Source organism: Muntiacus reevesi, chromosome 8 (assembly GCF_963930625.1).
Source record: "Muntiacus reevesi chromosome 8, mMunRee1.1, whole genome shotgun sequence".
Classification (NCBI taxonomy): Eukaryota; Metazoa; Chordata; class Mammalia; order Artiodactyla; family Cervidae; genus Muntiacus; species Muntiacus reevesi.
The window spans coordinates 36,304,379-36,592,736 of record NC_089256.1 but is presented as its reverse complement, the minus strand read 5'-3'; the positions used below and the strand labels follow the sequence as shown (position 1 = coordinate 36,592,736).

The following is a 288,358-nucleotide window of genomic DNA, read 5'->3' as shown; positions in this document are numbered from 1 at the left end:
AAGGTAGAAATGTCACATTGGAGAAGGAAATGGCAACCCACTCCAGGGTTCTTGCCTGGGGAATTCCAGGGACGGGGGAGCCTGGTGGTCTGCCATCTATGGGGTTGCACAGAGTCAGACACAACTGAAGTGACTTAGCAGCAGCAGCAGCAGAAATGTCACATACATATTTCTTCCTAAGGCTGGTTTTCGAAAGTGTAAGTTCTCTTAAGGGAGTAGAGAGAATTCTGTCTTCTCCCACCTTACTCCACAGCTTAAAAAAACAAAACAACAAAACTCCACCTTGTACTGAGAAGAAAGGCTAATGAGGCAAGTGATGAGAGTAAAATTTCCTTTGGTGAGAAAATATCGCTCCCAGGCAGAGCCCAGGAGATGAAAAGCCCAAGGGAGTTCAGGCAGCAGAGACCTTGGAAGTCATTGTAGAAATTCTCTTGCTTTATAGGCAATACAGGTAGACTGTCTTACTATACCATCTTGATGTGGCAAAGACAATCTCAGTTCTAAAGATCTAGGTGAGTGGGAACAGAGGTTTTCTCTACAAATGCCTACGGGACAGATGACTTAAAGGACTAGATGCTTTTCTAACTAACACCAAATTTAGATGCAGCCATGGCAGAAGAGAGGACAGAAAGAACTGATGGACTGAAGTAATTTTTTTCATGCTATTAAAATGAGTATGAATGAGTACTCTAAATATAAGGGACTTTTTTTTTTTTTTTTTTTTTTTTTGCAACTCAGGGTAGAGGCTGAGCCTTACAGCTGTGTCTACATATTCCAATAGATACATAGAAAAAGGTCTGGAAGATTACAGGCATGCACAGAGGACTGTGAGCAGCAGTGAAGGGATGCTTTAATTTATCTATAACATTTGGATTTTTGTACCCACAATGTATGCATATACTCTGTATAGTTAAAAGTTCAGTTGCTCAGTCATGTCCGACTCTTTGCAACACCGTGGACTGCAGCATGCCCGGCTTCCCTGTCCATCATCAACTCCCAGAGTTTACTCAAACTCATGTCCATTGAGTCATCCAACCATCCCATCCTCTGTCACCCCCTTCTCTTCCCGCCTTCAATCTTTCCCAGCGTCAGGCAATAAATGCTGGAGAGGGTGTGGAGAAAAGGGAACCCTCTTACACTGTTGGTGGGAATGCAAACTAGTACAGCCACTATGGAAAACAGTGTGGAGATTTCTTAAAAAACTGGAAATAGAACTACCATATGACCCAGCAATACCACTTCTGGGCATACACACTGAGGAAACCAGATCTGAAAGAGACACGTGCACCCCAATGTTCATCGCAGCACTGTTTATAATAGCCAGGACATGGAAGCAACCTAGATGCCCATCAGCAGATGAATGGATAAGGAAGCTGTGGTACATATACACCATGGAATATTACTCAGCCATTAAAAAGAATTCATTTGAATCAGTTCTAATGAGATGGATGAAACTGGAGCCCATTATACAGAGTGAGGTGAGCCAGAAAGATAAAGAACATTACAGTATACTAACACATATATACGGAATTTAGAAAGATGGTAACAATGGCCCTATATGCAGGGCAGAAGAAGAGACACAGAAGTACAGAACAGACTTTTGAATTCTGTGGGAGAAGGTGAGGGTGGGATGTTTCGAAAGAACAGCATGTATATTATCTGTGGTGAAACAGACCACCAGCCCAGGTGGGAGGCATGAGTCAAGTGCTCGGGCCTGTTGGGCTGGGAAGATCCAGAGGAATCGGGTGGAGAGGGAGGTGGGATGGGAGACCGGGATGGGGAATTCGTGTAACTCTATGGCTGATTCACATCAATGTATGACAAAACCCACTGAAAAATAAAAAAAAATAATAATAAAAAAATAAATAAATAAAAAATAAAATGAGTCAGTTCTTCTCATAATGTGGTCTAAGTATCGGAGTTTCAGCTTCAGCATCAGTCCTTCCAGTGAATATTCAGGACTGATCTCCTTTAGGATGGACTGGTTGGATCTCCTTGCAGTCCAAGGGACTTTCAAGAGTCTTCTCCAACACCACAGTTCAAAAGCATCAGTTCTTCGGCACTCATCTTTCTTTATAGTCCAACTCTCACATCCATACATGACCACCGGAAAAACCATAGCCTTGACTAGATGGACCTTTGTTGGCAAAGTAATGTCTCTGCTTTTTAATATGCTGTCTAGGTTGGTCATAACTTTTCTTCCAAGGAGTAAGTGTCTTTTAATTTCCTGGCTGCAGTCACCATCTGCAGTGATTTTGGAGCCCCCCAAAATAAAGTCTGCCACTGTTTCCCCATCTATTTGCCATGAAGTGATAGGACCAGATGCCATGATCTTAGTTTTCTGAATGTTGAGCTTTAAGCCAACTTTTTCACTCTCCTCTTTCACTTTCATCAAGAGGCTCTTGAGTTCTTCACTTTCTCCCAAAAGGGTGGTGTCATCTGCGTACCTGAGGTTATTGATATTTCTCCTGGCAATCTTGATTCCAGCTTGTGCTTCCTCCAGCCTGGCATTTCACATGATGTACTCTGCATCTAAGTTAAATAAACAGGGTGACAATATACAGCCTTGATGTACTCGTTTTCCTATTTGGAACCAGTCTGTCGTTCCATGTCCAATTCTAACTGATGCAGTTAAAAGTAAGAATTTCCAAAAGATTAAAAAAATGAAAGGTAAGATAATCTGGTATACTTTTTTGCCAAAATGTAGGGCAAGATTTGGAGGACTTGCTAAGGCCACGTAGAGGGGCTGAACTTGGAGCTGACAGGTTACTAAGGGTAAGTCGATTAACGCTGGGGCAAAACAAGGATAATTTAACATACAGGAAGCTGTGATTCTGCATTTTTATTCATTCTTCATATAGGTGATTTCTCTAACTTTCCTATTTATCTGTTTCTCAGCCTAAAAATACCAGAATATGAGAATTTGAAACTCAAGTATTAATCAAAGACATATGAGGAAAAAGATGAAACGAGCAATCCAAGTTCTGTCATGGATATGCCTTTTTAATTATTTGGGAAGCAGTATTAAGAGCTAATATTTATGACTGTCTCATACTTTCACAGCTGGTTTCAATGCCAAGTACTTTAAGTTGTGTGCAAATAAAATGTCATTTTCTGAGTCCTTGCTTTAACTTGTAGGGCTTTAAAATTAATTTTGTTCTTCAGTTCTTGATGCCTTTCTTTTTTGAAGTACATGAAAGGGTTGAAATAATTTTTAGTAAGTTTATAAACCTATAGAACTTCCTGTGTTTAGCAAGTTCATAAACCTATAGGGTTCCCTGTGCTATATAACACAAATTAACACAAATAATTTGAAAAATTGTTTCAAACCTTTCATATATGGCAGAAACCAACATAACACTGTAAACAAATTTTCCTCAAGTTAAAAAAAAGAATAAAAAAAGAAAAGAAAAACCTACAGGAACTTCCCAGGTGGTCCAGTGGTTAAGAATCCATCTTGCTATGCAGGGGACACAGATTGATACCTGGTCGGGGAACTAAGAGTCCACATGCTGTGAAGCAACTAAGCCTGCAGGGTGCTGAAACTACAGAGTCCACACACCACAACTAGAGGGTCTGTGCTGCAACAAAACATCCCACATGATGCAACGAAGATATAGTGTGCTACAACTAAGACCCCACACAGGCAAAGAAGTAAATAAATATTTTTAAAAACTCAACAACAAAACCCTATAATTATAAAACTACTGACCAAAAAGAATGTTTCATTTATAAATCACCAGTATTCGAGGATTTCAAACTCCTGGCTCACTGATGCATACCTGCAATGGTTTATTTTAACTAAACTATGCCCTTCAACAATTTTTCTTTCCATATCATGACTCAGCTTCTCCCTGAAAATTAAGTTGTGTCTTTGAAGACAGATTCAACTGGTCAGAATGAGGTCATCTTTTCTCTCAGGCAATTCCTACTGGCAATTTTGTGGCATCCCATGCCTTTTTGATTTCCATTGTTACCTACTATGAAGTAGAACCCATACTGTAGATGATGCTTAAAACACAAAAGAAGTTTATTAAGGAATATCAGGTGGTTCACAGAATCTCTGTGGCTAGAACAAACCAGTCTAATGAGGAAGAGTGTTGTTGTCCGAGCTGCCGGTCCACAGTGGATGCTGTAACTTACAATACCACCATTACTGCCATGGGTATTGGACACTTCCTCTACCTCTCCTTGTCTTCCGGTTTGCATCACTAGACCTTAATTCAAGATCCTAGATGAACAGGTGCACCTGATGAATCATGTGTGGGACACTTGTTCAATAGCTGCCAGAGTACTGACAAAGTAGGTATCTTGCATTTTCTGAGTAGAAGAAAATTCTCTGATTCTCATCAAGATCCAGAAGGTGGAGAACTTGTCAAAAGTTCTCCAGAGAGAGAGCAGTTCAAAAGCTAGGGAGTTTCACAAACCTAATAAACTATATCACAGGGATTAAAATTGAGACTTTTTTGCATTTCCTGACCCTGAGCAGTTTATAAACACTGGCTTTCTGAATACTGGGTATTAAATGCCTACCTGATATTCATTTTCTATTGCTGCATAACAAATTACCCCCACAAACTTAGCAGTTTAAAACAAAAAACATTTATTATTTCAATTTCTGTAGCTCAGGAATTCAGCGTTAGCTTAGTTGGGTAGTTCTGGCTTGAAACTGCTCATGAGCTTACAGTCAAGATGAGAGCTGGAGCTGCTACCATTTGAAGACCTGACTGGGCCTGAGGATCCCCCTCCAAGAGGGCTCACTAACATGCTGACAGTTGATGCCTGAGGTTGACAGGAGGTCATTGCCCACCCTCACCATATAGGTCTCTCTATAGGGCTATTAGAAAGTCTTCATTATATGAAATATAATAATGAGGGACAGGGAAGCCTGGTGTGCTACAGTCCATGGGGTCACAAAGAGTTGGTCACCACTTGGCAACTGAACAACAATATTATATGAAAGCTGTGAATAATCCAAGAGAAAAAAGTAGAAGCTGTAATGTCTTCTATGACATTTCTACATGATATTGTAGTGTTTACACAGGTCAATACTATTTAATGTAGGAAAGGATGACACTGCAGATGAACACCAGGAGGAAAAGATCATTGTGACTGGCAATCATGCTAAGCAGAATAGAAATCTGAGAATTATCTGGTTAATTTCATAATCAAAGTGGAAAGTCAAATAGATTCACTATACAAATGACTCTGAAATGAATCTGCTAATTTAGGATGATTAAACCCAGAAATTGAAATTGTCTCACAAAATAGATTCAAGAAATTTTTTTCACTTGGACCCTGTTGGGAATTTCTTCATCAAGAGATTCTTCCTGTTACTCTTCCAAAACTGTCAAAATAAGATGAGAAATTATAAGTAAGGGGATTTGTTCTTTTTGGTGCCGTGTTTGGCTAGAATTCTCCCTGATTGCAAAATTTTTAATTATTGTAAAATATTAGATTCTTTTCACCTAGTATTGTGAACAGTCATGAAGTTTTGTGCATGGATAGTAGAAGATAAAGGCTATCATTTTTGTGCTAGCACACATCTTAGCCTTTCTCATGTTTGCCTCTCCTGAGCCTGACTCGCTCTCCTTTTACCCTACTGCTCTCAAAAGAGCATCTGAGAATTGGGGAGAATTTTAACAGGTTTTTTCCCTTCTTTGACCCCAAGTGAAATTATCTGTATCTACATTTTATGATTTAAATAAGTATCAGTGAGTTTAACATGGTAAAAAAAAGGGGGGGGGGAAGATGTGGGTAGAAAGAATGAGTTACCGTCTTGATGAGGTGAATGGATTTGTAATCTAACCGTTGAAGGGCTGAGGAATTTACTGAGCTCAAGGTTATATCAATAATATCTGCACTGCGAATGGGCTACAAACTAGAGATGTCTCTCAGCTGGAAAAAAGCTACAGTAGAACATCCTGTGAAGTTTGATGATGGTTACAGAACACAAAGACACTTCCTTCAACAAAAGAAGGGGCATTTGGCTGGAATCTGGATCATCTATGTGCCAGAACCAGCTCTAAGCAGCTTGTGAGATTGATTCTTAAGTGTTCAGGATATTTGTGCACTGTTATTAAATGACTGATATCTTGAAGTAGGCTATGATGGGAATACTTACACCATGCTGCATGCAAATCAGGGCTCTGCCCCTGCCCTTGCCAAGAACCAGTTGTCACGGGTTGATGTTCCTGCGCCCAAATTCATATGTGGAAGTTAAAGCCCTAACCCCCTGTGCCTCAGAATTTGACTGTATTTGGAAAGAGGGCCTTAAAAAAGGCAATTAAGTTAAAATGAGGTCATGATGATGGACTCTAACCTGACTGATGTCCTTAAAAGAAATGAGAACAAGACACACAAAGAGACAGCAGAGATATGCATGCATAGAGTAAAGACCATGTGCATGTGAGGACACAGTGGAAAGATGGACATCTGTAAGACAAGAAGAGATGTCTCAGAAGAAACCAAACCTGCTGATACCTTGATCTTTGACTTCTAGCCTCCAGAACTATGAAAAAATAAACTTTTGTTTCTTAAGCCACTCAGTCTGTGGGATTTCATTTTGACAGCCTTAGTAAACTAACTTACCTGTTTAGCAGGACCTATAGGAGGTTCACAGAGAATGGCACCCCACTCCAGTACTTTTGCCTGGAAAATCCCATGAACAGAGGAGCCTGGTAGGCTGCAGTCCATGGGGTTGCAAAGAGTCAGACACGACCGAGCGGCTTCATTTTGAATTTTCACTTTCATGCACTGGAGAAGGAAATGGAAACCCACTTCAGTGTTCTTGCCTGGAGAATCCCAGGGATGGCAGAGCCTGGTGGGCTGCCGTCTATGGGGTCACACAGAGTCGGACATGACTGAGGTGCCTTAGCAGCAGCAGCAGCAGTAGGAGGTTCACAGTGGAGATCCCCTGAAAAAGTAGTAAAGTTTACAACAATGAGTGATGGTGCTAGTGGAAAAACCTGAGCTTCACTTGGATAAAGAACTGGTCCAAAGTAGTATTCATGGGCTAGAGCCATGGAAATTTATTTAAAAAGTAAGAAAGGTGGACCAGACCAGAATGGAATGATCTACAGCCTAGAGGAAGAATTTAAGGTTAAATTAGGAAAAAGAGCTGATATTTATAGAAGCACCTGATTTATATACCTCAATCATTTGATCGATCTGCCAAGGCAGGTAACTTTCAACGACTTTATAACCTGGGTAGGGAAGATCCCCTGGAGGAGAAAATGACAACTCACTCCAGTATTCTTGCCTAGGAAGTCCCATGGACAGAGGAGCCTGGAATGGTACAGTCTATGAGGTCGCAAAGAGGAGAACATGACTGAGCGACCAAACACACACTATTTCATTGTCTATTTTATAATCAAGAACACTGAAATTCAAATTATTAATTGGTGGGGTCCAGAGTTCTAATTCAGGGTTTTCCTACAACAAGGTTTCTTCCTCAATCCTCTTCTAGAAATTTGGGAAGGGTATGAGGAAGAGTATAATTGTTCTAGGAGCAGAAATCTCCAGAAGGAGCAGGAAAGTACCTGCCAAGTTAGTGAAGAAAGATACCTGTACAAAGTTAAAGGGAGGGATATCTGAGCAGATGGAAACTTCCTCACCAAAAGAAAAAGATAGGCTTACCTGAGAAATGAGTTTTGTGTCTATGTTTCTGCTCTAGAGTCAAGAAAGTATGTGCATGAATAGGAGAATCACACAACTATAGGGGACAAAGGAGTGTTTTATATAAAGTAGACCTGAGTCATCCATACAGTCGACAGGTCAATGGCTCTGATTTAAGGGCCCGAAGATAACTGGTAAAGATTCTTCTTGGCTTAAGAGTAGCTAAAAAGAAAAAACAAAGAGTAGCTTAAAAGGGAAAGTGTACTCCCCTTCAACCTGATTTCACTTCCCTTACCTCTTTTGAACATCTAGTTCTTTAAACTAGTATTCCCTGTGTATGGAGAAAAGGCATTTATGATTGAGACATTTGCTCTCCAACAAGATTATATACTCCTGGAGAATAGGAACTTGGTCTTCTTCATTGGTATGTTTCTTGACAGCATGACATATTGGATGAACAAATAATACTTTACAAATAAATGTGTTGACCAGACATCTAAAGTCTCTGCTAAAAATAAAATTGGCTTAGGTTCTGTAGTTCTACCTCTGCGGTCTCATTGTACAAACATATGTTTTAGATCTTAGACTATTCAAGACATGTGTTCTGACCTATTATTTAAAACTGAAATGGAAAATGCGACCAAAAAGCTTAAAGAATTTACCCAGGGACTGCAAACAGAATACATACAGGCTGGAAGATGACCAATTTGGGGACCCAGGAACAATCAGAAATTATTCATTCAGGTTTTTTGGCTCATGACCCTGTAGGACCCCTTTTTCCTTGCTTACCTTATCTGCAACTTATCTGCAACTTACCCTGCAGATCTGTACTGGTGTCTGTTTAAGGACAACTTTTTATACCTGTTTTCCAAGAGTAGTTACAACAGTTTTGAAGTTTGAGACACAGGTAATGTATTCTTATCCTTTACCCAGGCAAAGGAAAGTATGACTGGATGAAATAAGAGGGCTGTTAAAACACAAAGTTCATATTATTTCCTAGTTCAGAATACCAAAAACAAAGGTGTGAGGGATCCCAATAAAAGAAAGACCTTAAATCAGCTTCTGTTCCAGAGAAGTCCTAAAGATAGTTATGACTGCTCATCCCAAATATATTTGTCCAAGCTATGACAAACTAGACAGCATATTAAAAAGCAGACACATCACTTTGCCAGCAAAGGTTTGTACAGTCAAAACTATGGTTTTTCTACTAGTCATGTACAGATCTGAGAGCTGGATCATAAAGAAGACTGAGCACCAAAGAATTGATGCTTTTGAATTGTGGTGCTGGAGAAGACTCTTGAGACTCCCTTGAACTGCAAGGAGATCAAACCAATCAATCCTAAAGGAAATCAATCCTGAATATTCACTCTAAGGACTGATACTGAAGCTGAAGCTCCAATACTTCGGCCAATTGATGTGAAAAGCCAACTTATTGGAAAAGACCCTGATGTTGGGAAAGACTGAGGGCAGGAGGAGAAAGGGATAGCAGAGGACGAGGTGGTTGGATGGCATCACCGACTCAATGGACATGAGTCTGAGTAAACTTGGGGAGATAGTGGAGGACAAGGAAGCCTGGCTAATGCAGCCCATGGGGTAACAAAAAGTCAGACGTGACTTAGCGACTAAACAACAACAATCCTTACTTATTATATATGCAACACCAGTCATGAAATGCTTGAAATACCCTATAGACAGACAGTTGATGAACAGAATGTATCATCTGTCTGACTCTTTGAGATGAATGTAGCCCACCAGCCCACCAGGCTCCTCTGTCCATGGGATTCTCCAGGCAAGAATTCTGGAGTGGTTGCCATGCCCTCCTTCAGGGTATCTTCCCAACCCAGGGATGGAACCCAGGTCTCTCGAATTGCAGGCAGCTTCTTTACCATCTGAGTCACCAGGGAAGCCCTCATTTTAACCAAGGGTATTTCTATTCCCTTTGTCTTTTCACAGAGTGAATACAAAGATATATCAATAAAATATTTTTCAAGTGTCCTGTCTCAACTTTAACAATGGTGTTTCCCATTATTTCATGAGTTAAGAGAATAAGTTCTGAATTCTTTCCTCTTCCAGGTAACTAATAGGGATAAAACATTAGAAATTTTTTATGAAATGCTGCCATTATGGAAACTTACATGGAGTAGTGGAGAGAATCCCAACTAGAGCCTGAAAGTCTCTGTTCTTGTATCAGGTCACACGTATTTCATTTTTTCATACCTTACTTTGCTCATCTGTGAAATGAGGTTCTTAAATTTGATCATTCTTGCCTAAATTAATTTCCCCCAAATAGTCTAGGCTTCTATGGGACCTGTGTATAACTGCAGAGCTTCAGAAGGAAATGTACTGAATCCAAAGATCTGAGTTTTAGATCTGGCTTTATACATTTTGTGGTTTTACTTCCTCATCTCTAAGAAATGGAGAGCAGCAGATGTCATTTGGTCACAGGTATCATATGCAATTAGATATTTCCTTGTGTGATAAATTCACAAAAAGATCTGTGTAACTGGAGGATGAGCGCCTACTCCAAAATATTGAAACACTGAAAAACTAAACATGTAGCATTGATGTTGGAAAATGAAAAAAAGGTTGAAAGAATAGAATAAGTAGAGTTTATGAATATACCAGAAGATAACTTATTAAAGAGAAAATCATTATTACACTCTTGGAAAGATGCTCAATATTACTACTAACCAAAGAAATACAAATAAAGACAGCAATGAGATATAATTTTCCTATCATTAAACAAGAAGTTAGATGGGTTTAAACTATTTTCAAGTAAGAATGTATTAACATATTATTTAAAAATTAAAGTTTTTTTTCAAATGGAAGAAAATAAATTACATATTTTCTATTCAATTAAACAAAAATCTAACTCAAGTTATTGTTCTCCAGGCAATATTACATAAACCTTCATGCATACACCATGTTCTAGAATACCACTCAATTCACTGTGTCTGAACTGTTAAAGAAGTCAGGCTTTCATGAGCCTTATCCTTTACCCAATTATGTAGCCAACTGGCTATAAAATTTGATTTGTAGAGTGTTCAGGAACTATTACTCAGGCTCAGTAAAGGTAGTTCTGGTATTTAAATTATTATGGAATTATTCCACCTTAATGAACTTGAAAAGCACAAGGTCAGGAAGGTGGTGGTATTTCTCCAGAGGTGGATGATTATCTTAACCATGGCTGTTACTAGTGTTCTGTGTGGAGGAACTAGCATTCTGTTTGCCTTTGCATATAAAGTGTCCCCTCAGACAGAATTCCAGAATCTAGCTACAATTCTTCCACTGGATTCTTTTGAAGGTCATCCATTCCATTAGAAGGTAGTAATTTGAGGAAACAAAACGTACACTTAACAGTACTTGTTACTTTTAGAAGCAGAAGGAATACAAAATCTGAAGATTGGGGAAACACAAATTTTGCTTCTCTCCAAATACTAGGATGTGGAGAGAGGATATTATTATGCCCCAATTTATACATTAAGTAAATAGAATTTATAAAAGTTAAGGAATCTGTACAAAGCCACAGAGTGAGTAATAAGTACAATTTAGTTATGTTTCTTGACTCAAAGTCTAATACTTTTTTTCCACTCCATTATCATACCTGTCATCTTGAAACTAGGATCTGAAATTTGAAGATAACATGTCCAAGTTGATCTACTAAGTCAACTAATACTTCACCTAACATTTGTTGAATGCCTGCTATGTATCTGTCTCTGTTCCAAATGCTTTCATAGTATTCACTCAAATCTTATCAGAACTCCTTGGGAGGCATATTATTATCCCCGCTTTACAAATGAAGAAAGAGAGACCTAGAAATTAAACAGTATACTCATATCACATCATCAGGAAGTGGTAGAGTAAAATTTCAAACCTCCAATCTCTGGCTCAAGTAAGTACTTTTCCCATTAACATGAGGGTTCTAGTACTTGTAAGGAAGAGCTGTTGTCAGCAGATGATGTAATTCTTGAACAAAGTCTACCCTTAAATAGACACAGGTCCTTTGGTCTTGTTAACTACCTTGTTGTGGACACTTGTTAAGCAAATCAGTGTGGGTTAGAATGTTTTTATATATGACTAGGAGACATCTGGTCATATTAGCAAAATAAGCTATTTCTAAATAATGCCATGTGTGAGCCGACAAAAGAGCCATTCTTTCACTCCTTCTCAGGGGGCCTCCCAGCCTCCTCTGTTGGAATGAGTGTTAGGGCTCCCCTTGCAGTGACCCAGCATAATTTGTTTTAATAACGTCTGAGCACTCTGAGGTAATGGTCTCATGACCTCAACTAGTACTTTTAAAAATGAAAGAAACATGAATATGTAGAACATTTTTATTTCTTTTTTTAAAAGTTCAGAAATAATTGGAAAGTGGGCTATCCAAACAATGAATTAGGCATGTTACCATGAGTCTCAGAAAAGTGATTTGAATGAAAATATTTAGTTACAAAGCAAATTCAAAAATGTCAGACAGCTGGGAGAAAGTAAGATCAAGAAAAGAATCAGATCGGATTTTCCTAGACTGGTGATTTACATAAACCACGGCAACCTTATTTATGAGTGTTTTTTGCATGCCAGGCACTATTTTGTAAGTGGTAACTAATTCCATCTTTATAAAAATCCAGTGAGGAGGTTTGTCCTATTAGGTCCATTTTACAAATGAAATCAAGGCTAGAAAGTGGTAAGGCTAGAAATGAAACCCAAATCTGTCTGTCTTTGGAAGTCAGCACCCCTTCTTCACCAGCTCCCAGGACAGAGGGAGTGCAGAGTCATGGAATCTGCACTAGTGAACTTTGAATGTTGTTGAAGAGGGCCCAGGTTGCAGATTTAGGACAGCTCCACATTCTTCCAGAACAGAATCTTGTGAGCTGTCTTTAGTGTTTAAACTGAGATATGAGTTCTCAGGTCAAAAGGAAGCAATGTACTCCAATGCTGAACAGACCTTTGCTCACTTGGAGGGGCGTGTTGATCTCAGGGAAAACAGGGAAATTTTTAAAAATCATGAGATGTTTCACAAAACCAGAAGATGTCAGCAGCGAAAGAGAAACACCTCAGTCATCTCCTGACTTAAGAAAAAAAACTTGACAAACCCAGTTAATGCTCTCTGTGTGTCCTATTTAGATTATACCTCCCTCCCTTCCCTCACACTCTTGAATTTGGCGAGTATTGCTCTCATGAAATTCTCAGTAGTCTCTGCATATACTTGTATTCTTATAAAATATATTATTTAATTTTGCATATTTAAATTTTATATAAATGGACTCATATTTACGTATTCCCCTGAAATTTCTGTGTTTTGCTTCTCATTATGTTCACAATACTCACCCATGTTAATGCCAAGTGGAAAAACTAATCACAATTTCACAATTTTGGGTGCCACCATTTTTACTTTTCATGAACATTCAAATAAGCTTTTTGTGAAGACCACTGTGATTTAAAGTCATCAATGTCACTAGTAAAAAAGTTTCTGTAGATACTTTCATTTTAGACACATTTGAACTTCAGTGTGATTTTTCTTTAGGACCGAATAATCTTTATGTGATTAGCTCAGAAGTTTTTACATGTGATCTAGTTTTATGTGGCTTTTTTTTTTTTTTACTGTTTTCCCAAGGCCCCAATAGATTGAAAAAAAGAGGTGTTTTCTGCAAAGCAATTAAATTTTAGTATCTTCCCCCTCTCAGCAAATTATGCAGTCGAAAGCTGGAAAAAAACACACCATAAAGGAAAGTTCCCTTCAGAGCAAAGATCAAAGTTACAATTGTCCTCTAACTTGGATGGATGGCTCAGCTCAGTTCAGTTAAGTTCAGTCACTTAGTCGTGTCCGACTCATTGCGACCCCATGGACTGCAGCGTGCCAGGCTTCCCTGTTCATCACCAACTCCCGGAGCTTACTCAAACTCATGTCTATCGAGTTGATGATGCCATCCAACCATCTCATCCTTTGTTGTTCCCTTCTCCTCCTGCCTTCAATCTTGCCCAGCATCAGGGTCTTTTCAAATGAGTCAGTTCTTCGCACAAGGTGGTCAAAGTATTGGAATTTCAGCTTCAGGATCAGTCCTTCCAATGAATATTCAGGACTTTAGGACTGACTGATTTGATCTCCTTGCAGTCCAAGCAACTCTCGAGTCTTCTCCAACACCACAGTTCAAAAGCATCAATTCTTCTGCCCTCAGCTTTCTTTATAGTCCAACTCTCACATCCATACATGACTATTGGAAAAACCATAGCTTTGACTAGATGGACCTTTGTTGGCAAAGTAATGTCTCTGCTTTTTAATATGCTGTCTAGGTTGGTCATACCTTTTCTTCCAAGGAGCAAGTGTCACAGCTTCCAAGGATCACAGCTTTGTTCTTGGTCATCAGGTGTCAACTCCCTCCTCTGCCATGTGGATAATTTATCCTTTTCCTAGTGTCAAGTTGGGAGGCAATATGTGTAGTGGTTAGGGTTTGGGTCAGAAGGACTTGAGCTGAGGTCAGAAAGCTCCATCACTTTCCACAAGGTTCTTTAAAGCAAATTATTTAAAATCTCTGAAACCCAGTTTCTGTTTTTGAATGATGAAAAATGCTGCCTTTAGCCTGAGACTTCCTTAGTGATTAAATGAAATCATGCCTGTATGGTACTTGTGCATAGTAAACATTCAATTAGCAGTGGTTATTATTACTTGGGGCTTCACTGGTAGTTCAGCTGGTAAAGAATTTGCCTGCAATGCAGGAAATCCCAGTTCAATTCCTGGGTTGGGAAGAACCCCTGGAGAAGGGATAGGCTACCCACTCCAGTATTCTTGGGCTTCTCTGGTGGCTCAGACGGTAAAGAATTCACCTGAAATGTGGGACACCTGGGTTCAATCCCTGGGTTAGAAAGATCCCCTGGAGGAGGGCACGACAACCCACTCCAGTATTCTTGTCTGGACAATCCTCAAAAGGAAAGAGGAGCCTGGTGGGCTACAGTCCATGGGGCTGCAAAGAGTAGGACTTGACTAAGCACACAGCACAGCATTATTACTTAGTCCTAATAAAACCTTAAATCAACTCAAAAAAGTGCTATAAAGATGCTACAACTTCTCAGAAGAAAATATACCTTTTACTTCCCTCTTTAGAGGCATTGTTCAAGACTAAGAATTTTTCTGAAAAATGTACACTTTGATGAGAGGAATTAAAAATTAGCTCCTCCCTTTTAGCTTCCCAAATGGAACTGTTAGTCTTATTATACAACACGGGTACACAAGAATGGGGTTTATTAGACTGGGCCTTGAAGGCCAACAGAACCTGAAAATAACCTGCTCATACTGAGATGATAGAACACTAAACCATGTTGCCCCTGGCAGAACACTTTGTTTGGCCACAATGTTTTTCAAAGCTACAGAACAGGCTAGTAGTTCTTTTGTATACAATGTGCTTTTTCTTTGGCTTTTCTCAGCTCTATATTAAGCTTATTTGTTTACCCTGTGGACACCTCTAACACACACACATACACAAACACATCCAGTACACACACTAATGCTTAAATTAAGCTAACAGCTCATAAACAGAAAGCAATTCTTTGTAAAATAATTAGGAGGCTTGTTTAGATTTCTCATGCCAACTGTGATATATTGGTGTCTTCTAGAGACAAATAATTTGCTAATTTAATAAAGATCTGTCTGGTTGTCTTAACAGGGATGTAGCCTCTATTAATGTTAAGAAGTTTCAGACTTTTTCAACTATTTATCTTAAAATAACAAATAAACCAAAAATGTTTTCATGAAATATATATCCAAAAAGGCCACAAATGAATCAAATCATTCAGAATCATAACTTGTAATTCTGAATTACATAATTTACTACCTGTAGGACCTGAAATAAGTTGCTTAATTTCTCTGAGCCTCAGTTTACCTCATCTGTAAAATGAGGTTGCTAAAAGAAATAAGTCAGAGACTAAGGGCTTAGGTTTGGCTCGATCCAAGTGAAAAAAATGGAAATATAACCTGTACTTTGCTAGAAAACCTCTCTTGTTTAGATATGAAAATCTACATCATTTTAAACTTTTAAGTTCGCCATTCTCAGGATAACAGGGGGTTTTGGCAGAACCCCTCTGAAGCCACATGTCAGAATCTAAGTCTTATGGGTACCGAGGGCAGTGATCAGGTATGTGTTCTGAAGATCATCTCCCTGGTCACCTGGACCTTAAAGAGGCAACAACAGCAGCTCCTTGACCTCATTTTCCCTACACCATGCTGCCTGTAAACAAGTGGCAAGAAGGAAATGTGAGGTCTGCTCAGTGCCAGGGGTCCTGTTGCTTCCTCCTAACACAGAAAGCTATTTTTGCTGTTTTCAAAGGCAGCTGCTCCTGGCAGGAGGCAGGTAGGGCAGTGCAAGCCTTTGGCTAGCTAACCAAAATCACTGCTGATATTCTCCTGGAGGCAGGGGCTGGAGCAGGAAAAAGTCTTCCTGAATGTTTACTGCTCAGACACGATTCAGGACTGTGCCCTTCCAGGCATGTCTCCTTTTTCAAGGTGTGACTCCAGTCATAACATCCCTAAACTTACGGTTTTCTCAAGTGCATTGTTCTTTGAATTTGAGCAGAGATTTTCTGAAGAGGGACCTCTCCCAGACCTGAGGAGTGCTAGAGGACCCATTTCTAAAAGTACCATTCATTTGAGTAAAAATATTACTACTTCTGTAGTATCTTGTTGAAAACATGCTTGAGTGTTCTGTTGAAATACTGAAATATTAATCTGTGTTTTCTTTTTCAGTTTGTTTTTCTGTAACTGCCCCAGGAGGTTAGTTTTGCTCTCTGAGTCTCTCCCTTGCCTCAGGGAAGGACTGTGTTGTGGGTGCAGGAAGCAAATCTGACTGTGAACATCGCTCTTTCTGGCTTTTATGTCCACAAGAGGTGATCTCCTTGAAAGGATGACTCATCCCTCAGGGGACTGGCTGCAGGACCCCCACCGAGATACTTAAATCTGTGGATGCTCAAGTCCCTTATGTAAAATAGGGTAGTATTTGCGTATAACCTATGCACATTCTCCCAAAGTTTTGTAAAACTATCTCTAGATTACTTATCATATCTAACAAAATATAAATATTTGTAAGTACAATGTAAATGCTACCTAAATAGTTGCTGGTGCAGCAAATTCAAGTTTTGCTTTTTAGAATTTTATGGATTTGCTTTTTCCAAAAAATTTCCATCTACAGCTGAATCCTCAGATATGGAACATGAAGATACAGAGGGCTGACCATACACCAGGGAAATGGGAGAGAAGTGAGTGTCCTTTGAGAAGGGAGACTCCTTAAGAGTGAAGGGAATGAAACTCTTCATGGGGAACCCTGCACCATGAAAGAGATCCAGGTGGGAGGCAGGACTCAGGAAAGCTGCAGCTAAGGAGGCTGGACATTGACATAGGGCTTCTGCCTTAGTTACATTTTCTCCACCTTCATATAGAAAAGGAAAGGTGCCACAAGACTTCAGAGAGCAACGCAACCTGCACAATGTATATCCGGAGATAGGATGGGCTGAAGGCTGGTGAATTTTCCTCTTTCAGAAACCACATCAGGCTCCTAGATTATAGATGGAGCCTAAAAAGACTTTTCCCCACCAATCTCAATAATGAATGAAGCTCAGTTTTTCTACAATTGCAGGAGGAAGGAAGTTCAAACTTGGATTTAGTTTAAAGAAAGTAAAGAACGGTACACCTATCTCACACTCAAGATTGCGGGATAAAGTTCACAGAGGTTATAAATGCAAATGACCTTGGGGCTAAATACACAAAATACATTCACTTATCACCAGTTATTAACAATTTAGTGAAGCTTTTTTCATCAGATTAGGATCATATTAGAGCTTATTCTCAAAAGTAGGACAGGTGAGATGATAATTTTGAAAGTGTTGAAAAGAGATATCAAGAGACAAAACTCACTGCCAGTAGGTGGTAAGAAAATTGGGCCATTTTTAGGAGACTCTGGTACATGACCCTTTTTGTATATCTACAGTCTAACTATCCCCTCAAGTTTATTCTCCTTCAAAACTAAATAACAGTTAACATCAGGAGAAGGAAATACTGATCATGCTTAGGAATTCCTGAGTGTGTCTGTCCTCTCTCTCAATTTTTAGGGTACGGTGTGTGTACAAGACTTCCTTTAAAATAAGTCTTCCATGAGGCAAAAAACTAAATTATCTTGTCAGTTTTCTTTTCAAAAATATATATTTTGTCACTGCTACATCTTTACCAGTATGTGGGTAACCTAGATATCTGCTGGTCCTTATATGCAGTCTTTTTCATCTCCTTGCTAAACTCAAAATTACCATATTTCTCTAAATCACTTGAAATAAGAGAATGATTGAGCAATGCAATATTTACCAAAATTCTCGTAAGAATGACAGGGAATAAAATTTTCCTTACACATTCAATAGCATACTCCTTCAAAATATTGTTGAATATTTCTGTTCCCCAAAGTTCTAATTTTGGCTATTCAGCAAATAGGGTGTTCTCCTTTTCACTTTTTCCAAACATGGCCAAGGTTCCTCTATTTTGCTGATTTATTCAGTTCTTTTCCTAAACTTGTAATCTCTACTCAGCTAGGTACTTGACAAAGCAAAAAGGTCTGCTATGAATAGTATCTTTCCCCCTTAGAAGGAAGTTTAGCAACTGTTTATTATTACTTGAACACGAACAGAATGTCTCACTCTGCCCTATTCTCATCTTGTTTCTTCTATGTAGTTGATCAAGTGTATTTTCCCAAATACATGGAGCAATCTTTCTTAGAAGAGTTCTAGTAAATATAATTTTCTCTGCATGTTTATATAACGTGACTGCTTATAAAGGCCTCTCAGTTCAGTTCAGTTCAGTCGCTCAGTCATGTCTAACTCTTTGAGACCCCATGAGTCGCAGCATACCAGGCCTCCCTGTCCATCACCAACTCCTGGAGTTTACTCAAACACATGCCCACCGAGTCGATGATGCCATCCAGACATCTCATCCTCTGTCGTCCCCTTCTCCTCCTGCCCCCAATCCCTCCCAACATCAGGGTCTTTTCTAATGAGTCAACTCCTCACATCAGGTGGTCAAAGTATTGGAGTTTCAGCTTCAGTATCAGTCCTTCCAATAAACACCCAGGACTGATCTCCTTTAGGATGGACTGGTTGGATCTCCTTACAGTCCAAGGGACTCTCAAGAGTCTTCTCCAACACCACAGTTCAAAAGCATCAATTTTTCAGCACTCAGCTTTCTTCATAGTCAAAATCTCACATCCATACATGACCACTGGAAAAACCATAGCCTTGACTAGATGGACCTTTGCTGGCAAAGTAATGTCTCTACTTTTTAATATGCTATCTAGGTTGGTCATAACTTCCCTTCCAAAGAGTAAGTGTCTTTTAATTTCATGGCTGCAATCACCATCTGCAGTGATTCTGGAGCCCAAAAAATAAAGTCTGACACTGTTTCCACTGTTTCCCCATCTATTTCCCATGAAGTGATGGGACCAGATGCCATGATCTTAGTTTTCTGAATGTTGAGCTTTAAGCCAACTTTTCCACTCTTTTCTTTCACTTTTTAGTTTCTCTTCACTCTCTGCCATAAGGGTGGTGTCATCTGCATATCTGAGGTTATTGATATTTCTCCTGGCAATCTTGATTCCAGCTTGTGCTTCCTCCAGCCCAGAGTTTGTCATGATGTACTTTGCATATATGTTAAATAAGCAGGGTGACAATATACAGCCTTGATATACTCCTTTTCCTATTTGGAACCAGTCTGTTGTTCCATGTCCAGTTCTAACTGTTGCTTCCTGACCTGCATATAGGTTTCTCAAGAGGCAGGTCAGGTGGTCTGGTATGCCCATCTCTTTCAGAATTTTCCACAGTTTATTGTGATCCACACAGTCAAAGACTTTGGCATAATCGAAAAAGCAGAAATAGATGTTTTTCTGGAACTCTCTTGCTTTTTCGATGATCCAGCGGATGTTGGCAATTTGATCTCTGGTTCCTCTGCCATATCTAAAACCAGCTTGAACAACTGGAAGTTCATGGTTCATATATTGCTGAAGCCTGGCTTGGAGAATTTTGAGCATTACTTTACTAGCTTGTGAGATGAGTGCAATTGTGTGGTAGTTTGAGCATTCTTTGGGATTGCCTTTCTTTGGGATTGGAATGAAAACAGACCTTTTCCAGTCCTGTGGCCACTGCTGAGTTTTCCAAATTTGCTGGCATATTGAGTGCAGCACTTTCACAGCATCATCTTTCAGGATTTGAAATAACTCAACTGGAATTCCATCACCTCCAGTAGCTTTGTTCATAGTGATGCTTTTTTCTTTCTTTTTTATTTATTTTTATTAGTTGGAGGCTAATTACTTTACAATATTGTAGTGATTTTTGCCATACATTGACATGAATCAGCCATGGATTTACATGTGTTCCCCATCCCGATCCCCCCTCCTGCCTCCCTCCCCATCTGATCCCTCTGGGTCTTCCCAGTGCACCAGCCCTGAGCACTTGTCTCATGCATCCAACCTGGGATGGTGATCTGTTTCACACTTGATAGTATACTTGTTTCAATGCTATTCTCTCAGAATATCCCACCCTCGCCTTCTCCCACAGAGTACCAAAGTCTGTTCTGTTCATCTGTGTCTCTCTTTCTGTTTTGCATATAGGGTTATTGTTACCATCTTTTAAAATTCCATATATATGTGCTAGTATCCTGTATAGGTCTTTATCTTTCTGGCTTACTTCACTCCGTATAATGGGCTCCAGTTTCATCCATTTCATTAGAACTGATTCAAATGAATTCTTTTTAATGGCTGAGTAATATTCCATAGTGTATATGTACCACAGCTTTCTTATCCATTCATCTGCTGATGGGCATTTAGGTTGTATCCATGTCCTGGCTATTATAAACAGTGCTGCGCGTAGTGATGCTTTCTAAGGCCCACTTGACTTAGCATTCCAGGATGTCTGGCTCTAGGTGAGTGATCATACCATCATGATTATCTGGGTTGTGAAGATCTTTTTCACATAGTTCTGCTGTGTATTCTTGCCACCTCTTCTTAATATCTTCTGCTTCTGTTAGGTCCAAACCATTTCTGTCCTTTATCGAACCCATCTTTGCCTGAAATGTTCCCTTGGTATCTCTAATTTTCTTGACGAGATCTCTAGTCTTTCTCATTCCACTGTTTTCCTCTATTTCTTTGCCTTGATCGCTGAGGAAGGCTTTCTTCCTCTCCTTGCTATTCTTTGGAACTCTGCATTCAAATGGGAATATCTTTCCCTTTCTCCTTTGCTTTTCGCTTCTCTTCTTTTCACAGCTATTTGTAAGGCTTCCTCAGACAGCCATTTTGCCTTTTTGCATTTCTTTTCCATGGGGATGGTCTTGATTCCTGTCTCCTCTACAATGTCACAAACCTCCGTCCATAGTTGTTTGCAAATTCTAGGAATACCAAGGTGTTACCAAGTTCAAGGTCAAGTGTGTCATAAAAGATACTCTTCCTGAGGGTGCCAGAAACTTCTGATTTTCTGAGATTCTGAAGCAGTCTGAATAGTGGGAAGTAGAGGTAACTTGGAAATAACTGTTTGGCTACTATCGCAGCATAACAAATTGTTTCCAAACTTAGTGGCTTAAAACAGCCATGCTATTTTGCTCATTATTTTTTGGATCAGGAGTTAGAGAGGAGCTTGGCTGGATGGTTCTGGCGTGGGGTCACTCTAGCAGATGATATCAGGTTCACTGGGGTTGCTGTCATCCGGAGGCTAGACTGGGCTGGATGATCAAGATAAGATACTCACAGGTTTGGCACTTGATATTGACTGTTCACTGAGAATGCCAATTGGGCTGTTGAATATGGCACCTTCCTGTTGCCTTTCCATGTGGTCTGGCTTTCTGAGACACTGTGGTGACCTCATGGCAATTGAACTTTTTACTTGGTAGTCCCAGGATCCAAGTGGAAGTGTTCTAGTGAACAAGACAAAAGCTACATTGCCTTTGTAATCCAGTCTTGAAAATTATACAGCACCACTTCTTCCATACTTTACTCATAGAAGTAGCCATAAGCCCTGCCCAGATTCAAACAAAAAGGAACTGGACCTTCCTTTTGATGGGGGAGTGGTAATATCACATAGTAGAAGAGTAGGAAGGATAGGAGATATTTTTGCAGCCATTTTGGAAAATATCATCTCCCCAGTTATGTGGTGGTTACAACCAGAGGCCTAATCACAGTGCTTTTATAGCCATAATGTGAGTGAGCAAAAATGCAATGTGGAATTGGGTTATTAATGTCCTTTCAGAAGAGTAAATTCCACAACCCTCTTCCCTTTCCGTCATCTCCTCCTAAATCACTCATCATTGCACTGTCAGAAATGCACCTGAGGAGATGTGGCTTGAATTCCTGTTTGTCAGTAGAAAGACCGTGTGCAGACTTCTGAGATATACAAAAGATTTTCTCCTTGACATTTCAGTCATAATTTTACATGGAAGTGGGAATTGTATTGTCTTGGCTAAGGTAGTTGATTGGATCTAACTGTAGTCTGGCCTACCTAGGACCAAGAATTAGATCTCTAGTCTACAGAAATCTACATAGTAGAAACGTCCAACTCTATCTGTAATGTTTTTATCAAACTACCTTGTTACTAAGCCTACAAAATACCATATATTCAGATTAGGCTGAACCAATTGTGTATCAGAAGAATGGTTTAGACTTGATTCTACAAAGCTTTCTATTGGGTTTGTCCCATGCTGTAATGGATATACACTGTTCGTCATGGTTTATCCACCAAGAAACTCTTCAGGCATCATGGATTATCAAGCACAGTCCAAGACTTAAGATACAGAAAGTGGTAAAGTGTGTGTATGTGTGTGTGTTGTCTGAGTTTTGAATATGTAACACCTTTTACTTACTGGAGAAATTTTAGAGTTTCTTCTATTACATCCAGGTTTCGAGTTATGGGGGTTAACATTGTTTAGTATTTGAACATTATTTTTTTCCAAATGAACATTTAATTCCAAATCATACTGAGCAGTCTGTTTATATTTCTGCATAACTGAAGAGTTCAACTCTATTTAATGGGATCTTTGAGCTCAGCATAGTGGGAAAAACAGGATACTGGCAGAACTATGTGACAATCTTGCAAAATAAACTCTTGATAAAGCTGTAATCCTTTTGTTGACTTAACCATGATTAGATTTGAGACTCTGGAAAAGTCCACAAAGACTTCTATGTAACATGGATAATAAATTTACTACTCACATATTCCTAAGGGTACTAGAGGGGGAGATGTTAGGCCCTTTGCTAAATGCATGATCTTAGAAAACCTTTAACGTTGAATTGGCTATACCTCTAATTCTGAAAATTTTGAATTATTCCTATTATTCCCAGTCATATTCCTCTGAGTGTCAGATGCATGTGGTTGACACAAAATAAGGGAAGAGACAGTATAACTTCCAGGTCAACCTGAATTATAGGGCAGAAGATGTACTCTCATGTTTAAGTTTAGTTTGACTGAAAATCATGTCCAGGAAGAAAGGAGCAGATCAAGAAGGGTTCTTCCTTGGCTGCATAATTCTACCTATTGGTTGGAAGGAGATGGAAAGACTTAAATTAGTCTTTGTATTTTTGACTCAAATCTGTGAGGTTTTGTATTGTTGGCAAGTGTAGCTTGTGGGTCTGCTAGGGTGGACTTCTGTCTTCAAGCCCAGGTCATCACTTAAAAAAGTGGATTTGCAGAAATGCAGAAGGCCTCACATGGTTGTATTCACTGAAACCCTAACTAATCCTGCCCACGGAATCTTCTGATCTGTAGGCAGGGAGGTGTCTGGATCTCAGATCTGGTGTTCTACAGCAGAAGGATTGCAGTCTTGTCTACAAGACTGTGGGAGTTTAAATCTGATGTCCAGCCTTGTTGAACCCAACTAAATGAGAAGTACTATTGGGGTTGGGGTCCAGACAGCAGCACTTTTTAAAGCTCTCAAGGGATTCCTATATGCAATTCAAGTTGGGAACCACTGATCTCAAGTTCCACATTAATGTTTGTGAACCAACACTGTCAAAGAACCTATAGCATATATCAGTCTGTTGGAGGCACTAACAAGGTTTGGGGAAATGTATCAATATTATAGGTAGGAGTTTTGAAATTTAGAATAGGACTGATCTTCATTGTAGATTCAACATTGCTGGACTCAAATGAACTTAAAATTCCATTAACAGTTGTTAGTTCACAGGCATTAGAAAATCTAAGGCTCCCTAGAGCTGAGTGTGACCACTCTCTCTCCTGTTTCTTTTGTGTTCTTCTACTTCCTTCCACTCACCACCCTCGCCCCAGACTACTGTCTAGCTATGTTGTTACTTTTAACTAAGAAAAATAAACTTGTGGGCTATGCTGCCTAAATTCTTGCCCCTCTGATAAGGCAGTTAGCAGTAAAGTTCACAAAAATGTGGAAAATGGATCTGTTCCAATAACTGATCAGGGACCATTATACTTGTGGACTGCAAAGGCTCCCAATGATGGGCCCACTGAGTGAGGATGGTAAATCCCCTTATGTTTCCTTTTGCAAGCTGGGTGAGGGGATATGAAAAAAGAGAGCAAAGTTTCTGTAGGAAGTGATAGGCACAGTTTTGTTGCTACTTACCTCCTAACTCAAAGATAAAGAACTTGGGAAACAAAGGCCTTTAGAGCTGAAACTTCTTGAGCATTCTCTCCTACTAGTTCCATGAGGATGAGCCTGATCAGCTTGCTAATAAGCAAAACGTGTGTGTCATCTTCAAGTGCCTTTGCATTAGGTCCTGGAACACTTGCAGCTTCCTTCAAGATTATTAAAGCAAGCTGAATTCAGGGTTTTTCTTATTCCTTTGCTACTGTGACATTCTCTAGTCTATCTGATAAACTACAGGATCATGAAATAAATAGACAGCAACCAAGACGTGCAAGTTCCAATCCAGGCTCTGTTGCTGAATGGTCAGGTAACTTTGAACAGGTTACTCAGCTTTTCCACGTCCCAATCTCCACACCTATAAATAGGATTTCAAATTCTGTCTGTCTCATAGGATGAATGTGAAGGTTAAACCAGAGCATAAAAGTAAAATTAGTATTGTTAGACTATTTCAAAGATCTTACTTCAGTTTAATACAGAAATTACTTTTTGCTTTTAGAAGGAAATTTTATCTTGATTATTGACACCAGCTCCTGGTAGTGTTGACTAAACTCAGATCTTTCTTGAAAAGTGTAAGGTGTTAAAATTTGCAATTGCTTCTGAAAATTATAGTACACTTTTTCTTTATGAGCTCTAGTAAAAATACAGGGTTTTTTCCTTAAGGAATGTTGAGACTTATCAAATAAAATATAATCCAAATAACGAATTTAGATTTTTTTTCCATTTGCTTTAGTTCTTAGAATTGTGGAGCATTAGTACTAAATGAAACTTTAAAGAGCATCTTTTCAGCTGCTTTTCTGATATTTTCAAGCATTCAAAAGTAGAGAATTCCATAAAGACACTATATCTCTTGCTACCACTAGACCCATCTGTGTCTTTGTCTTTGGGTGTGTATCTCATCTCTAATGGTTCTATTTTCCCTAGATAAAAAAGATGTTCTGTCTCCCTTCTCCTCACCACCCAAACCCTTCTTGCATCTAGCATACATGGATGTCTCAGTCCTGGACTGTATGCTGATCCCTATTAGCTCAGGCATTGCTGACGATAGAGGTGGAGGGTCTGAATGCTAGTCAGTGAAATAAAGCAAAAGTGGGGCTCCATTTCATTTTGGTCTACTTCTCACCTGTGTGCTCATTTATTTTCTTGCTAATTTGCCTTAGAAGCAAGGAAGCACCCCTTGCCAGGATAAACATTCATTTTGGTGGGTGACATCACAATATAATCACACAGAATGAAAAGACATTCCTTTTGATATCAAGACTTTAGCTTGCCTCTTGTGAAAACATTGCCTTAATGACCTTAAGAACGTGATCTGGTAGCCGTAGGCTCTCTTTACCATTCTGAAAAGTCAGAAGCAGCTCTATGAGGATTGAGAACAGGGCTTTTCCTGCTTGTTGACTGCTGTATCCCTCACATATAGAACAAGGCTAAACACAAGGTGTAAGTCAATATATATTGGTTGAAGTAATGAAGTTATTTTCTAAAACTTCCATCCTATCCTCTGCCCATTAGCAGGAAGAACTTTTAAATTTATTCTGCAATATGTATTCATGTGCATTCACTTGCACATAAACACACAGTTTGAATCTTTTTTGCAGGGTTTATTTCCAGAGGTTCTTAGAGCCAGGCTGCTTTTGGTTCTGAAAGAACCCTGATTGGATGCAGAGCAGTACATCATTTGCTTTATGGCAGAAGGTAAGTTTATCCAAGGAAGAAACTGGGAAGGTAAATCTCAAGAAGATACGTAGTCAATTTAAGTATGCTATCACTCTTAAGGGGCTTGATAGAGAGGGTGAATCAGGGTACAGACTCATTGGGATAGAGTGACTTGGAGATCAAATAAGAAAGAATATTTCAAGTATAGTGTGGGAGAGTCATTTTGGAGTAATCCTCAGATCCCAGGCAGGTAGGGACCATGGATTTTATAGGGTAACTGTGACCTCAGTATGGACAGAGAGAGAGTAAAGACATTAACCTGGTATAGTCATCATATATATTAAAAAAGGAAGGTGGACTTTACTCAAATCTCCAGTCCATGAGGTAAAGAAGCTTTAATTATTTCTTAAGGTTTGGATCAATTCAGAAAGTGACTTGCCAAGAAAATTAAAATCCAACTAACATGCTATATCAGTCAGGAAAGCCCAGCTCATGCAAGGTAGTCCAATATTAATCATTTAATACAGGGAGCTGGTTACAAAGGGGCCAGAAAACTTTTGAAGTTAGATAAGCTATCACAGGGCTTCCCAGGTGGGACCAGTGGTAAAGAACCTGCTGGCCAAGGCAGGAGACATATAAGAGATACAGGTTTGATCCCTGGGTCGGGAAGATTCCCATGGAGGAGGGCACAGCAACCCATTCCAGAATTCTTGCCTAGAGAATCCCATGGACAGAGGAGCCTGGTGGGCTACAGTCCATGAGGTTGCAAAGAGTTGGACATGACTGAAGTGACTTAGCATGCATGCACAAGTTATCTCAAGGAGTAGTAACCCAAAGATTAGTAATGGCAGGAAAATACTACCACTCATAGGGCTGTAGGGACAAAAGACAGAGATGATGCTTACTGGAGCATAGGAGTAATTGCCTCCTGGAGCTGGATTTGCAAAATGGCTTCTTGGTGGAAGATGGGACCATGGAAGAGGAATTATCAGCAGGAATTGAGATGTGGAGAAGACATAGCCAGTGCTGGAGATACTACTTAAAGCAGAGGAAAAGGAGGAGAAATTTCCTGGCTTCTCCTTTCCTCTCATTCTCTAGTCTCTTGCTAATGCTGCCAATGGACTATACCTAGCTGGACATCAGCTGGCAAGAAAGTTTAGAAATATCATTTGCAGAGAATGATGTGAAATAAATCTAGGAATAAATAGGTAAATGACCAGTAGAATGGACTTTAAAAAGAGGACAATTCCTACTCAGCAAAAGATCCTAAGATAGACCCTTGTTAGTGTTCATTCAGTGTTTATGAAGTAAAGACTGATAAACCTGAATTTCTCTTGATTGTCTCTCAGACACCCAAGGTAGACTTGTGCAAATCCGTTTCTTATGCTCTATGTTCAAGACAGGAAGAAGAGGGAAGAACCATGATAACCATTTATGTGTGTATCAGAAAAACAGATATTTATTTTTAAGAATATGCTTAGTTAACTTACTGTTAAGTTCCTGCTGGTCTGTATGGAAAGGCTGAGAAACTGGGAAAAGGATGGTCATACTTGTCTTAGACCAAATTAATGGTTCCCCATCCAAAGCTGTGCGTAATGTCATTATAAACAAAATAGAGTTTCAGATGGCAATTAAGAGTGGGGAATGGAACGCATCAGATAAGTAGGCTGATGGTATCTTCCAGGGTCAGGAGACATCTGGGCACCCACTCATGCTGACTTACTTCTGGCTTCGAAGCTTCAGAGCAGCTCATAACCCTAGGACTCACTGAATTTCAATCCTTAGTCCATCTCTATTAGATATCACCATTTGATCATAACTTTATTTGAATCACTAAACTAATACTTGCCCTTAACAAGCTGACCTTCCCTGCTTGGTATGCTTCTGGTTCTGTTTACATGTCCTTACCCCTTATAGAACTTAACATTCTGGTGAGGAGAGAACAGCAATAAAAAGTAAATATCTGTTAGAAGGAGGTCAGTGCCATGGGAAAAAACAAAACAGAGCAAAGTGAAGATTGGAAGTTCCAGGGCAGGGTATTTGCAATTTTAAGTAGGATGTCCAGAGTAGGATTCTTCTATGCTATGGCCTCATCTGACTTTACTTTGCATGGTTCTATTTCTTCTTGAAAAAGTCAGACTGGTTTTTCTCATAGTTAGAGACCCTCACACTTCCCCTGGATCTAGATAAAAGCCAAACAAGTTTTTGTGTGTTTTTTTTTTAATTCAGAATCCCTCTATCTTTCAAATTATGATAGTTCTGTGTTCTTTGAAGTTAGAATTTATGTTATTTTGTTCTAGACTGTTGAAGAGGCCATGTAAAACAGGCATATCATCCAGGATGTTTAAAAATAAATCTGCCTTTACCAGCAGTTATAGAGTTTTATTAGTTTCTATCAACATATTCTTTATCTACACAATTCTAAATTAAATAGTTCTTAATTAAAAGTAGATATGCTACTATGAAATAGAGATAAGATACACCTCAATAATCCCCAACCACTGATTTCGTGCTAATTTTATGTTTAACCATGTAAATCCTCTGATGAAAAATTTTTATTTTGTGGGACTTCCCTGGTGGTCCAGTGCTTAAGAATGCAACTGTCAGTATAGGGGACATGAGTTTAATCACTGGTCTGGGAGGATTCTACATGCCACTGGGCAACTAAACCTGCAAGCTACAACTAATGAGTCCATGACTACATGCCACAACTACAGAAGCCTGTGTGTCCTGGAGTCCATACTCTGCAACAAAAGAGGCCACCACAATAAGAAGTCTGCATACCACAACTAGAGAGTAGTCCCCAGTTCCAGCAACTGGAGAAAGCCTGTGCACAGCTATGAAGATCCAGCATAGTCAAAAATAGAAATTGATTAATTAACTAATTAAAAACAAATAAAAGGTGACAATGGTAACTATTGTGTGGGATATGCTTTCACAACTTCTTTAAAAAATTCTTTTTTATTTTCTGAGTATAATTTTTTCCCAAGAAGGTCATGCTATGTGATGATTACTCAGTTTAAAGACTAAGAGTTGCTGACTTTCTGTGTGGATATCCATTCCTTGTCTGTTTATTCCACCTCCTTTTATCAACTCTAACTGGGCTAGCTCTCATCTTTCATCCTATTCTTATCTTTCACAGTTGTCATAACAATTTTGAAACTAGGTCCCTAGACCCACCCTACCCGACCTAACCTGGATTAGTAACCAGTTGTCCCTGCTGAATTCTAAGCCCAGACTTGTAGGTAATCCATTGTCTTCTGGAAAGACTAAGAACAACCTTCACATAAATCCTAAGCCGTGGTGTTACCTCAATGCACTATGACCTCTATTTACTGAACACCATCTCATTCTAATTACACTCTCTCTTTCCTAGGACTTTCTGTAAGGAATATTCATTCTATAACCCTAGTAGTGTGTGAGGAATACTTGTATAATTTGAGGCAACCTGAAATTTATATTTAGAGATAAAAACCAAAGTAAGTTGAGTAGTGTTGGATAATTTTTTTAACAGTGGACTGCTCTCTGAGTCTTCAAAGATCTATGTGCTAATAGAAAAAAGCCACTGCTATTTCAGTAGGTCATAAAGAAGACAGTTGAGGAATTTATTGGAAGGTCTGGGTGTTGCTTTTTACAGTATGTAATTGTGAAGTGGAGGTGAGTCATTGTCAGATTATTGCTACAAGACTGCAATACTCTCAAAGAATTTTTACATAAGATTCCAAATGGGGTTGAGAAAAGGACTTTTGAAAAGAGAGACACACATAAATCAACAGAATGTCCACATGTGGTGCCATGTGGGGGAATCCTGGTATAGCATGAATCCCTCTTAAAGTGTACTGAATTTATGGAATGTGGAACATTTTTGATAGGGCCTGTGTTCATTCTCAATATTGCCACCACCACTTGACCAAGACCAGAGTTTCCTCCAATATTTACATTGATACATAATGCTATCAATGCAATAATCTATCATTTGGAATTACAGCAGAGAAAAGCTATTAGTCAGTCACTGACAAGGCTAAACACTTGAAAAAAAGATTTATTGACAGAACTAGTATGTATCAAATAGTTGCTAGGTGCTGGCATTGTAGAGATGAGTAAGCATAGTCTCTATTTTTGAGAAATTTACAGACTAGGTCAAGAACTGCAAACATATGGCATGTGATCCACTACTCCTTCATGTAGCACCCAGGGTAGACATTACACTTTTTTCCTTCCAAGCTTAGATGCTTAGTGATATACTCTTCCATACAGCCCTCTAGGAAGCCATCATCAAACAACTGGTGCTAGTACACAAGATTACAATAGTACTTACTGTATTATTACTGTGCTGCACTCAGTTATGTTCATCTCTTTGCAACCCCATGGACTACAGCTTTCCAGGCTCCTCCGTCCATGGGGATTCTCTAGGAAAGAATACTGGAGTGGGTAGCCTGTCCCTTCTCCAGGGGAACTTCCCAACCCAGTAATCGAACTGGGGTCTCCAGCATTGTAGGCGGATTCTCTACCAACTAAGCTACCTGGGAAGCCCCCCGTATTACTACTAATAAGGGCTAATGATGATGGGGGCCAACACTGTAGCCAGGGTGCTATGTCATTTCTATAGATTAGCTCATGTAATTTCCACAACAGTTCCATTAAGCAGTCATTATTATTATTCCCATTTTACAGATAAGAAGATTGAGGCTTAAAGAAAAATTGAGGTTTAACTTGCCACATTCACATGGCTGGTAAATATAAAAGCCAGGATTTGAACCCAAGCAGTCTGAATCAAATTTTTTATACTATTTAGTACTTCCCCTTATTCTCCCTCTCTAATTTAGTTTTTTGACTGTCTTAATGTTAAATTTCTCTTAAATTTTTCTCTTCTTGAAATAGAAGAAATTAGATTCCTTTGTTATGATTTGTGCTTTAGATTTTTTTAAAATCTGTAAGTCTTTCAAATATTCTTTTCATTCATGCATACAAGTATTATCAAACAAATACTAAGTTCCAACTCCTAGACTAGACATCGGGAAATGCCAGTGAGTGGGAAAGAAGTTTCCCACCTCATGGACCTGATATTCTACCTTTCTGAATAGGTGTCTCCTGCCTGCTAAGTCACTTCAGTTGTGTCCAACTCTTTGCCAGCCTATGGACTGTGGCCCACCAGTCTCCTCTGTCCTTGGGATTCTCTAGGCAAGATACTGGAGTGGGTTGCCATGTCCTCCTTCAGGGGATCTTCCTGGCCCAGGAATTGAACCCTCCTCTCCTGCATCTCCTACACTGCAGGCAGATTCTTTACCACTGAGCCACCAGGGAAGACGCTCTGAATGGGTATCCTGGTCTTTAACTAACTCTGTCCTGGGGACTTTATTTTAGGAGAATATCTGTCCAGAGGATGCTTTGTGTGAAGTGGGATCCAGTTCTGTGCCTACCACTGCTTCTATATCATTATGCTGGGACCATGTCCCACAACCTAAAAGAGATGGGGCTTTGATTATCATGCTGTGACTTCAGGCTGGTAGGATCACATTGTTATTCAGGATTTAGCAAAGGCACAGCAGTAAAGAATCCACCTTAATGAAGGAGCTGCAGGAGATGTGGGTTCAGTCCCTGAGTTGGGAAGATCCCCTGGAGAAGGAAATAGCAACCCATATTCTTGCCTAGAGAATACCATGGACAGAGGAGTCTGGCAGGCTACAGTTCATGGGGTTGCAAACACTCAGACACAACTGAAGCAACTTGGCACGTGGGTTGTGGAACTTCAAGACAAGGTCATCACTGGAAGGATATACCTACAGGTTCTTGTGAAAGTAGATTCAGTTCACAAATATTATCAGAGACACAAGCTCATTTTATGATCCATGGAGTTACCATGGGCCTCAATGAAACAGAAAGGAAGTTTCCTAGTAGGCAAGCAGATAAAGATTGGGGCACTGAATAAAATGGATTCAACCATGTGACAATGGGTTCTAGTAGGCAACTCAGTTCTCTTAAGGAAGTATTTATGCTTGTTTATTCTTTTCTGGAGAACAAGGTAAAAGTTTAGTTACCTTCTGTGGTTTAGCTCTCTAAAGAGAGTAAGTAGTAAGTGTACTATAGAATTTAGAAAAGATTAACTAAAAGCATTATGTACAATGAATAAGGAGGAAATGGAAACCCACTCTTCTTTCCAGCATTCTTCCCTGGAAATTCCCATGGACAGAGGAGCCTGGCAGGCTATAGCCCACAGGGTTGCAGAGAGCCAGACATGACTGAGCATGCATGCACATAGACACAATGAATACATATATAAGTTTATGTGTTCCTAGATTCATATTTGTGAAAATATGAGGTACTAAATATGGAATATGAGCAGGCTTTTCATCCGCTTGAAATCTCTAATTTGATTCTAATTTTATTTCTCAGTAAATGTGCCTTACTTTTATACTGTTCTCTGGGAAGATCAAGACAAGTTCAGGTAATGTAAAGTACTGGTGTGTGCTCCTTGTGAGGAAGGTGTCCTGGGGTAATTGCTATTTCCTTTATTCAGCATGGTGAATTTGGCCCCTGGATTAGCAGGCAAAGGGTAGAACATTAAAGGGTGTAGAATCACTTGTATAAGTGATTTGTTGGCACCATTCAAAGTTAACACTCTCTTGTCAGTTTGGTTCTCTTTTTATTAACTCTTCTTCAAAACAATTTCTTCTAATTTAATCCTGGGAATCTCAAGGGAAGAAGGAGACCATCAGAAAGCCAGATCATATGTGTAGTTAGGGTTCATTATAAGCCATATTACTCACCACCACCAAGCTATCCAAAGACAAGATTGACTCAGGGGGTGGAGCAGCACCTTGTGAACTGAAAGTCCAAGGCTATCAGGCTCCAGGGGAGAGGAAGCAAGGTCTAGTATTACGGATTGTTTTCTCAGTTGAGTTCAGTCGCTCAGTCGTGTCCAACTCTTTATAACCCCATGGACAACAGCATACCAGGCTTCCTTGTTCATTACCAACTACCTGAGCTTGCTCAAACTCATGTCCATTGAGTCGATGATGGACATGAGTCATCCAACCATCTCATCCTCTGTCATCCCGTTCTCCTGCATTCAATCTTGAGGTATGTTAGACAGGTCAAGTTTCTTTGGAAATGAAAGTCCCCTTTAGCAGATATAGCACTTCCAAGATAATGATGAAACAGTGATGATCAGCCATGATGTGGTGGTGCTATGGCAAGCACAATCCAAAGCAAAGTGGAAGCTAGGCTATGATCCTGGGCCCTACACTTAGGGGCTGGATTTGCTGAGGGGCCATGTAGAGCCTGGTGGTTCAGGATAATATGGCATGGGGTTGGTTAGAGGAAGAACTAAATGCACCTGTGTCAGTACAGTAGATGTGAAGAAGATCAGGCTACCTGCAATGTGCTCTTGACCTCTGTGTACCTATCACTCCCTGGAGGCTAACATTCTAGGGCTCATCTTTGGTTAATTGGCTTTGGGCATGAATCAAGAATAAATGCTTGGAAGAGACCAAGATGGTGCAGTACAAAGACCCTGAGCTCACCTTCTCCAATGAGCACACCAGATTTACAACTATTTTCAGAGCAACTATTGATGAAAAAGACCTGAAGACTAGCAGAAAAGACATTCTACAAATAAATATATAAAGAAGGAACCACAATGAGACAAGTAGGAAGGTGGAGATGTGATACAGTCAAGGCCAATACCTCTTCTGGGTGACCCACAAATAGGGGGATAATTACAAATGCCCCTTTTGGAGGTTCTCTCCAAAAGGCAAAAGGTCTGGGCTCCACATAGGCTTCCCAGTCTGAGTGTTCTGCACAGGAAGATGAGCCTCCAGAATGTTTGGCTTTGAAGGCCAGTGGGGTTTACTTTGAAGAGAGCCAGAAAAATACAGGAAGTAGACATTCCACTCTTAAAGGACACACAAAAATTTTGCATGCTCTGAGATCCGGGGCAGACTAGAGTTTGAAAGTAGCCTGAGTAAGACCCACCTCTGATCTTGGAGAGCCTACCAAAGAGGAGGCAAGAGGCAACTGGACCTCACCATGGGAATATAGGCACCGGTGGCAGCCAAATTCGGCAATTCATTCCACCATGAGGCAAGTGCCATTTTGGAATCCTCCTTTTAACTTATTAGCTTGGGACATGGTCCAGTTCACCAACCTGTGGCACCAATACTGGGATGCCTCAGGGCAAGAGCTACCTGGGTGGGGATATAACCTCACTCACCAATAATAGGCTGGCTGCTTTAGGACCTCTTGAAACCACAGCTACCCTAGGATCTGGCCCCCCCACCAGAGGGCCCAGGACCTGTGTCTGCCCACCAGTAGGCCAACATCAACTCTGTAAAAACCCAGACACTGCAGTCAGAGAGTCTAGAACCCAGTTCTGTCCACTAGTGGGCTAACAACATCCTGGGACCCTCTGGGCCTGAGCCCTGCCTACTAGTAGGTCAATACCAGCTTTCAGATATCCCAGGTCACATAGCCAACTGTGTCAGGAACTAGTCTCATCCAACAACAGGCTAACATTTATCTGGAACACCTGCTCTCATAACCAGCCACCCCAAGATCTGGTCCCGCCCACCAGTGGGCTAGCCCTAGCCCCAGGACTCTCTGTGCTCTGACCTTACCCACCAGCCAACTGACACCAGCCTCAGAATCCCCTGGACTCCAGCTCAAACTCTACCTCCCAAATGGTACACACAAACTCCAAGACACCTTGGGCCCCTCAGTCAGCTGCCCTGGAATCTGGCTCCATTCATTAGTGGGCTGACACCAGCTTGGGACACCCCAGAACCCATAGCCAGCCATCAAAAACTGGGCTGGGCTAACCCACCAACATGCTGACACTAGATCTGGGACCCCTGGCCCCCAACCAGCCACCAGCAGGTCACCACTAGCCCCAGGATCCCCCAGGGATCCACAGTCAGTCACATCTTGAGCAAGCCCCACTCACCAATGTCTAGCAGCCTCTATAAAAGGCAGAGCTTGGCAGTCAACAAGAACAAGAGTCAGACACACCTAACAGACTGTCCACAGTAGTCAGTCTGCCACAACAGAAGGACCCCCATAACCCAGATAGGGAGCACCCCTAGAGCATATAGTTCTGGTGACCATATGGAAGTGTGCTGCTGGGACATATGGTAGGCCTTCTGCATAAGGCCACTTATCTGAGATTGGAAAATGTAGCCAACCTACCCAATACATACAAATAAAAATAACACATTAGATAAAATAAGGTAACAGAAGAATATGTTCCAAATGAAGAAATAAGATAAAACTATAGAAGAAGAAGAAGTAAATGAGGTGGACATTAGTAAAGTAAATGGTGAAGTAAATGGGAAGTCTGGTAGGTGTGTCTGTCTCCTGTTCCTGTTGGTTGCCAGGCCCTACCTTGTATGGAGGTCCCAGATCTGTACCAGTATTTACACCAGTAATGAAATTAAATCAGTTATTAAGAAAATAACTGCACCTATCCTTCTCAAACTATTCCACAAAATTACAGAGGAAAGAATGTTTCTGAACTCATTCTACAGGGCTAACATTACCCTAATGCCAAAACCAGACAAAGACATCACAAAAAAAGAAAACTGCAGCCTAATATCTTTGATTAATATAGATGAAAAAATCCTCAACAAAATATTTTTCAAACTGAATTTAGCAATACATTAAAAAGATCACACACCATTATCAAGTGGGATTTATCCTGGGGATGCAAGGATAGTTCAATATCCACAAATAATTTTGTGATACACTGTATTAACAAACTGAATAATAAAAACCATATGATTATCCCAACAGGTGCAGAAAAAGCTTTTGACAAAATTCAATATCTGTTTATGACAAAAACTCTTAACAAAATGGGTTAAGGGAACATACCTCAACATAATAAATGCCATATATGACAAGTCCAAAGACAAGATTATACTCAACAGTGAAAAATTTAAAGTATTCCCTTAAGATTAGAAACAAGGTAAGGATGCCTACTCTTGCCAATTTTATTTAGCAAAGCATTAGAAGTTCTAGCTATAGAAATCAGATAAGAAAAAACATTAAAAGGAATACAAATTGGAAAGGAAAAAGTAAAATTGTTAGTGTCTGTGGATAACATAATACTTTACATAGAGTATCCTAAGGATGTCCCAAAAAAACTCCTAGAATTTATCAATAAATTCAGTGAAGCTTCAGGATCAAAATCAATATAAACACAAAAAAATCTGTTGTGTTCCTATACTCACAAGAAACTATCAGAAAGAGAAATACAGAAAACAATCTCATTTACAACTGCATCAAAAGGAATAAAATACCTAAGAATAAATCTAACTAAAGAGGAAAAAGACATATACTTGGAAAACTGTATGTTACTAATGACAGAAATTGAAGATGGCACAAATAGATGAAATATATATCGTCTTCATAAATAGAGAATTAATATTGTTAAAATGACCCTACAACTATGGCTAATAGAGTTTTGCCAAGAGAACGCACTGGTCGTAGTAAACCTCCTCTTCCAACAACACAAAAGAAGACTCTACAGATAGATATCACCAGATGGTCAACACCAAAATCAGACTGATTATATTCTTTGCAGCCAATGATGGAGAAGCTCTATACAGTCAGCAAAAACAAGTCTGGGAGCTGACTGTGGCCCAGATCATGAACTCCTTATTGCAAAATTCAGACTTACTTTGAAGAAGTAGGGAAAACCAGTAGACCATTCAGGTATATCCTAAATCAAATCCCTTACGATTATACAGTGGAAGTGAGAAATAGATTTAAAGGACTAGATCTGATAGAGTGCCTGATGAACTGTGGACGGAGGTATGTGGCATTGTACAAGAGAGAGGGATCAAGACCATCTCCAAGAAAAATAAATACAAAAAAGCAAAATGGCTGTCTGAGGAGGCCTTACAAATAGCTTTGAAAAGAAGAGAAGTGAAAAGCAAAGGAGAAAAGGGAAGATATACCTATTTGAATGCAAAATTCCAAAGAATAGCAAGGAGAGATAAGAAAGCCCTCCTCAGTGGTCAGTGCAAAGAAATAGAGAAAAACAATAGAATGGGAAAGACTAGAGATCTCTTCAAGAAAATTAGAGATACCAAGGGAACATTTCATGCAAAGATGGGCTCAACAAAGAACCGAAATGGTATGGACCTAACAGAAGCAGAAGACATTTAGAAGACGTGGCAACAATACACAGAAGAACTGTACAAAAAAGATCTTCACGACCCAGATAATCACGATGGTGTGATCACTCAGCTAGAGCCAGACATCCTGGAATGCGAAGTCAAGTGGGCCTTAGGTAGCAACATTATGAGCAAAGTTAGTGGAGGTGATGGAATTCCAGTTGAGCTATTTCAAATCGTGAAAGATGATGCTATGAAAGCGCAGCACTCAATATGCCAGCAAATTTGGAAAACTCAGCAGTGACCACAGGACTGGAAAAGGTCCATTTTCATTCCAATCCCAAAGAAAGGCAATCCCAAAAATGCTCAAGCTACCACACAATTGCACTCATCTCACAAGCTAGTAAAGTAATGCTCAAAATTCTCCAAGCCAGACTTCAACAATACATGAACCATGAACTTCCAGATGTTCAAGCTGGTTTTAGATATGGCAGAGGAACCAGAGATCAAATTGCCAACATCCGCTGGATCATCGAAAAAGCAAGAGAGTTCCAGAAAAACATCTATTTCTGCTTTATTGACTACGCCAAAGCCTTTGACTGTGTGGATCACAATAAACTGTGGAAAATTCTGAAAGAGATGGGCATACCAGACCACCTGACCTGCCTCTTGAGAAACCTATATGCAGGTCAGGAAGCAACAGTTAGACCTGGACATGGAACAACAGACTGGTTCCAAATGAGGAAAGGAGTATATCAAGGCTGTATATTGTCACCCTGCTTATTTAACTTATATGCAGAATACACCATGTGAAATGCCAGGCAGGATGAATCACAAGCTGGAATCAAGATTGCTGGGAAAAATATCAACAACCTCAGATATGCAGATGACACCACCCTTCTGGCAGAATGTGAAGAAGAAGTAAAGAGCCTCTTAAGGAAAGTGAAAGAGGAGAGTAAAAAAGTTGGCTTAAAGCTCAATGTTCAGAAAACTTAGATCATGGCATCCAGTCCCATCACTTCATGGCACATATATGGGGAAACAATGGAAACAGTGACAGCCTTTATTTTCTTGGGTTCCAAAATCACTGCAGATGATGACTGCAGCCATGAAATTAAACGACGCTTATTCCTTGGAATGAAAGTTATGGCCAACCTAGACAGCATATTAAAAAGCAGAGACATTACTTTGCCAACAAAGTATTGTCTAGTCAAAGCTATGGTTTTTCCAGTGGTCATGTATGGATTTGAGAGTTGGACTATAAAGAAAGGTGAGTGCTGAAGAATTGACGCTTTTGAACTGTGGTGTTGGAGAAGACTCTTGAGAGTCCCTTGGACTGCAAGGAGATCCAACCAGTCCACTCTAAAGAGATCAGTCCTAACAAGTGGTGCTGGGAAAACTGGGCAACCACTTGTAAAAGAATGAAACTAGAACACTTTCTGACACCATACACAAAAATAAACTCAAAATGGATTAAACATCTGAATGTAAGACCAGAAACTATAAAACTCCTAGAAGAAAACATAGGCAAGACACTCTCCAACATAAACCACAGCAGGATCCTCTATGACCCATCTCCCAGAATATTGGAAATAAAAGCAAAAGTAAACAAATAGGACCTAATTAAAATTAAAAGCTTCTGCACAACAAAGGAAACTATAAGCAAGGTGTAAAGACAGCCTTCAGAATGGGAGAAAATAATAGCAAATGAAGCAATGGGCAAAGAATTAATCTCAAAAATATACAAGCAACTCCTGCAGCTCCATTCCAGAAAAATAAAAGACACAATCAAAAAGTGGGCCAAAGAACTAAACAGACGTTTCTCCAAAGAAGACATACAGATGGCTAACAAGCACAAGAAAAGATGCTCAACAACACTCATTATCAGAGAAATGCAAATCAAAACCACAATGAGGCACCATTACACGCCAGTCAGAAAGGCTGCAATCCAAAAGTCTACAAGCAATAAATGCTGGAGAGGGTGTGGAGAAAAGGGAACTCTCTTACACTGTTGGTGGGAATGCAAACTAGTACAGCCACTATGGAGAACAGTGTGGAGATTCCTTAAAAAACTGGAAATAGAACTGCCATATGACCCAGTAATCCCACTCCTGGGCATACACACCGAGGAAACCAGAGGAAAGAGACATATGCACTCCAAAGTTCATCGCAGCACTGTTTATAATAGCCAGGACATGGAAGCAACCTAGATGCCCATCAGCAGACGAATGGATAAGAAAGCTGTGGTACATATACACAATGGAATATTACTCAGCCATTAAAATGAATGCATTTGAATCAGTTCTAATGAGGTGGATGAAACTGAAGCCTATTATACAGAGTGAAGTAAGCCAGAAAGAAAAACACCAATACGGTATACTAACGCATATATACATAATTTAGAAAGATGGCAATGATAACTCTGTATGCGAGACAGCAAAAGAGACATAGATGTACTGAACAGTCTTTTGGACTCTGTGAGAGAGGGCAAGGGTGGGATGATATAGGAAAATGGCATTGAAACATGTAAATTATCATATGTGAAATGAATCGCCAGTCCAGGTTTGATGCATGTGACAGGGTGCTCAGGGTTGGTGCACTGGTATGACCCTCGAGGATGGGATGAGGAGGGAGATGGGAGGGGGGTTCAGGATGGGGAACACATGTACATCCATGGAAGATTCAAGTCAATATATGGCAAAACCAATACAATGTTGTAAAGTAAAAGTAATTAATTAATTAATTTTAAAAAAAGAGAGATCAGTCCTGAGTGTTCATTTTAAGGACTGATGTTGAAGCTGAAACTCCAATACTTTGGACACCTGATATGAAGAGCTGACTCATTTGAAAAGACCCTGATGCTGGGATAGATTGAAGGCGGGAGGAAAAGGGGATGACAGAGGATGAGATGGTTGGATGGCATCACCGACTCAATAGAGAAGAGTTTGGGTAAACTCTGGGAGTTGGTGATGGACAGGGAGGCCTGACATGCTGCAGTCCATGGCGTTGCAAAGTCAGACACAACTGAGCAACTGAACTGAACTGAACTGACCATACAATCCAAAGCAATCCCAGATCCAATGCAATCTGTATCAAAGTACAGAAGGCATTTTTCACAGAAGTAGAACAAATAATTCAAAAATTTGTATGGAAACACAGAAACCCTGAATAGCCATAGCAATCTTGAGAAACAAAAACAAAGCTGAGGGTACCACATTCCCTTACTTCAAATTATTCCATGATGCTTCAGTAGACAAAACAGTATGGTACTGGCACAGAAGCAGACACACAAGTCCATGAAACAGAATAGACTGTCCAGAAATGAACCCACACTTACATGAGCAATTAATCTATGACAAAAGAGGCAAAAATATACAATGGAAAAGAGACAGGCTTTTTAATAAATGATGTTGGAAAACTTGGACAGCTTCATGCATAAGAATCAAACTAAACTACTTTCTCACAACATCAGTTCAGTTCAGTTCAGTCGCTCAGTCGTGTCCGACTCTTTGCAACCCCATGAATCGCAGCACGCCAGGCCTCCCTGTCTATCACAGACTCCTGGAGTTTATTCAAACTCATGTCCATCGAGTCGGTAATGCCATTCAGCCATCTCCTCCTCTGTCATCCCTTTCTCCTCCTGCACCCAATCCCTCCCAGCATCAGGGTCTTTTCCAATGAGTCAACTCTTCGCATGAGGTGGCCAAAGTATTGGAGTTGCAGCTTCAGTATCAGTCTTTCCAATGAACACCCAGAACTGATCTCCTTTAGGATGGACCATAGACACATATAAATTCAAATTGACTAACGACTCAAAGGAACTGGAAATCATAAAACTTCCAGAAGAGGACTTCCCCGGAGGTTCAGTGGTTAAGACCTCTTGCTTCCAGTACAGGGGGCACCAGTTTGATCCCTGATTGGGGAACTCAGATCTTGCATACTGCAGGGCACAGCCAAAAAAAAAAAAACAACTTCTGGAAGAAAACATAGGCAGTATGATTTTTGGCATCAACCTTAATTAAAAAAAAAAATTTATATGTCTCCTCGGGCAAGGAAATTAAAAGCAAAAATAAACAAATACATCAAACTAAAAAGTTTTGCACAGGAAAGTAAGCTATCAACAAAAAGAAAAGCCTGACTACTGAATATGTGAAGATATTTCCAAACAACATAGCTGAAAAGGGGTGAATATCCAAAATATACAAAGAATTCATACAACGCAACATCACAAAAGCAACCCAATTAAAAAATGGGCAGAGGACATGAGAAGACATTTCTCTAAAGATGACACACAGATGGCTAGTGGGAACGTGAAAAGATACTCAATATCACATCACAGATCATCAGGGAAATGCAAGGCAAAACCACAATGAGATACTGCCTCACACCTATCAGAATGTCTATCATTAAAAAGACAACAAACAGCATGTTGTCAAGGATGTGGAGAAAAGGGAACACTGTGCACTGTTGGTGGGAATGTAAATTGATATAGCCAGTAGGGAAAACAGTATGGAGATTCCTAAAATAATTAAAAATAGAGCTACCATAAGAGTCTGCAATTTTAACCTGAGTATTTATCTGAAGAAAACAAAAACAGTAATTCAAAAAGGTATATGCACATGTTCACTGCAGCATTATTGACAATAGCCAAAGCACAGAAGCATCCTAAGTGCCCATTCAATAGATGAATGGATAAAGATGTGTGTGGTATGCATACATATTTATGTAGGGTGTATATACACATACACACACACATATATATACATACATACAATGGAATACTACTTATTCAATAATAAAGAACAAAATCTTCCCATTTGCAATAACATGGATGCACCTAGAAGATTTTATGTTTGGTGAAATAAATCAAACAGAAAAAGACAAATGCTGTATTTTGTCACTTATATGTGGAATCTAAAAAAAAAATGAATAAACATAACAAAACAGAGATAGTCATGGATACAGAGAACAAACAAAAGGCTGCCAGAGAGGAGAGGTGAGGGGAAGAGAGAAATAGGTGAGGGAGATTAAGAGATATAAACTTCAGTTGCAAAAATAAATGAGTCATGAGTATGAAGCATACAGCGCAAGAAATATAGTCAATAATTACATAGTATCCTTGTATGGTGATAAGTGCAACTAGACATAGTTAAGAACTGATTTAGTGTCATTGGTCAATGATACTCCATTAAAAAACAAGCAAACTTACAGAAAAAGATATCAGATTAGTGGTTATTGAAGGTGGAGGTTGTTGAGGGGGATTGAATGATGGCAGTTAAAGGTACACTTTCAATTATAAGATAAGTACTAGGGATGCATGTGATGTATAACATGATAAATATAGTTAAAACTGCCATATGTTATATATGAAAGGGAGTAAACCCTAAATTCTCATCACAAGAAAAATACTTTTTTTCTATTTGTTTAATTTTATCTATATGAGATGACTGACATTCACTGCTTTCCAGATGGTGCAGTGTTGAAGAATCCACTTGCCAATGCAGGAGACAGACTCAAGGAGCACAGCTTCGTTCCCTGAGTTGGGAAGATTCCCTGGAATAGGAATGGCAACCCACTCCAGTTTCCCATGGACGGAGGAACCTGGCAAGCTACATCCCATGAGGTCACAAGGAGTTGGACATTACTGGTGACTGAGCATGTAGGCACGCAAACTTATTGTGGTAATCATTTCATGATGCATGTAAGTCAAATCATTGTGCTGTACACCTTAAATTTATACAGTGCTGTATAATAATTATATCTCAATGAAACTGGAAGAAAAACATATCGGAACAGATGCTCTGTGTACTTATCACAGCCCCACTTAATGGAAGCATCCACAGTTGGTAAACACAGGGAATACAAAGGTGAGGTTTTCACCTGCAACTGTGGAGAACAGGGTTAGAATAAACACAGTTGAGTTTGAAGAATATAAATAATTGCTATTGTACCTTTGAACCTAAGAAATGCAATTGATCTTTAAAGGCTGTTTCCTTCTGTGGTGCTTGTTCATGGCAGCTGCCAAGTTCAAGTTCTTTTAAAAAGGAAAGAAAGAAAACTCTATTGAGCCTCTTCCACAAATCACAAATCAAGACACTGAGCTAGGTTCTATCACCCATGTTCTTTCCTAACAACTGCATGAAACTGGCACTGTTTTATTTTGCAAATGGGAGAATGTATCTCATAGAAGTCAAGGAGATTGTCTAACTTTATAGAGCTAGTAAGTGGGTGGCCTGGAGGTGAACTCTAGCCTTCTGATACTGACTCAGTGTATATTTGTGTGCTCAATCACTCAGTTGTGTCCGACTCTTTGTGACCCTTTAGACTGTTGCCTGCCAGGCTCCTCTGTCCCTGGGATTTTTCAGGCAAGAATATTGGATGGTTTGCCATTTACTACTCCAGGAGGTCTTCCTGACCTAGGGAGTGAACCCACATCTCTTATGTCTCCTGAATTGCAGGGAGATTCTTTACCCACTAAGCCATTGTGTATATTTAGGTGTTAGTAAAAAGTGAAGCAATCTTAGTGTGAAAAGTCAGTTTATTTTATTAGGAGACATATGACAAGAGTGTCTTTTTCAAGACTGTAGAAATCATATCTTCTGGAAGCCCCTGGTTAAACTGCCCTGGGATAAGATTGACAAGAAGGACAGAATATAAAAGCATTTCCACCCACATTTAAAGGGCACATATAGGAGAACAATCTTGGCCTCTGGAAAGGAGGTCAACTGGTCTAGTAGAAGGAGGATCGGGAGGTTATAACTATGGGATTGGGCATATATATATGGGTTACCCAGAAATGAGGGCAGTATATGAATCCAAATATAATATGCAGAAAAGCAGGTTTTCTCCTAGGAGAAGTTCAGCAAGGACAAGTTAAACCCTCTGTACAGGATGGATTTCAGGCAGCTGGGGCTCAGTATACGAAAACACAGACCCGGATTCTATTAGAGCTAAATCTCTTAATTTATAAATAAAGTGATGATGTGGATTTGTTTGTCAGAACGTTCCCAGTTTATAACTGTTGGGTCTTCAATTTGGACAATAAATGTGTATGACCTTTCTGCTTATAAAGCCCATGATAATCTGGCTCCTCCTTACTTTTTTTTTTAGCAGCAGCTATTATTTATTGAGTAATTACTGTATGTTAGGTTACTTTTTCTTTACATAAAAGTAACCTGACATATCATCTTTAATTTTTATAGCTACCCTGTAGGAAAGGTTTTATTAGTTCCATTTTATAGATGTGGGAAATGGGGCCTAGAAAAGAGAAGTGATTTGCCTAAGAGGTGCAGCCAGCAGGTAAACCTGTTTTACTCACTAAACCAGTAAATTTCCAAAGTCAACACTCTGCTGTCTGCACTGAACTGGATTCTGCCTACTGTCTCCTCCTTTGTTGGAGGAGGCAAGACACAATCTGTCTTCCTTTTTACACATGTTCATTTTTAGTGGATTTGAGAAAGTTGCCATGTCACCTTTTTTTTGGGGGGGTGCAGATAATTTCTTTATAGTCTTGTGGTGGTCTCTACCATACATCAGTGTAAATCAGTCATAATTATATACAATCAGTCATAATTACATATATATCTTCTCCTTCTTAAGCCTCCCACCTCCTCCCTACTATTTGAGTCACATCTCTTGCCCTTCTTCCATGATCCTCTGTGGCTTTAACCATATAGAATTATGTTTAAACCCTTGAACCTGTCCTGCTTTCTTTAATCTCTAGGCCCTTGAACTTGCTGTTGCTTTCTTCAAAATCTCTGACCCACCCATATTCACAGTCATCTTCTTTGCTGGGTTTACTTCTACTTGCACTTTGCATCAGGATTTAGCTATCACTTTCTCTTGGAAGTCTATCCTGCCCCATTCCTCCTCCCCAAGTTTGGATTAGCTATCCTCCTACATGCTTCCATTTCCCCATGCCAGTGTTCATCACAGTTTACTACAACTTTCTACTTACTGGACCCTAGCCTGTAATCTCCATGAGGCAAGGTCAAGTAACTTATCATAACTGCATCTCCAGTAAAGACCAGAGTGCCTCATTCACAGGAGGGGCTTCATAAATATTTTTGAATCAAGGCTGAGAGACCCAATTTTCAGAATTGTAGGGTGGGGGGCAGTCAAATTCAGGGATAGACTAGAGGCCACAGTAATTTGGGCCAGAATTCACTTGACTGTGTAAGATTGGCTTAAATTTCCCCTTTGGGTCTGTCTCTTCTGGGGCAGGGCAAACCTTTGCAAGGGGACTGAGGAACCTCATTTGTAGAGCCATGGACACAGGAACCATAGGGGCTGATCACAGAGGGAAGAGACAAAGACACTCATCAATAACAATCTGGCACCAAACTGGGGAGACAAAATATAAGATGCCTTCCCTCCCCTAGATGCCATGGGGTCTGTCTTCAGCCCCATTTTCCCGATGTAGGAGTGGGATGGGAATGGCTAATGCTGTAAGGGAGAAATCATGGATGAGGGAAAACTGGCATAGAACCTCCTTCTCTGGCATCTGGACACAGTTCTCAAGCCCCAGCCTCTTTTAGTGCTTGTGGTTTTCCTCATCCCAACCTCGCCTATCTTTGCAATCTAGTCTCTGCCTTTTCCTCCTGTGCCCAAACCCTACCCCCAATATCAGCTTTCAAACTGGCAGTTATTAAATATAGGGTTTATTATCTTTATGATGATGTGTGCACAAGGATGAATTTAAATGACACCCCTCCATGGGCCTCAGAATCTCCTCTGGAGCTGTACTCACAGTCCCTGAGAGAGGAGCCTAGACACGTATCTACCAAATCTATCAAACATTGATCATACTTTGTTACCAAACCTCTAAGTCCCTCAATGACTCCTGCCTTAGATGCTTACACTTTGGTTATAAGCAGGTATTGGGCTGAAAGCAACAGAGCCCAGGTAATGTGTTGATAGAGCATAGTCATCAAGAGAAAATATAGACTTAATTTAAAAGACGGAAGTAGTGACATTTCTGGTATTATCCAGGCTATAGAGACATGTCTGACAGTAGGAGAATTTTCTGGACAAGGGGACCTTCCCACTCCAGGGACCTTCCCACTCCACCAGGTTGTATCGGCAACCTGCAGCCTCCCAAAACTCCAGGGCCCTGGGTCATCGCAGGCTTGCCTTTCCCCCAGTGGTTCCCCACCTTTTGTCCTGTGCTGACGTCTGTCCATCAGCACAGTGGCTCTCAGAGGCAGGGACTCTTATTTGGGGTTAGGGAGTGAGTGGTGCATATTCTCCTAGGGTGTGTGAGTCAGAAACCCCTGGTGAAGCACTGCACCCCTCCAGAATGATTCTGATATCCACCCACCTCCAAGGCTTGAGCCTACTGTTTGCTAATTACCACAGAGTTTAGGGCTCTGCAGAGCAGAACAGCAGAGACTTCTAAACTAGCCACGTGTCTTAGAGCTGTTTCTCCACCCAACTTGGACAGAAGTCTCCCAGACAGATGTTGTCAGTGCACTAGAGAGGAGACTTAAAATCTGTGCTCTCACTGGCTAAGAAAACTTTCCCTGGAATCCTCAGGGACTGATGGTGGGAATGTAGACTGGTACAGTCATTCTGGAGAGTAATTTGGCAATACTTGGTGAAATTAAGAGTGCCTACGCCCTGTGACCCAATCATCCTTCTCTCTTGGGGGGTGTAGACTCCCCCAAGAAACTCAGGCACAGGTCCATTAAGGGATGCATATGAGGGTGTTCTATGCACCACTGGGTGTGGGAATTGATGATGGTGATGGCTAACGCTTGCTGGATGTTTTTTGGGCTCTGTCCTTTGCATGTTCTCAGTACTCTACATGAAATAGATACTCTTACTAATTCTGCTTTAGAAATGTGAACACAGGTATGGGGTGGTGGAGTAAATGGTCTAAGTTCACACAGTTGGTAAGTGGGAATGATGCCAGGTAGTCTGGCTCCCACATGTGCACTCCTAACCATTAGGTTGTATGGTTTATCTCTGTATCCATCATTGGGGAATGACTAAATGAATAGGGAATACTGTTTATCAAGCACATGGGCAAGGCTTAAAAGCATAGAACTGAGTAAAAAAAGAAGAAAAAGAATGAACTCCATAGTTCACTGTCATGTATCATATATATTTATAAACTTTCATACATACTTAAAATATGTACAAAGATGATATAGCATCATGAAATTTCAAATGTATTAATAAACATCCAAGTACATATTAGTATCTGAGGTGGGGCAGATAGAAGTCCGATATGAAAAGGAAATGTATTAAATAAATAAAACAAAGCCTAACAAATTGAGAGAAGACCTTGGCCAGAATGGTGATGACTGGGAGCCATGAACTGAGGAGTGGTGTAACTCTGCTCTCTTCTTCTGAGGCTAATATTTCTCCCCTATAATTCCCTTTATAAAAGCAGATGCAAACTTGCATCCCACTCACTCCTGGGAGAATCAGAGCAGGCAAGCTCATCCTCATTCTCTTCCTTGGGGTACCCCCTACCCTGACCCTGTTATCCCCTGGGAGCAGCAGAGTCCTACAACATATATGTATTCTGCCCAGTGTTTGATTCCACCTTAAGAAGTAAGTTTAGGTCTTCCTATCGTAGAGATGAAAATAGAGGCAACTCAGAGAGGTAGTGACCTGCACTTGCTCTTATGTCCTCATGTCCTTGTTCAGTGAAACTGGCACCTTACCCAGCTCATAGTGTAGAGTTTCCACCCTGTGGTTTACAACTTACCCATGGGCATGGTCCTGGAAACCACCAGTTCCCTCTGCAGAAATAGCCATTATTTCTAAGAATCAAAGGAGTTTTCATGGTTTTGTTTGATAAAGACCTTAAAGTAAGGACTATACATTCAGGGATGACAATACGATTATTTTAATCAAAAATTTTCTAAGGTTACATTGGAATAGGACATTATTGCAAACCTTTTGAGAAAATTATTTATTTGTATTTCACATATCTCTGGCAATGGCTGATCCTAACAGTTGGCGTTGTTAGGACCTATTCATGCCTCCAAGGCAGGCTTGTCTACAAATGAGCATCTCTCAGTCCGTTATTGCTGGAGCATGCCAAAACATGAATTCCAGCATTTCTAAATGAGTTAAATACAGGCATTGTTCACACTGCTATGTATCATGGTTTCCTATAGAGATGGAAAATGAATTCATAGTTAATGTTGTAATCAGAAAGACTTCAGAGAATGATTCAACAGGCAAATGCACAATGACTCTAAAATGTAGTTACCTCATTCATTCTGTTTTCAGAGTCAGGTTAGCATAAGAATTCTTTCAACACCCTGATGGTTTTATTCTCACAACACTTATTTGTAAGTTGCCCCCACTGTCTGACACTGATAGAAGATAAAGCTCTGATCAGAGGACAAATTGGCAATGAAACTGACTGGACAAAGTTATATAGGGATACACATACACGATTATGCAGCTCAAACTGTGGTTTCTGCTTAGAGTGGGGCTCTTCATAAAAGTCAACATTCAAAAAACTAAGATCATGGCATCTAGTCTCATCACTTCATGGCAAATAGATGGGGAAAAAGCAAAAACAGTGACAGACTATTTTCTTGGGGTCCAAAATCACTGGAGACAGTGACTACAGCCCTCCTGGAAATTAAAAGATGCTTGCTCCTTGGAAGGAAAGCTATGAGAAACCTAGACAGCATATTAAAGATCAGAGACATCACTTTGCTGACAAAGGTTTGTATAGTCAAAGCTATGGTTTTTCTAGTAATCATGTATGGATGTGAGAGTTGAACCATAAAGAAGGCTGAGCACTGAAGAATTGGTGATTTCAAACTGTGATGTTGGAGAAGACTCTTGAGAGTCCTTTGGACATAAAGGAGATCAAACCAGTCAACCGTAAAGGAGATCAACCCTGAATATTCATTGGAAGGACTGATGTTGAAGCTCCAATACTTGGGCCACCTGATGCAAAGAGCTGACTCATTGGAAAAGATCTTGATGCTGTGAAAGATTGAAGGCATGAGCAGAAGGGGATGACAGAAGATGAGATGGTTGGATGGTATCATTGACTCAATGGACATGAGTTTGAGCAAACTCTGGGAGATAGTGAAAAACAGGGAAGCCTGGCATGCTGCAGTCCATAGGATTCCAAAGAGTTGGACACAACTGAGCGATTGAACAACAATTTCATAAATTATGTGAAAAGTGTGTATCAGGATCCTTAGCAAAGAGTGGGGAGGTTTGGAGAGGAAGAGGTGGGGAGGAAAGAAGGCTGAGTAGCAGCTGCCAAGTTGTGAAGTCAGGAGTGAGGAGGAGAGTGAAGTGAGTACAGAAGTGAAGAGGGTGAGGAATAAACCTGAGGAGGGTGTGCCTAAAGGGGAGTGGATGGATAACATAGAAGGTGGGAGTGACCAGGCTTGGACTCAGATTGTGAAACTGAACTGCAGCATGGCTAAAAGTGGGTCTCACATTGATGTCTATCGATTGTGGATCTGAAAGCCTGCACCCATAGCATTCTGAGAGAGGCCATTTTGGATGCGTGTTCCCAGTTCTTTCTAACATCCAGACACAGAAGCGATCTGCTATGTGGCAGAGCACATTTCCGTGGAAGCAGCTCTTGGGATGCTCAAATTCTGGCAGTTCACTGAAACATGTCCCGAATGCTCAGAACACCCCTCTCCCTGAGCCTACTCACAAGGCTCTCTGAGGTGACTTGGGGAGCCAGGTTGGGGGAAGAGTGGACATTCCTTTAAAATGATCCTCCATAATATAAAATGGCTACTGAACAAAGACAGGTACAAAGTCCCATCCCTGGATGCCTGCAGTCTAGTCTAGATCAGGAGACATGGATGCAAGCAGGAGGCTCCTGAGAAAACCAACCCCACGTTTGTCTGACATTTTCCACTTTTATGTAATTTTATACCATGACCTTATCTAATCCCTAGAAGGAATCCTTGTAAAATCAGGAAGGCAGGTACAGTGGGGTCTATTTTATAGTTGTACAAGCTGACATCTACAGAGGCCAAATAACTTACTGAAATTAGCTTAGGTAAATGACGATAGGCCCAAGACTGGAATTCAAGTCTCCATATTTCTAGACGTGTTATTCTACTGGACCTTGTTGCCTCCATAAGAAGGGTCACTAACATTTAAATCAAGGCCTCCTTATAACTCTTTCAGTGTCAAGCATTTGCTGGAAGTTAGGGAATAAATGGAGACTACTGCCTTCAGGATATAGTCTAGTGGACAAGATAGGAATATTAAAACCCTTTTACTGAAATATACATACAGGAAATGCAGAAATGGCCAAGTGTTCAGCTCAGTGAACTATCACAAAGTGAACACACCCTTGAAATCACCACCTAGATTAAGAAACAGAACGATACAGGCACTCCAGCAGCCAGCCCTCTTTGAACCCCTGGGACTGAAGTGCTAACAATTAAATATGTCACAAAGTAGATCAAAATTAAGGCAAATAGTTGCAGAAATTAAACTTCCAGATGGTAATAAAAGAAGCAAAGGTCTCTGAAGGAGGTTTCCCAGCTGAGGTGCCCTGAACAGCCACCTTAGTGCAGGTAAATTACAGGAAAGCATCCTAGGGTAAGGGATCAGAGAAGCAATGGCAGGAGAGAATTTCAAAGAAAGGAAAGAAGCGGTCTTTTACCCCATAGGAAGAGGAAGGGTGTTGGGGAGGGTTTGAGCAGCCCATGCAGCTGACAACACCCAGCGAGCCGATACAGCTGCCTACCCCCACACACCACTACTGTCTCCACAGCTGAGTGCTTTTCAGTTCCCCTCTCCCCAAAACTCTTAACCTCATTCTCACACTCTGTGAGGTTTCCATGTTAGTAAGAAAGGTGAAAAAATGTCAAGCACACCCAAATGAGGAGACTTAGAAGAGATGCTTGTGGCTTTAGCTCAGTTGCCTGGACTACAGCCTTTCTAAGGTACCATCTGAGATCAAACATGGGGTGAAGGAGCCACACAAGCATACATCTTGCACAACTTAGAGAGAATTGTGCAGTGGATGTATTTTGACTGGATACTTCCTTAGGAGAGACCATTGCCAGTGTTTGCAGAACAAGTGATATAGGTGATTAAGAACAGTAAACTTTTGGTTTTCTCATGTTTGGATTATAACTGCTTATTATCTAACTTAAAAAGGGGGGATTGTCTATCTATAAAGTTATTCATCTAAATATTTCAAAGTGGAGACACTAGAATAGGATGCTATGTTAAAGAATATTTGGGTTGATCACCCCTTCATTAGCTGTTTACACCAGCCCAGGAAAGAATCAGAAGTCTCGGGGTGTTCTTGATCTTCTTCTTGAGGCCATTAATCTGGACTGCTATTTTCCAAGAAGACTCCTTCAAACCAACAGTAGAGTCTATGGCAGTTATATCAGGGGTAGCAGTTGGGGAGTTTTCAGGAATTTAGGAGAGTGATGTTAAGGATAGAAAAATCATGTATGTGGGTGTGGTACGGTGTGGTGTTTGTGTGAGTTTGGCAAATTGCAAAGGATCATCCTATTTCTGGTACCTACCCAATCATCCACCTTTCTCCATCACAACCCTACTCTTCCAAACCGGCTTCCTTGAACCCTCTAGTTATCAGTCCACACTCAAGCCAGGTTCCTATCTCAACAGTTTTGTTTTCTTTCTAATGCTTCCCTGGTGGTTTAGCAGTAAAGAATCTGCCTGCAGTGCAGGAGATGCAAAAGATGTGGGTTCAATCCCTGGGTTGGGATGATCCCCTGGAGTAGGAAATGCCAAGATTTTTGTTTGTTTGTTTGTTTTTTACTATTTCTGATTGTGATCAGGGAGAAAATGTTTGCCTTACAAAGACACACAGACACACACATTTTAAAAAGTCCCTTTGAAAATCTACCTGTATCATCTATTGTATACTTTGATGTTTTCCTCTATTCTATTCTTTCACTTAAAAAATGCTGAACTCCACCCACCAAACTAATTTTCACAATCTATGGCTTTTCATAAAGAATCACTCCATCTCAGTTTAGGAAAGTTATTAATAAATAAGGTAGATTTTTGTTTTGCTTTGCTTTGGTTTTTGATAAGCATTAAGGTTTTACCACTGCCTTAAGTTTTAAAATTTTACCCCTGAGGTTCATAAGGCTCTCTCAGCAACCTGGATAAAAGAGAGAGCTTCAATGTAGACCCTCAGTTTTCTCTCACCTATGAGAGATGCACCCAAGACTCTTGGGTCCTGCCCTGCACACTGTGTGAGAGAGATTTGCAGGAGCAGTGGGTGTTCTTCCAAAGTACATAGAAGTCAGATAAGAGGATACAATGGACAAGAGATGCACTAGCTCTTCCAATGCTTTGATTCTAATTACTTTAGCATGTGGACAAAATACCATAGGGCAACTTCCTATTTGTAATAAAAGTGTGCTATAATAAAGCAGGTTCAAGAAAGTTTGGGAAGCAGGCTACAAAAACAGAGAAGTTGGGTTTGACCTCAAAACTCACCTTCACAATTTTATTTTTAACTAGTCTCAGTTCTGGACAACCTTCTCATTGCTATCATCTTCACATGTAAATTGAGCAGTCATGTCTTCCTGCTACTTGAATCTAAAGGTCATCCAAGAAGACATTTGCCTAGGCTAACACTTGCCCTCTGAGAAAAACTCACCAATATGAACACACCAGAGGAAAAGGAAGCACAGGTGCCTTCACCATAATGATATGTGACAATTTGTTCAAATGAAACCACCACCTTCCGCTCCTCCCTATATCTCTTTCAAGTACTTAATGCTTACACTTATAGCTTGATCTTTTAAAAAGGTTTATTCTGTGTGGGCTAGTTTGGCCCTCAAGATACAATAAGGAGAGAGATGTTGATAGCCTATTCCAATTTTCTGCAGGATAAGTTTTGACAAAAGAAATCATTCCTTGTGACCCAAGACTTACTGATTTTCCCTTAGACACAAGAGATTGAAAGCAAAGATCCCAGACAGGTCTAAGGAACAGACACTTTGTGGGTCAAATAATCAAATCTGAGGGCATGAAAGCATCTGAAAAGTGTTGCAAGAAAACTAAGCATTTGAAAAGATATATTGCCAAGGGTTATTAAGTAAATAAAGCCGCAGAGCCACATGCGTAAGAATGCTCCTCCTGTGGCTTTAAGTATAATGACGGTGTCTGGAACACACCCTAGATGGGAAAAGTAGTCAGAGTCTGGGTAAGTCTCCCATATTCTCTTGACTTTTCTTGGGGATAAACAATCCTAAGTAAAGAAATCTTCAGGTGACAATTTGGAAGCCTTTTGCATATATGAGAGAAGGGCCCAAAAAAGCATTGTAAAGGAGACTGTGAAGAGCATAAATAGACTTGCTTTGGGGGAGGAAGCAATGCATTGCTGTAGAAAGAATGATACCTATAAGGCAACTTCCCATCTAGTGTAACACTGCCCTGGATTTCCCACAACCATTCTGAGGATATAAACATCTAGCGAATTTGTGTTCTTAAACCAAATGCAACCAACCAATTAAGCATGTATGAGAACCGGAATAACTCTGGTCATGACAACAGCAGGGAGAATCAACCAGGAGGCCACCCTCCTCTTACGTCTGGAAATGCAATTTTAAGTTGGAATCTGAATCAAGATCTTGCTTGTGGGTGCATTCATCCTGATACCTCTCTCTGAAACACCTAGCCTTGGCTGACTGCTTTGGCAAGCTGGGACTTGAATCAGGCCAGACGTTTACTTAATTCAAATGATTCTGTCATTCTTGCTCATTCACTCATGTTCTCTCTCCTGGTCTCTTCCCAGCCCTCCACTCCCACCCCTGCCTCTTTCTCTTGTTGCAAAGCTTAAACCAAGAAGTCCCAGGCTCTCATCTCAGTTGTGGCCCATGCCAGCAGAATGATGGCAGAACACACTGTTTTCCTTAAGTCTTGCTTTTAAGATTTACTCCAGAATTATAGGTTAAAGCTTTTCTAATGTTTCTTGCAAAATTGAGGAGCATGCATCCATAAAGGTATTAGTTATTATTTCTTCTCTTCTGTTCACACAAACACTGTCTTTCAGAAGTTGCTACATTAAGAAAACATCGAACAGCATCTGCTTATATCAATAAAACTGCACAGTCTTCCTGAACTGAGGGTTCAAAATAACAGGAAGAAAAATACACCAAATGTCATATGTGAGGTAACAGAATGAAATATGGAATGGAATTAAAAGCATTTAGCACTTCTTTATTTTTAAAACAATTTGTTTGGTGACCGTACAAATTTTGGTTGTTTAGGGTCTTGGCTTAGTGCATTAATCCTGAAATCCCTATTGATAGAAAATGTTACTGAAATGGGGAGACTTCTTGATTAGGAGAGAATGGACAGCCATATGGGAACTGGTCCTTGTTTTTAGGGACTTGTTAGCTTCATGAGAAGGAATATTGGAAATAATTTTTCTATAGAGCTCATTTATTGAGCCCCCTCTTTAGATTCTTCAAAGTTTTTCAAACATAATGCCTTTTGGGAATTATTTAGAATGTTGATTACTTGATAGAGTGAATGGTTTTTCTGAGCTCCACATTCCTATAAGAGAGTCTGGCCACAGCAATCAGAGTTGAAATTGGCCAAAGTCCTGATACCTACCATGCAAAATCCTTTCAAAGGGTCAAGTTTGACAAGTCTTAGCTCTGCTCATTTCCTGTAATGTGATCTCTCTGTGACATTACTGTGAGTCCACACCAAAGTCAAAGGAAATGATGGCATTTCCTTTAACTGTGAGTGGGATTTTAGGTGACTTTTTGTTGTTGTTTAAACTACTCGTATATGCTAACTACATTCCCAAGAGGATAATAGCATAATGTCTGCTACTGCACTTCTACCTCACCAGTGACCTGGATCAGTTACTTGTATACCTGCTAGTAGATTCCAGTTAGGTGGGCAGTGAGAGGTTACTTAAAAAAAACAAGTTTTTTAAGTTGGTAACTTAAAAACAAGTTATCAACTCCCAACTTCTTTTCTTTTTTTTTTTTTTTTAATTTTTCAGTGGGTTTTGTCATACATTGATATGAATCAGCCATAGAGTTACACGAATTCCCCATCCCGGTCTCCCATCCCACCTCCCTCTCCACCCGATTCCTCTGGATCTTCCCAGCCCAACAGGCCCGAGTACTTGACTCATGCCTCCCACCTGGGCTGGTGGTCTGTTTCACCACAGATAATATATATGCTGTTCTTTCGAAACATCCCACCCTCACCTTCTCCCACAGAGTTCAAAAGTCTGTTCTGTACTTCTGCGTCTCTTCTTCTGCCCTGCATATAGGGCCATCGCTACCATCTTTCTAAATTCCGTATATATGTGTTAGTATACTGTAATGTTCTTTATCTTTCTGGCTCACCTCACTCTGTATAATGGGCTCCAGTTTCATCCATCTCATTAGAACTGATTCAAATGAATTCTTTTCAACGGCTGAGTAATATTCCATGGTGTATATGTACCACAGCTTCCTTATCCATTCGTCTGCTGATGGGCATCTAGGTTGCTTCCATGTCCTGGCTATTATAAACAGTGCTGCGATGAACATTGGGGTGCACGTGTCTCTTTCAGATCTGGATTCCTCAGTGTGTATGCCCAGAAGTGGTATTGCTGGGTCATATGGTAGTTCTATTTCCAGTTTTTTAAGAAATCTCCACACTGTTTTCCATAGTGGCTGTACTAGTTTGCATTCCCTAACTTCTTTTCACTTAGTAGAAACTCCATAAGCATTTTCTTACTTAAATTAATTTGAACTCTGGTATTATACTCAGCTCCAGCCTATGGCAAGATCAAGATGATTCACATTCAAAGGCATAGGCACAGGGGATCTGTAGTGGGGTGAAAGCTGCCCACACTCCACCAAAAAAGATATGTATATGTCTTTATCCCTATAACCTGTGAATATAATTTTATTTGGAAAAGGAGTCTTTGCAGATGTTATTATTTTAAGGGTTTTAAATATTAGATATATAAATAGATATTTAAATATAGATATTATCCTGAATTATCTGGGTGTAACAAGTGTCAGTAACAAGTGTCCTATGAAAAACACAGAGGACAGACATGTACAGTGGAGAAGGTGATGTGAAGGCAGGGGCAGAGACTGGAGGAATGTATCTAGAAGTCAAGAACACTGATAATTGCTGGTGGCCACCAGAACCTAGTAGAGAGACCTGGAACTGATTCCCCCTTAGAGCCTCCAGAAGAAATCAGTGCTGCTAACACTTGCATTTCATAATTTTTCCTCCAGGACTGTGAGAGAAAGAACGTCTGTTGCTTTCAGCCAGTAAGTTTGTGATAATTATTTACAGAAGCCACAGGAATCAAACACATGCTCTCCAGAAAGTTCAGAGAAAGAAGAGTATTTATTTCTCAAAGGTTGAACATCCCTGCTGTTCTCATCCTACAGTATGAATAAGGAGACAAGTCAACATGGACTGGCCATAGAGTCTCACCTCCCATGCCACACTCTACTGCAAAGTTCACCCAGCAAGGACTTCCTACTTCTGAGTTCTGGTCTGGCTTCCCCTTGGGCAAGTTACTGTTTCTGTCTAGACTTCAATTACCTTGTTACAAAATGGAGGTGTTCTTGTTGCACCCTGTGTATCTCACAGATGTGTATTAAGCAGGGTGAAGGGGCATGAGTTAGTAAAATGGGTATTTATGAGAAGGAATAACTTGAGTGGCACAATTTGAAGCCTGGCTAGTAAAGCACTGAACAGCAGACGATATCTAGGTTTAATAATTGTCTCCTACCAGTAGATTTGTGGCTCCTATGTAATTTTGAAGAGGGGGGTTTTGCTCACTTATTTTCCACACAGACCCAGACCAAAGCTTATATACCATTACATTTATAACAGTCTTCAGCTGACAACACAGCTGTGTCAGCTAGAGCGCTTGCAGCTGAGTCAATATAAATTGTAACCAAGAATACTGTAAACCAGAAAAATGGTCCACTCTAAAAGAACATTAGTCCCAAGGGAAGCCACCTGGGGTCTTGAATTTTTCACATGCAAGATTAGAGCTTTCTCTTGGGCCTTATGAATTGAGCTATCCTTGCTATTCCACAGCCAGCTTATGCCCAGCCAGCTGCAGTATGAAGTGAAAGGGGTGCTGCAGAGCCTCCCCTTACTCATTCTAAAGGGTGGGCCACGGGAGCCTGCCCTTGAGGGCCCACAACAGGCGATCCTGAGTCCCCATGAGAACCCTGCTCCAGTCCTTGTCTGGGTGCCAGGGAGTTGAAATTGGACTGAACGACACTTCCTTGATCACCCAGTTTATGGACAGTCTGGGAACAGAATTTAGATTTCTGAAGGACAAGCTCCACAGAGCATTTGTGGAAAACGAGTCTGTGATGCAGGTAAAACCTATCCCACAAAGCTGCTGGCAGTCCAGGATCTAACGTCTGTTATTGTTAGAATCGTGACTTTGTCTTTATTCATTGAAGGACATTACTTTTCTCAGCTTCAGTTTCTCATTTGTAAAATAATTCCATCTAACACATAGCATTATTGCAAATAGTAAATCCTTATATAACTCTACCTTGACTTCTAATAAATGGAACAATTCTCAGAGCTTTCTGGAATGCTGAACTGGGTTATATTCCTCAATTTGACTGGAATTAAAATGTCCATTTCTTTCTTAGATCAACTGATTAATTTTTTGTCAACACATACTGTTGCTACACACAACTACAATATACATATTATTTTCAAGTACACATGGTACATCACCAGGAGAAATTTGGGAAGACCTAAATAAAGATGCAGGCTTCCTTAGTGGATCAAATGGTAAAGAATCTACCACCAATGCAGGAGATCAGAGTTCGATCCCTGGGTTGGGAAGATACCCTGGAGAAGGGAATGGCTATCCACTGCAGCATTCTTGCCTGCAGAATTCCATGGACAGAGAAGCCTGGCAGGCTACAGTCCATGGGGTCACAGAGCTGGACATGAATGAGCAACTAACAAATAGAGATGTATACCATGATTATGATTTAGAAGATTGAAATTAGTAAGCTTTCATATACCCCCAAATTTGTCAATGGAAGACTAATAAAAATTCTAGCAAACTTTTCTGTAGAAACTGGAGACCTAATTCAAAATTATATATGGAAATGCAAAAGAACTAAAATAACCTAAGCAATTTATTAAAGACAGCACAAAGTTGGGGGACTTACCCTATTTGATTTCAAGACTTACTACAAAGCTGCAGTAATCAAGACAATTTGGCATTGACTACATATAAATGTGGAGCAGAATAATCTGGAAATAAACACACATAAGTGGTTGATTGCTTTATTGCAAAGGTGCCAAGGGGATTTACTGAGGAAAAAAATCTTTTCAAAAATTTGGTGCTGGATATCAGTAAAAGAAAAAATAATAAACATCAATCTTTACCTCATGACATACACAAAAATAAACCTGAAATGAATCAAAGGCCTAAATATAAAATCTAAAGTTATAAGACATCAAGAAGAAACTCAAGAGAAAAGTTCTGCTACCTTGGGTTATGCAAAGATTTCTCAGACTGACTTCAAAGAGCACAAACAATGAAAAAAATATAAAATTAGACTTCATCAAAATTTAAAACATTTGCTCTTAAAAAGAAAGCAAAAAAAACAAGCCATAGGATGCAGTGTTTACAACATATATATCTAATTAAGAGGAACAGATTTTACTACCCCAAAATATGCCTTTTTTTGGGCACAACACTGATTATTCTAAGCTGGTTACTTTTAAGAAACAGCAGATATAAGTGAAGCTCTGGAAAGTGAGAAATTGCCTTTTCCTAAGAACTAGGAAGAGGAGGAAATCTAAATTTGTAGAAAGTGTTACCACTGGAGAAGGCATGAATTTAAATTCTACCTTGTTTATTTACTATGCTTTTCCTGGTAATCTCCCATAATTACCTCCCTACCCCCAATATCTTTTTTTTCTTTAGCTGAAGATGGCATTTACAGTGTTGGCTTCAACCACTTTGGAGAGTTACTCAGTTTTCCTGAGTCTCTTTCACATATATAAGTATATATGCCATTAAACTTTTCTCCTGTTAGTGCCTTATGTTAATTTCTCTTCATTACTGATCCCTCACAGAAGCACAGCTCCTGACCAAATGCTTTTTTCCCCCCTGTTCTATCCGGTTACATGGAGGTCATTCTTATAGCTTTGGTTGTACAGGAATTCTTGTGCCAGTTTCCAGTTAGTTTTCCATGAGAATTTTTCAACATGATGTGTTTGTTGGGGGATGAGCACCATGTACTCCTATTCTGCTATCTTAAGCCCCTTCTTGAGTTAAGTTTTATTCAGGGATCTTACTGAGGACTATAACCTGGAAGACAGCCTCTCAGAGGGCTCAGAGAAACAGCTCTTAAGAGGAAAGGGAGAAGCCAAGATATATAGGAGGTTTGGACTGGCTGGAACAAAAAAATGTAGTTGAACATAAAAAGATTATTGTTTATCACAAGAACAAACATCTCAAATTAATGATTTTCTTTTTTACATACAGAAAGACTCAAGAGTCTTGGTTCATTGAAATTATCCCTTAACTATGGATCTTAACTATCTAGGGCCAGTATCTAAAGCATAGCATGCTTTCTGTTTTTCTCCATCCTAAATTCTCCTCAGGGTGTACTGTCAATGGCAGCTGCAGTGTCTAATGATTTGTAGAACTGGGATGGTAGGCAATATTCTTTGTTTACTGTAATGGCAGGCAACATTCCTTGTCCACAGTTGCTAGAGCACTTTGTTAGGGGATGATGATGCTGCTGTTGACTAGCAAGATGATCTCCTTTCCAAGGCCAATTTACATTCCCACCACATCTTTTCATGTGTCTCTTGGCCACCTGTATGTCTTCTTTAGGAAAATGTCTGTTCAGATTCTTTGCCCACTAAAGAATTTTAATAGTATTTATTGATGTATTAAAAATAATAGTTGCAAACATTTAAGTGAATGACACACTTTAATTAAGAACAAATATTCCCTAAGGAAAAAAAGTAATGGTAAAATGGCATTGTTTTATATATTTGAAAATCTCTGATTTAATAGAGGACAGGTGTATTCTCACATCTGCTTCAGCATTCAAATTATTGTGAAATGATGTTTTGGTTGAAGCTTATGAAGAAAATATGGCTTCTTAGGGATATGTAGTTGAAAATAATCAACCTCATGAGGCTCCTGAAATATAATCTTAGGAACTTCCAGGACTCCTCAGTCCTCTCTTTGAGAGTCCCTATTCTAATGTTGTGATTTTCACATCATCATTTTGGACTCCTCATGCTGACCAACTGGCAAAAAAAGAGTCCTATAGTGGCAGGGGTAACTGGTCCTGATTACCATCAGAAGATAGGAGATATGATAGCTAATATTTAATTCTAGCAGAGAGGAAAATAATCTGGAACTCAGGAAATCCACTGGATCACTTTTTATTGATTTCATGTATGGTGATAACCTTAAATAGGCAATTTAAGCAGTGTCAATCTAATAAGAGCATGGTTAGACTCAGATCCCTCAGTGATGAAGGTCTAGGCTACCACATCAAGCAACCAAGACAAGTCAAATTGCTTAACAAGTAGTAGAGAATGGAGATGATGATTATTGATTACAACTTTGGGACCAACTGTACCAGTGGAGACTGTATCTTGCCCTATCAACCTTAGTGTAGTCTTTTTTAAATCTTTAAGTCCTAATCAATCACCTTCTTGAGGAATCAGTGATGGGACTGAGTCAATTTAACACAGGACCCAAGGGAATCTAAGTGGTGCAAAGAGTAGACTGCAGCAGACACTGTTGGAACCCAACCCGTGTACCCTCAGTATGCATCAGTTTCTTATGTACTGATTGATTTCTCCTTCTAGTCCCTGAGATCTATACAAGTGGAACACTGGAAGTGTGTGGAGGAGATAGTGCCCTGGAGCACCCCTCAAACAATGGTAGAGTCAATGAATAAATACCCCAGCTTCTTAACCCTTGGCTGAGAAAACTCTGAGGTCCCCCATGGGATAAGCCTCAGTTGATACAGTATAAATTGCTCATTATCAAACCTCTATTGCTTTTCTCCTTTCCCTGTTTCACTTCCCTATTGCCCTACCTGTGATTCATTTGATATGACATCAGATAAATAGAATACAACTTAAAGACAACTTCCTATCCACTGAAACGTATCTGAAACTTTTCTGACCTGGGTATTATTACATCAGTAATTCTAAGCAATTGTTACATGCATTCTAGTGAAAGAGTGCACAATATGCTACTCCTTCTACATAATGGTTTGAAGTTACAACAGCTCTAAACTTAATAAATTAAAGAAATGTGATGTGGAAACAGAAAACAGTGGGTGGCTAAATGGGTGACTAAATGGGTGGAGAAGGTATTCTGGAACAGGAGGGACTTTCTTATTCTGTTATGGGTAGGAGTGACCTTGACATGTGGATGGGTTACTTCTTGAAATACTTCTCCTTTTTATTTTTAGTCATCTTTAAGTGCTAACGTGTTAGCATCCTGATTCTGAATGTGTTTAGCAATTTTTTGAGTTTATTGAAAAAATAAAATCGTTTTCACTGACAGTCCACATTTGGGCTCAGAGATATGTTTTTATTTGTTTCTTCTTATTACATTCTCTTCTTATATGGAAATGTATATTTGAACTTCAACTAGAATGCTTTAAGGGCAAGAATAAAATAAATATTCTGTAGTATTGTACCTATTCTCCTGGGTAAAAGTGTATGTTTGGATTGGCTTAAGGAAAAAAAATTAATGGAAAATGGTTTGTAGAATTGTAGTTAAAAGATAGATTTGAAAGTTCAAAATAACCACTAAATATGCATTTCTGTGGAGGAGGAAATTGCAACCCACTCCAGTATTCTTGCCTGGAGAATCCTATGGACAGAGGAGCCTGGCAGACTACAGCCTATGGAGTCACAAAGAGTCAGACATGATTGAGCAACTGAGCACGCATGCATGCATGCATTTTTGAGGAATTGTATTTATATGATGTTTGTTTCATGATGGTATAATTGATAGCCACTGCTAATTTTGGGGAAAGTTAAAGATATTTCTAGAACAGTGTTTTCCATTTCCATTTTGATCATAACCACTTGGGAAGTTGGTTAAATGCAGATTCCTGGATGCCACACAAGATTTACCATATCCATCATAATCCCTTTGCAGAAGGATCAGGAATCTCCTCTTTATGTAGTCATCCTTGTTGACTCTATTGTGGAGGGTTCTTGGGTCAGACTTGAGAAACACATCCAGAGATGGATGTGAGTTCTGAATAGAACTCTTAATGCTGAAGTTTATCAAAAGCCGAAGAAGGAACTCCAGTGGGCAGAGTTTACAGTGCCCACCTAGATACACCCATGGTGAGGCTAATAGGGAAGAAGTTGGAAACCTGAGCTAGATCACATATGAAGCTGAATCAGATCAGATATTAGGACAAGAAACAGGATAAGGTCTGCAAACCCAGGCACCAGCTAGCTATGGCATCATTATGTACTTTAAAAGTCAAACTTTATTTATTGGTATATTCTTTGTTCATTTCCCTATTTTTCTCCCAAGGCCATTACAAAGTTTTCTTTAAAGTTTGAGATTGACAGTGTTGACATCTCACCTTAAGAGGGAATTTACATATCTCTAGGGCAAAGTGATGGTAGCTACACTGTCTTATCTCAGAGAACTCCATGCAGAAGGTGAGATCCTTGGGAAAGTTTCAATTAGCTACCCATCTTTTTTTACACTAAATTGTTTTTCTTTCTGACTAATCATTGAAAGTTCTGGGTTTTATTTTAATAAAGAAGTAAGCTTTCCATTTCCTCTGAAATCAGGAACAAGACAAGGATGCCCACTCTCACCACTACTATTCAACATAGTGTTGGAAGTTTTGGCCACAGCAATCAGAGCAGAAAAAGACATAAAAGGAATCCAGATAGGAAAAGAAGAAGTGAAACTCTCGCTGTTTGCAGATGACATGATCCTCTACATAGAAAACCCTAAAGACTCTACCAGAAAATTACTAGAGCTAATTAATGAATATAGTAAAGTTGCAGGATATAAAATTAACACACAGAAATCCCTTGCATTCCTATACACTAACAATGAAAAAACAGAAAGAGAAATTAAGGAAACAATACCATTCACCATTGCAACAAAAAGAATAAAATACTTAGGAGTATATCTACCTAAAGAAACAAAAGACCTATACATAGAAAACTATAAAACACTGATGAAAGAAATCAAAGAGGACACAAACAGATGGAGAAACATACCGTGTTCATGGATTGGAAGAATCAATATTGTCAAAATGGCTATTCTACCCAAAGCAATCTATAGATTCAATGCAATCCCTATCAAGCTACCAACGGTATTTTTCACAGAATTAGAACAAATAATTTCACAATTTGTATGGAAATACAAAAAACCTCGAATAGCCAAAGTAATCTTGAGAAAGAAGAATGGAACTGGAGGAATCAACCTGCCTGACTTCAGACTCTACTACAAAGCCACAGTCATCAAGACAGTATGGTACTGGCACAAAGACAGAAATATAGATCAATGGAACAGAATAGAAAGCCCAGAGATAAATCCACGAACCTATGGACAGCTTATCTTTGACAAAGGAGGCAAGGATATACAATGGAAAAAAGACAATCTCTTTAACAAGTGGTGCTGGGAAAACTGGTTAACCACTTGTAAAAGAATGAAACTAGAACACTTCCTAACACCATACACAAAAATAAACTCAAAATGGATTAAAGATCTAAATGTAAGACCAGAAACTTTAAAACTCCTAGAGGAGAACATAGGCAAAACACTCTCCGACATAAATCACAGCAAGATCTTCTATGACCCACCTCCCAGAATATTGGAAATAAAAGCAAAAATAAACAAATGGGACTTAATGAAAATTAAAAGCTTTTGCACAACAAAGGAAACTATAAGTAAGGTGAAAAGACAGCCCTCAGATTGGGAGAAAATAATAACAAATGAGGAAACAGACAAAGGATTAATCTCAAAAATATACAAGCAACTCCTGAAGCTCAATTCCAGAAAAATAAACGACCCAATCAAAAAATGGGCCAAAGAACTAAACAGACATTTCTCCAAAGAAGACATACAGATGGCTAACAAACACATGAAAAGATGCTCAACATCACTCATCATCAGAGAAATGCAAATCAAAACCACAATGAGGTACCATTACACGCCAGTCAGGATGGCTGCTATCCAAAAGTCTACAAGCAATAAATGCTGGAGAGGGTGTGGAGAAAAGGGAACCCTCTTACACTGTTGGTGGGAATGCAAACTAGTACAGCCACTATGGAAAACAGTGCGGAGATTTCTTAAAAAACTGGAAATAGAACTGCCATATGACCCAGCAATACCACTTCTGGGCATACACACTGAGGAATCCAGATCTGAAAGAGACACGTGCACCCCAATGTTCATCGCAGCACTGTTTATAATAGCCAGGACATGGAAGCAACCTAGATGCCCATCAGCAGATGAATGGATAAGGAAGCTGTGGTACATATACACCATGGAATATTACTCAGCCGTTAAAAAGAATTCATTTGAATCAGTTCTAATGAGATGGATGAAACTGGAGCCCATTATACAGAGTGAAGTAAGTCAGAAAGATAAAGAACATTACAGTATACTAACACATATATACGGAATTTAGATAGATGGTGGCGATAACCCTATATGCAAAACAGAAAAAGAGACACAGAAATACAGAACAGACTTTTGAACTCTGGGGGAGAACGTGAGGGTGGGATGTTTTGAAAGAACAGCATGTATATTATCTATGGTGAAACGGACCACCAGCCCAGGTGGGATACATGAGTCAGGTGCTCGGGCCTGGTGCACTGGGAGGACCCTGAGGAGTCGGGTGGGGAGGGAGGTGGGAGGGGGGATCGGGATGGGGAATACATGTAACTATATGGCTGATTCATGTCAATGTATGACAAAACCCACTGAAATGTTGTAAAGTGATTGGCCTCCAACTAATAAAATAATATTAAAAAAAATAAAAATTAAAAAAAAAAAAAAAAAAAAGAAGTAAGCTTTCTCATCAGCTTCCTGAATTCTTCTAATAAGGTTTAAATGCCAGTTTTCAGCTCCAAATACTAGATGACTCCAAGTAAATTGATTTAAATAATAAGGAAATGAATAAATCCATAGGTAAGATGTGTTTCTGAAATGGCTGATTTAGTGGTTCAAAAATCTCAAAGCAATTTGCATCAACCTAAGATTGGTTTTTCTTGTGTTTATGGAATGGTATTAGGAATCAAAGTGATATGTTTCTTTATACATGTTCAGCAGGAGAGAGTAACAGCATCTCTTCCAATCATGAACTAAATGTCCTTTCCATGTTAATTAGTAAGAACAGATCCCTGACGGGAGATAAGGTCAGTTTTTCCTAAGTAACATGGATTGAAAAGAAAAGGGGTAGTTGATACTAATAAATATTTGGAATCTTTCTGGAGAAGATGGGAGAGGGAATGGATACTAGAGAGGCATTCAGTGATCCAGCCTACTTATATTGTAGAACTTTCCACTTAAAAGTTAATGTCTCAGCTTGGGAAGTAGCTTTGTACAATTCAACCCTCCCAAGTAAAGTTAAAATTCCTCTCCATGACTCAAAGAAGGATACAGGAAGCCCCTTGGGCTTAAGTGTCCTGGGATAGATAGAGCCGCAAGGTAGTCCATATATTGTCACTTCAAATAACAAAGAAAAATTTAGTGGCAAGAATGGTTGTTGTTTCCACTGGGAAGTCAATTTAGTGAGTTTTTGGTACAAATGGAGAAAAATTCCCCCTGAGGTCCTAGATACAGCTTTTGGGATGTTTCTCATTTATACGAACACTAGGTGGAAGATGGAGAGGACTATGATTCTTCTCATAGTTAGTACTTTTTTCCAATTATTCATCCTCCATTTCCAGCTCAGTGCCCCTTTTCTCCACCCTTTCCAGCTCATCCTTTTCCCAGACAATTCTCCCCATCCAGTGACTCCCTTTTTTCTCTTGCCTCTACCCCCTAATTTTAGTACTCTCCAGAGCTCCAGCCCTAGACCTTCTATCAAGCCCAAGGGACCTATACTATTTACTTTTATTTCATGAAATAGTCTTTAATAGCTATGAAATTCAGAGCCCAAATTACTAGCAACTAAACACTAGTTTCTCTCTCCAGGGTAGGAAGGCTTAGTCATTAGACTCTTCCTGGGGGGAAGGAGAAATGTTTGCTTTCCTTCTTAGGGGTGGAAAGTGATGGGAACAGATGGAGGGCAAAGTTCTCTCCATCCTAGAATGGGTTGAATCACTCCTCCCAATGCAGAGAAGCAAAGAAAAACAGGAAACAGGTAGTGACATTTCCATATTAAAACATGAAATAATTTCCCTTTTAAACATTCACATCCTGCTACCTTTGTATTGGCTTTCTCTGGTGGTTCAGATGGTAAAGAATATACCCACAGTGCAGGAGACCTGGGTTCAATCCCTGGGTTGGGAAGATCCTCTGGAGGTGGGCATGGCAACCTACTCCAATATTCTTGCCTGGACAATCTCCATGGACAGAGGAGCCTGGCAGGCTACAGTCCATGGGATTGACAAGGGTCGGACACAACTGACAACTAAGCACAACACCTTTGTATTATTGTATGATGTGTCTTGTATCTCTAGAGTAATTCCTTACAATTAAGGGAGAAAATTATGACATCCTTAGAGCTTCTTGAGTCTTGGCCTCTGAATGCCCTCTGCTTGATGGTATCGTAGTGGGCTACTGGAATTAAAACCAGTGTCACTGGTTCCATTATAAACTTCTATTTTACATTAAACTATTAGGACCCTGGTCACCAAATTTCCTGGGAAGACTCAGTGTAGGAGCACAGCTAATGGTGGAATTTTATCACACTGAGCAGTTTAGATATTTAATAGTGTGGAAATGCAAGATGAATATGAAAAAGCAGCTGTGTTTTATTAGAAAAATCCATATATATTAACACATACAAGTCAGAGGATTATGAGAATTAAGAAAGAACATTTTGCCACCTGTTGAGCAGACACCTGAATCTTTAAGGGCTGAAATATTTACTTGGTGTGTACTGGCCAAAGAGTTAAGGGAAAATTTCCTGTTTGCTTGTCTCTTATTAAGAGGAGAAAAAGAGTAAATTCTCTCCCTCCCACATTTAACCAGTTAATTTTAGGCCACAGAGTTTATTAGTATTCAGTTATATGTCTAGGCTTGAATAGATAAAAATAAACAAGCAGTTCCAGATTTCTATAAGCACAAGCTTATTTTCCCCTCAGGTACAAGTATAACTGTCTGTTTGCTACCAGTGATCAGCATGTGGGATGGCCATTTTTTTTTTTTTTTTTGGTAGAATGGCCATTTTCAATCATGTATTTTGTTTTGTGAAAGACTGCATCCTTCTGGGCTCTGCCTATTAGCATCTTCATGTGTCTGTTTCTCTTTCTACTGAACTTTTACCTCCAAGTCACAAAATACTAAAGCGGGTGAGATAGCTTTTCTATCTGTTAAGAATATTCTCCTCCACTAAAAAAAGGAAAATTCTCATGTCATCCCCAATGTTGCCACATGATAGAGCCTCAAGTAGCTATTATTTAAATTCATTAAAATATGAAAAGATAAATTATTCAGTTCCTCAGTTGTACTAACCATATTTCAAAGGCTCAGTAGCTGCTTGTGGCTAGTGATTACCATATTGAGCAGCACTGAATATTTTCATCTTTTCAGAAAGTTCTATTGGACAGAGGCTTAGCTGAGTAAAGATGCTATATAGAAAGCTATGTCCAATTCCAGTTGACTGTAACTTATTTTTAAGCTAGTTTAAGGATTTAATTGGGTATAACTAGAAATATTTTGTTTTCATTCTCTAAATAGCTCAAATATTTTCAATTTGTGAAAAACAAGCTCTTGGATAGAAAACTAGAGGGTTAGATAGTCCCAGGTCTAGCTTAGATGTCTTTACTACCAGCTATACAGCCTCCCTTAATCATGTTGCCTGCTCTGCCAGTTTCATTGTCAACAGGCAAGGGTTGTGTTGTATTTATTTTTGTACCCACAGCACTTAGAACAATAAGTATTCATCAAGTTAAATAGTGAGATAATGTACATGGATCCTCTTTGTAGCTTTAACCTGTTCTTTAATCTATCAACATATAACTAGATGGAGAATTTTATTCATTAAATTTTGAAGAAAGGTGCCTTGATGATACAAAACTTGGGGAGAAGAAAAGATGCCTAAAGAGGATTTTTAGAAAGCTTTCAGATAATTACAACAAAGGATCTAGTAAATTCTTGAAAGCTTTCTGAGTCAGAGTGATGTAATTTAGATGTTTTGGTTGCACCTGGTTTCAAAGTAAGAATAACCAGGCCTCACTTTATATGGGTTGAAATCATATGAGAGAATAAATATAGATCATGTAAATGAGTTTCTTTTACATCATCTTCTTCTTACTCTTTATTCCTACAACCCTCACTTCCTCAAGATCTGTATTGAAGCCATAGTTTTAGGTGAGCTTAGAGAAAGTACAATAACCCCCTATTCAATGGACATGGGTTTTGGTGGACTCCGGGAGTTGGTGATGGATAGGGAGGCCTGGTGTGTGGCGGTTCATGGTGTTGCAAAGAGTTGGACACGACTGAGCGACTGAACTGAACTGAACTGTAGAATCCAGCTTTCCTTATATAGATCACATGTATAGGTCCATCTAGTCAAAGCTAAGGTTTTTCCAGTAGTCATGTATGGATGTGAGAGTTGGACTACAAAGAAAGTTGAGCGCTGAAGAATTGATGCTTTTGAACTGTGGTGTTGGGAGAAGATGCTTGAGAGTCCATTGGATTGCAAGGAGATCCAACCAGTCCATCTTAAAGGAAATCAGTCCTGAATATTCATTGGAAGGACTGATGCTGAAGCTGAAACTCCAATAATTTGGCCACCTTATGTGAAGAACTGACTCACCTGAAAAGACCCTGATGCTGGGAAAGATTGAATGTGGGAGGAGAAGGGGATAACAGAGGATGAGATGGTTGGATGGCATCACTGACTTGATGGGCATGAGTTTGTGTAAAGGAGTTGATGATAGACAGGGAAGCCTGGCATGCTTAAGTTCATGGGGTTGCAAAGAGTCGGACATGACTGAGTGACCAAACTGACTGAAATGAAGACCACTGAGTAAAGTGGAACAGACCACTGATCAATCAATATACACAACAAAGCACACCAAAATCACAACTAACTGTTGAACAACCATCCATAAGAAAGACTGGAGTCTACCAAAAAAAAAAAAAAAAAAGATATTCTACATCCAAAGTCATAAAGAAGAAACCAGGGGTACACTTACAACATAAACTCCATATCACCTGGATGGACAATCAACAAAATGGAGAATAATTATATTGCAGAATTTCTCCCATAGGAGTGAGAGCTTTGAGTCCCATGCAGGCTCCCCAGTCTGAGGGTATAGTATTGGGAGGAGGAGCCACCAGAGCATTGAGCCTTGAAGGCTAGTGGGGCTTGATCACAGGAGCTCCACGGGACTAGGGGACACAGAGATCCACTCTTGCGGACGTACACAAGGTCTTGTGCACACCAGGGACAAGGGCAAAAGCAGTGACTCCATAGGAATCTGGGCTAGACCTACCTGCTGGTCTTGGAGGGTCTCCTGGGGTGGCGGGTTGGGAACGGTGGGTTAAGGGGGGATGGGCAGCTGTGGAAAAAAGGAAGAGGGCTCAAATCAATAAAATCAGAAATGAAAAAAGAGAAGCTACAATTGACACCACAGAAATATAAAGGATCATGAGAGACTACCACAGGCCAATAAAATGGACGACCTGGAAGAAATGGACAAATTCTTAGAAAGGTACGATCTCCCAAGATTTGAAACAGGAAGAAATAGAAAATATGAATGGATCAATCACAAGTACTGAAATTGAGTCTGTGATTTTAAAACCTCCAACAAACAAAAATCCAGGACTAGTGGCTTCACATTGCCTGGAGAATCTCAGGGACGGTGGAGCCTGGTGGGCTGCCATTCATGGGGTCGCACAGAGTCAGACACGACTGAGGTGACTTAGCAGCAGCAGCAGCAGCAGTAGCGTCACAGGTGGATTCTATCAAACATTTATAGAAGAGTTAACACCCATTTTTCTGAAACTATTCCAAAAAGTTAAAGAGGAAGAATATGTCTGAACTCATTCTATGAGGCCACCATCACCCCAATATCAAAACCAGAAAAAGATACCACACAGAAAGGAAAATTATGGGCCAATATCATATCCAAGGGTCAGACTTTTGTTAAGCAACTTCTAAATTAGTGGGGAAACAAACAAACCAGGCAGCCAGATGTATGTGCAAGAGAATTCCAGCTGAAGGAACACAGAAGTCAGGCTGTGTTGGCAATTTGGAGGAAGGCCAGGTTACTCTGGAAAGACTTTCTGGAAGATTAGCACCCTGACAGACTGAGAATGAGTTTGAAGATCTCGTGGCCAGAGATTATGAAGATTATATTATTCCTTGCTTTTCTCTGTAAAGCAAGAGCCCAGATGCGCTGAGTTTCAGGGGTGAGCTGGCCAGGCACATGGCCCAGCCTCAATTCTATTTTTACTTCATAGGAAGATGCAAGTCTTCTCTCCGCATTTCCTCAGCACAAGAGAACCTGGTTCAGTGCATTGCTGTTCATCATAGGCTACCTTATTTTCACATTTTCATTTTCATTAGGTCATATGTGGTGAGCCTACAGTCATTTGCATGTTTAACAAGAGTTCCAACTGTATCTCAAATCCCACAGAATGTACTGAAATGGTAAAATGAATCCAACTGCTTCTTTTCAAAGTGTGGCTTCTGTATCTTATCTTCTTTTATGAATTTAATGGGAGTGGTACACATGTGAGGAGGTCCTCTGTTTTCATCTAATATTACTTTTATTATTGCAGATATTCCTAAATTACTCTATAAAGAAGGTGAAAATATATACCCTCCAAAAGTTAATTTGGTGAAGCTCCAATTCTGTAAATCCAATTTAAATAATGAGTTAATGTTATTCCAAATCCCTTTCCTGTAACTTTATTTTTTCATTTCAGAATAGTGACTACAGATCTGAGGTCCATCAAGCTGTACGAAGCTCTTTTGCAGATACTTAGCAGCACTGCAAGTTTGCCAATTTCTTTGGCTTTGTACTCCCTTTGGCTTTTTAAAATTCATGGGAGTCTAGGTCCTTTTGGCCTAATGGTGGCCATGGTCACATAAGTGACTAGTCAGTCTCAAATTCTGGACAGTGCTTCACCCTCCTTTCCCAAAACTCTGTATGAGACAGCTTGTCCTGGAAGACTGTGTGATTCAGGCAAAGGACACTGAAGGGACAGGGACTCCAGAGGCCTGAGTTCTAGTTGCCGGCAATTAGTATGAGTGCTTAGCATCATCCCTATGTTTTCCTCAGCTGCAAAATAATGGAGCTGGACCAGGCAACTGCAATAGCTCTGTTGATTCTGACACTTCTTAAACTCACAAAGTGTGAAGAATGCTAAGGCAAATGACAGTAGGGAGGGCAGAACAGCAGCAGGTTTTAGGCCTCCCAATTGATACTTCTCATCTGGTTTAGAAAGCAGCCAAAAAGCAAAAGATTTCACAAGAAAGTATTTGCTCAAAAGTGTTCTTTTAAAGACTACTTTTTAAAAAATGTCCTAAGCATTTCTCACATAAGAAGTTTATTCTTTCCTATATCTCTAGGTTCTCTATGTTGCTGTTGGTAAAGTATTTGACGGATTGTATGAGATTATGACTGTTACAATATTATTTTCAGATACTCTTGCATTTGAAAATCTTTAAGCATTCTTAAATATAATTTTAAATGTTAATTTTACATCTTTATGTTGTGTGTTTGTGTATATATGAGAATATTCCTGTCTTGGAATTTATAGTATATTTTAACAGGAAAATGAAACAATTTAAAAAAACTGATTTCAGAAATTACTCCATTATGTAAATTAGGTTCATTGGCCTATTCTTTATTCTCTTCCCCAAGGTTCCATATTGTGTCATATCGCTTCTCATCTTGACATACACTCTGCCCCAGGAACGTATGCGTGCAAGTTTAGAGCAGTGGCTCCTAGCCTATTTTCACAGCCTCTGGTCCTGACAGAATGCCTATAAAACCTTTATGTCTTTATCCCAAAGACATAGGTTTTATGCCTATAAAACCAAAATGTCTTTATAGCATAACCTTTCATTCATTCAGTTAATCCAAAGAATATTTTATATGCCTGACACTTTGTTAGGGAGTGAAGATATAATAATAAATAAAACAGAAGTGTTCAGTTCAGTTCAGTTCAGTCGCTCAGTCATGTCCGACTCTCTGTGACCCCATGAATCGCAGCACACCAGGCCTCCCTGTCCATCACCAACTCCCAGAGTTTACTCAAACTCACGCCCATCGAGTCGGTGATGCCATCCAGCCATCTCATCCTCTGTCATCCCCTTCTCCTCCTGCCCCCAATCCCTCCCGGCATCAGGGCCTTTTCCAATGAGTCAACTCTTTGCATGAGGTGGCCAAAGTACTGGAGTTTCAGCTTCAGCATCAGCCCTTCCACTGAACACCCAGGACTGATCTCCTTTAGGATGGACTGGTTGGATCTCCTTGCAGTCCAAGGGACTCTCAAGAGTCTTCTCCAACACCACAGTTCAAAAGCATCAATTTTTCGGCGCTCAGCTTTCTTCACAGTCCAACTCTCACATCCATACATGACCACTGGAAAAACCATAGCCTTGACCAGACGGACCTTTGTCTATAAAGTAATGTCTCTGCTTTTTAATATGCTATCTAGGTTGGTCATAACTTTTCTTCCAAGGAGTAAGCATCTTTTAAATTCATGGCTGCAGTCACCATCTACAGTGATTTTGGAGCCCAAAAAATTAAAGTCTGTCACTGTTTCCACTGTCTCCCCATCTATTTCCCATGAGGTGATGGGACCAGATGCCATGATCTTAGTTTTCTGAATGTTGAGCTTTAAGCCAACTTTTTCACTCTCTTCTTTCACTTTCCTCAAGAGGCTTTTTAGTTCCTCTTCACTTTCTGCTAAAAGAGAAGTGTACATTAAATGAATAGGAGTTGATTGTTTTGTTACAATTATAATAGTGCTACATAAAAGAGGTTGAGGTGCCCCAGAGCAGAGAATGGGGAACCTAACTTATGGGTGAATATGTGGGAGGAATGTAAGGGAAGAACTCCCAAAAGAAATACATCCTTAGACTTAAAGGAAGATGAGCAATTGTCTAGCTGAGGATGAAGTGGGATGGACATGAGAGTGGGGAGGAGGATGAATTTCACAAAGTCATATAAACAGCAAAGTTAGCATTAAGGCTTCAGTTTCTAATCCCCTCCAGCAACTCTGCCAAAAAAAAAATCTCCTCAAAACACACTACAGTTTTTCAAACACAGAACAGTCTTAATTCATATACCCAAAAGATTCCCCAAGTTAATAATAATTTCCTCTAGAGATTGTAATTATGGATGACATTAATCTTCTTTGTATCTTTCTATATTTTCCATACTCTTTATAATGATCATATATTATTCTTTTAACTTTCAAAATAATGACTTTTATTTTTAAAGAAAAAATGTCAATGGAATGGCAATGTGTACACTGTTAAGACCTCTTACTTGTAAACTGGTTAGCACAATGTCTGGGACAGCCTATCCTCTCAAATATTTGCTTCCTTTCTTCTTATTTACCTTCTAATCCCCTGTACTGGGCAAAGTATGGAGCATATTGCTCAGCAAATATTTGTTGAATGAATCCATAAGTAAAACCTCTAGTCAGAATTACGGGCATTGATTATAGGACAGTTGGTCTATAAGAAGGCAAAAACTACGCAGTTTAGGGCTAAGCAGCTCTTACCCTGGCAATGACATGGAATTGAGAAAGACCTGAGATCAAACTTTTGATCTTGCTATAATTAATCTGGGACCATAAGCCACTAAAGTAACTACACACAGACAACTGTGTTATCTGAATACTTTTTGAAGTTAAGTTATAGGGAGAATATTGTCTTTCATGATCATAATGCTCATATTACAAACTGAAATCTAACAGTATAAACCCTGGTTAGTTTGGAAATATAATACAATTATCATATTTTTAGTAATGGCTGTGAAAAGCCATTAGAAAGTCATAATTTGGAGGGTTCACACCCATTATCATTCAAGATGAGTCAGCTTTGGTAAAACGTATCTTCTTGGGTTTACAGACTATGATCCAAAGGAGGGGAGCATAAAGGTCGATAGGAATCCCAAAGATTTCACCTCCCTGTGATCCCAAGCCCATCCTAGTCTTTCATCAAAAGTACATAAATCGGAGCCCGAGCCGGAGCCCGGCCGGGAGCTGGTCTCGGGGGCTACGGCTGTGGCGACTGCTGGGCCTGGCCGCGATGGCGACCCTGTGGGCCGGCCTCCTTCCTCTCGCCTCCATGCTCAGCCTGTCCTGCCTGGCGCTCTCGGTGCTGCTGCTGGTGCAGCTGTCAGCCGCCGCCAAGAATTCTGAGGATGTCCGATGTAAATGTATCCGTCCTCCCTATAAAGATAATTCTGGGCATATTTATAATAAGAACATATCCCAAAAAGACTGTGATTGCCTTCATGTTGTGGATCCCATGCCTGTGCGGGGGCCTGACGTAGAAGCACACTGTCTTCGCTGTGAATGCAAGCATGAAGAAAGAAGTTCTGTTACGATCAAGGTTACCATTATAATTTATCTCTCCATTTTGGGCCTTCTACTTCTGTACATGGTATATCTTACTCTGGTTGAGCCCATACTGAAGAGACGCCTGTTTGGACACTCACAGTTGATACAGAGCGATGATGATTTTGGGGATCACCAGCCTTTTGCAAATGCCCATGATGTGCTGGCCTGCTCCCGCAGTCGAGCCAACGTGCTGAATAAGGTCAGGTATGCCCAGCAGTTGGAAGCTTCAAGTTCAAGAACAGAGAAAATCTGTCTTTGACCGTCATGTTGTCCTCAGCTAATTGGGAATTGAATTCACGGTGACTAGAAAGAAATGAGGCAGACAATGGGAAAAAGATTGACTGAGTTTTCCTGGGTTTTGTTTTAATGCCCTGTTGATTTTGCCAACTCTTTCTGGAAAATTCAAAACTGGAAACAAAAACACGCTTGTTGTTTTGTTTTTTCATTAACGTATTAATCAAGGCATTTTTTTAAAAGCACACACCTCAAACAGTGTCAGTCAATAAATCTTTTCCTATTTGTGACTTTTACTAATAATAAACATATGTCTGCCTGTAAATTATCTTGAAGTCCTTTACCTGGAAAAAGCACTCTCTTTTTTTACCACACAGTTTTGACTTGGTTTTCAAGATAATTTTCAGGTAGGGTTTTTGTGTGGTATTTTTTGTTTTTGGCAGAGGAGGGGAGGGATGTGTGGGAAGTGCTTAACATAACTTTTCTCAAGTCACCTTACTAAACAAACTTTTGGAGATAGACTTTCCCTTTTATTTTCAAGATTCATTTATATTTTGCAGTATGCCAGACTCATCTGGGAGTTGGTGATGGACAGGGAGGCCTGGTGTGCTGCAGTCCATGGGCTCGCAAAGAGTCGGACACGACGGAGTGACTGAACTGAACTGAACTGAGCCTCATCAAAGCCCCAACTTACCTATTTGAGTTTTTGCACTGACTGTATTATCTAGACATCTGGTTGGCCTGTGGCTGCACTTTATGGTAAATTAGATCTGAAAACGCACGGTGGCCCTTCACAAAAAGCCGATTTTCTTTAGGTACTGTAATGTCTGATGCAATGCATCCTAGAACAAACTGGCTGCTGGCTAGTTTAATGACTAAACATGGTCTTGGTGTGTGGTCTTTCTCATCTTCTAGTATCTTTAAGGATGAATCCTAAGGACTTGGACACTTGCAATAAAGAAAGTTTCTTTTAAACCCAAGCCTCCCTGGATTGATGACACACACATGTTTGTCAGCACCTCCAGTCAGGTTGAGAGGTAGCTGTTTGGGTTCTGGTGTGTGCAGCTTTGAACTGGGACTGGAGTTCTGGTTGCCTCCCTCTGAAAGGTGTAGCAGTTATTGGATAACTGGCTTTCTTCTTCTATGTCCTCTTTGAAATGTAACAATAAAAATAATTTTTGAAACATCTAAAAAAAAAGTACATAAATCTTTTTACATGATGGTAATAAATAATTTGTAGCATAATCTGCAACATGAGTTGCTTCACTCTAGTGGAGGAAACCTCAGTTTGCTTCTTCCCTTCTGGGCTTCTGTCCCTTGGCCTAAGAGAATGAAAATAAATCTGACATGATCTTTAAGAATTTCTTCTCTGTTCCACCTGAGTGGACTTCTTCTCATGTTACTAAATGCCCAACAGACACAATGCTTCCACAAGAGACAGTCCATCAAAAAAAAAAAAGATATTCCATCAAGCAATTTATCACTTTTTCCCAGTGCCCATTTTCTAGCTGTCCATATGGAAACAAATATTTTATCATGATCCTGTGACCCACAAATCTCCCACTCTCACCCCATGTTACCTCTTCTAGGGAGGTAATCAAAAGCAAATGATTTAAAAATTGTAACACTCCCAAAGACAGAGCTAGCAACATCTGGAGTTTTTATTGAGTCCACGTGAAGTTTAAAGGTTTTCTAGTTGAAATAAGAATAATCCAAAAAGACAACTAATATTATAATTAAAAATATCTTCCCCTCAAAACTTAATATTAATTAAGGGTAGCAGAAAATGCGTGAACAGTACAGACTTGGTTTGGAAATTCCCACATATTAAAAACAGGCTCAATTTTCTTAGACCTAGAATATGTCTAATTTTACCTGCTTTTTGATTCTGTATGTGGGCATAGAAAATTGAGTGCTATGAAAGACTGTGGAAAGTCTTAATCTCTGCAAAGGATCCCACTAGAATAAAGGCTTGACTTAATGGCTAGTTCAAGAGTCAGTAATATGGAACTTTGGGATCTAGTAACAGAAGTTACAACAGCCATTAACATTTCTGGGACTAAATTTTGCTTACATATGAGATGGAAAAAAAAATAGTCCCCAGCCCCTCAGAGTCTTAATGAAATATCCTATGGCTTCAAATCAAGGATATATTTGTCAAATTACTAACATCAGAGTTGATGTTCAGACATATGGTTTTAGAGTCTGTATCTGAAATGTTGAAGTTATCTCTCTCTAAATGGCTACTGCAAAAGTGTTATTATTTAACTTATAACACATGGCTAGAAGGTGATGCCGATCTTGCAAATTGCACTGAGATTATTCTAGATGAGTCATGTGGCAATCATGAACTCCTGTATTATCTGTCTCTGTCACAAGTCATTTTGTACAGCTTTGCTCTAAGATGTACAAATCCACATGATTTGAAGAAAAAAAGATCATTTGGAGCAGAGGAAAAATGAAATCAAATGTAACTATCATCTCAGACATTAAAAAGATGTTCCCCTAGGTTTCTTAGAATATTTTATGTCTTCCTACCCACCTGCTCCATTCTCTCCAGGACCCAAAATATGTCTACAGAGAGATTAAAACCTTCCAATGTGTATATTAAAGTTTCTTCGATTAAAGAGAGAGAGAGAAATGTATGGTGGAGGACAAATGGAATGACAGTACCATGGTGCAGTAGTTGCTAGTTCAAATGCTACTAACTGGCAGCACATAGGAGGCATCTCTTACCATGCAGACAAGAGAATTTGGATAGGAAGCTTAGAACAAATGGCTGTGAAAAGATTCTTTCAACCTTTTGGCACTTTCTTGAATGAATTACATACCCCCACCTTCTGTATGAATTCAACACGGCTAAAACTAAACTCCTCATCTTGACAGCTGACCTAAGAGGAATATGAACCCACTCTGAATTGTGGATGAGCCCTTGGGACTCTGCCTTTTCAGAGTCTTCATTTGCCCAACCTCCCCATGCAGTACCAACCACTGTAGCCAAGGCAAATTTCCTGGGGCCTTTGATGTCGTGCCCGGAACCTAACCTGAGGTTACAACATGTTCTTTCAAATATTTTTTGCTGAAGAGATCTCATTTTACTTCCCCAAAAGAGAACTTCTTCTGATTCATCAGATCAGTATTTCCAACTACCTGACCCTTGTAAGTTCCAAAGATTATCAAGAACTTTGTAACTGCTTCATTGGTTTCTTGTGTTTTCCTGTTTTTGAATTCCAGTAAAGCTGACCCCTGGATGATCACGAAATCAACCAAACAACTAAAACCACAGTACTCAACAGGAAATTTTGCACTTCTCTTAAAGCAAATAGCAAGCATAATTGGGTGGAACAAAGGAAGGTTATGGGTGACTCACTATAGGTTGGACTTTCAAAGGTAGATGTAATAATTGATTTTTGGCCATCACTTTTTAGAGATTTTCAGGAGAGATAATTATGCTCCTAAATGTCTATAAATTTGCCTTTTATTTTTTTCTAACTTACAAAATTCTTGCCAGTCTGGTAACTTTCGTTAAGCCTGCTTCTACTGCCAAGTGTTCATACCGCCCACTATTAGAAAGACAGTAGTTTTCAGCCTGTGCCCTAGGGGTCTAAGAAGGTGTCTCAGAGGCTATCATGAGGCCCAAGGGAGGCTAAGTAAGTCAGGAACCAAACCACATTGTCACCAGGATATTTATTGTTTGCTTTAAAAATGGAGCTCTCGGTAAAACTTAGTTTGGAAAAATGAGTTCTTTAATTAAAACGAGTTTGAAGATTGCAAAGCTGAGTATCCAAAATCTGGGTATATTTGGACACAGTCCCAGAAATAGTAAGTGACATAGTAATAGGAAACAGAGTTGGTGGGATTATGTTCCTCTTGGTTATGTTCTATGAGCATCAAAAAGGAAGATGAAATTTCCTTTTCATCTTTTTCATCTTACAGAAGAAAAACTTTGTGTTTGTTCATTTAGTCATTCATCCCACTAATATTTACTGAAAATTTGATTAGTGCCAGGCCCTGGAAAAACTATCCTACTTTTGTGAGATACCATTATTTTACCTGTAGTTCTAATGAAGAGATCTTTGACAAGAACAAATAACACAATTTTTAAAGTGACTACCACTTTTTCTCTCTTTTTTTTTCATGGAGACTTCAACTTGCAAGGTAAGTATTACTATCTGTTTGCTTCAGATAAGGAAAGTAAACCTCAGAGAGATTAAGCAATTTCTTCAACATCACTAACTCAGTAAGCAATCTTTCTACCCTCTCCTGGCCTTCTTCAGCTTGTCGTCACTGAGAGGGCACATTATCTCTGAATTCAGTAAAATCACATATAAAATGTAGGTAATATTTTCTTTCCCATCCTATATGATTATGAAAATTAAAATGAGAAATTTTCACAGCTAACAGAAACAAAAATTATACTGATATTCAGTGATGGATTATTTTTACTGGGCATTGCACTTGATTTTGCACTCTAGGCATTGCTAATTGGAAGGTCAGAATTAATCATCACATAATTATGGATTAAGAGCATTGTTTGGGCGACTGGAAAACCTCAAGTTAGGATAGTGTTCCTCAAACTACCTGAAGTAAAAAAATTAGTTTTTTAAAATTCTCACTGCTAATGGATGAATACTCAAAGTATAAACCCCTCTCTTTTTATGAATAGCTTCAAGAAAATTAAAATTATTGTGACAAATTGCTTAAAAAATTTCTAAATGCTCTTCCCAATTGCTGTATAATCTTGTCATGAACTGAAAGAAAAAGTCAGCAATGGACTCCTTACTGCACTGGTTGCCTATTTCTCTAAACAATTAGCTCAGACTGCTAAGGGATGGCCTCCTTGCCTATGGGCAGTAACAGCTATTACAACCCTGCTGAAGGAGGCTGAAATTTAACATCTGGTCAGCCAGTCACTATATGGACTCCATACAAGGTTCAGTTTTAAGGGAACAGATGCCTGTCCCCTGGAAGGTCAATTGAAGTTCAACTTGTGCTTTTAGACAACACAGTGACTACCACAAAAACCTGTCACATGTTAGATCCTATCACCCTGCTACCCACAGAAATGGAGGTCCTGGATGGAGCATGACTGTAAAGAAACCACATGCATGATCTATTCCAGTCGCCCCAACCTGAGAAGTGAGACTTTTCCAAACACTGATGCATAATGGTTCACAGATGGGAGCGGTTTTATGAAAGAGGGAAAAGGATCAGTGGGATATGCAGTGACTTCCCAAACCCAAGTCATAGAGGAACAAAGCCTAACTCATAGGGACTTTTGCACAAAGTCCGTGCTGATAGCCCACACCTCAACCTTAGAGCTCAGATCCTACCTAAGAGGCCAGATCCAACCAATTACTTCCCAGTCTGCATAAAGGAATGACTAGACAAAGCCCAGAAATAGGGCTTCGAAAGAGATCTAGGAGACCCTGAATGGCTAGTTAATGAATGTGAGCAATATTTGTTTCCCCAAATTGCAGCTTGTCAAGCCATCAGGGAAGTTTATCAAGGAATGCACTAAAGGAAGGAACCCCTGTATAATTGTTCAGTTGAGGCCCTGGTAACTCCTGACATGAAAAGTGTAATCAATCGGAAAGTTGAGACATGCTCCATCTGTACAATGAACAGCCCTAACATTAGACACACCAGAGGCCTCCACATAAGATCCATCTGACTAGAGGGACATATCCGGGGAAAGACTGGCAGATTGACTGGGCAACTTCAGGTATCTCCTGGTGCTAGTGGATATATTTTCAGGGTGAGTAGAAGTGTTCCACACTAGAACTGAAATGGCAGCCAAAGTGGCTAAATTATTACTGAAAGAGATAATATGCAGGTCCTGGGCTCCCAAGATCCCACAAACTGAAAATGCTTCAGTATTCATGTCTCAAGTGACAAAAGGGATAACAAGTACCCTGGGCATAAAATGGACCTTGCACTCAGCATGGAGACCTCAATCATTGGGGAAAGTAGAGAGATCCAATCAGACCTTAAAATGAACCTTAACCAAACTATGCCAGGAGACTCAAGAAAATTAGAGTAAGTTACTCTCAATTGCCCTACTACATATGTGGTTATCCCCAAGGAATAAAGTGTATTTGAACTTATGTGGTAGACTCATTTTCCAAGCCTGAGAGAAAGGACACTTTAACTCTCTTGAAATGGAATAATTCAATATGCCCTCCAGGTAGAGGAAAACATGAGACTCTCATGGAATATGGTAACCAGGTGCTGCCTGCACCCACTAACTTGGCCCACCATCTTTTCTGGCCAGGAGACTGGATGAAACTAAAAACCTGGAAAATATGCAGCCCATAAGATCAGCTTACTTCCAAGTGGAATGGACACCACTTGGTGACCCTAATCACCCCTTCTGCCTTGAGGTTTCAGGGGGTCACTCTGAGTGCACATCATACTTGAGTGAAGGAGGGCCCCTGAACTCAAACTTCCAGAGAGACAACCTGAGGCAATGTTTTAATGACTTGTGTGAACCTCCCTCTGACTTGAAGTTTCGCTTCAAAAAACAAAAAAGTATGACCAGGGATGTTTAGGACAGATAGAACTTCACTGATGGTTGGATCTGTCACACTCAACCCAAAACTACTAATTACAGTCATTGCACTCCTAAGGGTGCTAGTGACCTTGGCTATAGGAAGCATATATCGCGCTGTCACCATAAAAAAGGTAACAGGAACTGTGGGGCTCCACGTTAAACTCTTCAGCCTAATTTGACTGAACAAATTTGGAGTAGGGAAAAACAAACCCTCCATAGCATCACTTGGTTTTTTGTCTTTCCTGGACCCTTAATGACCAGTATTTTCCCTGCTAATAACTATGAAACTCCAAATGGTGGTGCTCAGGAACATGAACTGTTGAGCTCTGGCCTGGTGATGATCAAACTTATCTAAAGGCTGGGAGAAGTTCTGCTCCTCTCCCCACAGTTACGACAACAGTAACGCCAAATCAGCAGGAACTAGTTTTGGGATATGGACCTTTGCCCCTCAGTACCCCTCAAGAACAAGGAGCAGGACAAAAGACAGAGATTTGTATAATAAAGCCCCTTAACAGTCCTCGGGAATAAAAATAGATAATAAAATAAGTTATAACCTTTTTTCTTTACTCAGTGCTTCCTCTAGTTTCACTTGCCTATAGGGTGTCACATGCAGAAGCCTTGCCTCCAACACTTCAGGCTAGAGTTCCTCACAAAACAGCTGTGCCTGATACTGAAACTCAAGATGGCAGCAGTGATGGTGTGCAGAGATGCTGTGCCCCAACGTGAGATATCGAGCATGAACGGCACAGCCCTGCGAGAGCTCAGCCACCTTCCAGCTGAGGCTGTCCAGTGTCCTGATAAAGGAGCCACACCCATAGCATTTGAGAGGCAACAGCAAGTGCTCTAGGGTGAGGGCTCACACCTCACCATTTTACCTAATCAAAGAGAGATACTCTCCTTTGCTTCTGGATCAAACTTGGTCTCATTCTATTGGCATGAGTGACACTAGGGAGGAAGACATGTGTTGGGGACCAGCTCAGGTGGTAACAGTTATAGTCAGCAGGTTTAGGAGATGTATTTTTGGAGCTTTCTGGACTGAATGATCTGAATGGTCAAAACAATTCTTTCGTGAGCTGAAGGCTTGATGTAGTCTCTTAGGACCCATCCTCTTAGAGGTAAATGTAAATTCTTAGAGGCCACATCCTGCCTTTCAGAGAGACATATCAGCTTCTACTAGAAAAGAGCTCCTTTCTTACTACACATAAGTGGGTAGAAAGAAAAATTAGCACCATCATTGACTTGTTCTTTATTTCTTCCCACTGCAGCATATATTAGAATGGTTTTATTGCCATAGAAATTTTCTGACTGCCCTTCTTCCATATTACCTGAAGACATAGTTCACAAATAGGCCAAATAAGGAGTAGAAACTAGGATAGAATCATAGGCTAGCTTCTTATACAGACACACACAAGTTGGGCTGAGGTTCCACTAGCATGGATAACACCACCCATTCTGTTGTTTGTAGCTGTTGTCTGTCCTGATTGGCTGGTACCTGTGCCATTCCATTTGTTCAGGGTTTTGAATACCAACTCCAGTGCACAGTTACCCCCTGAGAACTAAGCTAGTGAAATACAACATATAAATGGATGCAATGAGCTATCTTCAGAATAAACCCCAAAACATTCCTATAAATGTGGGCCTGAGAAAGTATAAAAACACTCAAATTCAAGGTGTAACAGGAGAGAGCAGGTCTGGAATGTGACTTAAGAAAGCCCACACCTAGAAAACTATCCTGATAAATTATGTCTCAATGATAATGAAACAGCTTTTGTCCAGGGACCTAACTAAACAGTCTGCCTATGGCCATCTTCCTCTGAAGGTCGTATGAGAAATATACATCAAGTGCAAGACCAGAACACATACATTTCCTTCTGTGAACATGTATCCCAAATTCCAATGGGGTGACCTGTGGCTCAGGACAAGGATGCAGAGGCCTCTGTCTGCTACATTTATTAAAGTTCTGTTTTGTCCATTTTCTTCTGGGCTTAGATTAATGCTTCTGATTTCTCAAGTGTACCACACTGATGCCAAGGAAAGTCAGTACAAGAGCTTGTCAAGTAAAAGGGAGGGCTGGTGTGCATCACCTTAGGGCTGTGGGAGACTGATCTGTTTAAACTCCCCACCAGACACCCTCTCAGGGCAGGGTGGACCTCAGAAAGGAACTGCTCCTGGTCATCCACTGTACCAGGTATGCAGAGGCAAGCAGACTCCCAAGAAAGAAGATACTGGGCAAAAGAGGCAACAGCCTTAATACAGTGGCTCAATTAAAGTCCTTCTTGACATGTCCAGTTGCTTGAACACTGAGTGTGGGGCAGTGGTGAAAAGGGGGAAAGAAACCAGAGGCCTGGAGCTTATCTAACAAGCTAATTGCATTTTAACCCTGACCAAAAAAGGAACCTGGTGTTATAAAACTGGTGGCTCACAAAACCAAAAATAAAAGAGTAAGGATCACCAGTATTCTGTCTATTGAGGAAAGAGAGGGATACTAACTTTAGTGAATAGAGCTGGGCACTTGAAAAGAAGTTAGGTCCAGAATCCTTTATGAACAATTCCAAAATTTAAGAAATCTCTAAAAATGGAAGCTGTTTTACAATTCTTTTAGTGACAAAAGGTGACATGAATTGATATAAGGCAATTTATAACCTCCATTTATCCCAATGTGAATATTTTGTGTTATAGATATATTCATATGTTTGATCACAAGTTGCTTCCCAACCCCTAGCTAGGGGTGTTTTTACAGACAGTAAATGAACTGTTTACTTCTCCAAAATCTTAAAAATTGTGAAATCTGAAATACATCTGGCAGCAATCAGCTAAAGGATTAAGTGTTGTGATGCTTGATACGTGTGGGCTTCAATCCCAGCTCAACCACTCATGTGTCATGTGACTTTGAACAAATAAATCACTGACTCCATACTTTGGTTTCTTCCTTGATAAGATAATGATATTGCAAGCTCAGATATTAAATGAAGTTATGAACAGTGTTAAGCACAAAGCCTGGCAAATGGTAAACATTTAATAATGGTGGTGTTTATTGATCTGAAAGACTATGTATCTCCCCTCATGGTCACCAAGAAGCTACCTGCCTATCAGCTACCAGGCAGGCCCTCTGTTAGCAGAAAGGTGGAAGCCCGGTTAAAGAGCAACAACGTTTGAGTCACTGATGATGTATTATAAATCAATAATTTGGCTCTCTAATTCCAATCTCAATCTCTTGAATATCTTAAAAAAATCAGATTAACTGAAAATCAGAGATAGACTCACTTCTGAGATACACTTTTTAATCCTCTTGATTTGGAGCAGTACACACAAGAGTACTTTGAAGCTGGTTAAATTGAGGCCAAGAAACTGAGAAAATAAATTTTTGTTTTGATGTGAACATTATAATTGCATGAGAGGCTTGGCTACTGGTTTTAGTTTGTATTGTTCAGTAGCCCAGTCGTGTCTGACTCTTTGCAACCCCATGGACTGCAAGACACCAGGCTCCCCTGTCCCTCACCAGCTCCTGAAGTTTGCCCAATTTCATGTTCATTCTATCAGTGATGCTGTCCAGTCATCTCATCCTCTGACACCCTCTTTTCCTGCCCTCAATTTTTCCCAGCATCAGGCACTTTCCCAATGAAAAGTTCACATCACATCACCGTGAAAATGTTCACATCAGGTGACCAAAACACTAGAGCTTCAGCTTCAGCATCAATCCTTTCAGTGGGTGTTCAGCGTTGATTTCCCTTGAAATTGACTGGTTTTAGTTTACAATGTGACAAAATCCAGTAATCTGAAATAGAACTATCTAAAATGTTTCACTGAATACTAGCCCTGTGAGAATTTCTGTGAATAAAAGACTTCAGGCAAATTATTTTAATTAAACCATTTTTTCACAGAACATTTATTAATGTTTGCAGAATTAGTGTTAGAATGAGCACACATTGGAAAATATTATTCTAAAGAATGTCAGCTTTTGGTGTATTTTCTGGATAGATAGTTTTCAGCTATTGGGTGATTTCAAGGATGTTAAACTTTAATTTTTAAAAGATAAAATCATCACTCTTATACAGATTTTAAAAATGAACACCTGCCAAAGATTTAATATAATAAGAAATCAGCAAGATGTTAAAACTGATTCAAAGGAAGCTCTGAAGAACAGACACATATTTAGGTAATTAGCAATGCAAAACTTAATTTACTAACTGACATAGAACTACTTAATATCCAGCAATAAAATATTGTTTTCTACAAAGAAGAGATAAATTACATGTCTATTAGATATAATTCATTTGTATTGCTATAGAGACAAGATTATCTGCATTGCTCTCAGTTTCTCCACTTTACAGAGCTGTGAAATAGTCTTGTCAAAAACAAGGAGAATATTCATATAAAATCAGGTAACTCCAGAGTGTACAATACAGAGATAACAATGAGCATTCCATTGAAAGAATATTGTGGAAGGCAAAATAATGCCCCCTGCCCTAGATGTTCATGTCCTAATTACCTTTGAATATGTTATGTGGAAAGGGGGAATTAAGATTGCAGAGAAAATTAAGTTTGCTAATCAGATGACTTTATGTAAGAAAAGTGTCCTGGGTTATCCAGGTGGGTGCAATAGAGCCCACCTTTAAAATGGAAAAGGGATGCGGAGGAGATGGTCACAGTCAGAGGTTTGAAGATACTATGCTGCTGGCTTTGAATAGGAAGAGGCTACAAGTCAAGAACTTCTTTCTGGTGGTCTCTAAAAGCTGGAAAAGGCAGATTATCCTCTGGATCCCCCAGAGGGTGCTAACACCTTAATTTTGACCCAATAAGACCTATTTCTGAAATCTGACCTCCAAAAGTACCATATGATAAATTTGTGTTTTCATCCACTAGGTTTTGGTAATTGTTTACAATAGTAGGAGAAAACAAGTAGAAACACCTAGTAGTCTCTGCCCATTTAAAAATCTTTCATAAATTTTCCTAATAAGGGGAAATACTGGACTTCATAATAAATGAACTTTTAAAACTCCATAAATGCTTCCTTCAGTGTATACAAGTGCATGATAATGTAGACAAAGATACTTTAAATCTATTATCAACTAGGAAAACAACAAATTCAGTAAAAAGAAGTAATTCAAAATATTTGGATTAGATTATTTAAAATCAGGACATTTCTTCAAACTAACAGATATCAGGTTTTATTGCTTTTGTTTGAAATCAGAGCCTGCTCCTCCTCCATCCCCTACCCTAGGGGAGACTCTGCCAAGCTTCAGGAGAAGGCTTTAAAATGAAAAACAGAGAGGAGGTGGTGGTGATGGTGAGTGTGTGTGTGTGTGTGTGTTGGGTGGCAGAGGGATGGTTACTCGATAGGTATTTCTTCAAAGAGCAGTAGATAGAGAATACTAAAAGTGCAAGTCATGTGAAAATGGGACAGCTAGGCTCAAAGGGAGGAAACATTCTCCAATTTGCCACCCCCAATTTCCCTCCAAGTTGGCAGTTTGTGAGACTTTGTAATTTACTTGTGACTCTAAAAGACTTTGGTATTAGTTGGTAGGCCACCTGGCCAACCACTGAGACAGAGAAACACCTGAGGATGCTCACTGACTTCTACCTGGGGAAAAAGCTAAGGAATCAGCTAAAGACACAGATTTTCTTGGAAAGAAGATGGCTATCACAGATCAATCTGATTTCGGTATTGACCAGCTGGTGGTGTCCATGTGTAGAGTTTTCTGTTGTGTTGTTGGAAGTGGGTGTTTGCTATGACCAGTGCATTCTCTTGGCAAAACTATTAGCCTTTGCCCTGCTTCATTCTGTACTCCAAGGCCAAATCTGCCTGTTACTCCAGGTGTTTCTTGACTTCCTACTTTTGCATTCCAGTCCCCTATAATGAAAAGGACATTTTTGAGGAGTGTTAGTTCTAAAAGGTCTTGTAGGTCTTCAAAGAACCATTCATTTTCAGTTTCTTCAGTATTACTGGTTGGGGCATAGACTTGGATTACTGTGATATTGAATGGTTTGCTTTGGAAACAAATAGAAATTATTCTGTTATTTTTGAGATTGCATCCAAGTACCGCATTTCGGACTCTTTTGTTGACTATGATGGCTACTCCATTTCTTATAAGGGATTCTTGCCCACAGTAGTAGATATAATGATCATCTGAGTTAAATTCACCCATTCCAGTCCATTTTAGTTCACTGATTCCTAAAATGTCGACTTTCACTCTTGCCATCTCCTATTTGACCACTTCAATTTGCCTTGACTCATGGACTTAACTTTCCAGGTTACTTATTCCTTGGAAGAAAAGTTATGACCAACTTATACAGCGTATTAAAAAACAGAGACATTACTTTGCCAACAAAGGTCTCTCTAGTCAAAGGATGGTTTTTCCAGTAATCATGTATGGATGGGAGAGTTGGACTATAAAGAAAGCTAAGCACTGAAGAATTGATGATTTTGAACTGTGGTGTTGGAGAAGACTCTTGAGAGTCCCTTGGACTGCAAGGAGATCAAACCAGTCCTTCCTAAAAAGTCCATCCGAATATTCGTTGGAAGGACTGATGCTGATGCTGAAACTCCAGTACTTATGGCCACCTGATGGGAAGAACTGACTCATTTGAAAAGACCCTGATGCTGGGAAAGATTGAAGGTGGGAGGAGAAGGGGACAACAGAGGATGAGATGGTTGGATGGCATCACCAACTCAATGGATATGAGTCTGAGTAAACTCTGGGAGTTGGTGATGGACAGGGAGGCCTGGCATGCTGCAGTCCATGGGGTCTCAAAGAGTCGGACATGACTCAGCAACTGGACTGAACTGAACTGATCACAGGTCAGCCGGTTTTCACCTGCTAGTGTCAAGTGCTGGTTCCAGGACCAGATTATGTGAGACTGAGAACCTACGGAGAGTTCAGAATAGATATGAGAAGGTGAGGCACTCCTTTTTGTTCTCTCCCAGGCAGTTGACCCCAAACTGGCTTGGAGAAGAAGAGAAAGAAGCATTTGTGTAAACTGTACTGTTTGTGAGATAATAATTTTGAGTTTGACCAGATAAGAGTAAGTATTTGAAAGTGACAAAATTAATTTTCTGCCACCATCACAAATGGGGATTTGGAATAATAAGGTTCATGTAAAGTTATGAATCAAACTGTGATTTTAAATCCTGAGTTATGTGGACAGTTGTAATTGGGAAACATCATACCCACTTGTGCAGGATGAAGAAATCCAAGGTAGAAGTCAGGAGGAAAAAATTACCCCAAGCAATAGAATGGAATTGAAGCCAATATCAAGTAGTTAATATGGAGAGAAAGTGACTCAGGAAGGGCTGATTGAATCTTCTGAAAAAGTAGCAGCAACTGACTCTCATCTCAAACCCACCAACTATTTGGCTGTTTTGCTGATCTCTTTGGGAATGAGTAATACTAGAGCCAAAAAATCTGGAATGTGTTGCTTTGAAGTCCAGGTTGCAAATTGAAGCATTTGGAAGAGAAAAAGGCACTGGGGAAGTGAACCATTGGCCACAGAAATTGTTTTAAAGTGTTTTAGGTTATGTCTTTTCATGCCAGAACATCTGAGCCTTGGCAAGTGATGAAGTGCAGCCCATGAGAATAGGAAAACTGTGTTTGACAGAAGAATTCCTAACCTGTTTCAAAACAGTTTAACCTGAAATATAAATGAGGGTGACCAAAAAAAAAGGATAAATAAAGTTCTACAATTTTGGTGATTAAGTGGTAGGACATTGGAAAAACCATAACAAATTATCCAGTTATTAGAATAATAAGAAAACATCAGGGAAGAGAATCAATAAGCAGATTTATGGCCCTGCCTTACTGTGTATCCCAGTCCATAAAGAATGGGTATGAATTAATAGAATATTTAATACAAGGTATTAATGTGATTTCATGAACATCATTTGATGACATACAGAGATGGGACTTATGACTGCAATGTGTGCTATGGAGTGTGATAACTAAGACTGCTCCATCTGGTGCAGCCATGCTGAAAAGCAAAGTGACAGCTCTTGGATTTGTTACTTTTTAAAAAAATTTTAGAACCCAGCCATTTGGATTTTGGATATAATACTCAGAGAGTCTCCCACAGGCCCATAAAGATTTATTGCAGCTGTTTTGGTGGTGGGAGGGAATTGGAAGAAGTCAAGGTGTCCATTGGAGGAAAGGAGATAATAAAAATGTGGTGGATGAATACCACAGAGTATCATGCAGCCATTAGAAACAACAGACTGGACATAGATATAACAACCTGTATAGAGCTAAAAAAAATGGTACTGAGTGAAAAAAAAAAAGAAACACAATGTCAATATATAACACAATGTAACACAATATATCAATATAGCACAATTATCAATCATGTACTCAAATAATACATGAGCATGAAAAAATTATACACATTTCAAAAGCACATTTACCAACACATACACACAAATCCATTAAACATGGGAGAACAATTGATTTGGTGGGGAGGTTGGTGTCTAGTGACAAAAAAAAAATAACACTTGGACGATTAATATGATAATGTGAAATGAACTAATGGGTTCAAATTATAGAGAGGAGGGAGACAGAAAGAGAGAGAGAGCTTTGATAGAAGGGAAGCAATAACGTCTCTTTGGAGCATGAGGGACTGAATAACGCTTGCAGAGAAATCCACATCTTTGTGACCAAATTCTGTTTGATATTTTATCAATACCCTGAATAAATTATGTAAAGGGAAGGGAAGAATGTAAAGGGAAGAGAGCTCATCAACTTTCTATAAAACAAATCTGGGGTAAGTTGTCACTCTTTTGGATAATGAAAATCAGGAATAACGTCTTGGAACTAGCCAGAGAAATAGTAGCATCCCTAAGTAGCTTAGGGCCACTATCTTCCTCTGACAGGTGGCATATAAGATACTTACATCGGTGGAACAGACTCTGGGGTCACAACGCCAGTCTTCTGGAGAAAACAGCATTGTATTTTAAGATCTATGGGTTATTATTGACTCAGTGTTTGCTTACTGTGATGGTAGCTGCTCAGGAAGTTTCCTCCATGGGACCTGAAGATGCCCTGACACCCATAATTTTTTCTTATTATAGGAAACAGGAAATTTAAAAAATAATTGTGTTTATTTATTTATTTTGCATGAGCTAGGTCTTTGCTGAGGTGCATGGGTTTCTCTCTGAGATGGCTTCTCTTGTTGGGGAGAACAGACTCTAGGGCACAAAGGCCTCAGTGGTTGTGGTGCATGGGCATAGTTGCATGTGGGTTCTTCCTGGACTAGGGTTCAAACCTGTGTCCCCTACAAGGGTGGGCAGATTCTCAACTGCAGGACCACTAAGGAAATCCCAAAACATAGGGAATTAACATGATACTATTATTAGCTATTTTTCTAAAGCAATGTTATTAATAAGCAGCATGTATTGAATTCTTATTGTGGCATGCTATCGTAAATTTTTTCCATCTATTTACTTCTTTTTTTAATTTTAATTTTAAAAATGTATTGAAATATAGATGATTTTTAGGTGCACAGCAAAGTGATTCAGATATAGATACATATATATACTTCTATACATATATATACTTCTATACATATATATTCTTTTTTCACATTCTCTTCCATTATAGATCATTACAAGATATTGAGTATAGTTCTCTGTGCTATACAGTAGGTCCTTTTGGGTATCTATTTTACATATAGTAGTGTGTATATTTTAATCCCAAACTCCTAATTTCTTTTAATCCTCATAATAACCCTATGAGGTAGGTACTACAATTATCTCATCTTTATAGATGAGGAATCTGATGATGTTAATATATTTGTCCAAGACCACACAGTAATAGGTGGTAGAACTGAAATGTATATACAAGCTATCTAACTCCAAAATCTCTTCTTGGAACCATTACACTGTAGGTGTCTGAGAGATGACTGCATATTGCACTAAGGACAGAACACATAGTATTGGTGAGTTCCCTATTAAAAGGTCTTCTTGACTTATGAACTCTGCTTGCTTAGTTTTAATATCTCTGAAGAGGAATGAGAAACCTGCTCACGGTTTCCAAATTAGGCAGAAGAGTAGTGATTGGATGGCACCTTGCTACACAAGGCCAATCCTCTTCTGCCATCTGCCTCAGGTCACTGAGGAAGCCAGGTCAGACCAGGGGCCCAGAGCCTTTGGAGAAATGAAGAAGCTTGCTTTCAGGCAGAGACCAGAAAGCCTTGTGAGCAATCGCCAGGGATGGCTTGGCACTGCATTTGATGGGTAATAAACGTCTTGTAAAAATCTTATGGTTTTCTTTTCTTAGAACCCTAAATTTCCATTTCATCATAATCCAAAGTATGATCTTGCCCAGAGAGGGGAGACATTCTTAATTTTGCCTTAAAACACTGCTTCTTCAGATCTCAACTATACCACATTTCTTCACTCAGACAGGAAATTTCAATCCTTCAGTATCTTTTTCTACACCTGTTTTTCTCTTCCCTCTCCTCCTCTTCCCTCCCCTCCCTCTCCTCTTCTCTCTTGTGTTTTGTTCAGTTATATACTTGTCTAACATCTTCACTGTATTTCAAGTTTGTTGAGGAAAAGTATTATGTTTTTCTCATCTTTTCCATCCCTCACTTGCCAATCTAACAGTGTTTTGCCTATAGCATTTCATGATAAATTCTTGGTGAATGAATGTATGTATGCATGTATGTATGAGTTGCGGTTACTAATTTGTTTCTTACTAAAGACACTTAGTCCTTAGTCTTACCTCTGGTTATAATCTGGTGTTATTTGATAACTCTGTCTGACCTTATTTTCACTCCCTAGAAATGGTAACTAAAGAGGACTGTTGTGTAAAACTGTAAATGAGTCTTTCTCTCACTCTGACTTAGCCACTGCTCAAAATATCTAACTTTCCCCTTCTTTTTACCCATCCTTTCTCTCTCTATTTTTAAATTTGGTGTACTCTTCACATGGGCTTCTCTGGTGGCACTAATGGTAAAGAACCCACCTGCCAATGCAGGACACTTAAGAGACATGCATCTGACCCCTGTGCTGGGAAGCTTTCCTGGAGGAGGGCAGAGCAACCCACTCCAGAATTCTTGCCTGGAGAATCCCATGGACAGAGGAGCCTGGCGGGCTACAGTTCATAGGGTCACAAAGAGTCAGAAATGATTGTAGTGACTGAGCACACATGCAGGCTCATGCTCTTCAAATAGTTTTTTTCCAAAGAAATAGAAACTTATTACAAATGAATAAAAGATAATCATTGACTTTAGTAAGACACAGGCTATCAAAAACTTTAATAAGATACAGACCTTTATATGAAAGTATTGGATGCATTACTTTTCTTCAGCCCAGTGACTTAGGCTGGATTTGATTGATTTTTATAGCACAGAGATGGTATATGGTCATCTTTTACTTAGAGCAGGCATTGGGTATAAGGGAGCCAAATGTGGTTGGAGAGATGGCATTGGCTTCTGAGTTCAGTTTGGTGCCAGTTGGTAGAAACTTAAGAGATTCTAGTTCTTTTCAATATGATTACATAGTTAGGAGAAAAATGTCCACATTGGGCAGCTGAGAAATAGTTTGCCTCAAACCATGTAATAAAAAATACTCAAGAAGCATTTTTACTTCATTAGGCTATTGTAAAGCAGGGAAAATTAAGGGATATTTAAAGGTTTTTCATGCACCAACAGGAGCCAACCACAATTTAGATAATCCTTAGAAAAAGTATGCATTATTTTCTCTATGGAATAGGTATGAACTAACCTGCTTCACAATACAAAAATACTAGTGCTTCAGGTGGGATTCTAAATAACATCATTTGTTAATCAGTTTTGCAACATGTCTTTACACTGAGCCAAGATATTGTTTGAAACTGTCAGTAGTAAATGAATAACAGCCTTCTTCCACCACCTCTCCCTATTTCTGAAGCTCCAACATTTGTGACACTTATCCAAAGATTCTCTCCTTCTCCATCTTCCAAAACTGCATTTCTGTCTTCCTTGCACTCCTGGCATATATACTGCAGTTACTCATCTTTCTGGAATATAATTAGGACCAGACAGTGTCATGGAACATTCCCATCACCCGAGCCTCATTCTTGCCTTGCATGTACTTTACTTTCTCATGGGTCATTGCAAAATGTTGATTGCTATCTGATGTTACTTAATGAAAATATCAATCTAGAAAATATGTCATCTAGCATCTTATTGAATTATCTTTTTATTCTTGGAGACCTATATAGGGTGCTGAGTTTTGCCATGAAAAAAAAAAGTGTGATAAAGGTGTGCTTTTGTCTCCAATAATGTCTAGAATGCTTAGTGAATCTCTGCAAGTTTCTCTGAAGTTTTTGTTGTGCTTTCTAGGATCTATATTCTTCAGGAAGATTCCACATTGCTCACCTGGTCTTCTAAGATCTCATCTTCTTCTTGGGCACATTTTCCAGCCCTCTCTCTCAGTTTGGTATAGTCACATGTTAAGTTCTAGCCAACAGAATTTTTTTTTTATTTTACTTTACAATATTGTTTTGGTTTTGCCATACATTGACTTGAATCCACCATGGGTGTACATGTGTTCCCCATCCTGAACCCCCCCCCCCACCTCCCTCCCCATCCCATCCCTCTGGGTCATCCCAGTGCACCAGGTCCGAGCACCCTGTATCATGCATCGAACCCAGCCAACAGAATTTGAATGAAAGGAATATGGCCACTTTTGTATTCTCTAGAAACTCTGGAATGATTCTTTAAGCCAGAGTTGTCAACTGGTGGGTGATTTTGCCTCCCCACTCCACCCCAGGAACTTTGGGTTAGAGTGGAGACATTTTGACTGTCACAGCTGGGACCATGCTACTGGCATCTAGTAGGTAGAGGCCAGGGATATTACTACTAAACATCTTAAAATGCACAAGACAGCAAGCAAAGAATGATCCAGCCCATGATGTCAATAATGCTGAGGTTAGAAAACCCTGCTTTAAGCTCTGATATTGTCATCTGCTTAGATGCAGAATCCACAAAGGAATTCAGAAAACAGAAAAACTGACCAAACCACCACATAGCAGGAGACTGGGGCCCTGAACCTCTTCACAATGATCTTCACCAAATATATAGTTGGCCCGTGACTTGAGAAAGGAATAAATTTTGATTGTGTTATGTCATTGAGATTTGAGGGTTGTCTGTAAAACCATTTAAAAAACTTTGACTATTTTAGCTCACATCTTGGGCAATTATTTAATCTCCCCACATTTTCCTCTCCACCTATAGGACCTTGCTGACTTCCCAGTTTGCTGTTGAGAATACTGTGGAAGACAGTGGTGAGTGCTTCAAGGACCACTAGCAGTGTGTGCAGATTTCCAAATGTAGATGTAGGCTATAAATAGACTTCTTCAGAGAGAAACCCAATACTGTCCATTCAACTAGGGATATCCAGGCTAGATAGGCAGGGGTCAACTGTGGTTCCATAAAAAAGTGGGTTCAGTGAACAGAGGTTTGCCCTTGAGATGAGAAAGTGAATTGACAAAGTTAGATCTTCTCTATATCAGGCTTTCGGTCCAATGTTTCTATTGTCCTTATGCTTCCCTTACCATACTGAGCCTTAGTACCCATAAGCCAATATGAGTGTGTCAGCCACACCCACTCATGGTATTGCTAGGGTTTTTTTGTTTTGTTTTGGGTTTTTTTTTTCCTGCCTTGAAGACTAAGTTCTCTGTGACAGCAGCTTTTATCCCAGTATCAACCTTTTCTTCCCTGGCAACTCTTCTCAAGGATCCAGAAGTCAAAATCTATACTCACCTAAAGAAATGTAGTAGGGGCAGAAAGCTTGATTTGTACCAAGGGAAACCATTCCAACTCCTGATACTGAGCCAATTAAACCATTATTGTGTCTCTAAATCCCCTAAGAAAACTATAGGCTCCTCCCCTAGAGACGAGTCCACTGACCTTATGTGCAGCCAGAGCTGACATAGACCCTCGTTTATAGATGCAGACAGACAGCCTAGAATCACTCAGCATTTGAAAAAGCCAGGGGCCTGCAGAACATCTAAAACAGGTGAACCAGGGACTTTCCTAGTGGTCCAGTGGTTAGGACTCCATGCTTCCACTGCAGGGGGCACGGGTGTGATCCCTGGTCAGGGAACTAAGATCTTGTATGCCCTGCAACAGAGTCCAAAAAAAAAAAAAAAAAAAGAATCCAAACAGCAACAACAAAAAATAAGTGAATCAAATACTGATGAAATATGTAATTTTAGGGAAAGATATCTTTAAAAATATATATTGGGAAGGTATAGTTAGGGAGTTGAGGATGGACACATACACACTGCTATATTTAAAATGGATAACCAACAAGGACCTACTGTCGAGCATAGGGAACTCTGCTCAATGTTATGTGGTAGCCTGGATGGGAGGGGAGTTTGGGGGAGAATAGATACATGTATATGTATAGCTCAGTCACTCTGCTGTGCACCTGAAACTACCATGATGTTGGTAATCGGCTATACGCCAATACAAATAAAAAGTTTAAAATAAAATAAAATTAAAATTAAATAAATTTTAAAAATACATATATTCAGCATCATTTAAGAGTTTTGAGAGGCCATCACATCTATAAAATAAGCAAGGCTATGATGAAAAAGAGAAAAACATTTGCATATAGCCTCAAGGACTCTTTTAAAATTTTTTCTTCCCCTGGGTAAACACCCCTGCTTCCTCTACCCCAGGATTTTCAATGTTATCACTTACATTTTAGGTCAAATAATTCTGGGTATTGTAAAAGTATCTCTGGCCTCTACTCACTCGATGCCAATAGGATGGCCCTCTCCCAGCTGATAACTAAAATTCTCTAGACATCATCAGATATTCTCTGGGGGGAAAATTTGCCAGCCAGTGGTAGACAACCACTGCTCTAGTCTAAGACAAGGACCATGGCATTTAAGAGAGAATATCAAAAAAAAGGCCAGTTGTTCATTTCACTGGGAAACCTTACTTTGCATGAGCTAGCCATCCAAAATCTTTGAGAGACTGGTTTTGTTTGAAGTAGTGCCCTCAGGTTATGTAGTTTTAACACAGATATAAATATTCTTTTTAATAGTGATAGCAAGCATGAACATTTAGTGGTTGTCAGGAAGTGGCAGGAAAGAGAAGGTGTAAATAATGCTTACTTAACAAGTTGAAGAAAGAATAGTTACAGGATTAGAGAGCCACAAAACAGAAGCAGGAACAAACCACTCATGCAGTTAAAAAAAAAAAAAGTTGAACAATGGGATGTGAAAAAAGCCAAGGGTCTTTTTCCTCTGGCATCTATGTCATTGTTGGCTCTTAATGCCGACGTCTTAGGGAGACCTCCATAAGTCAGAGAACTCACGGTGAGTAAGGAATCAGCAGCAAAGAAACCCTTTGAAGCATGTTGAATTGCTGCCACCAAAGAGTAAACTGCTTGCCTACTGTGGGCAGGAGCCCACAAAGCCTCAGAGGCATGTGTGTGCAAAGCAAAGGCTGACTTTCTCTGCGTTTGAAAGCTGCCTGGAACAAATTCTTTCATCATTTTGTACTAGGCCCCTTGCCAACACCAACAAGCAATTTTAGTTCTTAAGAAAAATACACCTATTTCAGGTTGGCCTTTTAATCTTCAACCATCCGCAAGACTGAAAAACGTACTTCCACATGATATTTTCTCTCCTCCTCCTCCAAGCTGAAGGCTTTGAAACCCAAGGCTAGTAACGTCCCTCTTGATGAAAAAATCCCTGCTAAGAAGAGTTCAGGACAGAGTGCATCAAAAAAGTTGACTAGAGTGAAGGAAATTTGAGACCAAGACTAACAGGTAATTAGTTGATCATCCGCGCACTACTTGCCTCCACATGTCTGGGTGTAGACCATTTGTTTTATTTACCTGAAACACAAACTTAAATCTGTTTCATTTGCAATACATTTTCACAGAAACAAGGAGAAAACACTGGATTTTATTGGTATTCATGATGTAGATGGCATCCCAAGTCCAAACATGTAAGGAAATAGAACATCCCAGGCACCCCTCTGTTTCCCATCATACCAGTAAATGAAGAGACCCTGGAGGAAGGTGAAGGAATCCAGGGGGAAAGAGGTTGGAAGCCCATAAATACATAAGCATAAATGTCTGCTTATTTAGCATGATCTTTCATATCCTACCTGGGATGAGTCATAAGACAGTTGCTGCCAAAATTTGAGAGAAGCTTTTATGTTAGCTATGGTGAGCTTAACTTGTGAGAGTTACTAGCATATCCAATCTTCGGAGAAAGAAGCACACAGAATTCACATATCCTGGACTTGGCCCCCACCTCAGTCTCAAGCAAATCCTGGTTCCTAGCTGTAACCTTCCCAGACATTGGCTACTCCTGGCTTCTATTTTCCAACTGGGATCTTGCTTTAAACATTGGTCTCCACTAGCCCTATTACCACATCCAACATCACCTATATAATACTTGTTCCTCTGTCTATAGAAGTTCTTTTGTGATGGAAGAGGCAGGGATCAAATGTAGATGAAGCAGGGAAAAACTCATAACTTTATGATTCAACTATATTTATTTTCTACACTGTGCCAGGATCTAGGCCTTCATGAGGCAGTCATCAGTGGATTTTAAGAAATTTACACTTTTATGCCCTTGAGTTCCACTTGTTACACATACTGGTAACATCTACAGAGCCCTTACTTCAGACCAGGCACTGTGCAAATAACTTCATCCTATGAAATACCTACTGCAGCCAAATTAGGAGTAAATTTTTCAGCTCTGTTTTGTAAGTTGAAACTCAAGTAGAGGTTGAGAAACTGCTCACAGAGCCAGTAAAGGGGTGAAGCCAGGATTTTACCTAAGCTCTAACCAATGCTCTTAATTTCTGTGCTGCTTTCTGCTACTTTCGCATCACAGGTCCTTGCACATTGCCACACTTACAAGTTTGCAGAATTGGACTGTTTGTTCAGGGAACTGCTGCAGGGTTAGCTTTGTGAGTGGAGAGAAGGTGGTGACATAGGTGATGATAATATGATGAATTACACATGGCCTGAAATTCTGCTTTGAGATTTTCTGTGGGAGGTGACTAATTACTCTTTTATTTTTCAGTTCTCTTTCAAAGATTGGATAACTGGAGCATGGATGGAGCTTCACATTTAGGCCCGGACATCTTAATAAAAATTGGTTTTATCACTCTTTTCTTCTCTCTGGAGGTTATGAATCTTCTAAGAGAAGGGGATTTTAATGAGTGTTGAGAATACTTTGAGGGCCAGTGAGTGTCCATTGCCATTTGAACCCTAGGGCTGGTTCTAGGACTGTTACATGGGTGTTTTACTTAAAATCAACTACTCTTGTGGGACCTTACATTTGGCAAGGTATTTATCTCAGATCATAGCATATCCTCTGGCCATTACTCAGCATTTCTGGGAAACTCTCCACCCATCTGAGTTTGCAATAATCTCCTTGTTTGCCTGAATTGCAAGTCAAAACAACATTACCTTCCCTAGTCCAATTTGTTTTTCTTAGCATGGTGGAATCAGTCCCTACTGATACAACATCATGATTATAGTCATCCAAGCTATACCAGGGACTATGATAGGGAACCTGTTTTCTCCCATGTTGGGAATTCTCTACTGTCAATGGAAAGGCTCATCCCAGTAAAGCAAAGATCTGGGCAACTGGTTTCAAAAACACAGCCATTTTATTGCACAGGTCTGCAAAAATAAGCATGGTCTCTTCTGGGACGGTGCCCTTGTAATTCAGCTATTGTCTAAACTCCAAACCCCTTGGAGTTTTGTTTGGTTTGTGGCTCAGCACCAACACAGTTGCTGTCAATCCCCAAGCAGACACAACTCTGTCTGGTTAGCAGGACAAAGCCCATCTTCAATGGGAAAGTTTCATTGTTTGAGCTGCATAACAGAAGGAAAATGTTCATTTCAGACCTATAAACTGCTTTCTCTCCTGAGCAAATCGAAGCATAGGAAAAGAGAGGCACCTTAGTGAGAAAAACCATTACTAAGACTAAGCAGCATCTGCTTTTTTTCATCCATAAAAAAGCAGGTGGCAAAAAGAAGCAGATGAAGTTAAGACGCTAAAAGGATTAAGAATTCTCCAAGGAAATAAACTTAAGTCTGATAATCTTTCAAACAAACTATTCAAGATATTTTATATTTTACCAAGGACTTTTCTGTTTTGAAGGTTAGTATAATAATAGCTGATATTTACATAGAGTTTACTCTGTGCCAGACACTGATCTAAGTGCTTTTTAAAAAACATATATTAAGTCCTTCAGGTTTTACAATAGCTCTATAAATGGGTACTATTTTTATTTATTTATTTATTTATTTATTTGTATTAAACAACAAACATTTCTTTCTCACAGCTCTGTAGACTGGGCAGTACAAACTACAAAGTCAAGGTGCTGCAGATTTGGTCTCTGGTACATAATGAAGCGGTAACAGGAAAGCCAGGGGTCTCCAAACGGAGGAAATAGGCTGCAAGTGCCAGACGTTTTTATCTCTCTTAAGCTGCAGGAGGAAGCAAACTGGCTTTTTTTCCCCTTCTCTATACAAATTTAAAAGGAGGTTTCTCTTAAAATGCTGTGTCGCCATGACACCTGGTTTCACCTGAAGCTAACTATTCTCAAAACCTTGAGTTAACCAATACATTTTTCTTATGGAAATGTGTGTCTTAAGCTATGTTAATGTGCTATGCATTTACCCCAGACTCTGTAAGTTCCGCCAAATGGCTCAGAAACTACTTGACAGACCAGTATGTTATACTCAGATATTGTTCCCCTAATCTATGTAAACAAAACTATTTGTTTGGTAATCTGTCCTTCTACAAGATTCAAGTCAATCGTTTCATGGCCTGAAATGAATTATCTGGTGCCAAAATTATCACAGGATGCAATTTATGGATGAGGGGCCTGGTGCCATTCTGAGTTTTAAGACATTCCTCTCTTTTCATTAACAGACTGCTAGTGACTATATAACATTCAGCTGAAGACTAGCAGGGGGGTATTCTTTCTGCCCCCTTCTGATGCCTATGTCAGAAGGTTTCTCTATCTCTTTATATTTTAATAAAACTTTGTTACACAAAAGCTCTGAGAGATCCAGCCTCATCTCTGGCCCCGGATTGAATTCATCTCCTCCGGAGGCCAAGAATCCCAGCGTCTTATTGTTCAGCAACAACCTTTCAACAGTACATGGACTTCCCAGGTGGTACTTGTGGTAAAGAACATGCCTGCCAATGGAGGAGACATAAGAGATGTGGATTCAATCCCTGAGTCGGGAAGATACCTGGGAGGAAGGCATGGCAACCCCTCCAGTATTCTTGCCTGGAGAATCCCCATGAACAGAGGTGCCTGGCAGGTTACGGTCTATGGGGTTGCAAAAGAGTCAGACATGACTGAGCGACTAAGCACAGCACAGCGCATAGTACATGGCCTCCCAGTTGGCACTAGTGGTAAAGAATCCGCCTGCCAATTCAGGAGATGTAAGAGATGCAGATTCAATCTCTGAGTTGGAAAGATCCCCTGGAGGAAGACATGGCAACCCACTCTAGTATTCTTGCCTGGAACATCTCATGGACAGAAGAGCCTGGCAGTCTATGGTCCTTTGGATCACAAAGAATCAGACACGACTGAAGTGACTTAGTATGCATGCACATAGTACAAGTTACATCATCTTCTCACTGTGTCTTCACATGCAAGCTCCAGGGAGCTTTCTTGGATCTCTTTAATAGGGCACTAATCCCATTCATGAACATTCCACCCTCATGACCTAGTTCAGTTCAGTTTAGTTCAGTGTCTCAGTCATGTCCGACTCTTTGCAACCCCATGAATCACAGCACTCCAGGCCTCCCTGTCCATCACCAACTCCTGGAGTTTACTCAAACTCACGCCGATCGAGTTGGTGATGCCATCCAGCTATCTCATCCTCTGTCATCCCCTTCTCCTCCTGCCCCCAATCCCTCCCAGCATCAGGGTCTTTTCCAATGAGTCAACTCTTTGCATGAGGTGGCCAAAGTATTGGAGTTTCAGCTTCAGCATCAGTCCTTCCAATGAACCCACAGGACTTATCTCCTTCAGGATGGACTGGTTAGATCTCCTTGCAGTCCAAGGGACTCTCAAGAGTCTTCTCCAACACCACAGTTCAAAAGCATCAGTTCTTCGGCACTCAGCTTTCTTCACAGTCCAACTCTCACATCCCTACATGACCACTGGAAAAACCATAGCCTTGACCAGACGGACCTTTGTTGGCAAAGTAATGTCTCTCCTTTTTAATATGCTATCTAGGTTGCTCATTACTTTTCTTCCAAGAGTAAGCGTCTTTTAATTTCATGGCTGCAATCACCATCTGCAGTGATTTTGGAGCCCAAAAAAACAAAGTCTGACACTGTTTCCCCTGTTTCCCCATCTATCTCCCATGAAGTGATGGGACCAGATGCCATGATCTTAGTTTTCTGAATGTTGAGCTTTAAGCCAACTTTTTTTACTCTCCTCTTTCACTTTCATCAAGAGGCTTTTTAGTTCCTCTTCACTTTCTGCCATAAGGGTGGTGTCATTTGCATAACTGAGGTTATTGATATTTCTCCTGGCAATCTTGATTCCAGCTTGTGCTTCTTCCAGCCCAGCATTTCTCATGATGTACTCTGCATATAAGTAAAATAAGCAGGGTGACAATATACAGCCTTGACGTACTCCTTTTCCTATTTGGAACCAGTCTATTGTTCCATCTCCAGTTCTAACTGTTGGTTCCTGACCTTCATACAGGTTTCTCAAGAGGCAGGTCAGGTGGTCTGGTATTCCCATCTCCTTCAGAATTTTCCACAGTTTATTGTGATCCACACAGTCGAAGGCTTTGGTGTAGTCAATAAAGCAGAAATAGATGTTTTTCTGGAACTCTCTTGCTTTTTTGATGATCCAGCGGATATTGGCAATTTGATCTCTGGTTCCTCTGCCATATCTAAAACCAGCTTGAATATCTGGAAGTTCACGGTTCATGTATTGCTGAAGCCTGGCTTGGAGAATTTTGAGCATTACTTTATTTACTAGTGTGTGAGATGAGTGCAATTGTGCGGTAGTTTGAGCATTCTTTGAGATTGCCTTTCTTTGGGACTGGAAAGAAAATGGACCTTTTCCAGTCCTGTTGCCATGCTCAGTTTTCCAAATTTGCTGACATTGAGCACAGCACTTTCACAGCATCATCTTTCAGGATTTGAAGTAGCTCAACTGGAATTCCATCACCTCCACTAGCTTTGTTTGTAGTGATGCTTTCTCAGGCCCACTTGACTTCACAATCTAGGATGTCTGGCTCTAGGTGAGTGATCACACTGTTGTGATTATCTGGGTCATGAAGATCTTTTTTGTACAGTTCTTCTGTGTATTCTTGCCACCTCTTCTTAATATCTTCTGCTTATTAGGTCCATACCATTTCTGTCCTTTATCGAAACCATCTTTGCATGAAATGTTCCCTTGGTATCTCTAATTTTTTGAAGAGATCTCTAGTCTTTCCTATTCTGTTGTTTTCCTCTATTTCTTTGCATTGATTGCTGAGGTAGGCTTTCTTATCTCTCCTGGCTATTCTTTGTAACTCTGCATTCAAATGGGAATATCTTTCCTTTTCTCCTTTGCTTTTTGCTTCTCTTTTCACAGCTATTTGTGACCTAATCACCTATCAAATTCCCCCTTCTCCTAACACCATCATTTTGGAGTTAGGATCTCAAAATAGGAATTTTAGGGGGACATAAACATTCTGTCTATAGCAGTCACTGAAAAGGAAGATAAATTGGTAAGGAACAGGTGCTTCTCTGGGACTCACAGCTGATCCAGTGCCAGTATTCCACCAGCTTTTGGATATGCCCAGAAATTTTCAACAGAGCCTTGGTGTTCCTCAGAACCCTAGGGCTACCTGTGCCTTCTGAGCCATCCAAGCCCCAGAGGTTGACGCAGGGTGATAGAATCATAGATTAAATTGGAGCAGTGATGAAGAGTTTGCTGAGCCCAAAGCTCGCTGTGTCTGAGGAAAGAAACATGGCCTCTCCTGGTTTCCCCTTCCAGTCTTTCAGGAAAGGAGGGCTATAGCTAATGAGAACTACTGTCTACTGAACGCTGTGCCAAGCAAGATAATATGTGCTTTACACACATCAGTTTTTTGTTTGTCTGGCCATGCCCTGTGTCTTGCAGCGTTTATTTCCACTTTGTAAATGAGATAATTAAGACACAAAGTAGATCAGTAACTTGCTCAAGCTTTCATAGTGAGCAAGAGCAGGTTAAGGAGTTAAATTCAGGCAGTCTAGCTCCAGAGGCTAAAGATACTCCAAATGCTTTTGAAACAGGAGGGAAGGGGACAGGGCACAACCTCTAAAAGAATAAGAGTTTTTGAGGATACAACATAAACTGGCTAGAACCAACTAGGTCCAAGATGGTCGAAGATTCAACTTCCAGTACACCTTGAGCCTCATTACATGCTCATTGTAATACATTAGCATCCAAATGACACAACCACCAGCACTGTGACAGTTCTCATGCTGATCATCAAAGGTCAAAAAGTAGGTAGTGACCCAGTTCTTGGAAATTTATCTTCCCCCCCAACTTCATTGAAATAGTTGGAATAATTCTTCTACTCATTAACCTATGAAGTTACTTGGCCCATAAAAACCAATCACCCCATATTTCAGGGCCTCTTGCCTTCTGAGATGACTTCTGTGGAATGTGTTTCTCCCTTGACTGCTCTCACTTTCCAAGATGACCGCTATACCCTAAGGCCACTCTAGCCTTTTGAGAGGAATCTCATCTGTCTATGGAATGTGTACTTCTCTAAATAAATCCATTTCTTAACCTATTACATTGTCTCAAACTGAATTCTTTCTCCACTGAGATGCAAAGAACCCAAGCCTCAGTAAGTCTGGCTACAAGGTGAGTGATTCTATTAATAATTAAAAGACCATGATTCAAGTTCCAATCTGAGGCGCATGCTTTCACTTTCACCAGAAAAAAGAGAGAGTGTAAAAGCAGGTAAAGTAGCATCAGTAATGTCTTTCCTTTAATCTAGGTGGCCATGCTTCATATTTGAGTGACAAGAACTAAGCCACAGTGTCCCAACCTGCCCTGATACTCTGCAGCTCTGGAATCCAGTTCTCCCTCCCTTTATCCTTTCTCTCTCACCTGGCAGGCAACTCCAGGTACCAGTTGGTATACATGGGTTGATTATGTTTGAAATGGTGCTAGGGAATGCAGCATATGTCCACTCATAAGAAAAGTCATCATAGAGGAGAGCCCTCAGTCAGGGTTTCTGGGTGGGTCGAATCAAATCACTTTCCTTTCAGATCTGTTACAGGAACCCACACATGGACTCTAGTTAGACAGTATGTCATTTTCCAGAACTCAACACGTGATTGCCAAATTTCTATTCAAAGGTGACATTTTGTAAAATACCAGATGTTCTTTGGTCACTGACCAAAGTTAAATATAAAAACAGCCATGGATCCATAAAAATAGAACAATAATCTCCCCAGGAAAGTTTTCTCTCTCTGAGATCATTAATAACTAAGTTGACCAAATCAAGAGGATGATTAGTATTGCAAAGTGAAAATAATAAGCTGTAATGGAAATAGATGCTAGCTAGCTGAGCTCATCCAGGTTACAAAATAAATCTTGGTCATTTGTTTCATGTTGTGTTTCACGTTGTGACTGTTTTTCCTACTGACTACTTTAAGAGTCTCTGTTTTATATTTATTACTTAATATTTTACATCATATGTTCATGGTAATTGCTTCCAGTTCTGGAATCTCCATGTCTGACAGCTTGGACAAACGTTAGGATCACCTGGGCAATCATCTTGTTTTGTGAATAAAAGAGCTGAGACTCAGTCAGATTAAGAGACTTCTTAGGGTCTTCCCTCTAGCTCAAACAGTAAAGAATCCGCCTGCAATGCAGGAGATCGGGATTCAACCCCTGGGTCAGGAAGATCCTCTGGAGAAGAGAATGGCAACCCACTCCAGTATTCTTGCCTGGAGAATCCCATGGACAGAGTAGCTTGGTGGGCTACAGTCCATGGGATCACAGAGTCAGACCTGACTGACCAACTAACACTACCACTAAGACTGTGTAGTGAGTGAGCTGGTGAGAGATAATGCCTCACCACTCTCATGATGGCTAGATCTCAGTTTCCTCCAATCAAAATTGGTGGTGGAGCAGAGACAGGAGAGCAGGAACATTGGCTTTCTCCCTTCTCCCATATGATGACTTTGGAAGTAGAACGGTGGGTAGTGTATGGATCTACTCATTATAGAATAATTGCCTCCAGATGCTGTCTGCCTCCTTGTGGTTTTCAGTCCTTATCTTCGGGGCTTTTTTTTTTTTTTTTTTTTACCCAATGCTTTTAGCCATTGTGATACCTGCACTATGTCCTCCTCAAGGACAGAAGATAGTGTGGGGGCTTATAATTATAAAACCTTCACATTCCTGGTCGCAGGCAAGAAAGGTTTTGTTTACTCTTCTTCCTTTTTGTTAAGAACAGCTTTTTTTTACTCAGAAGCAGTTAAGGGGTTGAAATGGCATCTAAAGTTTCTTACATTCTGTAATTATCTTGTCCTATGCAGGACATAGTCACTATGTGTATATGTATGTTTATTTATTCATACCTATATGTCTATTTCCAGTCTGGGATATGAGTTTCTGAATCTAGAAAGGAAGTGGGGTGACTTTTATTTTTATGTCTCAGAGTTTGAACTAGAGTTAAATGTTTGGATTAAATGCTAACTGTAAAGGTTGACTTTAAAATATACATCAGTCTATATGTCAATATAAAGATTAGTGTTTCTTTGAAATCCTACTCTTTTAACAACTCTTTCTTATGTATAGCTTATAACTAGACATTAATTCCCCTAACTTGACATTTAATATGAAGTTAAACTTTTAATCAAAGATTTAATTTATGTTCTTGGTTCATTGAGTCAGAGAAATACTATGGGTCAAACATATTCACAACTAAAGCAAATCCCTCATTTGGTGTCAGTGGCTAAAGGAACACAAGAAAAGAAAAATGGCAATCTTTTAACTTGGGGCAAATATCACAAGATCCTTTCTAGCTGGGCTTAATTTTCCTGTTTCTAAGTGGTGAAAACAAAGCCTCTAAGGGTTTCTTTGATTTGACCATAATCATGCAGCAGGATGCCAAAGAAAGAACCTACAGGCTATTCTAGGTACCAATGTGTTCTATTTACCTAGTTCACTTTCCTTCCATCTGCAGAGCTCAATTTGATCTCAACTGTACTGGCTTACACATTTCCTCAGATAAATAAGCCCAACATGGACTCTGATACATATTTGCCTCAGAGTATTTGAGTACACTATTCTATGAACTCTGTAGCTAAGAGCTTCAGAGAAAAAGGATAAAACATTCTGAAACATCCTAATGGGTTGTCAGAAGCCAGGAAAAACTGCAACCCTGTTACTGGGGGGTTGGGGGAGTTCACTGAGACTTTTGAGGAAAGGGAACGTTTTATTTTTCTAATTTCAACACAGTAAGTGGGGCAAGGGGTGTGTGTAGCTGGATACTAGATAAGGAAATGAAACTTGTAACAAAAATAACCCACCATTAGAAATCCAACCATATCTATTCTAATGTTCATTTGAATTTTGTAAAACAGCTCTTATAAAGTAACCTAATAAATTTAACCTTATATTCATTTGCACTTATCTCATCATGTTCCTAGGACTGGAATACTCTTCAGCTCTACCAATCAGAGATATAAGGGCATTCCTAACTTTGTGGCAAATCACTTTAGTATTCTTGTCTTGAGAACCCCATGAACAGCATGAAAAGGCAAAAAGATAGGACACTGAAAGATGAACTTTCAGTAGGTGTCCAGTATGCTACTGGAGATCAGTGGAGAAATAACTCCAGAAAGAATGAAGAGACAAAGCCGAGGCAAAAACAACGCCCAGTTGTGGATGTGACTGGTGATAGATCCAAAGTCTGATACTGTAAAGAGCAATATTGCATAGGAACTGGAATGTTAGGTCCATGAATCAAGACAAATTGGAAGTGGTCAAACAGGAGATGGCAAGAGTGAACATTAATCAACGAACTAAAATGGACTGAAATGGATGAATTTAACCCAGATGACCATTATATCTACTACTGTGAGCAAGAATCCCTTAAAAGAAATGGAGTAGTCATCATAGTCAACAAAAGACTCCAAAATGCAGTACTTGCATGCAATCTCAAAAATGACAGAATGATCTCTGCTCAATTCCAAGGCAAACCATTCAATATCATAGTAATCCAAGTCTACACCCTGACCAGTAATGTTGAAGAAGCTGAAGTTGAATGGGTCTATGAAGACCTACAAGACCTTCTAGAACTAACACCCAAAAATGATGTCCTTTTCATTATAGGGGACTGGAATGCAAAAGTAGGAAGTCAAGAAACACCTGGAGTAACAGGCAGATTTGGCCTTGGAGTACAGAATGAAGCAGGGCAAAGGCTAATAGAGTTTTGGCAAGAGAACGCACTGGTCATAGCAAACACCCTCTTCCAACAACACAAGAGAAGACTCTACACATGTACATCACCAGATGGTCATTATTGAAATCAGATTGATTATATTCTTTGCAGCCAAAGATGAAGAAGCTCTATAGATTCAGCAAAAACAAGACCAGGAGCTGACTGTGGCTCAGATCATGAACTCTTTATTGCCAAATTCAGACTTAAACTGAAGAAGTAGGGAAAACCAGTTGACCATTCAGTTATGACCTAAATCAAATCCCTTATGATTATACTGTGGAAGTGAGAAATAGATTCAAGGGATTAGATCTGACAGAGTGCCTGATGAACTATGGACAGAGGTTCATAACATTGTTCAGGAGGCAGGGATCAAGACCATCCCCAAGAAAAAGAAATGCAAAAAGGGAAAATGGCTGTCTGAGGAGGCCTTACAAATAGCTGTGAAAAAAAGAGAAGCAAAAAGTAAAGGAGAAAAGGAAAGATATACCCATTTGAATGCAGAGTTCCAAAGAATAGCAGGGAGAGATAAGAAAGCCTTCCTCAATGGTCATTGCAAAGAAATAGAGAAAAGCAATAGAATGGGAAAGACTAGAGATCTCTTCAAGAAAATTAGAGATACCAAGGGAACATTTCAGGCAAATATGGGCTCAATAAAGGACAGAAATGGTATGGACTTAACAGAAGCAGAAGATATTAAGAAGAGGTGGCAGGAATACACAGAAGAACTATACAAAAAAGATCTTCAAGACCCAGATAATCACGGTGATATGATCACTCACCTAGAGCCAGACATCCTGGAATGCGAAGTCAAGTGGACCGTAGGAAGTACACTATGAACAAGGCTAGTGGAGGTGATGGGATTCCAGGTGAGCTCTTTCAAATCCTGAAAGATGACGCTGCAAAACTGCTGCACTCAATATGCCAGCAAATTTGGAAAACTCAGCAGTGACCACAGGACTGGAAAAGGCCCGTTTTCATTCCAATCCCAAAGAAAGGCAATGCTAAAGAATGCTCAAACTACCACACAACTGCACTCATCTCACACGCTTACAAAGTAATGCTTAAAATTCTCCAAGCCAAGCTTCAATGGTACGTGAACCGTGAACTTCCAGATGTTCAAGCTGTTTTAGAAAAGGCAGAGGAACCAAAGATCAAATTGCCAACATCCACTGGATTATCGAAAAAGCGAGAGAGTTCCAGAAAAACATGTTTCTGCTTTATTGACTATGCCAAGCTTCTGACTGTTTGGATCACCACAAACTGTGAAAAATTCTTAAAGAGATGGGAATACCAGACCACCTGACCTGCCTCCTGAGAAATCTGTATCCAAGTCAGGAACCAACAGTTAGAACTGGACATAGAACAACAGACTGGTTCCAAATCGGGAAAGGAGTTCATCAAGGCTGTGTATTGTCATCCTGCTTATTTAAGTTATATTCAGAGTACATTATGAGAAATGCTGGACTGGATGAAGCACAAGCTGGAATCAAGATAGCCGGGAGAAATATCAATAACCTCAGTTATGCAGATGACACCACCCTTGTGGCAGAAAGCCATAAGAACTAAAGAGCCTCTTGATGGAAGTGAAGGAGGAGAGTGAAAAACCTGGCTCAACATTCAGAAAACTAAGGTCATGGCATCTGGTTCCATCTCTTCATGGCAAATAGATGGGGCAACAGTGGAAACTGACAGACTTTACTTTTGGGGGCTCCAAAATCACTGCAGACGGTGACTGCAGCCATGAAATTAAAGGACGTTTACTCCTTGGAAGAAAAGTAATGAGCAACCTAGGCAGCATATTAAAAAGCAGAGACATTACTTTGCCAACAAATGTTCATCTAGTCGAGGCTATGGTTTTTCCAGTAGTCAAATATGGATGTGAGAGTTGGACTATAAAGAAAGCTGAGCACCGAAGAATTGATGCTTTTGAACTGTAGTGTTGGATAAGACTCTTGAGAGTCCCTTGGACTTCGAGAAGATCCAACCAGTCCATCCTACAGGAAATCAGTCCTGAATATTCATTTGAAGGACTGATGTTGAAGCTGAAACTCCAGTACTTTGGACACCTGATGTGAACTGGCTCATTTGAAAATACTCAGATGCTGAGAATAATTGAAGGTCGGAGGAGAAGAGGATGACAGAGGATGAGATAGTGGGAATGCATCACCAACTCAATGGACATGAGTTTGAGTAAACTCCGGGAGTTGGTGATGGACAGGGAGGTCTGGCGTGCTGCAGTCCATAAGGTCACAAAGAGTCAGACACAACTGAGTGACTGAACTGAACTGAACTAACTTTATCCCAACCAAATGATTGCTGAACTGAGTCAGGAAGAAACCCAGTTAGGAAAGGTGAACCAAGGCCTCATTGGCTGCGTGGTGCCTGCAGAATGCAGGTCTAAAGAAACTCCAAACAGGCCAAGAGAAAAGCTTGACAAAGCGATGGGGTTATCTCAGCAGCCTTCACTTAAACCTGCCTGGGAGGCTGGAGGGGGGATCGGGATGGGGAACACATGTAAATCCATGGCTGATTCATGTCAATGTATGGCAAAAACCACTACAATATTGTAAAGTAATTAGCCTCCAACTAATAAAAATAAATGAAAAAAAAAAAAAGGAAAAAGAAGCTTTAAAAAAAAAAAAAAAAAGAAGCCTTCCTGGTGGTACAGTAGTAAAGAATCTGAGCTTCCACTGCAGGGGTGGGCACGAGTTTAATCTCTAGTCAGGGAACTAGAGCCCACATGCCATGGGGCATGGCCGAAGGAAGAAAAAAAAATTAATTTTCATTAAAAATAAAAGAAAATAAAAAGCACTGTCAAGAGAATGAAAAGTCAAGCTGCAGACTTGAGATATTTGCAAAGATATATCTGAAAAAAGCAGTATCCAGAATATATAAATAATTCTCAAAAATCAATAATATAAAAGCCAATTATCCAATTTTTAAAAATGGGCAAAGTACTTGAGCAGACATTTCCCTTCATCAAAAAAGATAGATAACAAGTATGTAAATGATAAGACACTCAGCATTGTTAGTCATTAAGGAAATGCAAATAAAGTCACAATGAGCTAACACTATACATCTATTAGGAGGACTAGAACAAAAAAGACTGACAATATGTAACATGGAAGAGAAACTGTTGATGGGAATATAAAAATGGCAAAACTACTTTGGAAAGCAGTTTAGCAGCTTCTTAAAAAGTAAAAATATATTTATGATCTAGCTGTTTCTTCTCTTAGGTATTTACATAAAAGAAACAAAAACCATGTTCACACCAAAAGGTTCATGCACGTACTCATAGCAACTATTTTTGTAGTAGAAACCTAGAAACAACCCAATTTTCTAGCCACAGATGAATAGGTAAATTATGGTGTATCTATACAACAGAATACCACTTAGCAATAAAAAGGAATGAACTATTGATATATACAGCAACATGGAGGGATATTAAAATAATCCTTCTTAGTGAAAGAAAACACCCAAAAAAGAGCACATATAATTCTAGTTATATAACATTCTAGAAAGTGCAAAAAATTCTGTGGTGACGGCAACAAAAGCTGGTAACAGTTTTTCACTGGTAATAGGGAGTAGAGGAGAGCATGGAAGACTGGAAGGACAGACTATTAAGGACCACAAGGAAACTTTTTGGGGTGATGTATATGTCCACTTTCTTGATTTTGATGATGGTTTCATGGGTGTATATAACCTCATACATTATACATATATATATTCAAACTTTATCAGATTGTCTACTTCATATATGTGCAGTTTATCATATGTCAATTATACCTCAAAATCAAAAATTTTTAAATAACAGAATTATACTAGTTTGAAATTTAAAAGAAATTTCAGTGATCAAAAAAATAAAAGTTTGGTATTGTAGCTAACTCCCTTATTCTTTCTAGTATTAAGTAATAACAAACAGATCTACTTTAGTGAAAGCTTACCATGAACAAGGCCTGATTTTAAGCACCTTACATGTGTCAGCTTGTTTAATACTCACAATATCCCTATGAGATTGATAACCTGATTATAACGTTTTGTAGTTGGAGAAACTGAGGCATGGATAGACTCCAACAAGGACTCGCTGCTAAAACTAGCCAAACCAGGATCTCAATCCAGACTGAACTTCTCCACTATGTTCACGCTTGACCACCTCTCAGAAAAAAGTCTCAAATATTTGGGAACTGAGCTTACTGGCTTGAAATAGAAATATTAGGATTAGGAGAGAGATCTCCAGGGAGCCAGAGGGAAGGATGGAATGAAGTGCAGGAAGAGTCCAGATCTGTCTGCACAGTTGTCCTGCAAGAGTCCACCTGGCTCATGTCACCTCCTGTGTCAAATACCTTAGCCTAGAACTTGACTCTTCCCCTGGGTTGGGCAGGTTGACTGTTTCTGCCCCAGGCCAGCCTTGATGCTCAAGGCACTTCACCAGTTCTCACAAGAAATTCTATTACACTAAGAATAGCCAAAATTTTGTTTTTAGTTTTCACGAAGATATGGGAATTCATGGGAAAGGGGCTCACGCCAAAGTGCACAGCATTAACTCAATTCCTCCACCTCAGGCAACACGAACTTCTCTAAATCTCTCCCCTTCCCCAGCCAGTCTCCTGTCACACTTCATGCTTGTCCTATAGGACTTGGTCCCAGTCTTTATAAAAACTTCCTTCTCTACTTAAAACCTGTGCGTGCTGCGTGCTAAGTTGCTTCAGTCATGTCATATTATGGACCATAGCCCACCAGGCTCCTCTGTCCATGGGATTCTCCAGGCAAGAATACTGGAATGAGTTGCCATGCCCTCCTCCAGGAGATCTTCCTGACCCAGGGACCTAACCCGTGTCTCTTATGTCTCCTGCACTGGCAGGTGGGTTCTTTACCACTATTGCCACCTAGGAAGCCCACTTAGAATCTAGACCATGACTTTCAGCCTCCTCACAAGCCTGTCAAAGCCTATCATTTCTACCTTAGGAACTCTCACATCAGCTGCTGAGAAGGTAAAGTCTCCAAGCTCGTGGCAGACTTCCTAAGGTGAATCTATGTGTGGCTTTTGTGACCATATCAAAAAGAAACACATAGAGAACAGACAAGGACTTTCCTTCTAAATAGAACCTCAGCCCTTGGGTATTGATGCAAAAGCCAAAGCTCTTAGACCCCTCAGGAATCCCACTGAGATCTTCTCAGACCAATACCGGTTATACCCTAGTGGCTAACGGGCTCATCTGCATTAGTTCGTATGATTCTGTTTGGAGGAGATAAAAAGGCTCCTACTGTGGAGAATAATATGGAGGTTCCTTAAAAATTAAAAATAGACCTACCATATGACCCAGCAATTTGACTCCCAGGCATATACACAGAGAAAACCATAATTACAAAAGATACATGCACCCCAATGTCCATTGCAGCACTGTTTACAATAACCAGGATATGGAAGCAACCTAAATGTCCATCAGCAGGGGAATGGATAAAGAAGATGTGGAACATATATACAATAGAATATTACTCAGACAAAAAAAACAAAACAAAACACAAAATCATGCCATTTGCAGAGATATGGATGGACCCAGAAACTGTCATACAGAATGAAGTCAGAAAGAGAACAAATATCATATATTAATATATATGTGTGTAATCTAGAAAAACAGTACAGATGAACCTATCTGCAAAGCAGAAATAAAGACACAGGCATGGAGAACAAATATATGGATACCAAAGGGGAAAGGTGGGGAGGGCTGAATTGGGAGATTGGATTCACATATGTACACTACTACTTATAAAATAGATAACTAATGAGAACCTACTATATAGCACAGGGAGCTCCAAGCTCTGTGGTGACAAAGAGGGGATATATGTATATGTAAGTTGATTCACCATACTGTACAGCAGAAACGAACACAACACTGTAAAGCAACTAAACTCTAATTTAAAAAGTAGAAATACAAATCACCTCCCAAATCCTTGCATGCTTCTCTTCCCATAAGCTTTGTACAGCTACCTCATTTAGGCTGGCAAAACATAGGTATCAATGTGAAGGCAGCACTGGCAGAGGGGGAAGCTTGTAACTCAGGATCTTGAGTCTCCAAGGCTGGGAAAAAAAGAACTGAGATGATCTCAAACACCAGTCTGGGATGCCTCAGCCACTCCCTCTCTGAGATTGCATGTGAAGGGCAAGGGGTAGATCAGGAGGAAGGGAAAGCACCAGGGGCTTCTCTCAGGCAGTCTATGCAGGGTGAGGTGGGGGAGCAGAATAAACACTGTAAGGGAAGTGAAATCCCCCAGGGGACAGTTTTGCTACACCTCTTTTTTGCTAGGTCGCTCCCCTCACTTCAGTGATGACTAAGCTGATTCACTTGTGGCACATCCGTTTTCAAGTAGACAGGAGCAGGTACAGGCCACAGAGCCCCTCCTACAAAAGCAAAGATGTGTGTACAGGGCAGAGAGGTCAGCAGTCATGTCCTTAGATCAGCAGTCACAATGTACAAAAAGGTCTTAATTAGTTGTCAACTTTTAAAAAAAAATAATTTTACATAAAAAAATCAGGTTTCATGCTTATCAGGTGATCTGGTAACCTCAGCCATATTTATTTTAAAGCTGCTTAGCAGGCACTATTGTTTGCAGTCTGTTTTATACCCATCAGCCAGGCAGATCCTTTTACAGTGTAAATCAAAATATGTCACTCTGTTGACTGAAATCTTCCCATGGTGTCCCGCCTCACTCACAGTAAAAACCAGAGTCCCAGAAGTCCTCTGCAAGACTTTCCATGGTGGGGTTCCCCCTTACCTTTGATGTCCTCCTGTTTCTCCTCCTCCTCCTCTTTCCACAGATTACACAGATTCAAACCCTGGCTCTATTTTCTGCATGTCTTTGGGTGAATAACTTAACGGTTCTTTGTCTCACTTCCTCATCTGTAACATGAAGCTAATAATCCTATCTTGCTCATAGTGTTGCTATGAAGACAAAACATTTAATATTTAAAAAGCATAATCTTGTTATTCCCTTGCTTCACCCATGCTGGCTTCAGTGTGTGCGTGCTCAGTTACACAGTCATGTCCAACTCTTTGTGACCCCATGGACTGTAGCCTGTCAGGCTCCTCTGTCCGTGGGATTTTCTAGGTGAGAATACTGGAGTGGTTTGCCATTTCCTACTCCAAACTCTTCCTGATCCAGGGATCAAACTTGTGTCTCTTGCATTGGCAGGTGGGTTCTTTACCACTGCACCACCTGGGAAGACCCATAGTAGCTTCGGTGCTTTTCCTCAAGTAAGCCAGGTTTGTACCTAACTGAATGCCTTTGCAAATATTCTCTGTGTGGCCCTGGCTTCCACAGCTACCCACCAGAATCCCCCATCCCAACTGTCAGGAGCCGCCAGGACATGCCTAGGCCGTGATAAGGTCACAGGACGAGAGAAGAACCTGCAAGGCAGTTCTTCCCCTCGAGGTTGTCCCGGGGGCCCGGTATGTCCCTCTCCTCCTTCTGTCTCACTTTTGTTGGGCTTTCTATTAATTTTTGGATATATAATATATAGTAATAAGGCCTCCCTGGAAAAGTCCAAGCCTTTTTGGAAATGCTCATGATTGCTCTGGCTCAGGACACGACCATAAACATCAAGTCAAAAAAAGAAAAGGCCACAGGTATAGTTTGGCTGCTTGCTTAAAAGATTATAATGTTCTAGAATAGAAAAGAGTAGAGGCATTTAGATTTGGAAGTAGATATACAGCTTCAGTTTACTTGCTCCTTGGTTGAAAGGGTTTTCACTATTGCTATTTCTTTGCTGCTATTTGTTCATTGTTTCCCTTTCTTTAAACAACAGGGATATTATGGGTATTTTTGTAGAATTAGAAAATGGGGTATATAGGATTTCAATAGAAGATTTATATTAACCAGCCTCACTGCCATTATCTCACTATTAATAGAGGTGTTTTGCTGCTTTAGAGGTGTTTTTGCTGTTTAATAGTTAATCATTGTAAATTGAGATTTTGTGGTTTCAGGTAAAGAAAAATATCAGGGTTTTCTCATGGTACTATTCTTAGAAATGTCAAACATGTTACTGTGACCCTTCTCATGTATTGTTTTATTACCCAAAGAATTCATACTATATCTGGAATATATGGAACATTGTTTTTGTTAGAGTGAAAATGTTAGGCCATTGAGGCAAGAAAACTATGTACGGGACATTTAAGAAAAAAATTCTGTAATCAGAAAAGCTCCAGATGAATGCATTAGGGAAAAACATGGGAAAAAAATTATTGACAGAAGCACGAAACCAATATCTGATGTAATATGTGGTGACTTAAGGGGGAGGTAACGTTCATTCTATAAAAACTGAGCTATGCTAAAAATAAAAAAAAGCTACCTCTTCTACGCAACCTTCTGTGTGTGTGTGTCTGTCTGTCTTCTTCTTCGCCGACGCCACTCATCCCTTGGGTATTCCTGGTCCTGCTGGGGCTGGACCCCAACACTCAACCCCTGATGTCTCCTGCAAGCCTTGCTTACCAGTATTTGGGATGAATCAAAAATTAAAAATTCAAAGCAAAAGTGGACCAAAAAAAAAAAAAAAAAACAGTCAGAAAGAAATGAAATGAGTATTGATTGAATTCAGGAAAGCAATGGAAGAAAAGGACAAAATTATCTCAAAATGAAGACAGTTACAAGGTGGTTAAAGGTTAAGATACTTTTTTTAAAATTAAGGAAGAACATTGAAGAAAGACTAGAAAATGAGACAATTGAACTGTGTAATCATTTCTTTTCCTACAAAATCATGAGTACACCTAAAGTTATAAACTGGATATGAATCAGCACAGTCTATCTTCAGATTTATCAAATTATAGTTCTAGATATTTCTGACTGAGTGTCCCAGACTAGCTTGTCACCATCTCTGACTATCAGAAAATTTGTGGCCAGTACCCACACTCTGTTTCTTCCCCTGGTCCAGGCTTAGCTGTCTTGTCTGGCCTGTAGCCTCCCAGGAAGCAGAGAGCCCTCACTCTCTGAGGTTGGGCTGGGATGCACCCATCACCAGTCTCCCTAGCAATCACACCACATGCTCAGCTCCCCTATTTCTTCTCCATCCTCCTCCATCACCTCCAACTCCAGGTCTCCTTTGGACCCTTTGCTTCTCCCAACAATCACACAATTTCTGCTTATGTTCAGCATGTTAGTGGTTATTACTTTCACTCATTCAACAAGATTTATTTTAGGTAATAAGTACCTATTTGATTTCTTTTTCTCCAGAGAACTCAGAACAATTATATACATATATTTTTCATTTCCAGGGAACTCTGAACAATTACAAATGGAGATTTCAGCATGAGCACTGTTGGGGCCCAGGGCAGACTGAGCCAAGATATGCCTCAATGGCATATTGATTAATTTGAATTTTATTTGAAAAGAAGTCAGTGGAGGAAAAATGATATTTAAACACCCCATTATGACCTCACCTGGTAAAGAACCCACCTGCCAGTGCAGGAGACACAAGAGACATGGGTTTGATCCCTCAGTTGAGAAGATACCCTGGAGAAGGAAACAGCAACCCACTCCAGTATTCTTGTCTGGAGAATCTCATGGACAGAGGAGCCTTGAGGCCTACATCTTGGGGTCTGACACAAGTGAGCAGGCATGCATGGTCATACTGTTTGTTTCCAAACAGGAAGTTTTGACTCCTACTGTGTGAGTACTTTTTTTCGACTTTGCAAGCATATATATACATATATATGTTTTATTAGAGGATAGTTGATTTACAATAGGTGTTAGTCTCAAGTGTACAGACTTTTCTTTCTAGGACTTGAAGTTATTGGAGAATTTGCCTTTAGAAATAAAGAACTGATGAACCTACAGTTAAAATTGAACACAGACCCAGGGACTCAGATCTTTGGATTCCCTGTGGTTAATCACTAAAGTAAAAAATAATAATAAAATTGAAATTTCATTTAATTTTTGTGAGAAAATAAGAGTTATTAACATACTCAGAATTATACATGCGCACAGACATATACACACATACATTCATTTGGAATTAAGGAAGAAAAATAACATTTATGTATTTTACTATGTCTTTGGTAAAGTGGTAGACAATTCAGCATGTAATCTAGAACTGTTTCAACTTCTAGAAGAATTGCTTCTCATCCACATAGTTCTCTAGAGAATCATCCCTACAGGTTGCAGCTACAATAAGTGTCAAATCCTCTGTCCACATTTACCTCCTACTTTCCCCCATGACCAACAACACATCCAAGTAGAGTCCTAGGGAAAAGAAAATAAAAAATACGTATAAGCAGTATAGGTTGGCCCAGGTCTCCTGCATTGCAGGCAGATTCTTTACCATCTAACCCACTAGAGAAGCCCTAGTTAGATGACTACTAACTTCAAAAATCATTATCTGCATTTGTTATAATACGCATTCACTGGGTTGTTGTTGTTTAGTCACTAAGTCTTGTCCAACTATTTTTTAATGCCATGGACTGTAGCCCACCAGGCTCTTTGATCCATGGGATTTCCCAGACAAGAATACTGAAGTGGGTTGCCATTTCCTTCTCCAGAGAATCTTCCCTACCCAGGGACTGAACCCACATCTCCATTCTTTACCACTGAATCATCGGGGAAGACCCACACTCACTGGGTATATCTTGTCAAAACCTGAAGGATGAACTTCCTCTGGGTTAGTCACCTCGGGTTATACCTGCTTTGAGCAGGAGGAGGCATTAAATAGCTATTATAGTGGGAAATTCCAGTGGAAATGGGGGACTAGAGAAGTTTACAAATAGGCAGTAAGGACAAAGTAGGTCTACAAAGACCAGAACCAGGCAACTGAAGTGGAATGATGTTAAACTTGATGGCCAAGAAATGACAGTTAACATCAAAGTGTATGACAATTATAAATCCGGAGAGGTCCTAAAGACTATAGTAAGGAAGGGAAATGGTGTTCATCACACGCAGGCAGGGACAGCAAGATGATGGACAGGGCTCAAGAGGCACTTGCAAGGACCTTCCCTTCCCTCACAGTTCTTGAAGGGTGTTTAGCTCTCTGGACCTGGGACTTCTACAGAACTGACCTGGAGCCCTGCAGTTATGTGTGGGTATATAGGGACCCATCAAAGAAAAGACTACTTTCCAACCATCAGAAAAGGAACTTTTGTTTCTACTTAATTGATGCAATTATTTAGAAAACTCTATTTAGAAGGTACATTTTTACTTTTTTACAGTTGGCATTTCAATGTCCCAAATTCCCTTTGCAGATGTTTCTTTCAAGGATCCCTTAACATAAAAAGTCCATAAATTTGAGGTGAGACCATGAAGACATACGTAAGAAGAAATGAGATGATATCCTTTCAATAGTCACTTTGAAGAATTTCAGCTCACATAAATATTTTGCACTGCAAGAGTAACCACGAAAATAGAAATTTCTACAAAAGATTCTCTGTGATGTCAGTTTTGGATTGCATTTGAGAGTAGGCTCCATCCAGGAATGATTAGAGGTTGCTAATCTACCATGTTTCTAAAAGTTTTCCTTAAGTCTGTATCATGATGATAACATGCTGTGGAAACCAACCAGGCTTATGGGACTGATGTCAGAGAATAAAGCTTTGCCTTTATAGTCTTTTGATCAAATACACTTTGTGAAAACTAACTGCTTACCAGCAGTTTAGTAATTGAGGTCTGCACAAAAGCAAAGCAGAACATGTTTAGTTTCTGTGACTAAGACACATACTAAATATTCTTTAATTAATTTATTTATTTTAATTGGAGGCTAATTACTTTACAATATTGTAGTGGTTTTGCCATACATTAACATGAATCAGCCATGGGTGTACATGTGTTCCCCATCCTGAACCCCTCTCCCACCTCCCTCCCCATCCCATCCCTCAGGGTTGTCCCAGTGCACCAGCCCTGAGCACTCTGTATCACGTATTGAATCTAGACTGGCTATCTATTTCACATATGATAATATACATATTTCAATGCTATTCCCTCAGATCATCCCACACTCACCTTCTCCCACAGAGTCCAAAGACTGTTCTTTGTATCTGTGTCTCTTTTGCTGTCTCACATATAGGGTCATCATTATCATCTTTCTAAATTCCATATATATGCATTGATATACTGTATTGGTGCTTTTCTTTCTGACTTACTTCACTCTGTATAGGAGGCTCCAGTTTCATCCTCCTCATGAGAATTGATTCAAATACATTCTTTTTAATAGCTGAGTAATATTCCATTGTGTATATGTACCACAGCTTTCTTATCCTTTTGTCTGCATGGACATCTAGATTGTTTCCATTTCCTGGCTATTGTAAACAGTGCTGAAATGAGGGGTACATGTGTCTCTTTCAATTCTGGTTTCCTCGGGATGCATACTAAATCTTAAAGATGCAAATCAGATAGTAAAGGTAGATTAACACAGATATATAAAATATAAATAAACTCAATTCTCTCTTAGAAATAATGTTGAAATAGTTTACCTTTCAAAGCAAGTAGTTTTAGACTTGGCTTCCCAAATGTATGTTGAGAAGTTAAAGAGAAGTATGTAGATCTTATGACAAAAAGAAAACAAACACATTAAATCATTGTCATCATCATCATTATCATCAGACATTACTTAATTCCATTTCTGCATGCTTGTGTTAATCAAACACAAAATTTTGAGCCCAATGACTTAACCACAGTATTAAAATGCTATGAAAGAAGACTGAAAAAATACAAATTTCAAGCTTCCCCTTTTGACTTTAAGTACGAAAATGCTGTTTAATCAGAAGAAAATCTTTAACCAAATTTCACACAGAGAGAAAGCAGGATAGTTGGACAATTCAATGAAAAATTCAACCTTTTATTTGAATAGATATAAAAATAAACTGTGCTTAGAAATAAAAGCAATACTGTCTTCCTTCGTAAAATAAAGGAGATAATAATACTTACCTCATCAAGAATTGACCTAAACAAAGTCCTGGCATGAAGAGATTGCTCAATATATGTTCATTTCCTTTCTTCAGTGACAACTATCAAAATGTAACTCTGCATATTCCTCTAGGTCACTTAGGAGAAAATAAATTGTGATAGGAATTTAATTATACTTCATTTTTAGTTCAAAAGCAGGAAACTACACAGGCAGAGAAATCTGTAAAAAATTATTTCCTTCCTTTCAAGGATGCACTCTCATCTACCCTCAATAATTACCGTTGAATTTGGTAATAATGACTAATATACTATCCAGTATTTTGTAACTGTTTGTAACTAACAGAGCTAAATGTTTAAGAGTTAAAGTAATTCTTGAAATTTATTTTTTAATTGAATTATAAAACAATTAAAGGAGAAAAAATGACAACAACAAAAGAAAGACAACTTAAAGTCACTGATGGTGTGATGATAAACACACAATATCTATAATCATGAGATCTGTGTTTCAATTCTAGCTAACACACAAACTCTGTGTGCCTTGGAGACTTAATTTCCTTGCCTGTGAGATAGAGATAATGCCTGCTCTGAGAGTAAAATAGTTCATATAGAAGATTTAGATCACAGTTTGTCTCATAATATTCACTCATTCATTCATTCAGCTATGTTCAATGAGCTTTTATACTACATCCAGCAATGTGTCAGGCATTGGAAACACAACAGTGAAAAAACAGTCATGATTCTGCTCTCATGAGCTTAAAAAATGGCAGAAGAGGCAGACATTAAGAAGGTCATAAATAGTTTGATAAATAGGTAAAAGTTAATTCTGACTAAAAATTAATTCCCTTTCCCTTCTCCTCATTTATAGTAAAGGGAGCACCTGTGCTTTCTACTTTCACTTATGAGAATTAAGTGAATTAATGAATTAAATGAAACAACTTTGTAAATTGAAATAACTTTGTAAAGTGAATCAACTAAGTAAACTTTAAAGCTCTCTACAAATGTCTATTGCTATATTTGTAATGAAAATTGATCAAGTATGTAGTAATTGCAAGGCCCTAGGGAAAGTACATCCGCTGGATCATCGATAAAGCAAGAGAGTTCCAGAAAAACATCTATTTCTGGTTTATTGACTATGCCAAAGCCTTCGACTGTGTGGATCACAATGAACTGTGGAAAATTCTGAAAGAGATGGGAATACCAGACCACCCAACCTGCCTCTTGAGAAACCTGTATGCAGGTCAGGAAGCAACAGTCAGAACTGGAGATGGAACAACAGACTGGTTCCAAATAGGAAAAGGAGTATATCAAGGCTGTATATTGTCACCCTGCTTATTTTACTTATATGCAGAGTACATCATGAGAAACGCTGGGCTGGAAGATGCACAAGCTGGAATTAAGATTGCCAGGAGAAATATCAATAACCTCAGTTATGCAGATGACACCACCCTTATGGCAGAAAGTGAAGAGGAACTAAAAAGCCTCTTGATGAAAGTGAAAGAGGAGAGTGAAAAAATTGGCTTAAAGCTCAACATTCAGAAAACTAAGATCATGGCATCTGGTCCCATCACTTCATGGGAGATAGATGGGGAAACAGGGGAAACAGTGTCAGACTTTATTTTTTGGGGTACCAAAATCACTGCAGATGGTGATTGCAGCCAAGAAATTAAAAGACACTTACTCCTTGGAAGGAAAGTTATGACCAACCTAGACAGCATATTAAAAAAGAGAGACATTACTTTGCCAACAAAGGTCCGTCTGGTCAAGGCTATGGTTTTTCCAGTGGTCATGTATGGATGTGAGAGTTGGACTGTGAGGAAAGCTGAGCGCCAAAAAATTTATGCTTTTGAACTGTGGTGTTGGAGAAGACTCCTGAGAGTCCCTTGGACTGCAAGGAGATCCAACCAGTCCATCCTAAATGAGATCAGTCCTGGGTGTTCATTGGAGGGACTGATGCTGAAGCTGAAACTCCAATACTTTGGCCACCTCATGCGAAGAGTTGACTCATTGGAAAAGACCCTGATGCTGGGAGGGATTGGAGGCAGGAGGAGAAGAGGACAAAAGAGGATGAGATGGCTGGATGGCATCACCAACTCGATGGGCATGAGTTTAACTAACTCCGGAAGTTTGGGATGGACAGGGAGGCATGGCGTGCTGTGATCCATGGGGTCACAAAGAGTTGGAGATGACTGAGCAACTGAACTGAACTGAACTGAGGGAAAGTAGAAAGAATAGCTGGATGCAGGTTCTTCCTGCTCCTATGGAGGGAGATAGGACAACTGGGCACTGTGAGTCAGTTGTCCAGATAAAGTACTAAAGGTGCTTTGAGAGAGGGAAGGGTGAGTCGTTGGATATTTGGAGGAGGCAGAAGTGGGCTCAGCTGGGAAGACTCTGTGCAGCAGGTGCATTTGGACTTGACAGGGGCCACATGGACTTGAAGAGATCAGCCAAAAGAATAAGCAAAATATAGAAGGAGATCATCAAGGGGCAACAAAGAAACAGTATGTGGTGCATTTTGACTAGATTGAAGAAGGTGCTACAGAGAACAGTATGGAGGTGCCTTAAAAAACTAAAAATAGACCTACCACATGACTCAACAATCCCACTCCTGGGTATATACCTGGAGAAAACCATAATTCAAAAAGATACATGCACCCAGTATTCACTGCAGCACTATTTACAGTAACCAGGACAGGGAAGCAACCTAAAAGTCCATTAATAGAGGAATGAATAAAGAAGATGTGGAACATATGTGCAGTAGAACATTACTCAGCCAAAAAGAAAAGAATAAAATTGTGCCATTTGCAGAGATATGGATGGACCTAGAGGCTGCCATACAGAATGAAGTAAGTCAGAAAGGGAAAAACAAATATTGTATATTCATGCATCTATGTGGAATCTAGAAAAATGGTATAGGTGATCTTATCTGCCAAACAGAGATAGAGACACACATGGAGAACAAACATATGGATATGGATACTAAGGGGAGAAAAGGGGATGGGATGAATTGGGAGATTTGGATTGACATATATACACTGCTGCTGCTGCTAAGTCGCTTCAGTAGTGTCCGACCCTGTGCAACCCCATAGATGGCAGCCCACCAGGCTCCCCTGTCCCTGGGATTCTCCAGGCAAGAACACTGGAGTGGGTTGCCATTTCCTTCTCTGAGATCAGATCCTAGCAGAGTCTAAATGCAGAGTGAAAGAGTGTGACTTGTATTGTTGAAAGTTGCAAGCCATTAACGGAGTTTGAGTAAGACAGTAAAATGACTGGAGCTGTGAGTTGGAAGAGTAATAATCCTACAACAGTATATCAAATGTATACAAATAAAGCACTCTTTGTAGTAACATCTCTCATTTGCCTTAGCACAGACCATATTACCTAAAATCTGTACCACAGATATACGGAGAGAGACACCAACAGTGTATCAAATGAATGTTTACCACCGCTGCTATGATTTTACTTAGGCTTTGGCGAAACAGCTTTTGAGGTCTTCTATGTTGGTCCTCTCGGAGAAGGCAATGGCGCCCCACTCCAGTACTCTTGCCTGGAAAATCCCATGGACAGAGGAGCCTGGTGGGCTGCAGTCCATGGGGTTGCTAAGAGTCGGACATGACTGAGAGACTTCACTTTCACTTTTCACTTTGATGCATTGGAGAAGGAAATAGAAACCCACTCCAGTGTTCTTGCCTGGAGAATCCCAGGGACGGGGGAGCCTGGTGGGCTGCCGTCTATGGGGTCGCACAGAGTCGGACATGACTAAAGCGACTTAGCAGCAGCAGCAGCAGCATGTTGGTCCTCTTGAAAGCCAGAGTCCTGAAGCTAATAGAGTTGGAGCGGCCTGGGGAACTTGAAGTATTTTTGAATTGGGTTGGCCAATGGCCAGTAAATTCGTTCAGATTTTCCATAAGATGTAATGGCAAAACCCAAATGAACTTTTTGGCCAATCCAATATTTGCTGGTGCTGAAGCATAAAGAAAATAAACTTCCATTTCTGAATACTATGGAACTCATAAGGCAGATGCAAAACACATATTTCTCTGGTGAAAATAAAGCACTCCTTGTAATCACATCTCTCATTTCCTTGCACAGGTCACATTATTTAAAATCTGTACCATAGGCAAAGGGAAGAGAGACACCAAGAGGTAAAAACAATTGATTTGAAAACAAAACTGCTATGATCCACCATTCCAAAAGTACAAATCCTCTGCCTGCTTCACCCACACATCATCCAATAACGGCTGATCAGAGCAGTTTAATGAAATATTCCTACTCCTGGAACTCCCATGGGCTACATGCACAGAACAAGCTGACCCTGACTTCCTCCCTCCCCACACTCCAACCTCTCAGAGGAAAAACAGCTGTGGGAGACCATGGTGACTGGTCAACCAATCAACAAGCCGCTGACAGACGACAGGCTCCATTTGTCACTCTGCAGAGGTGGTGGAGGAAGCCAAGTTGCCCTGCCCAGTGTTCAGAAACTTTCAACTGAAAGAGAATAACAGATGTTCATTTAAAAGAACCAACTACAAACCCCAAACATAATTTTATTACACAAGTTCATTGCCAGTGAATATTTGGAGAATAAGAACACTTTTACCAGCCCTCACAGGGTGTCTGGAAGACAGACAAAGAGAAGGGTCTACATATTTCTAATCTCTGTCTCGTTTCCATCATGAACTCCAGAGAGTGTGAGACACTGTCTTGGTATGTCCCACAGAAGAGCTTTCAGGGATTGCTCTGGGCTTATTTAGAGCCAGGGGAAACAAGGGACTGAGTTTCCTATTCCTAAAACAAGGAGAACTAAGTAGGAGCAAGATAGGTGGCTGAAGACTTTATCCTATTACTTCATGTAAAAGTCATCATGTTAAATAAACACATTTGGCATGAATTTACCAACATAGAGGGAAATGACACTAAGCCACACAGATAAGCCTTTTAAACATTTAAAGTCCAAGATTTAAAATTTTCTTCATCCAATTAAGCAACTAGCAACTAGGGTTGGGCCCTCAGTGAAGAATGGATTATGTAATACTATAAAGGGAGGCAGCCAGAGGTTAAGTCCTTTCTTGCAGTGATGAGCAAATAAGTGAAAAACTGCCATTGAGGAGAATGCTACCTCAGGGTCCTTCTTCCAAAGTTGTACTGTGCTGCCTCGGCCCAAAAGCCAATGTATTTATGGTCATCATGTTAGATCATGAGTTCTGTAAAGAGAAAGGAAGGTAACAGAAAGGTCAAGAAATGCTGTTTGGATTGATCTTTGGACTCTTGTCTACATTTGAGGCTCTGTCTTATCTGAATTTTCCTCCAAAGTCTTCCTAGCTCAATTATGAGAAGACCTGAACATCCATCTCTGTTCCTGGATTTCTGACTTTCCTAACTCTCTCCAGGGCATTATTCTGTGACTAGGGAAGAACCAGATTGGCTTCCAGTAAACTAGAAATTTTGACTGGTCAAAACAGTCTATCTTGATAATTTACTGTTAAGATGGAACTCTGGGGTAGAGATAAATTTACTTTAAGAACCCTAGGTAATACCTGTAGAAGAATTTAATCTAAATTAGAACTGGAAAATATAAAGAGAATCTCACACACATGCCCTCAAGGAAGACAAAACATAAGGACTAAAAGTCTAATTATAATAAGCCCCTGATTTACAGAAAACTGATGGTGTCAGAATTTTCTGATATGATGGGGGTTGGTCAGAGGTTGTCTCATAACAACCTTGAGAAGTTTTGTCAAAAGCACAAATGAGAGATGAGTCAGGTCTTGTCGGTCGAATTGAGCTTTGTGTGGCTAGACTGATTTTGTCTGCTCAGAAAGTTTTCAAGGCTGATCTTCATTTGTTTTTTGTTTGTTTTAGAATTTATTTTTATTTATTTATTTATTTCTGGTTGTGCTGGGTCTTCATTGTGGTGAGCTACTCTTCATTGCAGTACATGGACTTCTCATTGCTGAGGCTTCTCTCGTGGAGCAGAGGCTCTAGGCTTGAAAGCTTCAGGAATTGCAGCACAGGGGCTCAGTAATTGTGGCTCATAGGCCCTAGAGCTTGCAGGCTTCAGTAGTTATAGCGCATGGACTTATTTGCTTTGTGGCATGTAGAATCTTCCTGCACCAGACATCAAACCAGTGCCTCTGCATTGGCACATGGATTCTTATCCACTGTAATACCAGGGAAGTCCTTTCACTTGTTTTTTATTTTAGCTGACTCTAACTGAACTCTCCCCTCTACATCCGTTACCAAAAATACAACCTCACTTGACTCACCTGTAGCTTGTTGCAATTTGCATATCCCAATTGCAATTACTTTGCTATTTCCAAGTAAACTCATTTTTTGAGTTTGACTCAGTTTACCTCTTTATTTAGGTCAACATGCCTGTGAGGATTGTGGGAGCAGAAATTAACTCTAGTAGGAACTCAGACTGATGCACTGGACTCCAAAACACTAGAGGTGGGTCAAGAGGCCAAGACAGGGTCAATGGAGCAGAGGTCAGAGGCAGAGGTGGAATAGACCTTCAGTTCAGTTCAGTTGTGTCTGACTCTTTGTGACCCCATGGATTACAGCACACCAGGCTGTCCTTAACCAATTCTTGGAACTTGCTCAGACTCATATCCATTGAGTCGGTGATGCTGTCCAATCATCTCATCCTCTGTCATCCCCTCCTCCTCCTGCCTTCAATCTTAACCAACATCAGGGTCTTCTCAAATGAGTCAGTTCTTCACATCATGTTGCTAAAGTACTGGAGTTTCAGCATCAGTATCAGTCCTGCCAAAGAATATTCAGGGCAGATTTCTTTTAAGATTGACTGGTTTGATTTCCTTGCAGTCCAAGGGACTCTCAAGAGTCCTCTCCAACACCACAGTTCAAAATCTTCAATTCTTCAGTGTCCAGCTTTCTTTACAGTCCAACTCTCACATCCATACACAACTACTGGAAAAACCATAGCCTTGACTAGACGGACCTTTGTTGGCAAAGTAATGTTTCTGCTTTTTAATATGTTGGTCATAACTTTTACTCCAAGGAGAAAGCATCTTTTAATTTCATGGCTGCAGTCACCATCTGCATTGATTTTGGAGTCCCAAAAAATAAAGTTTCTCACTGTTTCCATTGTTTCCCCATGCATTTGCCATGAAGTGATGGGACCAGATGCCATGATCTTAGTTTTCTGAATTTTGAGCTTTAAGCCAACTTTTTCACTCTCCTCTTTCACTTTCATCCGAGAGGCTCTTTAGTTCTTCTTCCCTTTCTGCCATTAGAATGGTGACATCTGCATATCTGAGGTTATTGATATTTCTCCCGGCAATCTTGATTCCAGTTTGTGCTTTATCCAGCCCAGCACTTCTCATGATGTACTCTGCATAGAAGTTAAATAAGCAGGGTGACAAGATACAACCTTAATGTATTCCTTTCCCTATTTGGAACCAGTCTGTTGTTCCATGTCCAGTTCTAACTGTTGGTTCCTGACCTGCATACAGGTTTCTCAAGAGGCAGGTTGGGTGGTCTGGTATTCCCATCTCTTTCAGAATTTTCCACAGTTTGTTGTGATCCACACAGTCAAAGGCTTTGGCATAGTCAATAAAGCAGAAATAGATGTTTTTCTGGAACTCTCTTGCTTTTTTGATGATCCAGCAGATGTTGGCAATTTGATCTCTGGTTCCTCTGCCTTTTCTAAATCCAGCTTGAACATCTGGAAGTTCATGGTTCATGTACTGTCGAAGCCTGGCTTGGAGAATTTTGAGCATTATTTTGGTAGCGTGTGAGTTAAGTGCAATTGTGTGGTAGCTTGAACATTCTTTGGCATTGCCTTTCTTTGGGATTGGAATGAAAGCTGACCTTTTCCAGTCCTGTGGCCACTGCTGAGTTTTCCAAATTTGCTGGCATATTGAGTGCAGAACTTTCACATATCTGAGTGTATATATACTGAATCATCTAAAAAGATGACCCATAGTCATGCATAATTGCATTCAACAACTGACATCTGAGGGGATGCTTCAGGCTTTGACTAAACTGTTTTCAGTGTAAATAATTAATGGAATTATCTTTGATTTCTCAGGTGGCACTAGTGGTAAAGAATCCATTTGCCAATGCAGGAAACACAAGAGACCTGAGTTTGATCCCTGGGTCAGGAAGATTCCCCTGGAGGAGGGCATAACAACCCACTCCTGAATTCTTGCCTGGAGAATCCCATGGACAGAGGATCCTGGCAGGCTACAGTCCATAGGGTTGCAAAGAGTTGGACATGACTGAAGCAACTTAGGATGCATGCATCATCTTCAATTTCCAAAGGATTTTCAGACAGAACAGGCTTAAACTTTTTTTCTTTGCGGTTGACATACATTGGCTATATTTTCTGTGGATTTGTTTAAATAATTTCTTAAAAATTATTAGTACAATGCATCTTATTTTACATGTTTGTTTTCAGATCATTTGGAGGGGCTCTTTGTGAGAGTACAGAAAGTTTGTGTTACTTAACAAAAATTTAATCCTGAGAAAAAGCCATTAAAGTCAATCCACCTCAACAGGTACTGTCATAGCAAATTAAAGTTTGTTTGCAACCTTATCTTGAAATCTGTTAGGAAAATAAGAAGTTTGTTTTAGACTTAACAAATTGAGTTATAATTGCAAATGCACACTAAATTCTTTTGTTTTTCTTTTTTTTTTTTTTTTGCCACACCACGCAGTTTGTGGGATCTCAGTTCCCCCAATAGAAGCCCAGAATCCTAACCACTATGCCACCACAGAACTCCCTACACTCACCTGTTGATTTGGGGGAGAGTAAGATTTTCCCACAAGACTATGTAACATGACCTAGTATTCATCACTTCACAGTTTGGACTTTTACAGCATGGCTCCTATGAAGATCACATTTTTAAGCTTACTCAATGGCTTCAGTAATATTCTGAAAGACTTAGTGTAATCTGTAAATTTTCACTGAGATTCCAATAATATTTTCATTCTTGTTGACTTTCTCCTCTGTCATTTCTACTTGTTAATATCTCTGCATGTAATTTCAGCAATTGTTCACCATTCTAGCTAGATAAAGTTGTTAATTGATAGCAAAGTTGTTACATGGATTAAAAAATGTTTGGCAATTAACTTTGTAAGTGGACAATCTGTTAGTAAATAATTCTGTTATGATGACACTTGCTTCTCTACTTTGTGCCTTTAGATGAAAACTCTGATAATTTAGTTCATGTAAATTTTTTTTCATAAAGAATCCAGAGAAATGCATCAATTCATATATAGTAATCATAGTAACTATAGACTCCTACAATCTTTAAGGCTAAACTTTCACCTGAGTTAGCCACTCACCTAATGCTTAAATTCTCTGCAAAGGAACTCCTATTTTAACATCTTCTCCAACAGGGAGTTTCCTGGTTCCCCATGCATCTTTCTTCATCCTTGAACAGCTCTGATATTTATAACATTTTTCTTCTAGCAAGCTGAAATGTTATCTAGTATTTGAACACATGTAAGCATAGCTGTCAGAATGCTGGAAAAACACAGTGGGGAAAAGGGAGGAACAATAAATCAGTTGGGTTATTTTTCCATTGAGGTAAATCGAGTTTGAATAGTTGGGTGAACATTTAACTGGTTCCATTGCAGTTGAAAATATAAAAAAATATATTCATTCTTTTAAACATCAGTCAGATTGTCACTCTGAATATCTGTGAAACAGGCAGTTTCAAATATCTCACTAAGTACTGGTGTCCTTTCAATAAACTGGTGAATATTGTTCATCTACACATAATAAAATGTTTGTTTTACAAATAAAATACTTCTTAAGGGACTTCTTTGGTGGTCTAGCAACTTTGATTCCTTGCTCCCAATGCAAGGGACCTAGGTTCAATCCCTGGTTGGGTGGGGAACTAGATCCCACATGCTGCAACTAAGAGTTTGCATGCTACAACTAGAGATCCCCCATGCAACTAAGACCCAAAGCAGTCAAATAAATAAATATTATTTTGATGGCTAAGTCAAAGATTTCTTTTGGCAAATGTCATACTGCACTTGAAAATATGTGTGTTGTTTTCAAATATCTTTTGATGTTGTTTTCTAACACAATTTCACAGAGACAAGAGAAGAGACTGTATGATTTCAATACCTTTAGACCATAAAATCTGTGCACATTGTTTTATGTCCTTGGATGTGTTCCAGTGTCTCCTAGTTTATAGTCTGTGGGAACTAGAATAGAATTTGTATCCTACTGTTGTGTGAAAATTGTATAAATCTTAATTATGTTGAGTTGGTTCACAGTTCAGGTCTTTTCAGTTCAGCTTTTCAGGTCTACTATATCCTTATATTTCTCTATATATTCATTCTGTTAAGTTTTGAGAGTTTGATCTCAAAATTCCTACTAAAATGCTTAATTTATCTACTTAAAAAATAATTGTAATATATAGTGTGGAGCTATATGTAACCTTGTTTTTTTTCAAGTCTCCTGTAAATGTGTTATCAAACTTTCATAGTTTAAAAAAATAAAAATTTTTAAAAATAAGTAAATATTTAAAAATCTTCTTAAAGATAATTCTGGATTTAAAATATTGCTTGATGCTATATTTCTATTTATAATCACATACAGAAATCTTGAAAATTTAGACATACTAGCTCACCATGAATAGTGTGTATACATTACAATGTTCATCTATCTTGATAGATCTTAAATTAAGAATAAAGTCACAATCTTTCTTTTAAAAAATAACAATTATTTTATTTATAAAAATAAAATTAAAACCACAATATTCTTTTTCTGCCTTTTTCCTTTTTCTAAGTTTCAAATATAACTGGGTTAATTTAGGTCCACCATGGTGAAAATAAATTCTTTTCATCTTATTCCAAGTTTACACTCAGGCAAATTTTCTAATAGCCAAGTTGTTAAGACCCATAATTAATGAAATCAGTGCTCCTCAATTTCCAAATCACATAACTGAGCTGCTCTTTAATTGGAAACAGAGGCTCTGGGCTCTGCTTTTCCTTCAAATATGGTGGTGGTCTTTTTTCAGTGTACCCTGTGAGATGTATCTCTAGGGGGGTTGATAGTTCCAGTGAATTCTGTGCTGCTCATACTCAAACTATCAAGTAGTTTTTTCCTGAAGAACATGGTTTTGAGTCCACACATTTCTCTTGTTCCTCAAGGCACCTTCTACACCATATTCATCTGTTTATTAAAGTTCAAAATCTTCTTTGCAGGAGGCAAGCTCAGGGTGCCGAGCTCCACTTGGGTATAACATTTCAGGTATACCATCTCACTCCTCCTTTCAACTGAATCCAACTTCACAGCATCACCAGGTTTTCATCATTACTGCTAGCATCAATGTCAACTTTCCCATCTCACTTCTAGGCCAGGGGAAACTTGAACTTTCTCTCTGAAGTTCTCTGCTCACTATTGAGGAGTTTGTAGCAGGAGTGAAGCATCAATGTTCAAAGACAATGAAAGTGACAGTCATTTGGAGGATGGATTGGAAAGGATGAGTCTGGTGGCCAGAAAACCAATTGAAATAAATGAGAGCCAACAGAAGACACAAAGTGTAAACACTGCTCTGGCTTCTGATTTCATGACAGATTGGCACAAAATACATAATAAGTGAATCTCCATCCAATGCGTAGTCCTTCTTCTTTATGTTTGATGCTTAGCACCTCTGTCTGGCCCTTTAGCTCCTTCCCATGTTGTTTCACTTGCCTTTTGCCTTAGGCTGGAAGTCTGAGTTTATGACTGCTCTGGTGTGAACACCATTTCTCCCACCATTGAGCTGGTATTAGCCATATTTCATACATTAAAAATCGCCATTCTCAATAGAGACAGAAAGTAGAATTGTGGTTACCTGGGACTGAGAAAAAGGAGGAACAAGCAGTTATTGTTTAACAAGTACAGAATTTCAATTTGGGAAGATGAAAATGTTTAGCAGGTAGACAATGGTGATGGTTGCATAACAACATGAATGTAGTTAATGCTGTCAAACTCTACACTTAAAATCATTGAAATGCCAGGAGTTGTGTGTATTTTACCACAATAAATAAAAAAGACTTAGAACTTTTGAAGCAAATCAACCAATAATCCTCTCATACTTCAGGATGTTTTACTGGTGTGAGCTGACAAATTTCCTGTCATTTATAGCAGTTAGCAGTAAATTTGCTATTATTTGGACCATGAAGCATTCTAATAAAATCATCTTTAGAAAAATTGAAGCCTATTTTTTATATTTAAAAAACTATTCACATTTTTGTAGATGAAGAAACTACAAAACAGTTCAAAGAGGATGACACCTTGCCCATGTCACACAGTGAACAGTGAAATGAGGACTCCAATCTCAGGTTTGTTTGTCTGCAAATTTTGTGCTCTTTACTCAAAGACAAAGCAAATCTTATCCAATGAATGAGTGAAATTTCCAAACATGGAAACAGTTCTCTATTTGTGACTTTTTTTCAATCTAAGCTGCTCCTCTCATTTTGATGCAGTTACTCACTAACATTTATTTGTGATGACTGAATTTTCCCAATAGTTAATGCCAAGGTTTCTGCCAAAATCCACCATCACAAATTATTTGTAAAGGGGACCACATGTTTTTATTTCCCATACTTAACTTTTAAGCAAACATATTATTTAAAACTTTGGAATGTTACCTGTTAACATATTCAGAAGGAATTCTACTTTGAGCTTTTTAACTTGCTTTGAAGACCACTTTATATTTGAACTTCATTCTGGAATTTTTGCAACAGATTTTGGTTAAAAGCATTTAGGTTAGAACAATACCATTTTTAAACAGAGATTTTTGAAATGTGATTACAAATGAATGTGACTTTTAAAAAAACTAGAGTTCAAATTAATATCATTGACTTCAATGTAGTCATCTTGGGAGGCTATAGATAGTGATGTACCAATTATTCATTCATTGAAACACATAATAAGTCCTTATTCTATGCCAGACATTCAGAGCATTTTTAAAATTCCTTTTTCATATTTCCTCCAAAGCCAGTTAGTGAATTGTGCAAGAAACCTGTTACTTTATGATCTTTTATTATTTTGACCCCAACCAGAATTATAAATTTGATCATCCACCTCATTCAACAGACTTAGCTCCTAGAGAATAAGACTAAAACTCAACTCCATCATCAAAGGTTGAAGAATTGATGACCAACGTTGAAGGCATGCCTGATTCTTTCACATGCAGCATAAAACCACTTTGATGAAACTAGCCCCTGACCATGTCTGATCACCCCATCTTAAATGGTACATTTCTTCATTCACTATTGCTTTTCCCTTCATTGCTTCTCTTTAGAGTGCTTATCTCTCACTAACAGAATGTAAGTTCTTTGAGAGGAGAGACTTCTGTCTGTTGCTGTATTCCCAATACTGAAATCAAGCCTAACACATAAAAGGTGCTCTTTAAGTGGTTTTTGAATAAATGAATAAATAAAAGATTTATATTATGTTACATAAAATGTTATGCCTCAATGTCACAATTTCATAACTCAATACAAGTATAAGGTTTAATTTTACTGGTTTACAGTGCTACATCTTTTATTTCTAATATCATTATTTAATCGAGATAAAGAAATGCTCTCGTTCATTAACAGTGTGGATTTTTTTTCTTTTCTTTCCTTTTTTAAAGTGTTATGTTGTACTTGGGTTGTGTTCTGGTATCTTGTCATTGCTTCTTACAACTGCATTTGATTGGTATAAATTTATAATACTTTTCCCCTTAACTATATGCAGGATGTTAGGAATGATGCTGCACTGCAGTTGAAAACATAAGAAAAAATATTCATTCTTTTAAACATCAGTCAGATTGTCACTCTGAATATCTGTGAAACAGGTAGTTTCAAATATCTCACTAAGTACTGGTGTCCTTTCAATAAATTGGTGAATATTGTTCATCTACACATAATAAAATGTTTGTTTTACAAATAAAATACTTCTTGAGGGACTTCTTTGGTGGTCTCGTGGCTTTGATTCCTTGCTCCCAATGCAAGGGACCTAGGTTCAATCCGTGGTCCTTCTATGTTCTCAGAAGTTTAAAGATCTGCTTGGAAGGACAAAAATCCATATTTTAAGGATGAAAAGTTCAGAAAGTGATGCTCTACTGAATATCTTCTTAGAGAAAGGAAAGAGATTCCTATTGGAGTTTCTGGGGAAACTGTGGAAGAGATAGTTACAGGTACTGCATGTTGCAGAATGAACTGAATACAATTTTCATTTTCACCAAAAACTTTATTGAACAATGTATTCATTAACCAAATGAACCTTTTGGCCAACCCAATAAAATGGCCTCCTTCTCTTCATCACCTTTCACTCCCTTCCCTCTTAAAAATCTCTTTCAAGCACATGTCTAGGTCTGTATATTTATTCATATATTCTTGTCAGTCCTATTATTGGCACAGAAGCTCCATGAAATCAGGGAGTGTTTGTTGCTGCATCTCCAGTGACTAGAACAATGCCTGGCATTGAATAAATATTTGTTGAATGAATGAATTGCCATCCTCATGGTCAACCCCTTCTCATGTGAGTAAAGGGATGTCCTGAGTGATGAGACTGAAGCCTGAAGTGCCAGGTCAGTACAGAGAAATGAGTGAGAGACAGGGCAAACCCAGCAGGGCAGACGCCAGAGACAGGGCCAAGACGGGGACTGGGACAATGAGAATTAAAGGCCTGTGAGGCAATCCAGCACATCCCTCCAGACAGAGCATCTTGGACTCTTGTAGGCTCTAGTGGACTTTAGAACTGATGGAATAAACCAAGCATGTTTTCTGGGTGCCACATAGTGGCTGCCATGGGAAGCCTCTTTCACGGTAAAGCCTGCCCCATGAATCAAAGGGGCAAAGTCTTCAATAGGAATGGAGTCATAGTCATGCACTGAATTTTTACAAGAAGAGAAAGTTGGCAGTACTGCTGCAGACAGCATAATTGACTAATACTTGTTTATCTTCTCCAGTGAGCTGTGGGGTCCTTAGGAGAAGAGACTGCCTGGTACTCTCTCATTCCTGGTATGAAGTCTGCACTCTTGACAAACATTTGAGAGAAAGGTTGAAAGAAGGGAGAAAGAAATTGGATCACTACTCTTTACTGGGCTATACCTAAAGGCATGGAGAGCAACATATTCAGAATTGTCCTCCTGAAACCTGATTGAAATAAACTTTTGTATGCATTAAATGGCCAATAGTTAACCTTGAATTCAGTGTAGTTCACCCCCTCCCAATTCACAACTAAACCTTCAAGCATAAAGTTGAATGGTTAAAGATTTAAAATTTTAATGTTAAAGATTTAAAAGAGCCATTAAGTTATTTACAAAGTTCCTTAATCTCTACTGTGGGGCGGGGGGGGGGGGGGGGGGACCTTCAATTTGCTCTAATTAAGACTTCAACATTTTCTTAAACAACTTCCCATCTGGAAAATAAAAGTCTTCATGCCCCCGCCAAATCTCTGAAAGTAATCAAAACTAAATGAATTTTTAAAAATATTAAAACTATTCTTCCCAATAGTTTTGGCCACTATCAGGTAACTTTTAATTTATTTTTTAAGGAAAGTATATGTATACCTCAACTTCAGATTAAATCTGTGAGCTTGTTGACATTTCAGAGACGATTTCAGAGTGTTTCTTTTTGGGGATTACCCTTTCTCAGAATTTCTCTGGGCTGAGTTCATGGTCATTGTGGGCTTTCCCCTCGACTTTGCCATTTTTTTCTTTAGTTTGTCGTACACAAACTAAAGAATGCTACAAAGAATGTCCTACAAATACTAAAAAACGTGAATCCTGAGAAGGAGAAGGGTTCATTTTCATTCATAATGACATAAATGTGGCTGAAGACTGAACACTGATTAAAGTTACAAGTGGAAAGGAAAAGCACACAGCATTATCCTCAGTGTGAATATTGTTTTGTGTCTCCGTCACAAAGATGTGAAAAAATGGCTGTGTTATTCTTCCTGCTGAGGGTATAGGTTATCACAGAGTGGGAGAGGTGGTTTCCCTTCAAGACCACACTGAAGAGTTTACAAGTTTTGTTCTTTAGTTTTTCTTTCTGGTTTCCTCTTAAGCAAATGGTTTTTTCAGGCAATGGAACAATGCTATGAAACTAGTCAGTAAGGTCCATGAAGTGTTACTCTGTGTAGGAAACCAACTAGGCCAGAAATCAAAGTTTCTCTCGGGTGCCTGGGAAAGGATATCTTGCTGAGTCTTGGTCTGAGGTCACTGGAGCCTTGGTTCCTCTCAGTTAGTACATCCCCTTCTGGAAACCTCCTTCCACTTACTCACATTTTCATCAAATAATAACCCCCATCCCAGAGTCTCTAAAGCAAATCTGTTTTGCTTACTCTTTCCTTCCCTCCTTTCAAATTACTATGCTACCCGTGTCAGGCAGGGTCTTGTCAGTGAATTCCTAAATTAGCATTTCTAAAATCGTGTTTTGAATTTTATTTTTTTTACCTTTCTCTGACTCAACATCAATCCCCCCACCTCTCTCCTTTCTTTCCCTTTTTTATCTGCCATTAGTGTTTCTTTCTTAGGTTACAGAAAAAAATGGACAGATCTAGGTAGGAGACACTTTTAAATCATGGACTAGAAATTGAGTTATTTCAAATCCTGTATCATTAAGGGCTTTTCCAGAAAGAGGTACAAGCTAACTTGCTTCCTAACAGCTCTTATCAGACGTGTGCTCCCAGAACTTGCCTGGCAGGCTTTTCTGAGGTCCTAGAAAAGGCTTTAGGTTTTGAGGTTGAAAAACCCTGAACAGGCAGAAGAAGCTGCACATTGCCAGTGTGCCTGCGGGATGGCTGCGGGGTGTGGGGCGTTGGGGAGCTCCTGGAGCGTCCCTCTCCCGCATATGTGTTTAGCGCGCCATCTAGTGGCAGAAGCTCATAGAAGGGAAGGGAAGAGAAGAAAGCCTGAGTCCGGAAGACTCAGCTCAGGGTTGGGCTGGCTTCCCCTTAAGGTTAAGTACAGGTCAAATAAAACTAAAGTGGTTTCATTTCAACTCTACACATTGCATAGGGGACGACTGTTGTGCACACCGTTTTGAGGCTTCTAGAAGCCATGGGATATTCAAGAAAAAGGATAAAATATGTTAAGGACCTATTAAGAAAGGCAAAAAGTAGTGCTACACAATTATTTTAGAAAGTAGGACTCTAAAACTATAAGCACTCTCGTTGAACAAATTGAGACTTTTCTGTGAATATAGGAAACAAAAACAAATTGAAGGAAAAGAAGAAAGAGAAGGTATGGGAAGAAAATGAAAGGGGGAAGAGGCAGGATAACCCAATGCTTTGTAGATAGTTCTGCATCTGGGTTCAAATTTCAGGGCCACTTCTTAGCATTTGTGTGACAGTAAGCAATTACTTAAATTCATTCCGTCTCAGGTTGCCCATCTGTAAAAGGGGGATAATCCCACCTATCTCTTGGGGATGCTGTGAGGGTTAAATAAAAGCATATATGAAAGTGCCAAGCCCAGAGCCTCATGTGAAAATGCTCAATAAATGGTAATTAGTATTAGCAGGGAGAAGACAAAAGAAAGAGCAAGGAATGGGGGGAGGAGGCTCAGCAAGGGATTGTGTAGAACACATTATGATGTGAAAAAGGAAATCACATCTAGGACTATGCAGTTCACCACTAGGCATTTGATCAACTTAACAGGTAAATCCCATGAAAGGGGAAATCTCTGTCTTCAAGGGACAGAAGTCTCTGCCCGAAGCCCACGTTTGTTCTGGATGTACAGAAAGCCAGAACAGAAATCCTCAACAGAAGGTCCTTCCTTCTTGGCACCCCCAGGTCTTCATGCTGTGGACTGACAACCTGACACTCAACCCTCCACAGATCTTCAATTCAGTGCTGGGAGCTCATGTGAAGGAAAAGTAAATGACAAGTCAGAGATGGTACTGATGAAAAGGAACAACCAGGAACCAGGTTTTATCCAGAGAGGGTAGACATTAACATGATCTAGCTTACAAGGGATCTCCTGAAAACACTGACTCGCCACTGTCCGGGGCAGTTAATACTGACTGAATGCACTTGGAGAGGCTGGAAGGAATATCTGTATAACCCAAGGCACCTTCCCTCCCTGCTAAAAGCTTATTCCTCATGGCACATCTGTGAGGTGGATCCACAAAGCTGCTTCAGTATCTCCGATATGGCTATTTCTAAGGATTGTTTAAAGCCCTTCGGATACTGGAAGTCTCTGGAGTGCAAGATATTGCAACACACACACACACACACACACACACACACAAACATGTACATACACTCGTGCCCTCTGAAGAAGCTCTTAGCCTACCACAGCCAGAGCTCAGAATTAGAGGTCGTAGTGGCCTTTCCCTGTGTAATGGCTGACCACAATCTCAGGGGAACAGCAGCCATTGCTTGCATTTCTAACCTTTTACCAGCTTCCTTTCATGCCAAGGAGAAACTAGGAATAAGAATACGGTAATATGATCCCCAATTAGCATAAAATAAAAACAACCCAGCCATGTTTTCCATGGGCATTTCCAACCTCAAATGAAACACATGAAGCAGGGAGAAAGAGATAAAAATACTTTCATAGAACTATAAATATATATATATATATATACTGTCTGTGTATGTACAGCCAAGCACCCTGACCCAAATGACTATCTGTCTCTAGGAAAACCAAGCAATCAGATATAGAAATCTGAGAATTTTCCCTTGTCCCAAGCACAGTGTGTGTACAGACAGGAAGGGGCAGTGTCCTGATGACTCAGTAGGGAAGGGGTTAAGTCCTCAGCCATCCTGTTCCAAAGTGATTTATGATGATGTGCAGTGTTTCAACACCCCCACCCAAAGAACAGCCCCTTCTCTCCCTCCCAGTCCAGGCTCACCGCTCACCATGCTGAAGTGGGAAGGAGGCGGTGTTTTGCTGATCTGTTAAATTCTTAGTGAAGTTTCCTTGATTTCCAGTGGCTGCTGTTGTTTGAGTTTGGTTTGGATCAAAACTGAGGTTGTCCTGGCATTTCTGGGACTGAATCCAGGCAAGAGGAAGAAGAAAAAGGAGAAGGAAGAGAGGAGAGTAAAGGTGGGAAGAAATAAAGGGAAGAGAGAAGCGTAAGGAAAAGAAAAAAGTCCTTTTCAACATCACATTCCTGTGTTTTCCCTCGGCCTGGAAAACATATTAATCCCAGTGCTTTTACGCTCGGAAACAAAGAGACTAAGCCAGACTGTGGGGGAAAGGGTGATAAGAAGGATCCTGGAACTCGAAAAAGAGAAAGAGCGAGATTTAGAAATAGCTGGGACTCCACTTTAAGGGGCGTCCAGTGCTGTCGGCTGGCCGGGGGGGATTGGTATTCGCAGACACACAGCCCAAGCAGAAGCTACAGACAAATGGAGATACAAAGACTTAAAAGGACAGCTCCTTTCACCTCATTCTACTTGTCAAGAAGGTAAAAAAGCACAGCCAGAAAGAAAAGAAGAAAGTTCAGCCCTCAGGACCGGACGGGCGGTGGTCTGTGTGCGGCTCTGGGAGCTGGGGCTGCAGCACAGCCTTTTGTATCTGCCAGCCTTGCAAAGGAGAAAGAGAGTTGGGAGGAAAAGTATTTCGTCTAGGAACTGTTCTGGGAGCACACTTCAGATTGCTTTTAAAAGCTTCTGCATTCCATCTCCATGAGCCACTATGTAAGTGTGTAATCCTGCCTGTCTTTACAGTGTTTGTTTGTATCTTTGTCATTTATTTGAAGAAATGAAATAGGAATGTTGTCATAATTAATATGCTCAGTGTGCATTTTCTCTAGAGCATCAGACAGTTGAAACAGTCTGAATGGGGAACGGAGTTGAGTTTCCTGCTTAATGTAACTGTCTCTGCTAAGCACTGACAAATTACAGGGACTTAAAAGCAACAGGATCTCATTTGATTTTCCATTCTCTGACCTCCCTCCTTCTTCTCCAACCACCCCTTCCCCCTCTTCTTGGCCAAGATAGATAAAGAGATAATGCCCAGCTCTGTTTGCAATTAAATGATTTTCTTTCTTTCTTTCTTTCTTTCTTTTTTTTTTTTCCTCTGCCTTCCCCTTTCTGTGTTTTGACCCTGCTGCCTTCCCAAAGAGGACTGCACAATGATATGGAGAATGGGACCCAGTTTGACTATACTGCTGGCATTATTGCTGGTGTGTGGATCAGAACCCCACAGGCAGACGATGAATAGAGGAAGCCGCAGAGGGCAGAAAGTGCCTCTGTTTTCTGCTGTCAACAGAAGGCCAGCTCGGTTACTGAGGCACACGGGGAGGTCTCAGGGAATTGAGAGAACCACTCGGGAAGAACCAAACCTTCAGCCTCTCCAAAGAAGGAGGAGCATACCGGTATTGACAGTAGCTCATGCCACCGCACTGCCAGCCTCGCTGGGCATCCATGGGGCCCCAGTGAGAACTCAGAAGAGCCCAGCAGCTCGAAGCTCTACCCGTGAGATGGTCCGAGATGAGGGGTCCTCAGCTCGGTCAAGAATGTTGCGCTTCCCGTCTGGGTCCAGCTCTCCCAACATCCTTGCCAGCTTTGCAGGGAAAAACAGGGTATGGGTCATCTCGGCCCCACATGCCTCTGAAGGCTACTACCGGCTCATGATGAGCCTGCTGAAGGACGACGTGTATTGTGAGCTGGCTGAGAGGCACATCCAGCAGATCGTGCTGTTCCACCAGGCAGGCGAGGAAGGAGGCAAGGTGCGGAGGATCACCAGTGAGGGCCGCGTCCTGGAGCAGCCCTTGGACCCCAGCCTCATCCCGAAGCTGATGAGCTTCTTGAAGCTAGAGAAAGGCAAGTTCGGCATGGTGCTGTTGAAGAAGACATTGCAGGTGGAGGAACGCTACCCTTACCCTGTCAGGTTGGAAGCCATGTATGAGATCATTGACCAGGGCCCCATCCGCAGGATAGAGAAGATCAGGCAGAAGGGTTTTGTGCAAAAATGTAAGGCCTCTGGAGTCGAGGGCCAGGTGGTGGAGGAGGGGAACAATGGTGGAGAGGCAGGAAGGCCAGGCCTGAGTAGTGAGAAGAGGAAAGAGGAGCAGAGGAGAGCGCCAGTGCCACCCACCAGAGAGAGTCGGGTGAAGGTGATGAGAAGACCAGCCACCACTGCAGGGGCCCCTCACCCCCCTCCTCCAACCCCACGGGCCACCACGCTGCCTCCAGCTCCGGTCACAACAGTGACGCGGGCCACCTCTCGGGTGGTGACGGTAGCTGCAAGACCCACAACCACCACGGCGTTTCCGACCACCCAGAGGCCCTGGACCCCCCGAGTGCACCTTTCTTCGGCCCCCCACAAGCCCCCCGCAACAGCCGAGGTGACCACTGCCAAGGGGCCAGTGGCCTCCGAGAATCTCTACCCTCCGCCCAGGAAGGAGCAGCCCAGGGAGAGGCCCCCGACCACTAGGAGGCCCAGCAAGGCCACCAGCTTCGAGAGCTTCACAGCTGCCCCTTCCATCCCCATCTCCGAGCCCAGCACCAGGGTTGGCCTGGGCCGTTTCCGGGACAACCGCACAGACAGGCGGGAGCATGGCCCTAGAGAACCCAACGTGGTGCCAGGTCCTCACAAGCCAGCAAAGGGGAAACCTCCCAAAAGGAAAGCCCAGGACAAAATTCTTAGCAATGAGTATGAGGATAAGTATGACCTCAGCCGGCCGACCACCTCTCAGCTGGAGGAGGAGTTGCAGGGGGGACATATCCCCCCACAAAAAGCAAAGGAGTCTAAAAAGCATGAAAAACTTGAGAAACCCGAGAATGAGAAGAAAAAAAAGGTGAAGAGTGAGAAAGCAGACAAGTTACTCAAGAGTGAAAAGCAAGTGAAGAAGGACAAGGCTGAGAAAAAGAGCAGGCAGGAGAAAGAGAAGAACAAGAAGAAAAAAGTGGGGAGGACAGAGCAGGATGGCCACCTGAAACCCACAAAACCCTTCACTCAGAATCCCAGGAAGTTGGTGACCGACCTACTGGGGCCCTTTGAAGGCAAACGAAGGCTGCTTGTAAGTAATCTTCTCCTTGGCATTGTTCTGTGGGCTGTGGCAGTGTTAGGACTTGGAGTGTTATTTTTCTAAAATCACATTATTGGGTAGCAGGCTTTGGCTAAACAGGTAATCCGTCAGGAAGATCAGGAGGTTTATCAAAGAAGGACAGCCAGGCCAGTAGCTCCTTTTGACTTAGATGTTCTATGAACACAGACCCACGGGCCCTAAGTAGTCAGTGACTGAGGGATCTTAGCCATGAGCCCAGGGAAGCACTCAGCTCTTCTGTGCTCAACTTCTTCCAAACCCACCAGACCCATCCCCACCTTACAGCTCTCTTCCACAGGACAGTGCTAGATACAGCTCCCTTCTGCCAAGTTCAAAGAAGAATAAAAGAGTTAATAAAATGGAATGCATTGATGGCAGTCACAATTTAGGTAAAGGATTTCTTTCTGCATGAGCTTATAAACTGGAAGCATGTGTATGGGAAAATAGCAGGTCTATATCAACAGTTAGGTCTATATCAACAATTTGGAGACTCAAAGGGGAAAGCCTGGTTGGTGAGTGGGTATGACTGGTAGTGGGGAAGGGTCCTTGTTTGTTTAGCCCCACAAATATATTTTTAAAACCAACTAGCTAAAATTTTCTCTCCTAAAGCTTGCCTCCCCCACAACTGCCCAACTACCAGTAAGAAGCGAAACGAATGAAGTGTGGAAGCTGGGTTAATTGCTCCATTTTCTGATCCCTTAGAGGCATATATGAATTTGGAGTCAAGCTGTCATGTCAGTTTCTCCTGGGCCTCTAAAATGTGTGTGTGTGTGTGTGTGTGTGTGTGTGTGTGTGTGTGTGTGTGGAAAAGGAGACATGCGGTCCTCTTTGCCTGTGGTTCTGAGTGCCCTGGGTACCGAGCAAGTTCCAGGTCCATCTCAGTAACTCTTTTGGCCATTCCTTGACACCATCCAAAGAATGACACCAGAATCTAGTCAGACCCAAGAGGGCTTTGGGCAAGAATAAGCATCATCTTAAATATATGGGAAATTTTCATTATTGAAAATGACTCATCTTCTCAACGTCTCCTTGCCCTTATTTTAGTGCCCTTCCAAGATTTTGTCCCTAGCTTCTTAATACTGTGTTTTAATCCAGGCTGTCTAGGAGGAGAAGGGCATGATGCAGTTAATTCAGAGAAATAGATCTGTAAGTTAATGCCGGGTAACCTGAATCAGAAGTAATTCTCTCAGCTAGCTGGCTGGGAGGGAGCTGTCTCATGCCAGTGAGGACAGCATCTATCCTGCTGCAGACACAAGATGACTCCATGCCCTGCACTCCCACAGCCAAAAGAGAGATGCTCATCTCTCAAGGCATTTCTTAGAGGGTCTTTTCATTTTTCTAACTAAATGGATTAATGATCTGAGCAAAGTGACTCTGGTGCCCATTTATCTTTTAGGGGTTTCAAAAAGTTCAATGTGCTCACTTTGAAATGTTATTCAGAGCAGAATCCCTTGTGATATTTATCATGGATGGGGCATGTCCCCAAATTCTCTTAGCAGTTCCATCTGCTGTATCTTTGTAATAGAACAAAACCTAAATTTAGATTGATTCTACAGATTCCTGTGTGTGTGTGTGCCTTGTTATATACATTTTGTACGTTGGTACTCGTTTCTAACCAGAGCCTTAAAGTAACTATATAAACTTAAGTTAGCAGAGGATTGGCTGGCTATTAGAGTTGTTTAACAACTACTTGGTTGTTGCCAGAGTACACAGGTTTAAATGGGAATGTCCAGCCAAAACCAGAAGAATCATTGATTTCAGAGTAGAATTCTACCTGGTAAAGAACTTTTGGGGGCAAACTTCTCTCTTTTGGGTATGGGAAATCATCACTAGCATACTTTCTTGCCCTCTTTCTGAGTACCTGGATCTTTGTCCAGCATGGTCAGGTTTTAACCAGGGGGGAAATAATCATGGGTAAAGTGTCAGGATTGTAATTGTGCACCCATCTGGCAAATACTTCCACTGCCTCTAGCTCATGAGTCAGAAGAAAGGGGTTTTCATACTATATCCCTGATATTAGTCATGCCTTTCATTTCTTTCCATTCCCTTAGTCAGGGATTTGAAAGCCTGGCTGGGTCTTTTCTGCTTTTAACAGTATCCCTGATCATAAATTTCTAGTGAATGAAAACTCACACAACAGCTTCTGCTGATGTCATGTGAGGCAAAACAGAAACCAGCTGGGCTTGCTCATGGCAGTGTTGCTCTTGGACCAAGATCCAGGATTGTTATTAGACAGAAAATACCAACAGGAGGCATTTCAGCCTTGCATCTCGGTCCCATGTGTGCCTGGCTGATGATCATATCAGAACTGTGTTCTCTGAAGAGCTAATAATGTCGAAAATAAAAATGGATTAGAAAAGACTTGATAAAATAAATGCAACGGAAAGTTAAAAGATGGAGAGGAGTCTTTAACCAGACAGAGAGGAAACCAATGTCTCTGGGAGAAAGATTTTGCTGGTGCCGCTTATCTTTTTTCCATTCATTCTTCCTATCAAACATGGCTGATGTTATTCAGGAAGTTTCAGTGATTTAATTAATAGTCATTAAGGCATAGCAGCCTCCAAACTATTAAAGTACAGATGACAACATAAGCCCCCCAACTGGCCTCAACCTAACCCTGTGTGCTCAAACTGAAGTGATATTTGCATTCCAAGAAATTGTGCAGACCTTTTAGCTTCTCTTTCCAGATTTTCAGTAACCTGGTGCTCAGTGACAATAACCTAGTCCTTTGATTTACTTATATCCTTCTTTAATACTTAACTACTTAGAGAAACACTGGCAGTGATGGTACAGGTTATAGTTGGATGAATAGCATCCTAGTGATCTTAAGAGGAGCTACAGGTAGAGCTAGGTCAGAGGTCCAAACCTTCTGTCTCTCAGCTTGTCAACCAAAAGGGGGACATCCTGCAAGGTGCGTTGCTGAGACTGTGGATTAATTTTCACAACAATCCCATGAGGAAGGACTAATTAACTCCATTTACAGAAGCTTAGACAGATTGAGGAGTTTCCCAAGGTGTATAGCCAATACATGACAAAGCCAGAATTAAAACTGAGGTATGTTTGATTTTAAACTCAGGATCAATCACTTCCCCGTTCTGCCTTCCCAGGGATGTGAGCTTACTGTAGGCATGTGCCATAAAGGGAAACGGAAACTGAGAAATGAACCTGTTAGTAATACAAATGTTTTAAAATTCCTTTTCAATCTTGAATTACTCAGAAAAAACAGCAAGATATACCAATTGTCAACATTTTGTGTTGCACACTGATGTAGAGTTTCTTCCTTTAAAACCCATCTAGTTGTTTGTACCTCAACTCACTGGCTTTCCACATAGTCAAGTGGAGAACAATACATTGAATCCCAGTTAATCTAATCCCTCAGACTGATTGATGCTGGTCTGGGGATGACAAAATTGAGAATATGGATGAGTCTTTTATCATGGAAACAGTGAAATATGTGGGGTATAGCTGAAAAGTCATCATGCTGTGCTCTGTGCCCATTGACCTGTTTGTCAATGAACAAGAAGCTTCATCATGCTGAAATACATAAATTCAAGTTCAAGTATTCTTTGGAGACTGGATCTCCCATAATTCAAGTATGTTAGTACTTTTAATCTTACTACAGAAATTTGGATATTGGGATAATAATCTACTTACTTGGTTTAATTTTAGAAAAGAATATAAACCTCCTATTTACTGAGGCAAACTACCAGCTGACATGCCTTTTCTCAGAATCCTGTAAAAGTCTAATGTTTTGAGCTTAACACAGTACTTGGAGTAAGCTGACTTAAAATATCCTCCCCCCAGCATCTTCCCATTCCAATTTGCACCCTTTACTTATGCAAACTAGCTTCCTTATAGTCTGAGGCTCCTTGTGCCAACACGCCAGTTGGAAAGTTGGAATAGAAACATAAAAAAGAACAGCACAATTCTAGCTTCATGATACATGCCCTGATTTATCACCACCAGACTAGAAAGAGGCCAAGTGCCAGACAGTAAAGTTTACTGGGAAGTTCTGTGCTTAGTCTCTTCAGTCTTCTAAAATGCTCTTTTTAAAAAGAGGAGACTGGAAATGGTTACATTTTAAACACTGTTTGAAGTACTGCCACACTAGAAAATGAATGGGACATAGACGTCAATACACAGGGAAAGAGTCACTGAAATATGTTCAGATGATCAGCCTCCTTCACTTTCTGTGTTGCAAACTCAAGGAGCAGATTGAATGTAAAGGAATATGTCTGTGGGCTGAATCTAGCAGGGAACCACACCTCTAACAGGAGTGATTGATGTAACCTGAGGAGCACTATGCTTCTACTACCTACTAGGCAGTAGTAGGGCTGGGGCTTCAGTGCCTTGATGAATTGATACTCTAGTTATGAAGATGTGACATAAACATTAAACAAAATGGTAAATCAAGGAAATACATAAATTCCAGGTGACCCACGCAGATAATAAGAACAGTAATTAAAAGGAGAAAGTGATCGTTGTGGAACAGATGAGACTTTAAGGAGAATGCTGCATTTGAAGAATGACTCAGATTCTGATAAGGTGGAAGGGAGGGGAGGAGATTCTGGGTGAGAAGGGTGACATGGGTGAAGGCAAAGGAAGGAATATGAGTGAATTATTCAAAGGCAGCATACATCTATGATGCTCTGGTGTACATAGCCTGTATATATTTATCTAATATATATACTAGTATATATGCTTGATTCACTACTTTATGAGTTCGTAGGAAAGTTGTTCCGAAGATAAGAAAACCAAGGTTTACTGGGAAGATCCAGAGGAATTGGGTGGAGAGGGAGGTGGGATGGGGGACCGGGATGGGGAATTCGTGTAACTCTATGGCTGATTCATATCAATGTATGACAAAACCCACTGAAAAATAAAAATTAAAAAAAAAAGAAAACCAAGGTTTAGAAGGTTAAAAGGCTTTGCTGAGGCTACAGAGTAGCCAGGGGTTGAACTAGGATAAAAGTGCAGGTCTTCGGATTTTGACTACAATCACCCTTTCTCTTTGCCAGTCAGTGTAGATTCCTTTCATTTTTCATAATTTAGGCCAGTCCAGGGTGAAGAGGTCACATAAGGGAGGAATAGGAGGAAAGGTTAGCAAGAGAGAGCCTGAGGCCAGGTTGTGGAGGGCTAGAATCTAGGAAGTGAGTCATGCTAAATGAATATTACCTCCCAGGTGGGTTAAGTCTTCCCTGGGCAAAGGGCCTGAGGTGAAAGTAAGCATCAGAGCCCTCTATTTATTTAAGTGTAGTTCCCACTGGGTTTCCACAGTCTAAGGCTACTGTGTTCAGAGATACATGGGAGAAGCTGCCTGGCAGATGAGGTTTGGTATGACTGTATATTCTCTGAAATTCTCAGTTATGCACAAGGGGAAGAAAGAGACCAGAAGGGGCTTTGAAAACTCTTAAAATCCTGTCATAGCATAATCTGTCCATGGACTGTAAAGGTCCATGAATGAAATGGAGTCTATGCATGGATCTGAAGTTTCAGAGCATGTATTCTAAACATGAGCCTATCCTTCCTTTTGGGCTTCCCTGGTGGCTCAGACAGTGAAGAATCTGCCTGCGGTGCAGGAGACCCAGGTTCAACCCCTGGGTTGGTAAGATCCCCTGGAGAAGGGCATGGCAGCCCACTCCAGTATTCTTACCTGGAGAATTCCATGAAAAGAGGAGCCTGGCTGACTACAGCCATGGATTCTCAAATAGTCCGACAGAACTGAGTGACTAACACTTTTACTTTCTTTCAGCCTTCCTTTAGGTCAGGGGGTCCAAAATCATTACTTTCAATTTCTTTTTTACTATTTTGTTTCCTCACTTAAACATTCATTTTATGTATTTCAAAATAGTGTGTCTGTGAGCCAAGACAAGCCAAAAATAAAAGACTAAAATATACCAACTGAAAACAAAACACCTAGATATGGACTACCTTCAAAGCATAAAGAAATATTTTCAAATGCCAGGTAGCTAATTAAAAAACTAACAAAGCAAAAATACCATCACTATATCTTTCTATAGCCTCCTTAAATCTTTTTTAACGCTAAGTATGAATCAATGAATAAATTAAGGGAAATTTATTATTTTTCCTCTTGGGGAATTATATTTCTAAAACAAGCATTTCCTATCTGCCCTGTCCATCTGGAGAGGTGCATAAACACAAAATCAAAAATAGATGAAATCTTGTCTTCTTAAAATAAATAACAATCTGAGAAAACATAAACAAAAGCTTCATCGTGGAAAAATCTTCGTTAATGTTCTACTCAAAAGCTATTGAATTCATTTTGATTTCCATGAAGGATACTATTTTGTCAAGCACAGAGAATTCTTAGAAGGGAATGCCTACAGGCCATAATAAATACATTTTGGACAAAACAAAATAAACAGCAAAATGAGCTGGGACCAGATTTATTACTATCTTGATAAAGTATTTGATAAAGAGTTTAACAACATGGTGACATCCCTTCTGCAAAATGCCAAGCTAATAGCCACAAATTTCAGGAATATTTTGTAAGGTTAGACGGGTAAGTAGAAAAGTGCTTGATAAACTGGTCAAATGAAAGGAAGTGTATAGATGGGGGAAATCTCTGGTGGTCCAATTCAATCCCTGGTCAGGGAACTAAGACCCCACAAGCTCCACCATGCTGTGAGGTCCCCCCCAACAACAACAACAACAAAAAAGAATAAGAGAGAGAGAGAGCATATAGAGGCTGGCCTCTGAGCTAATGAGAAACCTGCCTAGGTTTCTTATCATTCAAAACACAGACTAAACTGTGTTTTTTGCAGACATCAACTGATTAAGCTGTTTGGGGTTGCTGCTGCTGCTAAGTCGCTTCAGTCGTGTCCGACTCTGTGTGACCCCATAGATGGCAGACCACCAGGCTCCCCCGTCCCTGGGATTCCCCAGGCAAGAACCCTGGAGTGGGTTGCCATTGCCTTCTCCAATGCATGAAAGTGAAAAGTGAAAGTGAAGTCGCTCAGTCGTGTCTGACTCCTAGCAACCCAATGGACTGCAGCCTACCAGGCTCCTCTGTCCATGGGATTTTCCAGGCAAGAGTACTGGAGTGGGGTGCCATTTAGAGAGATTAAAAAAACCCTGGTCATCATCAGAATAAAATTTCATGTCCTTCCACCTCAGGGCAAACAGCACACGCCCACACATTTGTTGGACGTGCTACACAATCCTGGTTCTCTTCAGGAAGAAGCTAGTAAAATTGGAGAAGACTCAGGAAAAGGCAATAAAAGTAATCACCATAGTAGAAAGACTTATATCTGGCTAGATTACAACTTTGAGGCCTTCTTAGGGAGAGAGTTCAAGAGGAATCTCGAAAAATAAGAGTATCCTCATTTTATCCAAAATAGTGAAATCTGTGTTTTCCCAGACAGCTGGTGGTTAAAGCATCTCTTTTTATTGCTCTGTCTTTTTCCTCAGGGGAAGTCAGGGGGTCAAACTGAGTGAGAGAGACACATGGGCTAGGTGAAAAATGCCAGGTTTGAATTGGAAAGAAGGCTGAACAGAAAGAGAAAAATTCATCCTCTTGGAGGGTTTCAGCATCAAAGACATCCACCATGAGCTCTGTGCAGGCCCAATGTGACAATGATTATATTCTGAGACAAAACTGGGCCAAAGGGCCATTCTAAAAATTCTCTGCAAGTTTACTTAATGAAAATTCTAAGTTGTGGAATGTTTCATAGTGCCCAAGACCTGGCTATGAAACTCAGCCCCGTAAGATGTGAAGTAATAGTGGTAGCCACCGAATTCACGAGTGTCTGAGCAGCCAATTAAGGTAAGGAAGATCAAAATAAAGGGAGAGAGATAGCATTTATTGGACAATTATTGCATGCCAAGTGTCATGTAATGCTTACAACAAACAGCCTTGTGAAAGAAGTATTCCTGTGCGGAGTTCATAAATGAGAAAACCCAGACACGTGGAGACTGATAATGAAGGCAAACGACAGTGGAAGTGAGCAGAAACTCTAAACTGTCTGGAATCATTTTTTTAAGAAGGTCTTTCCAAATAGTCTCTTTTGGCTTTCCAGTTTAGGTGTCAGTCTAGTTTAGGAATGGCAACCTACTCCAGTATTCTTGCCTGGAGAATTCCATGGACAGAGGAGCTTGGTGGGCTATAGTCCGTAGGGTCACAAAGAGTTGGATGTGACTTAGCAACTAACACACACATCCTGTCAGTCACCATCAGCCCTCTATTCCAGATCATCCCTCTGACTTTTCCCTCAGTGTGAAACTATCACTCTGAGTTAATTTTTTGCTTGCTTTTTCCCTCCTCCAGCTGATCACCACTCCCAAGGCTGAAAACAGCATGTATGTGCAGCAGCGAGATGAGTATCTGGAAAGTTTCTGCAAGATGGCCACCAGGAAAGTCTCCGTGATCACCATCTTCGGCCCTGTCAGCAACAGCACCATGAAAATCGACCACTTCCAGCTAGGTTCTCTGAAACAACTTAATTATTATATTATTGCTTTTCTCTTAGCTAAGGTGGGGCATGCCTTATAGGAGAGGTTCGTGGGGAATCAAAAGGAAAATTTGGGTTTCACAGAGGGCTTTCTTGTGGTAACAAAGGTCAGTCTGCCTAACTAGTAACTGTCTTGGATGGTTCTGGCTTAAGTTTTGAACACTTAAATGAAAAATATGCAAACAGTCTACAGTTTGAAAGTCAATAAGATGGAGGAAAAGGAGAGAAGTAATTCAGTGGGGCAGGGGTGGGGGAGGTATTCTGACATAGAATAGCCAGAGAGGTATTCTGACACTTTCTTCTGTATCCTGCGTCTTCTTGCCTGTGAGCAGCACCATCTGATCCTCCTTCGGCCTCTATGCTGCAGGCAACTCCCTCATAAATAGGGTCCCGCACACCCTTCAGAGTCCTTGACTCTGGCCAGGCTCGGGGAGAGTGAGTGGGGGCTGAGAGAAGCTGTGAAACTAAATGAAAAGTCACTGGAAATATGGACTGAATGGCGCCCACATCCTTTTGGAAAGCAGAAGAATTTGACTGAATGTAGAGTTGTCACAATTTTTCATATTAATGATGCATGTGAGGCATACAACTCAGTGTTGAGCAGCTAAGGTCTAACTTGCCATGGTTCTCGTGGGAACATGGCAAAATTTACTGTGAGTAGTTATGCCTCATGGTCAGAAGCCCCAGATCTGACCCACCCAGTTTCTTTTATAATTATTACATCTCTAGAGCTTTATTTAAAAACAAAAATCTTTCTTTCTTACATAATTTTTCTACTTTTGTTTACTGTTGTTTCAACTATAATGAAAATCCTTTTTGTGCCATTTGCATATCCTGCATATTTTTCATAAAATATATTTTGTCTGAAAGCACATAAAGCATACTTTTTCCCATTAGGTAGCAATTTCTGAGGGAGTGGGGGGCCTTACCGCAGCATGTGGGAATCTTACTTCACCTACCAGGGATCGAACCCTTGCTCTCTCCTGTACAGAGTATTAACCATTAGATCACCAGGGAAGTCCCTCCATTAATTAACATTTAACTTCATTACATATAACATCTTACTTCACAGATTTTTCTGTCACATACTCTTGGTGCTATGAACACATATCAGTTGTAATTAAGTCATGATAATGTCTGTTGATTTTTAACATAGTCTAGCTTTCTAAATCATATATGTATTTTTTACTTTTGTAAAGACACTTAGCGTGAGATCTATCCTAAACTAATTTTTAAGTGTGCAATACAGTATTGTTTATTATAGGTACAGTGTTGGCCAGCCAGTCTCCCTAATTTATTTAGGTATGAAGTTTCAGCTGTGCATTCTCTATTTTTATTAGCTCACTTTTCCCTGAGATAGTTCAAAAGGAAAATAAATAGCATCTTTTCCAATGTATTAGGAGCCCCTGGTGGCTCAGATGGTAAAGAGTTTGCCTGCAGTGCAGGAGACCTGGGTTCTATCCCTGGGTCAGGAAGATCCTCTAGAGAAGGAAATGGCAACCCACTCCAGGATTCTTACCAACTCACAAAGAGTTGGACATGACTGAACAGCTTCACTTTTTCAATGTCTTATCATAAGTCATTAGTGGAGCAGTGATTGATTTGTGGACATTTATTCCTTACAATGCATATGTTTTTCAGGGAGAACAAAAAGAGAGAGTTACCTTACTCTTTGTTGGTAAGAGTCCTTACCAACAACAACCAATAATCATACATGCAAAAGACACAAAAGAGGTTCTAGAGTCAACGAGGTTCAAATCCACAGTCATAATGTATATTTGCATGTAACCTTGAGCAAGTTACTTCCTAAGTCTCAGCTTAGAACATAGTTATATCCATTTCATAGGTGATGATGAGGATTTAATGCTGTTACTGTGGTCATCACCACCATTTGATCTGGAGATCAATGAGCTGTCAGAGGGCCTAGAGCACTATAATTGAAAAATACTTGTAATTGCTTTCTGCTTATTAACAAGGAATCCTCACAGCTGCTCCTCAGGATCAGGCTGCCTTAATCCTGTCGGTGACAAAACTGAAGCCCAAGAGACTAATACTGCAAAGCCACATGTTTGGTGCTTAACTGGGAGTCAACCTTTGGCTTCCAGGATTGTCAAATAGTAGCAGGAGCCAGTGAGCTTGATTATAATCCAGATGTCTTGAGAGGAAGTAGGCACCCAATCCAGTACAGAGACTTGCTGGCTGGTGATGAAAGCCTTCCTCCACCAGGTGTTCCTGGTATCAAATGTGTCACCCACCAACTCACACAAAGAATTCTCGTTCCTTATTTCAGAGAAGTTTGGAAAAATCATTATGTCTTCCACCTCAACCTGTGCATGGTCCTAACTGTTACAAACATCTTGTGCTGCTTGGCAACCTGTTAGCATGAATCCTGATGTCTTTTAGACATCTGGATTGAATATGAACTGTAGAGGATGAAGATTTTCTTTTCTGCCTTATTGGAAGTCAGATATTGTGATTTGGTTGTTTGCCACTCATTGAATGGCAGCTTGGACATGATTTGGGGGGCCTTTGATTTTGTTGCTCATCTAATTCCTGGAAGGCCTGTCTCTCCTTGTGTCATGTCCCAGGTTACCTTTATGAGAAAGGCTGTAGTGCATTCAGCCAAGACTGGGAGTCAGCCATGAGAAAATAGAAGTTGGCATGCACCATGGTCTCAGTAAACCAATCTCCAGCCTTGACCGATTTTCAGCTGGAAATCTGTCAGATGGCCTTACTTTCCTTAAAAATAAATCAAGCACTCTCTACTCTTCCAGACTTTTACGGGGCCTTAAAAACAGAGGCCCACATCCAGCTACAGTGTGGGCTGTACTCACCAGCTGGTCCATCTTGCTAAATGTATTTGAATTATAGGCGATGAACCTATACATACCAGGAAGCCTACTTTAAGATTTCAGTCATTAGCCTAATGAAAGTTATTCATTCTTGAGAAAATTCCAGTGCAGAATAAGCCTATCTGGTTTTGGTAGCCCAGAGTATATTATACATGAGGGTTTAGAATGACTCAACATACACACACACACAAATTAAAAATAAAGAAAAAAATTTTTAAAGATAAAAAATAGAGTGACCTAACACATAAAGGCATTTTTAATTGTCAGAGATATTTAAAATATCAATTTGAGATAGAAATCTTGGTGTCTATGCTAAGAGGATGGATTATAGAGGAAGTTTGTCAGGTGGGAAGGAGTTGCTGGCTAAAGGCATTTTATTATAGAATGAAAAGAGAAGAGGGAGGAAAATATAGTGGGCATGTGTATATGTATATTTATTTGCTTAGCAAAATATATAGGTGAAAAATATTATTGACACTGGTATTGATCACTAAGCTTTAAGAGCTAATTTTTGGGGGGGAGAAGGCAATTTTTTGATAGCTTCTTCTGAAGAAATGAAAAAAGGAAAGAGGAATAGTTGGTGGAAGTGGAATGTGGCAACAAGGAGAGGCAATTCTGATTCCTTAGTCATAAGAGTAGGGAATTCCTAGGTGAGTCTCTGGAGTAACTTTTATACCTGAGACTGATAGAATCCATTTCAGCCTAGAATATTCTGTCTTTTATCCTGTTGAGAATTGTCCTTTATGGACAACCTCACAACCATCCGGATCCATAATAAGGCAGAAATGCTGCTTTCCCACAGAAGCATCTGAAAAATTGACCCTTTGTCCCAATTCCTCCCTTCTTCAGTGATGGTAATGCCTGGCAGCTGCCTTCTGTAGACCCTGCCACTCTGTGCTAGGAGACAAGGCTGGATGAGTGATCAAACTTTCAAACAATGCCTTTGGTGTCCCTCTCTGTTTATTCAGGTTTTGATTATCAATCAGTTTGTCCCCTAACTTGTGTGACCACCCATTGCACTGCCTCTAACATCAAGCTTATCACTGTCAAGATCAACCCCTGACAAGCAAGGGATTAAAAGTACCTGATAAGTCAAGTGTATAAAACAAGTGCTTGACGAATGTGGTGGAGGGACAAGCTCTTCCAGTTGCAGTTATCACAGTATTGTATGTATCACAGAGTTCTGAAAAGGGAGTGGATTTAAAGGAGGAGCCTTGAAACTGAGTAGATTTTTTTTTTGATTGATGATGACGCTATCAAAAATACTTTTTGTTTTTATTCAATTTTTTAAACAAATGATACATTTTTTGGATTCCAATGTCAACACTATATAAAAAGGCATTAACAGACAAGTCTTACACCCATTCTTGACCCTTATTATTCTCTGCTGCCACAGTAATGTTTATGATTCCTTGTTGATCCATTTAATGGCTTCTTTATGCAAACACAAATCAATATAGATACCTATATTCCCCTTCTCTCTCTTTTTTAAACAGAAAAGTGTTTTATTACCTTGAGTTGGAAAAATCTTTTTTTTTTCACTTGAAATATAGCTGATTTACAGTGTTGTATTAGTTCCAGGTATATAGTGAAGTGATTCATGTATGTATAATTATAAACTCTTTTTCAGATTCTTTTCTGTTACAGATTATTACAAAATATTGAATACAGTTCCCTGTGCTACACAGTAGTTCCTTATTCCTTTTCCCTTCTTTTTACACAATCAGTTCAGTTCAGTCACTCAGTCGTGTCTGACTCTTTGTGACCCCACAGAAGCATCTGAAAAATTGACCCTTTGCCCCAAAGGGTCTGCAGCATGCCAGGCCCCTGTCCATCACCAGTTCCCTGAACTTGCTCAGACTCATGTCCATCGAGTTGGTGAGGCCATTCAACCATGTCATCCTCTGTTGTCCCCTTCTCCTCCTGCCTTCAATCTTGCCCAGTATCAGGGTCTTTTCTTATGAGTCAGTTCTTCACATCAGGTGACCAAAGTATTAGAGCTTCAACTTTAGCATCAATTCTTCCAATGAATATTCAGTACTGATTTCCTTTAGGATTGACTGGTTTGATCTCCTTGCAGTCCAAGGGACTCTCAAGAGCCTTCTCCAACACCACAGTTCAAAAGCATCAATTCCTTGGCACTCAGCTTTCTTTATGGTTCATCCATACATGACTAGTGGAAAAAACATAGTTTTGACTAGACATAGCAAAGTAATGTCTCTGCTTTTTAATATGCTGTCTAGGTGAGTAATAGCTTTTCTTCCAAAGAGCAAGCATCTTTTAATTTCATGGCTGCAGTCACCATCTGCAGTGATTTTGGAGCCCAAGAAAATAAAGTCTGTCACTGTTTCCATTATTTCCCTATCTATTTGCCATGAAGTGATGGGACCAGATGCCATGATCTTAATTTTTTTGAAAATTGAGTTTTAAGCCAACTTTTTCACTCTTCTCTTTCACTTTCATCAAGAGGCTCTTTAGTTCCTCTTTGCTTTCTTCCATAATGGTGGCGTCATCTACATATCTGAGGTTATTGATATTTCTCTGGGCAGCCTTGATTCCAGCTTGTGATTCATCCAGCCTGGCATTTCGCATGATGTAGTTTGCATATAAGTTAAATAAATAGGTGACAATATACAGCCTTGATGTACTCCTTTCCCAATTTGGAACCAGTCTGTTTTTCCATGTCCGGTTCTAACTGTTGATTCTTGACCTGCATACAGATTTCTCAGGAGACAGGTAAGGTGGTCTGGAATTCCCATCTCTTGAAGAATTTTCCACAATTTTCTATGATCCACACAATCAAAGACTCTAGCATAGTCAATGAAGCAGAGTAGATGGTTTTTTTGGAATTCTCTTGCTGTTTCTATCATCCAGCGGATATTGGCAATTTGATCTCTGGTACAAGTAATAGTATATTATATATCTGTTTTGCATTGTTTTTCACCTAAGTGTATTTCTGGAGATCTTTTCTTATTAGTACATAGAGATCTTCCTCATTTTTTATTAAGCTATTCTGAGATTCTACCATAGTTTATTTAACCACTCCTCTTGTTGAGGAACATTTGGATTGCTTTCAGTATATTGTTATTATAAACAATTTCAGAATTAACCTGTACACATATCACTCTATGTATGTGGGTATTTCTTTACAATGGATTCTGAGAAGTAAGATTGTTGGGCCAAATGGAAAGTATATCTAGCTTTGGTAGATATCACCAAACTTCTCTCCATGCAAGTTGTGTGATGTTGCAAAACCACCAAAAATGTGTAAGAATATCCATATCTCCAAGCATCTTGAATAGAATGTATGATCAAAGTTGTGAATGCTTTTAGCCAATGCTGTATGTGAAAAATGGTATCTTAAATGTGATATAATATTGGGTTGCATTTCTCTTTTTATAAATGTGTTTGAAGATTTTTTTCATATATTTCAGGCAACTTTATACTTTGTTTTTAGTGTCATTTGCTTATTTCTCTATTGGGTTGTTGGTTTTTTTAATCTCAATTTATAGGTATTCGTTATGAGATACTGACCTAGTTTGGGGGTGGAGTTCAGGAGTTTGTTTTAAAAGTGTTGCTCAAGTGATTCTGATTTGCAGTTAAATTTGGTCTACAGCAGAAAGTTGAGTGGCAGAGAGAAGGCAAGAGAGGTCTAGAAATGTAGATTGGCACCCAATTTTAGAGAATTTCAAATACCAGGAAAGAAAATTCAAACTTAATTTGGTAAATTAAGTGAAGTCACTAAAGATTTCTAAACATATTTTTCAAATAAATTTTAAATACCTTTTTAGGTTTAATAGTCAGTCTGTAGGACAGAAAAGCACCTGACAGCACACATTCTTCACAGATAAGACAAATTGTTCTTTCTAGGGACCAAATGTGAGCTTCAGCTTTGAGATCAGAAATGGCCAGGCTAGTCTCACATACCCATTCAATTCAGTCACTCACTCATCTCACAACTGAGTGCTAGGCAGGGAAACAACTCACTCATAGAGTAAAACAGGAAGGAACAAGTGGATTGACAACAAAGTTAGTTAAATGTATCCATTATCAACTAAAAACAATTCAGCCTCTGCTGGAGTCTTTACCTCCAGATTTATCCAAAATGCAACCAAGAGATTTTTGGTCTATACTGACTTCTTGAATAGGATAATTATATTTTAAGTGCCTTATAAGTATGTTTTATTTACTTTGTGCATTACTTCAGGAGAGAGTTTATTAAGGTCTGGTGGTGCAGCAAAGTCAGTGACACTCAAAAGACCAGAATGCCAAAGGAAAATGGAATATATTACTCATTCATTACCCGAAAAGGAAACTGCACCACACCTCACAAGGTCATGGGAGGAACACCAAGTTTTGGTCAGGAAGCAGAAGCCAGAGTGAAGAGAGAGCCTAGACCATGGTTATTATTGGGGTTTCCATGGGAAACACAAGGTGAGCTGGGTGAACAGCTGGTTAGGCTTGGGGCTGTAGGGTATTTCCTAATTGCCTGGTTCCTGGCCCTGAGACAACTGATTGGTGCTCCTGGGGCCATGAGCCAGATAAATCTGGGTCCAAGATTGTAATTTTAACATGCCTTCCAGGTGTTCATGATGAAGGTATACAGTGAATCCTACTTTGAAAAACTGCCAGAGCAGATTTGGAGCTCCTGAAGCAAAGGGAGAGCTGAAGTTGTCCCAGGACATTGGAGGAATGACCTGAATTTAGGGATGAGAAGGAGGAGGAGGAGAAACCATGGGTATCACAGAGAGGCAGCAGTCACAAATGGAGGCTTTACATACAATGCCTGACATACAGGTGGTGTTTAATAAGTTGCCTTTGAAGTTGAATTTTTCTGCAGTGTCATTGCTGTCTATAGTCAGACATGGAAAAACAAATACATGAAGAAATTTACTACTACCTGAATTTAACCTCTGACTTTTGGAGTTGGAGTTCTTAAAGGGTGGGAAACTAGGCAAGTGCTTCATTTATAGGGCCAGTCCTCATCGGCACACAGCAGAGCTCACCCTCCCAGCTGTCCCTCCTCAAAAATCTTAGGTCCAGGGGCAGGTTGTGTGAAATGACCAAATCCCACAAAATGGGCTTGGATCTATGAATCATTTTAGCTAGATTGGGACCATGTGGACAATTTATAGGATGTATTCTAAGGAATGTTTGCTTTTAAGGCCTGCTACCCTTAACGAAGACTAGAGAGCTTTGGCAGAATCTGGATAAATTTAATAAGAAGTTCCAAATCATCAAAAGCAAAAATGAATTAAAAATGGATTAAAAATAGCGTTCCTAGGTTCAAGATAAAATCTGATTTGTAAAGTGTTAAAATCAGAACATTAGTTGTTAAGGATGCTTACAAATCAGTTTTTTAATGATTTCCTTCATCATCATAATTCATACTAATATTATTAATCACAAAATAAAATATACTCCTTGTTAAAATTTAAATAATATGGACTCACATAGAGTAAACAGTCAAAGTTTCTACCTCACCTCTTCTCACTCCCCAGAGGCAACTATTATTATTAGCTTTATGTCCTTCTGGAGTTTTTCCTATGTATATTCCCATATGGATGTATTTTCTTTTGCTTTATTTCCTTTTAACCAAGAATAACATCATACTTCATATTTTATTCTGCAAGTTGCTATTTTTACTCAATAGATAAACTAAACAAAAACCAACAGCATGAAGAACTTAACAATTCTTTTAAATTAACATATTTTATTAATGATAGTATTCTTTCCCCTCTCATTATGATCTACTTGGGAGAATCAAGCTTCTTATTTATATACTTTCAACAGTCTTAATCAAGTAAACCAACGTAATAACTAAATTACAATTGCCCCCTTTATATCAATAAAAGCAGAATAGTTTGTGATACTTGGCTGTATCACCTTTGTAGATACAAAATTGTGTTTTTTTCTACTGTAGTACTATTCATTGGGCAACAGTGTTGATAATAACCAATAAATTTCCTTCTGTAATAGATTTATTATCACATATATTATCACATATTTGCTAACTTTAACATTTGTAAATTTTTTTAAAACACAGGGGATTATTCTACCAGTAAAAGTTTTAACAGAGTTGAGGGAAGCACTGTGACCTGTATGGGGTGAAAGAAGTAAATAAACCGGTCTATCATTTCCAAAGTGTTTTCCAGGCATGGTATTAATAGTTTGTCATATTCATACTTCCCATTAACCCAGTGGCACCTGCAGGAAACTCTCTGAATTATAACAGTTTTCAGGGCTTGATATTTGAATATATATATATATATATATATATATATATATATATATATATATACACACACACACACATATATATATACTGAATTTATAGAAGTTCTTAATGCTATATATATATAGCATTAAGCTATATATATAGCTACATATATACATACATATATATAGCATTAAGAATTTCTATAAATTCAGTAATGTTTTACTTAACCTTGTATTCACTTACAAAATTTATCTTATGAATAGCTTGATTTTTTTGAGTCAAATGACCAGACTTGAACATAGGCTTTTTATTTTCCTCAATGGCAATGACTGGAGAATTCCATGGGCAGAGGAGCCTGGCTGGCAACAGTCCATGGGGTTGCATAGAGTCGGACACGACCAAGTGACTAATATGCACACGCATAGCAATGACATAGTTCACTGTGTCCCCAAAAAAAGTCTCTAATAAAAGGAAGAAACAGACACCAATTTTAGACTTAAATAAATAACTAAAACTAAAATAAAATTTTAAGTGAAATAAAGCTTAACCAAAGAATCTGGGTCTGTTTTCCTGGTAAATCACAGTAATGACTCATCCCCAGGCTGAGTTGGCAATCTTCTTCCAGGAATGACTCAGTAGCTTCATTCTAAAGTTGCTCCTTCTGATTCACTATAACCAGGGTGGGCAGAGGTGGGGTTCAATCATCTTTGGAAGAGTGACTTTCAAAATGAGCTTATTTATTCATTTGTTTCTATATTTGTTCACTTTGGAAACATTAGTTCAAACAAAGTACTATTTGAATGTGTGCAACTAATGAAAGCAGTTCTAATTAACTCCGGATGGAGGCTCAGATCCTCCACCCTTTGGTTTCCCACTGATTTCTGTTTTTGTCACATCCATATTTATTCACATTTCATTTGCCTTAAGACAATGAGAAACCTATGCGAGTTGTGGATGAAGAGGACTTGGTAGACCAGCATCTCATCAGCAAGCTGAGGAAGGAATATGGAATGACCTACAATGATTTCTTTATGGTGCTCACAGATGTGGACCTCAGAGTCAAGGTATGGGTTCCTGTTTTGGATGGTGCAGTGCCATTCCTTAAGAGAGAAACTCATTTTGGGGGGATCTGTGAGTCTATTATACATACAACTGAGCACAAATTATTTCATAAATGGAAAAGTCTGGAAATGGTCCAAATAGTTACCACTGTCCTATAGAATTTGTGGTCTATGGAAAATATTGGATTGGATGACCCTGTAGCTCAGTTACTTGACTCAGACTAAATTCTTCTGTAACATTAAAGTTATGCATTCACTAGACACTTGTTGAATGGTTATGATGTGTCAGACCCTGGTGATAAAAAGTAAAGAACATTTAGCTTCTGTTTTAAGAAAACTCAGATTTAATATAGGCATACTTTGGAAGAACCTGGAAATTTATCTCCTAATTCAGCATGGGCAAAACAGTAGGGTTTTACACCTAATTTCTTCCTATGATAGGGACAAAAGTTCTGAACCATGAAAATTTATGCCATGTAGTCATAATAATAATAATAATAATAACAATAATAACTAACTTTATTGAGTTCTTTCATTATGCCAAGCACTCACCTCAAATATTTACAATTCTTATCTCAAACTTGTAAGAGAAATAACAAGTATTATCTTTGTTTCAAAGAGGCCAGGAATCTAGAGTTGTTAAGTAACTTGCCCAACTTCACCCAGTTAATGTTAGACTTCATACACACACAGATTGACTCCAGAGCCCATGCTTACATGAAAATCCTTAGGAAAAAGGCTGCCCGGGCTATTAGAATAGCTAGTTCAGCCTGAAGTATTTTTCTGCATCTGGAGAGAGATCCCTTCAATAATTCATTCCGCTTTTGTGTTTTGCCACCTCTAATGTGAAAGGATGGGCTAGATGATCCCTAAGGTGTCTGCCAGCTTACACATTTCATGATTTACTAAATTCCCATTGAGGGCAAAGCTCCAAGCCATGTCCAGACTTCTCTCTCTAACTTACGCTGATTATGCTCAGCCAGCTCCCAAATCCATTTCAGGTTGCTGTTCTAAGTCCAGGCAGCTTTGAGGCAGGAAACTGAATTTCATTATCCTTAACTTAGAGTCCCCAATTTTTTTTTTTCTGAGAACATGTTAGCAAACATGACCTAATTTTAAGTAATGCTCACTCAATAAAATAGTCCCTGGGAATCACAAAGAGTTTATATAGATTGTTTATTCATTTATTTATTTACTTTTTGGTTGTGCCACGAGACATGTGTAATCTTCCCCCAACAAGGATCAAACCCATAGCCCCTGCGTTGGCAGCATGGAGTCTTAACCCTCGACCACTAGGGGTATCCCATGTAGATTCCTGATGACCACAGAGCAGGCATCCTTCTGGTGGAAAATTACCCTTATTGCTGAGGTCAGATACTCTTACATGTTCTTGCGTTTGATTTTTTGTGTTAGGTACAGAGTTTCTGCCTTTCTCTCCAGTTGTGTAATGAACAGGAACCAGGTTAGTCCCAGAAACAGGGAAGTAAATCTAGGATATGTGTGGTGAAGAAGGCATAGACCCTTTCCAATAAAAAGAGTGAAGTGAAGAAGAAATCCTCATGGAAGGTAAAGGTAGTTGTTTCGTGGATTCAGAACCTCAAAACCTCAGCAGAGGTACTATTGCAGGAGAGAGTTTATAAACAAATAAGCCCTCCAGGCTCTGTTTTTCCCAGAGCTCCCATGAATTCTCCCAGGCTCTCCACCCTCTGGACAGAGGGAAGAAACACCTTAATGCATTATGTACTTCCTACTTTTCCTTCAACAGCAATATTATGAGGTGCCTATAGCAATGAAGTCTGTGTTCGATTTGATCGATACTTTCCAGTCCCGAATCAAAGACATGGAAAAGCAGAAGAAGGACGGCATCATTTGCAAGGAAGACAAGAAGCAGTCACTGGAAAACTTCCTATCCAGGTACATCTCCATTGGAGACACCAAGGAGGAAGGCAGGAGAGCGTTCTGAGTGAGCTAATGAAAACCCCAGAGAAACACAAAGCAGATGCGTCTGTGCAGGGTGACCTTCCCTGTGAGAAGGGGAAGTGTCTGTCTGCTTCACAGCACTCTGCCCAGTAGGCTTATTCTTGTCCTGTTGGAAGTGGCTCTGGTTGCAAGGCTGACTGGGATCAGTTCCAAGCTTGAGTGTTGATTTGGTGGCCTTGGATAAGTCTTTTCTTTCTCTTCTGCTTTTTTTTGGGACACTGATACATAATTCTGACCTGTAAGGGTTAATTCATTCAGTCAATCTGGGGGGCTTTGTATATTGTACTTATATTTATTGGGCCCTTTCTAGTTCCAAATGGGATTTGGAGCACTGCTTGATTTTCTACTTCCTTCCAACTCTGCAGAGAACAACAGAAGTTCCACTAAGACCTTAAAAGGAGAAATTCTCCTGACCCAGATCCCTGATTCCTTGGGGAGTGTGGTTTGTTGAAAACCCTTGTAGGGAAACTCCGGTACATACACAAAAAAGTGTTTTTTTAAAAAAAAACCACCCTGCTTTTCCCCTTTTTCATCCCTTCCCCCATGATGGATGAAAATTCTACAAATCTTTGGGACTTTAAGGGGTGCAGGGATGCAGAAATTTCACCTACAGCAGCAAAAATTCTATGATTAGGAAATAGATAACCTGAATTCCTCTAGATTCAGGAAGCTTGGGTCTTTTAGGAGATAACATCATGATGTGTGAAGAGCATGGGACTCACCATTCATCCAAGTTTTCAGTTTATAATTTTCTAGGTATGTTGTCTCTATGCTTCCAATTAACCTGCCTTAAAAATCTTTCACCATGAGAATAACAAGAGCAGGTAGCCCTACCTCCACTTCAGTGTTGCTGTAATCACCTTTTGTGCCAAGCACTTCATCTTCCCTCCTGTTGTTTCACAATAATCGCATGATATAAATACTGTAACTATTCTGACGCTAATGGAGACCACTCAGGCTAATGGAGATCAAATAACTTTCATCACTGAGTTAAGTGTCAGTGATGCTGAAAGCTCGGCCTCTTTGCGTCGGTGCCAAATCAAATCTTGGAGACAGAGTTTTGGGTGTTAAAACAGTCATTTTACATTTACCACATTTCTTTCAATTGCTTGAAATAAATACAACCTTTCTGGGTATTTAAATGATCCATAAGTTTAATAAGTTAATCTTGCAAATACGGTGAAGTTTTCTCAAATGTTTCAGTAACTGTATATGCTTAGTAAGATTTCAGCCTAAAACCATGCAACTAAACCACATACTCAATCACACTTCCTAGTTTGAAGTTTCAAGGCTATCATTTTAAGCCAGATACTCTTAAGTTTCACAAGAACATAAATTCATAAAGAAAATTAGGCTCCTTCTTAGGAAAATATATTATTACTATAATTTTTATTCTTTCCAAACTTCCTCTTCTTAATTCTAAATCTTCCAATACTGAAAGATGTATACCTATTGAACTAACCCCTAAACTCAGATAGCCTGATTTGTAAAGCAGACAGTTATCGTCTAGCTCATTGATATTATTTACAACTCAGGATTTAGGCCAGCCATGAGACCTGCAGTTACAGACATTATGATGAATTATTTGTGCCATTTCCAGGTAGAGGTTCTTTTTATAATCACATGTCATGGGTTTCAAAACTTCAAAGGAAAAGCTGGCATTATCTCACTTTTGTTCACTCACAATGCTTGCAATGCTCATTCAAGTTGTTCACCGATTTGCATTTGCATTTTTTAAAAAATTCTTAAGAAATTATACATATTTTCCATCTAAAGTCTTTTGAACTAGATAGGGCCCTACAACACATAAGCAAATGTATTTTCCTTCCAGTGTAAAAGACTACAAGTTCTTATATTCACTGCATTTCAGGAATATACATCTGTTATGGATATTGAGAATAGCCTATGATTATAATTTAGATGTCCTGTGGTTATCTGTGACTTACGGTCACAACTCATGGAATCATTGTGCTGATAATTACCATTGATCTTAAAAATTAAAGTGGAATAGTATATTACTTAAAGGCATGAGTAAGATAACCCTGAAGTTGATTCCTGGTTTTTCACTTATCAGCTGTGTGACCTTGGACTTATTGCTTAACCTCTTTGGGCTTTAGTTTTTTCATTTGCAAAATGGAGATAATAAGTTTATCTATTCTTAAGATCATTATGAAAGATAAATTCAATACGAAAGGTAATGATAGCCTAGAACTTAGCACAAAGCAAGTAATTAATAAACACTGGTTATTAGTAGTATTAGGGGCTATATATTCAAGTCCTAGTTAGAGAGCTTTGTCATCAAAGGAGAGCAAAGAGAAGACTTAATAAATACCTTCAGAACTGAAATCCAGGCAGAGAGAACTGAATTTTTTTCTGTCTTTTCTACATAACAGCTCTGTAATAAACTAGTATCCAAATGGGAATTTTCCTTCAAATTTGCTGAGTTGGTGGGTCTACACAGCCTGGTTTCAGCTCACCAGACTCTGAAGCCAGTCTAGTCTTTAGTGACACTCATCTGGTTCAGGCTATAATTATCTTTCTTTAAGACAGAAGCCCAAAGACTGGGCACATGCACACTAATTTGGGAATGCCAGTTAAGAGAAGCACACACATACATAGCTTGCAGTTTTTATTTAGTGACACGCTAAAGTGACAGAAAAACAATTTGTCCAAAGTAAGGGTCTGGGCCACATCCACATCTCTTCTTACTTCCACAGAAGTAGTTTCATTAACATTTGTTCCTTCAGGGCTGGAAGCTGGGGCCCTGGATCTTAATATGAAGGTCTGTGGGCTAAAGAATCACCACTTAGGGGAAACGACCCTCTCTCCGTTGTGTCTGCCCCAGTGGCTGCCTCAGACCCCAGCCCTCTCTAATCTGGCAGCATTCAGTGGTGCACACAGGTAAACAAGCCAAAATAGACCTCGCCCAAGATAGCTCCCTCCAGGATACCCTGCAGCTCTATATGGGGGCCAGAAAGGCTGGCCTGGCGTGGGTGCTGGCTGGGAAGGGGTGGGGGTCAGGGGTGCTGGTCTGGCAGGCCTCCTAAGGAAGCAGGGAAAGCACAGGAGACTGTCTTCTGTGATACAACAACAGTCCTGTTCCCTTTCCCAGGAAACCTCGGACAGTCTCAGATTCTCCTCTCCCCTCCTTTGTGCCACATACATTCATCTTCTGTCCTCAGTGGAGATTTAAGTTTTTCTTTCCCTTGGAAGAAAAACAAGCGGAGGAAGCCAATGTAATGTCACAGCAAGCAGCTCTTGGTGAGTCTTGCTTAGGCGCCAATTCAGAGGTTGTATTTCGTCAGATTATCATTTTCTCTCATTCACCCAAACCACTATTCCCCCAAGAGGCCATTTTCTTTGGGATTGAAAACTCTCCTGATCACTGAGAGGCTAGAAGGGGCACAGGGAGAGAAGCCATAAATAAAATCAACTGGCTTCTGGCTCCCTGAGTGCACTGACACCCTGCAGTCAGCAACACTGACTGCAAAAGGCAGAAAGCAAAAGACCTTTCTCCGTGAAGGTTGACTTTGAGACAACTGCACTCAGCGTCTCTCTGGATGCACACCCTCTCTCCTTCATATCCCCTTAGGGACCCTGACAGTGCCCGCCAATCATTAACACCTCTGAGAGGGGTAGACCAGGGAAAGCACTGGACCAGGACTTAGACAAATCTGAATTTTGGTACCACCTCTTAGATTTACTAGTTGAGCAAGTCACTTCACTTCTCTAAACCTTGTTTTTTATCTGCATAATGGGGAAAGCAAGCCATGCCCTCAATGAACTCCAGTGAGGAATGTATGGTTTTTGTTTTTTAATTATTATTTATTTACTTATTTATTTTTGGTTGCGCTGGGTCTTCGTTGCTACACAGACTACTCTAATTGTGGTGCGTGGGCTTCTCATGGCAGTGGCTTCTGTTGCTGGGGAGTATGGGCTCTAGGGTGTATCGGCTCAGTAGTTCCAGTTCCCAGGCTCCAGAGCATAGGCTCAATAGTTGTGGTGCATGGGCTTAGTTTCCTAGAGGACGTGGGATCTTCCCGGGTCAGGGATAGAACCCATGTCTCCTGTACTGGCAGGCCAATTCTTTACCACTAAGCCATCAGAGAAGCCCTCCAGTGAGGAATCTGTGTTGTGTAAGTGAAAGTGAGCTATAAAATGATACACCAACATAAGGATTAAATCGATTATCATATGGCATCATGATAATGTCCAAGATCTGTTAATGGACAATGGACATTATCCATCTGTCAGACAAAGTTCTAAATCTAAAGCCTGCAGACTAAGACACTGTCAATATCTATGCCAACACATGGATAACTTACATTGATGGATTTTTGAGTTTAATTCTTAAAAAAATATTATTTACTCATTTGACTGCCTGGGTCTTAGTTGCAGTACTCTGAATGTATAGTTATGGCATGTGAACTCTTAGTTGTGGCATGTAGGATCAAGTTCCCTGACCAGGGATCAAACCCAGGCGCCTTGCATTGGGGGTGTGGAGTCTTAGCCATAGGACCACCAGGGAAGTCCCTAGAGTTTAATTCTTATAACACCTCTTTGAGGTAATGCTCTTTTTTATTCTAAAGTTAAGGAAAAGCTATGACTTAGATGAATAGAGTGACATGCTCAAGGAACCCAAAAAATGTAGCAGTGAGAAAATATAGATGAAGTTTCTCGGCTACAAGACACAATCTCTTTCCACTGCCCAATTGTGTTGAAACTATATGAACAGGAAGAAGTTTACCATATATTCTAAAATCCTATGACTGTAGGCTTAGCTCCATTCTGCTTCTTAGGGGTACTCTATAAATGATGGTTCTTACTATGATAATAGGGTACATCTTCAAACTAGCATTTGCCTCAGGAAAAACCATTGGCTACTGAGGAATGTACATAGAGCTTTATTTTTCCAGGAACCTTGCTTGATCCTTTAAGACACTTTTCTATTTTCCTTCTTACTGTCACTGCCATCTACTTAAAATTCAGTTCTTTTTTTTTCTGTACTATTTCCTATCCATATTCAGCACCACCACCACCACCCCTGCCAAACCCGGGGGAATTCGACCAGAACTTGAGTTTTCTTCAGTTATTTTCTAATTCCTTTATTTCTGTTGCTATAATTTGACAAACAATTTCAGCTATTTTTCATCAAATCAGAATTTCTTCTCTCCCTAAGTGACCTCATCAGGCATGGTGACCAGATTCAGGCCTGACACATCATGCAAATGCTACAGTAGGCAGACCCTGACTTTATAAAGGAAAAAGTGCAAGAAATGTGGTAATACAGTTTAATGTTAGGCTTTGAGGAGCTAAGAAATATTTCCAAAGTTACTGTTTTTTATTCCAGGCACAGGAAAACAGTGACAGTCGATGTTACTCTGCTTTTTCACACTGGCTTCTATTGTTTGAAGCAGTAATTGTGGTCTTCTACTTCTTTTCCAGATTCCGTTGGAGGAGGCGGTTGCTGGTGATCTCGGCCCCTAATGATGAAGACTGGGCCTATTCACAGCAGCTCTCTGCCCTCAGTGGTCAGGCATGCAATTTTGGTGAGTGGGAAGCCTCGTCATCACTGCTTTCCCATACCACCCTCTTCCTGGTCTAAAATGGAACACAGAAGCTTAGGTCATCCAAATATTCCCCAGCCCAGACTGTAGATTCCCAGACACTTACTCAGTTATATTGAGGATAAAGTTGCTTTCAGACTGGAATCTTAGTCAACTGGGGTCTGTTTTTCTTTTTTCTTTTTTTAGTATTATGCCCTCTCAGGTTTTTTATTGAAATGTTTGAAAATACCTGCTGCTTTACTTACAGTGATCTGTATTATGTGTCTTCTTGTTTGTTTTTTAAAAATTTGTCTCACGATAATAAAACTCAGATATCATCAATTACTTAGGTAATAATTAGGTATCAACACTGAGTACTTTTCCATAGATTTAAGTATTTTTTGTAAGACAGCAATGACTTTGAGAATTAATGAATGAATTAAACCCCACTGTACTATATTACCAGTCCCTTTGAAAGGACTTTGATCTCTAACTAAGCACTGGGAAGACAGCAAGATTTGTTAAACAGTGCCTTATGCTTTAAGACAAGTAGGTCAAAGAGAAATACTGTTTATTATTACTATCATTATTTGCAGTGAATTGCTCAGTGTTTTGAAACTAATATATGCTTTCTTTACCAAACATTGTTATCCTAGTGGTCAGAAAGGGCTAATACTATTCTGAATATGTACATATAGAAAGGAAATGCATAATACATAGAACATTATTAGTAAGTTCAATGTTGAACCAGAGAGATAGTGGTAATTTCAAAAGTTGGAATCACTACAAAAATTTTATTTAAGATACACCTCTGCAGAGGAAGAATTTTTGACAGTCAGTGGAGGGGTGGAAAGTAGCTAGTGGCCACAGATTTAAAACTTCATAATTGGAACATAGATGAATCCACATTATTTTGATATTTCTATGAGGAAGAAGAATCATTTATTAGATATAAAACTGTGTTTGATTTATAAAAGGGAAGGGTGGTCATATAAGTTTTGTAAAACATTAACAGAGTCTGGGTCCTTGTTATGACCAGGTACCTAAAAATAATAAATATATTTCAGTTTTAAGATGTAAAATAATAACTCCAAAAAAAGGCAGAAAACAAGCTTATAGCAGTAAGAATAATTAGAAAATTTGTAAATGTTTACTTATACTCTTATTATCAAGATTAATGCTTTAAAAATTTATATCAATATATGTAAGGAAGATTTGATTGTGCCAGTATTTTTAGGCATAATTTAAATCCTTAATAGCCACCAACAGTGGTGGGTAAGATGGAAGTTCTTAGGGCAGTTAATGACCCTCCATGATATGAATATATAAATAAGATCATGGCTTGTTAATTTTCTAAAGACATCTTTGCAGCAGCTATTAGGTGATGTTTCATTTTGAATTGCTACACAGAGTCTAAGTCAGACTCTTTTGTAGTAGATAGGAAATGTGAACAAGTCATGTTTTAAAGGGATAATTAAATTCATGATTGCCCCTTTTGAAAACATGACTTAACATGCAAAACAGAAATGCTTCACTTCTCTGGGAGAAGAGTAAATCCCATAAAATTATTTTGGAATAACATTTTGCCTGGATTTCAACTCTTCTTTAAAAGAGCCCTTCGTGGTGGCTTTTAGTTTTCTCTCCTGGACAATCAACACTGTCAACATTCATATTTATTATTAATAGTTCCAAATTACTACTGTGACTAGGCTCAGATTTTGTCCAAAACCATGAAATCTAAATAGGATGACTCCATAGCCCCCTTGCCTTCCTATGTTCTTTCTCCTGAATCTTTTCATAAGGGCTTCATCTTCAAAAGAATTCCAGCAAGCTACCAAGGCGTGACCTTCTTTCCTTTCCTGAAACTTTAGCTGAGGATGGGTGGGAAGCAAGCTGTGCCTCCCTCAGTGCTACCCCTTTGAGTCTTCTAAAAAAGTGATAAAACCCCGCCCACTGAGCAGACAAACTTTGATTTGAGGAAGCCAGAACAATTTCTTCAACAATCACATTGGCTTGCTCTGTAGTCTTTTCTTTGAGAGGAAAATTAAATTATCCACGTAAGCTGTTATAACATCAGCCGTGACTTTTTTCCAGAACACTGATCAGCTTAGATCATCTTAGATATTTTAAAATTCCAATGGCTTAATTTTTATTTTGTTATTTAATAGAGTGAGAATCACAGTTTAAGAGCAAATTCTTTTTCAATCCGCAGAAACAAAACTAAACCACATTTGACTCTGCTGTTAATCCTAAAATCTGCAATTAGTCTCTTTTCAAGATTTTATAAATGTTTAAATGCATTTTTATGGAAAAAAAAATTTAAATGACTTATTTTACCTAATCAGGTTATGTTTTATATTCTTTTTAAACTTAGAGATTTTAATTGTCAGATATTCAGTCTTTGGAAGCAAAAGACTTACTACAGATTCTGTGGCTTATTTTTTTCTCTCAGGTCTGCGCCACATAACAGTTCTGAAGCTTTTAGGTGTTGGAGAGGAAGTAGGGGGCGTTTTGGAACTGTTCCCGATTAATGGTAAAGTTTTGTTACTTTAAAACAGTATAAACTACTGATAAGTTCAGTGGGGTTATATTAATTCATATGTAAGCAGTGGATTTACCCTCAGTTGAAGAAAGGTCACTAAATCCTCCCTCCTGGTGTATGCCCCATGCACGTGTGTGTGTCCCATGCATGTGTGTGTGTGTGTGCGTGTATGTATGGATGTGAGAATTTATGTATACATAGAATGTGTATAGAAGAATAGGAAGGGGAGCATAAGTACTCATGTTGTTTTTATTAAAAAACCATTCACAATTGACAGCAAAGATATTCATTTAATAGAAACATGTAATTCTTTTTTGTCTGCATGGGCCTTTATTGGCTTACAAAGCATTTTCACCTATGTTATCTCATTTAATTCTTGTGGTAGTATTATAAGGCACAAGAAATGGAATATTTTCTGCCATATCAGTGAACAAGGGATGTCAGAGTTGATCTTGATGTGGCAGTTGCTCTTGCCAGAATTAAATAAAGGAACTAGTTTTATATTTTATAACACTCCTGTAAAGAGACATGTGAATCAAAACGTGATCCATGTTGTAGAACAGCAGGAACATTTCATTGCTAGTAGAAAGACCAGCAAAGTTCCTAAATTGGATTTTTGAACTGTAGAGAACAAATCCTTGGGTCCTTTCTCTGTTCTCACAGTGATTCCTTTTCACTTGAGCCTTTCCTGAGTATTGCCTCTTTAATCCACTAACAACTTTTCTAATCCTATTCCAGGGAGCTCTGTTGTGGAGCGAGAAGACATACCAGCCCATCTGGTGAAAGACATACGCAACTACTTTCAAGTGAGCCCAGAGTATTTCTCCATGCTTCTAGTTGGAAAAGATGGAAATGTGAAATCCTGGTATCCTTCCCCAATGTGGTCCATGGTGATTGTATACGATTTAATTGATTCGATGCAACTCCGGAGACAGGAAATGGCCATTCAGCAGTCACTGGGGATGCGCTGCCCAGAAGATGAGTATGCAGGCTATGGTTACCATAGTTACCATCAAGGATACCAGGATGGTTACCAGGATGACTACCGTCATCATGAGAGTTACCACCATGGATATCCTTACTGAACAGAAATATGTAACCTTAGCCCCAGCCAGTTTCCCCTGCAACTGTTAAAGTCACATGTGGCCAGCTACATAAAGGAGAGTTCTTCCACACTGCCTGCACTCCCTGCCTTTTTCTTTCAGTGTTCTTCCAAGATTAAATAAATAGCAATATTTTGCCTACTCATAAGTTGTCAAGAGACCTTAAATCATAAAGATGTTCAAAAGAATTACTTTTTAAAACATATTAATTGGTAAGTGAAAACTAGGATTGTTAAAGATCACAGCACAGATGTTTTCAAATAAACATCTGAACAGATGGAACAGACAGAGTAGATAGCATCTTAACCCTTTTTGAAACGTCAGTCTAAAAATGATTAAGATGGCTTTGCTTTATACTGTGAGTTTCTTTCCTGAAGCTTGATACCAGAGGAGTCCAGTGATATTGACTTCCAAAGTCAGGGCAAGTACCAAACTCCACTTTGTTACCATAGCTACTTCCTGCCCTGTTTCTCTTATCTTTAGTGTCAGGGGAAAGGATACCCTCAATCACCTCCAGAACTGGCTGTGCAGCTAAAGGTGACACTTTCAGAGTTCCATCAGGTACCATGGAATTCCCAGCATGGGAAACCTTGACTCTTCACACTTGATTCCTGGGCATGTTTGCTAATAGGCCCATTACACACTGGCACCTTGTAAAATAAAATTACAAAGGAGATTATTTCCAAGCATTCCTTTTTTCTTCAAAGGAAAGTGTTCCTAAATTATAGTGGATAAAATTATAAATGGAGTGCAAAATATAATCTTTGTCTTTGAAATAGAGCATTTATTTTCACATATGACATATAAACTAAATATTCTCCCTTCTTCCCTCCCTCTTTCCCCTCCTTCCTTCTATATTATTTTACTTTTTACCAGCAAACAATGACCAAGTAATATGTATGAGCTTGCCCGAAGGCAGGCAGTCAGAGTTCCTGGATTTTAGCATCCTGACAGTGCCAGCCTCTGTCAGTAATGGGGATGCTTATTTTTTTTGTCACTGTTATTAAAATTGATTTTCCAAATAATCTTGATTATTGGTTATTGGCTCTAATGAGCCCAGATATTAATAACTGCATTGAAGTCACTTGTGAATGCTACTAGCATTTAACTTATTTGTGCCTATTTGCACAAATTTGTCTTTTACTTCATCTGAACTTTCTTACAATCACAGTAAAAGTGGAATTTCTACCTCAAATGAACTTGAAGGATTACTTGTTTTGCCCCTTATTCTCCATAAAGAGCATTCATTCTTACCTGTTTTATAGGTAACTAAAGTTCAGAAAGTACAAGTGACTTCAGAGCATATTTTACTTATTGTATAAATTATGCTTCCAGTTCACCCCTCCTCCCATGGTGGGGATCTTTCCTCTTCTTTGCCAGAACAATCTATACCAGCTGCTTGAGGAGGGCAGGTGCAAGAACCAGGCTGATGTGCATTGCTCTTAAATTGTTGGCAGGGTGAAGCACAGCTTAAAATTGCCATGAATTTCTTTATTGTTGCCTCTGAAATTACACAGGGGCAATATCTAAGTAAGGAGCCCAAATTGTCTCAATTTCAGGAAATACAATAATGAAGGAGTTTCATCTCCCAAGGAAACTAATTAGATAGGAATAATAAACATTTTCTTATAGAATAATTTTGTTAAGGTTCTAGCTCCTGCACCCAAAGAAAGAGAACACTTTTTCATAACATGAGGTTACTTTTTCAAGCATTCTTCTGGTTTCACTGGCACTGAGATGGTCTTTAGCAATGCAATGAAATGGTTCTTCGCTTTGATGAGCGGGTGGAGAAGTCATGGGTAATCATTTAGGGGACTGTAGAATAAAGAAGCCACAGCTCAACAAAGGGACACATTCAGAGGAAGATGCTATTAGTAAATGTCCTCAAATCCTAGAATCTGGAAAAAAGCTGAGTAAATCTTAGCAAATGGGAGGACTGAAGAATAAGGTAACCTGAATCTGTTTTCTAGGGCTATAGATCTGGTAGTTGGAAGTCTGGGTATTGTTGTTGTTGTTGTTGTTGTTCTTTTATAAAAACATTTCCTTCCCCAAACAGCAACAACAAAAAAGGTAAAATACAAATAAATTCTAATTTTTGAGAAAGACTATGGAATTATGATATTTCTAAAGAAAAGCACCCAACTGAGTTAGGGAAATCTGAAAGACTGAAAAGAACACTGCCTCACCCAAGTTGCCATAATTCCCTTCCATGAAATTCCAAGAACTGTTTTTCATCAGAGAAGTACCAGGGTTCTAAAAGTGAAATGAAAGGATTAGTCACTCAGTCGTGTCTGACTCTTTGTGATCCCATGGACTGCAGACTGCCAGGCTCTTCTGTGCGTGGAATTCTTCAGGCAAGAATACTGAAGTGGGTAGCCATGCCCTTCTGCAGGGGATCTTCCCAATCCAGGGGTTGAACCCATTTCTCCCACATTGCAGGCAGATTCTTTACTGTCTGTGTCACAAGGGAAGCCCTGGGCTCTAAGGTGAATATTAATTCAGCAGAGAGATTCATCCCCTGCCACAGAGGCTTGGTGACCCAGACACAGCAGAGTCGGTGGAGCCTGCTGGTCTCATCCTCTAGATTATAGTTGATAATGAAGAGCACACCTTCTCAAATCCTGAAACCTTGAGCATAAAAATAGCTCAGGGCCAGGGTGAACGATGCCCTTCGCTGACCCTGATGGGTAATCTCAGTACTTAGCCGTGTATGGAGATTCCAAAAAAAGAGAAGCCTCTTGAAAAGAACCTCTGTCCATATCTGTGCCATCACTAATTCCCTTTTGCCTACTGAGGAATCCTTTCTGCTCTGTGGCTGCTTTGTGGTTTGGGGTGTGCAGACAGAGGGTGTGGTCAGTGCATACTCTTAACTTCCAACCCAGGTAAAATGCTAACTCCTTTCTTCAGTCTTTTAGGAGTTGGAGCAAAGCTCCCAGTGTGAGATTTTCCCCTTAGTTTTGTACATGTTACTGAAAGGTTGTTGCTGAACGATAAGACACCGGGATTCTTGGCCTCCGGAGAAGACGAATTCAATCCGAGGCCAGAGATGAGGCTGGATCGCTCAGAGCTTTTGTGTAATAAAGTTTTATTAAAGTATAAAGGAGATAGAGAACACTTCTGACATAGGCATCAGAAGGGGACAGAAAGAGTACCCCCCTGCTAGTCTTCAGCTGGATGTTATATAGTCACTAGCAGTCTGTTAATGAAAAGAAAGGAATGTCTTAAAACTCAGAATGGCACCAGATAATTCATCTCAGGCCATAAAACGATTGACTTGAATCTTGTAGAAGGACAGATTACCAAACAAATAGTTTTGTTTACATAGATTAGGGGAACAATATCTGAGTATAACATACGGGTTTGTCAAGTAGGTTCTGAGCCATTTGGTGGAACCAACTTGAAGACAGAGTCTGGGATAAATGCATAGTACATTAACATAACTTAAGACAAACATTTTCATAAGAAAAGTGTATTGGTTAACTCAAAGTTTGAGAATAGTTAGCTTCAGGTAAAACCAGGTGTCATGGCAACACAGCATTTTAAGAGAAACCTCCTTTTAAATTAGCATAGAGAAAGAAAAAAATCGCTAGTTTGTTTCCTCCTGCCACTTAAGAGAGATAAAAATATCTGACACGTGCAGGCTATTTCCTCCTTTTGGAGACCCCTGGCTTTCCTGCCTGTTACCCTCTCATTACTAGCTACTAAAAATTCAAGAATCAAAGTTGGGGTGGTGTTTCTTCTGGTCTCAGCCTGTTGATAGTGATGCTATCAGCTAGAAATGCCCGGGGCGCTCACCTGGGCCTGCATATTTGAGGCCACCCCCACAGATATTTTCCAATAGGAGTCAATGTTGTGGACTGACCTTTGTGGTTTGTATCATGATCACAAAACACACCTCAGCAATAGCTGTGTTAAGGAAAAGCTAATCAATAGTTATCTAAGAAAGAAACAGAAGTTTCTCTTTGAGCCAACCTGAGGATTATAAACTGGGAGATGGTCTTTCAGAAAGCTCTGAGGTCTGTTCCACCCATCAGAGATCAAAGTAGGGTTACGTGAATTCTTGAGACAGATGGTTATGTGTCATTTGACAGCTTACAGATCAACACGTACAGAGCGAGTAGCAGGTCATGGGTCATAGTAGCCCCTGATGGGGTTAAGAAGGAAGGTTATCTTCTAGGGAGGCCTGATTAATCCAGACACATGCACAGTACACCCTACAGGAGGTGGGGTGGGGTGAGGAGGCCCAAATAGACAAAGAAAGATTTTATGTTGAAATTTTTCTCATCTTGCCATAAATTGTGAATTTTATTTCATCAACCATAAGGTAACTTTGTAAGAAAAATAGCTTTATTACTCACAGGTCCTGGAGGATATATACACAGCAAGGCTGGAGGGAGAGCAAAGACCTGGGGTTCTGCCTGTATTGGGGTTGAGGTGAGGTTTGTGAGTTACTCTTTAATGGTGAATTTAAAACATAGGAGTGGGGGTCAGTTATGTAGATGACCCAGGGGTCTCCAATAGGGGAACATCATGGAGTTGCTGAATCTTTAAGTAGTTGTGTAACTGGCAACATGCTTATTCGAGATGGATTTTTTGAAAATGGATGCCTTGACGATCAAAAATTTAATGTTAAGCATTTACATTACAATCAAAAAAGCTGTCAGGCACTTACATTAAAAGTGATGAGAGGCAAAGGGCCAGTTTTAACAGAATTCGATAGGTGCTTCAAAAAGGCCATTGGACTTGGGACAACTACTGGTCTTTGCCCTGACCTGTTACTTTCCCTCGGACTTAGTTTCTCATCTCCAAGTAAGATAGGCTTTTAGGTAATAGAATGCAAAGTTCAGAGATTTCCTATCATTCAATGTTAAATTCTCAGAGAACCCAGACTTCATAATTCAGAATCCAGTTCTAAGTTGTTATGGGAATGGGGAAGGTATTAAGCAACTTCACTGCATTCTTCCCAGCACAGTGCACTGCTGTGGCCAAGATTCAAAGGGGTTGTCACCTCTAACACACAGGCATCCTCATCAATGCCTTCAGGCTTGAGCTTCCAAGGAATTTGGGCTGGCAAGGACTGTGAGCTTCCTGAACATTTAAGGAGTCTCTTCAACAGGCATATGCTTGTTCTTCAACACAAATTTCCTAATTTGAGGACCACGTGTATCACCTGAAGCTTGGAAAACTAGGCAGGCCTGACTCCAGAGTTCTTAACTATTAATGCTTCCTTCTAGAAAGCAAAAGATGGTCCTCCATCCTCAATCCATGGGTTAATAAATATGCCAAGGAGGCTGCTTGTGAAGTGGTGGGGTGATTTTAAACATCCAAAACTGACTTTGGGCAAAATTTTCTTTGGCTTTTCTCCTCCACCATAAGCATTCCTTTCCTCTCTCCTGGCCCTTTTCTCCTTCCCCCTTCTCTCATGAACCATTCTGGCTTTCATGAACAGATGGCTACAACTGATTAGGTGTAACTGACAGGCTAAGTTCCACCCTTTCCAAGGACATCTACAACACCGGGGAAGTTCGTTGGAGATAGGCAGTAGGGAAAAGCTTGGCCAGCCATTTCTGAAAGACTGCTATTCTCTGTAAGCAAGCCTCACTTTTCTTCCTAAAAATGTTGGAGAAAGAGTAAATTCATCCTGCAGATTTCACTGTTATTCTGTTTGCTTTCTTTAGTCCTCTTTTCTAGCTTTGGCTTGCTTCTTGCTGTGAGCACTCTTCAGAGAGACATATTAGAACAAGGTAGGCAGTGTGCTCAGTCACTCAGTTGTGTCCAACTCTTTGTGACCCCATGGACTGTAACCCTCAAAGCTGCTCTGTCCATACAATTTTTCAGGCAAGAATACTGGAGTAGGTTACCATTTCCTACTCCAGGGGCTCTTTCAGATTCAGGGATCAAACCTATGTTTCTTTCATCTCCTGTACTGGCAGGTGGATTCTTTACCACTAGCACCACCTAAGTAGGCAGAGGCAGAAATAGACCCAAATTTGACAAGACTTGATCAAGAATAGCTGAAAGCCTTGATGTATAAAAATAACCATCTAGACATTCCAGTTCTTGATCCAAGATACTATTTCCAGGTTATGCTCAAGTTACATGATGAATCTAACATTTATTATATTTATGGTGTTTTCTATGTATTCTGCTAGAAACCAGGAATACAGAACTGAAGGACATCTCTCAGTACACATTAGTAGAGAACATCTATGTACACAGTCAATCATAAGACAGTATATAGAAGTATAGAATCAATGATGGGGGGAGAGGTGTGAGGAAAGGACCAGAGAGAGAAAAGCGATGACAGTTCTTCAGTTAGTTCTTCAATCTTTTGGAGGCTATAATTATTCCATTGCTCTTCCTGTCAGGTTCCACATGATTTGAACAAGTACCTCATATTGACTTCATTGTCACCATGGTCAATGGCTTTTGGATACTCACAGTGCAGGCACTCATACTTCTGGGAACTTCTTACCTCTCCCAGACTTAAGAAGTTGTCTGGCTGTCCATGGAAAGATGGTGGCACTAATATTTATTCATTCATAAACACTACCCCATCCCTGAAATAAACCAAAATGAACAATAAGTATGAATTTATTGCCAGGAGCCAACACAAAAGATCCTACCCATGACAAGGTCATGAGGGAGAAAACCTGACAGGAAAGGCAGATCAGGTTTTCAAGGATTTGGAAAAGGCCAGCTCATGAGATCCCACCCATGACAAGGTTATGAGGGAGAAAACCTGACAGGCAAGGCGGATCAGGTTTTCAGGGATTCCAAAAAGCTGCCCCCGGCGCTCACCTTAAAGATGATATCTGTCTTTCTGATAGATGATATCTGTCTTCAATAGATTACTCCCTAATTTCTGTGACACAGGCAGAAGGCCTTCCCCGATCTCTTCCCAAATAAGAGTCAATTTAGAACTTTAATCAATAAGTTTCCCGGGTGGTGGTATTTTATGAGATTATCCAGGGTGAAATGAGTGTTTTAATTTAAACTCCTTTACTGGTATTTTAGTTTGTTTGGCAAATGCATTTATGCCCTTGGTACTAGTATGCATGACTGCTCATAATACCCTAATCATAAAACAGCATAAAGAACCTGATCATATAAAGGCCCTAATAGACATAGAGCCATTTTGGGGGGTGAAGGAGTCCTATTAGAAAACATAAGAAAAATTATTCTAAAGGTGGTTATTGGGTTAACATTTGCTTGCTGTGTTTTTGCTCTTAATGTGCTAAGGTTGTGTTATAGAAACCATTGTTAATATAGTTATAGATCTAGAAAAATAAGAGCTTAGCCCTAATGTGGTAACAATGAAACAGTTGTTAATTATTAGCCAGGAGTGCTAGGCAGGGGCTGCCTCACCAAAGTCAGAGTCAGTGTGGGGTAAATTTCTTAGATAAACTCAACTGACAACTTCTGCAGAAGGATTAATTTTTGTATTAACAAGGATATACTTCTACTCTGTACTGTTGCCCTATGAGACTGCTACCTTTCAGTTAAGGTCACCACAGAAATGGAAAATAGGTTTACATTCACCTGACCCGCATAAAATGTTAATGGGCCCCAAGGCCAGAAGATAATGTGCTAAGATTTATTATAGAATTAGAAAGTAGAAAACATCCTGCTCTTCCTAAAAAACAAACTGACGTAATACTAATCCTGTGTAAGCATGAGTAAGCATCTTGTACCTTGGAAACGTTCTGAGTGAGGGTATAAAACCTGTTGTCAAAAAGTAAAACACAGACTTGACCCTATCAAGGCTGGTCTCACGTGTCTTCTCTCGCCGACGCCGTTCATCCTGAGGGTATCCCCTGGATCCTGCCAAGGCTGGACCCCGGCAATTTATATTAGAAGAAAACTTCTTCAAGACTGGAACTAGGGAATAGCTTTGATCTTAAAGCATGAAATTGGAGTGATGTGTGCCTACTTACCATCCCCACCTTAGGGAAACTGAGCACTAGGAAACGCAAGAAATAACTTGTGGTCTATGGCCCAGGCAAGAATCAGCTGTGGCTGAGAGGCCAAAGATAAGTGACATGCTGTGTCCTGCCTTTCCTCTAACTTCCTAATTGGAAAAAGGAGCTTTGGAGATAAATGTATAGATATGGAAGGTGGAGTTAGTTTACAGCTAGACTAGAAAAACTCTCTTTTATCTTTGGGGACATTATGGTGTCTGTTTTTTTGACTCTTGGCCAAGATAAGGGCAGTGAGATTTACGATGCTGTTTTAAGTTTGAATCTACCCTGGGAATCCCCAGGGTTTATTTCTTTAATGATGGGTTTCCAACTGGCCTAATAGATTATGCAAACCTGATTGCATGACTAGAGAGGCATAAAAATTCTGGGAAGTTCTACTTTGAGCTCTCCTGAAGTCAGGATCCCTTCCATAAATCATGGTAGTTCCAGCTGGAGACAGTGCCATCTTGGTGTAATAAGGACGCTGGGAGTTTAGGCATGGGTTATCTCTTGAAATCCCAATGTCTACACTCTCCTTGCTGCACCTGTATCTTTGCCTTACACAAAAGTCTTACGTGAGTGTGCTCTCTGGAATTTGGTGAGTCCTTTCAAATACATGAACACGGGAAATCTTTGTAGCATGGCAATGACACTCAAATGTTGTTTAGAAACAAACAGTATGACCATGTGTGTATGCTTAGTCGTGTCCAACTCTTTGCAACTCATAGACTGTAGCCCACAGATTCTCTGTCCATGGAATTTTCCAGGCAAGAATACAAGAGTGGGTTGCCATTTCCTTCTCCAGGGGATCCTCTTTAAGACTTCTCCAGAATCTTAAAGACTTTGCATTTATCACATAAATCTTCCCAATCCAGGGATCAAAGCCACGTCTCCTGAATTGATAGGCAGATTTTTTTTTAATCACGGAGCCAACTGGGAAGACTATATACATACATACATAATATAGCAGGGAAACAACTTCTTGGCAACACTAAATGATAAAAAAAAAAAGATTTCTAATAAAAAAAGGTGACAAGAATGATTTTTCAGATAAGCCATCATTTATATTAAATAGTTATAGAAAGTAATAAAAATGCAAAACCTCTTTAAGTAGTAATATGACTAGAAAAAAACTGCAGTTAGTTAACTAGCTATTAGACACTAAAAAATGAAGAAATAAAAAACCTCAGGAAGTGTATCAAAGACACTCTCAGAAGAGAAAAATCTATTTTAAGACATCTCCCAGCTATTGGGATGAATTGGCATTTAAAAGCTATGAATGTGCAAGTTATATCATGAACAAATAAAGTTTAATTAGCTATGATAATTAGAGTTATAAACTAGAAGGCAAACTATTAATTCTTGAAAGGAAAGGTACATAATAAAACATTTAAAAAGAACTTCCGAATTTCATCATATCCGTGACAATTCAAGTCTAAGAGGCACTACCATTTTGTGTCATGCTAAGAAACACTTTTAGTTTAATATATTACTTTCCAGTCATTTAAAATTTTCCTTTTTTATCTTGTTTAAAGAGTCTTAAATACTTTGTATTTCTCATGTAGCATTTTCTGATTGCATAAAAAAGGAAACTACAAGTTAAATAAATTAAACTATTGTTAAAACATCTTCCAGTCTGAATCTCTTGAATCACTTCTTGATGCTCAGAGTTGTAGATGTCTGAGGTTTTCCAGGCAGATAATTCCCTGCACCATTGAGAGATGTGATGATGCTAACGCATTTTAAGAGAGTTTCTTTGCTGTCTCCAGGATCTTCTTCCAACATATTGACACTCATTCTGTAAAATTTGATGCTGATATGCTCTTGATCTTACCAGGAGGTATCACAAAAGGTGTTCAGACAACAACCAGGATTCCTATTCTCTCCTCAAATGGTCTTTAAGTGGTTTGTTGACTGAAATATCAAGAAGTTGTATGCCCATGCCAAATGCCAGCTTGTGCAAGCAAAAACAACTTCATCCTTACTGCCAGGAGGCAGCAGCTACATTAACATGTCATTGCTTAGCACACACCAACTTCAAAGATTGTAATATGAAAACATATGAGTCCTAGAATAGATGAAATACACTATGGTGGATCTGGATAAAATTCTCAGAGCTTATTAAGAAAAATTGGAAGTTGGAAGGAAATGCAATAACCTAAGTTCCACATTTTTCAATGAAAGGAGTCAACGACCATATTTTGAGGTTGAAATATTTTTATAAATGTAAAGTTCGAAGTTTGCTTTTTAAAAATATAAAAGTAAATACTAGCAACGAAACAGACTAGAAGTGTAAGTTGAGTACATCTAAAATATAACAAGAAACTTTTTTTTACTGTATGATATCATTTATATGTGGAATTTTAAAAATAAAACAAGTTAATGAATATAACAAAACAGAGTCACAGATAGAAACAACAAATTAATAGAGAGCAGTGGGGAGAGGAAGTGGGGAGGGGCACAATCAGGGTAAGGGATGAAAATGTACAAACTACTTTTGTAGTCTGTATAAAATAAACAAGCTACAAGGATATATCACACAGCACAGGGAATATAGCCAGTATTTACAATGACTATAAATGGAGCATAACCTTTAAAAACTGTGAATCACTGTACTGTACACCTGTAACATAGAACATTGTACAGACACTATACTTCAATTTCTTTTTTTTTTTTAGTTTTTATTTTTTTTCCATTTATTTTTATTAGTTGGAGGCTAATTACTTTACAATATTGTAGTGGGTTTTTGCCATACTTTGACATAAATCAGCCATGGATTTACATGTATTCCCCATCCCGATCCCCCCTCCCACCTCCCTCTCCACCCGATACCTCTGGGTCTTTCCAGTGCACCAGCCCTGAGCACTTGTCTCATGCATCCAACCTGGGCTGGTGATCTGTTTCACCCTTGATAATATACATATTTTGATGCTGTTCTCTCTAAACATCCCACCCTTGCCTTCTCCCACAGAGTCCAAAAGTCTGTTCTGTACATCTGTGTCTCTTTTTCTGTTTTGCATATAGAGTTACTGTTACCATCTTTCTAAATTCCATATATATGCGTTAGTATACTGTGTTGGTCTTTATCTTTCTGGCTTACTTCACTCTGTATAATGGGCTCGTTTTATCCATCTCATTAGAACTGATTCAAATGAATTCTTTTTAATGGCTGAGTAATATTCCTTGGTGTATATGTACCACAGCTTCCTTATCCATGCATCTGCTGATGGGCATCTAGGTTGCTTCCGTGTCCTGGCTGTTATAAACAGTGCTGCGATGAACATTGGGGTGCACGTGTCTCTTTCAGATCTGGTTTCCTCGGTGTGTATGCCCAGAAGTGGGATTGCTGGGTCATATGGCAGTTCTATTTCCAGTTTTTTAAGAAATCTCCACAATGTTCTCCATAGCGGCTGTACTAGTTTGCATTCCCACCAACAGTGTAAGAGGGTTCCCTTTTCTCCACACCCTCTCCAGCATTTATTGCTTGTAGACTTTTGGATAGCAGCCATCCTGACTGCGTGTAATGGTACCTCATTGTAGTTTTGATTTGCATTGCTGCAGCTCAATTCCAGAAAAATAAATGACCCAATCAAAAAATGGGCCAAAGAACTAAACAGACATTTCTCCAAAGAAGACATACAGATGGCTAACAAACACATGAAAAGATGCTCAACATCACTCATTATCAGAGAAATGCAAATCAAAACGACAAGAAACTTTCAAATTGGCATAAAATATAAAACCAGTATCAACTTTCTCAAAAAGGTTTTTACACAAAGGATAAGTCAAACAACAATAAAAAATTCAATAAAATATGCAAATAACAGGAAGAGTATAGATCTCACCTTCCAACCAGGTGTATAAAAAACTAGAAATTAACAAAAGTATGAATAAAATCCTCAATGACACTGCTCTTGACTCAAAACAAAATTAGAAAAATAATGACAATTTTAAAGTCTTTGGGCTAGAGTCTACTTACTCCAGGGAATTTTTCTACTAGTTATAAACAGGTTCATTAAGCAAGAAAGAAAATAAATTCATTTGAAGTAGATAAGATGGAAAAACAACAAATTAAACTTTAGAAAAGCAGGGCATAATAAACTTTATTTTTTTGTGAAGTGTCATATCTTTTTTTTCATAATAAACTTTAATAAAGTAAAAATTACTTAGAAACTGCTCATTAATCTATTTTTTAAAAAGACAAAAGACACTATTCAAACAGTCAAAAATAAGAAAGAATATAGAACTAGAGTTAAAAAGGAAATGAAAAGAATTATGAGAATGATTCATAAATTCCTACGTAAATAAATTTGAAAACCTAGATGGTTAAAATATAAATGATCGAGTGAATCAAGGAGAGGATGAGATGAAACAAAGAACACTGTGGGGAAAAAAGGACTTGTCAAAAAAGTGCCAAGCCTCGGCGATTTTATTGGCACGCTCTTTCAAAGTTTCAGGGAACACATAAAGCTGACGTTTTTAAAATCTTTCCAGGGCATTGTGGGCAATGGGAGTTGGCAGCTCGACCCACACCACATCCGTATGGGATTGCTGGGGACATGGATTGATAAATCACAGCAGGATTAAATGCATTACCAGCATTGTCAGCAGGTTTCAGCTATCTTGGCAGAGACAGGATGGCGCATGAAGCAAGTAAAACAACAAGTGAGGACAGAAATTCCACAGATTTGTTAGGGAGCTTATCATTGAGTTCATCTGAGCAAAATGGCACCTTCTCACTAAGCTATTTGAATTGAAAATTTACTGGTTAATTTATAGCTTTATTCTTTAAGTGTTCTGTTTTCATATAAAAGCTATAAGCAAGAAGCCTATACTTTATGTTTGTGTGCATTTATAGTAAAGTAGAAAACGGCCAACTCTTGAGATCTGTGATATTTTAAAGGAGGGATATTTATTATCAGGGGTTTCCCTGGGGACTCAGTGGTAAAGACTCCACCTGCCAATGCAGGAGACCTAGGTTCGATCTCTGGGACAGATAGAGCTACTGAAGAAGGAAATGGCAACCCACTCCAAATTCCATGGACAAGAGGAGGTTGGTGGGCTACCATTCACGGGTTGCAGAGTCAGACATGGCTTAGTGACTAAATAACAGCAACAAATATATTACCCAATTTCAGAAAGCTTGCTCTAGGCTTTAGAAAAGGAAAACAACTCTCTTTCCTTTGGGTTTGACTTTTTCTGCCTCTGCTCCATACAAGAACGGTAAGAGTTTGGAAGAAAAATCAGGACTTAAGTAAAAGGAGAGGTTGCCAAAGAGGATCTGGTATGTTTTGGGTCAAGGCTGGGCCTGTAGAAGAGCAGGATTCCCTGCCAGTCATACACGGTCTAACTCAGTTCCAAGCTGTTGCTTCCCCATGAGGATTCAGACTTTCTACAAAAAGCCTTCGTTATAAACAAGAAACTCTTTCCTTAGAGTCTCCTTTGCATATGGACCTTGAAAACCTCTGGCAGCAGGACACAGCTGGCCAAGGATTTGGGATCCTGGGTCTAAGCCATCTTTCCCTCTACAACCAATGGCCACACCCTGCTTCCCCTTAGGATTAGGTGCATTCCTGGATAGAAGTTTGATCCTAGGACCAGTGACAGAGCTGGAGTCAGGTCAATGCAGGACATACTTGTGGTCCAGCTGAAGGCTATTCAAAAACTATGGAGAGACAAGATTCAGCGCATTAGTTGCAGGTCATAACTGCTTGGAAGAGTATCTAAAAATAGGAAAGGACTTTGGAAATAACTTAGTCCAACTTCTATACTAATGGCAGAATTGCTTCTGAATCATCTGGTTGATACAATCTCTCCTTAACACTTCAGTGATAGAGTTTACTACTCCTCTCTACCACTCTTCAGGAGGGCCTTCTCCATTGTTGGAAAGTATCATTTGTTAGAAGAGTCTTCTTATAAGGAGAGAATAAGCACTACCCTATAACTCGTTCTTTAGAGCAGAAAAGAAGTTACTTCTTCCACATGACCATTGTTCTTCTCACATAATGCACTTGACATAGGAACATCCAAGACAATAGGGTGTGGTTTCTAGGCTTCGTACCTTACCTTACGAAGGTACAAAGAGAATTATTCTCTTATTATTAAAACAGTAGCACCCACAAAATACAGGTGTCCCTTGGTATCTGTGAGGGATTTGTTCCAGGACCCACTGAGGATACCAAAATCTGAGGACGCTCAAGTCCTACAGCCTGCCCTTCATATCTTTAGTTATATAGCTGAGGATTCAACCAACCAGTGATCATATAGTACCATATTTATTGGAAAAAAAACATCTGCATGTAAGTGGACCCGTGCAGGTTAAACCTGTGTTGAGGGGTCAACTATACTCCAGTGCATCCACATCAGAACTTCGCATTTTATTTACTTCCAGCTCCTTCCTTCTAATTTGTAAGTTAGCACAAGTAAACCTTACTTTAGGCAAGCAATGCTTTCCTAAAAAGGAGGGTGAAAAAAAGTAACTGTAAATGAGAAAATCAATCTATACAAATTAGTGGAATCTGCTATTTAATATATTCTGTAGTCAATACCTTCACAAATAATATTGTTGTAATTTTATCTGTCTCATAAGTATGTTTTGTAAGCTATATTTCTTCAAAGTGAGGTCTTCCTAGAGCTGATTTTCTTTGCCTTTAAAATGAACTGCCATAATAAGGTAATCTACCTGCTCACAGTACTCTGATGGAAAACCTATGACTAAGGCAAGAATTTTGTTATTCTCAGAAGTCAAGAGCTCCAGAAAGAGAAAGTTTTAAAAGTTTTGAAATTAAAGATACGCTGTATTCCACCTCATATGACAAAGTGGCAACACAAGGTAAGGGTTTAATAATTATTTTATTTATAAATTTCCACCAACTCTTGCCATTCATATTATTCTGGCTATCACAGATGTATTAATAGTATTATCTTATATTTATCTGCATGAAAATTAGGGGGAAAAAGACATACAAACTGTATGAAAAGACACCATAAAGCTCATATTTACAGTATAGTACTCTGTAAACACACAGGCCTATTAGCTGAAGTCAGCTCTTATCCTATTGCCATCCAGCTGTACAGTCTTGGGCAAATCATTTGTTTCCTCATTTTTAAATTACTTATCACCTGACTTTTCTAACTCATAGACTCAATCGGATGCATGCAAATATACTTCTAAAAATACCATGCAGTTTAAGTGTGAAATAAGTTACTATAAAGTGCTTTATTTATGACTAGCCTTCTTCTTTTTAGAGTAACACTATTCATATTTCAGTAAGAGTCATTTGTTTGCAAAGGGGCTCTCTTAAAAGGAACTCTTCGGCAATAGTTTTACCAACAGTCTGGCATGATCTGAAGCCAGTGTCTTAACCTTTAGGAACACAATATGCTATAAATACATATAATAATCATAACTTCTATTTAATAACTAATAAAAGTGGCTTATTAATTCTCTGAAATAGAATAATCCAAAAGTGACATGCTCAAACTGTGGAGAAAAAACCCATCACAGCTGGTTTAACTGATGTAAAATACAAGTGATAACTGAGGACTGGAAACCAACTTTCACCTAAATTGAAGCTTTTTTGTATAGAAAAACATCAAAGGATAATAAATAAAATTCCCTGAAAATTCCTAAAAATTAAAATTCTGAGATTTTTGTTGAAAATTTTGTTTCTTTGGCAAAATATTTAGCATAGACTACATTATTCTCAAATCAATGTTGTGGCCTTCCAAGCAAATTTTTTAGCAAGAGTCACATTGCTTTTCAATTACAAAATGACTATCTCCATGACCTCAAAATTCAAAGGACAACCTAAATGATATTTATAATGATAAAAAAGGGAAGATTATGGCATGCAGAGCAGAACTACACAATTATGAGTATCTAGCAAACTGATCTCTATTTGTATACTTATAGGGTAAAGCTAACATGATTATCACAAGCTTTTTTCTGAATGGTGGAAGAGGAAAATAATCTGCAAATATATCTTGACTTACTAAGTGTTTGGGTGTCAGTCACGTCTGACTCTTTTGAGACCCCATGAACTATAGCCTACCTGGCTCCTCTGTCCAAAGAATTGTCCAGGCAAGAATACTGAAGCAAGTTGCCATTTCCTACTCCTGGGGATCTTCTCAACCCTGGGATCGAACCTGCATCTCCTCTAATGGATTCTTCATCACTGTGTCACCCGGTAAGCCCTCAATGTACTAAGTATCACGTCATTAATGCAGTCTCCATACTATTACTTATGTAAGTTCTTTACAACTTTTCAGCCTTTAGGTCCTCTAAGCTTTGGTTGGAATTATTTGGGGAATGGTTAGATATATGCAAAGAGTTTTATGCTTTAGAAATGTTCTTGGTTTATCAAAGTGAAAAGATAGTTATAACACATAGTGAAAATGTTTGTGAGAGCTGCCAACTATTTGGGTACCACTTAGAAAGTATCTTCATCTGATTCAATATCACTCTTGGGTTTGGTAAGTCTTTCCAGTTCTTCTCCATCCTAAAAATGAAACATGAAATCAGTAATTAATTAGGACAAAACTAGAAATGCTCCATTTTTAATGATTACTAATGATAACCCTTACTAAAAAATCATGGATTTTATTTAATTAAACTATAGTCTGGCTAAATGAAATGAAATACTTATTCTTGGAAAGCTAATTTTAGACATATAATGAGATCATAAAAATTGGAATGCACGTCAATATATCTGAATTTCAAAGTTAACAAGAGCAAAGTAAAGGGCGCCCTCTGCTGGTCTTGAAGGGAAATGACTAAAGGTTGCAGAGATAGGTATAAACTAGGTGGTGTTACCTAAATTCATTTTCTTTTACCTAAAAAAGTAGGGCAAATGGTGTTATTAGACTTTTGGAAAAGAACACAGAATTTATAAATCTATACTCTGACTAAGATCAGAGCAGGCTTCTAGTTTTTCCATCTTAAGAATCTGTCGTATCATCACTTAAGAGGCATTAATGAGGGAAGCTCTGCCATGAACTCTTAATAACCAATAGGCTAACTTTCTCAGAGTAAAATGTTCACTGTATGAACTATCACATGAAGTACATTCATTGTGCGAACTATCTCATGTGTTCATGAGAACTATAAATTTAAACCAAGATAGACAACTCTATCTCATGTTTTATTTAAACAAATATCTAACTCCTAACTTCAGCCTCCAAAAGATCACTATTTATTTGCTAATAGTATGACTGGCAGACCTTCCTAAAACAATTATAAGCACTTAGAAGAATATTCAGAATAACTGCATATGTACTTTTCTAGAAAACAGTTTTGGTTAATGTGCAGAGATCCTTTTGGGGACCACTTTCTTAGTGAGATAAACAAGGCATGTCCTTCAGGCACACTCTGGTTTATGAGTAACTACCAAGAAATAGAAGGAGTCAGGCTTTCAATTTAGTGATACATTTAACAAGACTTACTAATGTTAAAGATCAACTTTTCTTATAAACAAAGCGTTTATCCTCAACTATGGTGAAGCGATAAGGGTAACGAACAGATAAGGAGTCAGACCTCATGGGTTTGTTACAAGTTCTTTCACTTACTATCTGTCACCCAGTAAGCCTCTCGGAGTCTGTTTCTTCATTGTAAAACTATGGAGACTAGATAAGATAACCTATGAAGCATCTCTGGCTTTATGACTCTACAATATTCTATGATACAGCTAATGTATAAGGCCCTTGGCACTCTGATTTATAATTTTTTTCAACCCCTTATAGTATTATCATGAGTCCTTACACAGAAGGAGTCCAACAAATGTTGAACGATTTTTTAAACTCACAGAGATCAGATATGCCCTGTGATAAAACAGCCCTGATCTATTTCTTTTCTCGTATAACCCTGCTTTGAATTTGGGAAGCAGCAGCATCCTCACAAACTTACCCCACTGGAGCGCTCCCAAAGAGTGCCACTTAGATCCCGAATCCTTTCCTTCCTAGGTACACATTCCACACCTTGAGGATTGCTGGCATTGTAAATAAGTATTGAGAGAAGAACTGATGGGGCTTCTAAGAAAAACTCCAGGGAGGGTCTGAAGTCAAAGACCAAAACAGACACCGTTGTGATGACGACAGTGGTGACCTGTGCCATCAAGACATGGAACATGTTATCCAGGAACTTCAGAATAAAGGCCACCGAGAGGCCCTGGAATGCAGTCACAAAAATAAGGGCTACTGAAAATGCATTGTGGCCATAAAAAATCCCACAATTCTTAATTTGATCACGGTTACTGCTCTGAAGGAACAGGGTCAGTCCATTGAAAAGAACGCCAAAGAAATACAGTTTGCTGTTCTGTACGAAAATGCTTTCGGTGAGTTGGTTCCCTTCCTTCAGTATCTTTTCATTATAGATATTGGCCATCGAAGAAATAAAACACTGAACTATAATAAGAACATGACCCAAGCCAAGACGGATGTGACTGAAAACTCTGGCCGTCATGTTCCACTGAGCTTCAGAAAATGTCCACTCCTTTGCTGTGCAATTGTCTTTCCTGGGACACTCACTTCTGAAGAGAAGACAGGAATTGGATGGGCTGAAGAGGGCGTCATGATGAAATCCATGTCCTGCCAGGCTATGCTGTGAGGTCTCAGTCCCAGAAGTGAGGGCCACAATAGACAAAAACAGAATCAGGAGGGAAGCCCACTGTATCCCGTTTAGATGCCTCCTGTTCAAAGATGAAAAAGGAAATTTTTAATTACTCATTTTCCCCCCTCCCACAACAACTGTTTCTACTGAAAACTCAATTACTTGAGTACTTGGTTGCCTGAACCACACCATTTTTGCTAGAATTCTCTACAATTCAAGTTCAAAGGAAATCTGTTGGGTGAGTCTGCTTCTTGAACTTGTTATTTTTATTCACTTTTTAGAGTAATTATCCCTTGACACCATCCAGTCATTTCTCCTGCTGCTGCTAAGTCACTTCAGTCATGTCCGACTCTGTGCAACCCCATAGACGGCAGCCCACAAGGCTCCCCCATCCCTGGGATTCTCCAGGCAAGAACACTGGAGTGGGCTGCCATTTCCTTCTCCAATGCATGAAAGTGAAAATGAAAGTGAAGTTGCTCAGTCATGTCCGACTCTTAGCGACCCCATGGCCTGCAGCCTACCAGGTTCCTCCGTCCATGGGATTTTCCAGGCAAGAGTACTGGAGTGGGTTGTCATTGTCATTTCTCCTAGTTGTTGTTTAATCACTCAGTCATGTCCGACTCTTTTGCAACCTCCCCTAGGCTCCTCTGTCCATGGAATCTTCCAGGCAAGATTACTGGAGTGAATTGCCATTTCCTCCTTCAGGGGATCTTCACATTGTAAATTTCCTTCTAACCTATATGTTTATTAACCAAGTCTCCCTTCTACCTTGAGAGCTGATCTTAGTTGTTTGGTACAGTCACTTTTTATCTGGGAATGAAGTACGTTAAAACAGGAATTCTTAATATAGTTTCCATGAATCAGAAGAAAACGTCATGAACTTTTCTGTGAATTCTTATAGTGTGTGCCAAAGGTTCTATAATACATAGGTGAATTTCTGGCCTTCCCTACCCTCTCCAGGAGACCCTTCAAAGTTCTGTCATATTTTCAAAAGTATTCATGATCCAGAAATGATTTAAGGAGGAAGCTAGCTCCCTGATCCATAGCCTCATCACAAGGTATTACACCCCAAACTACTGTTGGATAAGACAAGTTAACAATATATATATATATATATAAAAATATATTTGTATATATATAAATATATATAAAATATATATATATATTTTAGTGTTTCAGCTGACAAAGTATCTACTTTGTCCAATAACACATTTTGAGAAAAAGAGGATGTAATGATTATTATTTCATTTTCTGAATTCAGCTTAACAGACATTTCACGATTAGCAACTATGTGCCAGGCATTCTGCAAACAGAAAAAGACTTGGTCTCCATTCTCTACAAATTTACACTTTAATAGGGAAAGTCATACCTAAATGATGACAATAATCTTGTGTGACATGTGATACACTGAACAACTAGGGTACATTGAGGAAGGAACACTTGAGTCTGTAAACAGAATCAGGTATTGCTTTGAAGAAGAGATGACACTTAAGCCGAAAGATGAAAAATAAACTTAAGCTTGTCATGTGAAAAGACAGTTGGTGATATATCCAGGCAGAGGCAAAAGTCTATGCAAAGGCTAAAAGAATGTACATTGACTAAGGAAAGAGGAGGATGGCAGTCAGGTGGGAACAGTCAAGGAGGTTCTGGAGGTGACAACATCTTCAAGTTTGAAGATCAGTCAGTCAGATGAAGAAGAGGGATACCAAGAATAGAGCAACATAAACAAAGGCAGACGTGTAAAGCAACAGGTGAGAACTAGAAGTAAGCATTTTGGAGCATTCGTTCAGCACCTACCATGGATCAGGCAGTTTGTTCTAGGGCAGGAAATGGTTCTCAGAGGTTAACTGACATCCCTAAGGTCATGTATTCATGAGAGCAATGAAGCAGTCAGAGTCATGGTTTTGTTAAGTCCTCCTCCTGGACCAATGCACGTCTCATGTATCAATACAATTCTGAATACCCAGTATGCCTATATGGGAATACGTGTGACCTCACCAATGTGTCCACAGAGTTTCATGCTGTGAAACTGCTAACTAACTACACAGTCTCAAAAGCAGCACCATCTGAGCATGATATCATATGTCTTCTTGTGCAGACACTTTCAAACAACCAGATCTAGCACTCAGTGATTGGACTAGCATAGTCCTACTTCATGAGGTCAGAAACTGTTAACTAGTCACTTACATTTCTGAAGGTGCAAGTGGTATACCTTTAGTGGTAGAAAGCTAATGTGATGATGGAAATTGAAAAGACACAGATGAGGTGCTCAATTTATAAGAATCATCATATAAGCAATCACTATGCATCAAGATAAAAGAGGCAATGATAATACTCTACAGGTCCTTTAGAAGCTATAGATTTTCACTAATATTGACACTGAGGAAAAAGAACCTAAGAAAGTAAAGCCTTATACAAGCTAAATGGTACCTACTACAAATAATTACTCATTCAAGAATGTTCTGGGGAAGGTTAAAAATTACTAAGTACTAGGCTGAAAATAGATTTTCAGCAAAGAAAATATAACAGTAAGTTACTCTGTAAAGTGAGCTGAGAATCTGTGCTGTTAGAAATGATGACTGATTATGCACAGAAGAGTGCTCCTCAGTTTAGGGGATGGATTCATGCAGAAGCTGAAGCTCCAATACTTTTGGCACCTCACCTGAGCAAAACGCCGACTCACTGGAAAAGACTCTGATGCTGGGAAAGATTGAGGGCAGGAGGAGAAGCGAGCAACAGAGGATAAGATGATTGGATGGTATCACCAACTCAATGGACATGAGTTTGAGCAAACTCACGGAGATAGTGAAGGACAGGGAAGATTGGCGTGCTGCAGTCCATGGGGTTGCAGAGTCAGACACAACTTAGAAACAGAACAACAGTGACACTCAATTGACCTCTCCACTGCTCTGTGAAACATTCAGATTGATGTGCGGAGCTGAACGCTTCTGGCTGGAAGGCTGCTTGCTGAACCTGAGGGCCTCTCCTCCCAAGTGAACTTTTTGTTCAAAAAAAGTGTCCGTTCCAAAATGTGTTTTAGCCAGGTGAGCTCATTATTCTAATCATATATTTTACTGATTATAGAAACCATAAATTATGTGTGAAAGAAAAGGATTGCTATTTTTATGAAAACTAAGTTGAAAGTTTTAAGAAGAATAAAGGCAAATCACAAGATTTAAAAAAAAAAAAACTGCCTTTAAATTAGGTGCAGGTGAGTTAGTTTTAAGATTGGGGAATGAATAATAAAGAATCTACTAAAAAATATTTTTAAGGCTTGTTCCACTTTAAAGAAATTGGAACTGGAAAACCATGGATGATGTGTAATGTACTGTAGGTTCAAGCAACCCCATCGGCAAATCCCAGGCACACACAAAGGAAAGGCCTTAGCTCTTCATCAAAGGAATGATGAATGGAAATTCACATATCTTAAGTTAAATTTTCTAAAGTGTATATATATATGTACATACATATACACACCATATTTGGTGGTAAACCAAGGCAGAGCAAGAAAATATTTAAGTGGAAAAAAACTTTTTTCAAGAAACTATACATCAAACCTTTCTAATTAGCACAGAGGATGACCAGGGACATATTTATCATGAGAAATTATAGAAAATATTTATCATGTGAATGAATGGTTTTGGGGAAATGCTTATATTACTGAGTGGCACTTTTGTTTCTCCTGCTACTTCTGAAAGTAAAGTTTACCACAACTTCCAAGATACCCATCAAAGTTTCAAAATGTGTTTTTTAATAATTTTTTTCCCTGCCCTTTGAAGAAATCAGAGAAACTCATATACATTCTTTAGGTAAAAGTAAGTGCTGTTCCTGGTTCTGTTCCCAAATCTCGATGTTCAGGTTGAAGTATTATTCCCTAAAGCCTAGCAAACAAGATTATACAACTCTGCCAAGCCTTAAGAGCAAAGCAATGGGGCTTTGAGGCATGCTCGTCATATTTCCACTTTGAATCATTATACTTCAAAGAGGGAATCTATGCATCACATGGGGTTTAGAATAAGACATTTTGATAGTGGCATTTTTGTTTTTCTCACTTTCAAACTCTTGCAAGTAAATTCCTGCATTAGTCATTGGACTTATTTTTTTTTCTACCTGTATAGCCTTTATACTCTTTATCTGTATGGGAAAGGTATTTGATGGCTTTGCCAGAATCAAGTATAAGACAAGATCTTCAATATTCTAAATGAGTTATTTATGGCAAAAAAAATTAAAAACTTGTGAAAAACAAACTATTTTTAGGTCAAAATTTTATCACAAAAGACCATCAAAGAGTCACAAAAATTAAGTTACATAGGGGAAAACAAGCAACATACATTACCACCAACAAAAAGATCAAAACAGAACAAGGTTGATTTTAAAATGCATTAACAGGTAATACTTAAAAGGTATTTCCATAAAATATATTATTAGATTTATTATCATATTTTAGCTCTACTATTCCAAGTAACTTCAGGGCTGATTTGTGAATTACTCAAACTAAGACCCACTCTGGGAACTAAATTAAAGCTCCTGGAAATAATAAAAATGGAGCAATTTATTGTTTCTTTAATCCAAGTAACTTCTAAGTATTCAAAACAAAGAGATATTCACAAACTTAGAGAATGAACTTACAGTTGCAGAAGGAAAGAATAGAGTGAACGGATACTAGGGAGTTTGGGATGGACATGTACACACTGCCATATTTAAAATGGATAACCAACAAGGACCTACTGTATAGCCTGGATGGGAGAGAGATTTGGGGAAGAATGGATACACATACTATGTATGGCTGAGTCCCTTTGCTGTCCACCTGAAACTATCATAACACTGTTAATCAGCTATACCCCAATACAAAATATAAAGCTTAAAAAAAACCAAAGATACTAACAACAAAGTAAACAAAATGCCTAAGAATCAATATTACTGCTTTGAATTTTATTAAAAGTTTGAACTATAGTTCATAATGTTGTTTACCTCTCTACCCCCAACCTATTCACCTAGACTCCCTCCTCTGCAGCCAAGGGGAGCTGCTCAAAGGCTGCAAAATGCTTAGTGGCTCCAGGCTCCACGCAGACCCAGTCTAACTGAACCTACCATTAGGGGTCCTTATGGGATTAAGTTAAAACAGGGTGGAGAGGCCCTGTGGAGGCCTTAGGGTTTTCTGGACTGCCTGATGGACAGCCTCCCCGTATAGCTGCCCACATGGCAGTCAGGGCACCCTGGGCAGTGCTTTTCCAAGTGGCCCTCACCTCTGCCTATGGCCCTGCTCATGCTCTGGAGTCACTAAAAATAACAACCAACCAACTCTGGGCACAGCTAGAGCTACTGGCCAATCTCAAGTCAGGCAATGACATACTTTTAACCTTCTCTTTGGTAAAATCAGTTTTAAATTAATGTAATTTTGGCATAATACTTATGCATTACATAGTAACACCACGCATACTCATAAACTGTCATTTCATAGGAAAAAACATTTTTTTAACTCAAAGGTAAAAAAACCCTCAAACAGAACAAAAAATGCATGTTTTTTAAACCACTGTTCCCCTAATAGTGAGCCTTTTTGTGTGTCAGAGCCAATAATTTTTCCTTTACGGAAATGAATCTCAATTTTATCACAGGAATCAATATAAAAATATAACTGCTTACATATGTCTCCTCAGAAGCCAACTTTTATCCTACTAAGTGACATTCATGCTGATTTTAAAGACTATAAAATGTTTTTGGATTAGCATTCTTTTTTTTTTTTTTTTAATATTATTTTATTAGTTGGAGGCCAATCACTTCACAACATTTCAGTGGGTTTTGTCATACATTGACATGAATCAGCCATATAGTTACACGTATTCCCCATCCCGATCCCCCCTCCCACCTCCCTCTCCACCCGACTCCTCAGGGTCCTCCCAGTGCACCAGGCCCGAGCACTTGACTCATGCATCCCACCTGGGCTGGTGGTCTATTTCACCATAGATAATAGCATTCTTTACTTACTAGTTGGACTGAATTATTCTCACAATTCATAAATGAAGAAAGTGATGCAAAAGCAAATTTCAGTTACTCTAACATTTAAATTGGTTGAAATGCTATGTTCATTTTTTCCCCATATCTTATATCAACCATTAAACTGAATGCTTTCTCAAGGTAAAAGAAAATCTTTCAAGAATATCATACAATTTCTAAACTGAATGCATCAAGGGATTCCACAAATAACTGCTGAGTGCCTATGTACCAAGTCTTTCATCCTTCTGTGCACATCAATCATGAAAACACTCTGTCACAGTACACTGAGAAAGAAATTAAAAACAGAAAGTGAATGTAAAATTAAAACAATCACAACAAATATAACAAAAAGTTATTTTATTTTCCATCATCACCACCATCATTAAACAACAAATTAAACCGGAGTAAGTACCTAGATCCTATATCACCTTAGGACATTCTGGCCTTTGCTTTGCAGCAGAGCCTATTTAAACTTGTTGCAAATCCTCTGCCAGTTAGAGCTTAAATAACATACTTATCTCAAGGACTTTAATAAAGGCAATTTGTCACTTTTTATCATCTCCAAACTTCAAATAACAGACACATTATTTTAGGAACTTCTTGGTTCCCTATTAATGTACAGAGATTCTGTTTAAAAAAAAAAAAAAGGCTAATGAATTCTTTGTTGAAAATCTGGCACTAAAAACTAAAATAATTAAAATACAGTCATTCGTCTCTTTTTTTGAGATGCTAAGGAAAAACATTTCAAACACTGAATCGCATGCTAACACTGTAGCTGCTTTTCAGATGGGTTAGACAACCTGCCCAATACACAAAGCCAATTAGCAATAAAATCCCAGCCTTGGGATTCCAGAGGGTATATCATCTGAAACAAGGCGGTGCCACTTTAAAGTATGATATATGCTTTCACAACAAGTTACTTACTTCAGCACTATCCTGAATAGGAGAGCTGTTGTTATAATGCTAAAATTTGAGAAGATAACAGCCATGGCCTAGAAAGAAAGAGAAGATAGAGTTACAACCCAAACAAAGCACTGACCTTAGAAATCTCCCAGCTTGGTGCAAGTTCACCTGACAAAAAAAGCTTTTTGGTCAAAACCCAGAGAGATTATTAGGGCAACTACTTCACTAGAGGATTAAATTCTATTTTTATTGCTGGTTGAATTTATGCAGATATGATCAAATTGAAAATGTGTTGAAGTTCAGCAAATGCCTGAGCAATAATCTGTATGAGCAGATCTGGAAATACTTATAAACTCTAAAGGTTTAAGTGCAGAAATAATGGTTACCATGACCATAAAGCATACTTTTTCAAGCTCTCAAAGAGATTTATATAGTCTTTTAACGCTGATTCTGCGGATAGAGAGAAAAGGCAAGTACTATTAGGCTCATTTATACATTACGAAGATAGAGGTATAGGTTTTTAGGCATGTTTAATGTTCTAAAATGAAATCAATTTACTTGGTTGAACTATAGTGATTCAATATCAGTGATTCATTACAAACTCATACTTGACAGTCCTTTGGATTTATTCCCATTGTTCTGAACAATGGGAAAAAATTAGAAAGGTGCTAGCCAGATTTTTATAAAGGTTTGTTTCTCTGAATTTAGTCAAATTGCACATGAGAATATTAATCTGAATATATGAACATTTTGGCCCAGAAAGTATGAAATTAATCACTATCTTCATAACTGGATCTGACAATGTTAATTATTTTCAAAAACAAGTCCTACTGCCTTCCTTGTCACTTTACATTGATTAAACCTTAAAGAGTTTCCACAATCTATACAACCAGTAAACATGACTAATATACAGCTGAAGGAGAGAAATGAGTAAATCCAATAAAAACTAGCAAAAACTCCAAGAATACAACATTGCTCTTTTTCCACTCCATTTTTATGGGAACCATTATTTTAAGATTTTCTCTGTAGATAAATGCTTGCGAACCCCTGGTTAGGAGGTGAGTAAGAGGAGATGAGAAAATTATGTGGCTGCTAAGTTGGAAAGTGGTGGCTCTGATCAGTCACAGTAACAGCAGTGCAAAGATACACAATCAAACAGCCAGCTGGCCTCGGGCACTGGTATCCACTCTGTCCAGGCAGTAGTACAGAATAAACAAAATATCAGAGCTCTTTGCCCCCAAACTGCCATGCATCTCTAATTCTTTCCCACTAGGCTTGGGCACAGCAATACACAGAGTATGAATGCCAGGGGATTTATTTTGTAGTATTTGTGTTTGTAAGCGATCGGGAAGGAAGAGCAAAGCAATAAGTTGTAAGAAAAGGAAACTGCAATCTTGCTTCAGTACTGGGGATTTAGCAAAGCAGTATAAATTTAGAGATAGTCTGTTAGACACCAACGAAACACGACAAACATATACTTGTTGAATGTGAAAACTTATTTGTTGGGTACAGGAATTCTCAGATCTGAAAAACAAAAGTGAAAGAATTTAGAAGAGGACACAGTTTAGATGCAATGAACACTTACTAATAAAATGCATCACAGGTGAAGGAACTTCAGGTGTTCCTCTGGCCCAGGTCCCTACCTTTGGGCTAGTATGGTAACATTATTCTATTTTTATAGAGCAGTTTGTTTTTGCCTGGTTCTAATCTTCTAAATTGTGCAAAAGAATCAAACTCCTGTTCTCCACCTCAGTGCCTTCTTGAACCCTCCTTTTCACCCCACTCTCAAACTGATTTGGCTTTACCTAAAGAGGCTTCAAATACAGGATTAGTGTCAACAGAAATCCTACTTATAATCAAAATGAATGAATTTGCTCTTTAAAATAAAACACATTTTGTTAAATGCAGCAACAGAAACCTTCATTTTATAAAATAAAACTAGAGAGAGGAAAACATATATGTGATCCCAAATGAATAATAAGTAAAAGCAGAAACGTGTGTTAATCACTCAGTTGTGTCCAACTGTTTGAGACCCCATGGACTGTAGCCTGTCAGGCTCCTCTATCTATGAAATTCTCCAGGCAAAGAATACTGGAGTGGGTTGCCACTTCCTGCTCCAAAAGCAGAAGACCAAAGTTTAATTTTGATTACTAGTGGCTCTCTAAATTGGCACAGGGAATGCCAGAAGAGATAAGAAGCATTTCTGGTATTATCAGTTATGGATAGCATTTAGATTGGGAGGATAGAATCTCTACCCTTAAACAACTTGTTGGTTAAATGACAGGACTAACACAAAAAGAAAATCATACAAATAGAATACATATAAACCACATTAAAACAAATATAAGAGCACTGAGAATATAATTTTCTGAGTTGAACACTGGAAGTCCTGGGTATTGAGATTAGCATTAGAGGTGTGTGACCACAGGATCGCTCAGAAAATAGGCAGATAGGTTAAGGTTACACAGAGATGGCTCTAGATTCAGGGATCAGGAAGCAGCTCCCTCAGATCAGTCAGCACAGTTTAATACAGTTATCTTTCACAGCAGGAGAGTCTGGCAAATGGATTGGCTGTGCTCAGATGATTCTGGTAAAACCTTAGGAAGGTCAGTGAGGCAATGAGAAACTAACAAAGGTAAGGTAAACAATTAAAAAAGAGAAAAGGTTAGTTCTGGGATTCATTTTTCTTGTCTTTTCAGTGCTATTTTCTTTGTCATTATTTACTTACAGGCTGAAGATAGGAAAGGACATAGAAGACAATCAAATTATCCAGGAAATAAAGAAAGGCAGGAATGGACCACTTCATGAAATTAAAGAATTCCTTCCAGGAACCACATCTCAACTTTCTATTTTGATGATCTTCTAGAGAAAGAAATACAGCAATAAATATACGACCTTGATAAGAATGCACGAACTTTTAGAGAAAGTAACTTACATTGACCTCTGACACAATTCTTTAAAAGAGGCTTAACAAACTTGCTTTCATAAGTGACTATTAGTCTTGAGAAATCAAGAACAACACAGGATTTCATTACTGTCTTTCTTCACCCCACCACTGTGCCCATCACTGGTATCAGCAACACCTTAGGAATTACGATTTTCTTAATTTCTGCTAACCTGAGACAGATGTATCACTGAAGAATGCAACTCAGAATACCCTTACGGTTTCACTTACTACTCTGAGCATAAAGCCAAAAGAGATCAACCAGTTAAAATTTTTAAGTGGAAAGAAAAATCAATCATTCGTGCTGAAATTTTTTTACCCTGGGGGGCTATGTGGGGAGAGGGGGGGAGGGAATCACAAAAGGGAGATACTGACTAAAACTTAAATAGAGGGGAATAGATAAAATTAACTTTTACTCGTCCTAGTATGAGTTATTATCCTATCTCTAGGTTTCCAAAAACTTAGGAAGGTACTTAACAGAGAATGTAAAATAAAATGAAAAATAGAAGTCAATTTATATTTAAGCCCTAGTATAAATTTTAAGAGATAAGAAATGTATTCTACCAACTAGAAACGTCACACAGACTGAAACTTTTAAAAATGAAAAGACGTCTTTTGGGGCAAGCTTTTAGCAGTCTAAGTTCTCTGTTTACCTGATGTGGGAAGGCAAACCAAAGTAGTGGAGAGGTAAAGTTCAGTAACTGGAGAATTAACAAAAGGCTACTTACTTTAGATATAAGGAAGGATTAGTACCCCTATTTGATAACTAATGAAACTGGAACTCAGAAAAGTAAAATAATCTGCCCCAGAATATAGTCTCTCTGACTTCAAAGTGGTATGCTGCCTCCCCTAAATGAAATGCAGATTGCTGTCCAGTATGCTACATATCAAGTTAGACAGCAGTGATTTAGATGATCCTGAACTTGAATACAAACTAACTCCCTATGGGACCTACCACAGGAACAAGTCAAGAGGCAGAGCAGTGGACAGGACGCTAGGACATGTGGGTTGGAGTTGGAGCTCTGCCTCCTCCTACCCAGCACCACCTCACACTTTGTTTGAGCCTGTTCCTTACCTGCCAAACATGGGTAATCGTACTTCGATTTGTATCTCAGCATCCTCATATATACAATTAATGGGCTAGGCTAACTGACATAAAACATTTCTTTCAGTTCTAAAATTGTTTGATTCTCTGGTTTTTAACCAGTTATATAGTATCATGTCAAGACTCACCTTTCTTTAAAACCCAGAATGACACAAGCGCACAGAAAACCAGCTTTACCAGTTCTGAGCACACATTCACAGTAGTTGGAAGATAATCATATTTGTTCTCTGAAATGAAACAGAAATGTTTTTTAACTATAAATTTTGGTCTACATAATGCTTGTTGTTGTTTAGTTGCCCAGTTGTGTCTGATCCTTTTGTGACTCCATGGACTGTAGCCTGCCAGGCTCCTCTGTCCATGGAATTTCCCAGGCAAGAATACTGGAGTGGGTTGCCATTTCCTTCTCCAGGGGATCTTCCAGGGATTGAACCTGCATCTCCTGTACTGGCAGGCAAATTCTTTACCACTGAGCCACCAGGGAAACCTACATAAACTCATATTAGCTTACATACACTAATATTTAATAATTTAGAGTTGTTTCTAAACTTAATTGTTAGATTTTAATACTGGTTACATTAAATTTCATCCAGTTGGCTTTGTTCTTTCCGATGTTTGAATCAATTCATCTAATGTGTTAGTTAGCGCTACCTCAGTATTTTATTATCCTTGAAATTGAGAACTACATCTCTCATGTTTTCATTCAAATTGTTGAAAAATGTGCCAAGGGGGCTAGGGCTACCAGCAAAGAAAGCTTTGTGGTATGGCATTAGAGACCACCTTCTAAATGGACTATTAATTAACAATCAGGGCCTGATTCATCAACCAGCTGTCAACTTACGTAGCTGAATTATTACCCAGCTCATCAACCAGCTGTCAACTTACGTAGCTGAATTATTACCCAGCTCATGGTTCCTCTTATGTGTCTTATGTGCCTTGCTTAAACCAACATACATTCTGTGATATTCCCTAACTCAGAGGTTTCCTATCTGTTTCATATGATTGTCCACATGGAAAACATTATTTGTTAGGCACTTTGGGACAAACAGATGTTGAGGTCACAAGAAGGAAGCAACCTGAAGCAAGAGGCAACTAGCCCAGGGCTCTGGGGTGGACAAACATGCTCTCAGATATATCCAAATCCACTGACACATTAGTAAGAGATGTCCCAACTTACAAGTCAATCTAATTAGGAAATGCGATTTGGTTAGTATATACTGACTTAGCTGTTACTTCTGTTTTCCAAATGCTTACAAACAACTTGTTGTATAATTTTGCCAAGGACAAACATAAATTTTATCCAGTACTATTTTGAGGAATGTACTTTTTAAAAAATATTTGCTTGTTTCCCTTGGTTGTCATACGAAAAACCCAAACTGGCCAAGTAGAAAGGAAAAAAGCCAACTCAACATTCTTTCTTCCCAGAACATCCTTTCTTCCTCTTTTCTGTGGTTTTCCCTGGCCCTCTCAACCCATGAATAATCAATCCTTTATTCATCTCCAATCCTGTAGCTACTGTAAGCAGATGAAGTCAGGGGTCCCTGGAGAAAGAGAACAGGCATGGCTCTCTTGACATAAGAGATGCCATTTTTAGCTTAAGTCATCTTGTGACCTAAACTTGGCCACAATGCTTATCTTTGAACAGGTCTCAATAATTAAGAATTTTATGGAAACAAAAGAATGTAGGAATAGACTGTTATCAGTCGAGAAAAGTGACATTAGTAAAGGTATCAGTTCATAAGATATTCAACCATATCAGTTTTAAAGACTCCCAGTTCAGTTTCAATGGTAAAAATGAGACTGCAGTGTTCACCCACCAGATCAACCATAACCTAAGGGATGATGATGTTGACCTTTTCTGCCCCTTGCAACTTCAGTCAGCTAAAGTCTGGATTCTGTCAATAAGACAAGCCCCTTCATAAAATGCACCTTAACTTAAAATTTCCCCAATTTTGCTTTTTGGGGAGACACTGCTCTGGGAAAGCTCTCTGGTGTTCTTACCTGCTACAAGTAATAAATCCTTTCTTCTCCTGATCTTTGGCTTAGTTGTATCTTTTGGTTCAACATCCACCAAGAGATGAACCCAGTTTTCAGGGAATTACCTATAAATCTTTTAACAGTGCTTGTAACATTGCATTATGGTTCTTTTTTATGTTGTATGTCTTACCCTTAAAATGTAAGCTTCTAATAAGATAGGGACCATGTTAGTCATCTTTCTATACCTGGCAGTTAAGTGTTCTGTACTACAGGCACTTAACTGTCTCTTAAACTTTGTCCATCATTAAAAGCTTAGCTAAGAACGTCTCTTCCTCCCTTTTCTGAGCTCAAAGCTAGATTGAAATCACATTCTATTATTCTCCAACAATACTTGCATTATTCTCTGGCATGATATACATGAGCATACATGCACACACAAAAATGGAGGGCCTCAGACCACAACTTTCAAACTCTTGTCATTGCTCTTTAACACATTCTTGTTTTTTGTTTTTTTCCTTGCATTTCTCTCATGGCTGATTCAAAATCATGCCACGGTATCATTCCACTCACCTTCTGCCCACACTCACAATCTTGTCTACACAACACCCATCCTTACTGGTTTCTCTTCAGTCCCAGAGAGGACAGCCATGGCCTCACTATTCATCCATTCTCCCCATTAAAACCTTCCCTTCTCTTCAGGGGCTTTGCTACAGTAAGTATTTCCTCTGGCTTCAGTGTATCTTCTTTGTCTTTCTATTAAGTGCCTTATTCTCCTCTCCTACAAATATGCTCAAAATTACCAACTTAAAAAAAACCCCAAAACTCCATTACATCCACTTTCCACTCAGATCTCGTCCCTGAACAGTCCGGTTTCTGATCACACCTCAGTACTCCAACTAACTAGTCCCTGAGATTAGACTTTCTAATTAATAATCGCAAAGGGCAGGTTTTAATCCTTATCTTATCCTGATACTGCAATTCTCTCCCTGTTTTCAAACTCCCTTCTACAAGTCATGTGCATTTAGTTCTCTCATCTTTCTAATTCCTTCTTAAGGTCCTTCTGAGTGTTTGCATGCCTGTTAACTGTTGGCATTCCTCAGATTTCTATCCTTGGCTCTTATTTTTTCATTCTGTGTGCTTACCCTGAATAAGCCCTCTGCTCATCAAGTCTTAAATGTCAATTTAATATTAATGTTTCCAAATCTATGTTCTGGAACATTTAATGCTCACTAAATATATCCACATGAATGACTATCTTCTATTTATTCACTAAACCGGCAGTTCCTTGACATGTGTGAAGTGCTAGACATTGCAGGACACAGCTCCTGGCTTCATGTGTGGTACAAGAGCTAAAATTTTAATCTCTATGAGCCCTGTCCAATCTTCTCCTCCTCCTTGGTCTCCATCTCAGTTGGGAGCATCATGAGTCTATTGGGCATCTAAACCAGAAATCTCTGAGTGAGCTATCCAATACTCCATCTCCTTCAATCTCCACATTCAATACACTTTCCAAGTCCTGTCTTTTTTTGGTCACACCACACAGCTTGTAGGATCTTAGTTCCCTTGAACAGGGATTGAACTAGGGCCCTGTGCAGTGAAAGAGTGGAGTCCTAAAACCAGACCACCAGGGAATTTTCAAGTCCTGTGTTCTCTATGTTTAGAATATTTCTTGAATCGATCCTTTTTTCTCTATTCCCACTTTAAAATCCTTCATTAGTTTTCATCATCTATGGCTCGAATTTGTAATAACTCCCCAACTGGCTACTTCTCTTTTCCTTTAGTCTTGTCTTCACCCAGCTATTATAACAGTCTTTCTCATTTTATCCAGCTGTTTACAGTTCTCCAAGTACTCCCTGTGCCCCAGAATCTACAGCCTAAAGTGTCAGATCCTTAGCATGGCCTATGGAGTCCTCAACTATGTGATCATTACTGCCCTCTCTAGCCAAGCATTCCTTTCTCCTCTCCTCCAAGTCCTTAAAATCTTTTCTCAGTAATTCTGAAAGACATGCTGTCACAATCCATCCTGCTTCCTGATACATCTGTCCATTTTTACAGGCTGCTGCTTCTGTTTTGAATACCTTTGCTCACCTTGTCTTCTTGTAGGTCAACTATCACCTTACCAGGGAAATATTCCCTGATCTCTTTGCAGTCTACATCATGCTCTCTCAGACAGAATATATCACCTTCTACTCTAAACTACCTCTGCATTTTGGGTATAGAACTGCACTAATTATACTGTATTTTCTTGATGCATTTACATGTACTTCTCTACTAATAAACTGTGAATTCTTGAGAATAAGGTCTACATCTTATGCATTTTGAACCTTAATACTAACATTTAGCCCAGTGTGAATTAAGCTGTTAAAATATAAATTTTTACATCAGTAATAATAAAAGATTTCTTGAGTATATATTTACCAAAGCTGTTCCACTGATAATGTAATTAAAATAGTACCTTACAAATGCCAGGTGACCAAATATATCTCCCGTCTATTTCAAAATAAGTTATATATTGCTATAGGCTCAGAAACACCTGCTGACTGAATCAACAGTCAGATGTTATGATCTGTTCTGCAAAAGTTTTGATCTGTACTTAACTGACCCAAATTTTACTCAGCATCAAAAATTTTTCTTGGTAAGGAATGCAAGACTAAAGAATCATATTTAAACATGTTTTATCATTTACATAAAGCAGAGGGCTTTTAAAGATGAAAGTGAAAGTTGCTCAGTCCTGTCAGACTCTTTGTGACCCCACGGACTGTAGCCCTGGATTGTAGCCCACCAGGTTCCTTTGTCTATGGAATTCTCCAGACAAGAACACTGGAGTGGGTTACCATTCTCCTCTCCAGGGAATCTTCGCCACCTAGGGACTGAACTGGGGTCTCCCACATTGCAGGCAGATTCTTTACCATCTGAGCCACCAGATGGTGACCAACTTTTAAGAGTATTATCCCCATTTTATACACAAGGAAACTAAAAACAAGATAATGTGTAGTTAGATGGAAGTACTCCATACATATCCCAAATTTAACTTACCTTCATTAGCTGAATATTTTACCAGTAGGATGCGACTTGAACTTAAAGTAATAAATACGGCCCCCAGCAGGAATGTATACATTGCTGACGAGGCGCTTAACATGGGATGAGCACAATTGTTTTCCATTCCACTGTTTTCTAATTCCCTTAAAGAGAATAATAAATTCATGAGCAACCATGCTGGCAGATTAAGCATAATACAAGTACCACTTATTGTGAAGAACAGAAAAAGAATTTTTTTAGGTGTCTAGCTATGGCTATACCTAAACCAAAAGTTGAGGAGTACAAGAGAAACCAGGGGAAATGAAATGAAAGAGTCAATTTTATCAAATCTCTGATAGGACGGGGGAACTCCGACAATAAACACAGGAGCCAGGTTAGAAGTGCTGCCCTCTAACCTGGACACTTTAGAAGGGCGCTTCAGGACTGCAGAATTCTGCAGAAAAACAATGCTTTAACTTTCATTCTTATGAGCAACTTTGCTCTAGAAGATAATTTCAGATTTGTATTTTTCTCCTCAGTAGCGTCTTTCCATCGGATGAAAAAGCGCTTGCTGGGAAAGATTTCATTGCCATAAAGGCCAAATGGAAATATCCGAAACACTACTGTTAATTTATACTGAATTACTGTTGAAAGTAGAAGACGACTTAAAGATCAATGACTCTAAGGCCTTTCGATATATAAAGGCTACTAAACTCTAGACAGGATAATTAACTTGGCCAAACTAACCTAGTATAAAGACAGCGCACAGGACCTGGGAAACTGATGGGAGACGGGCTGAAAATGACAACACCCACAGCACAAGCGGGCCTAAGCCTGCAGAGGCCAGAGACACCTCCCCTCCTCGGAAAGGGCAGATTTCTCTCCATCTAGGAACTCCTTCTTGTCACACATGCGCAAGAGGGATCTGGTTTGCTGCGCCCTTCCCTCAAACGCACGCGCACTTTGCCCCGGGCGCGGGGGAGGCGCGGTTACCTCGGTCCCTTCGAAGAGCTTCTAGTGGAAGAACGCACATCCTAGAGCTGAGACGATAACTGTCTAGCTTAGCAACAGCAGCAGCGGCGGCAGCTTTTAGGGTCCATAGGCGAGGGAGCTATGGGAGGAAAAGAAAGGCGAATAGGCCTCTGGACAAGACCCTCCTATTCCGGAACAAAAAACACAATAACCACCCGACGCGGAGAGAGCGGACCTGCCGCCCATTGCGCAGGCACGCTCAGTGTTACGCTCCGGGAGGGAGGGGAGAAGCGACCGGATCCCGCCCCAGCGCGGCCTTTCTCGCGTCACGTGTCGGGAAGAGTCCTGTGTCACGTGAGGCCCAGGTGGCGGCGGAGCTACGGCAAGAGAGTGAGAGGAAGGGGAAGCCGGAAGGGGCGCGAGTGAAGCCTGGTGGAGAAGACAGCTCCCCAGAGGGCGAGGGGTGCGCGTGCGCCCGCTTCTCCCCGCCGACTCGGCCCCGTCGCCCTCACTCGCCGTCAGGTGATAGCTGGGCCGGGCCTCTGGCGCGCTGCTTGGGGCGAGAGGAGCGCGCGCCCTGCTGTCGCGCGGCGCGCCGGCCGCCCCTCCCCCTCGTCCCGTCTGTCCCGTCGCGACCCGTCCCCTCGGGTGCCGCCGACTGGGTGCTGAGGCGAATCGGCGGCAGCGGGGACAGTTTCTGACTCTCGTTCCCTGCCCCGGCTGCCCTTTTCACGCCTTCGCGGGGCCGGCCGCCCCTCCGGCCCCAGGATGCAGAATGTGATTAACACGGTGAAGGGAAAGGCACTGGAAGTGGCTGAGTACCTGACCCCGGTCCTCAAGGTAAGCCGGCCATGCAAGGGGCTGGCAGGCACACGCTTGGCTCTGCAGGGACCGAGGACCTAGCGCTGGGGTGCCACTGTGGTGTCCGGCGGGGAGCGGTGTAGCCAGCTGGTGAGGGTGGTACGCGGGAAAAGGTGCAGCCCCCTACCGCGGTCTTAATCTGTTCGCGGAGCGACGCTCTGTGCGTCTGTACTCTCGTCTACTCCCGTCGGAGGTCAACTCCTCTGGGTACCTTGGGTTGGAAGGTGGTCCGCAGTAAGGTGGGTTTGAGAACGTAAAATCTTAACATCCGAAATCTTTTGAACTTTTAAAAGAAGGATTATTGCTTATCTTAAGTCAGTTTTTGATACTAAAATGACATGTCACTTTTTCTTTCAAATTTCATAGTAAGTCAGTTTGAAATAGTTGTGAATGAGGTCGCAGCTTTGTTAGATTTCAAAAGAACAAGGTGAAATTTGCAACATTTTTTTTCAGTACCATTGAACCCAGTTTACAGGCAAAGCCCCTCGTTTTCAGGTTTTAAAATAGCTGAAACTAGTTCATCTTGGACGTGAGCAACCTGACCATTCTAAATACATAATTTTATTTTACATTGGCAACAACAGCATTTTAAAAGTAAAAATTGTGACATATTACCTATTTAACCGGTGACTGATTTCTTATTTTCAAAGATAAATTTCTCTAAGTGCATTCGAGTTTTTCTTTTATAACTCTTTCAGGGTGATTTTTTTGTTGTTATTGTAACTTTATTTTTCCTTTCCGAAAAGCAAGCAATGATGAAAACTAAATGAATAAGGATTTCTTGCTTAAGTGTTTTTTTCTGTAAGTTTTCAATTAAAATTTTACATTTCTTAGTGTGGGGATGAAATACCCTTGGAAATGGTTCCTCTTTATTCAAGAAATTACTCTGGTATTTAAAATTTTTACTTTACTCCCTTTCCAGGACAGTGGGGAATGTTAATCCTGTGTTTTTAAATACTTATTACTAAGAATTGTTTAAAATTATACCTTGCTGGGCCAAGTTTTTTAAAAAAGTTAAAAATGAGAGCTCCAACACTTGCCATGCCTATATTTGTTTAGTGTGAAACCCATCCTAATTAAGAGTATTTAGTCTATTTTGAAATTGAAAATGATTTTGACATTTGAATCAAGTGATTCTTTTGCATATTATGCCATCTCTTCAGAAACATGTCTAACTAGGCATACAGCATTTAAATAATACATGCTTATTAAAACTTTTTAGTTTCAAGGAGAGAGGGGCAAGAGAAAAAGACTTCTTAAACATGAAACTGCAATTGACCAGTTGTATTTTACTGAACTTATAACAAAAGATTATGTTTTTAGGAAGCGTTCTACTTGTTCACCAAACTGAAAAAATGTGTTAGCTTCTTAGTATGTAATTTTAGTAATAAGGAAAAAAGAACTAATGACCCTCTTCTTGTTCTTCCCTGTGCAAATTTCCCCGTTTTTACAAAGCTAATTCTTGTATTGATGGTTTCCTACTAGACATGGGAAAGCAGGGAGAAAAAAGCTAAATTCCTGGGAAAGAAAGAATGATTTCTCTTAGGAAGTAAAAGTTAAGAAAAATTGTGATTTGAAAGGCATATGTATAGTGAAAGCCAAAGTCCTTACAGGAATCTATAGTGGTTTTTGTTTAGTCACGAAGTTGTTTCTGACGGTTTTGCAATCCCATGGCCGTAGCCCTCCGGACTCTTCTGTCTGTGGGATTTCCCAGGCAAGAAGACTGGAGTGGGTTGCTATTTCCTACTACGGGTGATCTTGATGACTTAGGGATTGAACTGGAGCCTCCTGCATTGGCAGGCAGATTCTTTAACACTGAGCTGCCAGGGAAGCCCATACTGATTTGATAAAGAGTCCTATCTGAACTACTACTGGTTTTTAAGCAAAACCTCTTGCTCGCTTTTGCATTATCTATCAAGAGCTCTCAAAAAAAAAAAAAAAAAAAAAAGAACTCTCTTGCCTTGGGTTTTGCATTTGCTCTGAAATGCTCTTCAGCATTTGGCTGTTTCCTTTTCTTAAGGTCTCTACTGTATAGTCACCCATCAGTGAAATCTTTGTTCCCTCACCATCCTATGTGAAATAACCATCTCTCTCTTTCCATCCCCACTAGTATCCTCTCTGCCTTATTTTTCTTCCTGGTATTGATTACCATTTGGCTTTTCTCCCTGCACTAGAGTTTAAACTTATTAGGAAGACAAGGATGAATTTGGTCTATTTTGTTCACTCTATGTCTCTTATTACTCAAATAGTGCTTAGTATGTATAATTTGGTATATTTTTAACCAGTAATGTTCATAAATGGATCTTCATTTTTGTAAATTTCTACCATAAAATCTTATGTAAAACTTAAACTTTAGAAAAATTTGGTAAGTAACATCCTTACTTTAGGGAGAGTACGGTGTATACTATCTTGGTGGAGATGAGAATAATGGAAAGTATTAAATGTTTTAGGATTTCTAGGTTTGGTTTCTAATATTACTCAATTTCAATGAGACACTGGCTGAATTGTAAGATGTCTAAACATCTTAAGATATTTTTGCTGTCTTGTAAAATAATGATATTTAGTCATTTTACAAAATTATTTTGAGGTTTAGTGTTTGTATAAACTTTTGAATGTTTTTCCAAAGAGCTTTGCTCTAATGAAGCATTGATCACACTGTATTTTAATTACTTTCATGTCAGTTTCCTCTGCTACATAATCTTGAGGTCAGGTACCAGTGACAGATTATTTTTTTTTTCACATTCCATTACCTAGATGGGTGCCAGGCAAATCAGTTCAGTTCAGTCGCTCAGTCATGTCCGATTCTTTGCAACCCCATGAATCGCAGCACGCCAGGCCTCCCTGTCCATCACCAACTCCCAGAGTTTACTCAGACTCAAGTCCATCGAGCCAGTGATGCCGTCCAGCCATCTCATTCTCTGTCATCCCATTCTCCTCCTGCCCCCAATCCCTCCCAGCATCAGGGTCTTTTCCAGTGAGTCAACTGTTCGCATGAGGTAGCCAAAGTACTGGAGTTTCAGTCTCAGCGTCAGTCCTTCCAATGAACACCCAGGACTGATCTCCTTTAGGATGGACTGGTTGGATCTCCTTGCAGTCCAAGGGACTCTCAGGAGTCTTCTCCAACATCACAGTTCAAAAGCATCAATTTTTCAGCACTCAGCTTTCTTCACAGTCCAACTCTTACGTCCATACATGACCACTGGAAAAACCATAGCCTTGACCAGACAGACCTTTGTGGCAAAGTAATGTCTCTGCTTTTTAATATGCTATCTAAGTTGGTTATAACTTTCCTTCCAAGGAGTAAGCGTCTTTTAATTTCATGACTGCAGTCACCATCTGCAGTGATTTTGGAGCCCCAAAAATAAAGTCTGACACTGTTTCCCCATCTATCTCCCATGAAGTGATGGGACCAGATGCCATGATCTTAGTTTCCTGAATGTTGAGCTTTTAAGCCCACTTTTTCACTCTCCTCTTTCACTTTCATCAAGAAACTTTTTAGTTCTTCACTTTCTGCCATAAGGGTGATGTCATCTGCATATCTGAGGTTATTGATATTTCTCCCCACAATCTTGATTCCAGCTTGTGCTTCTTCTAGCCCAGTGTTTCTCATGATGTACTCTGCACGTAACTTAAATAAGCAGGGTGACAATGTAGAGCCTTGACGTACTCCTTTTCCTATTTGGAACCAGTCTGTTGTTCCTTCTCCAGTTCTAACTGTTGCTTCCTGACCTGCATACAGGTTTCTCAAGAGGCAGGTCAGGTGGTCTGGTATTCCCATCTCTCTCAGAATTTTCCACAGTTTATTGTGATCCACACAGTCGAAGGCTTTGGCGTAGTCAATAAAGCAGAAATAGATGTTTTTCTGGAACTCTCTTACTTTTTCGATGATTCAGCAGATGTTGGCAATTTGATCTCTGGTTTCTCTGTCTTGTCTAAAACCAGCTTAAGCATCTGGAAGTTCACGGTTCACGTATTTCTGAAGCCTGGCTTGGAGAATTTTGAGCATTACTTTACTAGCATGTGAGATGAGTGCAATTGTGTGGTAGTTTGAACATTCTTTGGGATTGGAATGAAAACTGTCAGACAAATAGCTGCCCACAAATGTTTTTTCAATTGAAAGTGAGAGATAGTATAATACTGTTATTCTTTTTACTCTCTTTAGGAATCCAAGTTTAAGGAAACAGGAGTTATCACCCCAGAAGAGGTGAGTATTGAAGATATTATAAAGCTGTTATATTCTACAGTTACAGAAAACTGGGTGACTTTTTTGCTTTATAAGAAAACATCTTGAAATTTAATCATGATTTGAGTAAAATTAGATCCTGTTGACTGTATTAGCAATCTTGAAAGGATTTCTACTTCCCATAAAAGAAAATGTAACTTCCCTCTCAGTTTGTCATTTCTCATATTTTTCTATAGTTCCTCTTTATTTAAAAATGAGGGTGGGAGAAGAAATGGAAAAGATTCCTATAGTCATTTATCATTCAATTATATTTGTATTATATTGAGCTGTGCCTTGAACTCTGATATTTGTTGTGTTTTGATTCTTTCTACCCCAAACATGAGTATTCATGGCTTTCCATTTGGAAACTTTGGCTTGATGCTTGGATATTAAGTTTTCTATCAGTATTCAGCTTACATATTTTTTTTTCAGCTTACATATTTTATTGCTACATACTTAACACTGATTTTTTTCACCATTCTTTCACTTTTTCTACTAGCCAAACAATAATGAATCTGCTTAATGATGAAACTCATGGCTCTTTTATAGACCAATTGTGTTTTATTGAACTTTTAACATAGAATTATGTTTTGAGGAATCATTTTGCGTGTTCATCAAACCTATATAAAAAAGTTTTCTTTTTCCTTTAGATAATTTATTTTGTTGTATTCAGAGAAATAAATTCTGGCCTAAAAGTCCTTTTGGACTCCAGTTTTATGAGTAGTTACAGTTATATCCCATGTATTTTTTGTCATTAATGAATGGCAAATATTTTCTTTAAGCTTCACCTTTAGCTGTCATTTAAAGTACCAGTCATTGGCAATGAAACTTAACTCACTGTTTTGAAAGAAACATTTTGAAATGAGCCATGTTACATGATCATGTTGTAAATTCCAAGACCTGAAGTCAAAGAATTAATTGATTTTTCAGTTTTCAATTGTGATGCAGTCTCTTCAGTTCAAATCCTTTTAAGTTCAAAGAATGGTGTGCTGAACTGACAATTTTATCTAAAATTGTCTTTATTTTTAGTGAAGACACATAGTGGTACTGACAAAACCTGGAAGATCTGCCTTCTAGACCCATTTCTCTTGTTTCTCCTATTCTGACTTGGACAAATCAAGCTATCTAGGCACAGGCCTCATGTTTCCTCATTTTAAGATGAGTTTTGGCTTGACATTCTCTAAAGGACCTGTCTGCGTTAGACATCATAAGTTTAATACCTTGAATGCCAAGTAAAACTAAGTTTTGAGCTTAAGGATAGTATTAATGTTCTTGCCAGGTATAATTTAGACAAGAGTCTTAAAACTCAGTATCTAAAATAAAGAGCAGAGATGAATGTATGCTGTTTTTCTTGTATTTTTTGGCTTTATCGCCTCTATGTGAAAGTGCCATTGATGAATGGATAGCTGGAGTTAGAGATGCAAGCCTGTAGTCATTGAATAGAATTAAGCTGTTTTAAAACAGCTACTAATCCTACAATGCACTTAATTGTATCATGAAGTGAGTTATAAATTTCCCCCTTTTTAAACAAATGCACAGCAAAAACTAGCTCAGTTGGGTACCAACCACATAATCCTGGATTGAGAATAGAGCACAATTATAAGTTTAGGATGAACCTAGAGGAAGAAGATCAGAAGACATAAAATGCTTTATTGTTTTTCAGTTAATAGGTCGTGTCTGACTCTTTGTGACTCCATAAACTGCAGCATTCCAGGCTTCCCTATCCTTTAGTGTCTCCTAGCATTTGCTCAAACTCATGTCCATTGAGTCAATGATGTTACCTAACCATCTCATCCTCTGCCATCCCCTCTATCTTTCCCAACATTGGGGTCTTTTTCAATGAGTCAGCTCTTAGCTCAGGTGGCCAGAGTAATGGAGTTTCAGCATCAGTCCTTCCAGTGAATATTCAGGATTGATTTCATTTAGGATTGACTGGTTTGATAAAACTACTATACTGATTTGATCTGTTTTCTCTTACTGTTTCTGGGCTTCTGGCTGTCAGCATTTAACTGTGTTTTTATTTTCATTGAGAGATGTGGAAGTATTGTGTTTAAAACAAGGGACAAGCATTAATATGGTACTTTTTGGACTAAAAATACTTTAATGTACAACATGTATCTGGCTTGAATAAGTAGAGTACTAGTACTAAAGGATAGCTTGAAGAATAAAGCTGCTTATCAGAATGTTAACATTAATTCCATCTTGTTAGAGTTATCTAGTGTTTAATCACTAAGAGTAAGCAGTACTGAGAATTTAGAAATTTGGCTCTTTCATTTGAACATAGGAAGCACGTAATAAAAATAGTGGCTACGCTCACGAGAGCAAGAGATACCATATACTAAATAATCATTGCGATGCTATGTTCTTTTATAGTTTTCCTTACCTTCTAGAGTTTTTGTTATTTTTTCAATAGATATCACCAGAGGTGCTAGGGAATAAATACTAGAGTCTTGTGACCTCAAAACAATTCCATTAAAGAATTTTAAAATTTTTAATTCTTTGTTTTGCCTGCATTTTGTTAATACTTTTGCGTTAGTGATGAATTAATTCCTGATAACCACAGAGTTGTTACGTAGCATCTGGTTGCAGTGACCCAAAATGCATAAAACTTGGGGAGAGGGTATTGCTTTCATTTGGGTTTTTGTCTTTACCTAATCACTTTAAATAGTCAAGAAATTCTTTAAATAAAAGAGTAGAAACATTTTGTAAAGTTGCTGTTGGGAGTATGCTATTAAATCTTGTTAATCTATCTTCTTAGAAGAAGTTACAGAATTCTTAAGAGTTTTACTCTCAAATTAAAATAGGATATTACATATATATATATACTTTTCTCAGAAAGGCATTAGAAGATTAAAGATAATGTAATTTTTTGCTATGTAATAAACATATGAACACTACATGATTTTAAGTTAGAGCTGTTGTTGTGAAATAGAATTGGGAAAGTGTGCATATTGCTTGAGTCAGGACACTGCAGTTACGCTTAACAGACTCATTTTCTGCTTTTAAGAATAAGCAGAATTTCTGTCTTGCAATTAACATCAGTCCATCCTCACGTATAATGGAAATTTTCAGAAGGTTAAACTATTTCTTCCTGAGCCTGTTTTTCATTTTTGAAGAAAAACAAAAACTTGTACAATATTCAGCCTGACCAGAAAGTCCAAGATTTGTTAGGAGGATTCAGTTTCTTAATTGTCTTATTGTTTTCCAATTCAATCCAAAAGCTTCTAACTTTTCCCCATTGGTTGGCAGTTCATTTCTCTCTTTTATTAATGATTGCTTTAACAGTGTGAAAAAGCTTTCAAAATTATATATTACTTAAATTTTTTTTAAAAATGAAGAAAAACTGTACAGTATGAGGTAATAAACTATTCTTACATCATAGAACTGTGTTTATTTAGTAATTTTTTCAAAGATCTTCATTGAGTTTTCAACTGTTAGCAAGAATCTCTCTTCATTTTATTCACCCATAAAGTGGATTTGGTGTTTTAAAATACTGTCGTATTACTTTTATTCATTTCATGATACTGTATGCTTTTGGCATTATCTCATCCAGTGATTAAAATTGAATAAAAAATTAGTAGCACTCAATATTTTCTCTACCAAAATTAATTTGGACTTTCTTGAGTGTTAAAATTTGTAGTTTTAATACATGTTCAAAAATAAATCTTCAGGCTGTAGAGCAAGTTGGTGCTGTTTGCATTTTAGTTGATTATTTTGTATCAGGATTACACAGGATGATCCCTTTGGTATTCTGCCACCTTACATTCAGTGATGTTCAATTTTTCTTTTTTCCTTTTTTTCATATTTCTTCTAAATCTTGAATAGTTTGTGGCAGCTGGAGATCACTTAGTCCACCACTGTCCAACATGGCAATGGTAAGTACTCTTGATTGAGGAATAGAAAGTTCATAAAAGTTATGACTTCATGATTATGGCAGTTTACAAAATAGATTGGTGCATGAAAATTAGAATAACCAGTTTAATTTTCCTCTTGTAGATTGTCTTTTTAAATAGTGCCCCAGTATTACTCAAAGTGAAATAAATAAAGAAAAATTGAACATTATACCTGTTTGTTTTGCTGTGCTAACACAAAAGATGGACATTTTTGAGATCAGCACCTTCCTTTGCCAGTATTCCCTTTCTTTAGTGTCTAGGTCAGTTCTTGTGGTAAGTCTTTAAAAAATATTTTTAAAAGTTTAATAATTTTGATTAGCTTATTTTTCAAATTAAAAAATGTTGAATTTTTTATGACATTAATAGATACGGAATTTTTCAGAATCTCATGTTTCTTTTACCATAAGACCCTCTTTGAGGTTGAAAAGTTTCTCCCTGTTTTTAGGAATTTTAGCTCAAAAGTTGAGAGATTCATGATACCAAGTAAAGTCTTAATTGGAAATCTATCTGTAACAGACATTTCTAATTTTTATTTTTCTCATTAACTTTTCTTTTAATTATAAAGTAATTTAAGCATTTTAGCAGTTCTCATAATGTATCTTTAAAATATCTGAGTAATAGTAAATTTAGTTTCATTACTTTGTGTACTTATGATAGCAGTAGCTGAAAAATTGATTCCAATATGGCACACTATTTTATTTAGGCTAGAATTGTTTGGAATTATTATCTTGTTTGGATATGAGTGGTTCAACTTGTTACATCCTTTTTTTCCCAGTGACCCTTTTTCAGTTGTAGTTGAAAGGTAGAGTTTTGATTGGGGAGCAGGGATTTTAGAATTAACAAGGTACTAATTGATAAAGAGCTTAAGTAAACTATTTAAAATCACAGTTGGAACTCTCTTTCATCTGTGGCCTATTCTGTTACCTTTAATTTTTATATTTTAACACATCCAAATAGTTCTTACTTCTCAAACATTGTTTCCTATGTACCAAGAAAGGCTGAAATGTCAGGTTCATTTATTTTTATGTCTTGTCTTTCCTGTGTGTATTTCTGTTCCATATTTTTAATTGTGTTCATATCATAGAAGCTCTCAGATTTAGACTTTTTCCCACTTTCTAAATTGTTAAAACTATATTTAGCTACATTCTGATCTACAGTATGTCAATATATATATTTCAAGTCAAATAGGTGTATAGCATTTAAAATAATAGTCATTTTGTAGGAAAAGAACTAAAGGATTTTCTTCAATACATATGTGATAGATATACATTTTCTTTATTCAGATTTGATTGTTGTAGTCCTTAGTTGTCTAGTTATATAATTTATAGTATTGTTTTAAGGGTTGGTATCCATGGACAGAATCATTGTTTATCAGATAGTATTTATAGTTCCCACTTGATGAATTATGATGGTTGAAATAATTTTATTGTAACTTAGAACTCTGTTATATCACACTTCAGTGTCTCTGCTTCTGACTGAACTGTTGGAACAGTTTATTTCAAATCTGTGCTAGAAGCAGACTATTTCTGTGCTATATGTTCATGTTTACAGGTGCCATCATGACTGTATTATATCGTCTTCCCTCAGAACTTCAGGCATTATTACCATTTCATTGTTGAGTTTGACACTTGGGAATGGTCTAAAAAATCCTAGAAGCTGACATGGTTTGGGGACATTTCCTGGCTTTATCTTATGCTTGAATCTATGGTTTGAAGTTTAGATGGAAGCTTAAGGCAACAGAACTCCAAATCATTTATATTTGTGACAGATACCACATACTACCCCAACTCTGACCAGTTCTAGGAAGAGTCAACTCAGAAGAAATTTCTTAGTGGGATATTCCAGAGTAGCCCCCCAAATCAGAGATGTTATACCTGGCTCTGACCCACAGAGGGCGCGGTATTCAAGAGCAGGAACCCCAGAGTAACTTGACTTGTATACCTTCTGGTTTTGTGGCTGTGGGCAATGTGACTTCTTTAAGCTTTTGTTTTGTATAAACTGGGGCTATTAATATTATTCACTTCTTAGATTTCTGGGGATTATATGAAAATAATGCATATTGGAGTTCTAGATCCTGTACTTAATAGAAAGAAAGTGAAAGCGTTAGTTGTTCAGTCCTGCCAGACTATTTGCAATCCTGTGAACTGCAGCCCACCAGGCTCCTCTCTCCATGGGATTTTCCAAGCAAGGATAGTGGAGTGGGTTGGCATTTCCTTCTCCAAGGGATCTTCCTAACCCAGGGATCAAACCTGGGTCTTTTGCACTGCAGGCAGATTCTTTACCAACTGAGCTACCAGGAAGCATAAAAGGTTTTATATAAATAAAAATCAATAAAAGGTTTTATTGTTTATTTCTGTCATTATTATTCTCAGCATTATCATCGGGTGATTCAAAGCATCTTATCTCTGAGTTCCAGTTTTAATACAGTAGTAGGAATGTGAATCTTGTCAACTACCTACTTAGTTATGCAGTATACAGCTATTTTTCTGCCTCCTCTTGGGCTTACGATCAGCCCTACTTTAAAAATCTGGTTCAGATTATTTTTGTTTCAAGGAAGACATAATACTTGCTTAATGTAGTTCCACATTATTCTTTTTTAATTTAATCTAAATTCTCTTGGTCTGTCTGCAGTCTGTTAGTACATTTCACTTATATTATTGCTATGCTCTTCATTGCCCCAACATACATCACTTTTTGGATCCTTCCCAAAGCAATCCTAAAATAGTTTTCTCAGGGGTGTGGGTTGTGTGATGTTGAGATTAACATGTGATATCTTCTGTTTTTGCCTTTTAAAATATTTTTTTTGTATTTTGGTGCTTTTCACTCTTTTTAAAGGGCTACAGGGGAAGAATTGAAAGTGAAGGCTTACCTACCATCAGGCAAACAATTTTTGGTCACCAAAAATGGTAAGAATTACGTTGTATATATATTAAAAAAAAAAAAACCTTAGTACTTACTGAACTTTTTTTTAATTTGCTTTTTTATTGAAGGATAATTGTTTTACAGAGTTCTGTTGTTTTCTATTAAACCGCAACATGAATCAGCCATAGGTATACATATATCCCATCCCTTTTGAACCTCCCTCCCATCTCTCTCACCATCCCACCACTCTAGGTTGATACAGAGCCCCTGTTTGAGTTTCCTGAGCCATACAGCAAATTCCCACTAGAAAATGGCAACCCACTCCAGTATTCTTGCCTGGAGAATCCCATGGACAGAGGAGCCTGGTGGGCTACAGTCCACGGGGCTGCAAAGAGTTGGACACAACTGAGCGACTTCACTTTCTTTCACTATCTGTTTTACATATGGTTATGTAAGTTTCCATGTTACACTTTCCATACATCTCACCCTCTCCTCCCCTCTCCCCATGTCCATAAATCTATTCTCTATGTCTGTTTCTCCATTGCTGCCCTGTAAATAGATTCTTCAGAACCATTTTTCTAGATTCCATATATGTGTGTTAGAATATATTTATCTTTCTCTTTCTGACTCACTACACTCTGTATCATAGTTTCTAGGTTCACCCACCTCATCAAAACTGACTTAAATGCATTCCTTTTTATGGTTGAGTAATCTCCCATTGTGTATATGTACCACAACTTTATCCATTCATCTGTCGATGTGCATCTAGGTTGCTTCCATGTTCTAACTATTATAAATAGTGCTGCAGTGAACAATGGGACACGTGTCTTTTTCAATCCTGGTTTCCTTGGTATATGCCTAGGAGTGGGATTGCTGGGTCATATGGTGGTTTTATTCCTAGTTTTTTAAGGAATCTCCACACTGTCTTCCATAGTGACTATTAGTTTACATTCCCACCAGCAGTGAAAGAGCATTCCCTTTTCTCCTCACCCTCTCCAGCATTTATTGTTTGTAGACTTTTTGATGTTGGCCATTCTGACTGGTGTGAGGATATATTTCTTTGTGGTTTTGATTTACCTTTCTCTAATAATGAGTGATGTTGAGCATCTTTTCATGTGTTTGTTAGCCATCTGTATGTCTTCTTTGGAGAAACATCTGTTTAGGTCTTTTTCCCACTTTTTGATTGGGTTCTTTGTTTCCATCAACATCTTATAATTTTCTCTGTACCTTTCTTTTGTCTCCTTAGGTAGGTTTATTCCTAAATATTTAATTCTTTTTGTTGCGGTGGTGAATGGGATTGATTCCTTAATTTCTCTTTCTGATTTTTCATTGTTAGTATATAGAAATGCAAATAATTTCTGTGTATTGATTTCGTACCCTGCACCTTTGTTAAATTCACTGATAAGCTCTAGTAATTTTCTGATACTAACTTAAGGGTTTTCTATGTATAGTATCATGTCATCTGCAAACAGTGAGAGCTTTACTTCTTTTCCAGTCTGGATTCCTTTTATTTCTTTTCCTTCTCTGACTGCTTTAGCTAGGAATTCCAGAACTATGTTGAATAGCAGTGATGAAAGTGGGCACCTTTATCTCGTTCCTGATCTTAGTGTGAATGCTTTCAGTTTCTCACCATTGATAACAATGTTTGCTATAGGCTTATCATATATGGCCTTTACTGTGTTGAGGTAGGTTCCTTCTGTGCCCATTTTTTGAAAAGTTTTAATCATAAATGGATGCTGAATTTTGTCAACGGCTTTTTCTGCATCTATTGAGATGATCATATGGTTTTTATCTTTCAATTTGTTAATATGGTCTATCACATTTACTGATTTGCATATATTGAAGAATCCTTGTATCCCTGAAATAAACCCAACTTGACCATGGTGTGTATGAACTTTATTATATGTTGCTGAATTCTGTTTGCTAAAATTTTGTTGAAGATTTTTGCATCTATGTTCATCAGTGATACCGGCCTGTAGTTTTCTTTTTTTGTGTTGTCTGCCTGGTTTTGGTATCAGGGTGATGGTGGCCCTGTAGAGTGAGTTTGGAAGTGTTCCTTCCTCTGCAATTTTTCGGAAGAGTTTTAGAAGGATAGGCATTAGCTCTTCTCTAAATGTTTGATGGAATTCTCCAGTGAAGCCATCTGGTCCTGGGCTTTTGTTTTTTGTGAGATTTTTTTTATCACAGCTTCAATTTCAGTGCTTGCAATTGGGTTGTTCATAATTTCTATTTCTTCCTCGTTCAGTCTTGGAAGATTGAACTTTTCCAAGAATCTGCCCATATCTTCCAGGTTATCCATTTTATTGCCATGTAGTTGTTCATAATAGTCTCTCATAATCCTTTGTGTTTCTGCATTGTCTGTTGTAACCTCTCCTTTTTCATTTCTGATTTTGTTGATTTGATTCTTCTGTCTTTTGTTCTTGATGAGTCTGGCTAAAGGTTTGTCAATTTTGTTTATCTTCTCAAAGAACCAGCTTTTAGTTTTATTAATCTTTACTACTGTTTCTTTCATTTCTTTGTCATTTATATCTGCTGGGATCTTAATGATTTCTTTCCTTCTACTAATTTTGGGGTTTTTATGTTCTTCTGTTTTCAGTTGTTTTAGGTGTAAAGTTAGGTTTTCTGTTTGATTTTTTTCTTGTTTCTTGAGGTAGGATTATATTGCTATAAACTTCCCTCTTAGAACTGTTTTTGCTGCATCCCATAGGTTTTGAGTTGTGTTTTCATTATCATTTGTTTCTAGAAATATTTTGATTTCCCTTTTGATTTCTTCAGGAACCTGTTGGTTATTTAGAAATGTGTTGTTTAATCTCCATGTGTTTGTGTTTCTTTCACTTTTTTCTTGTAATTGATATCTAGTTTCATAGCACTGTGGTCAGAGAAGATGCTCGATACGATTTCAATTTTCTTAAATTTACTGAGGTATGATTTGTGACCCAAGACGTGGTCTATCCTGGAGAATGTTCCATGTGCACTTGAGAAGAAGGTGTATTCTTCTGCATTTGGATGGAATGTCCTGAAGATATCAATGAGGTCCATCTCATCTAATGTACTATTTAAGACTTGTGTTTCCTTATTAGTTTTCTGTTTTAATGATCTGTCCATTGGTGTGAGTGGAGTGTTAAAAGTCTCCTGTTATTATTGTGTTACTGTCAATTTCTCCTTTTATGTTTGTTAGTGTTTGTATTACATATTGAGGTGCTCCTGTGTTGGGTGCATAGATTTTTACAATTGTTATGTCTTCCTCTTGGATTATCCCTTGATCATTATGTAGTGTCCTTCCTTATCTCTTTATTTTTAAGGTTTATTTTGTCTGATATGAGGATGGCTACTCCAGCTTTCTTTTACTTCCCATTTGCATGGAATATATTTTTCCATTCTCTCACTTGCAGTCTATATGCGTCCTTAGGTCTGAAGTGGGTTTCTTCTAGATAGCCTGTATATGAGTCTTGCTTTTGTATCCATTCAGCCAGTCTGTCTTTTGGTTGGCGCATTTAATCCATTTACATTTAAAGTAATTATTGATGTGTATGTTCCTGTTGCCATTTTCTTAATTGTTTGGGGTTGATCTTGTAGATCTTTTTTCTTCTCTTGTGTTCCTTGACTGTATAAATTCGTTTAACATTTGTTGTAAAACTGGTTTGTTGGTACTGAATTCTCTTCACTTTTGTTTGTCTGAAAAATTTTTTTTATTTCTCCATCAATTTTGAATGATATCCTTGCCGGGTACAGTAATCTTGGTTGTAGATTTTTCCCTTTCATTACTTTAAATATATCCTGCCATTCCTTCTGGCCTGTAGTTTCTGTGGAAAGATCAGCTGTTAAGCGTATGGGGTTTCCCTTGTATGTTACTTGTTGCTTCTTCCTTGCTGCTTTTAATATTCTTTCTTTGTGTCTGGTCTTTGTTAGTTTGATTAGTATGTGTCTTGGCGTGTTTCTCCTTGGGTTTATCCTGTATGGGATTCTTTGTGCCTCTTGGACTTGATTGACTATTTCCTTTTCCATGTTGGGAAAATTTTCAACTATAATCTCTTCAAAAAATTTCTCATACCTTTTTTCTCTTCTTCTGGGACCCCTGTAATTTGAATGTTGGTACGTGTGATAACGATCCCAGAGGTCTCTGAGACTATCCTCAGTTCTTTTCATTCTTTCTATTTTATTTTGCTCTTCAGAAGTTATTTCCACCATTTTATCTTCCAGCTCACTGTTTCGTTCTTCTGCTTCAGATATTCTGCCATTGATTCCTTCTAGAGTATTTTCAATTTCAGTTATTGTGTTGTTTGTCTCTGTATGTTTCTTCTTTGATTCTAGGTCTTTGTTAGTTGATTCTTGTGTTTTCTCCATTTTGTTTCCAAGGTTTTTGATCATCTTACTATCAGTATTCTGAATTCTTTTCCAGTTAGTTTGCCTGTTTCCTCATTTATTTGGACTTCAGTGTTTCTAGTTTGTTTCTTCATTTGTATAGCATTTCTCTGCTTTTTTTTTTTTTTTTTTTTTTTAACTTATTGTGTTTGAGGTCTCTCTTTCCCATGCTTGAAGGTTGAATTCTTTCTTCCTTTTGGTTTCTGCCCTCTAAGATTGGTCTAGTGGTTTGTTTAAGCTTCTTATAGGGTGAGATTTGTGCTGAATTTTTGTTTGTTCATTTATTATTCCTCTTATGGGCAAGGCTGAGTGAAGTGATAATCCTGTCTGCTGATGACTGTATTTTTGTTTTATTTAGATGAGGCATCCTACACAGGGTGGTTGGGTGATGCTGGGTCTTGTATTCAGGTAATTTCCTTTGTGGGAGTTTTCACTATTTGATACTCCCTAGGGTTAGTTCTCTGGTAATCCAGGGTCTTGGAGTCAGTGCTCCCACTCCAGAGGCTCAGGACTTGATCTCTGGTCAGGATCAAAGATTCCACAAGTGGTTTCCTACGGCATTAAGTGAGATTAAACAAATAGCCAAAATGAGAAACCAAAGATGAACCCCAGACAAATGGCAGTTATAAAATCAGGGAAATAATACTTAAAATAATGGAATATATATACACATATACATATATACCCATGAGCAAAGTCAAAACAGTCCAACAAAATAAAGTACAGTAGATTGACCCAGCGAACATGGGAACCAAAGATGATATTTACCAGTTAAGAACAACTTCACTAAAGCACAAACTGGAAAACTAAACTAAAGCAAGGTGCCAGTTGGGGAATAAAGCAATGAAAATAATAGTAGCAAATATGTTGAGAGGAAAGGAAAGAAAGAGTAGCTATGCAATGTTAAACAGAGGTAGATGAAGATGATTTGTATATATTGAAGATTAACTGCAAGGGGAAAAGAACAGTAGGAAAGGCAAACAAAGGAAGAAAAGTATAATAGATTTAAGAAAATTTAAATTACGAAATAGAGAAAAAAACTATGGAAGAAGAAAGAGAAAAGGAAGGAAAGGAAAACTCCACAGAACTTCAAAGCCCCAATGTAAAGGCAGAGGTTTATAATGACTATTAAAAGTGTGACTGAATATACACATATACATATACACCCATAAGCAAAATCAAAACAGTTCAACAAAAATAAAGTAGAATAGATTGACCTGGTGAACAAAGGGAACCTAAAATTATGTCTACCAGAACAAAATTATAAAGCACAAACTGGAAAACAAAACTAAAGCAAGATGCCAATTAGGGTAGAAAGCAATGAAAATAAAACTAACAAATATGTTGAGACTAAAGTAAAGAAGGAAAAGAAAGAAAGAATAGATGTGCAAAGTTAAATAGAGATAGATAAAGAAGATTTATATAAAAGGTTAGCTGCAAGAGGAAAAGAACAGTAGGAAAAGCAAATGGAGAAATAAATATAGAAAAATAATAGGTTTAAAAAATTAAAATTAAAAAAGAACTCCCCTGAACTGCAAAAGCTCAATATAGAGGTGGAGGTTTATAACAGCAATAAAAAAATGTGACTGAGGTAAAAAAAAAAACTCAAAAGCTTAGTTAGATTTCATAGTGCCAATAAAATTGACAACTACAACAAAGGGGGGGAAAAATCCAGGAGAATCTACAGAACAAGTCAAAACATAAGAATAAATGTTTTTCTTGAATCACTGCTGTCAGAGTCCTTTCCCTCACTGGGAGTCGCAGTTCACTTCACCTCCCTAGGATGCCTTCTAACTCTGGACCTGCTGTGAGGGTAGCTCAGATTTTAATCTGGTCCTTCTCCATGTTCTTGCCTCCAAATGTCCACAGCTATCAGAACTAGTGCATTTTCTTTTGTGGGAGCTCTCAATGACCTTTTATATATTCCACAGACTCAAAATCTGCCTAGTTGATTGTATGGATTTAATCTGCTGCTTGTACAGCTGGTAGGAGGGTTTTGGGTCTTTTTCCTTAGTATACTGCCCATGAGTTTCAATTGTGGTTTTATTTCCACCTCTGGATATGGGTTTTCCACTGGGCTTTGCTCCTGAGGCTGCCTTGGAGGACCTGGGTTTGCCTCTGTGAGGGCCAGGTGGAGGTGGTGCAGCTGCTAGAGTTGCACGGGTTCTGGCAGCACCAAGTATTCAGAGGAGTTGGGGTCTCGGGCAGCAGGAAATACAGTGCTCTAGAAGGGTTTGGCAACCAGTATTGGCCAATATTGGAGAAGGAAATGGCAACGCACTCTTAATATTCTTGCCTAGAGAATTCCGTGGACAGAGGAGCCTGGTGGGCTGCTCTCCATGGGGTTGCACAGAGTCAGACACGACTGAAGCGATGTAGCATGCATGCATTGAAGAAGGAAATGGCAACCCACTCCAGTAGTCTTACCTGGAGAATCCCAGGGACAGAGGAGCATTGTGGGCTGTCATCTATGGGGTCGCAGAGAGTCGGACATGACTGAAGCAACTTAGCAGCAGCAGCAGCATTGGCCAATATGCTCCAGTATTCTTGCCTGGAGAACCCCTCTTCCTGACAGAGAAGTCTAGCAGGCCACAGTCCACAGGGTCACAAATAGTTCGACACAACTTAAGCAACCCTGTGTGCATAGATGCAAGACTTTTTTTGCCTGAGGCAGCTCTGCGCCAGTGAGAGTTAAACGTGAAGATAGCGCAGCTGCTTCGCTTCCGGGGACCCTGGCAGCGCCAACTGTGCAAGGACACGGACTACTTCTGCTGCAGGAGTTATGGCCTTACCAGAGTTTTTTTGAGCCCCTTGTAGCTGGCGATCAGAAGGCCTATTTGGCTAGTCTTTCTCCGTAGTAGCTCTGCCCGTTCAGGCACTTACAGGGCTCCCTTGTGTGGGGTGCTTATCTGTTGTTCAGAGCTTCAGGCACATAGAGGGGCCCCCTGCTTGGGATCCTACTCTGTAGATCAGTGCTTCAGGCACTTAAAGGGGCACTGTGGGTGGGTTCCTACTCTGTAATTCAGTGCATCAGGCATTTGATGGGCCAGCCTCTCTTGTTCAGCTGCTGATAATGGCGTGTCAGGGGAGAGAGGTTATGGTTATGGCTCCACCCCCTACACATGACTCAGCCGTATTGCCTTACTTCCTTGGCTGCCTGGCTTTCCTCCACCGGCATTTCCCACCACAGTGTCCTCCTTCACATCCCCTCAATCCATCTCTCCGCAGTCAACCGCAGCCCTTGCCCTGAGATTGCTCCACAATCCCTAAATTCCAGCTCCCAGCCACTGCGCCGTCTAGGGTATGTATGGCAGCGGCAAGGACTATCTGATTCTCATTTCATTTCAGTCAGTCCAGTTGCTCAGTCGTGTCCGACTCTTTGCGGCTCCACAGACTTCAGCACACCAGGCCTCCCTGTCCATCACCAACTCCCAGAGTTTATTCAAACTCATGTCCATTGAGTCAGTGATGCCATCCAACCATCTCATCCTTTGCCCTTGGTGAGTTGGGGAACTGAAGCAGGGGTCTGATCCCCACATTCGGGCGTCTGAGTCAGAGGAGAAACATTTAAGGCTGAAAGGGAAACAGCTGATTTGTGGCAGCCTAAATGGCTCCAAAATCACTGCAGATGATGACTGCAGCCATGAAATTAAAAGGCCCCTGAAAGAAAAGCACTTTTATGTCTGAAGGTGTATTCCTGATGTATCCGTGGAGAGAGATGTATTCCACGTCCATCTACTACTCTGCCATCTTGTTCCTCCTCCTTACTGATCTTAATTTTTGCTTAAAGCTGTACTTCTAGCTTCTCTCAGATAGAAACTTGGAAATTTAATGAAATTCTGAATTTTATATGAAAGTGAAAGTCATTCAGTCATGTCCGACTCTTTGTGACTTCATGGACAGTCCATGGAATTCTCCAGGCCAGAATACTGGAGTGGGTAGCCTTTCCTTATGGTAAAGTTTTTTTTTTCCCTATGGACTTTCTATGGTAGACTATTTTTTTTTCCATATTTGATTTTATCTCCTTCCATTTTGTTATTTCTTTTTGCCAAAAAAAGTGTAGGTTTATGATGAGGCTCTAAGCAAAATTGGACTTCTTATTGGGCTTTTTTTGGTTTTTTTTTGCTGCACTGACTGCAGTGGCGTACAGGATCTTAGTTCCTTGGCCAGAGATTGAATCCGTGCCTCCTCCATTGGCAATGTAGAGTCATTATAATAGCAGGACTGCCAAGGAAGTCCCCTTGTTGGACCTTTTAAGTGGACTTCATAATTATAATCTTTTCAGCTACTTAATATCAGTCTTTTTTAAACCTAAATTTTCATGGAAGGTATAATTGATACTACCTTTGATATCTAAAATCTCAAAGCTGGAGGTTTTTATTATCCACTGTGTCATTGAAAGATTACCTGTAGGCACAAACGTGTTTCTGAAACAAGTATTGATGAAGTTAATGAGGTTATTATGAAGCTACTTTGAAAACAACCATCAAAAGTTTGTTATAGTCACAGGCTAATGACATAACAATACAATGATTTGTGTTCTACTCACTATAGGAAAGGGAAAACATATATAAAACATCAGTTTTTTATTTCCTACAGTATAGTTTTTGATGGGATTGGTCATGTCTATCTTGCTTGTTTTTTAAAAAAAATCAAGAGATTAATAGCATTTTGTTGACCCCCACATCGTAATGTTTTTACCTTATTATAATTTTTCAGTTTTAGGCTTATATGAATAGTACCTGTTGATCGAAGCATATGCTATATGAAGAACTTGGCACCAGTTTGTGTAAGAGAGTAAAGTTTAGCAGATTAGTGAACTTTACACTGGTTTATCCATTATTAATAGCTGAAGCTTAAGTACAAATTAGAAGCTCATATTGAAAGTTACTTTAACATTCTAAACCAGAGGTCACCTCTACCACTTCCGAGTATGACAGGTAGTGACTCCATGTTCTGAGAGTAAAGCCACTAAAATTATATGTTACTCATTAGCCTGAGGTTGAACAATGTCACCTCTGACTTCAGGTTTGCTGATCACAGATCATAAAGGTAGAGAATACTTTGAACACTCTCAGTAGAGCCTTTCTACTTGTCTTCTCACAAAGCTATTTGGGGAAAGATAAGTGTCATCAAATAATTATGTGTCTGTGGGTTGAGTGTAACTCTTAAATACTCTTACTAGAAATAAAATATTATAACATTCACTTAATATTTTGGTGGTAGGAATATATTTTATGAAATAAACCTTCTCTTTTTAAAATGGATTTACAGGAAGCAGAATATATTCTAGTAACTGCCCTTGCCATTTCTTTATAGTTCCGTGCTACAAGCGGTGTAAACAGATGGAATATTCAGATGAATTGGAAGCTATCATTGAAGAGGATGATGGTGATGGGGGATGGGTAGATACTTATCATAATACAGGTAAGAGGAGAATAGAATGGCATGTGTTTAATTTGTTTTAAACTCTTTTGCCATCTTTTATAACAGCCTTGATTTAAAAAATAAAGAAAGCAACACAAGGCATAGTTTTGTACCAGAAGATTTTTACCTGAAAAGAAGCTAGAGAACAAATTAGGAAAAAAGCCCTTGGAGTGTACCACATTTTATAGTACTGTACTACTTGCCACTACACACTGCCAAATATACCATGAAGGCAAAATTATTGCTCTCAGTTGAGATTCACTGAAGTAGTCAGAGGTCTAAATAATCTGCACAGGAAAAAGTACCTCTTTAAGTTCGTTTTTCCTCTGCTCTGAGTAAAGGACACTGCCATCTGTTTTCTTAGATGATTCAGAAACAGATTCAGGACTTGAGTTCCTTGATTTGAAACTTTCTTGTTCCTTAATGAGTTGAATATTGTTATGTCAAGGCTTAGAGAAAATAACTGAACAACTTCTTAAAATAATTTCAAAATCATCCTCTTTCCTCAACTGAGTAGTTCTGTAGAGCTATTGGTTATAGCACTATGTTTCTGATGTCAAGTTAGTGAGCCTCTCAGTTGTCTAGTTGTATTCCTTAATCCCTGTCCCAGAATCCAGGTATTTACAAAAGCATTCCTCACAGAGATAAGCAGGTGTTGGAGTGATTGTGCTATGCTGTCCCTCGTCACTCAGTTGTATCCAACTCTTTGAGACCTCATGGACTGTAGCCTGCCAGGCTCCTCTGTCCATGGGGATTCTCCAGGCCAGAACACTGGAGTGGGTTGCCATGCCTTCCTCCAGGGGATCTTCCCAACCCATGGATTGAACCAGGTCTCCATATTGCAGGTGGATTTTTTACAGTCTGAGCCGCCAGGGTAGCCCAAGAATACTAGAGTGGGTAGCCTATCCCTTCTCCAGGGAATCTTCCTGACTCAGGAATCAAAACTGGGGTCTCCTGCATTGCAGGCAGATTCTTTACCCACTAAGCCATTGGGGAAGTCCTTACATGATTGTGGAAGCTAGCAATTCTGAAATGTAAAGGACAGGCTGGCCAGCAGTCTGAAGACTGGTAATGGTCAGTTGATAGAGCTAGAGTCTGAGGCCAGTCTGGAAGCAGAATTCTTCTAGAGCACTCAGTCTTTTTTTCTTAAGTAAAAAGTCTCTTAAGAGACTAAGTCTCTTTTTCTTAAACATCTCCTGATTGAATGAGGCTCACCTACAGTAATCTGCTCTAAGTATACTGATTTAAATGTTAAGCACGTTTAAAAAATAGCCTTCAGAGTAACATTTAGACTGCTGTTTAATCAAACTATGGGATACAGTAACCTACCCAAGTTGACATATGAGATTAACCATCACAACTGGTACAGTGTTACCTTCATTAGAATCCTTTGAGCTTTCTTTTTCTTTTCCAATATGTCCTCCTTTTAGAAGAGTCTGATTTAATGGGATGCTACTGCATTATATTTAGATGGATTGAAGAGGTTTATTTTCTTTGTTTCTGTGAAGTAGTCTCAGTGAGTTGTAATAGAAATCCATTATGTTAATAATCATATCTATTATAAAATAATTTCTAGAAAAACTACTCTGATATAAAAGCTTTATGCTCGAGCTGTGGATTGTGACTGACATTTTCTTTGAAAGTGAGTCTTTGGATTGGATATATTGAACAGATATATCAAAGCTTCAGAAGATAAACAAAGGAGCAAAGCATATTTTGTGTTTAGGGTTTTTTTTTTTTTTCTTTACTGTTTCCCATCCTTGTTAAATCATTTGAAAACACTGATGGATATTTTGAATTAGAAATATATTTAGCTGACTTATGATACTACCACCTTCTTAATGTTACCTTCATTGAGATAAGTGGTTTCCAAGGTAGCTGCTTAATGAGGAACCGTGGACAGAGCATTGAACCGAAGAGCAGGTGTGGATTTGAATCCCAGGTTCTTCATGTAACTGAGATTTATACAAGTTTCTTTCTCTGGAGACTTTATTTCTTTATAGGGAGAAACCATTACTGTGACTGCCTTACAAAATAGTGTTTGTGAGGACTATATAAAATATAGAAGCGGTAAAATAGAAAGTCTCATATAAATCTGATGTGATATTACTTCCTCTGGATGTCCTAGATCTCTGAAGCAAATAGCATATTTAACATAACCATTGTCTTGTTGAGAAAATTTCATTGCAGGTTATATGACCCCTATAGTCTTCACTTTCTGTTTACTTTCTGAGAATATTTATTTTGATAGGCTCACACAAGGAAAGTAAATAAAATAAATGAAGGATATTAAATGAAGAAAGATAGGCTAGGATAATTTATGGTAAAATATTAAACTGATATTTTAAAAGTTACTATTTTTAATTTTAAGAAGTACCTTTGTGATTATTTATTCCTGTTAGAGTTCATTTGTAAAAGTGCTGCTAACATTGCTTTCTCATTTCAGAGAACTTTTGAGAATTTAGATAATGTTAAAGTGTTTTATATTGCTCAAATCAGGTAAATTGATGATCTTTACAACTTAATTTTAGTAATTTTCTGCTGAATTTTAAACAGGTATTGCAGGAATAACTGAAGCAGTTAAGGAGATTACACTGGAAAGCAAGGTAATGGTTAATTCATTATGTTTTTAAGTTCAGTGACCTAGTTATTTGCTTATATATTTATTTTGAGGTTATTCATATCATTCATATGCAAGCTCTTACTATCAGTATTTATTATCAACTCTTTTAAATTCCAGCTATTTTATTTCCTCTCATTTTTCTGCATCAACATACCAAAACACTACTGTTGCCCAGAGCTTCTCTTTTCTTTACTCTCAAATGGTTAAAAAAACATTTTTTGAGACTGTAATTGGTTAAAATCTATAAATTGTTACTATTTGGGAGGATTTCTAGGCCAGTTTATAAGAAATGGCTTTTTATTTTTAAACAGACGTCCCACAGATTCTGTAAGTGGAGGTTTTTGAGGGGATTTACTTACTTGGTGATTACTGTAATAGATATCTGATAATACCATTTTTAAATTTGTAGTTTAAACACTATCTTAAGCAGTTTATTCATTTCTTCTGAAGTTTTGTAATTTACTGCTAATTTGAGGGGTTCTTGGTTTTTGTTCTGTTTTTCATTTTGAAAATTTAAAGGAAGCTTTATAGCATTCAAAATCATGACATTTTGAATGAGTGAAAGCTAAATCAGTTGGGTATATTGTACAGTTTATTTGAAGGAAGGGTAAAAATATACAATTGGGTAGAAATTTTCTGCTTGAAACTTTTCAGTTAATTTAGACTATATTAGCTTTTCATTTCTAAAGAATGATTATAGTTGTCTTCATATTTTTATATAGTTGTTTGAAATATTATAAAATACTGCAAAACACTTCACCTCTATATTTTCTTAACTATTTTGTTAAATAGTCCATTCTCTTAGAGGATAAAATATTTGACAGAGTATCCGTTCTTTTTGTCTTTCTGAAACAGTTAGCTGCAGCAGTTCCTAGTTTAAGACCATCGTATTTGTGTGTTTCTGTCATTGGGATCTTTTGGGATTTGTTACTGGGGCTTAACAGAAGGTGTTAAAAACCAAAACAAGGTTTTTTCTTTCTTTTTCCAGTGTACAGTTTTATGCTTGCTAGGGATTAAGGTTCAGTTCCTTAGTCTGAGAACTCATCTTTTTGAAGTTCTGCTTTTTGGAGAATTTGACTAAGGAGAAATTACATAAATGACTTTGCTGCTTCAGAAGCTCTTGTTTATTTCAGCGATTAGTGTGTATGGATCAGACTTTGGGAATAATAAATGGGAGAGTGTGGATCCATTGTTTTGATAGGTTTATGATAAACCCTCTCAGGAATTTTTAATAAATTTAATAATGGTTAATATGGTACTTAGTATCCCACTTAGCATTCTCATGTCTTACTAATGGTTGAGTACTTGGAATAATTTACAACTAGAATTTATATTCCCTGTCATTTCCTGTTTAATACAGAATTTACTGATTTTTTTTTTTTTATAATTTAGTGTTTAGAATGCATTCTATTAAAATTATATAAATTAGGTGAAACTAAATGTCCAGTTTTTTGACCTACTACATTGACTTCAGATTTTTAGAATATTAATTTTGTGAAAATGATAATTGTATTTTATATTAGGCTTGTCTTTGGTTAGCATTATTTCATTTTAATGCAGATACAGTTGAGAAATTGAACTGAAATCTTATATGTTATAATAATTGTAATTGCTTAATTCAACCAGGAATGTTAAATTAGAGAATATGATAGTATTTGATTTGTAATAATATTAACATGTAAATGTATTGTGGTTTATAAATATATATATATTTCTCCTTTAAGTGTATGAGTTAACTTTGAACTGACTTTCTAATACTATTGAATTAGTTAGCTAGAAATATTGTTTTGTCAGAAGTGCAACTGGCAACAATTTTTAAATGACTCCTGGTGCTTCTGTGATACTTTTTATATTTTTCAATCACAGTGGTTAGCACATGGTTTTTAATGATTGGTTTATGGGTTTATCATATGAAGTAGGAGATTTTTGAGTTTAAGAAATATCTCATCATGCTTACTTTTGCAGTGGTTAACACTGTGCTGGCATGTGGGTGCTCAGCATTTGAACTCATGAACATATTTAAATGACTTTAAATATAATTAATTTCAAAGGACAGTATAAAACTCAAAGATTGCTCAGCTTTATGTGAGGAGGAGGAAGAGGAAGATGAAGGAGAAGCTGCAGATATGGAAGGTATTTGTGTTATGGATTTGTTTTAATCACAATAGAGTATTGACTTTAGAATATATATAATTGGTGTGGATTAAGAATTCTACTTTATTGAGTTCTGAATTTTAACATTGAACAGCCTAGAGAGGATTTGTTTAGTTTAAATTTAATCAGTGCAGAACTTATCTTGCTCTTGGACTTTACGGAGAGCATGGCCTTGATAGCATTATTTCTGCTAGATCAGTATTGATCATAAATATTTAATGCTGGAGACAGCCATAGGATACAGATTCTTAAGCTAATTCCTAAATTCTTTCAGAACAGAAGAAAATTTGTTCAGGGATTTAGTATTTTCTTTTTCCTTTTTGGTAGCATCTTACTACTTAAACCTTATGATAGTTATTCTTAATGGGGCCTTTTGAACTATATGGAATCCTTTCACTGCTTCCTAAGAATCTGAAGTGCCTTCCTAGCATTGCCAGTTGAGAGTTGAGACTTAATGTGTTAGTGAATCATAGTTACAAGAGATTGAAACCCGTTATACTAACAGAACACAGTAATACAGATATAAAAGTATATGGCTATTCAAAACGTCATATTTCATTAGCATGATAATCTTTAATATGAAATTTCAGATATTTAAAATTAGATGGAAGAAAGTGCTGTCACCAGGACAACCTCTCTTGTTAAGTCCAGATTGTTAAGCCCAATCTGTCTTTACAATACTTACCTTCTCTGTATATTTATTTGATTCTGTTAACCTTTTCCTCCATTGGTTTTTATGACATGGGATTTACCTCCTCCTTGCTTGACTGTTTCTTCTAAGTCTTCTTCCCAGGCTCTTTTACTTCTGCTTAGCTGCTAAATGTTGGTATTTTATGGTGCTTCACTCTTTCTCCGCTCACTCCCTACATTCCCAGGTAGATTTTTATCTACTCTTGTAACTTCTATAATTAGAGACTGTAGTCTGGCAGGAAGAATGGTGTGTAAACTGCATTAGATTTTCTATGAGAGTTTAAATATGAATATGTGTATGTATAGAGAGAGGATTAGCAGTTGGAAAAAGGAAAAGAGTATGAAAAATGACAGGGCAGGCATTTTGGAGGCTGTAAGGTGGCCACATACCCCTAGTACCTAGAATTTAGTGAGATAGAATGCAGAACTATAAGGTAGTATCTGTAGAGATGGCAGGTGGTGTTTGCTGAAGAGGCAGCGGCAGCTTAGCCTAATCAACCAGAGTAGTCTTGACTTAAAAAGTGAAAGTGTTAGTTGCTGAGTTGTGTCTGACTCTTTGCGACCTCATGGGTTGGACTGTAGCCTGCCAGGCTTCTCTGTCCACGGGGATTCTCCAGGCAAGAATATTGGAGTGTGTTACCATGCCCTCCTCCAGGGCATCTTCCCAACCCAGGGATCGAACCCAGGTCTCCCACATTGCAGGAAGATTCTTTTACCATCTGAGCCACCACGGAAGCCTTTGACTTAAAAAAGTACCTTTCAAAACGGATAAGTATCTTTCACTTTTGTTTCCAAAATTACTTTTGAGCTTTCATGAAACCTAGCTGTATATCTGATCTGTTCCTAGATTCTAGTGAGAATTTTATCCTTATTTCCATGTATACTCCTATTCGCTGAAATCCAGATGAGTTTACTTGTAACCAAAATTGATCACAGGAACCTCATATATTGTGTCTATGCTCAAGACATCCATATCTAAACCCCAGCCCAGATCTACTTGTTTAGATTCATTTCCACATGGAAGTCTCATAGTTGTCAGACCACCTTCTTGCACAAATACTCATTTCTGGAATCTGTCTCTGAATGGTATACAGTTGTCAAGTTGGAGCAGGAAACCTTATGAATAAAGTACTGTTTTGGTACTTCAATACTTTGGCCACCTGATGTGAAGAACTGACTCATAAGAAAAGACCCTGATGCTAAGCAAGATTGAAAACAGGAGGAGAAGGGGATGACAGAGGATGAGATGGTTGGATGGCGTCACTAACTTGATGGACGTGAGCTTGAGCAAGCTTCGGGAGTTGGTGATGGACAGGGAAGCCTGGTGTGTTGCAGTCCTTGTGATCACAAAGAGTCGGACATGACTGAGCAGTTGAACTGAACTGAACTGTTTTAGAGTTCAAGCTGTAGAATTGCCTTAAATATCTGACCACCTTCTAGTATGTTTGTTACATTTCCCTTGGATAGAATTAAAGAATTGCTATATATGGAATTTTGCTTAACAAGTGTCGTTGGTACCTAATAAAACAGTTAATTTTCATCCATTTTTCACCAAATATTTATTGAGCAAGACAGTATCTATATATCAGATACTACCTTTGGTGCTGGAGATAAAGCAGTAGACATGATCTCACAGAGCTAATATTTGATTTAGGGGACACAGACAAAAACAATAGATAAAGCAAAACATAAACTGTCTCAGATGGTTGTAAGTGTTAGGGAGAAAAGTAAAGGCAGGCAGAGACAGGGAGTCTTGTAGTAGGATGAGTGTTGTAAATTTTAAATAGGTTGGTTAAGAGAAACCTCACTGAGGATATGCTTTTTGAGTATAACCTGACAAAAAGTAAGCGGACAAGCTGTTTGGTTATCTGAGGAAGAGTGCAAAGGCCCTGATGTGGGAACACATATGACTTATATAAATACTGCAAGGAGGCTCCTATGTTTAGAGAGGCGTGAGGAGAGGGTAATAAGGAGTGGAGTTAAGAGAGGTAACCTGGGAACCAGATGGTGTAGGGCCCTGACTTTAACTCTGAGATGAGAAGCTGTTGGGATTTTTTTAAGTAAAGGAACAACACAATGAGATTTTAAGATCTCGAAAGAATCGCTATGACTTCAGTGTTGAGAATAAAGACTGAAGGGGTTTGGGACAACAGTTAGGCATCTACTTTGATAATATAGGCAAGAAATGACTGTGACATGGGCTCAGGTGGTAACTGGAGGTGATGAGAAACTGAAGATTCTAGATATTTTGAGGCTAGGGGCAAAAGAGTATTTGTTGCTGGATTGAATGTGACATGAGTGGTCATGTGTGACTCCAGGGTTTTTGACCTGAGTGTGTAGAAAGATGTTATTCAGATGGGGAGTGAATGGCTTTGGAGGGGAAGTCAGGAGCTCAGTTTTTGACATGTGATACTTGTGCTGTCCCCTAGTCATTCATTCGAGTCATAAATAACAATTGGGTATCAGTGTTTGCAGTAAGGGAATAAATTAAAGAGTCATCAGCATTTAAAGTCATTGGGACTAGATGAAGTCTTCAAGGGAGTCAGTGTGGATGAAGAAGAGGCACGTTCCAAAAACTGAGCTTTTGGTTACTGTAGATGTTGAACAGGACCAGCATAGGAGATAGTGAAGAAAAAGTTAGTGAGGTGGGAGGAAAGCCAGGAAAATGTAGTATCTTAAAGGCTGAGGAAGGAAAATGTTGCAAGGAAGAAGAAATAAATCATGCCAGATGTTCTTAAGATATCAATTAAGATGAAAACTGGGAATTTACCACTGGATTCAGCAAGTGGAAGTCACTGATGACCTTAACGAGCATGTCTAATGCAGTTATATAAATATCCTTGCATACCCTGTGGAGTCACCAAGGACTCTAGTATTATCTTGCCAGTTGGTATTAGTAATAGATCAAGCCTTAAGTAAGCCATACTTTCTCTGACACTGTTAGGTAAAGTGTCTGCTTCTTTAGAAATACAGAATTAGCTCTCTGATTTATTCAATATCTTCGATAGAAACTAAAACAAAAACCCAGGTTTTGCATTCTCTGAAGTAATATGAATTTGGTTTAGGAAATTATTTTGAACCTGATTAATCTTTTGTTGCTTTTTATAACAGAATATGAAGAGAGTGGATTGTTGGAAACAGATGAGGTTTGTAAATTGAGTTTTCTTTAGTTAATTTTTAACGAGTAAACTTGGGGATTAGTGTTCCTAATATCTTGATCTATCAAATGAGTTTTTTATGTGTACATTGTTTATAGCATATAACATTTTAGCTTTGAATTTTGTTATATCTGCTGTTGAATAAAAAATACATAGGATGGGATGATTTGCTAAAACATCACATAGTGATTTTAATGGTTGTAAATTTTTCTCCACTGTTACCAGGCTACTTTAGATACAAGGAAAATAGTAGAAGCTTGTAAAGCTAAAACTGATGCTGGAGGTGAAGATGCTATTTTGCAAACCAGAACTTATGACCTTTACATCACTTATGATAAATATTACCAGACACCACGACTATGGTTGTTCGGCTATGATGAGGTAAAAATAAAGAAAAAATTTACTGTAAATGTTTAAAATTTGAGGGTTGAATCTTTTGTCATTAAGTCCATGGGTATATATTTTGGCCTTTAAAGTTTTAGGAATCATTTGCTTTGTAATTTTGTGATTAATGTTGAATTTGATTCTTATTTTGAAGAAACTAGAAATTATTCAATGTGAAACAACACTGCTAAGGATTAAACAGAAATAATCTGTTACATTTATTCTTGGTCCCTAGAACTTACCCTTTTGAAATGTGAGGAAAATTGAAGTTGGTTTGTTATATTAAATTTTGTTTGGGATTATAGGTAGACATTTGCAGAATGATCATATTGCATGTGGAGTTTTTTTCCCTGTAGACTTTCACTTAATTGAATTAAAGGAAAACTAAAATAAAATTAACTTGTTTAACCTGTCTTTCCAGTGACTATAAATGGAAAACAAATAGGCCTAAAAGATGTTATAAAGTTATAAAATGTTTTGATAGCTCTGAACTTGCCTTTTTGTGAACTATTTTCTGTATTAGGTGATAGCTGATTTCACATAGCCTTGATGGACAGACTCTCCTTCCTGGCTACTTGATATAAACTTTGCCCCAAATAATCTGGTCATTCTAAATAGTATAGAATTTGAAATTGCAAGTTATGTGGAAGGTGGGGCTAAGTATATTATAAAGACTGAAGTTTAGGCCTAAAAGTTTTTAAATAGTAATTTCAAAGCATTTTTTATGGTTTCAGCAACGGCAGCCTTTAACAGTTGAGCACATGTACGAAGACATCAGTCAAGATCATGTGAAGAAAACAGTGACCATTGAAAATCATCCTCATCTCCCACCACCTCCTATGTGTTCAGTTCACCCATGCAGGTGCGTGTGTGTGTGTACACTTCATGGATTTACCACTTGAGAGTCTGTATAAACAGTGTCTGAACAGAAGAAAATTTACTTCATAAATAAAATTATTGTCTTCCTTAGAAATGTTTTTGTGTTTAAGTAATATGTAAGACCAAAAAAAAATTTATCAATTTCTTTTAAGTAATTCATTAAGAATATTTTTTTGTTCTTTGTGTGTTGTATTAGAGTATAGATTTTTGTGATTTTACTCCTGTTACTAGCTCCAAGAATATTTTGGAAGATTCTTTTTAAATTAAAAAATACTAATGGCTTGCTCTGTTGTGATATCTTTCTGGGAATGTGGAATATAAAGTTAACTTTGTGCTTTTTCTAGGTGACCTATTAATCTCCTTTTATTGGTTAGTGAAGGGAGATGTGTGCAGAATTTCTATTCTCCTCTACTTTTCAGTTAAGAAGTTTCCAACCCTACCAAATCAAGTACATTTTATAATTTGGTATTTCTTTGTATCAGTGTGTTATCACAGGGCTAAAAATGTGAAACTGAGTCTATATACATATCAAGGCATTTTAGGCCTTGCCTTGGCTGCTTCAGATTTTGACTTCATATTCTCAGGGCCAGTACATTTACTCTCATCTTCTAAGTTGACTGCTTCTGTCATGAAGGTTATATTCAGAGATTGAAGTGACGTTATTTAAGCCAGGATACATATAAAAGTTCATTTCTTCTGTATGATGCACTTTACTCAGTTAATTTGCTCAGGTAATTACTCTGATATCACTGTTTTATGTAGCATAGGAGATTAACCAGTTGGCCATGAGAAGATTTGTGGAAAACTTTAGATAAATATCCTTTATATAAAGGCAAAGAATTTTTTTCTAAATAGAATCAGATAATTTTTATCTGAAAAAATGTATATGTGAACTTTGACCAACTGGCTTTTCTTTAACTCAGTTGTGGCTTATTCTCAGTTAAATATTTAAGCAGTCAAAAATCACAGCATTATAAATATCTCTTTGTTGTTGTTTTTAACCAACCGTTTTCATGTAACTTTTTTGAATTTGTCTGGTTGGATTCTTGTTTTTTTCTCAGAGCAGAAAGCCCTTGCTCTGCAGTTGTACCCTGGCATGATTTCCCTTTCTCTGATTTTCTGCCCTACCCCCCCTTCCACCCCCACTATAGGAAAGCTAACTAGTTCCATTGTGTTCCTTTGTGACTACCATAGCTTTTTAAAATTACCCCTTCCCCCAGTAAAATTGTCTGCATGACCCAACAGTCTGGCTTGTTGGGGAGTAGAGAGGAGAATATTTTACATTATTACTGTTATATATTAAAATCACTGACAGTAAAAATTTTCACAAACAAAAACTTGCTTTTCCTATTTTGATCCAGTTGATCTATACTGATATTTTTTCTTTTACATTTAGGCATGCTGAGGTGATGAAGAAAATCATTGAGACTGTTGCAGAAGGAGGGGGAGAACTTGGTGTTCATATGTATCCTTACCTGTCTGTGTATGTGACTAGGGGCAAAGTGCTTCTGGGATTTTTTTTTTCCCCTTTTTGAGAAATTTAGCACCTCATATGTGGAAATCTTAGTGGGAGACTTTGTTTGGAAGATGTTGCATTGTGATAGTTCTGGCCTCGTTCAGTTGTTGAGCACATGTCCTTGTGTGAACCAGTTCGCTCTGCTTTGTTACAGAGCTTCAGAGCAATATGTGCTTCTAGGTAGCAGCTTGCCAAGTGCCTTTGTTTGTTCAGGAGGCAATGGCTGAGAGTAGGCAATTCATAACTGTTAACTCTTGATGAAAAAGAAACTCAAAATGCTTAATCTGTTGATGAAAGATGAGTAACCTGTGAATTTAGAGGATAACACGTGAATATCTTTTCCTCAGATATATTTAGCAGGTTGTCAAAAGTGTACTTTCCTATCAGGTAAAAAGTAAAGTTGGGTTTTGTCGATCTGAGATCTCTGAAGTGAAGAAAAGTAAAAAGCGCATGAATTCTATATCAGGTAGTCTTCAAATACAGTATTCTTATTTTTCTCCAGATATGAGCACCCATTTATTTTTCTGGGGTTGACAAGAGGAATTAAGTGAACTACTGGGTCCTGAAATACACATGCCCATAGCCTGTATTTGTGAAAAGCAGCCAGAGTCAATGGTTTAAATACCAAACATCTTGAATGAGTGGTTCATGCCACTCACTGTTAGATGTAGACTGAGAGGTTGCCACTGTCTTGGAACTGTAGATAACATGAGCATTGCCAATAGAATGTGTGTCCCTCAGAGAAACATTGAGCTGAGGTGATATTGAAACAACCGGGAGTTTTTGGTCCAAACCAGATTTACTGTTGAAAGCCTATTATTCATAATATGAGCATTCATCTCTATTTTTGAAGCTATATAGCAGCTTGAAAGACTCTGTAATTCTAATTGAGTCATCAATTAAAAATTAAGCTCTTAATGTTTCTAAGTGCATTGGAACATAGGAAAAAAAATCGGGAATTTGTTAAAGACAGTCCAGTATAGCAGATGCTATGGCAGGTACATATACTAACCAAGAATCAGTCCTTATGGAGGATTTTTACCTATTTTTTGTTCTTTTGCTTCAGTATTTTTATATTCTCCACACTGTCTCATTTTCTAACATACTCTAAAAAACTTACAGACAGTAAAAAAAGCCATTTCCCACTCATTTAAATTTGTGCAACAGTGTCCTTATTTATATATTAAAATATTTGGGCTAATAAGAACTTGGACTCTTTAAGAAGTCTTAACATGCAAATATTAAATCGGGATAAGTCAGGCATTCTTAAGTTATAGAGAGCCTTGTGTTGAATAGACACCAGCTTGCATGAATGAATGTTTTTTTAATATACTTGATTTAAGATTCTGTCTTCTATATATTTTTCTGAGTTATTGCTTAATAAAATGGACAATTACAGTGTTAGCTTAAATCAGAACTATTTACCAATCTGTTTTCCTTAGCTAAAAACCTTTAGGTATCTTCTGATTTTCTTGAAATTTGTACAAGCTGTCATTCCAACAATAGAATATGACTACACAAGACACTTCACAATGTAACAAAGAGAGCATAAAATCTATCCTAATTATTGGTTCTGATTTTTAAGGAATTAACCCATAGTGACCATTGACCATATTCACCAATATGTACAATTTCTCTAATAAAGAGACTTATGTTTATGCATTAAATAAAAAAAGTTCCACCACCAGCCTTATTTGTTTAATAAAAATGAGTGTAAAGAGACTTTTTTCCTTGCTTCTTATCAAAAAGGTGGTAATAGAATAGCATTTTTCTTAAGTAATAATAATTCTAAGTGTAGAAATATATCAGAATGATGGTAAGAGTATTTTTGGTTCACATTTATGAGGAAGGTATTTAAATGTGTATTTGTGTGTGAGAGCTGGGACTAGAAAATACTGCATGCTAGACTCCCTTTCCCTTCTTTCTCTTGCTCTTTGTTCCTTTTGTTTTCCCTCTGTCTCCCTAAGTCTCCTATCTGCTAATAGTTAACATTGATGAAGTACTTACTGTGCGCCAGGAAATTAAGTGCTGTTGCTTATTTTGTTAATACTTCCAGAGTAATTCTGGATTCAAGAATATTTTTCTTATTGTGATTGCCTGTGAGTGCATGTGCGCACATGCGTGCTCAGTTGTGTCCATCAAACTCTTTGTGACCCCATGGACTGTAGCCCACCAGGTTCCTCTGTCCATGAGTTTTCCCAGGCAAGAATACTGGAGTGGGTTGCCATTTCCTCCAGGGGATAGAATATTAAAATTTCAATTGAATTAAATTTAATTAACATTAAAATTAAGTTAATACTAAAGTTTAAAGAAGTCCCTTTGTTGTATAGTTTATAGATCTGGGTCTGGGAGTTCAGAAAGGGTAAGTGTGCAAGAACACTCACAGAGCCAAGGAGTAGAACCCAGGCCCTTTCAGAACTCCATTTACATTCTCTTTGTTACCACCACATTGCCCTTGTCCCTCTTTTTCATCCATGCACATACCAGGAGTGGCTGACTGCCTTTAAGGAACCTTAGTTTCTAGGTTAGTTTGTTTAATCCTCATCATTCAAGAATACTCTCCTTACCTTCAGTGCCCCTTTATTTTCCCCCCTTTTCCAAATGTAACTCAGTTTTTGTGTTTTAAGGAAATCTCCATAACGAAAATAATGACTGAATAGCTTGCTTGCTCATGTATGCCACCAGGTTACTCTTTAAATTAATCTTCAACTGACGTTGGGCTTCCCTGGTGGCTCAGACAGTAAAGAATCTGCTAGCAATATGGGAGACCTGGGTTTGATCCCTGGTTTGGAAGGATCCCCTGGAGGAGGGCATGGCAACCCACTCCAGTATTCTTGCCTGGAGAATCCCCATGGACAGAGGAGCCTGGTGGGCTGCAGTCCATGGGGTCGCAAAGAGTCAGATATGACTGAACAACTAAGCACTCAACTGATTTTACTGAAATATCCTATTTTTTAATACCTTTAATCTAAATGATATGTAATAATAGGTATTGTCAACATTTTCTCCCAGTTAAGCCTTATTTAAGTACAGATATTCTCAAATCTTATTTTAAGCTAACAGTCATTTATTTCATCACCACTAGGTGGCATAAATGATTTTGTTGGTCAAACCTTTTTAGTTTCAGATCTTTTTTTCCTATTGAAATCTTTGTATGGGTACCTAATATATAAAATAGGCTTTCCCTGGTGGCTCAGTTGGTAAAGAATCCACCGGCAGTACAGGAGACCCAGATTCAATCCCTGGGTGGGGAATACCCCTAGAGAAGGAAATGACAACTAGCACTCAAGAAAAATGGGATTGGTTTCATGAACAGTGAAGTTGTTTTGATGAACTTAGAATTGAGATTCAGATTATGTGCAACAGTCTTATAAGCCCTCACATCTAGTTTATTTTTTATATTAGCTTCATGTCATTCTTAAATGTCTTATTTGCATATATGGTAGTAAATGGTGATGGTTTTTTTTTCTTTTCTAACATTTTTTTGGAAATAGTTTTATATTTTTAAAAGAATTTCAGGTCCTGTACATCCTTCACCTAGCTTCCTCTAATGTTAATACCTTGCATAACCACTTATTAAAACTAAGAAATTAATGTTGATGCAATACTATTAAGTAAACTACAGATTTCTTTGAGCTGTTTGTGCAATTTTTTCCTTGCCTCTTTTATGGTAGTGATACACAATATTACATCTTTTCATGTGCTGTTTGCCATCTGCTTTTCATCTGGAAAAATGTCTCTTCAGTTCTGCACAGTTTTAAATTAGATTTTTTTTTGATGATGAGTTGCATAGGTTATTAATTTATGTTGAACAGTATCATTCACATTATTTGCAAATGTTTTCTCCCATTTAGTAGGTTGCCTGTTTTGTCGATGGCTTTCTTTATGGTATAGCTGTTTGAGAGAGGAAACTGGTAGTATGTGGTCACATTAAGTATGTCTCCTCTGGTTCAGTAATTTTGCTGAAGTGGCTAACAGAACTCAGGGAAACACTTAACATTTGTCAGTTTCTAAAGGATATGATGAAGAGCACACATGAGCAGCTAGATGAAGAGCGAGGTCTGGAAAAGTCCCGATACAGAAGCTTCTGTTGCTATGGAATTGGAGTGCATCACCCTCTTCAGAGTGGATGTATTTGCCAACCTAGAAGATCTCCAAACCATACTGTTGGGATTACTGTTCCTTACATGTTGCTGCTGCTGCTGCTGCTGCTAAGTCGCTTCAGTCGTGTCCGACTTCGTCCGACCCTATAGATGGCAGCCCACCAGGCTCTGCTGTCTGGGATTCTCCAGGCAAGAACACTGGAGTGGGTTGCCATTTCCTTCTCCAATGCATGAAAGCAAAAAGTGAAAGTGAAGTCACTCAGTCGTGTCCGACTATTCGAGACCCCATGGACCACAGCCCACCAGGCTCCTCTGTCCATGGGAATTTCCAGGCAAGAGTACTGGAGTAGGGTGCCATTGCCTTCTCTGGTTCCTTACATAGGCCTGATCAGTAGTTAACTCTGCTTCTAACCCTTTTCCCTCTCAGGAGGATGGGGAGGTGGGACTGAAAATTCTACACTTCTAAGCATGGCTTGATCTGTCTGGTTATGAGTCCAATCCAAGAGCCCACTCAAAATTATCTTGACAGAACAGAAGATGTTCTTAGTGCTCTTATCACTTCGGAGTTTAAGGATTTTAGGAACACTGTGTCAGGAACTGAGGATAGAGACACACACAACATATATATTGATTACTGTATTACAGTAATATATATACACACACATATAGATTACTGTATTACAGGGAACATATAGGAGGATGCTTGTTGCTGTTTTGTTTCTGATGGCAGGAGTTGGAAGTGATCTGGGAAATAATCATTGGTTGAGATACCAGGTCTTGTACAGCCATTAAATACATAATAGATACACATGAAACAGCATGGCTAGATCTTAAACATAGTTGTAAATTTAGTAAGTCTCAGTTATTTCCTTTGTAGCTTCCTCTTTCATTTTTTTTTTTGTTCCTATTTAATCTCTCAAATATGTCTAAAGCAAAACTCCTGATTTTATATTCACTGCCAAACAGCACCTACCATAACCAAACCGCTAACAATAAAAACCCATTCACTTTCAATTCTATCCACTCAACATCACTACCACCTACCCAGCTGCTGAGCCAAAACCCTGAGTCATCCTCTTGCCCTCTGTCCACCCCATCCCACTGATACATATCACGTCTCTCAAAAAACTGAGTCTTGCCTTCTACTTCCACGACATGTCCTGGTGCCTGAGAGTCTTATTAAACCAGCAACTCACAAGGTTTTATTGTAGGAGATTGATTCATGGATCACACTTAGAGAAACCTAAAGAAACACAGTCTAGGAGGAGGGAACTAAGATGGCGTAGGAATAGGACAGGGAGACCACTTTCTCCCCCACAAATTCATCAAAAGATCATTTGAACGCTGAGCAAACTCAACAAAACAACTTCTGATCGCTAGCAGAGGACATCACACACCCAGAAAAGCAGCCCATTGTCTTCGAAAGGAGGTAGGACAAAATATAAAAAATAAAAACAGAGACAATAGAGTTAGGGATGGAGATCCTTCCCGGGAAAGGAGTCTTAATAGAGGAAGTTTCCAAACACCAGGAAACTCACTAGCGGGTCTGGGGGAAGTTTTCAAATCTAGGAGGGCAACCTAACTGGGAGGAAAAATAAACCCACAGAGTACATACCTAAAAGCAACTCCCAGCAGAAAAGTACCCCAGACGCCCGCATCTGCCACCAGCAAGTGGGGGGAAAACGGAGAGGAGCAGGTGGCATTGCTTAGGGTGAGGACTGGGCCCGAATGCCCTGAGGGCAATTGGAGGGAGCTAACGTGAGATAGCAACTTAAACTGTGGGATAGCAAGAAAGAGAACCTGGGAAAAGCCCTAAATTTAGGCACTACCTGCCGGTTCCCAGAACGAAGGACTGAGCAAATACCAGAGAAGAGCTAGCTGGCTACAGACTGGCCCATCCCCTGCTGGAGGCAGGAGGCAGGGCAGAGGAGAAAGGGGCAAATTCGGACCCAGAGACGCATCCCCTACCAAACTGCAAACAGGCTCCCAGCTTCTAACTAAAGACTTCCTGAGATACTGGATGGTCGACATCCGCCGGGAGGGTCGCAGCTAGAGTACAGCTCCTCAGAACAGACACAAAGCGCACCCGACTGGCGTGCCCAGAACTGAGGCCGGGACCGCGGAGGGGATAATGCAGACTGCACCCGGGGAGAGCGCGCTCGTCAAGCTCGTAGCTGCCTGAGCTGCTCGGGCGGGGAAGGCACAAAACGCAGGCCCAACCGAGTCTGCGTCTTTGTGGAGTACCCGAAAACCTGAATCTGAATGGCTGAGGCCTGGGAAGTGCACGCAACTCAGGGCCCGCTCCCTGGAGAGCAGCCTGGACCCTGAGCAGTGTAGATGGGGGAAGCACACATGCTGCAAGCGGGGGCAAACCCAGTGTGGCCGGACACCGCGAGTGCTCCCCGCACGCGCCAGTGACATTTGTCTGCTGTGCCCCTCCCTCCCCGCAGCACGACTGAACAAGCGAACCTAAACAAGAGACCACCTTCGCCCACTTGTGTCAGGGTGGAAATTAGACACCGAAGAGACCTGCAAACAGAAGTCAAATAAACAAAGGGAACCGCTTCAGAAGTGACAGGTGCAACAGGTTAAAATCCCTGTAGTCAACACCGACAACACAGGAAGGGGCCTATAGATCGTGAGAAGTGGAAGCTCGAACAAGGAGCTATCTGACACTGAGCCAAACCCACACTGCCCGCAACAGCTCCAAAGAAATTCCTAGATATATTTTTACTATTATTTTTTTAGTTAAAAAATTTTTTTTTCTTTTTTTTCTTTTTTCTTTTTTTTTTTTTAAGTCCTCTATTACTCCTTAATTTTCATTTTTATAACCCACTATAACCTGGCCAAAAAAAAAAGGACCCTATTTTTAAAGCGAGCTTCATATATATATTTCTTAAATTTTTTGTGTTTTTGTGGTTTTTTAATATTGTGTTTTTGAGAATCTAACCTCTACTCTAGATTTTTAATCTTCGTTTTTCAGTATTTGGTATCAATTTTGGACATTTAAGAATCCAACCTTCAGTATCCATTTTTACTCAGGAGTGTGATTACTGGTATGATCACTCCTCCCCCTTTTGACTCTCCTTTTTCTCCCCCAGATCACCTCTATTTCCTCTCGCCCCCTTCTCTTCTCAATCCAATTCTGTGAATCTCTGTGGGTATTCTGGACTGCGGAGAACACTTAGGGAACAGAGTACAACCTAGATCTGTCTCTCCTCTCTTGAATCCCCCTTTTTCTCCTCCTGCTCAGCTCTATCTCCTTCCTCCGTCTCCTCTTCTTGATGTAACTGTGAACCTCTCTGGGTGTCCCTCACTGTGGAGAATCCTTTCACCATTAACCTAGAAGTTTTATTATCAGTGCTGTATGGAGTGAGAAGTCTTGAGGCTACTGAAAGAATAAGACTGAAATCCAGAGGCAAGAGGCTTAAGCCCAAAACCTGAGAACGCAAAAGAACTCCTGACTACAGGGAACATTAATTAATAAGAGATCATCCAAAAGCCTCCATACCTACACTGAAACCAACCACCACCCAAGAGCCAATAAGTTCCAGAGCAAGACATACCACGCAAATTCTCCAGCAATGCAGGAACATAGCCCTGAGCGTCAATATACAGGCTGTCCAAAGTCACACAAAACCCATAGACCCATCTCAAAACTCACTACTGGACACTCCATTGCACTCCAGAGAGAAGAAATCCAGCTCCACCCACCAGAACATTGAAACAAGCTTCTCTAACCAGCAAACCTCGACAAGACAAACATCCAGCCCCACCCACTGGGAGAAACCTCCACAATATAAAGGAACCACAGACTACCAGAATACAAAGGCCACCCCAAATCCAGCAATCTAAAGAAGATGAAAAGGCAGAGAAATACCCAGCAGGTAAAGGAACATGAAAAATGCCCACCAAGTCAAACAAAAGAGGCGGAGATAGGGAATCTACCTGAAAAAGAATTTAGAATAATGATAATAAAAATGATCCAAAATCTTGAAAACAAAATGGAGTTACAGATAAATAACTGGGAGAAAAGGATTGAGAAGAGGCAAGAAATGTTTAACAAGGACCTAGAAGAAATAAAAAAGTGTCAATTAAAAATGAATAATGCAATAATTGAGGTCAAAAACACTCTGGAGGGAACCAAGAGTAGAATAACGGAGGGAGAAGATAGGATAAGTGAGGTAGAAGATAAAATGGTGGAAGTAAATGAAGCAGAGAGGAAAAAAGAAAAGAGAATCAAAAGAAATGAGGACAGCCTCAGGGACATCTGGGACAATGTGAAACGCCCCAACATTCGAATCATAGGAGTCCCAGAAGAAGAAGACAAAAAGAAAGGCCATGAGAAGATAACTCGAAGAGATAATAGCTAAAAACTTCCCCAAAATGGGGAAGGAAATAGCCACCCAAGCCCAAGAAACCCAGAGAGTCCCAAACAGGATAAACCCAAGGGGAAACACCCTGAGACACATATTAGTCAAATTAACAAAGATCAAACACAAAGAACAAACATTAAAAGCAGCAAGGGAGAAACAACAAATAACACACAAGGGGAATCCCATAAGGATAACAGCTGATCTTTCAATAGAAACTCTTCAGGCCAGAAGGGAACGGCAGGACATACTTAAAGTAACGAAAGAGAATAACCTACAACCCAGATTACTGTATCCAGCAAGGATCGCATTCAGATATGAAGGAGAATTTAAAAGCTTTACAGACAAGCAAAAGCTGAGATAATTCAACACCACCAAACCAGGTCTTCAACAAATGCTAAAGGATCTTCTCTAGAGAGGAAACAGAAAGGTTGTATGAACGTGAACCCTAAACAACAAACCAAATGGCAATGGGACCATTCTTATCAATAATTACCTTAAATGTAAATGGGTTGAATGCCCCAACCAAAAGACAAAGCCTGGCTGAATGGATAGAAAAACAAGACCCCTATATATGCTATCTACAAGAGACCCACCTCAAAGCAAGGGACACATACAGACTGAAAGTGAAGGGCTGGAAAAAAATATTTCACACAAACGGAGACCAAAAGAAAGCAGGAGTCGCAATACTTATATCAGATAAAATAGACTTCAAAATAAAAGCTGTGAAAAGAGACAAAGAAGGACACTACATAATAATCAAAGGATCAATCCACACACAAAATCATTTATGGGAAGGTGAATTTTCAAAATGAAAAACCCTCCTTATACTGAAACCTAAAAATATTTTTCCATCTCATCCTCTGTCATCCCCTTCTCCTCCTGCCTTCAATCTTCCCCAGCATCAGGATCTTTTCTAATGAGTCAGCTCTTCACATCACGAGCCAAAGTATTGGAGTTTCAGCTTCAGCATCAGTCCTTCCAATGAACACCCAGGACTGATTTCCTTTAGGCTGGACTGGTTGGATCTCCAACACCACAGTTCAAAAGCATCCATTCTTCAGTGCTCAGGCTTCTTGACCATATACAGAAGGACAAGTAAACTTCCTGCCCTATTTGGGGAAGGAACTGAGATGGAAATGTGACATCTACTCAAGAAAGACAAAAAAGGTCTTCCCCTGCCCACTTTTCTTTTGATTATAAACTGTAGCCTAGTTAAGTTCTCAGGGGGCAGTATTTCTCACCTACCTGCTTGTAAACCTTGCAAACATCCTAGTTTAATAAATCACTTTCTATCTACCACTTTGCTCTTGCTGAATTATTCTCTATGCTAATATAAAGGACTATGGTACCAGAGCTCTTTGGAGCTCCCCTGAAATGACAGCAATCTGTTTCATGGGTACAATCACTAAGATATGGTAGCAACCTAAGTGTAGAAGCACAGATGAATGGATAAAGAGGAAGGGGTACATATATACAAGGCAGTATCACTCAGTCATAAGGAAGAATGAAATAATGCCATGTCCAGCCACAAGGGAGAAAGTAGGGATGATCATATTAAGTGAAGGGAAGAGAGTATCATATGATATCACTTCTGGTTAAATCTAAAAATTGATACAAATGAACTTCTTTACTAAAGAGAAATGGTCTCACAGACTTGGAAAAGAAATTTAGGGTTACCAAAAGAAAGGTAGGGGGCAGGGAGTACTTAGCTGCTTCGGATTAATATATACACCTTAAAACCAGTGCCAAAGGGCTCTTAACATTCCCAAGGTCTGTAGGGCTCTGAATGATACTAGCCCTGATGAAATGCCCTGGGGTATAATCCCCCGACAAGGTTTCAAAATAGGACTGACTTTCAAGAAGCCAGATTCAAGAGGTCAATTGTACTCACACTGAATAAAATATAACCACATGGAAAGATACTCATCATCACTAATTATTTTTTAATATAAATTTATTTGGAGGCTAATTACTTTTCAATATTGTAGTGGTTTTGCCATACATTGACATGAATCCACCACGGGTGTACATGTGTTCCCCATCCTGAACCCCCCTCCCACCTCCCTCCCCGTCCCATCCCTCTGGGTCATCCAATGCACCAGCCCTGAGCACCCTGTCTCATGCATCGAACCTGGACTGGTGATTCGTTTCACATTTGATAATATACATGTTTCAATGCCATTCTCCCAAATCATCCCACCCTCGCCCTCTCATTATTTTTATAAGATTTCCTTGGTGGCTCAGACAGTAAAGTGTCTCCTGAAATGCAGGAGACCCAGGTTCGATCCCTGGGTCAGGAAGATACCATGGAGAAAGAAATGGCAACCCATGCCAATATTCTTGCCTGGGAAAGTCCAAGGATGGAGGAGCCTGGTAGGCTACAGTCCATAGGGTCGCAAAGAGTTGGACACGGCTGAGTAATTCACTCAGTAATTCACTAGTACAATAAAGTATTATCACAATATCACAATAAAGTAATTCACTAATTACTTTAAAATGCTGATAAAAATTACAATGAAGTATCCTTTCCACTGATCAGAACTCCCATTGTCAAGAAAAATCTACAAAGAATATGTACTGCGCAGTGAGTGGAAGAAAGGGAATCCTCCTCACTGAGGTGCCACCACCATGGAGAACAGTATAGAGGTTTTTAAAAATCTAAGCATAGAGCTACGCTATAATCAGACAATGTCAATCCTAGAGTTAGATCTGATGAACATTAAAATTTAAAACAACTTGCTCACTCTGATTTTCATGGCAGCACTGTTTACAATAGCCAAGACAGAGAATCCACCAAAATGTCCATCAGCAGAAAAATGTAGACTATAAAGTATAAATATACCAAGGGATACTCTTCAGCTGGAAAAAAAAAAAAACTAATTCCATTTGCAGTGACATGGACTGACAGAGAGATTATGACAGAAAGTGAAGACAGAGAGAGAAAGACAAACTCCATAAGAGATCACTTTCAGGTGGAATCTAGTGATTCATACCGATGAGAGTCTAACAGATTTAGAAAACAAAGGCATGAGTATTAAAAAGTAAACAATGGGGAGGGACATATTACAAAGTGTGGATTAACATATACAAACTAATATATGTCAAATATGTTATCAAAAAGGAAGGACCTACTGAATCGCATAGGGAACACTTCTGAATACACTCTAACACACGCTAATAAATCTATTCAGGAAAAGAATCCGAAAAAGAAGATACACATTTATGAACAACTGAATCAATGTCTTGTACATCTAAAACAAACACAACACTGGAAATCAATTCTACTTTAATATCTTAAAAAATATTTAAAGATAAAAAAGGTGCCGTGATAAATGCTGCCACCTTGTGGCTCTATCCACTAAAAGAAAATGTAAAACCTGTGCTTATGGGCGACTAATATTTACAAGGCCTGTGGGGCCGTCAAGACAAAGCACCTGCTTTCAAGATATGTCCTGGGGTATGTTATCAAAAAAGAATTCAAAACAGAGCAGATGTTCAAGAAGCAAATCTCAAGAGCTAAGTTTTACTCACTCTGTTTAAAAAAAAAAAACATGAAAATATGTCAACATTGCTAAATATTAGAGAAATACAAATCAAACTACAATGAAGTATTTCCTCACACTGTTAACTATGGCCATTGTCCAAAAGTCAACAAACAATAAATCCAGGAGAGGGTGTGGTCAAAAGGAAACTCTCCTTCACTGTTGGTGGGAATGTAAATTGGTAACAGCCTCTATGGAGGACAGTGTGGAGGCTCCTTAATGAAAATGAGAAAGAGACTAGAATCCTCCCTAACATCATGCACAGAAATAAGGCCCAGATAATATAAATATCAAAATGTAAGGATGGATACTACGAATTTCTTGAGGAAAATATAGGAAGGACATGCTTTGACATAGATCATAGAAAGATCTTTTGGATCCACCTCTTAGAATAATGACAAATAAAATAAACATAAACAAATGGGACCTAATTCAACTTAAAAGCATTGGCACAGCAGAGGAAACCATAAATACAACAAAAAGAGATACCCCAGAATGAAATTAATATTTGTGAACAGAGACACCCCTGAGGAATTCAATTCTGAAACATACAAACAGACCATACACCTCGTAAAAAACAAACAACCCAATCTAATAGGGGCAAAAGATTTAAATGAACGTTTCCCCAAAGAAGACAAAGAGGTGGCCATGAAGGACATGAAAAGATGCTCACCAGCTTAATTATTGCTGTTGCTGTTAACAATAAATTTATTTATTTATTTATTTTTAATCAAATTTAAAAATAATAATAAAAGACATCTGCACCCCAATGTTCAGGGAAACACTATGTACAATGGCCAAGACATGAAAGCAGTCTAAGTGGACAAGGACAGATGAATGGGTAAACAAGATGGGGTACATACACACGGAGAAATGTTACTCAGCTATAAAAAGGACAGCATCATGTCATGTCCAACAACAAGAAAGGAAGTAGAGATGATCATACTAAGTGAAGTTAAGTGAGACAAGGAAAGATAAATATCATAGGATATCACTTAGAGGTGGATTCTAAAAAAGGATACAAGCAAACTTCTTTAGGAAACAGAAATGTCTTTGCAGACATAGGAAAAGCACCTTATGGTTACTAAAAGGGAAAGATGGTAGGCAGTGAGAAATGAGCAGGTGGATATGAACATTTACACACTACTCTTTAGGAAATAATCAACAAGAACCCACTGCAGGACGAGGACTCCTACTCACGGCTGTATAATAAATTAAATGGGAAGATAACCTGAAAAAGAACACATACACTGATGCAATGGACATGAACTTGGACAAACTTTGGGAGATGGTGAAGGACAGGGAGGGCCGGAGTGCTACAGTCACTGGGGTTGCAAAGAGTCGGACACGACTGAGTGACTGAACAACAACATACATTTATGCATAAGTGAATCACGTTGCTGAACACTTCAAAAAAGAAAAACAGACAAGCATGGCGTACAACGTCGTAAGTCGCCTCTGTGCTATGCTATGCTTAGTTGCTCAGTCATGTCCAACTCTTTGTGACCCATGGCCCCCAGGCTCCTCTGTCCATGGAGGTTCTCCAGGCAAGAATACTGGAGTGAGTTGCTATGCCCTCTTCCAGGGGATGTTCCCAACCCAGGGATCGAACCCGTATCTCCCGCGTTGCAGGCAGATTCTTTACCAGTTGAGCTACCAGGGAGATCCAAGTCATTTCTACACTGATATAAAATAAAAATTAAAAAAAAGAAAATGCTGACTCTATTTCCCTCAGGCCATTGTGACCTGGAACCCGGGCAAGCCTGGGTCCCACAGATGGACTGTCTTGGCCTGATGGAGCTGGGGAGGATGCGCCAGCCAACAAAACCTCCTTTGGGACCTGAAATGCCCATTCCCCTCTGCACAGACCCACAGCCTCCAGATGCAAGTGGGCCCTTCTGAGGTAAGTGCAAGCCCACTGCGCCCAGAAGACAGTGGAGCCTCCAGGCTGAAAGAGATTTGAAAAGTCCCCTGGTCTCCATGTCCTCTGGACTGAGGTTCCCACCTCCAGCGTCCTTCTTAGGGTCACCCCAACTACAGATGACAGCACCCTCTGCAGAGTGGTGTTTCAAGAACAGGGATTTGTCCAGGGGATAGGGATAAGGAAGGAAGAAGAAATGGGACACAAACCCTGGGTGTTTCTTCTGGCACATTCCACTCTAGTTGACAATCCAGGAACAGGACTTTCCCTAAGGTTCTGGTTGCTCCTCTACACATGGACATCACCAGACAGTCAATACCGAAATCAGATTGATTATAATTTTTGCAGCCAAAAATGGAGAAGCTCTACACAGTCAGCAAAAACATGATAGGAAGCTGATTGTGGCTCAGATCACGAACTCCTTATTGCAAGGCTGAGACTAAAAATGAAGAAAGTATGGAAAACCACAAGTGAAACTCAAGCCCTTCCCTGTTTGCTCAGGTAAGCCAACTTGCCCTAAGGCTCTGGTTGACCCCAGGAACCCAAGGTGGGTATGGAAAAGTGCTGCCGCCTGCTGGCCGTTTCCTGTAACTGCAACTTGACCATCATAGCTCAGTAAAGTGAAGTTGCTCAGTCTTGTCCGACTCTTTGCGACCCTGTGGACTGCAGCCTACCTGGTTCCTCCGTCTATGGGATTTTCCAAGCAAGCGTATTGGAGTGTGTTGCCATTTCCTTCTCCAGGGGATCTTCCCTACCCAGGGATCGAACCCAGGTCTCCCGGTTGTAGGCTGACGCTTTGCAATCTGAGCCACTATTCACAAGTCCTGGGTATCTGTTAATGACAGCTGCCCTCGGGAAGTGTCCTGGGGCAGGGACTGCTAAATAAATTCCAAACACAACTATCTAAAAGCCACTTGCCACTTGTGTATTTTCCTCACACTCATAAAAAAACAAAACAAAACAAACAAAACAAAACAAAACAAAAAACCTGATACCACTGCTACAAGACAAGATGCACAGTGTTCCTAATTCCTGCAGAAATGCTGATCAAAATGACAAGGAGAAATCAAATCCCACCAGTGAGAACGGCTGTCCTCACAAGTTCACAAACAGCAAACACAGCAGAGCCTGAAGGAAAGAGAACACCTCTACACTGTCAGTGGGAATATTCATTGGCAACAGCCTCTGTACAGTCTCCATATGCCAGGAAAAAAATCTGTCAAGAGAGCTAAACGAAAAATCTAACATGCCCACACCTGCGACTATATCCCAAGAAAAACATCATTCAAAGCAACATATGCACCCCAACATGCACTGCCCCATTCCTTACAATAGACGAGATAGAACCAGCAAAATCTCCACCGACAGATGAAAGCTTCAACAAGATGTAGTAAACATATACAATGGATTATTATTCACCCCCTCCAAAAAAAAAAACAATGAAATTATAAACTTATGTCACTGGTAGCCACAAAGATGGACCTTGAAGGATCATACATAAAGGAAAATCAGCCAGTCAGCAGAAGACAAGAGCATATGATGTCCTTTCTAGATAAATTTTAAAAAGAGAAAATAAAATAAACAAAAAATAAAAAAGAGATGCAAAGGAAATACTTTACACCACAAAGAGAGACTGAGAATTCAAACACAAACAAAGGGCTCCACATAATAAGAGTAGCACTAGCTGTGAATTTGGAAGTTGGGACTGACATATGTATAGAAATCTGTATCTGTAATAGATAATCCAGAAGGAGTATCTTCTTCCTTCCATATATTCAAATATGAATATATAACCATACACATATATTCAGATATAAAATAGAGAGAAAAGTCTATTTAATATGTGAAATGCACACCTCTATATGCATATATGGGATATAGAAAATGTATCTTCATATATGAAACATGCACCCATATTTTCACAAATGAAACAGAAAATCCTAATTTCATATATGAAATATGCATCAATATTTTCATATGAGATACTGAATACTCTATTTCCATATTTGAAATAGGCACCCATATTTTCATTTATGAAATATAGAAAATTCTCTTCTCACATGTGAAATATTTACCTGTATTTTCATATATGAAATATAGCAAATTCTATTCTTTTCATATATGAACTATGCTCCTATATTTTCCTTTATGAAATACAGAAATTTCTATTTTCATATATAAATATACTTACCCATATTTTGATATACACAACATAAAAAGATTAAAATAATGCCATTTTCTGCAACTTAGAGGTTATATCAGTAAGTGAGGTCAGGAAGACAAAGACAAATAAAATATGATTTCACTTATACTGGAATCTAAAATATGACGCAAGTGAATTTATCTATGCAACAGAAAGACTCACAGATTAAGAGAACTAATAGTTACCAGTGGGGAGTGGGAGGTGGAGGGGCAAGATAAGGGTGGGGGATTAAGAGACAAAAACCACTATGTATAAAATAAATAAGCTACAAGGACATAGTATACAGTAGAGGGAAATAGAGCCATTATTCCTGGAGAAGGGAATGTCAGTCCACTCCAGTATCCCTGCCTGGCGAATTTCATGGACAAAGGAGCCTGGTGGGCTTCAGTCCACAGGGTTGCAAGGTGTTGTACAAAACTGAGCAACTAGCACTTTCATTTTGTAACACATTTAAATGGAGTATAGTCCATAAAAACGTTGAGTTACTATGTTGTACATGCAAATCAAATATAGTAATGTACTTCAACTATGTGTGTGAAGTCGCTCAGTCGAGTCCGACTCTCCTCGACCCCATGGACTGTAGCCTACCAGGCTTCTCCGTCCATGGGATTTTCCAGGCAAGACTACTGGAGTGGGGTACCATTTCCTTCTCCAGAGGATCTTCCCCACCCAAGAATCGAACCCAGGTCTCCTGCATTGTAGGCAGACGCTTTACCATCTGAGCCACCAGGGAAGTCACTTCTACTATACTTCGTCTTAAAAAAAACAATAGCTGATGGCTAGCCATGAAACCATTTACCACAGATTGGGACTTGAACCCACATGGCTGGGACTCAAGAACCCAGCAAAAACTCACAGTACCTGGTTTCAGGGCCTAATAAAACTCAGGTTTTTGATGTCTCATCCCAGAAAGAATTCAGTGAGAGACAAAGTGATAGGTAAGGAATGGATTTATTCAGATTCAGAGAGAAACACATTCCACAGAGTTTGGGCCATCACAGAGGCTGAGTGTAGCCTTGAAATGTGGGGTGGTTAGTTTTTATAGGCTGGGTAATTTCATATGCTAAGGAGTGGGAGGACTATTCCAACTATTTTTTGGGAAGTGAAAATGAAAGTCACTCAGTTGTGTCCGACTCTTTGCGACCCCATGGACTATAGAGTCCATGGTATTCTCCAGGCCAGAATACTGGAGTGGGCAGCCTTTCCCTTCTCCAGGGGATCTTCCCAACCCAGGGACTGAACCCAGGTCTCCCGCATTGCAGGCGTATCCTTTACCAGTTGAGCCACACAAGGGAAGCATGCTTTTGGGAAGGGGCAGATATTTCCAGGATTTGGGCCAATGACTACTCCTTGGTCTTAGGACAGTGCCTTGGAACTGCCATGGCACCTCTGGGTGTGTCATTTCACTTGCTGATTGAAGATCAAGGTCTGGTCTTGTCTGCCATCCTGGTCCCATTTAATTCAAATTAGTTTATGTTGTGTCCTTGGGCTATATCATTTTTTCAAAATTTGTGCCCTGCCCCTTTCCCTCCTGTAACATCCCCCCCTCAGAGATTTTACTCCCATATTCTTATGGGAAGCAGAAGGGCAAAGGTCCATCTTCTGTAATTGCTTCGAGGCTGAATAGGGGCATGGACCCTGCCTATCAAGGAGGGAAGGTCTCTGGATACCTGATTTAGGGCAGGGGCAGGGCAGCTCCTTGTTTTAGCCCATAGGGGCTGAAATCCACACACAGCTATCATCCTAATGTAGAACTGTTGAAACTGGTTCCTGAGCCTTGCTATGTATCTTCTTGATGATGCAGCAATTTTTGTACCATTAACAGTGTACAGAAATATCTATAAATGACAAAAGACTCAAAAGGCATGGTCAAACATCTGGTTACAGTGTACAATAAAGTCTGGTTACAATAGTCAGAATTACAAATGACCACATTTAACATAACATACCAAACAACCCTAGTTAAATATTTCTCCTTGAGTTACCTCAAGAGCCCTCTAAAACATCCCAAAGTTAGCTTTTTGTCAGATAAGGTCATAAGTCACTGGGAGACAATACTTATTCCCTAACCTAAAGACTTTTTTCCCTAAAGATCTCAAAAGCAAATGCAAGTCACTTACAGGAAACTCATCTCAATCTGTTTGTCAAAAGCAGCATTTCGAGAATAATCTGGAGAAATCAAACTCAGTCTTGTCTTAGCCCATTCCTAACAAAAGCCATTTACCCAACTAAATTTAATCAAACCTTAGAAAGTCCTAATCATGTGTAACTCTCTGCCTGTATTAATCACACCAAAAAGCTTAAACCACTTTTAATACCAGGTATCAGTTTGCCCTGAATATTTTTCAGCTAACATGAGGCTGAAATTCATTCTGGCCTGATTATTTTGTATTTTTGAGTATTTATATGAGTATTTAATTCCCTTTAAGTCAATTAAGTAGAGCTCTTTTATGAATTATTTTTGGCAATATCACACATCTATAACACACATATAGACACGCACAAGCACACAGACACAGAGGGCTCACAGCTCCTGTTCCAGGCTTTCAGCCGTGACCTTGGGAACCCAAACTATTGTTCCAAAATAATTCCTAAATCTGGGAGAGGTTCACTATCATTTTGTATATATTGAGGTAAACGGAAAGGTGGGGCTGTCTTTTTAATCAAGTTATTTGTTACAACTTTTCTGTCCATATGGAAAAAGTCTCTACCCATCCAGTGTATGTGTCTACGTTTACCAATAAATCTGAGTAAAGTCAATTTGCCAGTTCTCCATGTTATTTCCTCTGTATTGAATGGGTCTAAATAATGGAGGAGGGGGTGGCACTGTTCTAGGATTATTTTGTAAACATGTATCACATGATTTGGTAATCTAGGCCGCCACCACTTTCATTCCTTTACCCACAATCTTTGTAGCAATTTCCAAAGAGCTTCACATCCATAGTGGGTAGTTTCATATAAAACCTTGATTACTTTCCATTGCTGAGCTTGTGGAATCATAGTCTTTGCATCTAACACATACCATCCACTTTGACTTCAGTTCAGTTCAGTTCAGTTCAGTTGTTCAGGCGAGACCGACTCTTTGCAACCCCATGAACTGCAGCACGCCAGGCCTCCCTGTCCATCACCAACTCCCAGAGTTTACTCAAACTCATGTCCATTGAGTTGGTGATGCCATCCAACCATCTCATCCTCTGTCATCCCTGTAAGACCCAAACGTCAGGTCTCTCTTCCGGAGAGGAGCTCCCACGACTCAATAAACAGTCCAGCAGATGCAATATGCAAGAGGCTTTATTGTCGGTTTGCGCAAGCCGGGCGACTCTAGTCTCCTCGGAGGCAGAGTCGCACCGTATAGCAGTGTAAGCTGACTTTTATGGGCAGAAATCACATTGTCAGCACATCCAGTACAGTGAATGAGTAACATAAAAGTAACATAATGTGTATCATATGGGGTCATCTTATCTGTGAGTACAGGTGCTTGATGTCAGTTGGTTCCGGAAAACAGCAGGCTTGTTTGTGCATTTATTGGGAAACCTACAGACGTTCCGTTTACATTTCTCTATCCTTATTCTGCAAACGGAATATTCTGCGCAAGTGGAAAATTTACACAGGCCAGGGAATTTCATGGTGTTTTTCAGATTCTTTCATTCCCCCCTTTTCTATGTCATTAGTTTTAATCTTAAAACTTAGGGTTCTTGTTTCACATCCCCAGGCCTTGCAGTATCCCTCTGGGGGCCCTCCGCACCTCTGGACTTTAGGACGGGTCCGTGAGTGACCCAGACATACATAAAAGTCAAGTGCTCGGGTTTTTACCCGCCACCCGGGGTGTAAGCATCCATATCCAGGGAAGGGCTCTTGGGGGTTGGGATCCCAGCTTTCTCCCACTATCTCACACAGATCTACAGTCAAACTGGGGAAATACATGGAGACTGGGGCTACACCGGTAGTCTCAGTTGCTGTCTCTCCGGTTTCTGTGTTGAAAACTCTCCAGGTGATACGGTACACCTGGTGGGGGCTCCCGCCCTCCTGAACTGAGGGCGAGACGCCCCGGACAAATAGCAGAATCATTATAAGCGAGAAAGTCTTAGCTTTAGAGGATTTTGAGTGTGGTGGAGTTTCCATCCGTGTTCTGGCGTCTCCTCGCAGCAGCGGCCGGGTGCAGCTTTTATGTGGGAAGCGTGTATCCATGCTGCAATCCCGTTTACCTTTAGTGCGGTAGGAGTGGTCAAGAGGACGGTGTAGGGTCCTTTCCAGCGAGGTTCCAAAGTCTTGGTTTGATGTCTCCGCACCAACACTGTGTCACCGATCTTAAAGGGGTGGGGACAGGAGACAGGGTTATCCACACGGTATGCGGCTGATACGGACTTCCAAATTTCTTGTTGCACCAGCTGCAGATCCTGTAGGTGGGCCTGCAGGGTAGGGGAAGTCGCAAGGACATCAGGGTCAAAGAAGGATGTAGCTGGCGGGGGGCTTCCATAGATGATTTCAAACGGGGTGAGCCCGTGTGGGTCGGGGGTATTTCTGGCTCGATATAAAGCCAGTGGTAGGAGTTGAACCCAGTCTCTAGTGCCAGTCTCCAGCGTTAATTTGGTTAAGGTCTCTTTAATTGTTCTATTCATCCTTTCTACCTGTCCTGAACTCTGGGGTCTGTAGGCACAATGTAACTTCCAATCAATCCCCAATGATTTGGCCACCAACTGACTTACCTGGGAGACAAAGGCCAGACCGTTATCTGACCCGAGTACCTTAGGTAAGCCGAATCGGGGAAAAATTTCTTCGAGGAGCTTCTTGACCACAACTTGAGCTGTTTCTTTCTTTGTGGGATATGCTTCTACCCATCCTGAGAAGGTATCTATGAACACTAGCAAATACTTGTTATTATATAGGCCTGGTTTAATCTCGGTGAAATCCACTTCCCAGTGGACTCCAGGCCTATGCCCCCTGGCTCGAACTCCGGAGGGGAGTTTTAGTCTGCCAGCGTTTACTTTTGCACAGGCCTCACAACCGTTTACAATTTGTTGTATCAGTAAGTCTCTCTGAGGGATGTAATAGTCTAATTTATTTTCATTTAGGAGGTCAGCCATTTTTCTTTTTCCCAAGTGGGTCAGTCTATGCAGGTGAGTCAAAAGTCTTTTGGCGGTGCTTTGAGGCATCACTGTTTTCCCTTGGTATATCCATCTGTTATGGACCTTGTCATAGTCCGCCCCAAGTCCTTGAAGGAAGTCTAGGTCTGCTTCACTATAAACAAGTGCCGCATCATCATCATTTTTTGATGCTGACTCGAGTGAGACAGTTAGTATTTGGGGGCCTAGTGCCGCTTGTTTAGCAGTTATATCTGCCAGCCGATTTCCCCGTGCAATGGGTGTATCTCCCTTTTGGTGGCCTGGGCAATGGATTATCCCTAGTTTCCTTGGTAAGAACAAGGCTTGTAGTAAATCTAATATTTCTCTGCCTTCTGAAGTCAGCAACCCCCTCCTTCTATATATTTCTCCATGTACATGTGCCGTGGCGAAGGCATACCGGCTATCAGTGTATATGTTGGCTTTCTTACCTTCCACCTTCCTGAGTGCCTGCGTGAGGGCGATGAGTTCGGCCCTTTGGGCCGAGGTTCCTGGAGGCAGAGCGCTGTGGCCCAAACGACGTTTTCTCCGTCAACTACTGCAGCCCCGGCTTTCCGCTCGCCCTCTAATCGGTAGCTGCTCCCATCCGTAAACCAGGTGATCTCTGCGTCTGCCAGTGGTTGGTCGGTGAGGTCTTTCCTGATTCCATGCACTTCTGCCAGGATTTGCTGGCAGTCGTGTGGGGTCCCTTCTTGGGGATCCGGGAGGAGCGTAGCAGGGATGAGGGCGGCGGCTGGACCGAAACGCACTCGCTCCGTATCCAGCAGCAAGGACTGGTAGTAAGTCATTCGGGCATTTGAGAGCCAGCGGTCTGGAGGCTGGCGGACTATAGTCTCTACAGCATGGGGTGCAGTTATTTTAAGGGGTTGGCCCATGGTTAATTTGTTAGAGTCTTTGATAAGCGTGGCAATGGACGCCACCATCCATAGGCATGGTGGCCAGCCTGCCGCAACATTGTCCAATCTTTTGGAGAGATATGCGATGGGCCTCTTCCAGGGTCCTAGCTTTTGAGTTAGTACCCCCTTAGCAATCCCTTGTTTTTCGTCTACGAAGAGCTCAAAGGGCTTGGATATGTCCGGGAGCCCTAGGGCTGGGGCACTCAAGAGGGCCTTTTTGATGTTATCAAATGCTTCTTGTTGGGCCTTTCCCCAAAGGAAGGGGGTGTTTTGCTTGGTTAGGGGGTAAAGGGGTGCTGCCATTTCTGCGAACCCGGGAATCCAAAGTCTACAGAATCCCGCAGTGCCTAGAAACTCTCTCATCTGGCGGGGAGTTGTTGGGGGCGGTATCTGTGATACCGTTTGTTTCCGGGCTTCTGTCAGCCATCGCTGTCCATTTTCTAGCTGGTACCCCAGATAATTCACTTTAGTTTGGCAAATTTGGGCTTTCTTTGCCGAGGCGCAGTACCCCAGTTCTCCCAGAGTCTCCAACAGGGCCCCCGTACCTTTGTTGCAATCCAGTTCCGTGGGGGCCGCCAGCAGCAGGTCATCTACATACCGCAGAAGCACCAGGGCGGGGTGTTGTGTCCGAAAGGCAGCCAGGTCTTGATGTAGGGCTTCATCAAACAGGGTGGGGCTATTTTTGAATCCTTGCGGTAGTCTAGTCCATGTCAGCTGCCCCGACAGGCCAGCTTCTGGATCTCTCCATTCAAAAGCGAACAAGGGTCGGCTTTGTGGACTTAGCCTCAGGCAAAAGAAGGCATCTTTTAAATCCAATACCGTATACCAGGTATGAAAAGGGGGTAGAGTGCTAAGCAGATTGTACGGGTTCGGCACTGTTGGGTGGATGTCTTCTACCCGCTTGTTTATTTGTCTCAAGTCCTGCACTGGCCGGTAATCTCCCGTACCTGGCTTCTTGACAGGGAGTAGGGGAGTGTTCCAGGCTGATCTGCAGGGCTCAAGGACGCCCAGCTTGAGGAGCCATTGTATATGGGGTCTGATTCCCTTGTAAGCCTCCTCAGACATGGGGTACTGTTTCACCGAAATGGGGGTAGCTGAGGATTTTAATTCAACGACAATGGGCGGCTGTCCCATCGCTAGCCCCATTCCTGCAGTCTCTGCCCAGGCTAGAGGGTACTTCCGTATCCAGTCTTGGATGGGACCCATTGGCAAGGTTTTGGACTCTAATAATTTGTATTCATCTTCTAACTTTATGGTCAAAATTTGAAGGGGGGCCCCTCCGGGTCCTGTAATGGAGGCCCCCTTTTCATGAAACTGAATTTGGGCTCCGACTTTAGAGAGAAGGTCCCTCCCCAACAAGGGGAACGGACAGTCTGGAACATGGAGGAAGGAATGAGTCACCTTACCGGAGGCCAGGTGCACCTTCCATTCAATAGTCCATCGGCACAGCTTTCCTCCTGTAGCTCCTTGTACCCACGCGGTCCTGGTGCTCATGGGTCCGTTGGTCTGGGTTAATACAGAGTGCTGAGCTCCTGTGTCCACCATAAAGGTCACTGGCTGCTCCCCTATTTTTAAGGTTACCCGGGGCTCAGGGGGGGCTCCTTGCCCTGACTGTCCTAATCTTCATCCAAGGACAAGACCTTGGAGGATTCTCTTCGCAAATCCCGTGGTTTCTTTGGGCAGTCTTTTATCCAATGGCCTCTTTCTTTACAGTAGGCACATTGGTCACGGTCTATTCTTGGTCGCCTATTGCCTCCCAACCTATCTCTCCTTCCTGGCTCTGACCTAGGCTGAACTACGGTGGCCAAAATTCTGCTCAACTCTCTGTTACGCCTTTTTTCTCGTTTCTCTTCTTTTTCTTCCTGTTCTTTTCTCAATCTGTCCTCTCTCTCTTCTTGCACTTTCCTAAGCCTTTCTGCTCTTTCTTCTGGAGTTTCTCTCTTATTGTAAATCCATTCTGCTTCTCTCATTAGATCCTGCAAGCTATAATCTTGAAGTCCTTCTAACCTTTGTAATTTATTTCTAATGTTCGGCGCCAACTGCCCTATGAAGGCCATGGAGACATTTCCCCTATGCTCGGGGCTACTAGGATCGAAAGGGGTATACATACGGTATGCCTCCATGAGCCTTTCAAGGAAAGCCGCCGGGGTCTCCTCCGGTCCCTGTGTTACTGCTCTTACCTGGGCCAAATTGGTGGGGCGTCTCCCGGCACCCTTGAGACCCTCGAGGAGAACCTGGCGATAGAGACGGAGCTGCTCCCTACCAGCAGGGGTGTTGTAGTCCCAGTCCGGACGCGTCAGGGGGAAGGCTGCATCAACTTCATTTGGAAGGAGAGTAGGGGCCCCATTGGGCCCGGGCACTTTTTTTTTTTTTTTTTTTTGCTTCCAGGACAACTCTCTGTCTCTCTTCTACGGTCAGCAGAGCCTGCAAAAGCTGGAGGCGATGGGGGATGAAGTATTAATCTCCTCGCTGGTCGCCACTGGGCCGGTGGTGTCAGGGGAGCGGGCCTCAGGGGAGGCGGACGGGGGCGGCCTGGGAGGAGAGCGGGCGGCGGGCGGGAAGGGGCGGGGAGCGCGCTCCTGCGGCGGCGGCGGCGGCCGCGGCGGCGGCCGTCCTCATCCCGGCGGGATGACTGGTTTCGTTTTGGCAGTCGATTTTTCTTTTTCAAAAATGGGGTAAAGAGAGGACTGGGCTGGTGAGGCCGTGGGTATATCGGCACCGGGAATCTTCGGCTTTTCTGCCATGAAAGGTGCCACCCAGGATGGCGGGTCCTGGGCCAGACTCTCCCAGGTAATTATGTAGGGGACTTGGTCAGGGTGTCCATGAAGTCCTGTGTCAAACACCCATTCTTTGATCTGCAAAATACAATCAATGTTAAAACTGCCCTCCTGAGGCCATCCCACATTGAAGGCTGGCCACTCGGAGCCGCAAAGGGTTTGCCACTTTTTCCTCCTGATTTCTACTGACAGGTTACTGGCTCGTCCTTTGATGTCTTTCCAGTGCTCTAGAGTCAAACTTAGGGGGGTAGTTAGTCTGGGTCCCATGCCGGAGGGAAGGGGGACACAAAAGTACACCAACACACAGACAGTACAGACACACAGAATGCAGACCAGAAGCCGCGCGGCACAGTATCGGCGCCAAAGTTCAACCAAAGAATCAGACGGGGGCAGAGGCCGAAGTCGTTGACCCCCGGGGTTGAGGACGGCCAGCTCGTCCCCAGCCACTCAGAACGCCCCCGGAGCGTCCTCCAGGGTTGAAATTCGGAAGGCCTATGACCCGTCGGTCCACTTCACGAATTTCTACTAAGCCCGTACGGGTACTAAAGCACAAAGCACAAAGGACAACACAACAGACAACACAAACTCATTGCCGGCCGGACTTACCTCCTGCTGAAGTCTGGTATTGAATCCGGGGTCTCCTCGATCCCGGACAAGCCCCCAAATGTAAGACCCAAACGTCAGGTCTCTGTTCCGGAGAGGAGCTCCCGCGATTCAATAAACAGTCCAGCAGATGCAATATGCAAGAGGCTTTATTGTCGGTTTGCGCAAGCCGGGCGACTTTAGTCTCCTCGGAGGCAGAGTCGCACCGTATAGCAGTGTAAGCTGACTTTTATGGGCAGAAATCACATTGTCAGCACATCCAGTACAGTGAATGAGTAACATAAAAGTAACATAATGTGTATCATATGGGGTCATCTTATCTGTGAGTACAGGTGCTTGACATCAGTTGGTTCTGGAAAACAGCAGGCTTGTTTGTGCATTTATTGGGAAACCTACAGACGTTCTGTTTACATTTCTCTATCCTTATTCTGCAAACGGAATATTCTGCGCAAGTGGAAAATTTACACAGGCCAGGGAATTTCATGGTGTTTTTCAGATTCTTTCAATCCCCTTCTCCTTTCACCTTCAATCATTCCTATCATTGGGGTCTTTTCAAATGAGTCAGTTCTTCACATCAGGTGGCCAAAGTATTGCAGTTTCAGCTTCAACATCAGTCCCTCCAATGAATATTCAGGACTGATTTCCTTTAGGATGGACTGGTTGGATCTCCTTGCTGTCCAAGGGACTCTCAAGAGTCTTCTCCAACACCACAGTTCAAAACCATCAATTCTTCGGCACTAGGCTTTCTTTGAACTCCAACTCTCGCATCCCTAAATGACTACTGGAAAAACCAAATCTTTGACTAGACAGACCTTTGTTGGCAAAGTAATACCTCTGCTTTTTAATATGCTGCCTAGGTTGGTCATAACTTTTCTTCCAAGGAGCAGGTGTCTTTGAATTTCATGGATGCAGTCACTGTCTGCAGTGATTTTGGAACCCCCCAAAATAAAGTCTGTCACTGTTTCCATTGCTTCCCCATCTATTTGCCCTAAAGTGATGGGACCGGGTGCCATGATCTTAGTTTTCTGAATGTTGAGTTTTAAGTCAACTTTTTCACTCTCCTCTTTCACTTTCATCAAAGGTTCTTTAGTTCTTCTTTGCTTTCTGCCATGTGTGGTGTCATCTGCATATCTGAGGCTATTGATATTTAACCTGGCAATCTTGATTCCAGCTTCTGCTTCATCCAGTCCACCATTTCTCATGATGTACTCTGTATATACATGTTCAAGCTGGTTTTAGAAAAGGCAGAGGAACCAGAGATCAAATTGCCAACATCCTCAGGATCATCGAAAAAGCAAGAGAGTTCCAGAAAAACATCTCTTTCTGCTTTATTGACTATGCTAAAGCCTTTGACTGTGTGGATCACAATAAATTGTGGAAAATTCTGAAAGAGATGGGAATACCAGACCACCTGACCTGCCTCTTGAGAAACCTGTATGCAGGTCAGGAAGCAACAGTTAGAACTGGACATGGAACAACAGACTGGTTCCAAATAGGAAAAGAAGTACGTCAAGGTTATGTATTGTCATCTTGCTTATTTAACTTATATGCAGAGTACATCATGAGAAACACTGAGCTGGAGGAAGCACAAGCTGGAATCAAGATTACCTGGAGAAATATCAATAACCTCAGATATGCAGATGACACCACACATGGCAGAAAGCAAAGAAGAAGAGCCTCTTGATGAAAGTGAAAGAGGAGAGTGAAAAAGTTGGCTTAAAACTCAACATTCAGAAAACTAAGATCATGGCACCTGGTCCCATCACTTTAGGGCAAATAGAAGGGGAAGCAATGGAAACAGTGACAGACTTTATTTTGGGGGGTTCCAAAATCACTGCAGACGGTGACTGCATCCATGAAATTCAAAGACACCTGCTCCTTGGAAGAAAAGTTATGACCAACCTAGGCAGCATATTAAAAAGCAAAGGTATTACTTTGCCAACAAAGGTCCATCTCATTAAGGCTATGGTTTTTCCAGTAGTCATGTATGGATGTAAGAGTTGGACTATAAAGAAAGCTGAGTGCAGAAGAATTGATGCTTTTGAACTGTGGTGTTGGAGAAGACTCTTGAGAGTCCCTTGGACTGCAAGGAGATCCAACAAATCCATCCTAAAGGAGATCAGTCCTGGGTGTTCATTGGAGGGACTGATGTTGAAGCTGAAACTCCAATACTTTGGCCACCTGATGTGGAGAGCTGACTCATTTGAAATGACCCTCATGCTGGGAGGGACTGGGGGCAGGAGGAGAAGGGAACAACAGAGGATGAGATGATTGGATGGCATCACCGACACATTGGACATGCGTTTGGGTAAACTCCGGGAGTTGGTGATGGACAGAGAGGCCTGGCGTACTGTGGTTCATGGACTCGCAAAGAGTCGGACACAACTGAGTGACTGAAATGAACTCTGCATAGAAGTTAAATAAGCAAGATGACAATATACAGCCTTGACATTCTCCTTTCCCAATTTGAAACCAGTCTGTTGTTCCACGTCCAGTTCTAACTGTTGCTTCCTGACCTGCATACAGATTTCTCAGGAGGCAGGTCAGGTGGTCTAGTATTCCCATCTCTTTCAGAATTTTCCACAGTTTGTGGTGATCCACACAGTCAAAGGCTTTAGCATAGTCAGTAAAGCAGAAGTAGATGTTTTTCTGGAACTCTCTTGCTTTTTCAATGATCCAACCGATGTTGGCAATTTGATCTCTGGTTCCTCTGCCTTTTCTAAATCCAGCTTGAACATCTGGAAGTTTTCGGTTCATGTACTGTTGAAGCCTGGCTGGAGAATTTTGAGCATTACTTTGCTAGTGTGTGAGATGAGTGCAATTGTGCAGTAGTTTGAACATTCTTTGGCATTGCCTTTCTTTTGGATTGGAATGAAAACTGACCTATTCCAGTCCTGTGGCCACTGCTGAGTTTTCCAAATTCTCTGGCATATTGAAAGGTACTTTGACTTATTAACCCCTTATTTTTAGCCCAACTTTCTTCCTTTGTATAGCAAGATTGTTGCATTTCCTCTGTCAAACCTAGGACTTTTAAAACTGCATGTGTTTTATCTGTTGGTATGTAAGCACTTTCTTCACTTCTTGGTCAGCTCGGTGATTTCCCTTTCCAATTTCAGACCTTGGACTCTGAGACTGATGTCCCCGACAGTGAACAACAGCTATTTCTTGAGGATATTATGTAGTAACCACTGGCTGGACATCTTTGACCTGACCTGAAACCTTGATATTCCACATTCCAGGGCCTATTGAGTCTTCTATTTCAACTTCAGGTTCAATCTGTCCCTTTCTGTTTTCTATTAAAACCATTTGGTGATGAGGGTGGTTTCTTTGCCCCTCCACAAAGAGAGTGGCCCCTAACTTAGTTAACAAATCTCTTCCCATTAAAGGGATGGGACAATCAGGCACAAACAGAAACAAATGTAAAAACAACCGACCATCAGCATTGCACAAATGTGCTCTGGAAAAGTGTGCCCCTGTTTCTTCCGTGACAACCCCATTACATATTCCTTATGACTGCTAAGATTTCCAATCCTTTGGGTTAAGACTGAGAAGGTTGCACCAGTGTCTATAAGAAATTCTACCAAGCAGCCAGCCAGAACATGAATGATCACCCAAGGTTGGACATTAGTTATGTAGATGATATCTCCAGGCAGAGACGCTTTTGGCCTTGGACTCCATTGGTCTTCTGATTGCAAAACCATCAATGACTGAGGGGTCCCCTGTCACTCTCTGGCATCAGGGGCGTTCCCTGTGCCAATGCCCTGGTGGCTTGCAAAGGGCACATCAGCCACAGTCCTTCCGCCAGTGCCTTTTATCTACACAGGATACACCGGCCTTGTATGGGTACCCATGGGCCTTGTGGTCTGCCAGGACCAGACTGGCCCAGAAAGGGCAGCCTCCTGGTTGGTAGTCTTTGAGCAGACAAAGCCATTGCAATCATTTGGGTCTCTTGTATATTTCTCTGGGTGAGTTCGGCCTTTTCAGCCTTATCCCTGTTATTGAAAACTGAATAAGCCAATTGGAGTAAATCATTCACCGGAGTGAGAGGACCAACAGTTGCTTTCTGAATTTTGTGCCTGATGTCTGGGGCAGACTGGGCTATGAAATGCACAGCCAGAAGGGCCCATCCCTCAGAGGAGGAGATAGCCATGTTTGTATACGCCCTAATCTCCTTTGGAAGACTGCAGGGTTTTCATCCTGTCCCTGTTGGGCCTTTTTCACCTTTTCATAATTAACAGGTTTTACTGTAAGTTTCTTCATACCCTCTACTAACAGTTAATCATATGATCCCATTTATCTCTATCAATAGACTTCAGCTGGCAATCCCATTGCAGGTTTGCCTCAGGGACAGCTTCATTCCCCACCTGGTGCACCGCATGGCCCTGTCGCCTCTGGGCTGCTAGCTGGTCTGCACAGGCTCTAGCTGCCAGCGTCATACCCTGCTTTTCCTCAGGGGTGCAGCAATGGCATAGTAAAATCTTTAAGTCCTCCCAGGTGAGATCAAAAGATCTCACTAGTCAGGTAAATTCTTTTGTAAAACATTCAGGATCCTCATAAAAACTTCCCAGCTTGTCCTCTGCCATACTTAGATCAAACATTGAGAAAGGTACATAGACTCTTACTGTTCCTCAGTTTCCATCAGGAACTTCTCTTAGAGGCAAAGCAGTTGGTTGCTAACTTATATTATTGCCAGTGCTAACCAGGCTAAGGATGGGCCCCTTGGGTAACTCAGGGTACAAAGAAGAGCTTCCTGAATATGGGTGGGGCTTCTTTTCTTCCTTAGCTGTGTCTTTCCCTGAGGCAATGGTTCCTCTCTGTAGGCCAGGAGTAGCTCTGGCTCCTCCTTGCAGAGGATTTAACCCTTGAATGGCCCCATAGGGGCCATAGATCAGTTAGTCTTTTGTGTCCTTACTAGAATTATCCCTCTGAGCTACACATACCTTAAATTCCTTTGGGGTCTCATTGCCTAAATATAAGGCCATGAAAATGTGAACATACTGAAGCTTCACTCCATGTAGATTTCCTTCTGTAATATAAATCTAACTGCAATATAGTATCATAATTCAGGGACCCATTTAGTGGCCATTTTTCTTGGCTTCCTAGCTTGTATTGTGGCCAAACATCATTACATAGCCTAATAAGTTTTTTTTGTTGTTGTTAATCCCAGTAGTCAGAATCTTTCTCAGTCCTGGAGGATAAGACACAGGGGGGTGTTGGTTGGGATTGATGCTGCCTGACCCATTTTAGACCTAAACCAGAGATGATGTCTCTAACTCCTGTTCTATCAAAAATTTTACCCTTAGGTAAAAATCCATCACACAATTTAGTCAAGATTTGCACTTACAATTTTAGATGCTATCCCTTCCAAGGTAGTCTCCCAACCAGTTGTTAGTACCCAAAAGTTGTCACAAAGAAATGGCACAGAGACTTCCTCAATGGTGTTGGTAACTAGAGTTGTAAGTTGGGAATAAAGGGTCAGCATTTGTAAGGGTTAGAGGGAGGGGAATAAAAGAAATCTTCTGGGGTGAACAGAAGAAATAGAGCAGAAGTGAACAAGAACACAAGAAAGTAGGAGAAAAACCTCCGAGTCATAGAGAACCTGTCCAAGATACAATTCTGTCCTAGATCTACTGCTGGATGTGCATATACGGGATTGACCTGCCAGTCACAAATAAGCAGACAATAGCAGAGCATCCTCCCCAACATACCTGGCTCATGGTGTTCCAGGGGCCTCTTTAAGACCAAGACCTGACTCTAAACCTTTTCTTACCTTATCACTGTCCCTTGGTGGTCACCAGCTGATACCATTTACCAGAGATTGGGACTTGAACCAAGCCAAAACCCTGCTTGGGATTTGAACTCACGTGGCTGGGACTTGAACATCGCCAAAACCCATGGTACCTGGTTTCAGGGCCTAAAAAACCTCAGGTTCTGGATGTCTCATTGCAGAAAGAATTCAGTGAGAGAAAAAGTGATAGGTAAGAAATGGATTTATTCAGATTCAGAGAGAAATACACTCCACAGAAAGAGTTTGGGCCATTGCAGAGGGCGAGTGTGGCCTCAAAAATGTATGGTTAGTTTTTATAGGCTGGGTAATTTCATATGCTAATGAGTGGGCGGACTATTCCAACTATTTTGGAAAGGGTGGAGATTTCCAAGATTTGGGCCGAGCCCACTCCTTGGTCTTTGAACTGCCTTGGCGCCTCTGGGTGTGTATTTCACTTGCTGGTTGAAGATCAAGGTCTAGTTCTGTCTGCCTTCTTGGTCCCATTTGATCCTAATGGGTTTATGTTGTGTCCTTGGGCCATGTCATTCTTTCAAAAGTTGTGCCCTGCCCCTTTCCCTCCTGTTACAGCTCCAAACATAAGAAATAATCAACAGAAAAGTAATTACCAAAACAAACATAGGAAATTTTTAAAAATAGATTCCATCAAGAAACTAACTTAGATAAGATTTTTAAAAACCACATAAAGTATATTTACTCTTAATTTTGCTTCACAAAAAACTAATAGTCAAGTTTATTAGTCTAACTACAGGATAAATTTGGTTTTTTAAAGGTTATGTTGCTTAAGTGTAAATAGATCTATTATGTGCAAAAAAAATAATAAAGTTATGTTGCTTTTGTCTGTGTTCTCTGACAAAACACTTTATTTACTGTTATTTTTAATGCTTACATTTTTATTTCAGTTCACAATGCCCTAATACAGAAGTCACTTAGCAATCTTCTTGCTTCAAATTAAGACTTTTTTATGTATTATGATGTATTATCTTAACTCTTTAAAAGTGTTACCCAAATGGCACAACGATTTTCATCATGGTCACTGGACTGATGTGTGAAAATCTACTAAATCAGAAGCTCTGGAACTGCAGTCTGACAAAAATAGTTAATAAACCATCCAGCTCTATACAGCCAGCAAAAACAAGATCGGGAGCTGGCTGTGGCTCAGATTGAAAGGTTTCTGCTGTGAGCCATGAATGACACTGGGATTCTTGGCCTCTGGAGGAGAGGAGTTTACTCTGGGGCCAGTGGCGTGGCTTGATCACTCAGAGCTTTTGTGTAACAAAGTTTTATTAAAGAATAACAGAGATAGAGAAAGCCGACATAGACATCAGAAGGGGGCAGAAAGAGTGCCCCCTTGCTAGTTTTTAGCAAGAAGTTATATGCCTATTAGCAAGCTTCTAATTAGAGAAAAGAAATGCCAAAAACTGAGACAGTGGCGCCAGGCCCCTCACCCACAACATGCACCTTGAGAAAGCATTGGCACCAGGTGAGTCATCCTGGACCATGACGCAATTAACATGAATCTCGAAGGGGGTAGATTTACAAACAAATAGATGGTCTCACTAATATAGCTTGAGAGAACATTTCCATGAATAAAACATACCGGTTTGTTGAGCCATTATCAGTTCTGAGTCTTAGGTGGAACCGACTTGAAGAAAGGCAGATTCTAAGGTAAATACATAGCTCATGAACATAGCTTAAGAAAAACGCGTTGGTTAGCTCAAGGTTTGAGAAAAGTTAAGTTCAGGTGGAACCAGGTGTCATCATGGCAACACAGAATTCTAAAGGAAACCTCCTTTTAATTTTGTATAGAGAAGGACAAAACAGTCTTGACACTTGTAGTTTGTTTCCTCCTGCTGCTTAAGAGACAGAAAGAAAAGTCTGACACTTGCAGTCTATTTCTTCCACTTGGGGACCCCTAACCTTCCTGCCTGTTACCCCCTCACTCCCAAATTTTCTTTTAGGAGAATTATGTTGCCTAAGGAAAGGGTCATCGTTCTCATTCCATAAGTACTTCTGAGCTAATAAGGGGTGTCGTCCCTTAATTGGTGAGGCAACATAGTCTCTTGACCCTCATATTGAGGGTCTCTGATCCAGGGGTCCCAAGTAGTAGTTGGAGGAAGCTGCCACAGTTGCAGGAGTTATGAAAGGTTGTTGCTGAACAATAAGACGCCGGGATTCTTGGCCTCTGGAGGAGATGAAATCAATCCAGGGCCAGAGACTAGGCTGGATCACTCAGAGCTTTAGTGTAATAAAGTTTTATTAAAGTATAAAGGAGATAGAGAAAGCTTCTGACATAGGCATCAGAAGGGGGCAGAAAGAGTACTCCCCTGCTAGTCTTCAGCTGGATATTATGTAGTCACTAGTAGTCTGTTAATGAAAAGAAAGGGATGTCTTGAAACTCAGAATGGCACCAGGCCCCTCATCCATAAGATGCATTTTGGGATAATCTTGGCACCAGATGATTCAACCCGGGCCATAAAACGATTGACTTGAATCTTGTCAATCTTGATTGACTTGAAGGGCAGATTACCATACAAATAGTTTCATTTATGTAGATTAGGGGAACAATATCTGAGTATAACATACTGGTTTGTCAAGTAGGTTCTGAGCCATTAGGTGGAACTGACTTGAAGACAGAGTCTGGGATAAATGCATAGCACATTAACATAGCTTAAGACAAACATTTCCATAAGAAAAATGTATTGGTTAGCTCAAGGTTTGAGAATAGTTGGCTTCAGGTGAAACCAGGTGTCAATATGGCAACACAGTATTTTAAGAGAAACCTCCTTTCAAATTTGTATAGAGAAGAAAAAAAAATATCACTAGTTTGTTTCCTCCTGCTGCTTAAGAGAGATAAAAATGTCTGACACTTGCAGCCTATTTCCTCCATTTGGAGACCCCTGGCCTTCCTGCCTGTTACCCTCTCAGTTAGAGCAACCCATTTGTAACTTAAAAGCCTTCATGAGGCTAAAAACAAACCCAGCTACACAGTTACAGATGTAGGGAGCAAACAGCAAAAACAGAACAATCAGCAAAGTTAAAAGTCACATTATGTCCATAGTTAAGGTACAAAGTGTTGCACCAGTCCGTTTTAGGATTGTTGGATGTCATCAGATTAAGAAGAGTCATCACATGCAATTGTTGTCGAAGGTATTTGAAGACTTGGAGAAAGTCCTTTCCCTGAAGTGGAGATGTCTACCAGAGGAAGCCTTCCATTGATGAAGAGGGGAGTGCTCTGCACACTTAGCAATTAGACCGATTATGGAAATGTGGTGTAGGAGTGAGCCCAGGACAGGAAGGCATTATCTTGAGGGTCAAATGGCAGACTCAGGATTTTTGGAGTCAGCAGCAGCAGGCTCACATAGTTTATCAGGCCCATCTGGAAAGTAAAAAGTAAGAGCATGAAAACATAAAGTGATATCACTAGCTCTGGTCAGGGTGTCACCTCTTAACTCGAGTGTGGTGCACCCACGAATCAATTCCTGCCACTTTGACAGCTGTGGGAGGAGAGAGAATAACCTGGGAAGGGCCTTCCCAGAGAAGCTTGAGAGCTTGCCCCCCAGACCCCAATGTCTTTATTAGGAACTCGGTTCCTGGTTTCAAACAGTGGCTTGTTTGACTCAGAGGTTGTGTCAGGAGTCACCTCCTGGAGTTTCATTAATGCCTACTGAAAAGCTGAGAGCTGAGTTACATAATTAGTTAATCTCAAGGCGTCAGGGTCTATAACAATGTCTGTGCATAAGAAGGGTCTTCCATAAATACATTCAAGGAGGGACAATCTCTCCTTTTGAGGGACAGTTCGAGCCCTCATTAAAGCTATGGGTAGAACTTTAAGCCAATTGTCCTGCATCTCTTGAGTTAATTTGCGCAGATGTCTTTTGATAATGTGATTAGCTTTTTCAACCTTTTCTGAGGATTGAGGTATCCAGGAACAGTGTAAGTGGTATTCTATTCCTAGAGCTTTTGACACCCCCCTGTGTTACAGTAGATTTATAGGTGGAGCCATTGTTGCTCTGAAGGCTCTGCGGCAGCCCAAACCTGGGGATAAGTTCAAGGATTAAAATTTTTGTAACCTCCTTAACCTGTTCACTATGGCAGGGAAAAGCCTCAATCCATCCAGTAAAGGTATCCACCCAAACTCGTAAGCAAGAATACCCATTTGCTTTAGGCATATGAGTAAAATCAATTTCCCAGTCCTCGCCAGGATATTTTTCACTTCGTTGTAACCTAGATTTTGCTAGATTTTCAGCCTTTGGGTTATTTTTCTGACAACCCTTACATCTTTTGATAATGTTCTTTAAAGTTTTCATTACATTTTTACCTTTAAATAAACGAGAAGCCATATGGTAAGTGCTCTCAACACCTAACCCTATTGCTGTTTTAAACTGTCTTTCGCCAATAAATAAATAAATAAATAAACTGTCTTTCTTTCCATATTGCAGCATGAGCATGTAAAGTCAAATAAGCATACTTAGAATCAGTGTAGATATTTACTTGCTGCCCTTTGCATAACTCTTAGAGCTCAGGTCAGAGCCACAAGTTCTGCTAGCTGAGCACTCATTCCCAGGTGGGGGTCGGGCAGAGAGACTTTGCTTCTAAAGCCTGTTCAGCCAACACCACAGCGTAACTTGTTTTATGCTTCCCAATCTGAACAAACAAACTGCCATCTGTAAATATTGCCATGTCAGGATTGTCTAATGGGGTATCCATCAGAGCTTTCCGGGCTGCATAGTTTAAAATTAGAAATTGGGAACTATCATGATCAGATGTTTCATTTTCCTTCTCAGGAAGGAAAGTGGCAGGATTTAAGTTTCCACAAACTTTAAGCTTAGTTACTGGTCCTTCTAACAACAATGACTGATATTTAAGAAGCTGTCTGTCATCCAAATATTAACCTTAGAGTTTAAGATTCCACTCACATCATGAGAAGTCAGTACAGTAAGATTTTGCACATTAGTAAGTGTAAGAGCTTCAGGCGCTAATAAAGCAATTTCAGAAATTACTCTTGGACAGTGTGGCCCCCCCGTGTGCACTGCGTCTGACTCTCTGCCCAAGTGTCCTATAGGTTGCTGGTGAGGCCCTTGGGGTTGGGTCAAAACTCCCAAGGCCATACCTTTTATTTCAGTGACAAATTAAATTCCGACCCTGTGGGCAAGCTCAAAGCGGGAGCTTGCAGGAAAGCAGTTTGAAGAGCCTTAAAAGTCTTTTGAGTATCTGAACACCAAATCAGTTTGTCAGTTTGGCCTTGTTGAGCTTCAGTTATAAGTTTATATAAAGGCCAAGCAAGTTCCCCATAACCCGGAATCCAAATGCGGCAGTAGCCTGTGATGCTCCAAAATCCTCTCAATTGTCTCAAAGTCATAGGTAGGGGATGATTTAGTACAGGTTCAATTTTCTCGGGGCCTATGGCCCTAGTCCCTTCTGATATGATTAGGCCCAGATATATAACAGATTGTTGACAAAGATGAGCCTTTTCTCTTGATGCCTTACAACCACAGCCAGCCAAAAAGTTTAAGTAGTCTTCTAAGGCTTGAGAGAAAGCTTCCTCTGTCTCAGCACAGGGTGGAATATTATTAACATATTGTAGCACCACTGTCTCAGAGCTATTAAAGTTTTGTAGATCCTGTGACAAACTTTGCCCAAATAGGTGGGGGTTGTCACAAAATCCCTGGGGCAAAGCTTGCTGAGTGGGGTCTTCAAAGGCAAATAAAAATTGGCTTTCCTCCCCCAACAGTATAGAATAGAAGGCATCTTTTAAATCAGTTGGGCTTCCCTCATAGCTCAGTTGGTAAAGAATCCACCTGCAATGCAGGAGACCCCAGTTCAATTCCTGGGTTGGGAAGATCTGCTGGAGAAGGGGTAGGCTACCCACTCCAGTATTGTGAGGCTGTCACGGCTAACGCCATAGCAGGCAGCCTAGAGTAGGAGTAGGCCTGGTTTCCCGGGGTAACATAATTATCAGGCCTCCTGGAGCCAGCCAATCAACATATGCCTACCCAGAAGAAAGGGAACCTATCAGGGGAAAGCTGAGAGCCCCACGTAGGGCCAACAAAAATTACCTTGCAACTGTGTAACCAATCCGCTTACGCCAACTACCCACTGTGTAACCAATCCGATTGCGCCTACTACCTGCTGCTTGTTTTGACCTAATAAATACCCGAGAGAACTGGGGCTCGGGGCCTTTCGTCCTCACACACCTGGTGAGGGCGGGAGGCCCTGGCTCAAGTCAGTAATAAATTCCCCTATTGCGAGTTGCATTGTTTCAAGGAGTCTTCTTTCCCGACCGGTGACTCGGACTACGGGCAGAACAGTATACTTGGGCTTCCCTTGTGGTTCAGCTGGTAAAGAATCTGCCTGCAATGCGGGAGACCTGGGTTTGATCCCTGGGTTGGGAAGATCCCCTGGAGAAGGAAAAAGCTACCCACTCCAGTATTCTGGCCTGGAGAATTCCATGGACTATAGAGTTCATGGGGTCACAAAGAGTTGGACACAACTGAGTGACTTTCACTTAAACTTCTTTTAAATCAATTACTGAGAAATATTTGGCTCGTTCAGGAATTTCAGACAATAGAGTGTAAGGATTAGGCACCATGGGATGTAAATGAACTACAGTCTCATTTATTATTCAAAAATCTTGAACTAGTCTTCATTTATTGTTTGACTTCTTTACAACCAAAATAGGAGTGTTGCATAGACTGTTACAGGGAATTAATAGCCCTTGCTTCTTTAAATTCTCAATGATGGGTTTTAACCATTCCTTAACCTCGGGTTTCAGCAGATACTGCTTTTGATGTGGAAATAGGTTCGGGTCTTTGAGCTTGACAACTACAGGAATAGTATTTTGTGTGCAACCCACAGTTTTTCCATCAGGCCACACCCTAGGATTTATATTTTGTTAATGGGAGAGAAAGGAAGGGCTCCATATTCATGAAAACAGAGGCATGGACCTTTCTCAGTATATCCCTCCCCAAAAGGGGTGAGGGAGACTGGCACGATCAAAAACTTGTGTGAAAACAGCAGAGTCCCCCAGTTGCCACTTAGAGGACAACTGAAATAATGACATTTGGGTTGTCCAGACAGTCCCATTATGGAAGTGGATTGGGGAGAAAGTGGGCCAGGGGCTTCGGTAAGCAAAGATTAAGTTGCCCCAGTGTCCAAAAGGAAATCGATGGATTGGCCCCCAACAGTTATTAATACCCGAGGTTCCTCAGGTGTAATTAGGACAGGAGCTTGTGTGGGGACCCCCCGAGCATCTTCAGTCCTGACTGTCTTGAGAATCCAACCCCTGGGACCTACACCTCTGGGGGCAGTCTCTCCTCCAGTGTGGCCCCATGCAGACTGGACATGGAGCCAGGGGCGGCCTAGAGGCCTGAGGGCAATCCCGCTTGAGGTGCCCCTCCTTTCCACTGTAATGGCAAGCCCATCCCTTTCACCCGGGCCCCTCTGGGCATTTTTCTCAGGCTGTTTAAGATCGGTTCTGACAGCCATAACAAGGGTTTCTGCCTGTTCCTTAGTCTTCCTCTTCCTTTCTTTCTTCTCATATTCCCTGCCATAATAGACTGTCTGAGCAAGTTGCAACAGATTATCTAAAGACTGATTTGGTCCACACACCTGTTTTAGTAGCTTATGGTGGATATCTGGAGCCAACTGAGTGAGAGATTGATCTTTCAAAATCACTCTTCCCTCTTCACTTTTAGGACCAATCTCAGTGTATCTGCGAACGGCTTCCCTCGGTCTGTCTAGGAATTTACCAGGAGCTTCCTTCTCCTCCTGTTCTATGTTTGCAATTTGCCCTAGTTTAAAGGCTTAGCACATGCTTGCCTGAGTCCTTCAAGAACACATCTGACAAAATGACTCTGATCCCATATTCCTTTAGCTATGTTGTAGTCCCAGTCTGGTTCTGTAGTTGGGACTGCCTGATTCCCAGTGGGGAAGGCAGTTATCTCATCCTCCCTCTTTCCTACTGATTTATTACCAAGCCATTCATCTCCATAAGCAACTGCTTTCCCCAAAACTCAACTTTTTGAGTTGGGAGTCAGTGTTTGTCCCAAGATATACATTACATCCTTCCAAGTAAGGTCATAAAGCAGAGTAACAATATTAAAGGCTCTAATATATTTTTCTGGGTTCTCCAAATAGTCTCTCAGATCCTCCTTTATTATTTGTATTTTTTGATAAGAAAAGGGCTTATTAACTCTCATAAACTGATTATTTCTCCCGGTGGGTACTTCATGAAGAGGCAACAGCTTGTGCGGTTGTTCCTCAGCCTCTCTGGCTGCTCTGTGCATATGATCCCAGGGAGAGATTGGAGAAGTCTATTTTTCTTTATTCTTTGTCTCCTGTCCTCCATTTCATCCTGTATTTCACCCTTAGTTTTAGTTGTCTAAGTGTCTCTCACTTCAATTGTCTCAGTTTCTATTGAAACCAGAGTAGTCTGAGGTCATATTGAGACAGGGGTCGTTTGGACCTCTACTTGGGCAGTTTGAATCTCAATTTGGATTTTTTATTGAGACCAAGGCAACTTGAATTTTGGTTTGAGTTTCTACCAAGACCAAGGTAACCCTTTCTGGAGGGGTTCCCTGACTTTCAGTTTGTTTAGTTTGGAGCCCTGGGTATGGGGGCAAAGTAGGAGGACAGGAGGCAGCTGAAGGTTTCATACCCAAATCTGTGCCCTTAGAAATCTGTCATGTCTTGCAGAGAAAAAAAAGGCAATATGCTACTTCTACCCATTTCCCTTGTTTTCTACAGAACCTAATTGTAAAACAGTATTATCCCTTGCTGTCCTCCAAGGGATACCGTAACCATACAGTATCACATAGGAAGATCAGGAGTGTCTGCTTTAAGCTCTGGGGATCAGATCTATCCCAGTTTTTCAGGATACAGTTCAAAGGAGTGAGGCTGGAATTGCTAGCTCCCATCTGTAAGACAAAAAGCAGCAACCAGTGCCATTTTTCTGGCACTGCCATTTTTCTAGAACAGGCATCCTTCCCTGTTCTAGATGGAGGTGGAGACATCTAGCTTCTACCTAAGCTTCCTTCTCTGGCAGGAGTTAACCTGTCTCTTACCAACACAGGCATCCCATTACCATCCCTCCCCGTTCTACCATCAGGGTGGGGTGGAGATGCATCAGGGGTAGACCTAATGGCATCCCAGACTAATGTCCAGTTCCTCTGCCTGCCTCTAATGCCACCTGAAGTGCCATCAGAATAATCTTCCAGAATGCCTCCCAAGCTAAGATGACTAGGGGAAACACTTGTCTCCTGGGTGCCTGTGTACAACCCTGAGTATATTTCTGACCACAATAAGACTGGTAACTCATAAAGGGACAAACATAAAACCAAGATGGTCCTTCCAAGCATCACCACACCAGTATACGTGATAGCAAAAGAGATGGTGCAGGGCTGGCCAGTGAGGAAAAAGTGATTTTTGTCCTCGAGTTGTTAGAACCAATTCTTCCAGTTCATTCCCACCGATTCCACAGAAAGAATATCTAAGGAGTTGAGACAAAAGCCACTGGAGAGCCTACTCTGGTCCATTAAGACCTAGCATTACCAAAGGAAGAAGCCAGCTGTACTTCCTATCTGAGTAACATTTAACCTGAGCGATGCTCTTGAAACTAGAGCTCCACCTAGCTTCTGAATATGCTCCTGTTGTAACTTTTGGCTCCTGGCGAGGCTAGGCACTTCCTGACTACCAATTCAAGTTTGGGACCTAATTAACAGTACATAGTAACAGCATAGAGCACAAGTCTCTTGAAAGTCTATGATCCGACAGATTAGGTTAGTAGTTCTAATTCCCAGGAAGTTATGAAATGGTCAGAGAGACCGGAGAGTTTTGACCGAGAAAGGAGAGTTCAGACTGCACGCTCCGTCCATCTCTGGTCACTCCCCCAGAGGAGACACTGGGTGCTTCTTGACATTACCAGGTCAGTATAATTCCCCAACAGGGTTTCTTCCATAAGCCACATGAGGTCACCATGGAACTGCAGATTAGGACACAGCTCTTATTTCACACATGTGCATCTCTTTCAATCAGTCACAAACACAAGCACACAGTTGAGCTAGTAAAGTATAGCAGAGTACATGTTTGCTAGGAGAGCGAAGAACTAGAGCTCCAAGTGTCCTTACCTTGTCCTGAAGAATCCTGGACAAGTTCCCAAGATGAAAGGTTGCTGCTACCAGCCATGAATGATGCCCAGATTCTAGGTCATAAATGAAATTTATTCAAGCAGGCCAGACCTGATGGACACTCCCCTCCAGAACCCAGAACTGGAGCAGTTTCATCCAGGATGGACGATACAAGGCAGGCTATGCAACAATGACAACAGATGAGATTGTTACACAAGCGTGGTCGGCACTACAGGCTGAGCTGTGGGCACTCAACCAGGTGCTAACGGACGCCAAAAGAAAGCAAATTAACATCAACACTGACTCAAGGTATGCCTTTGCTACTTTACATGATCATGGAGTCATTTATAAAGAAAGGGGACTACTGACAGCAGGGGGAAAGGAGATCAAAAACAAAGAAGAAATCCTTCAGCTATTAGAGGCAGTCTGGAAGCCTTTCAAAATGGCAGTCATCCATTGCAAAGGCCATCAAAGAGAAATTGATCCAGTTGGCAGAGGGAATCAGTTTGCCAACCAGGCAGTGAAGGAGATGGCAACCCAGCTGAGTCCCCAGGGGGCCCTGAGCCAATCTCTAAGGTCCTCTTGGCATCAGAATTGCCTCCATCCCTGAGTTGTACCAAGGAAGAAGATCAAGGGGCTTTAGATGAGGGAGGAACAAAAGGAAAAAAGGGCTGGTGGAAGCTTCCAGACCAAAGACTCTTTGTCCCCAGCAACAAAGCAGTCCAGCTGGTGAACAGCACCATGAGACAACTCTCTTAGGGAAAACTGCACTGGAAAGTTTACTGAGCTGTTACTATTTTGTTCCTAAGCTCCCAACCCTATGCCCAGATCAGTGCTAGATGTGTGACTTGTGCACGAAACAATTCCAGCCAAAGAGCAAGACCCAGCCCGGGGTGCAGACAGCTGGGACACTGCCCTTTGAAGTTCTAGAAGTGGACTTTACTGAAGTCAAGCCCTACAGGGGCTATAAGTATTTCCTTGTGGTAGTCTGCACCTACTTGGGAGGGGCTGAAGCCTACCCCATGCACACTGAACAGGCACAAGAGGGGGCCAAGGTCCTGTTAAGGGACATGATCCCAAGATATGGGCTGCCTATCTCCACAGGGTCTTGACAAGAGCCAGGATTTGTGTCAGAGATAATCCAGACTTTGTCCAAGACACTGGGAGTCAAATGGAAGCTCCACACTGCTTACAGGCCACAAAGCTCTGGGCAAGTAGAGTGCATGAATCAGACCCTCAAGACTACGTTAGCTAAGCTCTGTCAGGAGACCCAGTTGCCTCGGGTCGACATGCTACTCCTAGCCTTGCTCCAAGTCTCATGCACCCCGAGGCCCTCAAGCTATTCTCCCTTTGAGATCTTATATGGGAGACCAAGCTTGACCAACAACTAGCTGACCTGGAGATGTCCCAATACCTCCAGACCCTGGGAGAAGGATAACCCTAGAAACCTTAAAAAGGATTCTCATTCCTTTGGGCAATTGGGTTCATCCCTATCAGCCAGGAGATGAGGTAGGGGTTAAAGATTGGAAAAAGGAACCACTTCAGCCAGTTTGGACAGGCCCCCATACAGTCGTCCTTGCAACCCCTACTGCTGTTAAAGTTACGGGTGTCACCCCCTGGATTCACCACACCAGAATCAAGACAGCAGTGGCTCCCCTCGACAAGGACATCTGGAAAGCAGTTCAAGACCTTGAGAACCCACTCAAGGTCCAGATCCAAAGGTGACAGCCCTCACCCACAAAGGACACCGAGCCCTGCTCAAGTCACTCTGGGAGCTGACTAGTCAACACACGGCAGGAGCTCGAGGATTCTTCAGCCCTGCTCTAGCCACATCCCGGCAGCTGGTTGGTCGACATATGGCGGAAGCTTGAGAATCCAGTTATTGAGACATAAATGGGCTTCCATTGTCACCCCCGTCCCTTTCCCTGATCAGCATTACTGCCATGCTCTTTGCTACAGGACTATCTTCAGCCGCTCCCCAGGACTGGAATTCGGCTCAGAAGCTGCTATTAACTGTCTGCTATCTCATCATAGTGGGGAGTATCATCCATATTAGGTACCTCTTGTAATCACTCCCCAGTCAGACAACCCCCTTTTTTCAACTACAGCCATCAGAGAGTTAGGGTTATGATGACACCCTGCTGAATGGGGACTGGTTACTCCACTGGCCTTGATGCTTTCTGTGGGTCAGATACAAGAGTATCTCTACTACAGTCTTCCTAAAGATAGTGGGATTGTTAAGTAGAATCAAATGTTTTGGGTAATAGTGGTTTATATCCTGCTGAGCTGTAGTGTATTAGAAAGTAAAACAGACTCCACATGTATTTCATGCATTCACATGACTAGATCAGGTCAGGGAGTCACTTGGACCTTGCTTTACCATACTCATTTCTCTTGCCAAGGAGAGGCCAAGGAAACTTATGTACATAACAAAACAATCTATTCTATTTGTCAACAATAATGCCATTATATCAGTTTTGACCCCAGTTCCCAGCCCCCTCCCCAACCCAGTGAAGACTGGTTAGAGGTTCGCCACTTAGAAGGAGGGCTCTGGATGAACCAAGACAGATTACAGATACAGAAAGCCCAGTGCTGGAGCACTTTGATGAGCGTGCTGCTCACAAAACCCCCAGTAACTCCAGTACTCTGAATTGTGGAGGCTTGTCATGGGAACAGGAATATATGTTCAATGACAAAGACAAGTGTAACCCAGTATCCCATAACATCAGGTGTTACGAAGGTCCCTTTCTTCACAAGATTGACCTGGGCCTGTGTCAGATGAGCAACCTGGGAAAATATAGAGGTGACCTGGGAGAATAAGGACAAAGTAACACTCCTCCAAAAGGGAACTGTTGATTCCAAATGTAAGGTGGGGACATGTAACCCAGTCAATTTCACTGTCTTCAACCCTAGGGACTCAATGGGAAAGGGGTTACCAGATCAGCAACTGTATTAATGGGAGAGGTCTTGACCCAGAAACTGTATTGATATTCCAGAGCATTTCTGTTCCTCTCTGGGTTTCCACACACAGGCTCTTCCATTCTTTTTATGAAGAGATTGAAAGTGGTCCTCCTCCTATTCCAGCCAAAACTAAAAATCTGTTTTTATCCCTGGCAGAGACCATAGCCCAGATATTAATGGTTACTTCCTGCTATGTGTGTGGGGGAACTAACAAGGGAGACCAATGGCCCTGGGAAGTTAAAGAATTAGATCACTAGAAACCCTTCAACAACTCAGGGGAAGTCAAGAAGACCAGGCTTGGAATTTGGCATTTAAAGACTTCCTTAATCGACAAAAGCTGTCTGGCATGGTGGGGCCAATTATTCAATGTTCCAGTAGGAAAACTCACTTGTCTTGGTCAAAAATATTATAATACTCATACTTCTGGTTGGTGGGGAAGCCCAAACTATGCAGAGTCTAATCCTCACTCTCTAGCAAGCTTCCCCCATTTAAAGACCCAATGGGATGACCTGTCCACTGAAGGCCATTGACCTGCTCCAGAAGGATTATACTGGATTTGTGGGACTAACACATATTCAATTTTGCCAACCAACTGGCCAGGGTCATGTGTATTGGGGACTATCTGTCCCTCCTTTTTCCTACTCTCCCTAGCCTAAGGTGAATCACTGGGAGTCCCAGTTTATAAAGACAGCTGCTGCTGCTGATACAGAGGCCCCACCAAAAAGCACAGGTCTCTACAGATTGGAGACTGGAAAGATGATGAGTGGTCTCCTGAATGCATAATCCAGTACTACAGGCTAGCTACATGGGCAGAAGATGGGTCCTGGGGCTACCAAACCCCAATTTACATGCTTAACAGAATTATCCAGCTCCAGGCAGTAATTGAAATCATTACTAATGAAACGGCCAAGGCTCTTAATTTATTGGCAGAACAACAAACCAGGATGCATAATGCTATTTATCAAAATTGCCTGGCCCTGGATTATTTACTGGCTGAAAAGGGGGTTGGTTGTCTGTGGAAAGTTCGATCTTAGCAACTGTTGCCTACAGATAGATGATAGTGGCAAAGTTATAGAAGAAATAACCAGAAAGATGACTAACATAGCTCATGTCCCAGTCCAGACTTGGAAGGGATGGAATCCCAGAGAGCTATTTGGGGAATGGGTTTCTTATCCAGGAGAATTTAAAACTGTAATGGAAATAGTCCTACTCCTCCTTGGGACTTGCCTCCTCTTATCTTGCCTCTTGCCATTATTCATGAGGACAATTTCCAGCCTAGCTGAGGCCATCGCAGACAGAAGGGCCACCACACACCTCCTAGCCCTGAAAGGTTATCAGCCCCTGAGCCAAGAAGATCAAGAGGTTGATGCCTTCTAAGATTTGAGGGACATCAAGAGTGGGGATTGAAAAGGAAAATTTAAAACTTAAACCCAGCTAGAAATAACTTCATGCTGGGTCTGCTTCTGTAACTCAGCTTGCTCCTTGCAAAGTCATGTAAGTTACATAGTTTGGGGGGGTGCAGGAAATGGAAACTTACAACAATTCTAGGAGCTGAAATTCAGCTCAGGCTCACCCTTGTCAGTTACCCAGCCCTGTAATCCTGCTTAGCCATGTTTGTCTAAAGGCCAGGCATCCCCACTGCTGTGTCCTAACAGCTGATCCTGCATGTTTGAAACCCCTAGTTTAAACTAGCCTAATAATAGTCAGCACTGCCCACTAAAGTCTGCTGTCATGCACTGCCTATAGAGACTTTGTAACCCCGCTATTCAGGGTTCAGAGCTGGAAGTGTTAGCTGCTGTGGCCTCACCAACATAATAAACCCAAGTTCTCCAACTCTGAGTGTGGTGCTTGGTTTCTCGATGGTCCAAATTCTGCAGCACTTGCAGCCTGCACCAGAGAAATGAATTCCAAACACAGTCGACTTACAGAAAGCCAACTGCCATAGGCAAATGGTCCTCACATGCTTTAAAGAAAAAAAGAAAGAAAAGAATAAACATACCCAAACCTCCACCACAAAATAATATGCTCAGAATCTCTAATTGCTGCACAAATGCCAACCAAAAGGACAATGGGAAATCAAATCGCAACACTCACACTTGCCAACATCACCAGTCTAAGGCAATAAATGTGGGAGAGAATCTTGAGGGAAAAGATTCCCCTGAGGCTGTCAGTGGGAACACACATTGGAAGGACAGTCTCTGAATGCCTGAAAACAATTGTCAAATTGGGCTAAGCCTAGGATCTGACATTCCCACACATTGGCCTATATCCTGAGAACACCATCAATCAAAAGGCACATGCACCCCAACAAACCTCCAACACTTTTCCTTCTAGGAGCCAAGACACACAGCCTGCAAAGACCCCAACGAGAGATTAAAGTTTAAACAAGATGTGGCACATCTATCCAGCAGACTATTTCTCACTCATAAAAACAGACACTGAAGTTAGGGAACTATGACACTGAGAGACACTGGGATGCACCTTGAAGGATGATAGGTAAAGTGAAGTCGGTCAGGCAGAGGAAAATCCTGATATATGAGGTCTCATCTATGAGGACTTCCCTCATAGCTCAGTTGGTGAAGAATCTGCCTGCAGTGCAGGAGACTCAGTTCAATTCCTGGGTCAGGAAGATCTGCTGGAGAAGGGATAAGCTACCCACTCCAGTATTCTTGGACTTCCCTTGTGGCTCAGCTGGTAAAGAATCTGCCTGTAATGTGGGAGACCTGGGTTCAATTCATGGATTGGGAAGATTCCTGGAGAAGGGAAAGGCTACCTACTCCAGTATTCTGGCCTGGAGAATTCCATGGACTATATAGTTCATTGGGTTGCAAAGAATTGGACATGACTGAGTGACTTTCACTTTTTTTTAACTAGGTAA

At 39.9% G+C, this 288,358-nt stretch overlaps 3 protein-coding genes, 1 long non-coding RNA gene and 1 pseudogene across 9 annotated transcripts; 3 read left to right on the top strand and 2 right to left on the bottom strand.

Moving 5' to 3' along the window:
• The first annotated feature begins 74,335 nt into the window (after positions 1-74,335).
• Positions 74,336-75,623, top strand: LOC136173354 (transmembrane protein 9B pseudogene; annotated as a pseudogene).
• Positions 75,624-117,992: 42,369 nt separating this feature from the next.
• Positions 117,993-139,775, bottom strand: LOC136173061 (uncharacterized). Of its 2 annotated transcripts, none has more exons than XR_010664170.1 (8): positions 139,647-139,775; positions 133,441-133,518; positions 125,939-126,023; positions 125,163-125,307; positions 120,844-120,959; positions 120,390-120,460; positions 119,920-120,284; positions 117,993-118,173 (listed from the first exon to the last, which is right to left on the bottom strand). It is a non-coding gene; the product is annotated as an uncharacterized lncRNA (long non-coding RNA). The 2 variants fall into 2 exon arrangements; XR_010664169.1 differs by having other exon boundaries at positions 120,060-120,284.
• On the top strand, positions 139,601-172,706 carry CCDC80 (coiled-coil domain containing 80). Its single transcript, XM_065942320.1, has 8 exons — positions 139,601-140,429; positions 140,856-142,756; positions 151,071-151,227; positions 161,254-161,390; positions 163,153-163,301; positions 168,813-168,916; positions 171,366-171,446; positions 172,194-172,706. Exons 2-8 carry the CDS (start codon positions 140,867-140,869, stop codon positions 172,538-172,540), a joined length of 2,865 nt encoding a protein of 954 aa, XP_065798392.1. The 5' UTR covers positions 139,601-140,429; positions 140,856-140,866; the 3' UTR covers positions 172,541-172,706.
• A 10,468-nt stretch (positions 172,707-183,174) lies between these two features.
• Positions 183,175-208,294, bottom strand: SLC35A5 (solute carrier family 35 member A5). 5 transcript variants are annotated; one of them, XM_065942940.1, is made up of 7 exons: positions 208,057-208,294; positions 207,082-207,227; positions 202,200-202,298; positions 200,751-200,884; positions 198,044-198,111; positions 190,424-191,204; positions 183,175-189,020 (listed from the first exon to the last, which is right to left on the bottom strand). In XM_065942940.1, exons 2-7 carry the CDS (start codon positions 207,206-207,208, stop codon positions 188,952-188,954), a joined length of 1,278 nt encoding a protein of 425 aa, XP_065799012.1. In that variant the 5' UTR covers positions 207,209-207,227; positions 208,057-208,294; the 3' UTR covers positions 183,175-188,951. The 5 variants fall into 5 exon arrangements, with proteins under 5 accessions (XP_065799012.1, XP_065799014.1, XP_065799010.1 ...); XM_065942942.1 differs by lacking the exon at positions 208,057-208,294 and adding an exon at positions 207,811-207,981 and having other exon boundaries at positions 191,044-191,204; positions 200,751-200,881; XM_065942938.1 differs by lacking the exon at positions 208,057-208,294 and adding an exon at positions 207,811-207,965.
• A 125-nt stretch (positions 208,295-208,419) lies between these two features.
• Positions 208,420-242,788, top strand: ATG3 (autophagy related 3). Its single transcript, XM_065942943.1, has 12 exons — positions 208,420-208,875; positions 213,059-213,100; positions 216,944-216,993; positions 219,847-219,917; positions 229,555-229,662; positions 232,219-232,268; positions 234,337-234,418; positions 238,241-238,275; positions 238,513-238,668; positions 239,406-239,533; positions 240,947-241,015; positions 242,523-242,788. Exons 1-12 carry the CDS (start codon positions 208,804-208,806, stop codon positions 242,602-242,604), a joined length of 945 nt encoding a protein of 314 aa, XP_065799015.1. The 5' UTR covers positions 208,420-208,803; the 3' UTR covers positions 242,605-242,788.
• The last annotated feature ends 45,570 nt before the right edge of the window (positions 242,789-288,358 follow it).

Coding starts and splice junctions, on each gene's coding strand:
- CCDC80 (XM_065942320.1), top strand. CDS start 140,867: ATGATATGGAGAATGGGACCCAGTTTGACTATACTGCTGGCATTATTG. Junction 161,391..163,152: donor ATGTGGACCTCAGAGTCAAG/GTATGGGTTCCT, acceptor TTCCTTCAACAG/CAATATTATGAGGTGCCTAT. Junction 168,917..171,365: donor TGGTCAGGCATGCAATTTTG/GTGAGTGGGAAG, acceptor TTTTTCTCTCAG/GTCTGCGCCACATAACAGTT.
- SLC35A5 (XM_065942938.1), bottom strand. CDS start 207,950: ATGGAGAGAAATCTGCCCTTTCCGAGGAGGGGAGGTGTCTCTGGCCTC. Junction 207,228..207,810: donor GTGCGCTGTCTTTATACTAG/GTTAGTTTGGCC, acceptor ATTCTCTTTAAG/GGAATTAGAAAACAGTGGAA. Junction 202,299..207,081: donor AAAATATTCAGCTAATGAAG/GTAAGTTAAATT, acceptor GTTTCATTTCAG/AGAACAAATATGATTATCTT.
- ATG3 (XM_065942943.1), top strand. CDS start 208,804: ATGCAGAATGTGATTAACACGGTGAAGGGAAAGGCACTGGAAGTGGCT. Junction 229,663..232,218: donor AGATACTTATCATAATACAG/GTAAGAGGAGAA, acceptor AATTTTAAACAG/GTATTGCAGGAATAACTGAA. Junction 241,016..242,522: donor GGAGAACTTGGTGTTCATAT/GTATCCTTACCT, acceptor AAAAACCTTTAG/GTATCTTCTGATTTTCTTGA.